The 272,200-nt window shown below is 40.5% G+C and overlaps 2 protein-coding genes across 6 annotated transcripts; one reads left to right on the forward strand and one right to left on the reverse strand.

Annotated features, from left to right (window-relative positions):
• Window positions 1-11,472: 11,472 nt before the first annotated feature.
• Window positions 11,473-236,027, reverse strand: LOC131670827 (importin-9). Of its 5 annotated transcripts, none has more exons than XM_058946892.1 (12): window positions 235,306-236,027; window positions 235,007-235,240; window positions 198,593-198,965; window positions 196,928-197,178; window positions 196,599-196,860; window positions 196,211-196,527; window positions 195,913-196,132; window positions 195,568-195,839; window positions 160,398-160,806; window positions 28,819-28,967; window positions 11,987-12,056; window positions 11,473-11,918 (listed from the first exon to the last, which is right to left on the reverse strand). In XM_058946892.1, exons 1-12 carry the CDS (start codon window positions 235,639-235,641, stop codon window positions 11,722-11,724), a joined length of 3,090 nt encoding a protein of 1,029 aa, XP_058802875.1. In that variant the 5' UTR covers window positions 235,642-236,027; the 3' UTR covers window positions 11,473-11,721. The 5 variants fall into 5 exon arrangements, 3 of the variants coding, with proteins under 3 accessions (XP_058802875.1, XP_058802798.1, XP_058802956.1); XM_058946815.1 differs by having other exon boundaries at window positions 28,816-28,967; XM_058946973.1 differs by having other exon boundaries at window positions 11,754-11,888; window positions 28,816-28,967.
• Window positions 236,028-270,220: 34,193 nt separating this feature from the next.
• Window positions 270,221-270,838, forward strand: LOC131663687 (uncharacterized). The gene has a single exon (XM_058934262.1). The coding sequence runs from the start codon at window positions 270,221-270,223 to the stop codon at window positions 270,836-270,838; it is 618 nt and encodes a 205-aa protein (XP_058790245.1).
• Window positions 270,839-272,200: the final 1,362 nt, after the last annotated feature.

Genomic DNA, 272,200 nt, shown 5'->3' on the forward strand with positions numbered 1-272,200 from the left:
TTGTCATTATGTATAGAATTAACGCTTTCGATTCATATACTCTCATTTGTTTAAAAAAATTATTAATTGTTTATTTAAGAAAACAATAATAATTAAGTTGTTGTCAATGAAACGAATTCTTATCATGTTTCTAAGATAGTTATCTTGAGTTCAGAGTATCCGCTTTATTACAATAATTAACATTTACAAATTTATAATCAAATTTAGTTTGCACATTAAAATTCAATACTATTCAATAATTAATAGTACTTGAAAATATAATAATCTTAATCTATGCCCTAAAATCTATTTAAAAAATACTTTGTTTCATTGAAATTACTCTTATAACGCATTTTAATTGATTAATAAAAATTATCATATCTATATCTATCAGCAAAATGACATCACACTCCTTATATGTTCATGAAATTTGACTCTAGCTCTAAGACAATCATATAATATGTGAGGTGGCGCTGTTTAATATACTAATTAATAGATGTAGATTCATGAGTTTAGCGGGTTGCAGTAAAATTGTGAAAATAAGGCTAAGAGCTCATATATAGGACCGTTACAATTGGTTCATTTAAAATTACTGACTCAAAAGTAAGAGTCATCATTTATTATGTGGTCTGTACGTCCACTGTTTAATATCCAATCTATTTTATTTTCCTCACATTTATAAATTTCCGCAACACTATCACTTTTCTGTTTTACCTGTGTTATCAATGTATTCATAGTAACTTCATCGCTGACTTTTTCATTGTACTTCGCGTCATGTTGCCCGATTGCTTTCTAGTGTTGTTGACCTCCTCTGTTTCTGCCTCTATAGTAGTGCTCTCGCTGTCCATCTATGCCTCCGTCATCTCGCAAACGCTGCAATTGATGTTGATGATGTGGATTTCGTCTACCTTTTTGTCAGTGTATTCCATCTTTTCTACCGTTTTCTCGAGTCCAAGATGTCCAAGGATTTTCACAATCCTTCTTTAAATGTCTGGGTTTTCTGCAGCCATAAAAAATTTTTCTTTCATTTTGTTCTGCGAGGAATGCGCTACTCTTTTTCTTCCCATTTTTATTTGTGTTGTGACTTTCCCACATACTTATTTTCGCTTTCAAAAATTCGCAATTTCGATCCGCTTCACTTACTGCATCAACAAAGTCTCCAATATAACTTAATGAGTCTGGTAGTATTCTCAGCATGTAATTTAGCTTTTCTCGCTTGTCAATTTTTCCACCAGCATTTTTAATTCGTTTATAGTTTTTTCGAATTCTGTGAAAAACGACTTTGAATCTTCAAAATCTTTCAATTTAATTTTATCTAACTTGTTTCTTATACATATTTGTAACGCCAATGATTCTTTCAAATATATCTGGTCGAGTTTCTTTATTATATCTTGAGCCGTTTCTTGATCGCTCACAAATTCCATTTGATCATCTGTAATACAACAATAGATATAATTCATTGCATTTAAATTCTTGTCGTCTCATGCTGTTTGACTTTCAGTGACCTGTTTTCCTTTAGTTGCAGGCTCATCACATTGTTTGCATTTTAGATATAATAAGATTCTCTTCTTCCATTTGCTGTGATTCTTACCATCAAAAATCTGAAGTTTTATATTATCGTTGCTTGTCATTAGGTCTTTTTTTTATTTTCTTACTTTGCTTCTTCTTCTTTAATTTCTTTATTTTTTATTGTTTCTAAATTCAAATCTTGTAGTGATTCTCTATAGTCCTCCCTGTCTGTATTAGGGGTTTATTTAACAGATAATGTTTTTTCCGCTTTTTCTCAATCTTCTATTTCTTCTTTCTTTTTATTATCTAATGCCTATTTTCTTTTTCTTTCTATTACTTGATTGATAGCCTTCCTTAAATCATTTAGTTTCAAGTCATTATAAACTTCAACTTCATTATATCCTTTCAAAATTTCAATTAAGCTCATTTTCGGTGCTGTCTTAGCTTCTTTATTTCTCTGGTGTTTTGCACACTCTTCTTAGATCAATATAAACAAAGTTTAACGCTGTTTCTATTCTGAATTTGCATACGTAGTGAATCAATACTTCTTTTGGAACTGTATAAGCCTATCCAGAACTTTGCCCTTGTACATAGCAGTATTTGTCTTCAATACTTATCAAGTAGCTTTCTTCAGTACTTGCTTGAACTTGTTACTTGTCGTTGTCACTTTTAAATCATAGAAACATTTTTTGAAACTACGCTCTGCTACCATGTTGAAATAAAGTATGAGTGAAAGGGATTATCAATTTTTATAGGTATTTAATATATTTGACGAGTGGCTGAGTTGTAATTACACAACTTAGCTCTCACCAAAATTTCAAACAGTGCATCGTACTGTTAAGTTATTCATTCTATGCAGTGCTATATACTGCTGAGCTTAACATAAAATTTCATATTTTAACAGTTTATTTGTTTTGTTTTTCTTTCATACTGACTTATATTTACAACTACAACTATGGCGAGCCGTATTTGTGTGTTTTTTCAAACTCATTACTGGGTCCTGTGTTCGAGTGAGGGAAGTTACCATGGATGACCCATGGATGTCTCCGGATTTCGCGGCTTAGCAGGGATCTGTGGCAGGGTTACAGCGAGTGCGCGGTACTTTCCTTGCGTGAACGCAATGACTTACTATAACTGTTAGCAGAGTATACAGAGTTGTAGGACCTGGAGAAGGAGAGTTATGACCGGTGAGGTAGCGCTACGAGGAAGAAAGCGAGAAAAGCGAGAGAGAGAGAGAGAGCAACAAGAGAAAATTTTGGCCGAGGAGAAGTAGGAGAAAGCGACACGTGCGGCGTTAAACAGAGTCCGCAGCGGAAGAAGGGAAGAATAGACAGTTAGACGAGAGTCAGAAGAGAAAAAGAGCCATTTAATTTTCTTGCACAATGATTAAGAGAAAGTGCTTAGTGATACCGAGTTAGTGACACTTGGAGTGAGGCAGAACCACAACCGCGAAATCCAGACGATTAGTTCCGAAACGGGTCTTGTTTTTTCCGAGGTATGTACAAAAGCCGAGAACGACCAACGATAGTAGCCACCATTCCGCGGCCGCAAGGATCCGGCCGAGTATCAGCCGTCCCCACACCGACGGTACCACTGTTATCGACACCTTTACTAGCTGGGTTACGATTTAGCCGTCGCCGTCTCTCGTTCTGTAAGTTGCGGTGATCCGATGTGTCAACTCTTGAGAGTGTTTTAATTTTCTCTCTCTCGCTCCTTCTCGACCGATCGTCCTTTCGATTTCTGCAGTTCGACGCTGAGTGAATTCGTTCGCACCTCGCGTTGTATTTTCGCGACTTGGGTTAAGCGAGCCCATTCATCCACGCCTTGTATTTTAGTATTGTAAGTCCATTGTTTAAAATTGGCGTATAAAAGTGAGACCGCCCTTTGTAAGTATAATTTACCCCTTTCAACCATCGTGGGTCACTTTTCCTATGTGATTATATATATATATATATATATTGCAATTGTACCTCGAGGGGAGAAAGGCAGTAAAAATACTATTCTGGAACGTGGCGGGGGTGAGGAGCATGGAGGAAGATGACTGGGAATATGTTAAGGAATTCGACATCATAAGGCTAACGGAAACCTGGGTGAAGAGGCAAGGGGCAAGAACTGGTGTGGCGAAACAACTGAAAGGGTACAGCATAGAGTGGAGGGACTCAAGAAGAGAAGGAAGAAGGGGGAGAGAAATAGGGGGAGGAATAATGGCGGTAAGAGAGAGGAAAGGGATGAATAAGGTTGAATGGAAGAAAGAAAGGACAAGTAAGGTAATAGTAGGAGAAATAAAGATCGGAGGGAGGGAATACATGATAGCATCGGTGTATATGCAACATGAGAAGAAGGAAAACTATGAATACCTAAGTGAAGAGATAGAGGAGAACAGAGGAAAAACAATAATTATAGGAGGAGACTTCAACGCAAGAACAGGAAACGAAGGAAGGGAATGGGAGACAGAAGAAAACCTAGAAGAAATTAAGGCCAAGGATAAAGTGTTAAACACAGTGGGAGAAGAAATGATAAAATGGCTAGGAGAAATGGGCTTAGTGATAACGAATGGGAGAAAAGAAGGAGATGAAGAGGGAGAAATAACATATATAGGAGCGAGAGGAATGTCAACGATAGACTATGTAGTAGGTAACGAGGAAGGTGATTAGGCGATAAAAAAGGTTCAAATAAAGGAGAGGGTAAAGTCGGACCATTTACCAATAGAGGTCGAACTGGGAGACAAAATAGCGGAAGAAAGAAAAGAAGAGGAAGAAAGAATGATAGACGACTGGAATGAAGAAGGTATAAGGGAGTATCAGAGATGGATAGACGCAATAGAGGGAACAGATAAATGGAAAGATATAAAAAATAGAGTGAAGAACGCAGTTGTAAAAAAGAAGATAAGGAAAAAAAATGATCAAAAACAAGCTGGTGGAGAAAAGAATGTAAGGCAAAAAGGGATAGGGTGATGGCAGAGTTAAATAAGGTAAGAAAAGGGGAAGGAGACAGAGGCAAATACCTAGAAGCAAAGAGAGAATACAGAGAGGAAATAAGAAAATCAAAAGAAGATGAAGGGAAAAGAGTGGCAGAAGAAATAAGAACAGATAAGACGAGAAGAAAATTCTGGGATAAAGTGAATGGCAATAGGAAGAAAAGAATTGGATTAGACGAAAATATAGGAAAAGAAGAATGGATAAAGCACTTCAAGGAACAATTGGGAGAGAAAGAACAGGAAGAAAGTAAAGGGGAAGAAACCGAAGACTGCGAAGGAGAGGAAGGTGAAGAAATTAAAGAAAGAGAAGTAAAAGAGGTAATAAGAAAAATGAAAAAGAAAAAGGCGACAGGAGAAGATGGTATAGCAAATGAAGCGTGGGTGGAAGGCACGGAAGAATTGATAAAAGATATGACAAAATGCTTAAATGGAATATGGAACGGAGAAGGATATCCGGAAGAATGGAGGAAGGGAATAATAGTACCAATATATAAGAAAGGGAGGAAAGAAGAAGTAGGAAACTATAGAGGAATAACGCCGATGGATACGGAATATAAAATATATGCGAAAATACTGAGAAAAAAGCTGGAAAGAGAACTAGAAGCTAAAGAAACGCTGAGTGATACGCAGATGGGATTTAGGAAGAAAAGAGAAAGAATGGACGCGATATTTATATTACAAACAATAATAGGGAAGGAAATAAGGGAAAAAGGAGGAAAACTGTTCGTATTCTTTGCAGACATGAAGGCCGCTTTTGATAAAATAAAGAGGAAGAAAATATGGGAAACTATGAAAGAGAAAGGGATAAATAGATAAATTAGGAAAAGAATAGAAGAAATATACAAGAGAACAGGGAGCAAGGTAAAAGTTGGAGGAGAAATAATTGGGGAGTTTGAGACTTACAAAGGCGTAAGGCAAGGGTGCCCTTTGAGCACCACGCTATTTAATCTTGCCTTCGCCGACCTGGAAGTGAAGATTAAGCAGGTGCAGGAAGGAGGGTAGTGATAGGAAGGAAGAAAATATGGACATTAGGATACGCAGATGATATAGTGATGATGGCAAAGAGTGAAAGTGGAATGAAAGCAATGCTGAAAAAATTAAAAAGATACCTGGAAGAAAGGGGATTAGAGTTAAATATAGGAAAATCAAAGATGATGAAATGCAGGAGAGGAGGAGGAAGGGGGAAGGAAGAAGAATTCGAATGGGAAGATGAGAAGATAGAGATGGTGAAAGAGTACAACTACTTAGGATATGTGATAAGCAGAAATAACGGAAATAAAAAGCAGATAAAGAAGGTAGAAGGGAAAATAAATATGAGACTCGGAAAGTTATAGGGGCTAGGAGAAAAGCTATTTAGAGAAAACTGGGAGCTAAGGATGAACCTGTTCGATGCTCTGGCGAAAAGCGTGATTATGTATGGAGCAGAAATCTGGGGATGGAAGAGATATGAGGAAATAGAGAGACTACAACTAAAATATATAAAGTGGGTATTAGGATTAGATAGAAACACGCTAAGTTACCTAATACGATGGGAAACAGGAAGACAAGAAATGAAAGAAACAGCATTAGAAAGAGCAATGAAGTATGAAAACAAAATAAGAGAAGAAAGAGATGGCTCAATAAGAAAAGAAGCATGGAGAGAATTAAAGAAAAGGGAAAGAAATGAAAAAGATAAAAAGGGTAAGAAGGAAGAAAGAGAGGAAAGGCTGGAAAAAAGTAAAATATACAGAGAGAGAGAGAGAGAGAGAGAGAAGAGGGAGATGAAATGAGGGAAGAGTTTTGGGAAGAAATAAGAGATGAGCTGAAGAAAAAAGATGAAAATAACTAGAAGAAAAGCTAGAAAAATCAAGATACATAAACGAGTGGAAAGAGCTGAAAGAAGAAATGAAAAGGTATAGGTTAAAGGAAATTCAAGGAGAAGGAAGAATAAAAGGCCTGCAAATAAGGGAAAGGTTTAGGATAGGTAATGAAACGAGAGGAAGCAGGTATTGGGAAAAAGAAGAAAATAAGAGAGGCAGAATGTGTATGAAAGAGGAAGAAAATTGGAAGCACATGGTAGAAAAATGTGAAAAAGCAGAAAGGAAGGGGAAGAGTAGGAAAAAATAATAATAGGAAGCAAAGAAAAGATAGCGTGGATGATGGAGATAAAATGGAAAACAAGAAGAAATGAAGAGAAGAAAGAAAAAGAAAAGCAAGAAGTCGAAGCTACAAGACCCTAAGGAGAGACGGAAACAGAAGACAGAGAAGCAAGACTCGCAGACATATCTACACACACATACATACACACACATACACACAAAACACAAACATACGCGCAAACATAAACATACACATGCACACACACACACACAAGACGCAAGTAAAAGCAACTACACAAGCGAGAGGAAGCAGGTATTGGAGAATGGAGTAAAATGGAAAAGAAGAAGAATCGAAGAAAAGAAAGAAAAAGGTAATCTAGAAGGCAAATCATAAGATACTAAGGAAAAGGATACTGAAGTTGAGGAAAGGAAAGGCAGAGGGAGCAATAGGAAACAAGAAAAAGGTGTCACAGCCTTAATAAGGAGAAAGATAGATGAAATGATTAGCAAGAAAGAGAGCAAAAGCAAAGGAAAGGCAAAGGTGAAAAGGCAAATGAAAGTAATAAAGGAAAAGCTGAAAAGAAAACAGAAGAGCGGAAAAGGCAGATCTTGGAGAGACAAAGAGGAAGAGAAGATTAATCAGAAGAAAAATGAGAAGAAAAGAGGAACAGGCAGGCGCAGAAGACAGGGACACAAGAGTTGCAGACACACCTACAAAGGCACATATTTACACAACACATACACACACACGCACCCGCGCACTCACACACACAAAACACATACATAATCAACTACACAAACTGGATACGAGACATAAATAGTAATATAAGAAATGTAAACCAAATGTAACATATAAGTTGTAAATATATAAACTAACTATATACGAGGTGTGATCAAAAAGTAAGGTGAATTTTGAAATTTAACGGGCTACGTCCGTTCGATCTTCGACTTTTTTATTTGGTTATGTCGGTACATCGTCTAGAACAATTTCAGCTTTGTAGTATGTTTGGTTTGTTTGTGAGAGGCATCAAGGTTGAAGTGTTTTGCGTGCTCCACGATTTGCTGCTGTCTAAAAACATGGATCAAAGAGTTTGCATTAAATTTTGTGTGAAAAATGGAATCAAATGTTCCAAAACACTTGAAATGCTGAAAGTGGCATACGGTGAATCTACTTTAAGCCAAAAAAATGTTTACAAGTGGTATAAACTCTTCCAAGAAGGCCGAGAAGACATCGACGACGAACCTCGTTCTGGACGCCCCAGCACATGAGAATGTTGAAGAAGTGAAGAAAATAGTGTTGGGAAATCGTCGAATTACCATTAGAGAAATTGCTGATGATATTGGCATCTCATTTGGTTCGTGCCAATCAATTTTGACGAGTGTTTTAGACATGAGACGTGTGTCAGCGAAGATTGTTCCGAAATTGCTCAATTTCGACCAAAAGAAACGTCGCATGAGCATCGCCCAAGAGCTACTGAATGACGTCAACGATGATCCAGATTTACTCAACAGAGTTATAACAGGTGACGAAACATGGGTATACAGTTGTGACGTCGAGACTAAGACTCAATCGTCCCAGTGGAGGCATTCTCGATCACCAAGACCAAAAAAAGCACGCCAAGTTCGATCAAATGTAAAGGTTTTGCTTATAGTTTTCTTTGACTGCAGGGGCGTGGTGCATCATGAGTTCTTGCCACAGGGTAGAACAGTAAATAAGGAATATTACCCGCAAGTTATGCGCAATTTGCGCGAAGCAATCCGCCAGAAACGTCCGAATTTGTGGAAAAATAAAAATTGGCTTTTGCACCATGATAACGTCCCTGCTCACATATCGTTGCTTGTGCGCGAATTTTTGGCTAAAACCAACACAGTAACGATGCCACAGGCACCGTATTCCTCAGATCTGGCCCCCTGTGACTTCTTCTTGTTCCCAAAACTGAAGAGGCCCATGAAAGGACGGCGTTTTACCACGATTGAGGAGATAAAGACGGCATCGAAGGATGAACTAAACAAGATCACAAAAAATGATTTGTTGAAATGCTTTGAGGATTGGAAAAAGCGTTGGCACAAGTGCATTATATCCGAGGGGGATTACTTTGGAGGAGATAAAATAAAAATTGATGAATAAATAAATACTCTTGAGAAAAATAAAAATTCACCTTACTTTTTGATCACACTTCGTATATATAAATACATATATATATATATATATATATATATATATATATATATATATATATATATATATACACACACACACACACACGCATACGCACACGCACACGCACACGCACACACATACACTTGGTCCAATAGAACCTCTAAAGAAGTCGTAATTTAGTTATATCAGATGTATGTATTACAGTGTTCAATAATTCTTTTGTTAATTTATCTTTTGTTGAATATAAATTACTTTTTATTACTCTGAATTTATTGCAGTAAACAATATAATACTTGAACCTTGCGTCCGTACGTGGTCAACTTTAGCACGTAACTGGTTGAAAAATGGTTGTAAGCTGGAAAGAGTGCGATTAGGATAAGATCAATCTTATACTCTCAGTGATCTCAAAAAAAAGGCAATGAAAATTTTCGAGTCACTTAGCAATAGCCAAAATGCTTTTCTGCTGTTTAAATTGTGAAGTGCTTGATAAAATAATTCGCACATTGGATCATTAAATTTTACATTTGAAAGAAAGGTTGTCATTTAATAGCTTACATAATCTTTTTATCGCTTCTGTTTAAACTTGGGGTAGCATTAAGAAATTGTCAAGAGTTTTATTGTTTATAACTTTGTTTCTTATAATTCCTGCCTTTGTTTTATTTACATTCATACCATACGTAATCTAACTTAAGTGTCAGGTGTCATACTTAACTAAGAATGAGTTTACATTTTTATTTCTTTTTAACGGGATGTTCACTTTTCTTTTATTACTCCTATTTTTATTTTATTTTCTCCTTTTAACTATTGCGGTGATACTTTCTTTCGCTCTTACTTTAACTTTATTTTGTTAATTTTCGAGTCACGCTCTTACCACATGTTTATGCTCTCACGCTCAAACAAGAAGTTTGCTTATTCAGTGATTAGCCTTATAATTTTACTCTTCTTATAGATTGCTTAATAGTTCAACTCATAAGATATTTACTTTTACGAGGAAAAGTAGCCTAAGTAAATCTTTACTGTAGACGTAAAAGTTATAAACCCAGTGCATTTTTCTCAGGACTCTATTCTTATTCTTCCTAGATGTAATAGTTCTCAGCAAAATTTTGCACAGCGCTTGGAAAGACTAAATTCTCAATTATTTTCGATCCAGTAAAATAAATATCCAATATTCGGTGATAATAAAGGTATTAAAGTACTACAGTCGATCTATCACGCTTATCTCTAAAAAAATTAAATTCTAATAACTGAATAGAGAAGTTTTAGTACGACTGCATTGTATGACAAAATTTTCCGAACATACTATTATAGATTATTATTAGTCAATAAATTTTATTTTAAAAATATCCATTAAGGCTAGATCAAATATTTGTTCTAGATTATTTTACCACTACTACAGTAAGCTAAAAACAAATATATAAAATTTATTGTCAGGATAACAGTTAAGAGTATTTAATTAACAAAGATATAAAAAGTGGTTGTAACAGGCTGCCGTTTAACCTTCGATCCCGCTTAAATATATCTATTCGTATGGTCAAACGACGCCTTGTTATCTATGTGCGATAAGCACCTTAACTCACCTTGTCCGGGAGTGCGCCTGCGCAGAGTTCTCTTATCGATCGAAGTTGGGTTCTCGATCTCTCCGCTAGGGGCGCTGGCGCGCTTGCTTAGCAGCGCTCCGTCGGCCGCTGCTGGTAACTCGGTTGGCGAGCCGCTTCCTACGTTGCCTACGCGATCCGTGCTATATTACCGGCGCGTTCGAATTGAACGTAAACAATAACACGGTTCTCGGACAAAGGGAAGACAAAACAATACGATCGTTACGTATAAACCACTGATCACTTTATTTACTCAAAGTTAATATAAGGGGGGGTTAGCCGAGAGACTTTTGCACGCACTTCCGAATGACAATACGAACGGGGAGAAAGAGAGTGAAAATCGCGATCGCCGCGGACTAATCGCTCGCACGCTTTTTATAATTCGCCGCACACGCTGTGCGGGATCGCACGCTAATAACAATTAATATGGCTGGGCACCTACCGCGGAATTGATGGGGATACGGTGGCCAACCGTATCCGACGCACGCGTTTCGGATCTGCTGCCTCTGAGGTTGCTGATCTGCTGTTGTAGCTCTAGCGTGGAAGTAGGGAATGATGAGGTTGCTCCTGCAACTCCTGTATCCGGGCACGTTCAACAGTGCACACATAGGTCACTCCCCTCGCTCTACTCTCACTAATTATGCTGCACACCCTGGTTCTCACTCAAAAAGACGGTAAACGTTGAAACTCCAGATCGCTATGATGCAGCCGGACTGAGTGTCACAGTCATACTGGCTAGCAAACTCTCCCCTCCCGGTCATTGCCCCTAACGCGCCCTCTCTCTCTCAAACCGATCACGGCTGTTACGCTCAGCCGCTCAGTAACCTACGCGAGTCAAAACGATTCTCGGCGATCGTTGCATGGTATAATAGATATAATAAAAAAAACAGTAGATATTGCTAATATTAGGAATTTTAATTTACTACCTTATGAGCTTAAGATATTAGAAAAGGAATAAAATATTTTTAAGAATGAACTGAAAAAGTAAATAGCAAAAAATATTTGGCAATATTGTAGAAAGTGATAAGACACATGTACATTGGATATTAATTGTATGCGTTATGTTGTGTTATTATGTTATTGTTATTATATGTTAATATTCAAGTATTTTTTTTTCTTAAATTGTTAGAGTTTATTATTATCACTAAATAAATAAATAAATAAAATGCTTAAACAATGGAACTTTATGTCGTAATACACTTAAAAATCATTTTTTGCTCACAACCAATGGATACTCGATTAACTTGGCTTATTCCTTTATGAAAACGGATATAGTCCGTAATAGATCATCGAGAAATTGAAATCGAAACATATTTAGTAAATAATGAATAATCAACGATTAAAAAATAAGAGTTCATTAATAAAATTCTGTTATTTTATCATGATTCTATCTCTAGAATCATTAATTTGACAGCTAGATGATCAAAATATATTTATATAATTCAAAACTTTCCTTTCTAATATAGTAAGATGTTGAGCAAATAAAGGAAATCCATGATGCGAAGAGAAGTTCAGCAAAAAATCGCGTAAGTACTGACCAAGATTTAAAAGATATATTGAATCTTGCATAATATCTGGATCTTTTTCTTCTTCGATGTCATCATTGAATGTTTCCATCACTAAAAATAGATATACTGAACAATCTACTTAATAATTTATCATTTTTCAACACTTTTTATATACTTACAGAATGCATTTAAATCAGTTCCCGGATCAATCACTAAATTATCATCGTAATCTTCTTCATTATCAGATTCCTACAACAGTTATATTAATTAGAAATAAATTGAAAATTTCGTTACAGATATATTTGATCATACATTGTGACGGTAAACGTCCTACTAGCGCTATCACCCCAACCATGCGGCTGCCTGCGAGGGCAGCACCTACTGGTTGGGGAAAATGGAATAAGGGAATTCATTACGAGACGGGACGGAACGCGTGCGAATATAAATGAACCAGTCGAGGATTAGTTATCCGAACGTTCAGCCGCTTAACAATAAGCCAGAGTTTTTCCGCCAAGAGTTTCCAAGGGAAGTAAGCAGTGAACCAGCCGATTTTCCGAACAATAGAAGTGATATCTCCGCGCTCGCGAGAACTGAGTGGGTGCGAGTGAGCGTAAGTGAGGAGTTTTGCCATCGAGGGCGAAAACCGCGAGCGAACTGCTTCCGACAAGGGACCGCCAACGAACCTCCTCCTCTATCGCTAATCATACGACCATTAATAATATAAGCTGGCCAGCTTAGTATCGCGACTTTTTGTATGACTGTGCGGAGTGAATTATTAATCTCTCGTACTCTATGAAAATCGGTAGCGTGCATGTATAGACTCTGCGAACAAAGAGCTACAGCCGCTCCGACATTGTATGTTATTGACGCGCGCGCTCTTCGTAAACATAAACACGCGGGCCAAGTTTATTGTAGTGAATAGGCAAATAAACTAACTCGCATGCGATTCAAATCATAATTTTACTGTTGTTATTTCTAACTAGTAACAAGTTGGTTGTCTGACTCTCGTCCCCTCCTGCTCTCCGACTATTAAATTTGAACATTTCGATATCACCGCGCGCATCTCGACACGCTTTCGCGCCGAACGAATAATCGGATTGAAACGGAGCAATCACCCCTTTACAACATATATATATATATATATATATATATATATATATATATATATATATATATATATATATATATATATGTATATATATAGGTAAGAACGATTTGGATGACTTTAAGGAAACAAGCCTATTTCAACGAGCTTTGTTGATTCCCAGGAGGTGGCTGGAATGCTCCAGCACAGAAAAACACCTTTTTATTTTAGATGACTTCGGATAAATGAACGGTCCCTACAACTTGTAACAGTAATACGGCCGTTTCCGCTAAGGGTACATCGCGGCCACTCGCACAAATTATTTTTAAAAGGGATTTAGGAGGCGCGAAAACTCCCATGATCAAATAGCGCATCGAGTTATAACGCGTCACTCGCGCGAATTGGTTTCAGGATAAAAAATGATATAGGCGAGAAACGATTGTGACAGTGACTTAATAAAGGTCTTTACTCAATAAACATAACAAATAAAATCAACTGATGAAAGATTACAAATCAAATTGGTGATCTAGATGCCGGCTCTCCTATCCGCAATAAAACAAATTCGCGCTCGCGAGAGCGAATTAGTGATAAGGGCTGTCACCCAATTCGCCTATTCTGCCCTTACAGCTAACTTGACATAAATAACCACACCCGTACAAACGAATCTGCAATCGCGCCCTATGGTGTAGCGAGCAGATTTGCAACGCTACCCATGATAAGTTGATGCCCGAAGCATGCGAAAGAGAGCGAGGCAGAGAGAGACAGAGAGAGAGACAGAGAGAGTGACAGAGAGAGAGAGAGAGAGAGAGAGAGAGAGAGAGAAACGCGGCACCGATTCCATCCGCTGGTTTTCCTTTCCGTCGTTACCTTTACGTCGCTGATGGTCCGGTTATTGCTGTCGTTGTGGGTGCGATTGTTGCTCGTTATCGCTTGTTGACAAACCCTAACCGCCAAACGCTGTCGCTCTCCACAGCTTGCAGCAGTGGCCGCTCACGCGCGCACCCCCGATACTTTGCCGGATTCCCACATGCACCGGTGCCGGCCGAAACTTCAAGAAGAGGCGAGGTCTGATCCAGCCAACAATACCAAAATTACTTAATGCACCGGGTTTGTCTCCGTAATTCTCATCGGCGATGTCGCAATGAAAGTTTTCGATAAAACGATAAAAAAAAAGCGTACATGACGGCCTACTGCTATTGCTTAGCGAATACTATCTGAACAATAGATACAAGGGTACGCGCGCAACTCTCAATTACTTCTACTATTTTTGTCTCTTTTTTCAGTCTTCCATCTCTCTCTTTCTTTTCACTCTTCTCCTTCGCCGCATACACCCTCCTCTGTCACTCGTCCTCGCGCCACACCTCGACAAAATAAAAATAAGTATGAGTGTGCTCTATACGAAGACTCTCGTAGTTTGGCGCGGCGCGCGGACATTGGCGAGCGCCCGTCGGGAGAATGCCGAATATGCCGCGATTCTCCGCCACAAACTTTACTGTTTCAGAAATAAGCCAGTTCAGACCACTTCATAAAATGAAGTATATCAAAATATCGTAATGAAACGTTCATTTCATTATTGCTATAGCTTATTGCAGTATGAACAAAATAAAAAAATATCATTAAAAACACTGTATAATATTTACAATATTGTAATAAGATCCCGTAAATAATAAACACAAATTATATAAAAGAACTTTAACTGAACAAATCAATATATAAAATAATTTTAATGGTTAAATCAGTTTACTCAATCAATTTGCAAGACTGACTAAAAAGAATAACGATATGTTACTAGGCGTTGTCCTTGGTAACAAACTAAACAATGTTGAGAAGAACGATGAAATCTATATTCTACAATATATTACTTTATTTAATCATAAAAACAAATAGGAAAGTGAATTTACATAAAATGTTTATCACTGAAAACGTCAGAGTGTATCAGTGACGTTATTATACGGAATCTTTTTCTGGCGGTGGTCGCTGACGGACATGATGGTATTACTCCAGTGAACAGATAAGAAAACTTATTTCCAGGATTGGTGTGACAAAGAGCTTATACATTGAACTAATAAAACGAACGAAAATCTACACAATTCGAATATTACTAAAGTCGGTTGAAAGGGTCAGTGTCACTAATATACTGAATCTTTGTCCGATGTTGGATGCTAATGTACATAACGGTATTGTTTCAGCTTAATAGTTACAATTAGACCAAATAAGTGTAAATCGTATTTTAAATAACAATTTGTCAAAGAGTTTATACTTCAGTGTAAAAAATAGAAACGGGAATTCACATAATTCACATATCACTATAGATGTCAGAGTGTTGTCAGTATCACTTTTTTCTAGCAGTGGTTGCTAGCGTGGATCATTGTATTCCTTCAGTCAACGAGTAACAGTCCTTGTAAAGAGATGGAAATTATATACGGAATCTCTTTTTGGCATTAGTAGCTGACGTACATCATGGTAATGTACCAGTCAACGAATCGAAAATTTTATTTTCAGGAGTGATGTGACAAAGAGTTTATACGTTAACGTAATAAATAAAAATGAGAATTTACATAATTCGATTATTACTGATGGAGTTAGAGTGTGTCATTACCACTAATGTATGGAATCTTTATTCCGACTACCGCATAAACTACGAAATATAGCCATTAAAAATATTAAATTTGAATATATAAAATAAAAGAAGAAATCGCTTTTAATGCTCTAACATCGGTATTAAGAAAGAATAAAAAATGATTATTGACTTATATTTGATATCCAGCATAATTATAATATGTGGTACGACAGATAAACGAAAATATTATCACGTGGCCGAACTTAAACCGGAATTTTGAGAGCTGAAAATGCACTTGTATTTGGAGAAACTGTAGAAGAAATTAATAAGAGATTTTATGAAGTACGTAAAAATTTAAAGAAAGCGGTCGAAAGGTTTAAAACTTGAACCCTAAAAATGTGATTTTTCATGAAGCCTATCAAATCAGATAAAGAGAAAGTAGAACTCTCGAGGCTTTTTCTGCATCAAAAGTCGTAAAAAAATGAGAGAATTTCTGCACCAAAGGTCGTAAAAAAAGTTAGAGAATCTATAAAAAGTCGTCCAAAGCGAGTTCTTGCGCGCCCACGTACGCACAAACGCCTCCACTTACCCATATCCGTCCACCCATCCATACACACACACACACACACACACACACACATCTCAACACATCAACATGTGCAATTGGCAATAACGTGTATTGAGTTCGTTCAAACTCATAGTTGTGACGTTGTTTATTCTACATTGAAATGCATGAAAGTTTATATGAAATGAACGTAATCATTCGTATGCGAGGCATGAGTTACGCTCTTACACCTTGAATGAAAATAAGTTTGACATAAATAGTGAATATTAATAGTTAATTTTGATAGTAAGGATGGTTAATTAGTAATTTGTTGTTAATCAGAATACGTGTGGAATATATACTGTGTGATATATCGCTTCACTTACGTACCTGTGAATCAGTATACTTTTAATAAAAGTCTCACTCTGACGCAAAGAAGGACATGAAACAAGGTCACGAGATCTATTGAATGTATACCGTTCACATTCATCTCTCATTACATATCTGCGGAGCTCTGTGAGAATTTTTTGTATTGCACATAAACAGACTTCTACAAGGCTCCAAGTAGTAGAAGTATTCCTTTCAAGGATTTTTTTATGGAGTCAGAGAGATCGTTCTTTCTGAGCTACTTAGGGTGGTAGAAAAGTTTTGACGTTGCAGATTGATTAGAAAATTGGCACCTGCGTCTATAGCTATGACTGTGCACTAAAACGTTACGCTAATGAGGCGGAACGTCAAATTGTTACCCATAATAGAACGAGTAATTTGGAATGCGTAGTCTGTGGTCTTATTCAGAAAGCGGAAGCTCTGTTAATATTTGTTTTATTAATAGTTGATAGAGTGAGATTATTCCTGGTTGGTTTTATTGATTGCTTGTAGTCAAATTAAAGTTGATCACTACTTTTCATCACAGTGAAAGTAGCTAGTATTGTTCAGTAATTAAAAGTTATTCGTATCATCGCTATTTGAGATTTTTAATAATTTATGTTATACTTTTTACATGTGCGATAGCGCAGTTCTACGTGCACTGTCGCATATAATACATTAGTGCTTTGGAATAAGGTGTAGAACAGTGTAAATAATGGTTTAAGGCAGTGCCGGTCAATTGCTTATACAAAAATGAAATTTATAAAAATTTCTAAATCTTATATCTATGTAAGAGAAAAAAGAATGTACCTAAACCAGCCTCAATACGTTTGAAAGGTATCTTCAAGATCTTTAAAATGATATTTATATCTAATATAATTGATGTTCCTTAAATTTTTTATAACAATAATTCAACTCTGAAAATTCAAATACCTTTTACCCAATTATGACTCCTATCTGTATTACAAAAAAAATTGCACAAAAATTTGAAGTACACTATTTTGCAACTTTTTGCAAGCTTTATCAGAAACACTTATAAGAAATTTTTATTTCTGAATTACATTGTGTGGAATACAATTTTTAACAAAATGTGATCATTTTCATCAATTTGGAATCCTTTAGTAAATAAAACGAGAGATAGAAAAATATTTATCTGAAAAAAAGTGTTTTCTAGTTTCTAGAAATTCTAGAATACAACAGAATTTTTTCAGATATTCTTTTTAAACAAATTTCTACTAACCTTTTTCTATTTTTTATTTGGTACATACGAAATTTACTCATAAATGTCTACCAACACACTATAAAAGGTTTATTGATAAACAATTATTTAATTTTTATATTGTAATTGAATAAGATGTTCGGTGGGCTACGTGGTGTATAGGTTTGCGGGCGAGCTTCTTCGCATGCGCAAGAATAAGCGGGAGATGCGCGAGCGTTGCCGTGACGTCACGCAATGGCGTTAATTTAGCAGCGCTCTGTGCGCTTATCAAGGATTGCCCCTACGGGTAACCACAAATGTTTACTCTGCGTCGAATCTCACACCGAGACCTTACCTTGGTCGTGAGCCTTTGCTTCCGGGCGAAGTCCCCGTTGAATACTACTGTTGTTTTTATTAGATAGCTTCAGCCTCGTTCGGAAGTATGAGGGTATTCAAAAGGTAAGATGACTTTTCAATTTTTGCGGGCTACCTACATTCAAATTTTAAATTGTTGTTGTTTTTGTATTGGTACACTCACCACAATAATATATTCATAGTTTTTCTGGAAGAGGCGTCAGAGGTTAGAAGTATTAGGTGTGCTCGGCCATTTTTTCTATCGAAAGGAATGGAGCAAAGAGTTTGCATTGAATTTTGTATGAAAAATGGAATGCAGTACTCTAGAGCTCTTGAAATGTTGACAATTGCACACGGTGAGTCTACTCTGAGTAAGAAAAATGTGTATAAGTGGTATAAGCTGTTCCAAGAAGGCCGAGAGAATGTCGTCGACGAATGTCACCCTGGACGTCCCAGCATATCAACAACAGATAAAAACGTTGAAGCAGTGAAGAAATTGTGTTAAAAATCGTTGAATGACCATCAGAGAATTTGCAGAAGCTGTTAGCATATCGGTTGGCTCATTCCATGATATTCTTTCGAATGTTTTGAGCATGAGACGTATGTCAGCGAAATTCGTTTTAAAATTGCTTAATTTTGAAAAAAAGAACCGTCGTATAGTCATAGTTCATACGAGAGGTAATACACAAAAAACATCCGGAACTTTAGAAAAACAATTCGTGGATTTTGCTTCACGAAAATGCACCTGCTCAGTCATCGTTGCTCATGAGAAATTTTTGGCAAAACCAACACCACAGTCATGCTTCAGCCTCCATATTCACCGGATTTGGCTCCTAGCGATTTTGTTCTTTTCCTAAAATTTAAAAACCCATGAAAGAAGATCTATTTTTATCGATTGAGGAGATAAAAACTGCATCGCTGAAAGGTCTCAAGTCTATACCTCAAAAAGATTATCAAAAGTGCTTCGATGATTGGAAAAAACGCTGGAACAAGTGTATTATATCTAACAGGGATTACTTTGAAGGAGACAACATAAATATTGACCAATAAATTAATATTTTTCGAGAAAACATAAAGTCTCCTTACTTTCGCTAGTTAAAAATGGGCGTGCAAGCACGAAGGTGTATGACGGTAGCGAATATGCAAATGTACGAATGGGCGCTTCTGAAGGCTTAATCAATAATTACATTAGGTTATTTTTAATGACCACGATGGTATCTTTTATTAATCCACGGTTCAATTATAAAACGAGGCCTGTGCAAAGGTAATTATTTTTAATACGTGGCAGATGTAGGCGCCACCATCTTGTCCGCTACCATGCACTTGTAATGATCGTTTGCTTAAAAATGTTCCACGGTACGCGCAGAATCATCACGTCGCGGTTTTACAGCTCAAGTGAGATCGGCCGGCGATTTATCTCAGATTATGCGAGTATATTACGCGGAGTTGGTTGAATTACCTCGTGAGATCTGCTAACCTTTACGACGCTATTCTTCGATCACGGGAGAAGTCAGCTGTTCGAGGTTGATGGTCCGTTGAATTTCTCTCTTCCAAGATGCCTTTTCCAGACTCGTATCGAAGAAATAGCTCACACAATTTCAGAGTTCGTCTCGCGTTCAGGTTTAAATAAGGTGGGGTCCGGGCAAAACATGTGCATATCGTAGAGTAGTCTCTCGTCAACTGACTTTTTCTATCTTTCTCTCTCTCTTCATACGTGGCACGCGTCCTCCCTTTATGGCCGGCAGGTACTGCCCCCGCGGGCAGTCCCCCTGACGTGACGAGTGCGCGAATAGAACATTCATCGTTACAATATAATATTATTATTTAAACATTAATAATGTGTTATCACATTCCATACACAGACAACATTGTATTTTTTACATATTTTCTACAGTTTTTATATTGTAATAATTATCACAATAATTATTTTCAAATGAAAACACAATAATTATTTCGTACAAAATTATTTTTTAATAAAAATTATAAAATCAAAAAATGGATAAAAGAAAATCCATAAAATACATAAAATGCAACAGCAACAATAAAATAAAATGTAAAGATATTATGCAACAAATAAATAATTCCTATGAGAATTCGTTTCCTACACTGGAAGTCCGTAAGGATGCGAATAACCACACAAAATTATTATTAGACATAAGAACATACATATGTGCGAATAAAAACTGTAATTTGTACTACAAAAGATCCCATACAAGACTGACACAATTCAATTATACAAAAATGTTAAATAAATCTACAGAGGATAAAAATAAAATAATCAAGTTAGTAAACGATTTTCTTAAACATTTCAATATAAAACCATGTAACAAAGATATCAAAAGTATACAATTAGTGAAAACTTCGCTTCCAGATCTGAAGCCGAAACTAAACAACAAAACCCGTATTGAAAAAAATTTTAATGAAATATATAAAATAGCAGAAAAAAAAATTGCAAGGCACGTATGAAGAAACTAATACCGGTCCCGGAAAAACCTTTACAGAATCCAAACTGTTTTAGAATTTAGTTTACAGGAATATCAACTACTTGAGAAATAATAAAGCTCTACTGTACTACGATAGAGGTACATAGAGAATATAAACTTTCATAAACTAAACATTGTTATTAGGATCCCAACCAAATTATTATCATATAGTTGTGGTTGACGACATTTTTTTTAGATTATCTTGTAAATGTACAACAATTATACAATACAAAAAACTGTTCACATATTACAGAAAAACTTGTCCAATAGAACATTCAGCAAGATTAAACAATATCGAAAAATTTATATACAGAAGAAACAAAAAAGCGATCAGAGGATTCTACAGAACGGTAAGACAAATGTTAAACAGAGTCTGGTAACATATAAACAATAAAAGCAATAAATAATGAACTGTTTACTGACGTAGCACAATGCTAAGGCAGCATAAGCAGTCATGACAATATTGTACAACTTAAGTTATATATTTAGTCTTTTAGTCTTGAGTTTAGTTTTAAGCTCGCACCGAACCAGCGAATAGGAATTGCATTCTCTGCTGCATTACATTTATTATGTAATGTAAGTATTATAATGAGCGCTATTACCACTCGTTATGTCTCTCTCTCCCTATGATAAGTCATGTACATCTATTATTATATACTACATTTAACAAATGAGCGCAGCTGATAATAGCATGAGAAGAGAGGTAGCCGATCAGAGTAAGTCGCGTGAGAGGGAGGAAGAGAAAAATAGCTAATAAATCGCGACGCACGTAAGGGCGTGCGCCGCTGGCTTGTTAGTCTCACCGTAGGTAACAAGAGAACAGATTTGACCACGCGATCAAGGAAGAAAAAGTAATCTGTCGCCTCATCGTAGCCATTCGTTACCTCCTGGATCACCTCGTGACTGGAACGGAGACTACACACGTGCGCGTGTGCTGGTGCTAGTGCACAATGAGTGTGCCATTTTCTTTTGTAACGCATAAGCGAGGGCTAAGAAGCTAAGTCGGCAACTGTAAGTACCTGCAATCTCTCTCTTTCTCTACCGGCTTGCTGTTTTCTCTATCTCTCTCTCTTCCGCACTACAACGCTACAGTTTGCGCTACTGCGAAGCGCCGCTTTATTTTCGTTATATACACTTGTGTACTGTTGTGGATTTTTCAACTATTACATTATTATATGATCTGTTTTATGATAATCGCGTGCTTCTTTTGAATCCTATTCTTTTCCGTTTCTCCGTCGCCTGTTGCCACTGTGCATTGCGTTCTTTTGCGTTTTCAACGCAGCTGAGCTGCACGACGCTCTTCGCGGACCTAGGGGCTGAACCGCTTCCATGACGGTATAGCTGTGCTGCCTGGACAACGCTTCTTAATTCATCAACCTAAAATTTTCCTCATTATTTTCTAATAACGGTGGCTGGAGAGCACGTCACATGCGCAGTTTCGTTATAGAAATTTGGCGCCCAACCATGTTCAAGAGGACAAAACTTGCGTTGTTAATTTGGAAAATATATTCGTACTCCAAAAGAAATTGTGAAAAACAAAGCGAGAATACGAAGTCTGTTCAAAAAGTATCGCGCGAATTTTGAATTTCTGCGGGCTACGTAAATTTGATTTTTGAATTTTGAACAAGCTATGTGGGCTTAGAAAGTGTCCTGCTTCAGCGACGAAGACAAAGCACTTTTCTATGCAAGTTGCGTTCCCACTCCTTCAGAGAGGAAATTGTTTGTGACCGAAAGAGAATGTTTAGCTGTGATTTGGGTCTATCGAGAAGTTTCGTCCCTCCATTGAGGGATACCATTTCACAGTGGTCACTGGCCATCACAGCCTCGTTTGGCTGCGTAATCTGCAGTATCCGAATAGGAAGCTAGGGGGCTGGTCCCTTAGGCTACAGTCTGACGATATAGTTCATCAAAGGGGAAAGGATAATATTGTGGATGATGCTCTCTCTCGCATCTACAAAACTAAGGAGGACCAAGAAAGCGCCGTCATCTCCTTAGCGGTCAACAGTACTACCCGGGACCAATGGTACCTGAAGAAAGCCCGGCAAGTATCCAAGTCGTACTTCTATTAGAAGCTCGTACGTGGATGACTATGTAGCTATTGGCCAAACCCAGTGAAATACGATCTCCTAGGCTATGACGATGATGCTTAGGAGCTCGTTATTCCACTCGAACAGCGTGCACAGGTACTAGCTGAGTGCCACGAGGAACCGACTGCCGATCACCTTGGCTGGCTTAAGACGCATGAGCAAGCGACGCTTCGCTATTTTTGGCCAGACATCTATAAAGACGTAGCCCACGACATGTGCAATTGTTCCATTTGCCAACAAGTGAAGTGGAGCAGCAAGCCCCAGCCGGACTTATGGGCAGACATAACTTTTCCTATCCCTGGGAGGTAATGGCCAGAGATACCATAGGTCCGTTTCCCAGGTCGTCACAAGAATACGAGCATCTGCTGATCTTTGAATTTAACTTTCGCCTTCCACCGCGAATGTTCTCTCAGAGTGCATTTCCAATTGGGATCCACTATGATCTGTATTATATGTATTATGAATTCCAATTTCTTGAATAGCTTTCTTCGCATTAGTAACAAATATAAGAGTTTATTTCTCTAATTCTGTACTACTTTTGAAAGTTTTTCGGGTAACCAATTTGTTAATTTTTCTAGATACAAATCTATAAGCAATTTTAATTTTTAATAACCAGTGTTTTGAAGTTTTGAATATAAAATCTTCAAACTCTAGAATCTTTTTTGCGTGTAACACAAATTTTTTCATGCACAATAAGGCCAGTGTCAACAGCAGAATAAAGTAATTCGTAATCACACATTCGAGCAATTTTGTTCTCTGCATATACTACATGGATGGGTCAGTATGTCCTTAGAAAATCTAAAAGATGGCGCTCAAAGCATCCTAACTTATGTTGCACCAGCAAGTGTCACGATTAAATAGAGTGCTGCCGAAGTTTCAGCCAGATTCATCGAGTAGTTCGTTTTTTGTCGATCAAAGTGAACAACTTTTGTTTCTTGTTAACAATAGAAAAAAGTGAAATCCGAGCGGTGATAAAACATTTCTATTTAAAAGGACTTACATCGAAATAAATCAAAGCTGAGTTAGATACAGTTCATGGTGTATTTGCCCGTGTGTTTGCAACTGTTTAAATTGGCAAATGAATTTAATCGTGGCCGTAGATTGACTGCAAATGAACATTGTTCAGGCCGTCCTATAGACGTGAGTATTCCGGAAATGATCAATAAAATCCACGACATAGTATTGAGTGACAGCAGAATAGAATTGCGCGAAATAGTTGAAGCTACAGGGGTTGGCTTTCAAAAGATACAGTCATTTCGATTTTGCATGAGAAATTGAACATGAAAAAAATTTTGGCAAGATGGGTGCCGCGATTGCTCTCAGTCGAGAACAGACGCAGTCGAGTGGTGGCTGCTGAAGACCTCTTGGCGCACATCCACCGTCATCCCGACGACTTTCTGCATCGATTTATAACTGTAGACGAAACATGGATACACCACTACATTCCTGAGACGAAAAAACAGTCAAAGCAGAGTATCGTGAAAGGTCAACCAGCTGTAAACAAGGCAAAGATAGTGAAATCGGCCGGTAAGGTTATGGCCACTGTTTTTTGGAATGCACGTGGAATTATCTTCGTCAGTTATTTAGAAAAAGGACAAACAATCACCGGAGAGTATTATGCGTTGTTGTTGGGCTGATTAAGCGAGAAAATAAAGGAAAAACCTCCTCATTTGAACAACAAAAATTCTGTTTCATCAAAACAATGCACGAGTGCACACCTGTTTAGTTTCAATGGTTAAAATTAAGGAATGGAAGTTCGAATTAGTAGACCATCTATCGTTTTCACCAGATTGGGCCCCTAGTTTTTTTTATTTCCAAACTTAAAAAAGTGCCTTCCCGAATAAAGATTCATCTCGAACGAGAAGATCATAACACAAACAAATGGCTATTTTGAGGAATTCCCAAAATTATTTTTTTCTGATGGCTTAAAAAAATTTGAAGAACGCCTGAAAAAGTGTATCGAGCTAAAAGGCGATTATTTTACAAAATAAAAAAAATTGTTTTTCTATCTTTTTCCAAGGACTTATTGACCCATCCTCGTACCTTGGTTGACTGTGTGAGCCTAATGCCAAAATTGATTGATAAAAGATACCTTTTTATATATACTTTTCACACTCCTAAGACTCCAATTTTTTCTTTTCACATTCCGCCAATAATTCAGTGCTCTTTGTTTCTAATCAATGTCTTCAATTCATGTCAAATTTTCACCTATCAAAAATAGAAGTTACAACCCCCAAAAGTCAAACACATTAGAATTTGTTAGAATTTTTATAAGGATTATTACCCACTTGGTCTTATTAAAAAATATTGATTAGGAGAAAAGTTATTTTAAAAAAACTATTTTTGGGGGTGAACATTGAGTATGGATTTCACCCCTTAAATATGTTCTTCCGCCGATAACAAAAATATAAATATATTGTAGTTTTAATGTACAAGAACATATACAAGAATTACTAAAATTGGTAAGTTCGGGTTGGGGTACCTTCCTTCTTAGTAAACCGAGATAGTGTTATGTTGAATCTGGAGACGATGCGCCTCATTATGGAATATCCTTCCCTTAGGAACATAAAGAAGTTGACATGTTTCTTGAGTATGATGTCTTAGTGTCGGTGCTTCATCAATAACTTACCCTAGGTTATCGTGCCCTAGTCCGGTTGACGAGGAAAGACGTAACTTACCAGTAGGGTCAAGAGCAGGAACAGACGTTTTTGAAGACAAAGTACTTCATGATTCTACAGCCGCCGGATTCTTATGATGATTTCGTCCCTTAGACCGATGCAAGCGATATGAATCTGGGTGTTATTTTGATGCAGGTTGTTAACAGGTTAGAATGAGTGGTGGAGTTTGCGAGTCGCACTTTGACTAAGGCACACTCTGAGCGAAACTATTCGGTCACGGAGAGGGAGTACTTCGACATGGTTTGGGCCATTGAAAAGTACAAACAGTACTTGTCACGTTATGACTTTGAAGTGATAACCAACCACCGTTGCTAGAGATGGTTCCAGAGTATGAGGAATCCCACCAATCGCTTATCTCGATAGGTGCTCAGATTGTAAAGGTACGCATTTGATGATGTAGAGCATCTCAAGACATCTCTACACGACCTGATGTCTTGTCGCACGCATTTGAATAAGATGATTCCGAGATTAGCAACGCTGCTTGGGCTGAGGAAACAGTGAAATAATGATTCTCCAGCAAAAAACGGAAAAAAAATTGTGTAGTGCCAAATGAGATTAAGGGGTGATTTGATTATTCCCAAGTCTGTTCCTAAATTCAACCAGGTGAACTCTACAACCACAACTTGTGAATATACATTCGCTAGAATGCTCGCGTGAATTAAGGAGCAACAGCGATGGAGAATAGCGAACGTGAACAAGAAGGATTAGTCGAAAATTTGAAAACACGAGAAAACAAGGCACGTGAGCAGAGAAGAAGGAAAGTAGTATAGTCTGGGATAGTGTGAGAGTAAATCGTGATAGCTCGTTTTGTAAAAAAAAAAAAGAAAGAAAAGGTTCTTTCTCAGGGTAAATCATGTCCAATAAGAGCTCGACGCTCTGCCTTAGCGTGAATCAGCCGAAGGTCGCCCTGCAGCTTCTCGGCAGATTCCTATAATAATCGAAGCTACTTACTTAGCAACCCTGAATATCGGCATCATTGACTGCAACAGCAATATCCAGAAAAAATAGGCAAGTACCTGTGAACATACAGGGTGTCCAAAAAGTTCCGGGACACCCTAGTAAGTCCTGAGATATAACTATTCCCGAGGAGATTAAGGTCATTCCTGTAGTAACTTTGAACGAGGAATCCAGTGGTGACCTTGGTTTTGACCTTGAGCTTGACTTTCAAGGTCATTTCAAGGTCAACTTTTTATTCAAATGGGAACCCCTATTTATGACAACGGCAATCGAAAGAGCGGAAAATTTTACGTCCAAAACGGTATTTTTAAATTTTTTTTCATGTCCTTGAGAAGGTCGATTTAAGGTCAAATGCTTGAAAGACTGCCTAAAAGCGTTTTTTTAATTTTTAAGATATCGAAAAATGACCTCTACAAAATTTGTTCAGAACAGAGTGGGCCACTCAATGCATCAAAAACCTTTGACCTTTAACCTCATTTTGAAGGTCATTTCAAGGTCGAAGTGTTTTTTGTAATGGAAACCCCTATTTTTGACCCCGGATTCGCACATAGCGCGAAATCAGAAAGAAACATCCAAAACGCAGTGAGTGGAACAAACTTATCCGGCAAAAACACTATATTTATGTCTCTGCTTGATCCTCATTTAAAACAACTTGACTTTCAGCTTGGATAACCCGTTACTTTACTATTCAAACAATCAAAGGTGACCTTGAAATAACCTTAAAATGATCTTGAAGGTCAAAGATAAGTTACTGTAACATGCTCCCAGTAGAATTTAATCAATTTAGCCCGAAACATTTTGTAAATGTTTCGCGAATAATATTGGATCTAAATTTCACATGACCTTAGCGATGGATGTCGTGGATCAATCGAAACTCAACATAATACCTTATCCAAACGTCGGATTTCGCGCTATGTGCGAATCCGGGGTCAAAAAGAGGGGTTTCCATTACAAAAAACACTTCGAACTTGAAATGACCTTCAAAATAAGGTTAAAGGTCAAAGGTTTTGGGTGCATTGAGTGGCCCACTCTGTTCTGAACAAATTTAGTAGAGGTCATTTTTCGATATCTTAAAAATTAAAAAAACCCTTTTAGGCAGTTTTTCAAGCATATGACCTTAAATCGACCTTCTCGAGGCTAAGAAAAAAAATTTTTAAATACCGTTTTGGACGTAAAATTTCCCGCTCTTTCGATTGCCGTTGTCAAAAATAGGGATTCCCATTTGAAAAAAAAAAGTTGACCTTGAAATGACCTTGAAGGTCAAGCTCAAGGTCAAAACCAAGGTCACCACTGGATTTCTCGTTCAAAGTTACTACAGGAATGACCTTAATCTCCTCGGAAATAGTTATATCTCAGGACTTACTGGGTGTCCCGGAACTTTTTGGACACCCTGTATATAGCACCTACGCAACGATAAATATTTCGATGTGCGAACGACCGCTATTAGTCCATGTATAGTCACGTGTTTATGTATCTTTTCTCTCTCTCGTAATTCGTTGCGATAAACAAATACGCATTTGATAATGTTTTGCGCGCTTTTAAATCTCTCTGTCAACATTGCGTTTATTTCTTTTTTTGTCAATAGTCGACTGAATAAAACGACCAATCTAACATTTGGATTCTGATTACGCTTAAATCTAACCCCATCAACAACCTAATTCTCACACGCAACATACTCGTATCATCTTACTTTTGATTTCGTCAGTTTCTTGACGGTATTCGCGCCTCAATTACGTATACACATTTGCGCCGTTTTCAATTACGTATACACATTTGCGTGTAGACTAAGTTTGTCGCAGGAACGAATCAAGGTGTCAGTTAGCCTCGCACCATGAAACAAAATTTATAATTCTAGACGGCACTGAAAAAAGCAATACAAGCAATTGTTTATTAACTCGTTAGATTATATTTTTATAAATAAAATATTCCTTTTATAAAGCAAAATTTTCTCTTTTGACTTAGTGTTAATTTTTACTTCGTTCATCTGTATTTTATAGATTCATAATTATTTTATGCTTTTCTTTCTTTCAGCGTTTATGGGTATTTTGTTAACCAACATTTCATGGAATGCATACGTGTATATACCTCTGGCTTGCTTCTCAGAGAAAATACGAGGAGATTTATCTTGATCCAAATTAACCATATTAGCATTCTCCTTGTCTTATAGCATGATTAAGAATAATGTACATTTAAAAAGTGTTATAAAATATGCAATGTTAACGCAAACCTTATGTAGTTCATGTTCGTAACAAAAAGAAGTGCTGAATTAAAATCAAGTTCCGAATCGCATTCATCATCAAGTGCGGTATATTTCTTTTCGAAACATCAAGATGATTTAAACCCTGTGTATTCATAAAATTACAAAAAAAGATGTTTAATTTTTAAGTGTTTCATATTTTAAAAATTTTAGAATAAATTTGTTTAGTTTGAAACAAGAATTTTTCTATTATTTGAAAATGATATCCAAACATAACGTCTAACCGTCTTAATCTGTATGAATATAATTTTGTTTCTACTTTGTCTCGTTGTTAAGTATTGAATTAAATCCAACTTCTAAATTATTTTTCATAATATGCAAATTCTTTGCCGAATATAGATTTAAAATAAGAAAATGTCTAAGTCTTTTAAAATTTTTGACACTCATACAAATTTATCAAACACAATATTCATAAACGATAATAATAAAATATTTGTTACCACATTTTCTTGATCTGCAGAATGCAATTCCAAATAATAATTCAGCTCATATACAATAAGTTTGAATATTTTCACTAATACTGGAATTTTCGTCCATTGCATGGGAGATGATTGCGTTTTTTTTCTAGTTTTAACGCCACTTGGTTGGTTTTCTGTTTAAAAAAATATATACATATATACATATACATATATATTATAGAATATACAGGAATAACTCCTAAGATCAGAAATTTAATAAAATAAAATCATCAAATATCAGGAGTGAAAACATAAGAATTTTTTATATATTATAGAATATTCAATTATAAAATTACCACCCATACACTCGCTTGTATTTATACTAACATTTTTGATAATAAATGATAAAACCCCAATAAAGAGGATTAAATAGAATGAAGCGAACGTAATTGTTGAGTGCATATACAGTAAAATTTGACGTCAATAATACGATAGCTTTGACGAAATGACTAGTAGCAATGTAAGAGATAAAGAGAAACATCTATTATTGATATTCAGTTATCGATCTCATTTATGATACTATTACGTGGCACTTTAGGCTATTCTAAGTAAGATTGTTAAACAATTGATTTTTTCATGAGATCAAGTGCTGCTTATAATATTTTCACCGCGCAGATGATATCGTTAAATTAGGACTATTTGAACTAAGTCCAAGTTATTTTTAGGTGGGTTGGGTTTGTAACATTATCCTATACGACCTGTACAATACATGTGAAATAAAATAAAAATATACAAATAAATAGATTTTTAATTGTCTAATTTGATAATTTTATCAGCTTTCTGATCTATCTACGAGGTCTGTCCCAAATGCATCCGATCTACGTTCATATCTTCGCGTGGAAAGACTCAAATGACCTCTGGAAAGTACGAACGTCTCCAACAACTCCTAATTTTCTCGTCAGTAGCCCGAGATACAGATCTAGCCTTAGTTCCCGTGCAACGTGTATTTGCATAAAACTACTTTTTTGCGTTCGTCCCAATTTATTTATTGCTAAAAATGAACGAACCGAACAGCGAATTTGCAAAAAGTTTTGCTCTAACCTCAGTAAAAGTTGTATGGAAACTATTGAAATGTTGAAAAAGGCCTTCAAAGATAAGTGTATGGGTAAAACACAAATGAAAAAGTTGTATAGGCGGTTAGTGTATATGTTATAGTGGTATAGGTGGTTCGAAAATGGCTGCACATCTGTTGACAGTGATCTTCGTTCTGGTATGTTTTTTTTAATTATAAGAGCATTATGCACCACAAACTTTGTTCATAATGCTCTTATAATTAAATATACAGGGTGTCAATTAAGTCCCGGGACGCCTGAATATTTTCTGAAGTACTTCAGTTCTGAAAAAGGTCAAGGTCATTCCTTTAGTAACTTTCAACGCGGAATCCGATGGTGACCTTGGATTTGACCTTGAGATTGACCTTCAAGGTTATTTCAAGGTCAACTTTGTTATTTTAAATGGGAACCCCTATTTTTGACAACGGCAATCGAAAGAGCGGAAAATTTTACGTCCAAAACGGTATTTTTAAATTTTTTTTCATGGCCTTGAGAAGTTCGATTTAAGGTCAAATGCTTGAAAAACTGCCTATAAGCGTTTTTTTAATTTTTAAGATATCGAAAAATGACCTCTACAAAATTTGTTCAGAACAGAGTGGGCCACCGAATGCACCAAAAACCTTTGACCTTTAACCTCATTTTGAAGGTCATTTCAAGGTCGAAGTGTTTTTTGTAGTGGAAACCCCTATTTTTGACCCCGGATTCGCATATAGCGCGAAATCAGAAAGAAACATTCAAAACGCAGTGAGTGGAAAAAACTTATCCGGCAAAAAAACTGTACCTATGTCTCTGCTTGCTCCTCATTTAAAACAACTTGACTTTCGGTTTGGATAACTCGTTACTTTATTATTCAAACAATCAAAGGTCAAAGATAAGGTCACTGTAACATGCTCTCAGTAGAATTTAATAAATTTAGCCCGAAACATTTTGTAATTGTTTCGCGAATAATATTGGATCTAAATTTCACATGACCTTAGCGATGAACGTCGTGGATCAATCGAAACTCAACATAATACCTTATTCAAACGTCGGATTTCGCGCTATGTGCTAATCCGGGGTCAAAAAGAGGGGTTTCCATTACAAAAAACACTTCGACCTTGAAATGACCTTCAAAATGAGGTTAAAGGTCAAAGGTTTTTGGTGCATTGGGTGGCCCACTCTGTTCTGAACAAATTTTGTAGAGGTCATTTTTCGATATCTTAAAAATTAAAAAAACGCTTTTAGGCAGTTTTTGAAGCATTTGACCTTAAATCGACCTTCTCAAGGCCATGAAAAAAAATTTAAAAATACCGTTTTGGACGTAAAATTTTCCGCTCTTTCGATTGCCGTTGTCAAAAATAGGGGTTCCCATTTAAAAAAACAAAGTTGACCTTGAAATAACCTTGAAGGTCAATCTCAAGGTCAAATCCAAGGTACCATCGGATTCCGCGTTGAAAGTTACTAAAGGAATGACCTTGACCTTTTTCAGAACTGAAGTACTTCAGAAAATATTCAGGCGTCCCGGGACTTAATTGACACCCTGTATAGGTCAGGCAATTAACAAAGCGCCTATAGGTCAGACAATTAACAAAGAGTACTACGTTCAAGTTTTGAAAAGATTGTGCAATACATTCAGGAGAAAATGACAGCAATTTCGGGCAACCGGTGATTGGCTTCTCCATCACGATAATAATGCTGTAGCGCATTCATCAAATCTTATGCAGCAGTATTTATTGTTGCGCAGCTCCGCCAGCTTTCACGCAGTCCCGATATAGCTCCCTGCGACTTTTTGCTATTTTCTTGATAGAAAATGCCGCTTAAGGGACATCAATTCGACGATAAAGAGACTGTTGAAACTAATGCGACGAATTCACTAAAGGCGATATCGAAGTCTGATTTTCAAGAGTGTGTAATAAGTGGAAACAACGATATGAGCATCTTATTCTGTGACAAAATTCTCGCGCTGTTACCAATTCTTTTTGCGGGGTAAGTGAGGCACTTTCGCTCACGGCAATTGAGGGAGAAAAGAGAAGGAAGGTCATAAAATAAATTACTCGGTCTCAAATTCAGATTAAATTTACGGCTATTAATGACCAACAAATATTCACACTAAACATAAGCGCGCATGATACAATATAAAATTATTAATCAAGTAACTAAGAAATCGAACGAAAGAGCAACTTAGAATAATCACAAATAAATATTTCAGGTCTATTCTAACTAATAACGAATCGCACACTTATCCCATTACAAATTTACTTAAATTTTACGTAGAAACCTGTACCGGATGAATTACCCGGCACGTGAGCGCCTTGACAATTCGCCGGTCGCAACTAACACTAATACAAAATAAAACTAAGCGCGAACCTCTAGATAGCCGGCACGTGAATGCCTGGCTACCTTACTCAATGCGCACCGGTCGTCGCATCACCGGAGAGAGAGTGTAGAGAAAAAGAGAGATTCAGAAAAGAACAAAGAACCTTGACCTTGTTGAGTTGCTGCCTACTCGGTCGAGAGCTGCAATCAGTGAGGTTGCAATCCCGGAAGAGCTGCTGTAGTTGGCGGGGACGCTATCCAAGGAGAGCGGCTACCGCGGCGAGATCATTGTCCCGGCGAGCAGTAGAAGCTGTGGAGGCTGCTGTCCCGGAAGACTGTGATGGCTGACAAGGCTGCTGCCCTCGAGTTGTCTATCGCAAACGACGATGAGCTGGTTACTGCTGCTCTGCCAATCAAGGGTGTTGAATCCTAGTTCACTTTTTTTGGCTCTCTTCCCTTCTCACTGCTTGAAACTGGACTGGACACGGGCACGCATTTTTTTCTCTCGCGCTGACTGTCTGGCGGCCGCTCAGCGGCGCTCGCTCCCATCCCTTCCTGACCTATTTGTTAGGCGGCACATGACGCGCCGCTTATCAGTCACGCGTCGCGGGCCTGCCTAATCCTGCATAGGCCTAATGCTCACTCTCTCTCTCTCCCTCTCTCTTTCTCACTCTCTCCGCGCTCTTCAATTTTCTACGCTCAATTACGCTGGCCCGTCCTCGGCGCTGAAACAAAAAGGCCAAGTGTTCGGCGCATACTTTAATGCACTCAACGTTGGCCACCGCGCCTTGCCGAGTGGAAAAGGATACAATCCCCTGGACGACGAAAATTATGTGACGGTGTAGGCCTGTCATGGCCTGCACCGTGTGTTTTGCCTCCCTCTCCTTCTTAGGCAAAGGCGCACGGCCGGCATCAAGCGCACGTTATTATCACGTGCCTGATGCCTGCCCTTTTATTTTTCAGCAACGCACGAGAGTGGAAGGAGAAGCCGTGGATGCGACGACGCGATCAAGTATTGAGAGTGCGAGAGAGAGAGAGAGAGAGAGAGAAAAGCAATAGTTTGAGTGTTGGGCTTAGCGCACGGCACTTGTCACGACCGGCATTGCCGCGTGCCGCCGATTAGGAGGCGAGTGGTGGGAGAAGGCGTGAGAAGCCGGCTCTCATGCACTCGCGACAGTGAGTTACGCGACGCGCGTGACAGCAATCAGTCGTACGAGTTAGTTGGTGACCATCGCTGCCTGCCCTTTGTTCGGGAAGAAGTCAGCATTCCTCAGCAGATTGGCCGGACGGGACTTCCTCTGCCAGCGACGCAGTAGTCAAGAGGTTTCCTGCATGAAGCCGTCATCGAGCCCTTTCTGCCAGGTCGCCGGCCACGCAGCAGCCAGGGGTTTTCCAGCCTAGCCGTCGGTGGGACACCTTCAAGGCTGCCAGCAACAGCGACGTCCACCAAAATTTGGTCAGATCACCGATTCCTCTCTCTCTCTATATCTCTTTCTTTCCTCGGCGATTCTCACGGTTCGCGTTGCTACGCCAGGCTTTTCCGAGCCGGCGTAGTTTTCGGCAGTATGTAATTTAAGTAATTGTTTGAGCCGGTTAACAAGGTGACATGGCGCTAACGTGCCGGTCATCTCGTTTAGATTAAGTTTGCGCGTTATTGTTAATAAGTGTTTGTACTTTCGCCGGCACTCTAGGTAGTGCGTTGTAATAAACGGTTTGTCAACGAGTTGTGTGTGTGAAATCATTTGCCCGCTGTTCTCCTTCCTGCTTTGCTTGGAGCGATACACCGCCTCCCTTGCCTTCCCCCTTTATAAATAATTGGTAATAGTAGTGAATATATCGGCATTGCACGCCGACGCTATTACAATTAAATCAAGTGTCGGGAAGTTGAGGTAGGTCGGATACTTTTGGGACAGACCTCGTATTGTTTCTTCCTAATAACTTAATTACAATAGTTTATCATCTGTGACTTCAAACTTCGCTACCTTTTTTATTGTACAAAATTTTTAACTACTCGAAGTTATCCAAAATAGCTCTTGAGCCGATTTGATGTGCCTAGTTGACTACAATCACAATAGTCAATAGTTTATTAAAAAATATTTTTTTTAAATACGGAGACTGTCATCCGTACGATTCACATATCTCGCATGCGTATCTGTAAGCAAGAGGTATCGCAATTAGCATCGTTAGGATTCTTCAATTAAGAATGTTCGAACAATCGTATATTTAAAAACGTTGCCATTTTAAAATATATATAACGGTGAACAATTAATCTATGCCTTATCTGATTTCGAATAAATAGTATGTATTATTTATCTTAAATAAGTTTCCACGTTTTTTTTATTGATATTTTCGCAGGTTTAAGGTTCTTTGTCCTTAATTTGCTGCTTGGTTGTCTGGAGATAGCTTGTAAAGGCGGAAAAAACGAATAAATATGAATATTATGATAGGATTTTCCCTCTTTATTTATCCCAAACCTAATAAATGAGATGGCATTTGTTTAATTTATAATTACCCAATAACCTAAGAATAAAAATAGCCGTCGACTAATAGGTGCGAGTTTCGCGTAATAAAATCGCGTGATTAGGGATAGCGTGGTCTAGTACACGATTGTAGAAGCGACATTGCTGGATTGGAAAACGTTTTTCTCAAATGTGGCCGCATCGTGGGGATACGAAATACAAGCTATCATGAAGACGTGGATCGCGAATAGACGCACAAAGTAACAGACGTTGTGCAGGTACATACGAGGTATGTTCAAAAAGTCAGGTGAATTTTTAAATTGGGCGGGCTACGTAGATTCGATCATTGATATTTTTTTTATTATGTTGGTATATATATATATCCCTCACATATACTCACAGTTTTAGCCAGTTTGTATGTTTACTTTTTTTTTGCGAGACAGAAACGTTAGACGTGTTTTTTGTGCTCAGCGATTTTCTGCTGTCGGAAACAATGGATCAAAAGGTTTGCATAAAATTTTGTGTAAGAAATGGAATTAAGTTCTCTAAAACACTTAAAATGTTGACAGTGATATACGGTGAGTCTACTTTAAGTAAAAAAAATGTTTACTAGTGGTATAAGCTCTTTCAAGATGGCCGAGAAGACACCGACGACGAACCTCGTTCTGGACGCCCCAGCATTTCAATAACTGATGAAAGTGTTGAAGAAATGAAAAAATGAAGTAAAAATTCGTCGAATCACTATAAAAAAGAGACTGAAGACGTCACCATCTCAGTTAGCTCGTGTCATGCAATTTTCGGAAGTTTTGGGCATGAAACGTGTAGCAGCAAAATTTGTTCCGAAACTGATTAATTTTGAACAAAAGGACCGTCGAAGGAACATCGCTCAAGAGCTGTTAAACGACGTCTATGATGATCCTGATATACTCAAAAGAGTCATAACTGGTGACGAATCATGGGTTTATGGTTATGACGTCGAAACTAAAGCTCAATCGTCCCACCGGAAGACTGCAGAAGAACCAAGACCGAAAAAAGCACGTTAAATTTGATTAAATGTCAAGGTTTTGCTCACTGTTTTCTCTGATTATCGTGGCGTAGTACATCAACAGTTCTTACCACAAGGTCGTACGGTCCATAAAGAGTATTACTTTGAAGTTATGCGCCGTTTGTAGGAATCAATACGAAAAAAACTTCCGGAAATGTGGGAAAACAATTCATGGATTTTGCATCACGATAATGAACCTGCTCACTCATCGTTGCTTGTGTCGAACTTTTTGGTCAAAAACAAAACCACAATCATGCCTCATGCACCATATTCACCGGATATGCCCCCTGCGACTTTTTCCTGTTCTAAAACTCAAGAAACCCATGAAAGAACGGAGGTTTGAAACGATTGAGGAGATAAAGAAAAAATTGATGGAAGAACTCAAGGTTATACCAGAAAGTGCTTACCAGAAGTGCTTTGAGGATTGGAAAAAAACTTTGACACAAGTGTATTATATCTGAGGACGATTACTTTGAAGGGGACAACATAAATATTGATGAATAAATAAATATTTTTTCATAAAAATAAAAATTCACCTTACTTTTTGAACACACCTCGTACATGACGACAACAGCGAAAAGTGAAAAAAACGATGGCAGATGTAATGTGAGGAATATGGAACCCGTGACGCGTACAAGGCCGTAGTTCATCGTCTTCGATGGGTAATAATAGGCAGGGAAATGTGAGATACGCGAACAAACATTACATCATTCTTGTAGTACCTTTATAAGTCTAGGGGTCAAAGGGTTCCGTGTGACCTCTTTACTTTAGATGGATTATAACAAGTATTTTTTGTTTTTTGACACGCTGAACTTCAATTTCAGGGATGGGAGGCAGACGCCCAAGTGGTCAAAAAAAGTTATAAACCAAAAATTGATTAAACAATGTAAATAGTGCTTTTTGTAAAATAAAAAAATACTATCCTATTCTCTGAATGATTTAAAAAAAAACATTTCTTTATTAATTTTTTCATACGATACTTCTTGTACGAGAAAAACACTTCTAAACTTGAAAAAAAAACAATTTTTTCCATTTTTGAAAGCTAATAACTCTTGATAAGTGAAACTTTTTTTTCAAATCTGCTTGCGGATGTCAAACATTCGAGTCAAGATTTACAAGAATTCACTATACAAAAAAATGATAGCACATGTTTTTTCGACCTCAAAAAACAGGGTTTGGTGGCTCACGCGCTGCATACATTGTGCGTGGCGGACAGCTACAAGCCTATGTACAAAAGCTTTATGCTGCCCCATGCATTGTATTTTGCTGAATATACATTAGTAAGTATATATGTAGTTGTAAAAGCTTTTGCTTATGCAAAGTGACATATAGATTATTTTGAAATTACAGTTTTTAAATACCAACTTATCATACGATATATGCGTAAGTACGTTCTTTCTTAAATAATATGAATAACCTAATGTTGAGAAATTAATTTATTAATTGTAATAGGAGAGATAAGCCGTGCAAACGGAGAAAATCAGAAAACAAAATCCTTCGATGCAGAGCTAACCGCTGCCGCGTTAAGTTCATATATGTATACGTGTATTCGCCTTCATGATTATCACTCCGCTCCAACTTCTCCTATCTCTTTAAGTGGAACTAACCTTGAGTCACCTGACTGGTGATTCTTGTCTTCCGTATTGTATGAAGAGGTTAATAATTACCTCCGATAATCTCCCAGACAAAATCGGTTTAAATATTTCTGGAAAATAGGTTTATTGTTGAAAAGAGAGCGAAAGAACGTAAAGCGGCGAATTAATCTAAATCTTTGTCATTGGATTAAGCGATACAGTCTTTTTGCGAGCCAAAAGACTTTCTCTCACGTATAGATTTACAATATTATTCAGGGAGAGAGAGAAAGAGAGAGAGTAACTTATTGCACGGTCTAACGTTCGGCGCGACTATATAAAGGATTATAGGATGCATGTACTTATTTATCGCGCGATATTTTTTACGAATGACGTGGCTAATGATAGGTATACCTACCCTTTATTGCGGTTACGGTGATCAGCCGTAACCAAGCGTGCAAATTTTAAGTCGCCGGGCACTCCTGGTTCAAGTTGCCGCTGCTGCTACAGTTGTGCCGATCGGGTCATCCACTGCGATTGTTTTCGCTAAATGTCGCGTTACTCTCTGGATACCTCCGCTGTCTCGACATTGGTCACATCTACGTATGCTAGTACTCTTTTTCAGCTCACTCTCACTCCCAGCAAAAACTTTTTCGAAAACATGGCCTCACCAGTTGATGGTTCAGATCATACTAAACGCGCGCATCTCCTATTCAAAACCCTCGCGTGTGCCCTCTCTCTCTTCTAATTGTTCGCTTTTGCACCTCGAGTATTGCCAAATAGCGAACGAATCTATAATAATCGATAACTGTTGCATAATATAAAAAAATAGTTATTAACTTAACATGTATGCGCTCTTTTTTTAGCAAACTGTGTTTTGTTCTCCGATCGCGTCGTGTCTTGTTAGCGAAAGAGTAAGAGCTAACTTTGTTCTAGCATTTATAGACTTACGATTTTAATCTATATATTAAAGTATCAAGTGCGTTTCATTAAATGGTATTATAAATTTGGATCTGGGTTATCATTTGTTATAAAAATAATAAAAATATGAAATTATCCAGTATGAAAGAAGGCTGAGAGAAAATAACTGAAGCGACAGCAAACGACAAAGTAACGTACGTGTTAGATTGCAAGCTTAGGATGATGAAATTAAGAATTTTTTGTTTGTATTTTATAGAGTTTGACTATTTCATATTATCTGTTAGATAAATGTAGCTCGAAGTTACTAATCTAACCAAAGACATTTAATTACTTTCAAGATTAATTTGATGAATTCCTTTAGCATTATAAACGCAATTTCGCTGAGTAATCTTAATTGATTGTGTTAGAAAATTCATTCATTAATATTTATTTATTTTTTTCTTAGATAATTTTTCATACGACGGGAGGTCAATAAGTCTTTACAAAATTCAAGAGATGGCGCTCGTCACTCTTAAATTATGATGATTTTGGCAAGCAATGTTACTAACTAGATATCGTACAAAGTTTCAGCTCCATTCATTAAGTCGTTTTTTTGTGAGTGTTGGTTGAACAAAAAGTTATTGGTTTATTTGAAAAATGGAAAAAAACAGACTTTCGAACGGTGATAAAACATTTTTCTCTATCCCTCGGGCGAAAGCACGCGTTTTCACGGCTTGTCTACGGTGGAAGAAGTTGCACTTTTACCCACTCCGCGAGTGGCACCACTTGATTCACCGCGAGTGAAAACATTTTCGCCTGAAGTTTGAGGCGCAGCACGAAACTGTAATCCTATATGTTGTGAAGCGATAAGAAGCTGGTGACAGCATCAAAAATACATGAACAAACATTTTTTAATAATAACTGTTTATTAATTTTCTTAAAATTATTTTTCACATTTCTTACAAGAATAAAAATTATTTGTAATGTTACCATTGAATGTACAATTTTCATATCTTTGAAAATAATTCAGCTCGACCGCCTGTAAAATATTGAGAGTTGATCCAACACACTCTGGAAAAGAAAACGAACAAAGGCAAGAAATTGTTATTGCAATCGAACAAATTGATACAGATACTACTAATTGGCTAAAAAAATTTATGTAAGATATGAAAATTGTACATTCAATGGTAACATTACAAATAATTTTTATTCTTGTAAGAAATGTGAAAAATAATTTTAAGAAAATTAATAAACAGTTATTATTAAAAAATGTTTGTTCATGTATTTTTGATGCCCGCCCCAACCAGCAGCACTCGCTACGCTCGTGCTGCAAATGTTGGGCGGGCATCAGCGAAAAATTTCAAATATAACCTATTAGTTCAAAGCACGATGTCAGATGACCGCGAGGGCGCTACGACTACCAAAGCATCGGGCGAAAGTAAAAACATGGCTGCGCAGTCTTGACAGCAGTTAGAATGTAGACAATATGTGATTTTCCAGTTTAGCGATTAAATAATCAGCGCGCTTTCGCCCGGGGATAGAGAAAAACACTATTTCTTACACGGGGGTAAAATGGAACTCATGCACGAAGGTTCCATTTTACCCCCTTGTAAGAAAATCTACTATTCATTTGAAAGGCCTTAGACCAAAAGAAATCACAGTTGAGTTGAACGCTGTTCATGGCAAGTCTGCTCCTGTGTTTAAGACTGCTTATAATTGGCTAAATGAATTTAAATACGGCCGTACAGCAACAAAAGATGAACCTCGTTCAGGACGCCCCGTAGAAGTGAGTACGCTCGAATTGGTCAACAAAATCCACGATATGGTGTTGAGTGATAGAAGATTAAAATTGCGAGAATTAGTTGAGGCCACAGGGGTATTATTACATGAAAAATTGGGGATGAAAAAAATATCAGGAAGATGGGTGCCGCGTCTGCTCACTGTTGAAAACAAACAAACCCGCGTGGTCATCTGTGAGGCTCTTTTGGCATGCATCCGTCGTAATCCGGAAGACTTTTGGCGTCAACTCGTAATTGTAGACGAAACATGGGTACAACACAACACTTCTGAAACGAAAGAACAGTCCAAACAATGGATTACCTCAGGAGAACCAGCCCCAAAGAAGGTAAAGACAGTAAAGTCAGCTGGCACGATTATAGCCACGGTTCTCTGGGATGCGTATGGAATCATCTACATGGACTACTTGTAAAAGGGTCAGACGATCAGTGGACAATATAATGCGTCATTATTAGGTCAGCGGAAAGAAAAAATCAGAGAAAAACGTCCTCACTTGAACAAAAAAAAATGCCTCTTTCTTCAAGACAATGCTCGAGTTCACACGTGTGCAGTTTCAATGGAAAAAATTAATGATTTAAAGTTCGAATTAATTGACCATCCACCATATTCATCTGATTTTGCTCCCAGTGACTTTTTCTTATATCCTAACCTCAAAAAATGGCTTGCCGAACAATGATTCACGTCGAATGAAGAAGTCATCGCCGAAACAATTGCCTATTTTGAGGGTTTTCAGAAATCATATTTTTCTGATGGCTTAGAAAAACATGAAGGCCGTTTAATAAAATGTATCGACCTTCAAGGAGATTATGTTGAAAAATAAAAAAAAATGACATACGCAAAACTTTTTATTCTTCTTTTTGTAAAGACTTATTGACCCCCCTCCCTCGTACCATCCAGATTGTAAGAAAATTTATGCGCATAACAAAATATTGAGTAATGTTAAAAATCGAGATGAACCAATAGTACAATTTAAAAAAATTCAAAAGAAAATGATATTCATGGAAGAATCTTACGTACAGTTGAAAAACAAGATGAACTATCAGAACTAATTTTAGAAAGCTTGAAAAAAAATTAACAATGAAGCAATTTCTATACAACATAGATCGAAATGGATAAGATTAGAGAAGCCCAATAATCGTTTTATTTGTGGTTGCTCCAAAAAAGGTAATAAAGTTGAATTACACAAATGATGCTATCTGGATATTATTAAATATATTTTCGAAACAAGTCGGAATTTTCAAGATACAGCATTTGAGAATACTGCAGATTTTACTCCGTTCGAAACTTTTTCATCTGATACGATATTGTATCATAAAGACTGTTTGGTTTTTTATCAATATAAATATGCTACTTATTTGTCAAATTAAAAAAAGCACTTTAATGTTCAAGTTAAAGAAGGTAACGATGGTAGTTGGATCGATGGAAGTGGTAGTAATACAGTGGATGATCCAAATTGAGCTATCATTGGTTGTATCAAGTCAATCGAAGCTAAATTTCTATTAGGAAAAATCTTTTCACTCGAGAATATATCTAAGATATTAAAAATAAATTATGAAATTAATGCCAAAACAGCGAAAATTAAATCTACTCTGGTCAATTTTTGTGGCAAGATTGATTTTGTTGTTCTTACACATCAGTAAAGATCTATGTTATTTTACATTAGTAATATTGATAAAGTTAATGAAGACGCTTACTGCAATGACTGTACGATAGTATGTACTGGTAAATTGAGGAAATCTTTGATTGAAGTCGATTTTAAATTAGATGACAGTTTTTGTGAAGAAACAGATGTGAGAGCGTTTTGGTGAAATTTCAATATACCGGAATCATTTCAAGATTGTTTTTCTAAATTATTTAACATTAACGTGAAGAAACTATTAGAAAATAAAACGAAACCAATCTCGAGTGATTTATTAGATATATTAGATGATGATGAAGTTTCGCGTAATAAAGATTTTTTCAAATTATCAAAAACTGGAAGATTATATCAGGTAATGCATAATTAAAATAATAGTCATAAAAAAACCCTCACCATATTCTTCTAGTCGTATTTGTGTATAATACGACAGAAAATATTAATATTGTAGACTTTTTAAACCGCTTAGGACTTTGCATTTCTTATGACAAAATTCATGTCAAAGATCTTCTCAAAGCATTCATTGATAAGATATTTGTCTCCTACTTTGAAGTCAATGAGATTGCATATTTTACGAGCATTTTATATTATTCATATCCAAATTAGTTGTTTATCGTCATATATGAATAATTTAGATCTAACTTTATATGGATTTATAGTGGACACTAATCTTTTACTTTCCAAGAGAATTCACATATTAATTCCACCTCCAGTCGAATTAATAGCTACATGTAATAGTAATATTTGCAGCAGAAATTCATGCATTTGCCGTCGGATGAAATAACCTTGTTGTGAATTCTGTCCATGCATGAAAAATCCGACATGTAAAAATATACAGCAAAATATAATAGGGCTGCCTAAAGCCCTTGTAAGCTTGGGCCTGCCCTTCATGCATAATGCATGTAACGCATGAGCGACCACACTGTTTTGAAAGGCTGAAATAAACTCACGTGTCATCATTTTTTTGTATAGCGAATTCTCGTGGCTTGTAAATCTCTACTCAAACTTTTGATATCTGTAAACAGATTTGAAAAACGTTTTTCTTATCAAGAGCTATTTAAAACTCAAAAATGAAAAAAATCGCTTTTATTCAAGTTTAGAATTATTTTTCTTGAAAACAAAGCATCGTACGAATAAATTGGTAAGAGATTTTTCTTTTTAGAATCATTCAGATAATACAATAGTATTTTTTTATTTTGCAAAAAGTGCTATTTTCATTTATAACTTGTTTTAATCACTCAAGTATCTGCCCCCCCTTCCCCCACGCTAGACACGAATGCGATAACGATTGCTTGCGAATTTAAGTGAGGAATTATACCGTCACGCGAAATAAAGGTGGAGCACCTACCCTGCGGTGCAATTACGGTGATCAGTCGTAATTGATGTTGGCAAACAACTTCTCCCGGCGACGATTCTGTCTTAGCTACCAGATCAGATGCTGTTCGTCCAACTCCTCGCTGCTCTTGGCTTAGTTGCTTTTTCTTCACTTCTCAATATCACCCACGCACGTAACCAAACAAAACCAAAAACTTTATCTCGGCGAACGGCAAAGAAACACAAGGTGAAAATTTGGCAGTTTTCTGAACAACAGCTGAAGCTATACTGAAAATTAAACTCGCACGCGCCCTGTCTCTCTCCTAAAAGTTCGCTCTCGCACTTCGAGTATATCGAATCGCGAATGTATCGATTATTTGAATCGACTACCGTTTCAGCCTTCTCCAAGTCCTGACCGCTTGGACAGGACGAATACCCGCGATTCGCCGTCTGCAATATCCTAAAAACATGGGAGGTAAAAGGAAGTAAATAATTAAAACCTTCCTTTTTCAATACTGGCTTTATCAAGACCCACCAGGATCTACATTTCTTCTTGGCTACAACTGGCGTTTTATGTTTCGAGTAGTGTCAGCCTGAGCACCGCTGGAAGTTGGTTACCCCAGGCTCCCCACAGCTGTAGCAGCCCCTCAGCTGCGATCGGGATGGACTAGTCTCCCGACCTTAATCGGTCTGCTCAGCAGGGTGCTGACTCCCTTGGAGGCGGCGATCGTCACGCCTCCTACCATGGCGGTCGCAGGTCCTTCCTGCAACCTGACCACAATCGTGGTGTCGGGAGCAACGCACCCGTCCATATGGACCGTGAGCATCGGCCCGGCACCAGTAGCTCCCGCGGCTCTCTTCACTTGAACCATCCCCGAGAGCGCTGCGGGGGACTCCTGTTCAATTTCCACCCGCAGCAGGGCTTATTTATAGGCTATCTGGTACTGAACCATCTCTGCTCACGTTTCGAGCACCTCTTCTGCCCTCTGGCGGTTCAAAAAGCGCTTCAGGTGCTCATGCACCTGAGACTGGAGTTCGCCGGTGAACCGCCAGGCGCTCTTCAGCTCGTTGAGGCCCAAGCATACGTGCCTCCAATCGAGTAGGAGAGTTGGCTGCTCAGGAATGCGGAAGTGGTTACAGACCCAGTGCTATGCCTCACAAGTCTCCCTGGGACCTGGGCACTGTGTAGCACTTTCCGACGTCTGAGGTACGCCGGACTTAAGGGTCTGCACCTCCTGGTCCACTGTGGACTTGGGATGCTTGGCCACATCCTTGTCCCCCATCTGAGTCGAAGCGTCCCGGGAAGCCTTCTTCGGGGCGACCCACGTCGCGTCCCGAAAAATGTCCGACACCGTCCCTAGGTGGCGCTCCTTTCGGGTGGCCTCTTCCAGCTAGACCCTGGCGAAGCTGCGCAGATCTAGAAGCATCTGGGTAACCACCTCGAACGTCTCCTCGTTAACGACGATTCTCCGGTCTATCTGCAACAGCAAAAAGAAAAGATTGGATGAAACTCCCTACGAAGAAAAAAACCTACGCTAAGCCGTATTTTACCGTGTTACGCGTTTCCTAGCTTATCCTTGCATGGGCGTCCTGGTCCTCGTCAGTTACCGCTCCCTTCTCATCGCTTGTTCGGGATAACCGGTCCAACCGTCCATTGTACCACGGGCACGGTCTTTCAAGGTCTACCTCTCTCTCTAGATTCCTTGCATTGCTGTCATACCGGGCAACTCTTCACGTACTTCCTGACCTCATCATACATCTTAGGCCAGTAGTACAAGCGCCTAGCCCTGGAAAACGTACGCTTTTGTTCTTGTGCTCTACTGTCGGAGCATCATGGACCTCCTCAAGCACTTGGTGCTTTTGTCTCTAGGCATCGCAAGCTTCCACGCTTCCTCGTTTTCGATGGACTCATCACCGCCCTCATCAAGTTAATACTGATACAGCCTTCCCTCAACTATTTTATATGTGGGATGCGAGTGTAGATCCTGGTATTGTTGTAGATACCAGACATCAGTAGTTTTCGGTCGACTATTTATGGCACTCATTTCACACTCCTCCTCCTAGACAAGGCCTCTGGCACCACATTGAGATCTCCTCTTCGATATTCAATATCGAAGACATTGCCTTGCAATGCTAGCGCCTAACGCGCTAGCCTTTCCGTGGGAATTCACATATGTGGAGCTATTTCAGACAACTACAATTAGTGATGACCTTGAAGTGATGCTCTTCAATGTATAGCCGGAACTTCCCAATGGCCCATACCACTGCCAAGTACTCTCTACCGGAGACTGTATAGTTCCTTTCAGCACTGTTGAGTGATCGGCTGGCGTATTCGATCACCCTCTCCATCGACATTCTACGTGAGGACTACCCCGATCCCACTGTCGCTGGCATCAGTTTGTAATACAAACTGACCACAAGGATCGGGTGGTTGCAATATTGGGATGAAAGTCATCGCCTCCTGCAACCTTGCGAAAGCTTGCTCTTGCTCTTTCTCCCAAGAGAAACATACATTCTTTTTCATCAGGCGGTTGATAGGTTCAGCGATCGTGGCGAAGTCAGGTATAAAACGTCTACACCACGATGTCATACCCATAAATCGATTTACCTGTCTCACTGTCCGTGGTGTTGCATACTCCAGTATCGGTTTTATCTTCTCAGGGTTTGGTCTTGCTCCGTCCTGGTTCACGAGGACTCCCAAGTACCTTAATTCCGTCTTACAGAAGTGGTTTTTGGCTTTGTTGATGGTGAAACTAGCACCCAAAATTCGCTTTAATACCTTTTCCAGGTGCTACTTATGTTCCTCAAATGACGACGAAACCACAATTACGCCGTCGAGGTAGGCAAAAGCGAATGGATCCATCTCCGGCCCTATTACTTTATCCATCAACTTCTGGAAGGTCGCTGCCGCGTATGACAGTCCGAAGGGCATCCTTTTAAATTGAAAATGTCTCAACTCTGGTATTGTAAACGCCGATATCGGGCGCGATTCTTCTTTTAGGGGAATTTGATGATAGGCGCTACTTAAGTCCAGCGTGGATATGAACATGGCGTCCCTTATCCGTGTTAGGATGTCGCTCATATATGCCAAAAGATAGGTATCTGGTTTGGTTATTGCGTTTACCTTTTGCATCAACCTTCTTTACCATCACCATTAGACTTGACCACCCGCTCGATGCTGGTTCGATAACATCTTTTTCCAGCATATCCTTGTCCAGCGCGTGCATTTCCTCTCGCAACCTATCGGACACTGGGTAGTACTTCTACTTGATAGGACGAGCACTTCCAACATCTAGTTCGTGATTAACCCCTACGGCACAGCCTAAATCCTCTTCTCCGTCAGGAATCAATCTACTGACGAGGTCTTTAATCTCTTTAAGCTGAGTTTCCGTGGTCTCTCACAGTCCTACCGGTGCGAGAAACGTCGTACCATCAATTCCCGCCAGTTCCATAGGTACTTTTACCTAGGCGTCCTACAGCCACAATTAGTCCTCATTGGGATCCAAAACCGCGCGGAACTCCCTTATAAAGTTCACGCCTACATAACAGTTATCCATGAGCATTGGCGTTATGGCGATTCTTATATTTCTGGTGATTCCCCCTACCTTAAAGGGGAACATCACGTGACTAATGATGGGGCATGGGCGTCCGTCGGTGAGCCTCGCATCGCCAGCCATGGTCACATTCAATCCGAGTTCCATCTCCGTGGTCAATCTAAGCCATATCTGACCCATCACCGTAGATGAGGGTCCGGTATCATAGAGTGCTTTAATTTTAATGTCACGTATGTCTACCCGCAACTACCATCTAGTCTCATCTTCTGAAGACGTATCTACGAATCGCGTTTTCTTCTCCATTCGTCGTGCTTCTCAGCGGCTTTTTCCCTTCAGTTGCTACTACGACGATGGGCTTGCTCCTACTCGTGGACTCCTTAGGCAGGGAAACGTTTTGTGTGGAGGGGTCCGAACCTTTCAGGTCCTATAATCGGAACACTAGAGAGGTTTCGTGAAGTCGATCTTCCGCCTCTGTCCTTCTCGCTGCTCGACAGAAGACATGAGAGGAGAATTACTCCTTCTCCCACGCCATCGGCTTTTGCGCTGTTCTGGAGGGCTGTCCTGCCTTTCCTTGGACATTTTGAGCAGGAGCCTCTCTATTCCCTCCAGACGCTCCTCCATTTTCTTATCAGAATTGGAGGTTTACGCAGCCGATACCGTTGCGTATTCGGTAGGCCTCCTGGCAGGGTTCTCCACTCCCTGTCTGCGCTGCGGATCTTCCTCCTTCTATACATGCTCCTTCTCATCGCTCGCTACTGCAGCGGTTTGGGCTTTATTACCAGCCATTCTTATGCTCGGCTGGTATGAGTGTTGGGGGAAGGTCGTCGAGTTTAGGTCCATGAATATGCGTGGGTGTCGACCGTAAGACAAAGTGTTCTGTACTTCGGTCGCTCTCTTATTAAATTCGCGAATAGACGTTAACTTACTTCGACACAGCTGGATTTGGATATTTGGCAGGAGGTTCGCATGCAGCAGGTCTAATAACCTTTCCAAGGGCATTGGTGGTTCCAACCGATTGACTTGTGACAAGAGCAGGTCGTGTGGCGGTTTCTCATCTGCGTTTCTCCCTCCTCCACTCGGCAAGGCGTGGTGGCCAACGTTGGGCGCATTAAAGTATGTGTCTAACACTTGGCCTTTTTGTTTTAGCGCCGAGGACGGGCCAGCGCAATTGAGCGCAGAAAATTGAAAAGCGCGGAGAGAGTGAGAAAGAGAGAGAGAGGGATAGAGTGAGAGCGAGCATTAGTTCTATGCAGGGATAGGCAGGCGCGCGACGCGTGACCGATAAGCGACGCGTCGCGTGCCGCCTAACTAATAGGTCAGGAAGGGATAACTAAGCCACTGGTGCTTGTTATTATCGTACCAGGTCTTCAGTTACCTTCAAGGACCTCTGATGCGAAACAAAGAACCTCGTCGTTGGTTAGTCCTGCTCCCACGCGCAGGTCATCTAACCGTGACAGAAACGTGTCCACTCTCTATGCCCTACTGCCCGTAAACCTCAATTTCCATCCGCGGACAATTTTTCCTACATCTTGGGTTGTGGAGAGCCCTGATGATAAATGAGGACCGGTGCCAGACGATCCGCTTCGACTTTAACTTTGTCGAACTGGTGCGGATCTCCCGTAATCCTCTGGATCCTCTTCACCTCCTCTTCTTTGGAGGACTTCCGGTGGAGTAACATCTCTTCTCCTGGGGACGGGTCTTGGAGAGGCCGGTGTGCTTCCCGGGATCTCAGAGTCGTAGTGGCAGGTGAATGCGTCCTGGAAGTTCACATTGCGTCTGGGGCGCGGTTGAATCGAGTCACACTGGGATGAACGAACTGAATCGGCCATTTCATGCACTCCGTCCTCCAGCTCTCGTATTCTTTAGCGCATGTCCTGCACCTCGCGCTCCGCACACACCCGTATGCCCTGGAGAGTCTGAAGGGTCTCTAGGATCTGACCGACCAGTTTGCGGTAACGGTCGACTCCCTTCTTCAGGTACTCTATTACCCGGAAGGCTTCGCTCAAGGATAATTCTCCTTGAGGCTGCTTCCGGGTTCAGAACTCCTGTGACTCTAGATCCGGGTTGCTCCGTCTCTTCTCTCCTTCCTCCTGTTCCTGGGTGTGGAGGACCTTTTGGATGATCTCGTCCTCTTCTTGGCGGCTGGCTTCAACTTCCGAGTCCTCATCCAGGTAGACGAATGTCTTTGACATATTTGTCAACGTTATTCCCTCCCTGTTGATGAGTCTCAGAGGATGGTCTCTGTGCTCCTCTGCGCTGAGGTTTTCCAACTCGTCACAGATTGTATCGACCCACGCTTGTCGAGTGTACCTCCTGCATCCCGCCATCTCTTTAATGCGCGTGGTCTCTTCAAAATCTGTGACGGTGTATTCTCTCAGCGACCATGTCCCTAGCCTAGCCGCCTTCTGAATGACACTTCCATCCTTGCGCAGCTCTAGATCCGCCAAGAAGCGTTCGCGTTATGCGGAGGTCAGCTCTAATGCCCAATTGTCGATGGGCTGAAAACAAAGCCAGCTTGCCTCCGCACAGGTGGAGGATGCGGTCGAGGTTTAAAATTATCGGCTTATTCGACCGCTATCGCTTCCTATCACCTAAGGCATGAGCGGGGTATACACTAATTAGTGTAACTACCCTAAATGCCTTCTTTTTAAGGTGTAAAATCGCGAGATTATGAGCGCGTGCAGTCCCGCAAACTATTTAATAATAAGATAAAATATCCTACCTACGGTCGGAGCCTGCTGTTTGCTTGCTCCGCCTGACTAATATTTCTAGGGTGCACGCTTGGGTCGCGCTCTCTCTTATCGTTGCTCAGGTGCTTCCGGTCCTCCTTTATCCACCAAACTGTCGCTCAAACAGGTTAGCACCTAATAACTTACAACGATTTGGAATTACTTCGACCTACTAATTATTACCACTTTCGGCCCTTTTTTACAATAAACGTAACAATTTGTAAAAAAAAAGTTCGAAGTGATTCCCTTTTTCCCATGCAGAGAGCGCACCGCTCACGATCTCACGCTAACACCCGCTTAAACCTTCCTAAGCGCTCGCGCAATCGTCTTTCTTTCCCGTGTGTCGATTACCTTCGACGAACAATCCTATTCGCACTAAACGGGTCTTAATACCAGTTGGGCGCCATGTAAAGGGGGAGATTAGCCAGTAAAATAGGAATTTATTAAACGATAAACTCCCATGATGCAGAGCTATCCGCCATTCCGTTAAACATGTATGAGTATACGTGTATTCGCCTTTACGTTTGATACTTTCGTTTCAGTGTTTTTTTTCCAACAGAGTTGAACTCACCTCAAGTCATCTGACTTGTGACATTCGATCTATCTTAGGTGTGAGTGACCTGATGCTTATTCCTCTAGATGAAATCGGTTCAAAATTTAATCCGTGATAGACCCGTTAAACTAATAGGAAACGAAATGCGGCGAATAAAATTAATAATGTTTACGAGGGTTGTTTGAAAAGTCCGTGCAAAAATAAAATCTGCTTGATTTCTTTTAGTAATTCTTTTTTATTTTTCAACAAAGTCTCCTTTTAGGCTTATACACTTCATCCAACGCTGCTCTAGTTTGTTAATCCCTTCCAAATAATAGGATTTGTCCAAGTCTGTAAAATAGGCATTCGTTTCTGCAATCACCTACTTGTTTGAATAAAATCTTTTCCCCGCCAGCCATTTTTTCATATTAGGGAAGAAATAGTAGTCTGACGGAGCTAAGTCTGAAGAATAGGGGGGATGTGAAACGAGTTGGAACCCTATCTCCATCAGTTTTGCGGCCACAACTGCTGACGGCATGAGCTTGCGCATTGTCGTGGTGGAAGAGAACTTTTTTGTGGGCCAATCGTGGACGTTTCTCTAGCAACTCGGATTTCAAACGATCCAATAACGATGAATAATATTCGCCTGTAATGGTTTTACCCTTTTCCAGATAGTCAATGAAGATTATTCCTTGCGAATCCCAAAAGACAGTCGCCATAACTTTCCCGGCCGAAGGACTTGTCTTCGCCTTTTTCGGAGCGGATTCCCCTTTGACAACCCGTTGTTTAGAGTTTGGTCTCAGGAGTGTAGTGATGTATCCACGTTTCATCTACAGTGATAAAACGACGCTTAAAGTCTTGCGAATTCTGCTGGAACAGCTGCAAACCATTCTTGCAAAACTTCACACGATCTCGATTTTGGTCAATCGTGAGCAATCGCGGCACCCATCTAGTGGATAGCTTTTTCATGTCCAAATGTTGGTGCAAAATATTATGTACCCGTTTGCTCGAGATGCCTCCAGTACTAGCAATCTCACGCATCTTCACTCTTCTGTCAGCCATCACCATATCATGGATTTTATCAATGATTTCTGAAGTGGTAACCTCAACAGGGCGTGCAGAACGTTCAGCGTCTTTTGTGCTCATATGGCCACTCCGAAAATATTTAAACCACTTATAAGCCATTCTAATCGAAAGTGCATACTAACCATAATGTTTATCAAGCTTCTGTTGCAAAAAAAAATAATTTTCCCTTTCATGAGATTACTCTCGCAAAGACTAAAAAGAGGGAGTAAGTTCAAAAATTAAAGAGAGTAATTGTGGGAGCTGAGAGTCGGAGAAAAACAAGAGACGGAAAAAAACGAGAGACGAAGAAAGAGTAAAGCAATTCATCTCTCTCTCGTCTTCGAGATTCTGTACGCATAAATTGCACATTAAGCGCTATTATGTATGTTTATCAAGACTGCAAAAGACATCCTTGACTCGCATAAATACGTATGCCTTTCCACGGCTGCGGAAAGAAACAAATCAGCGTAGTTAGACATTCTTGTGTGAGGAAACATTTGTTAACAGTTTTAGTTAGAATTACGTTGAGTGAGTTAATGCAGCTTTCTACATTATTAGCTATTTTAAAAGGAAAATGGCACATTATGCTTTCCTCTATGTAAAGAGCATATTTTTCCAGTCGATTTTTATGTTTTTGTCTACTTTATTAAATACTTGATGATATAGAGTAATTACTACCGGTGAATGATCTGATAATAAATCTAAACATGATGATACTTCGAAATAATTTTTGTTTATCTCTTTTACTATAGCAAAGTCGATTAAATGCGGAAGCTTGTTTATACCTCTAGGCCAGCATGTTTGTTCTCCAGTGGAAATCGGAATGTAGTTATTTTTTTGTAGTATTTCATAGAGTACTCTGCTCTGTATGTCAGAGATGATGATCTTGATCCCCACCACGGATGTTTCGAATTATAACTGCCTCTTACTATAAAACGATTTCCAAGTGTATTAAAAAAGTCAGTCCAGTTTTCTTTTGTAATTATTTTATTTGAAGGACCGATCAGTTCGGCGCCTTTTGGCAGATTCCTCTTACGGAGAGAGCCATTCCGATTACCGCATTCACTGTACCGGGAATGGGTTTATTTGAATTCATTTGGATGCCTTTTGGACTCGCAAGAGCACCCGCTACATTTAAGATGCTGATTGACAAGATAGTCACACCTGAAATGGAGCCTCTTGCCTTCGCGTATCTGGACGACTTGATCGTTGCCACTGGAAACTTCGGCGACCATGTCAAGTGGTTCAAGTTCGTCCTTAGGCGCATTAGCGAAGCACACCTGACAGTGAATCACCTCAAATCTCGGATCTGTATGCCAGAGGTGCGCTACTTGGGAGTGTTGGTTAATCAGGATGGAATCCGTCCGGATCCAGATAAAGTGAGGCCAATTCTTGAATACCCGGCGCCAGCAAACCTCAAGCAGTTGTGTAGATTTCTAGGCATGGCCTCATGATACCAAAAGTTCGTTGGAGACTTTGCTTCTATAGTGGCTCCACTTACTACTCTTACTCGTATAGATACGAAGTATGAGTGGGGCAAAGAGCAAAAGGCTGCTTTTGAGCAAATAAAGGCTCTACTGACCACTGCTCCAGTTTTGGTTAGGCCGAACTTTAATGCCCCGTTTACTGTCGAGTGCGATGCAAGTGATACTGGCCTTGATAGCATATCTTGCTCTAATGCGTGGAAGGCGAAGACCGAGTGCTGTGTTACGCGAGCCGCATTTTGACTTCTGCTGAATGTCGGGTTTCGGTGGCCGAGCGAGAGTGTTTAGCCGTTATATGGTCTGTGGAAAAATTTACAGTAGTCACTGACCATCATAGCCTTGTTTGGCTGAAAAATCTGCAACATTTCAACGGGAAGCTAGGTGGTATGTCCCTGCGACTGCAATCCTATGACTTTGACATCATACACAGGAAAGGCAAGGACAACGTCGTACCCGACGTGTTTCCACGCATGTTTGAAACTGAAGAAGATCAGCCTGTAGCCATAGCCGCATTGAGAGTAGACAAGGACGTTAAAAATCCTTAGTACCTCCGCAAGGTTCGACAAGTTCTAGACGACCCACGAGCTCACCTCTACTGGAAAGTAGTGGGAGGTTGCCTATCCATTTGTAGACCTAATCTCGTAGTCGATGATTTGCTGGGATTGGCCGACGATGCATGGAAACGCACTGTGCCACGCGAGCAGCGTGCGCAGATTTTATCTGAAAGCCATGAAGAGCTGACAGCAGGCCATCTAGGCCGCTATAAGATGCATGAGCGTGCTGTTCTGCGCTACTACTGGCCCAAGATTTATAAAGATGTCGCCCACTATGTACGCCATTGTCAAGTCTGCCAACAGATCAAAGTTGAGCAGAAAGCCCCTGCCGGATTAATGGGCAAGCGAACTGTATCGCGCCCATGGGAAATTGTGTCCGGATACGAAGTCGATCCAGGGATATGAGCACCTTCTCATATTCTTGGACTTGTTCACTCGATGGATCGAGTGTATACCTGTTTGTAAGGCAAACGCCAAAACCATTAAGCGCACGCTAAATGAGCGGATATTTCTACGCTTCGGGATACCGGACGTGTTTTTGTCCGACAATGGCACGCCTTTTAAAAACCGGTTAGTGGACGACTTCCTCGAAGCACCGGGAGTTTTGCACGCGACTTGCGCCTCTTATTCGCCCAAAAGTAATCCTACGTAGAGAGTAAATCGGACAATCAAAACAATGATCGCCGCATTTATCGAGGAACGGCATACTACTTGAGATGTGCATGTAGCCGAATTGACTTTCGCCTATAATACAGCCATACACGAAGCTACGAAAGGTAGCCCAGCCTTCTTTAACTATGGACGCAATCCCAAGCCACCTCATTCAACGCGTCGAGTCGAAGAACGAGTTGTTACTGATCAACTCGAATCTGATGCGCTTGACATGTGGCGTCGTCGTATGCAAAAGCTCGAGGAATTTAGAATTCAAGCTCACCAAAACTCCCAAGCCGCACAAGCAAAGCAAGAGAACTATTATAACACGAAGCACCGTGATGTTCGTTATAACGTCGGAGATAAGGTCTGGGTTCGGAATCGCGTGCTATGCTCTGCAGCACAAGTTGTCGCGGCTAAGTTAAGCCCGAAGTATGCTGGACCCTTTCTCGTGACTTCGCGCCTGGGTGCCAGCACATACCAACTCCAGAGTGAAGATGGAGTTGATGTCTGTAAAGCCGCCGTATGTGATCTAAAACCTTGCTACGCCGAGGAACAGTTTTCCGATGAAGCAGGAGACGATGATCCTCCTACTAAGGATGAGATTCATGACGCAACGGCTCTTGAGTACGACACTGAACTTGCGATTTCCCACGACCGTGCTTCGAGCCCTGCCGACGCTAGTAAAACACATGCGACAACAGCACCGAAAAGACGAGGTCGACCGCGCGGCTCCAAGAAAGTCGTGCCAGCGATAGTTGTCACGTCGCCGCGACGTTTGCGCTCCAAAAAGTAACCCTGCAAGCGCGAATAACCTCTACAACTGCCTGTCTTTTCCTTTATTTTGTTTTGCTTCACTTATTTTGCTTTGCCACTTTCGCATGCTTGCTTGACGCCGTATATACATATTTATCCTTGTTTGGATCCTCTAACGTCTTTTATTTCTTCAGCAGCATTATGGCCATGACCCCCAAGAAATCAGTTCTTCTGTGGGAGGGAGACCTTGAGAAGGTCCAGTTTTTCGTGGCCGGGTTGTTAAGTGCTCTCGGGCCCCAATCACCATTGGATACCGGGGTGACGCTCGAGACGACCGGTCGGCTTATTGCCACGGTGGGGACCGCGATACCTGTTGACCAACGGGCCATCGCCGCCGCTGAGGAACCAACACCGAGTTCGAGCACCCAGAAGCCGGACGTTATTGACAAGCTGATCTGCATCCGCGAGATGCTGCAGACCTAGCTGGAAGATCCAGAAGAGGAGCCCATGGCTAAGCCAACTCCTGAAGAGTTCTATTTGGCCGCTCTTCAAGAAGAATGGGCTCCGCTCAAGGCGAAAGCCCGAGCCGCCCGGAGTGCCCGTATAGCGGCTGCCGCCGAAGAGGTCGAGGCTTATGCCAGCGTCCTTGATTTCGCTGCGCGCCATGGAGGACACAAATGCATCCTAGCCAGTGAATTCATAGACCGGATCCAGGGCGCAGTCAACCTCAAGGAGGTACTCAAGGCGACCATAACCTAATGGCGGAAGGAAAGGGAACAGCACCGCGAGGCGGAAAAGAAGAAGCAGGATCTAGTGAAGGAAAGAGCTGTAAAAAAGAAGGAGCTTGAAGTTATCCAAGCTCAGCTGGCTGAGCTCCGCAAGAAGCAGGAGCTTCTCCAGCGTGAGACCGGAGCCAGAGGAATTCGAGCATCAAGCCGAAACCGGCTCGCCCTGCAGAATCGCCTCGTTTCGCAGCCTCGACATCCCAACGCCCCTATAACCGATGGGCCGATCCACGTAAGGACCTAATTAACCCATTAACGACCAAAATGCTCAATTTTTTTGTCGATTTTTAACGCGTTTTTTTCGGTAGTCATAGGCCTAAGAAATTTTTGCAAACACGTATTTCGATGGGAAAATTAACGCTTTTTCAAAATCTTTTTTCAAAATTGCGATTGACAGCGTTATAAAAAAGTTATAGCCAATTAAACAATAAAAACCTGAAAAATTTTGCGAAAAATCAAGTTTGCGATTTTTTAGCAATGTTACCGCTAAAAAATCATCAAACAAATATGATCAGAGGTGATCATGACTATCAAAGTATCTCCAAGAATTTTGGTGGAATTTTTGAACCACTTCTTCCAACAAAATGGTGACAAAATAAAAAAACTCCATAAAAAACATTTCTTATTTTTTATCTCGGAAACCATTAAGTTTAGATGAAAAGTTCATTTAACAAAAAAGTCTTAGAATTAAACGAGAAATACGCCTGAATTTTTTTTAGAATTTTCCGAGGCGATTTTTGAATTTTCGGAGAATACGGAAAATCCATTTTTCCAAAATCATCTCCAAAAATTCTGAAAAAATTCATGCGTATTCCCTGATAAATTCTAAGACTTTTTGTTCCATAAAGTTTTTCTCCAAACTCAATAGTTTTCGAGATAAAAAGTGAGTTAGGTTATAATCCTAGCAGCGTTAATATTTTGGATACAGAATAAATAATAGCCATTCAACAATTATATAATAATGTTTTGCCTTTTTATGTGTATACAAGTGCAGTTGGTATAGCGTATACTAATATACACATATCAAACAAGCAATTCAGAAAATTGTATGTGAGCTTATTTTTATTACTTATTAGTCTCTTGTTATTTTGAGACCATACAGTAAATCGAATCAAAAAGATTATTTTCGCTTTCTAAAGTCTAGGTTTGACAAGAAGCATTGAAAACTGTAGTAATTATATTCATTAGGTATTTTTATTTTATATTATTTTATATAACATGTCGCAAAAACGTAAAAGTCGTTCCACTCGCTCCCATGAAATGTACGAAATTGATACTTCAAAGAACACTTACGATGATATAGTTACCCTTCCAAATCCTGACAATTCTGGTTCTGATGGATCAGATTTCGATACTGATTCGGATGATGAAATTTCTAATATAACGTACAGAGAAGCTTGTAAAACATATACTGAAACTCAAACTAAATTAGAAAGAACGCATGAAGTCCAGTGGATGGAAGGAGAAAAAAAGTATAATGATAATTTGAAAGACAAAATTTTATTGAAAGACTCGGTAAAAAATAAAATACAAGAAATAGAGCCAGTAGAACTGTTTGAAACATTTTTCTCAACTGAAATGAAGCAATATATTATAGTTGCTTGCAAAGAAAATAATTTTGATTTAAAGTTAAAAGACTTAAATACATGCGTGGGAATAATCATTTTGACTTCATTCAACAAAAGGAAATCTCAGAGGGATTACTGGTCACGTGATTCCTTTTTATCTTGTAACATTGTTTCTTCTGCTTTGTCACGTAATAAGTTTGAAGAGATCAAATCAAAATTAAAATATTCACAAACGAAATATAAAAATCTAACTGACTATGCTTGGCGTGTCCGTTCAATATTAAACCTATTTGAAATTAATATTATGAAGTTCGGTGTGTGGAGAACTGCTCTTTCCATCGATGAAATGATGGCTAAGTCTTATGCGAAGACAGTTCTAAAACAATTGATTCGAGAAAAACCCAGACGATTTGGTCTCAAATTCTGGGGTCTTTGTACTTCCGATGGTTTTGTATTAGGTCTTGACTTATACTGCAGAAAAAATTCTACAACGGGAAGTAAATTTAGTAAGTGTGCATTAGGTTCTCGCGTTGTCATGAATTTACTAGAAAAGTTTTATCGTGTTATACCTCCGGGCAAAATATCTATGTTCCATCTTTATTTTGATAATTATTTCACAAGCTTAGATCTCGCTGTGCATTTGAAGAAGCTTGGGCTAAAATGTTCAGGGACTATTAGAGAAGATAGAGTCAAAGATAAAAATGTTCTAAGTAAAAAAGCTCAAAGAGGTGAGTGAAACCGTGAAGCACGATAAGAACAGTGGTATAAATTACATCACTCTGATGGATTCAAAACCAGTTTCGATTAGTTCTACTGCTTCAGGGGTAACTCCATTATCCTTTTCAAAGAGATACAGTAAGCAAGACGGAAAAAAAGTTGAAATACCTTTTCCGAGGGCTATTAGCGTCTATAACAGTTTTATGGGTGGTAATGATGTCTACGACGGATATTGTAACAATTTACTGTGGACGTGGGTAGTTTTTTTAAGACTAATTCAAGCTTCGATTCTAAATGCTACTGTACTATTAAGTGCTGTCAATAATGAGAAAAAAAGGGTTGGAACAAAAGATTTTGCACTTTCAATAGCTAAGAATTACATGACGCAGAGACAATGCAAAAATGAGAAACACAATATGTCCAAACAAACAAAACTCAAACTTTGTTCTTATTGTCCCGTAAGAACGAGAATTATCTGTGAAAAATGTGATTTATCGATTGTTGAATGTTTCAAAAAAAAAAAAACACTGAAAAATTCGTATTGCAGTGAGAGGCAAGGGGACTCACTCAAATCAAGCACACCAAAGGAGACAATTCTACTACGTCCTCGACGTTATCTTTGGGTCATGCTAAGAGTAGAACGTTCTTTATCTCTTAAACTATTGAGTTTGGAGAAAAAGCTTATGGAACAAAAAGTCTTAGAATTTATCAAGGAATACGCATGAATTTTTTCAGAATTTTTGGAGATGATTTTGGAAAAATGGATTTTCCGTATTCTCCGAAAATTCAAAAATCGCCTCGGAAAATTCTAAAAAAATTCAGGCATATTTCTCGTTTAATTCTAAGACTTTTTTGTTAAATGAACTTTTCATCTAAACTTAATGGTTTCCGAGATAAAAAATGAGAAATGTTTTTTATGGAGTTTTTTTATTTTGCCACCATTTTGTTGGAAGAAGTGGTTCAAAAATTCCACCAAAATTCTTGGAGATACTTTGATAGTCGTGATCACCTCTGATCATATTTGTTTGATGATTTTTTAGCGGTAACATTGCTAAAAAAATCGCAAACTTGATTTTTCGCAAAATTTTTCAGGTTTTTATTGTTTAATTGGCTATAACTTTTTTATAACTCTGTCAATCGCAATTTTGAAAAAAGATTTTGAAAGAGCGTTAAATTTCCCATCGAAATACGTGTTTGCAAAAATTTCTTAGGCCTATGACTACCGAAAAAAACGCGTTAAAAATCGACAAAAAAATTGAACATTTTGGTCGTTAATGGATTAACAAATGTTACTGCAACGTTTGTTATTTGACGGATGTCGCAAAAGCCTCCAGCTGCCCAAAAGCTGCCATCTATTGGATGTGGGTCGACGGCTCATAAAAATACCGGGATCTAACCCGATACTTTTATGATTAAGTGTTCCGGTTTTATCGCTCTCCGTTCAAAGATAAGATGTTTCGTCGCCCGCATAAGCGCGAAATGTCCTACACTTAAGCGGAGACATTTGCTATGTCTCAACGTCCATCGGCATAGGCGCTATAATCCTTATGTAAGAGAGAGAGAGAGAGAGAGAGAGAGAGAGAGAGAGAGAGAGAGAGTAGGCACGAAGCTGATGATTTCTTTTTCTATTTTTCCATTTTTCTATTTCTCTATTTTCTCTAGTACATTCTATTAATTATTCTTATTCCATTTTATATTTTTCACTCTTTGATATTAATAAATTTATTTGTCTACAAACGTGATACTTTATTAATCAACCCTATGGAGAGAGACCAAGATTTCGCATCGGTACGCCCCAGCTACCTGTGACTGGGGAAGGGGCATATAACGAGTGTGAATGATACTCGTTGTGTCTCTCTCTCCCATATTCTAATTTATTATTATAAGCCTAATGTATATAACATGTCATTTTAATTTCAGTAGGCTGAAGCAAGGTAGGTAACAGAGAAAGAGAGAGAGAGAGAGAGAGAGAGAGAGAGAGAGAGAGGTGCTCGATTTTCTTGGCACGGCAGATTCGGCGATCGAACTTCAACACGAGCGCACGTATTTGGCTGACGATTCAATACTCGTGTCTTGAGTCTGTAGATCCTGGACAGCATGATCGAGAATGTGGAGTGTGAGAGTTTTTGAGCTGATTAATTGTGCGAGTGTGGAGTATATGAGTGACGGCCTCCTGCCACCGGCACCAGCCTATTCGGGCTTATTATTTAATTGCAGTTTATAATTCGAGCGCCTATTGCGAGCCGATCTTCAAGGGGCAGCAACTTGTAAGTACTGCTGTGTACCTCACTCACTCTCCCAATTGAGCTTCTTGCTTTCTCTCTCTCCTTTTTGCTTCGCCGCTCTTATATTATTTTTGTTAACATTTATCCGTTATTCTAATAAATAACACGTTTGTTTTCTTACCGCACGTCCGCTTATTTCGTTCTTCTGCCTATCTCCTCGACCTTTTAATTTCGCGTTTAGGCGTGCGAGTCTTACACCGCGACCTGGCATTGGAGCCACGACGCCCCGATAACACCTGACGAGCCGAGTTGTTCCTGCCTAACCGAGCCCGGATACTTTACTTGTATTATCGGCGTATCCTCATATATTAACTTTTATAGTAACGAGACTGTTCCCCATTACAAAATTATAACATATTTTGTTCTGTAAAATCATTTCATTTGTCAATATAGCCTCCGTTCAAGTCGATACACTTATTTGAGCAAAATTCTAAATTTTTTAACCCTTCTAAATAACAGTTAATGTCTTTCTTTTTGTAATAAGCGTTTACGTGTTTAATAGTCTCCTTATCTGATGGAAAAAGAAATAAGTTATTAGGAACCAATTATGGTGAATATAGTGAGTGGTAAACCGATTCGAAGTCAATTTGTGAATTTTAGCCATAGTAATCTCCAGCGTGTGTAACCAATCTTAATTCAACGGTCATTCAGTACCATTTGGTGAATTTTTTCTATGTTATCGCCGGCTGACACAATTTTTGATCGTCCCGAATGCTCATTATCATAATACGGCTACGTTTGAATTCAGCTGCCTAAAATTTCATGTCCATAAATGATGCTTTAAAATCTTCATACAGTATCTAACTCTTCTTTTGTTTGTACAGGTATTTGATAAGAGATCGATAGTAAAGTTTTTCCATAAAATCATGAAGATTTTATGGAATTCACGATTCAGTAATAATTGTCAACTGAAAACTAAGTCGTCAAAATAATGAAATATCGATGTGGATCTCTCACGGCATGTACAAACATACAAGGGTGGTCCGATAAGTACTTAGCCTACAAAAGAAAAACGAAAATTTTGGAAAAGTGGCGTTTTATTTCTCCTTTTATATATTAGTCTCTGAGACTATGTCTAGGAGACATAGTTTCCTTTTAGTTCGATACACTTGGCCCAGCGATACTCCAACTTCTTTAACCCGTCTGTAAAATACGTTTCCTCGAGGTCTGAAAAGTAGGCTTCCGTGGCAGCGATTACCTCCTCATTCGACTTAAATTTCTGCCCGGCGAGTGACTTTTTCAAGTTTGGAAACAAAAAGAAGTCGCACGGGGCTAAATCTGGAGAATATGGTGGATGGGGCAGCAGTTCGTAGCCTAATTCGACCAATTTGGCCATGACGACGGCGGAGGTGTGAGCCGGTGCGTTGTCATGGTGGAAGAGCACTTTTTTCTTCGCCAAATGGGGCCGTTTTTTCTGCAATTCGACGTCGAGTCGGCCCAATAATTCGGCATAGTACAGCCCTGTGACCGTTTTGCCCCTTTCCAGGTAGTCGATGTAGATCACACCTTGTGAATCCCAGAAAACGGTGGCCATCACCTTTCCGGCCGATGGGGCAGTCTTCGACTTCTTCGGAGCACTTTCGCCGGGTAAAGTCCACTGTTTCGACTATTCCTTGGTCTCTGGTGTATACCAGTGGATCCATGTTTCGTCGACTGTTACGAAACGACGCAAAAACTCCTTCGGGTTGCGCTTAAACAGCGTCAGACATTGCTCTGAAGTTGTCTCACGGTTGCGCTTGTTGTCAGGAGTGAGCAAACGCGGCACCCATCGCGCCGACAACTTTCTCATGCCCAAAATTTCATGCAGGACATGACCTACGCGGTCTTTTGAGATGCCTACGATCTTAGTTATCTCGCGCACCTTCAATCGTCGATCTACCAATACGAGATCGTGAATTTTTGTCACGTTATCCTCCGTGGTAGCCGTTTTCGGAGCACTTGGACGTGGCTCTTCAAAAATCGACGTGCGACCACGTTGAAATTCGTTAAACCAATTTTTGACGGTTGCCATCGAAGGAGAAGAGTCACCGTACACAGCATCCAAGCGCTTTTTGATTATGCTGCGCGATTTCCCTTCCAAAAACAAGAATCGAATCACCGTGCGATACTGCTCTTTTTCCATTTTTCAATAATTAACGGACACACTTGCTTTCACACGCTCTCAAATATAAACTACAACTCCGATCCGGCTGAAATCTTGACAGTAATCAACGAGAAGGTTGTACTACGTGATAGAATATTTCTTTTACGAGAGTGGCGCCATCGGGCGGTGAGGCTAAGTACTTATCGGACCACCCTCGTATATACCAATTCATGTAGCGTAATAAATCAACTTTTATACGCTTGAAATATGCATAATTAATTCATTAGGTCGAATTTTCATTAAAAATATTCATTCACGTAATTGTAAATAGGAATTTGAATTAATTATTATAAAAATTTACGTTTGATTACTGATAAATATTGAAATCATAAAAATAAAACTAAGCATAATAAGTAATATAACTTTTGTAATAGACGCAAATTACCAAGAGAATTTTTTTTTGTTATTATTTAAATTAGATGAATATGCGTTATAGTAGGATGTACGATAACGAAACAACAATAACACCAGAAGGAAAATGGCCCGGATAGTATCGTATTGAGTATTTCGCTTCAATCGTCACAATTTGTACCTTGAAAATAATAACTAGAAAGATCTCTAGTTTTTAACAAACTATAGCAATTCCCAAGTATGGTATATCGTATGTCTACGAATGTTTACTCTTACCGTGAGGAATACTGGTCTCAACAGCATTGAGGAATTAATTCGCAGTTACTTTCTATCTTTAATTTATTTAAATTGATCGAACGAAATAATTAGTTTTTCGCAAAACTAAACCTTCGTTCGTCGTTCTTTGCGAGAATTTCTACAAGACTAAATCGTGTTGTTCAAGCAGAGAACCTTTGCAGCGTTACGAGAAATCTTAGAGAGTTCCTGAAGGATTTCAATAAGTTAATCAATTAAGTGATACTCGTAGATTCATTCCCCGAACTCGTACGATCTATATTGCTTCGAAGATATCCAGCGATTATTGAAGGATAGAAATAACTCGTTAGTCAAGATAGTAAACAAAATTCAAAGAACAATTGAAGATAATTACAACCATTTGTTAAAACTAATTCACTGCCCGCGTCGTGCGCAAAGTTGGATAAAGAGTACTGTTTCTTATAGCGACAGCTGGCTTATTTATATATGAAACGGGTGTGCAAATTTCTCCCCACCATCGGAATTGCAAAAATCCACAATCACGAATTGGACATCGCTAAAATTCGTATTTTTCATTGAACTTGTCTGTTAATGATGGTTCTAAAATGTTGAAATTTAATTGAAATATAGTTAAAATGTACATAAGCAACATAGTAAATATTTGTCTAATAACACAGGTACAGAAATAATAGGTCATTTTTCGAATTTTGAGAAATTTATAAATATAAACATTTCGAAATGCGATATCACGTCGAAAAAAATATATATTTAGGCAAACTCAACGGCAGTTAAAAGGAGATGATTAGTATTTTAAGATGCTTTAAATAGTATTTTGTGAAAAAATTTATTTACGATGCTACATAACCTCAAATTTCTCAAAAAACAGTGTTTTTTACACTTTTTGGGTGACGATATCTCAAAAATCTGACGTAATGTAACAATTCTAAGGCCACATTTAGATTCAGCGCACCAAAATTCTTCGAGAATACTATAGTTCGCTTGTGTTTTAAAATCTTGTATACCTATGTAATTTATACTATATAGACACAATTTTCATATGATATTAAGTTAAATTTTTTAATTTCTTCAGAATTTTAAAACGATAATCGTATTAATAATTCATCTGTATATCTAACAGACAACTTTCATAGTTATAAATTATTAAATTCAAATATTTATAGAGTTTTCAGAAAACAATATGATTTTCCCTTAAGCTTACGGCTTATTTACTTTAAAATCAATAGTAAATTGTATAAATGAAGTTATTATACTAAATTGTTGATAACTTTTAGGAAAAAAAATCAGTTATTAATAATTCAAATCCACATAAACTATAGTGTAGGAGGAGGGGTCTTAAATAAGTCTTTACAAAATCCAAGAGATGGCGCTCGTCACGCTTAAATTATTATGTTTTTGGCAAGCAATACTATTAACTAGATATCGTACAAAGTTTCAGCTCGATTCATTGAGTCGTTTTTTTGTGAGTTTTGGTTGAACAAAAAGTTATTGGTTTATTTGAAAAATAGAAAAAACAGAGTTTCGAGTGGTGATAAAACATTTTCATTTGAAAGGTCTTACACCAAAAGAAATCACAGTTGAGTTAAACGCCGTTCATGGAAAGTCTGCCTCTGTATTTAAGACTGTTTATAATTGGGTAAATGAATTTGAATGCGGTCGTACAACATCAAAAGATGAATCTCGTTCAGGACGCCCCGTAAAAGTGAGTACGCCCGAAATGGTCAACAAAATCCACGATAGGGTGTTGAGTGATAGAAGATTAAAATTGCGAGAATTAGTTGAGGCCACAGGGGTATTAAAGGGTACTATCATTTCGATTTTGCATGAAAAATTAGGGATGAAGACAATATCAGCAAGATGGGTGCCGCGTTTGCTCAATGTTGAAAACACACGAGCCCGCGTGGTCACCTCTTTTGGAATGGATACGTCGTAATCCGGAAGACTTTTGACGTCGACTCGTAACTGTAGACGAAACATGGGTACACCATTACACTCCTGAAACCAAAGAACAGTCCAGACAATGGATTACCGCAGGAGAACCGGCCCCAAAGAAGGCAAAGACAGTAAAGTCAGCGGGCAAGATTTTCTCGTTTTCTGGGATGTGTATGGAATCATTTACATCGACTAGTTGGAAAAGAGCCAGACGATCACTGGACAATATAATGCGTCATTATTAGGTCAGATGAAAGGAAAAATCAGAGAAAAACGTCCTCGCTTGAACAAAAAAAAATGCCTCTTTCTTCAAGACTATGCTCGAGTTCACACGTGTGCAGTTTCGATGGCAAAAATGAACGATTTAAAGTTCGAATTTATTGACCAACCACCATATTCGCCTCATTTGGCTCCCAGTGACTTTTTCCTATTTCCTAACCTCAAAAAATGGCTTGCCGTCCACGATTCACGTCGAATGAAGAAGTCATCGCCGAAATAAATGCCTATTTTGAGGGTTTTCAGAAATCATATTTTTCTGATGGCCTACAAAAACTGGAAGGCCGTTTAATAAAATATATAGACCTTCAAGGAGACTATGTTGAAAAATAAAAAAAAATTACACACGCAACACTTTTGTTTCCTTCTTTTCGTAAAGACTTATTGACCCCCCCCCCCCCCCCTCGTATTTCGTCAGTTAATTTTTTATTTTATTCGGAATTTAGTATTAATAATTCATTATTTAGTTAATAATTCATTATTAGTATTGATAATTCATTATTTAAATTATTAACAATATTCACATTGAACGCACTTTAAATTTCGCATTTGAATTGTATATAAATTTTAAAGGTAAGTTTTAAAAGACCTTGAATGTTTGGGATAGATTTGTTTCGCTCGTATTTATACCTAGCCGCTTATGCTTTGTTTTGTTCGTGCGCAAAAATGGCAAAATTCGAGCCGAACAGGAGACATTTGCGAGAAGTGTTGCTTTTGGCATTTCATTCGGGAAAAAATGCAGCTGAGGCGCGTCGAATGATTGTAGAAACTTATGGTAACAACTGTATTAGTGAAAGAACGTGTCGGGAATGGTTCCAAAAGTTTAGAAATGGCGAGTATGACGTAGATGACAAGGATCGTCCCGGACCCGTAAAAAAGTTCGAGGATGCGAAATTGGAGGCTTTGCTGGATGAAGATTCTTGCAGAACGCAACAGGAACTTGCGGATTTATTGGGCGTAACTCAGCAAGCCGTTTTCCATCGCTTGAAATACTTAGGAATGATCCAGAAAGTGGGATGTTGGGTGCCGTACGAGCTGAAGCCGAGGGACATCGAACGGCGTCTTGTCACGTGCGAACAACTCCTCCAACGGCAAAAAAGGAAGGGTTTTTTGCATCGCATTGTGACCGGCGATGAAAAGTGGATACACTATGACAACCCAAAGCGGAGAAAATCGTGGGGTCTTCCCGGCCATGCATCAACTTCGACAGCGAAACCAAACATTCATGGCTCGAAGCTGATGCTGTGTATTTGGTGGGACCAGCTTGGCGTAATTTACGATGAACTCCTGCAACCACGCAAAACCATCACAGGAGCCCTCTATCGGACGCAATTGATTCGTTTGAGTCGAGCGTTAAAGGAAAAACACCCAAAGTACGCGGAAAGGCACGACAAGGTCATATTTCTGCATGACAACGCTCGGCCACATGTTTCCAAGGTCGTGAAAACATACCTGGAAACTTTTAAATGGGACATCCTATCGCACCCGCCGTACTCTCCTGACATCGCCCCTTCTGATTTCTACTTGTTCCGATTGATGACGCATGACCTGGCCGAACAGCACTTTCGTTCTTACGAAGAAACCAAAAATTGGATCGATTCGTGGATTGCGTCAAAAGACGAACAGTTTTTTCGAAGAGGAATTCAGAAGCTGCCAGAAAGATGGGAAAAAGTTGTGACTAAGGATGGAAATTATTTTGAAGAATGAGATTGTAACGAGTTTTTTACAATAAAACCTTAAATTATTAGAAAAAACGGCGATTTTCTATTTGTACTCCCAATATATTTGCGAATGCTTGACCGATATCTTGGTCCAATTTGAATCAAAGCCGCGAAATTTAATACAGAATGATTACAATAGCTATATACGAGGTGTGTCCTGACAGTATCGGGCATACGTTTATATCTTCGCGCCATAGTGTTCGAGCGACCTCTACCGGACAGAAACGTCAACAGTAAAGCTTGACAAATCTATTGGTTACTGACTGACACCTGCCGGACGTATAGTTCATGCGCAGTGTCTCTTTGTTTACAGTGCCTTTTTCGCGTTCGTCGGATTTTGATATTGTCAAAAATGACTGAAAAACAAGATCAACGAATTTGCATCAAATTTTGCTTTCAACTCGGAAAAACGAGATCGGAAACTATTGAAATGATGCAAAAGGCCTTCGGAAACGAGTGTATGAGCAAAACACGAATAAAAGAGTGATATAAACGGTTCAAGGATGGTCGCACTTCTGTCGATAATGATTCTCGTTCCGGCCGACCTTCGACGACAAAAACCGCAGAAAATATTGAGAGGGTGCGTCTTGCAATTGAACAAGATCGGCGTATGACTGTGCGAGAACTAGAATAAGACCTTGGGATACCAAAAACTATGATTTCAGAAATTTTAACCGAAAATTTAGGAATGAAACGCGTGTGTGCGAAATTCATCCCAAAATTGCTCACAACAGAGCAGAAGAACATTCGCTTAGAAATCGCTCTGGACAATCTGAAAATGGTCAATAATTATGATAATGTGCTTAGAAAAGTTATTAAAGGTGATGAATCATCGGTTTATGGTTATGATCCTGAAACAAAACAACAATCTTCACAGTGGAAGCATTCTGAATCACCAAGACCAAAAAAAGCACGTCAAATTCGGAGCAATGTTAAGTCAATGTTGATTGTTTTTTTCGATTGTGAAGGTGTTGTACATCACGAATATGCACCAAGAGGTCAGACAATCAATAAAGAATACTACGTTCAAATTTTGAAACGTTTGCGTGATGCAGTAAGAAGAAAACAGCCGCACTTTTGGGAAAGTGGTGACTGGCTTCTCCATCGCGAAAATGCGTCAACGCATTCATCTAATCTTGTGCAGTAGTTTTTGAGCAAACACAATATCGCATTGCTTCGACAACCTCCATACAGTCCCGACATTGCCCCTTGTGATTTTTGGCTGTTTCCAAAATTAAAAAAACGACTCAAAGGACACTGATTCGATGACAAAACAACGGTTGAAAACAATGCGACGGGTGTACTTAAGGCTATCCCTAAAAGTGAGTTCCAAGACTGTTTTCAAAAGTGGAAACATCGATGGAACCTTGTTATTCAATCAAGTGGGGATTACTTTGAAGGATGCCACCCATCAGATGTTAAAGAATAACGCTAGCACGAAAATATAAAGGTAGGACCGATACTTTCCGGACAGACCTCGTACTACGTCTTTATCTTTAGGTTAGGTTGGAAACTTTCCAGACAGTCCGTTTGTGTTTGACAGGACATTTGCTTGTGAGATAGTAGAGCTACTGCAGATTATTGACCAAAATAAGATTGATTATTATATAAGGCACTTTTACTAGGGTTACGTAATTTTCTTAATTAACCACTTTATGATCCAGAAAACTTACTGTTACCTCCATTGCACATACTACTCGCATTAAGATTGATAGGGCAATTTGATAAAATGCTTGATTAAAGGAGATCGGGAAAAACTTCAAGTATCTTTTGAATACCTCCTGAGATTATCTGATGCAAAAATAAAGTAATAAATCTTTACGAGGACAGACTTAAAAAATTCGATAAAATTAGTAGAATTGAAATGAAGCAAAATAATAGAGAAAACTGCATGGATCGGTTTTAAAGTGATGGAAATGGGTTTTTGAGCAATACACAAGTTAAAAACTATAAAATGATTGTTCGAAATATGCTTGCCAGTTACGAAAAGTTAGGGTGCAACATGAACTTAAAAATACACGTTCTGAATTCTTGTCTAGATTCTTTTCTTAAACACTTTGGGGATATGAACAAAGAGCAAGGAGAAAGATTCTGTCAAGACATTTGAGAGCTGGAACGAAGGTATCAATGTCGATGCAATGCTAATGTATTGACTGATTATTGCTAGAATCTTAAATATCACAATGATGGCATAGAAAATAAGAGAATAGAACTATCAAGAAGTCTGGATGTGAAGAGAAAAAAAATTCCATAAATCGTCAGATGAAACTGATTAAGATATCGAGTGGTAGAGCTCTGGAGTTGTAGTATGTTAAGATGGAGGTTAGAGGGTTAGAGAAATTAAGGTCCGGGATTGGGTTCAGAAATAGAAAGGTCGTAGGCTGTGGAGCTGAAAAAATTGGGGTATAATAGTACAATTTGTAACGGGGATTTAGTCCGCTACAATATTTATTAACCGAGAGATACGTAATAGATGACGAAGCGGGCTCGCGCAACGGCTTTGCACGACCGACCCAGTAGCACAGACTGCCGATGGATTCGCCGGGTGGCAACGGCCCGCGAAGAGCGTCGTAGGTCGCGTAGCTGAAATCGCGAAGGTGTAGGAAACGAAAGGAATGATAGAAGGCGCAGAGTGGAAGAGGCGATAATTGTAATAGAAATATATATATTCTACGTGTTTTTGTACAGGGCACTGCCGAGAGAAAAGCAAAGCGGGTAATGCGAGAGAGACGCAAAGAACGAATGGTACTTACATCGGCTGCCGCTGTCGGTGAGATTAGCCACGAGGCTCGACAATAAAAGTACGGTCTATCAAATGCCGATACACGCCGCAACCGGTAGCACTCAACCTAGCCCTCGATCTGTCACTCAAACTAGCCACGAGGCGACGCAAAATCACAAAACGAATGTCGTCGTCAATGGCACAGCCAAGCTATAAATCTCTAACGCAGTCGCACGCGTATCACCAATTCGAGAGGCGTCAGCTAATTGCTTGTCCTTCGTCAAGCAGCACCTCTCTTTCGCGGCACCCCGGCTTGCCAGTCCTACCAACCTACGCGGTCTCTCTCTCTGCTAGCATTCTCTCTCTTACCTTAGTTCAGCTGCTGTCGTCCACTGCGGCTGCTAGTAGTATAATATAAAAGTAGATACATGAATATGTACATATATTATTGTTATATAATTAATGTGGAGAGAGAGAGACATAACGAGTTGTTGACAAACTCGTTATAAATTTTAGGCAAAAAAGTAGAAATTGGAACGTAAAGATTCGGGATCTTACGATCTGACTGTATTATAAAAAGCTGTAAAGGAATTGTTAAAGTAATGAACTTCAATTCATAATATCTCGATGGAAAAAATTATATTTTAATTTCAAAAAAATGTTTTCGAGTGGTTAAATTTGTAACAAAACTTAATCCTTTGTTACCAATTCTTTTGCGGGGTAAGTGAGGCACTTTCGCTCATGACAATTGAGAGAGAAGAATGAGGGGAGGTTGATAAATAAATTATACACAGACAAGAATCAAATCTCACTTACAACCTATTATTATTAATAATCATACACACTGAACAAACGCGCGCATAACATAATCTAAATTACCGACTAACAAACTGCAAATAGAACGATAAACTACTTAAGATAATCACAAATAGACATTTCGCATTTCACTAATACTAAATCGCATACTTAACCTATTACAAACTTACTTAAAACTACACGAACTAATACCGGGTAAATTGCCCGGCACGTGGGCGCCTGGACAATTCACCGGTCGCAACTTACGTCACTACAAATTAATCTTAGCGCGAACCTTCAGATAGCCGGCACGTGAGTGCCAGGCTATCTCTTTCACCGCGCACTGGTCGTCGCATCAACAGAGAGAGAAAGTGTAGAGAGAAAGAAGAAAAGGAAAGCTTGACCTTTATTCTCCTGTTCCTCGCAACGTCGAAAATCCTGGGCGATATGCTGCCGCAGGAAGTACCGGGCGTCGTCGCTGGTCAGATCGTCGCTAACCGCTGTCGCTGACCAGGTCTCCGTCGGCGACGTTGACTCTCTTGGCAGGTGGGCTGGCTGCTGTTGCTGGCAAAGCCGTTGCCGGTAGGGTTGATCGTGCTTCCTTCCGGCTATCCCAAACTGCTCTCTCTGCTGGGCTCGGACTTCCGCACTGTAGTAGGACTAGGCTTCTACTCCCTCACTCTAGTAAGGCTCGGCTGCGACTCTCTCACGCACTAATTCTTGCGCGCATCTTGCAGTCGCTCTGCGGCGCTCGCTCCTCTCCCTACCTTGACCTATTAGTTAGGCGGCACGCGACGCGTCGCTTATCGGTCACGCGTTGCGCGCCTGCCAATCCCTGCATAGGCCTCTCTTTCTCTCTCTCTCTCTTTCTCACTCTCTCTCCGCGCTCTTCAACTTTTCTTGCGCTCAACTGCGCTGGCTCGTCCTTGGCGCTGAAACAAAAAGGCCAATTATTCGCGATGTTATGAAACCTTTAAAATAACGAAAAACCACGTTTTTTTAGACTTTTATGTTAGAATATTTGAAAAACTGATCATAGCGTCATTTTATGGTAGGTATCCAATTTAAACGACGCATAAAAAAGTTTCGGGATACATTTCTGGCATTATTAACAACATATTATAAACAACAACTTTATTTTTTAAACCTGTATTTTTACTTTACGTACGATGAGTATAGCTTCTATTATTTGAACCATGAATTTTCCGTCCGTGTAAAAGTACCCATGAGATAAAAGACATCTTTACTACAACAGAAACGTATATGCTTTCAACAACATTAAAGAACATTTTATCTAGATTAAAAATATTAAATTGATAATAAATTACTTTACGGAAGGTAACATCGTCAAGTATATTTATACTGGCTCGTACAGTTTCCTTGATAATTGCTTTTACATCACAATCTTTTTGATTAACTCTTTTAGCCAAGCTTCTACACCTCTACCGCTCTTAATACCTACAACTGACAATTACGTTTTGATCTCTTTCTGAACGAGCTTGTTCGTCGTAATATCGTAATACAACATCTTGAAAGAGACGGTAATTGTCACTGTTTAGCGTATCCTTCTAACGTGTAGTGTCGTGTTCGTTCTGTATTGGAATGAAATGGACTTACCTTGTTAATCTCTTATATCGATTGCATATATTTTGACATGAGTTATGTAACAAAGGGATCTAATGTATCGGAGGAAATTTTTATTTCTCGGGGAAAAGCAATCTACTGCGATTAATAAATGTGAAAAATTGTCATTCTATTCTTTCATGTTACTTAATTGCGTGAGATTGCACTTTCACACATCGTTGATATTTTTTATATCATACATGAGTTTCTAAAACTTATGTTCGACGGATGTATGCTACGTATACACGTCTCGACTATTCACCTAATCTTAGATACATTTTTTCTTGCTTTAACTCGATAATACTTTTCTGTTCGCGTTAACACGCAGCATATATTGGGTGTTGGCATAGCCAATCTCATGTGATAGATCATAGTAAATTTTTTGTATTGTTTCTATCTTGGATAATTAATTTTTCAGCTACTACTCTTATTGCTTCTGCTGCTTTTTTCATTTGGACTTTTTCATTTGCAATTAATATTTTTTTTTTTGGTTAAATATCAGTAAAATCCTCACGAACCTTAACGATCAAGTATCAGAGCGATTTAGTAAGGCTACTCACCATCATTTAGGCTAAGCAGTTCTAGATAACTTGTCACCGAGCTATGAAAGATCTCCTACTCATTAGATGCCAGCTAACTATCTAAACCTGCTTAACCTTGATCAACTAGCAATCAGATTGGACAAGTAAAAAACCATCTTCAATTATCCTCTTCTGCGGAAAACAGCATTAGCATTACTTTCCGCCGGCAAACCGTGATGTGGTATCTCTTTTTTGTCTGGTCATATATTTTATTCTATTCTTGTCAATCTACTTGCATTCATTCACTCTTCCGCACATATTCTTGTGCATTCCTGTACTATTGTCATTTAGTCGATTTCTACGTACCGATTTGCCTTTTTCCCGTGCAGGATAGCTTTGACGTTCGTCACGGTTATTGTCCAGCTATTTTAGTTTAGCAGCATCTTTGCCACTACATTTTTTGGTGTAATGCTGCTTATTGCAGACTCTAGTTGTCATTCCACGTTTCGGTGACTGTACTCGAAAAAAGGTGTGCTCTACATTATTCGGTTTGTGACCGCAGTATTTACACTGCAAGCAGTCTACTTTTTCCCTGTTAAATAGGTATTTCCTGAAGTATCGGCCTCCGGTCGCTGATAAGATAAGAACATGTATTATTAGTATTTGTTACCTATTGCTCGTTGTATTCCGTCATCATTCTGTTTCTTTTTTCATCCGCCGCCTTTTTTCTCGGCACGTTTTATTGGTGTATATGCATCCGTTTCTTTGAGAGCAGATCTATCGGAATTACGCTCATCATTGCAACAACAGCCTCTGTTAACACGACTTTAAGCACGTAAGCAAGCATACGTAAACAAATGTTCGTTGTTTCTGTGTGTCCTCCAGTTGTTTGCTGTGTTACTTGATGTCCAGCAGGTTGGTTAACATATGGTGAGCTGTAGAGATTAATAAGTGTTTCTTCCATTATATTGATCTAAATATATTGACATCAGACGACTGAGATTGGAAATTCTCTCCGTCACCTTCTTAGATTACTTCCAAATACTTGATCTAGCTTTCCGTTAGTAATGGAATATACTCCATCTTACAAGGAAACTTCATCAACCGTATTTCACCGATTTTAATTTTCTTATGATATGTTTTAGATCATAGAAAAATAATTAACACGTTTTTTTTTCAAGGCGGAAAAATGCTTAGAAGGGGGGAGGTAAAACCCACCTCTAAGTCCACCATCAAAAATGAATTTTGCAATTTATCTCAAGGTCTAATTGATATTTTACAATGAAATAAATTTCATTTCCCCTTTCATGTACATGTGGAATTAGTTCATACTCTTCCGACCATAAGCGATGCAACCTAAACCTTATTTTTTTTATCAGAAATTCTACCATTTTGGTAACTATTTATGAAAAAATTTTAAACGAGCTAAAAGAAACTGGAAAAAATATTATCGTGGGTTACCTCCAAAAAAGATATATACTGCCTATTACTCCTAATATAATAGTAAAACTAAACATGATAACATACTACGAAAAGTTAAATTATTAAGAAAATACAAATTAATTTAGGCAAGCTAATTTTGATGATAATAAAAACTCTAACTAAAAAAATTATAGGATTCACAACTATTATTTATATATAAGGGTGATCAATTTTATAGGAACCACCCCGAAATTTTCTACGGTTGGCATTCTACTAAAAAATTATTCAGACAAAAGTTGTTTGGGACAATGAGGGACACCTTTCCCAGAAATCGGATTTGACCTTGAGATTTATTTTTAAGGTCATTTGATGGTAAAAGTCATTTTTTGAATAAAAACAGTATAGAATAGAAATAGTATACTCAAAGGATTTTGATGCGCTAAATCCAGATCTGAGCTCAGAATTCACCCTTAGAAAAACCACCTCAGAAACGGCAAGTCTTCTATTTCAAAAATCACTATCCATTTTTTAGAATCGGATTATTGCAAAGTTCGATATTTCACTTTGGACAAAATTCGAATTTTTTATGACACCAAAATACATCGAGAAAAACTTCTTAGAAGTGCGATAAGAAACTTTTGCTTTTTTTCGGTATGCGAATATCAATTTATAATGTAAATTACTCACAAAACTATAAACGAGTATGATCGAAAATTCAAAATGTTGGACGCGAATGAAATGAAACATCGGAATACCGAACATAGTAAATTAAGCCAAGCACTTACACGATCTTAATCATCATCCCATCGATTTATTACATAGCTTCGAGGCTATCTAACCAACAATCCACCCGAAGGATTCAAAATAGGGGTTCAAGGGAGTAAGTTTTGATTGTTTTTTTTCTTGAATTTTAAGCTTTATACGGCCAGTAGGTAAACTAGAGGGGCCTCAACTCAGAGGGGTATCAGCTCACTGAGTTGAAGTGTGCGCATGTTCACCTCACCTCACCCCCCCCCCCCCCTGCTGATCGTCCCGTGCGCTGTCGACTCACCTCCCCCTCCTCCTACTGTGTTATACCGGTGCGCTCTACGCACTCCCCCTCCCCTACTAAGTTGATCTGATATGGCTTGATCTGATGTGGCGTGCGTTCTCTGCACTTCCGCCTCTCCCACTGATTTGATTCCTACGTACTGCGCGCGTTCTGTGTTACGCATTTTGATTTTCTTATTGTGTGTGTGTGTGTGCGCGCGTGTGTTAAAAATTTTTAGATTTATCTGAAAAAAAACGGACGGATCAGGGGATCGAACGCGCTTCCTCCGAATCCGCAGGCCAATGCTCTACCGCTAGAGCTACAGCCACTGTTACCACGGGCAATACCGTATTGTATATACTAGCTACACGATTGATATGTGGGGGGCGTCGGCGGCGGCAGCGGTGGCTGCTGCTGGGGAGGGCCCAAGCGCTAATACATACAAATGATAATAAATTTTAATAAATGGTCTATAACGAATAATTTTTTTTGCTATTCAATGTGCGCGTGCGCGCGTGTGTGCATGCATGCGTGTCTCATCTACCGAAGATGGTTTAATAGAAAAAAACGTGCAAGTACCTGCTTACTTTCTTTTATTTGTAGACTTCGTGGTTGTAAGCTACTATAAATAGCACAGTGTAAGAATGATCGAATCTTTCCTCAACCAGCATTCCAATAAAATGGATCGCTACTCTAAAGTAAAGTACTCTCGTCTTCCACAGGAAGACCCAGACGAAAAGAAGAACAAAGAATCATCGACATGGAAACAATGTATTTCCAAATTTTCGGTCAATACTAAAAATTTTCCTGAACAAAAAGGCTATCAGCAGTTCAATAACGAAAAGAAGAAATAATAATCATATTCATACATGTTGTAACGGGGTTGCTTACCGTTTAATTATTTTTATTAAGACGATCGCGTAAATACGCTCGCGATCACTTATGTCAAATAAGAAAGTCGGAGAGCAAGAGGGAAACGGGTGTCAGTCAACCAATAAGTCTACGAATCTACAATGAGTGGAGTTATTATGAAATAAACACGCTGGGAGCACTTGTTAATATCACGAACGAAACCTTTTATTGTCTATCAAATGCTACATTAGATCGGCCCGCGTATTTATGTTTACATCGGCGCTCGCTCGACAACAACATGAGGTGTCGGGACGCTCGCTGTTCTTTGTTCATAGAGCTATTACATGCACGCTTCGGACGCGGAAAATTAGTTGATACGCATGCAATCGCGATCGCGAGATCAAGCTGGCCAGCTTACCTTTATTCTGCAGACGTACGAAGACGGCGGTAACAATTCGTGCTGCGAGAAAACTGTCTATTTTTCGTGTCGCGGATCGTGAATTCGCACGCACGTGGTTTCGCCCTCGATGGCGAAACCTCACACACACACTTTCAATCTCGCAGAGGACGACGCTTTTCCGTTGGCTCAGGTCTACTCCCTTGGTAGCTGCACGGCACCTCGGTAACAGCGATTACTTCAAGTTAGCACTGGTACGGACGTTCTGTTTGTAAATTTCGGTCTTTGCGGCTCGCGTATCGGTAGTTGACAGCGAAAATACAGGCGAGCGTGACGATGGATGAACTCTCACTGGTTCAATTTCAATCGCGTGCGTTCCGTCTGCTCGCGTGCCGAATTCCTTCATTACGTTTTTCGTCTCCCCGGTAGGTGCTGCTCCCGCAGGCATCAATTAGGTTAGATTATTAGCGCTAATTTGACGTTTACCGTCACAATGTCATTGTACACCACCTCAACTAATAAATAAATAAATTTTACATTTTTTTTCATCTAAATTCTAAGTTGTATAAATTATTTTGTTGATAAAAAAAAATACAAAATTTATTATAAAAAGATGAACTGCTGCTGCTGCTGTCATCGTCAGAGTCAGCGAAGACTTTCGCTTTTTTGGATGGTTTAATAAAAAAATAAAAGAATATTTTTTTTTTATCAATTTGAAACAAAAATTGTTTTATTGATAAAAAATATATCTTATTCTACATGTTCTTAAAAAATACATATTATTCTACAAAGTATTTACTTAAAAAATAAAATCAGTACAGAAATCCTTCAACGACTTCATTGCTCTCTTCCCAATCCATACAACAGCCATCGATATAAAACTTTTTCATTAATTCAACGTTTTGATGTGCATATGTCGTTACGTATTTGCCGTTATGATTAGGGCACACGGTTGCTGATTTTAATTTTTCGAAAGGCGAATAGCCCCAATCATTCAACTCGAAAACTTTGAAGACATATCGTTCTAATGACTCTTTTTTCAAATCTCCTGAAACAAAAATTTTTGTGGCATCTTTGAGTGTATCTGTGATGATGAATTTATGCTCTTCGTATTTATAATCGCCAGAGTTCCATGTTAATCCATGATAGTAGAGTTCTAACTAGAGAATTTCTCGCTTATATTTTTCCGTTAGTCTTCACCATGGATAGGGAGGTTTGAACAAGCGTACGAGCGGTTCTTCGTTGTAGTTAAGTGTGTAACGGGGGCAGCGCCTTATTCGGCACTGACGTCACTAATTTATTAAGGGGAGAGTAAGAGAGGCACTTTCGCTCTTTAACAATCGGGGAACGAGAGGATAGGTCGTGCGAATAAATAATTTTCTTTGCTTGGAACGTACAACTTAAATCTATTCAGACAAACAAATACAAAATCAGTTATAATAACGTTTACATCACGCGCACATATACAGAACAACTTAAACTAACGCGGGAGGACGAATGGCCCGGCGACTAAATCGCCTTGGCCATTTACCTCCTTACAAAGGAAAGAATACGTTGAAACCTCTCTACCGCATTACGATAAGCGTAGCCGGCAAGTGATCGCCTGGCTACGTATCGTTCCTACGCGGCCGCGCATCACCATGAGAGAGAGAAATACCGGGAGAGAGAGATAACCTGACCTTTGTCCTTGGCGATGAGCCGGCAACGGGGAGTTGACCTGGCCGCAGGCTGGACGTCTTCCTTGGCGTAGCACGTGGTGAACCCCCTGGAAGTCACGCCGTGCATAGCGGCGAGGGCGACACTGAATGCCCTGCTGCAGGTGTTGCCGCCACACGTTGCCTCGGCTCGCCCTGGTCTGGTCACTGCTGCACGTGTGCTTCTTCTTCTCTCATTGCGCTGCTACTTCCAACTTCTCTCCTCAACTTTCTTCCGGGGACTACCTCACTCTAGTAAGGCTCGGCGGCGACTCTCTCACGCACTAATTCTTGCGCGCATCTTGCAGTCGCTCAGCGGCGCTCGCTCCTCTCCCTACCTTGACCTATTAGTTAGGCGGCATGCGACGCGTCGCTTATCGGTCACGCGTTGCGCGCCTGCCAATCCCTGCATGGGCCTAATACTCTCTCTCTCTCTCTCTTTCTCACTCTCTCTCTCTCTGTCTCTCTCTCTCTCTCTGTCTCTCTCTCTCTGTCTCTCTCTACCTCATAGTCGCTGCTCTCTTGTTTCTTCGGGCGCTCTCAATCTTGCTCGGCAATCTTCGGCGGCTGGAAAAACATAAAGGCCAGTGGTTAGGCGCAATATATATATGCGCCGAACGCTGACCACGTCGCCATGCCGAGCGATAAGAGGGAGAGAGAGAAGAAGGGCAGACGAAGAGCAAGCGTACTGCTTGCTCTCGTCACAAGTGGAAGTATCGCTAACTCTTTCACAGCATAAGTTTTGACAGGCATCATGAAGCCTTGCATATCCACTACGTACTCCATTGCGATAGATTTCTACTACTGAGCTGTTTAAGGAAAGAGTCAATTCTTTAATACCCTTCCCCCCCTCTCCTCAATTAGTTTCTTCACATTTCCATTTATCGGATTATACTGAACGATGCGATCGTGTAGAATAAGACAATACGCTGTAGTTCCTTCGGGAATATTTTCTCTGGTTTCGCTCTCCAAGCGCAGATCTACTGGAGCAGTCTTTAATGATTCGTTTTGTTTCGAACAGTCAATCACTACGAGTGGTATGTAATTTTTATATTCGAGTTTTTTGAGCATCGGTTCGGCATCCTTACCGTAGTATACGTTTTGAAAATTGACATACATATCGTACAACATTGCGTTCTGGTTTTTACTGAAATTAATGTTGAGATTATCGTATGGATAGCACTGAAAGTTGAGGTACAGTTTTACATTTCTGATGTTACAATGATCAAATATACTAGCGTTAGAGTATGGTTCATTTTTTCGATTGGTTTGGAAGGCTAAGATGACGTAGCGTGGTTTCTCCAACTGATTTGTCGTTTTAACTGTCCAAACGTGATTTGTGTTTGCAGGCAGCGCTGGATATTCGTACAGTTCCCAACTACGAAAACTCATTAAAATACTTCGTTCGCTTTTTAGAAAGTCGAGTAAACGTATTTTCTTTGCATTCGATGCAGTCACATAGGGCATAAGCCATTCGAGACGTGTTACATTAATCTTGAATTCTTCGTAAGCTTCAACGTCGGCCACGGTCTTCTTCGTTTGATAAACTGCATTTAAATCAGTACTCGATCTTACGAGAATTAATTCATGTTTCATATTCATTAGCACTTTGCGATAGTCCTCAGCGAATCCAAGTATGAATCTCAGAGGAATCAAAATGTCAAAGTCGCCATTCGCATTAGTTATTTTACGGTCCTCTTGTTCTAAGGTATTTATCCATCCGGCATTTTCGGCAATCAAGGTTTGACTTGGAGTGAGAGATAACCAGTTCTTCATAACGGTTGTGAGACCAACGTTCTTACATTTATCTATTTCTATAGCATTCAGCTCATACCTAATTTCTTCAAACATGTGACAAATGGCATTATTCACAAAATCAGTATTCGTTAACAAAGTGTTATTGTTGCTGCGTAATCGTCCACAAATGTGTAACGAGCTGCGAGATGGTAAAAGACACAAGTCTTGATGTTGAATTGATATACGAATCTCGTCACTATTTTTGAACGATGAATTGGTATAACATTGATGAGCGTGGATCTCGTAATGAGCCAAAGATTCATCGAAGACGACAGGTGACTGTATTTTTAGAATGTTCTCCATTGTTTCGTTGAAAGCAGCAGCAAAAAGAAAAAATTAGGCAATTTATTTTCCACCTGGAACTACTCTTAACCCAAGACTTTTTAGGAACTTTATGCTTTGACGTGTTAAAGCTTTCTCTTTCCGATGACGATTGATGACTGGAGTTCGTCGTGTTGACGTTTCCAATTTCAGTCGACGACTGATGATGGGTTTGCATTTTTCAATGCTTATATAGTCCCTACCACTCTTTGAATCGTAAACAATTCCCATTATACGCTTTTGAGGTGTAATCTGATGGTTATGACTTCACCGCGAAAATTAATTAAATTTCCGTCTTGATCGACGATGCGTAATTGTAAATAATCTATAGACTTTTTCGTAACTGGAAGATAATCAGAGTTGTGAGAAACGTTTGCCTCTAATGTACGTTGTGAAAAACCCAACAATCGTCCGATAGAATTCTGCGGACGAAAATCGATAGGTTCGGAACACTTGATTGTACAATGCAAGGTGTTGTTGTTTGGTTTCAAACTAAATATTATATTATTATTATTATCAGTACGGAGAGGCTGCACAGCTTTGCGAAGAAATTTATCAATGTCGTCGATCTCGTAGGTCCCGACAGGTATGTCGATAATTTGATTTGCGACGTAAAATTTATTATTATGTACGTCGATATTAGGTATCAAATTGAACGTTAGAAACTCGACTAAGCCCAACGTGTAATGTTTATGCTGTGATAGTTCGATTGGTGGAAAATAGTGCGCTTCCAACAGTGAAGAATTACCCGAGAGCGTCAGAGTTGACGAATCCTTCATGACTGTGTGAACATGACTACCGATATTTTCACGTTGCCTTTACTTTTATAGCTTCGCACAAAAACTGTAAGCAAAGATGACCGCATACATGAGAATTGAAATATTGATATCTTTCATATTATATTTGATCTCGATATCGCCAAGATACATCATTAAATCAATAGGTGGTCTAAGATCTCCAAAGCTATCGAAATATGTGACGTTTTTTCCGATTTTGCGATAAGCCACCCAGTGCGTTCCTGTTCCTTCGACGCCATCAAGATTGACTATAGCTGATTCGTGATAATATGGTCCAGAACTCGGTAAGTCCTTTCTCATGAAGACTCCGCGAAAATTTGGTATACTCAAAACTTTTGCATACTTCATCAAGTCGGCATTTGTGAGGGCTCTATCCGGTAAATTTATTTCGAACTTTTTTTTTTCAAACCTGATCCCAGAATAAGGTTTGAGATACAGGCCTTTTCCCAGAGTAATGGTCTCCATCGTTTTGTTGTGTCTCTTGTTCTCTTCCAATTGCTGTTTTGCAGACTTTGCATCGTTCACTTTGCGATTCCCGCGGCGTTACCGGCTAACGCGCCAGTTGCACTCAAGCCTGCAAAAAGTGGTATGAGGAAGGGCAAAGCTCCACCCATCTTAGTTGATATTGGCAGAATTCGTGGAACATTGATGTTTGCTTTTTCACCAGCTTTTTTAACGGTTGTACGAGCTTTTTTCAAAGCAGAACCGATGACTTTGCGCGCACATTTACCCTTGGACCATTTGAATGTGGCCGCTTTGATCACGCTTTTCAAATTAACTAACTTATTCGTTTTCTTGCGTCCTTTCGTCTTGATTTTCTTCGCGAGACCTATAGCAAACTTTGATTTTAATTTCATGGTGTTAGATATAGCGTAAGCAGCTGCTTTCTCATCAAAACTAGAATCCTTAGCGAAGACTCTTTTGATTGCTTTTTCAGCTAAAATTTTGTCTGCGATATTTCTAGCCTGGATATTTTCTCGATTTTTCGAGTACGCTATATCGTGTTGCTTGCAAGCTGCGTCGAGAGGATTGATTCCTGGATCACTGTGAGCTAAACGTGTCTGTAACTTAGTTCCTGGTCCGCAATATTGACAGCCTGGAATATGGAGTTCAAATGGAAGTTTATTAATGATATCATTGACGAACCCTCGTCCTTTCTTTGCTCTTTGAAGTTTGCATATGATCATCCCTCGACCAAGTCCAACACACGACTAACGTTTTAAACTATAAAAACAGGTATATATATAGACATGTGGTCAGTTATCGTTCGAACTCTGTCTCGTGAGTATTAATTTCAAGAAACAAACTGAAACTTCCCGTAGAAAATTTTGACGTTATCGTGCGGGAGGATAAGCAACCAAAGCGTCACGGAGATTTACTGCCGAATAGCATCAGAGCTATTTTTTGTGGTCCGTCCAACTATGACAAGACCAACAGTCTTTTGGCGCTTATCACTCACCCCAATGGCGTTAGATTCGAAAATGTTTACGCGTATTCGAAATCGCTCGATCAGCCAAAGTATAAATTATTGGAAGAGATGTTAAAGCCGATAGACGGAGTGAAGTATTTTCCGTTCAAGGAGCACGAATCCGTCATCGATCTCGAGCATGCATTGCCTAATTCAATTATGATATTCGACGACATCGCCTGTGAGAAACAGGACAATGTACGCGCTTTCTTTTGTATGGGCAGACATAGGAGCGTCGACTGTTTCTATCTCTCGCAAACGTACGCGCGTATTCCTAAGCATCTCGTGAGAGATAACGTCAATTTATTGGCAATTTTTCGACAAGAAGCAAATATGAAACATATATACGACGATCATGTGAATTCAGATATGACTTACAATTAATTTAAAGAACTTTGTGCAAAATGCTGGTTGGATGATAAATATGGGTTTTTAGTGATCGACAAAGACAAAGCTATAAACTGTGGAAGATATCGAAAGAGCTTTGATTGTTTTATTATAAATATGTCACGATAGTAATGCGGTACACAGTCTCTCGATGATCGTCGAAGCGTTAACATGGCTGATCATCAAAGGGAAAAACATGTGCTTTCTCAACTCGTAAAAGCGCAAGACGCGATAAGACGAAAATATAGTTTATTGAAGCATAACCGAGAGTATACCGACGAAGTCTTGAATAAGACATTCAAACCAATAGTCGATCCTCTTAAAGTCATAATAGGTAAGAAGGAACAAAAAAAAAATCTTCCCCCCGAAACTCCCGTTACAGTTATTAAAAAGCCGAAATTTCTAAACAGAAAAAAATTAAAATACGAAATCAATTCGGCTGATAATGTCGACAAGTACGAAACCGCTCAGTCTAGTGGCGGAGATAGCGATGCTACCGTCACGCACAATACTACACAGTTTTATAACAGTTTATCCGATGAACCAAGCGAGGATGAGCATTCAGCTGGCGACAAGTACACGAATGCATTGGATAAAAGTGATTCGAATTTTGTGGACTTGATTTATGGAGTTTGTAAAGAACGAAATGGATCATACACGCTTGGTAAATCTACGGTGATTTTTGACAAAGATAACGTAGACGTCGATGATTTCAAGTATCCAGAAACATGGGATTTGATGGAGTTACTGGTTGCAAAGCAACCTGATCGAAGTTTAATCACTTCCAATGATCTCAAGAGCTACAAAGAAATCTTGGAGATTTCTAATATTCATAGGAAGAAAAATAATCCAAACGAGACTATACGAGCGCACAATAGTAATAAATTCAATAACATAATTGGTCCGTTATTTGGTTTGACTAAAAAAAATACAAAAGGAGGCGAGGGGCTGCTACAGACGACTGGTACGCCTTTGCCTACCTACAAGATTGCACGAAACAATACTTCTATGGATTACGTATACTGGGATGATCCAAATGAGCTCGTCGATCGTCTTTGATTGTTATTGGCTGAGCATCAGCTGGTAACAATAATCACATTAACGAAATTCATTCGATAATCGAAGAATTAAGCGAGGGTGGATATATATATACTAAGAGCACACCTATCGTTCGAGCATTATCAAAATGAACGTCGACGTATTCGGACGTAAATATAAAGAGCAAGGAGTTCGCGGTCTTCGCGGTCCGCCCGGTATTGGGTTCAAGCTCACGAGCGAGTACCATTACGATCTAGAGAATAAAAGATTGGAAAATCTTGCTCCTCCGCGGAAGGCTAAAGATGCTATAAATTGGGAAATTGCGGAAAACATTGTTCAGATGGCAATCAAATCTACGAGAGACGTGATCGCACGATTAAGGAGTGATCTTGAGGATTTGGATGCAATTATCAAAGAGGAATTACCACGAATAAAGTCAAGTGTTGAAAATTTAGAAAACAGTCGATTAGATGGAAGCGGTGGTGGAGGAATTGCACAAATCAACGAGACGTAATTATCCGAGACGAAAGTACGACGTTCGAGGTATCGATGAGACGTGGCAAGCCGATCTCGTCGATATGCAGGCCTATTCTAGACAAAATTGCGGCTATAATTGGCTTCTCACGATAATTCATAATTTTTCCAAGCACGCGTGGACTGTGCCAGTGAAAAGAAAAACCTGCTTAAACTTCCGATGTATCTTCGCGAGGTACAAGCCATGCCCTATTGCTTGTTTTAGAGCTCTGTAGTGGATTACGTAACGCTCCTTATTATGGAGAGTCGTCATGAGTTTTTTCTGTTTGGATCCCGGAGCGGCTTTGTGCTCCGGACAAAATGGCATATCTCTGTGCGCATCGTGAATTTCTTCTGGATACTTCTAATCCACCTCGAGTATGTAACCGAAGGCTGAGTCATCGGGAATATCGAAGGAAAAGTTGGCGGCGGCGGCGGTGTCAATGTCGCACCATTCGAAATCACCGAGTGGAAGTGGCTCGGTCATACTCCAACCGTAAAGGTTATTGACGTCAAAATACATCAAATATTTGTCATCTTTCTGTGGATCGTAGTTGTCGTCGTCGTCGTCGTCGTCGTCCATGTATGGATTGTTCGCGGCAGCGTACCGATTGCAACACTGGCTAACTCCACCGCGAATGCTGCGCTCGACAAACATGAGCATGTCGATATCCGTCAAGAGCTCCAACCTTACACCCGTATACTTCAACATGGCGTTCCAACTCAATCCGGGCGTCGTATAGTAGTGGGCCGGATCCAAACGATACGCCGTTCGACACTTGGCTCTGAAATGTTCAAAAACTTCGACCAACAAGAGAACGTCCGTCTTGAAATACAAATCCGAATAGTTGCCGAGATCGGCGATGTCGAACGTTCTCCAAACGTTCTCCGCGTGACTGTACTCCTCGTCGCTCATATCCGAATCGTACAGACTGCTGTAAAAATCTTGCTTTCGTGGAAGCGTCGTCGTCTCCTCGAGTTTTGTAAACGACGACACATAGTCATACAGAAATACACCTTTTCTCTTGAGTAGGGCAATCTGCGGCAGTGTGTATCCGTCATCTTGCTGAAAATGTCGCTCTAGAATATCGTGTTTTTCCAAGTACGACGATAGTTTGTCGAGCGAAGACGCCATAAATCGAAACGAATCGTCGAAACGCAGCTTTATATCGGTACCTTCCACGTACTTCGTAAAAGATATGTATTTTTCCTTGGTTTGAGGAATGAGGCTCACTCGACCGGGAGATTCGTTCGCGATTTCCCGGATAAATAGATGCGCATCGTATCCGCTGAGATTGTGAAAAAAAACGGGTATAGTTCGCGATTCAGATAAGCAATGTTACACGTGCTGTGAGCAGCTCCACGATACATTCCTGTAAAGTGACAATGATCGCGAACTTTTCTGTCTTTTTTTTTTTTTTCTCGACAAAAGGCCTATTACATATATGACATAGCGTAGCACGAAGAAAGCTAAATGCCTCTTGGAACGTTAAATTTTCCATAGGCTGCGAGCTTCTATACAACTCTTTCAGATACTTGGCCAAATCGAGAAGATTGCGAACGAACCACTTGGCCGGACCAACGTAATCGACGGTTTTCTGTCTGTAGCTTCGATAACGCGAAAGAGAGTCATCGTAGCTACACTTGACGAAAAAGCCAATGCTGTACGGTTTGTGACGTTGATAGATCCGCTCGTCGTTGGACACTGCTTCCAAGAGACTCTCAAAATCGGCGTACACGACGAACGGTACCGCGCACTCATTTTTAAAGTTTTCAAATTGTAAATATTTATCCTTGACACTGGGAAGCACAATTTTACACATATTCACATTTTTACAGTCGATCTCGTGCGTTTTCAATCTCTCTTCCCTTAGAAAATAGTGCAAGCGACGATCGCATATGTACGACTTACATTTGCGAAATGACAACTGTCGATACATCAATCGAGATAAGTCTTTTATCCAAACGTAGTGCACCTTGTATGGTATACCGGGACGTTCTATTTGCTGCTGCTGATGCTTTTCGTTCACATCGATATAATAATTTTCCACTAGAAGAAGATTCACGTGCCTGTCTTTTTTCTCATCGGTCAAATGTTGCGGCAACACAACGTAGGATCCATTATTCAAATTTAAAAAGTACACGTTCACTGAAACGTTGTTTTGCTTTTCAAATTTCACGACTTCTTTCGGGTGTACCGGAAATGATAGATTTTTGAAATTATATTTATCTTGATGAGCAGTATAGGCAGTGACATGGCATGCATTCCTTGCAACTGGATGTAACGCTGAAAGGATGGCCCATTTGAAGCATTCGTTGTCATTGTTCTGCACGTTCACACATGCTCTCTTACTTTTAATAGGCTTAGGCAATTCAACGTAAGAACCAGCTCTCATAGGATTGTACTTGCTGATATTTACGGTTAAGTTTAATATAACGCGAAGAGACCAGCCTGAGTCTTGCCCTTGAAATTCTTCCGTGCTCTTACTGATTGGTTGTAAAACGTTTTCGATGAACCACTCGTCTATGTCTGTGGTTAGGTATATCGGCGCCATCTTCGTATTGAAATGCTTCACATCGAGCTTTTCATCGCAATTATTCTTTTCGACTGCATACTCGGCATCCAGTACGGCATTAACTTTTAAAGAACTATGTTTCTTCAAGGTCTCCTTAATTTGAGCATGGAATAATGGTTTGGCATGCCTCAAAAACGCATTCAAATCGAGATGTTTCAGATTGGTTATCACACCAGTCTTTATTCTGCCTGTGAACGCACTATTGATGTCGTTTCAGCGAACTGTTGAGTCTTGAGCTGGATTGACAACAGCCGGTGTAGTGGTAGTAGTAGTAGCAGTGGTAGTAGTATCGGTGCTTCTGTTTAAACCACCTCACCCATGGGAGTGGTTATTAAAGAAAAATCAGTGTGAAAACCGGTGGTTAGCGAGAAATTTTCATGGTATTCCGTGGGAATCTGGCGATTTACCGTACGACGATCTTGGAAAAATAATGAAAAAAACACTTTTTGGAGCAACTATTTTTGTCAAAGGTCTTGAAAAAACAAAATGGCTCAGAAATTTGTTGACCAATGCACAGTAAGTGACTTTTCGTCGCGTATCATCTTAAAGAGAAAAAAATGATATCTAATGACTTTTTTTTACAGAACGACGGTTAACGTTGAAGATTTGGGTTATCCATCACTCAAGAATATTTCAAACGATAGCATTTCTGTATGCAGTAACCACAACGCGTATCAATCAAATCCACCGTGTGCCTTTAAAAACGCGCTGGCTATCAGTAGATGGATGCTCGCTCGCAAAAGTCGTGATATGTAATTTGATTTTTTTTATATCTAAGTTTGAAAATAAATTTAAAAAATTAACGTATCGATCAATCCTTGTTTTTTACTCACTTATAATATATAAATTTTAGAAACAAAAAAAAATATAACATTAAAATACAAAAAAATATTAGATTAAAAGAGAAAAAAAGTACACAAACATTTTTTTAAAATAATAGGAACTTTATTAAAACCAAACAAGAACAAATTTACGCAAAATAAGCATGAACACGTTTGGTAATAGTTTGACGACATATTGGACAATCGTCAATTCTTGATGCACATTCCATGCATACAGTAATATGTCCACAAGGTAAAAAAAATACAGCAACCCTATCATCCAAACATATCTTACATCTGGTAATTTCAAGTTGACGCAAAATATTGCCTATATCTCGCTGCGACTTTTCAACCCTTTCGCGAATTTTATTCATTTTTTCATTTTGTTTATCGATACTCTTCTTATAACCGCGTACAAATTCTTCGCAAACAGATACCATACCAACAGTTGCATTTGCTATGGTTTTCGAAGCACATTTCTCCGTCAAATGTAAATCGGAAAAAAGCTTTGTAACAAGACTCTCAATCGATAACGATAACGCATGCTCGTCTGTACTCGAAGGTGGGCTAGTTGTTGCGCACGCTGTTGCTGCCCGATACTCGAGCTTATACGGTCCATAAACATCTTTACTTTTTCTTCGAGGAGGAGGTACCGGTACGGGGCTCGATCCGATCGGCACATTGCCGCAACTTCTGTTACGAATGAAAAGGTAGCCGCCATCCCAGCGCTTATTTCCGTCATAGGGTCGTCACCTTCTTCCCAACGACAAACTTCCATACCACATTCAAAACAGCGCACATGATCGATCTGCCCCGTATAATAAAAGCCGGCCGCAGCAAGATCTGCTGGTCGTACGTGTGCGCATGTACATTGAGACGTGAAGCTATCCAGCCTCGCTTGCTCAAATCTGCACAAATAAAAAAATATTAAAAAAAAATATATATAAAGTATGTTCTATAAACAAGAAAACAAATAATTACCTATAGTCAATCTTGTTGGAGCTCATTGTTGAATGTTCGTATAACCTTTTTTTTCTTTCACACTTTACACTAGTTCACTCTGGATGCGAATGCGACTGCTGATGAGATGCAGCACATTTTTATAACGGACGATTGAGATTTCCCCCCCCCCATCCTCCATTGAAAAAATTCCATACATGCCATACGTGCCATACATTCCATTCATTCCATACATGCCATACATTGCATAAAAAAATTCATTTAATTTTTATGAGTTATACATACACGTGCGTTTTAGTACTTACCTTTGCGGCTACGATATATTTGCACATACGTTTGAATAGCACTGAAAAGTGCTGATTTATAGAAAAATAATATAAGTTTTTTATTGAAAATTTAGCACTGAAAAGTGCTGTTTTAAATTTATCTGATTTGATCATGATATCGATTAACTGTCGGGATTGTACAGCTTCGTCAACTTGAAAAAAAAGTGGCCCAGAAAAGGGCCAATCGTTTGTTCGCTGCAACTTGTCACTACCAACGGCTTGCCACCACCTACTCTTCGTCCGTTGCGTGAGAAAAAAGAGCGTACGCGCTATCGCGATCCTATATTAATACACATTAGCGTCTCTTCTCCGCACTAATCACATTTTCATTAGCTACTCCCACCACTAATTATGATCGTCTTATACGTGCGACAAAATCAGTGCTGTCGCGTAGTCTCGCGTCCCTACTCTCAAATCTTCGACCAATGACCGAAACGCGGCTAGTGTTTCAAAAAACGAATAAAATTCGAACGCCTTGCAACAATACGTCATTGTAATTTTTTTTGTCGTGAAATTAAGTCAAAAGTTCAGTGAAGAAGAAATGCAGCGTGAAAACGATAGTGAAGTGAATGATGAACTGTTGGAACAATTGTTTTCGTCGGACGATGTGTCATGGCAAGACGCATTAAATGAAGCCATCGAAGCATTTGGCGAGGACGTCGATCTTTCCGAAGATGATGAAGTCTTCGGATTGATAAATTTACCAGCACAAGAAGCAGCGGTGGACGAAGTCGTCGAGCAGCCGCGAAGACCTTCGCCGAGGAGAAACGACGACGACGACATCCACGAAGCGGCAACAATTCGGATGCCGCTGACACCTCCACCTACAATAATATTGTAAGTACCTATTTTTTTCATTATCTTTTACTCTCTCTCTCTCTCTCTCTCTCTCTCTCATTCTGTTTTTTATAATATAAAGAACAAAATCATTGAAATGTAAATAGATATGTTCTTATTATTATAAAATTTTAAATATAATTAATACCATTATACTAATAACACAATTATATTTAAATTTTATTAATTTATCAATATAATGGTATTAGTTATACATAAATTTTTTTATAATAATAAGAGCATATATGTTCTTTACATTAAAAAGAGCTTCTGTTCTTTTTTTCATTATACTAATAACACAATTATATATCTAATAATATTGTATTAATAAATCGATAAAATTTTATATAGATAATTTATCAATTTATTAATGTAAAAGTATTATTCGTTATATAATATGTATGTACATGTGTATATGAGAGAGAGAGTATATACTCCAATTTTAAATTTAACATTCTTTTCTCTCACGTACTTAAAATTTCTTGTTTTGTTTTTTTTGTATCGCATTCTTTTTTTTACGATGTCCGGTTTTCGTCGTCGTAGTCGTTATCGGCATAGTATACTGTTACTATCACAGTTTTATTATGCAGGGAATTTTAGTATAAATACAAGTGTTTCCTATTACAGCAGGCATCGGTCGCCACTTGAATTACCGCCACCGTCTCCATGCTCCCGATCGTCTTCAACGGTAAATGTGTAAGTTGAATATTTATTAAATTTTTAATATTTTTATTATACAGATAGATATATGAAATGATTTTGTTTTCAAATAAAGAATCTTTTTTTTTTTGCAGGTCTGATGACGATGACGACGACGTGGAGATGGTCTGCGAGGTGATTGTCTCGTGTCGACCACCACCACCACCATCACAACACGTGACATACGTCGACCTGGTGACGCCTCGAGCAGCACCCGTGATCATCGACATCACAACGCCACAACAGCCGCTCTTGGTGATTAGTTTCGCCAGAGATTCAAGAGACGCCCTGCCGCCGACGAGAACAGGTATGATTTTTTTCTCTTTTTTTTTTTTCTAATCGGCGGTAGTATGTTCTAAGTTTTTTTTCATTTTTTTGTTGCAGGTCGACGACATTAAAATCAACAACAACAACAACAACAACAACACCATGCCAGTATGCGAAGGCTGGGAGTGCGTATACTGCGCCGCTGGTCGCTGCAGTCGGCAGCCGCAGTGGGTGGAATTACCACCGCAGCGCGGCACCAGGCGGCACGTCGATCGAAATGGGCCGGTCAGACACGTGGTGCGCAAATTATTTTCATCGAGGTCGTGCAGTCCCGAAGGTTCTCCCGCTGTGCGCCAGCCTTCTCAATCGCCGTCGCCAGCTCTGTTGAGTAGGCAGCCTTCTCGATCGCCGTCGCCAGCTCCCTTGAGTAGGCCCGCGAGATCACCTGTAACGGCGCCCATGCAGGATCTCCGCATCACGGGGAAAAAGCGCCTGTGCGTCATGGACGAAACGGTCGACGGCGCCCCGCGCTATGAAGTTGCGAAATTATTCCCCGCTGATCACGACGACGACGACGACGACGACGATGACGACGACGATGACGACGACGAGGACGACAACGACGACGACGAGGACGACGACGACGATAACGACGCCGACGCCGATGATGATGATGATGACGATAATTAAGCGTCAATTTATTATAAATTTTTATACTTTTTTTGTATTTTTATGTAGATTTTTTATATTTTATTTTATTTTTTATATAATAAATAATTACACAGGTCTGCAAGATTTTGTTATAGAAAAGCCATAGGTCATTTTCGAAGTAATTTTTGGCGTAGAAAACGAATCCGGAGTCCAAATTGCTCCATCACGTCAGGATTTTGAGATATCCTAACCTAAAAATGCGAAAATAGTGGTTTTTTGCTATTTTTGAGGCTATATAGCACCGCGGCATTCTCATTAATCAGAAAAAAACCAACGACACCTTAAAGTATAAGTCTGACACTTTCAAATACCGTTGAGTTTGCTCAAATAGCTCATTTCTGCATCAAAATATTCCATCTTGAATTTTTCAAGTTTCATGAATTTAGTTGTTTACTTCGTTGGTAAACTCACATAGTTCTGGAGAAAAAGTGTTTGACTAATCGCCTTTCTTTTAAAAAATAAACAACTTAACCTCAGATAGGCTAACATGACTTAACCCTCAAGTATTTTATCCAAATACATCTTATGAACCCTCATAAACCACCCTAGCACATCAAACAGACTAGCCCACCTAACCCTGGGTACACCAACTACTTTTCTTTAAGCAAACCGAATTCTCCATCACTGATGGACTACCCTATTTTAAGCTTTATAGACTTCATTATCACATACCCTTAAAACCCTTGTAACTGCTATACTTATACTTCTATACTCTAATAGGTGAACCCACCTATCCTAGGTAAAACAAGTTGGTAAATTTTTTTTTTTTCGAAAAAAAACCTAATTTTGTTATTTAGCAAATCCGATATTTTTGCAGTTTATCTAGTTGTAGATTTATACTTAAGATGTGATTCTAGTTTTAAATCTTGAATCGACTTTTTTTTTTATTCAAAAGTTTTTAAAAGCCAAAATGACTCAAAGTTCAACATCCTAAAATACCTTTGAGTATCCTAAATTAGTGAAATTAGTGATATATTGTTATTCAGTTTATGTGTCTGTGTATTTCTTTAAACTTTTGTATTTTCATTACTAAATCTTCGTTTCCAAATTCTTTAGTAACCGTATTTTCATGGGATTATTAAACAAAATTAGTATTCATTTTTCTCCAGAACTATGTGAGTTTACCAACGAAGTAAACAACTAAATTCATGAAACTTGAAAAATTCAAGATGGAATATTTTGATGCAGAAATGAGCTATTTGAGCAAACTCAACGGTAATTGAAAGTGTCAGACTTATACTTTAAGGTGTCGTTGGTTTTTTTCTGATTAATGAGAATGCCGCGGTGCTACATAGCCTCAAAAATAGCAAAAAACCACTATTTTCGCATTTTTAGGTTAGGATATCTCAAAATCCTGACGTGATGGAGCAATTTGGACTCCGGATTCGTTTTCTACGCCAAAAATTACTTCGGAAATGACCTATGGCTTTTCTATAACAATCAAAATTCTGATTTTGCAGACCTGTGTTATTAATAATAATAAGTCTTTTCTTATTTCAGCGATCAGACAGACACACACACACACGCCCCCGCGCACACATTGAACATCAAAAAAATTATTATTATTCGTTATGTACCAATTATAATAAATATCTATGTATAATATTTATTATAATTAGTATATTTATTAAAATTTATTGTATTAGCGTTTGGGCCTTCCCCAGCATCAGCCGCCGCTGCCGCCGCCGCCGCTCCCCACATATCAATCGTGTAGCTAGTATACACAATACGGTATTGCCCGTGGTAACAGTGGCTGTAGCTCTAGCGGTAGAGCATCGGCCTGCGGATCCGGAGGACGCGCGTTCGATCCCCCGATCCGTCCGTTTTTTTTTCAAATAAATCTAAAAATTTTTAACACACGCCCGCACACACACACACACACACCCACACACACACACACACACACACACACACACACACACACACACACAACTCCGCCACCGCCGGTCCCAAGCCCGGGACCCTGCTACTTAAGATGCAGGGAAGGAGGAGGGGGAGGAGTATCAACCTCGTTAAAAAACCAAGGCTCATCTGGCCCGGATGATAGCACCTTGTTAAAGGGTCCCCGTTCAGGGTAACGGACCCCCAAGCTGAAAGTGTGAAGCGACCCGTGCCGATGTAGCCTTGTTGGCTCTCGGGGGTAACAGAGAGTCTCAAACGGAGCCTTGGGAGCACCTGGCGAAACTCCCTCGTAATTAGCCTTACTCCGGCAACCGGGGCTCTGCCGGAGCGGACCGATAGTTCCCTAGGTACTCGTGGGAACAAAATGAGCAATATAACTAAACCAAATGAGAGAGAAGATATGGAGAAGCAAGCACTTGAAGCTGATAAATGCTTCAAGAGCTTAGAAAAGAAGGTCAAAGAGCTGGTGCAGTTCATACTGGAGAAAAAGAACCTCCACGCTGAATTAAAGACCATGGCCAGAAGGGCAAACAGTACTATTGATGAGTACGCAAAGCTACGGTCTGCAGGTGGTACGAAGGAAAATGCCGACAAAACGGCAAAAGATGAAGAGACGCAAACGTCCCCCAAACCAGAGAAAAAGCGAAAAAAGCGGGACCCAAATTCGCCAATAGAGTCGCCAGTGGTCAAAAAGCCGAGGAAAGGGAAGAAGACACCGGCCGACGAAGCAGAAACAACCGAGCAAGAAATAAGGGCGTCGAAACCCGGAACAGAAGAGTGGACAGAAGCCAAAAGAAGAGCCACAAAAAAGAAGAAGACTACGGAACAGCATAATGACGATAGAAGAAGAGGAAAAATCACGGAGTCAGAACACCGAAAGACCAGTCGAAGAAAACCTCGCCCAGAAGCCATTAAGATCAAGGCACTGGACGGGACGTCGTATGCCGACATTCTGAGAAAGGTCAAGGCAGCACCAAACATGAAGGAGATAGGAGAACGAGTTACGCGAATACGGCGCACCAGAGCAGGAGAGTTACTCCTTGAACTGGGGAAACCAGGGACGGCGTCTCCAAATATCGAAGAGACAGTTCTAGCTATCCTACAGAAGTCTGCAGAAGTCCACCTGATGACCGATAAGGAAACCCTCAGGATCAAAGACATGGATGAGACAACCACACCTGAGGAAGTGATAGAAGCTGTAGCTGCAGTTATCGGACCAGAGGCAGCTGCGAGTAGCAGCATAAAAATCAGAGGACTGTACAACGGCACACAAGCGGCACATATCCAGCTCCCGGTAGCAGCGGCCAGAAAGCTACTTGAAAACGGGAAGCTGAGAATAGGATGGGTGAATTGTAGAGTTCAGCCTTTTACACCGACACAAAGATGCTACCGGTGCCTGGAGAATGGTCACATCGCAAAGGACTGCAAAAGCGATGAAGACCGCTCCAAGCAGTGTTTCAGGTGCAGAAAGGAGGGGCATAAGGCAGCGGACTGCACGGAAGCAAAGACGGAGGGACGTCACGCTAAAAATGACTAAAGTACTCCAAATCAACCTCAACCACTGTGCAGCGGCTCAAGACCTGCTGCACCAGTTGGTAAGGGAGGAAAGGGCCGACATCGTCATAGTTAGCGAAAAGTACCGTGATCTCGATGAGCCGAACTGGGTGAAAGATGCGACTGGTAGGGCGGCTGTCTGGGTATGCGGACACCTACACGTATCGGCAAGAATGATCGATCCAACCTCAAACATTACGTGGATAGAAGTGGCTGGCATGCGTATATATAGTTGCTATCTCCCACCTAGCGAAGAGATAAGCGAGTTTAAGAAATCCTTGGATGACATTGTTACCAGCGCAATGATATCACGCCTACCGGTAGTCATCGCAGGCGATTTTAATGCATGGGCCGTAAACTGGGGAAACGCGAAAACAAATGCTCGCGGGCATGCACTTCTAGAGGCGTTTGGAGTATTGGAGCTCGAGGTAGCCAATAGAGGAACGATCCCGACCTATTCCAAGGCGGGCAAATCGTCCATAGTGGATGTTACCTTCATAGATGCCAAACTATTGACGGAGGAGCTCAACTGGAGAGTCAGCGATCGGTACACGGGCAGTGACCATCAAGCCATAACGTACCAGCTCCAGTTGACCAAACCAGCGGTATCCATCAGGACAACGGAAAACAAGAGGAGATGGGCACCAAATACCTTCGACCGAGAGTCATTTCTCTACTCCCTCGAAGGAACATCAGTGTCCGGAACCACGGAGGAAAAGGCGCAGGGTCTCACACGTGCTCTGAAAACTGCATGTGATGCATCCATGGCAGCAAAAAATAACGCAAGAGGTCGACTACCGGTATATTGGTGGAACGAGGACATCGCAAGCCTGAGACATAAATGTCTCACAGCCAGAAGGCGCCATCAAAGAGCACGGAACAAGCCCAACTTCCATGCTCTGACCGACAAATATGAGGAGCTGCGATCACTGCTCAAGGTCACCATCAAAGCAGCTACGAGACAGTGCTGGCGAGATTTCTGCGAGGAAGTAGATAAGGACCCCTGGGGCCGGCCGTATAAAACGGTCATGCGCAAGATCAAGCCCAGGAGTGGCGCACCACCATCTTGCCCATTATTCCTCGACAGAGTAGTGCGACATCTGTTCCCAAGACATCGGGAGAGACCAGAACAAACAGGCCTAATGGAAAGAGACGATGAAACCGAGTTTACAGAAGTAACCCAAGCAGAACTGATAGTAGCCGCGAAGAAAATTCGAACCCGGAAAGCGCCAGGGCCGGATGGGATACCGGGAATTGCGATCAAGACGGCAGCACTGAATGCCCCGGAAATAATTCGCGATAGATTTAGTGCGTGCCTGCGAGAAGGACATTTCCCAAACTCGTGGAAGCTGCAAAGACTGGTCCTGCTATCCAAGGGAAATAAGCCTCCCGAGCAGCCTTTGTCCTACAGACCACTGTGCATGTTGGACATTATAGGAAAACTGCTGGAAAGAGTAATCCATGCCAGATTGGAGGCAGTTATAGCCGAAGCGGGGGACCTGTCTGGAAACCAGTTCGGCTTCAGAAAAGGCCGTTCAACCTTAGGCGCTATTGGTCGAGTTGTGGACCTGGCCAAAGATGCCATTAGCGGAGGACGGAGCGCAAGACGCATGTGCGCTGTGATCGCATTAGACATCCGAAATGCGTTCAACTCGGCAAGATGGGACATCATTATGACAGCCATGGAAGGACTGAGGGTGCCGCTGTATTTGCGTAGAGCCCTATCGAGCTACTTAAGCAACCGAATCCTGCACTATAACACCGACGATGGCACACACTCATACAACATCACGGGAGTAGTGCCGCAGGGATCGGTGCTTGGCCCCTTGCTATGGAACGTCCTATATGACGGTCTAATAAGACAGCAGTTCCCAAGGGGAACAGAGATAATAGCTTTTGCCGATGAAGTAGCACTAGTGGCCACGGCAAAGAGCGTTGAGGAAATAGAATATATAGGAAACGCCTCCATCGAGGTGGTGGCCCGATGGCTAAAAGAGCATGGGCTCAGTCTCGCTGCGGAAAAGACGGAAGCGGTGCTCATCTCCCGCACGAAAGCTCGGAAGTATGCCACATTCACGGTGGAAAATAAGCGAGTACAGTCGACTGACACGGTGAGGTACCTGGGAGTTATACTAGATGCGCGGCTACCGTTTAAGGAACACCTCTCGAAAACAGGTGTCAAAGCCACTAACGTTGCTAGGGCGTTGGCAGGTATCATGCCAAACGTCGGGGGGCCAAAGCAACCATGCAGAACCCTCCTATCGTCGGTCGTAAGCTCGGTAATTCTCTACGGAGCTCCTATATGGGCAGATGCGCTAAGAAATAATGCAAGCTACGGAGGGACGTGTCGAAGAGCCTGCAGAGCAGCAGCGCTACGAGTTGCCCGTGCATACCGAACTGTATCGGACATTGCAGTCTCGGTAATCGCTGGAATAGCGCCTATCGACCTACTAGCATGCGACAGAGCAGAAATATACCGTGAAGGAGGTCGTAACGAAGAGAACAATGTTGATAGACATGTCCACAGCAAACGGTGGCCGCAAAATTTAATGCGAGAATGGCAGAGAAAATGGGACAACGCAGTGAAAGGTCGCTGGACTCATCGCATCATCCCGAACATTGACAAGTGGACAGGCAAGCGCCACGGACACCTCACCTTCCAACTGACACAGGTGCTCACCGGTCATGGCTGCTTCCGCAGTTATCTCCAACGCATCGGTGTCTATGCAAGTGCCGAATGCCCAGCCTGTCCAGACACTGACGAGGACGTAGAACATGTCCTATTTGTGTGTCCCCGCTTCGCTGAAGAACGGATGCATTTCCGCACGGAGTGGAATGATCCAATGAGTCCCGAAGGGCTCGGAGCTTGCCTGCTCGGCTCGCCAGAGGGATGGGAAACGGTAGTGACCTTTGCCACGTCAGTGGTAAACCGGCTGACCGAAGTAAGAAAGGAGGAAGAGAGAAGACGCGACAGGTCTATCATGCATAGATAGAGCGAGGTGCCAGACTATGGGACTAAAAAGCGCTCCTAAACTACCACAGAGTAGTTGGTAGAGCGCGGTCACCCTATCCGATGCAGAGGAACGTAGGATCTGGGGTCACCTATGTCCGTAGGATAACAAGGTGCCAGCCTATCCTAAGGGCTCCCCTGCCTTTGCGGGAGAGTAAAGGACATTGGGTTGAGCCCAGACTCCCTCACCCGATGCAGAGGAACGTAGGTGTCGAGGTGGAGTCTGTCCAGAGGATGACCGGACGATGCCGTTGGAAGAAGACGTGTAAATCGATGCCGTAAGAAGAAGACGAGGCTAACATAGCCGAAGACGATGAAGATCGAAGAAAACGACACAGCCGAAAGGTAATGAAGAAGACAAGGCTAATATAGCAGAAGCCCCCCCGCGAAGTAATGCCTAGCGGTGGTTCCCGCGGGGGATACAGGCAGGACATAGAGAGATGGGAGTTTAGTGGGTATACCATGCTTAGGGATTCCCACACAGGACGAGCCGGAAGGCCGTTACGTGCATAAAGCATTCTCCAACTCTCTTTAATAAAACACACACACACACACACACACACACACACACACACACACACACACACACAATAAAAAAATCAAAACGCGTAACACAGAACGCGCGCAATGCATAGGAATCAAATCAGTGGGAGAGGGGGAAGTGCAGAGAACGTGTGCCACATCAGATCAACTCAGTAGGGATGGGGGGAGTGCGTAGAACGCATCGGTATACGCCACATCAGATCAACTTAGTAGGGGAGGGGGGAGTGCGTAGAACGCACCGGTATAACTTAGTAGGAGGGGGGGAGGTGAGTTGACAGCGCACGGGACGATCAGGGGGGGGGCTGAGGTGAACATGCACACACTTCAACTTACACGCTTCAACTCAGTGAGCTGATACCCCTCTGAGTTGAGGCCCCTCTAGTTTACCTACTACGGCCAGTTATTAATTTTTTTCGTTATATCGACATTGGTTGATTTTATTTACAATAAATATATATTCATATGCAAAAGAATGATTAGGAAATACTATTTTATGAACACAAAAATAATTTCCTTGCTTCAAACTCTACTCCTCTATCGCTGATTTTGTGGCCAAATATAATAATGGTAATAGAAGGAGTGCACTCAAAAACTCTTATAAACATTAGTTTGTTATAACTACATGCAAAATTATGTATAATATCGGCGGATACCATATTTAATGAAAAATGTTGAGAAATTTTCCTCTCTTGAGGGTTTCAAAGATGTCGTTTTGAGAGCGCGATATTGAAATTATGCCATTTAATGCCAGATTTGAATTCAGCAACCTCAAAAATAGTTGTATAACAAATTTAGTCCACATCCAATACAAATTATGAAAGTTATTCAATTATGTACATAGATGATGCATTACCAGTTTAGGCACAACATTATTGGTACATATATGATCAATTGCCAGTTAAGGGGTTAAACCTATTCTAAGAAATACACGAATAACAATCCCATAAGATTTAGGATCTAACTCCATAAGACCTGTGGTCTAACCCCAATAACTCTAGGTGCTATAAATCTAAAGATCACGAAAGGTTAACCTTGAAACTCTAACTTCAAGATCCTGGGTGTTCAAAACTTTAACCCAACAGAAAGTTAACCTCTAAACTCTAGCTCCAAAAACTCTGGTCGGGGCAAACCTAACACCAGCGACAAGTTAACCTAGAAACTCAAGCCAGCGACAGGTTAAGCTAGATAATGAAATCTAAAGAACTATTGATGATGCAAATCTCAAATCCATGACAGGTCAACCTCAGAACTCAAACTCCAAGGACCCTGAACGCTGCGAAACTTCAGCTCATGTCAGGCTTACCCCAATGCTAATCCATAGGAACCCCGAATCGGCAAGCTACTCGTACAACATTAAATATTGTAGTATATTCGATACGTTCCAATTTGTTGGTTACTAAGTGATTGTTTGGTTGCTAAGTAATCTGTATTATTATTAGTTAGTTAGTTGTGTTCATGAGCTGATATTATATACACACGCTATTTTCAACGATTCTAATACAAGTTTTAGTTTCTTTTACATATCGTTGTATTTTATTTCATTAATTAGTAGTGGTTATAACAATATCATAACATGAGCTTTCATGGCCTATTTTCCATACCCATTGGTCCAGACTTACATTGCTATAATTTTAGAATGAGCGTAAGTTAATACGTTATTTCGTTCGTAAAACCATCACTAACAATGTCAGTTTTTTTATGACGGTTTTTCTTAAACATTGGCATTTCAAATCAAAGGATCGTTGTAGTCTTCCGTTAACTAGCACAATCATTGTCTTTTTTTTCAAAGAACAACAGTAATCTGCTACGTATTATATTCTCATCCCATCGACCTTGGTAATGTTGCTCTTTTTTATAGAAGTCTAGATAAAAACGTTCCTCTATTTCTTCATTGTAGGCTCCAAAATTTTTTAAGAAATAGTTTACGTGAGATTTAAGAAAATGTATTTTCAGAATCATCAAACATTTCATATTTTCTTAGTTCTTAAATATGGTAGACACAATAGATTTACATTTTTGATCGATTGTTACACAGAAATTTTCTTACCACCTCTTTGAAAGTTAACCAAGCACTCTTTTTAATAGATGTTATAGTTTTGATAAAGTTATCGTCTCTTATAAGTTATCTTATGTCAGGCCCAAAGAAAATACCCTTCTTTAGTTTTGCATTACTTATTTAAGGAAATGCTTTTTTAGTGTATTCGAAGCATTTTCTTTGAGTATTCAGAGCTTTAACAAATTGTTTAATTAAATCGAGCTTAATGTGGAGTGGTGGTAATAAAAAGTTTTCGTTTCAACAAGGCTTTCATAAGCTATATTATGTTCTTTAATTTTCCACTCTCTTCTCTCCAGCCATTTCTAACACAGCTGTTCTAAAGACACAGGAAGCAAGGTTAACTCATGTTTTATGATTGTAAACGTAGCACTAGGTTTATCATCTTAAAGTCACCAAAAGTAAGCCATTTATGTGTCTTATATTGCAGCTTTTCAAGATGAAATCGGAAATTATCATAAGATCTTTCACTATCGTTCAATGACCTACAGGAAGAGCTGCATATTTGTTTCCATTATGTAACAAGACTGCTTTAAGGCTATCCGTAAAAGAGTCTATGAAAAGAAACCAGTTTTCTGGCTTGTATACCTACTTTATATAAATCAAGAAAACTTTTAATGCCGTTACAATAGACAATCCTCTTTCCCATGGTAAGAAAACTTAACTAACTCTTGACCTTTTTTTCTGTATACAGTTACTTTTGTTCCAGGTGATAAGAGATTCCTTTTCGTGAGTTTTGAAACGCGCAGTTTAGCTTTATCTTTAGAAAGATCAAGATCACAAATGAAATCGTCTTATCTAGCTTAATAAATTAACTTATTATTTTATTCTGAACTATCTTTAGAAAAAATTTATTCGGTTTCATCAACATAGTAACATTTAGCGATTGTTCATTAAAATAAACATTTTCTTTTTTAGAAAAACTATTAGCGCCAATTTTGGCTGAGATAACACTTTTTACATCAGGATATTTGATTTTGTACAAATATTTTTTGTTCAAACCATGAGTATTACATTGACAAAAGTAGCAATCTGTATTGTGATTCTGTGATTCACGCCAGATAGTTCTAGTATAACATATTGAAGAGATTTCTTCTGTTCTTATTTGGATAAGTTTTTTTTCTACAAGTATTGCAAATTGTCGTAGGTATTCATGGTTTGTTCAAATTTTTCATTGACGATTTGTAATACTTCAAATATGCAGTTTTGATCAGATTATTAATTAAACAACGGCAAGATTCTATTTCGTACTTTTTGCAAATAAAATAGAATCTAATGACTTTCGCAAAACAAGGAGATCTTAATCTGATTTTTCTTCTTAGAATGAAAAATAAAATAAAATTTATGTAAATATCTATAATTTAGACTAAACATAGAAAGAATCAGTAATACGCTTGGACTTAATCTAATATGAACAATGAATAACATAAAAAGTTAAAAGCACTTGATGCTCAATAATACAATACAGTAAATGCTAATCTTGAACTTAATATATGATACTGATAAATTTTTGTCTTTATGAATATTTAATCACTATCATCACCCCATACAACGAACCGTAACCGCACCACTCAAACATGATTACTAACAAGGAAAGATTTGTATCACTCAATAAATTTCATCATTTGAAATTCAAACCATTAACCTGCTACTCAAACGTGATCTCGAATACGGAAAGATTTGTACAAGCCATACATACAAATATTAGCTTGAGAGAAATGTGTGATTTATAGTACCTTAATTTATAGAAACAACACTAATATACAAAATAACTCAAAGAATTGAAAATTGACTATTTTCTTTTTGAAAAAAACACAGAATTCAATGACATCGAAATCTATACATTTTTCAAGCGCCCAAGATTCTTAGAGCTTGAGTTTCAAGGTTGATCTGACGTGGTTTTAAGGTTTGCAAACGCCCAGAATTCTAGGAGCTTGAGTTTCAAAGTTAACCTTTTGTTGGGTTGAGATTTCAGCGCCCAGAGTTCTTACGGTTTGAGTTTTTAGGTTAACTTATTGTGGGTTTAAGTTAACTTATTTAAGTTAACTTGTCGGTAGTTTGAGGGTTATTTCTCGGCGTAATGTTCTTCTGGTTGCTGTTTCTGCACATAAGCAATATTATAGCCCCAAAGAAATTTGGGACCATTGCGAAATATAATGCTCCGCATTTTTCGATTTAGATTTATTTCTGGTCTCTATCCGCAACGCTTTTTTGTACGCTTCATTCATGGTTTCCGATTGCTTAAAATATTTACTAGGTTACCGATTTCCTTCAGTAATCTATCAATGAAAATTTTTACCATAGAATTTTGCATCGGCATCACCATAACTCCAGTGAATCCTTCCCTCTTTTAGAGCATTCCCCACGTAGTTTAGCAAGATATTAATTCTATCGTAAAAATCTCCAACGGAATCGCCTTGCTTCATGCGCAGACTATATACTTTCGAGTCATAATACGCGTAATCTTTACAAGGTGCGAAGTTCGTTCTTTAAGAATTGGTATTAGTTCAACTGTTCCAATAGAGTTTCCGTAGATGCAATCGTGAACAGATTCCCGTAATTTCACAATTCTAAGCCTAATGAAATATTGTTTTTGTCCACTTGTGATGAAGGTCTTTCCATTGCGTACAAACTACATAGAAAGTCCCTTAAACCACGCTCCGCTATCAGTTGTTATGCTCCAAGAGGTGTAACGCTAACTTAACCATCGTTTCGAGGTCTTTTTAGCAGCCGGGCGGCCTTTTGCTCGAAGTGGAATAAAAGGCTAACATGGTTCCCAGGCCACGCGCGCCAGCAAATCGTTTATTTAAAACAGACACTCTCGTCCTGCCATATTATCCTATTTTCAGCTTATCGCGCTTCCAATACGCTCTTTATAAATTTAATACTGTAAGACATAATAATAGTAATTTTAGGGGGACAAAAGAATACGATTTTTACAGGTTATTAATTTATTAAAGCATTGTACAGTTAATTTGAACTGTCTTTAAATGAAACTAGAGCACAGTAACAGAAATATAATTTACTAATTTTAACAATAATTATATAAATGACACATAAAAAGAGAAAAAAGACGGGTCTTTTATACGTATTGTTTTAATATGCAATTCGGATAAATTACACAAAAGCTATTCCGTCTACGCGAGCTAAAAATCTATTATACCCGGAAAGAGATATACACAAAAATGTAGCTATTTTCATTGTGAAATCAATGAAAATGATATATATTTATAACATTTCTTGCCATTTATCTAAATGTAATAAAAATTATCCTCATGTATCGTGATCGAACCTTAGTTGACGGAGAAAGTACCACGAAGAAAGTATCCACCAAAGCTGGAGTTTGAGTGGGTGTAGCACTTCGCTGTTTTAAGTACCGTGGAAGAAAAGCTACCACCGGCATAGACAAGAACTCCTGTTCTGCTGCTGTCATCGTGTGAATCATCGAGCGAGTTGGCCAAGGATGACGAAGTCGGAGTACAATCGGCTCCCAGGAATTTAGTAAGTTGAGTTAGGAAAATTCTACCAGCCAGGACAAAGGCATGCGTCACTGACAGCATCATTATCACCGATGCAGTAATACGAGAGTGGTCCGATAAGTACTTAGCCACACCGCCCGATGGCGCCACTCTCGCAAAAGAAATATTCTATCACGTAGTATAACCTCCTCGTTGGTTACTGTCAAGATTTCAGCCGGATCGGAGTTGTAGTTTATTTTGGAGAGCGTGTGAAAGCAAGTTTGTCCGTTAATTATTGAAAAATGGAAAAAGAGCAGTATCGGTCGGTGATTCGATTCTTGTTTATGGAAGGGAAATCGCGCAGCGAAATCAAAAAGCGCTTGGATGCTGTGTACGGTGACTCTTCTCCTTCGATGGCAACCGTCAAAGATTGGTTTAACGAATTTCAACGTGGTCGCACGTCGATTTTTGAAGAGCCACGTCCAGGTGCTCCGAAAACGGCTACCACGGAGGATAACGTGACAAAAATTCACGATCTCGTATTGGTAGATCGACGATTGAAGGTGTGCGAGATAGCTAAGATCGTAGGCATCTCAAAAGATCGCGTGGGTCATGTCCTGCATGAAATTTTGGGCATGAGAAAGCTGTCAGGGCAATGGGTGCCGCGTTTGCTCACTCCGGATAACAAGCGCAACCGTGAAACAACTTCAGAGCAATGTCAGACGCTGTTTAAGCGCAATCCAAAGGAGTTTCTGCGTCGTTTCGTGACAGTCGACGAAACATGGATCCACTGGTATACACCAGAGACCAAGGAACAGTCGAAACAGTGGACTTTACCGGGCGAATGTGCTCCGAAGAAGGCGAAGACTGCCCCATAGGGCGGAAAGGTGATGGCCACCGTTTTCTGGGATTCACAAGGTGTGATCTACATCGACTACCTGGAGAGGGGCAAAACGGTCACAGGACTATGCTATGCCTAATTATTGGGCCGATTCGACGTCGAATTGCAGAAAAAACGGCCCCATTTGGCGAAGAAAAAAGTGCTCTTCCACCATGACAACGCACCGGCTCACACCTCCGCCGTCGCCATGGCCAAATTGGTCGAATTAGGCTACGAACTGCTGCCCCATCCATCGTATTCTCCAGAGTTAGCCCCGTGCGACTTCTTTTTGTTTCCAAACTTGAAAAAGTCACTCGCCGGGCAGATATTTGTGTCGAATGAGGAGGTAATCGCTGCCATGAAAGCCTACTTTTCAGACCTCGAGGAAACGTATTTTTCAGACGGGTTAAAGAAGTTGGAGCATCGCTGGGCCAAGTGTATCGAACTAAAAGGATACTATGTTGAAACTTTTGCCACTTTGCCACTTTTCCAAAATTTTCTTTTTTCTTTTGTAGGCTAAGTACTTACCGGACCACCCTCGTACGTGGGCGAGCCATTAAATGTCAACGCGAGAAGACACGCGCGAACTCTTGAACGACAAGAACGCTGCTGTTGTGACAGCATTCAAGATCTGGAACATTAAGGTTAACGAAGCCTAAGAATCAATACTGGATCGTTTCTTGGAGAAATTGAAGCGCTGTGTATGGATATACAATCTCCTATAGGTGGTTTTCCTTCAGTCACGTAGAGGTTTGTGTGGTCAATAGCATCGACGCATGACATTTCTTCCGTGAGATTGCCTGAGATTTTCGCCGGCGTATTATCAGACATTGAATCGGCAGAAATTGTACTATGAGCTGGACCGTTGAATATCGGATGAGTACGAGTCGATAACCAATTACGTCACTGTATTTCATAGTAGCATAAGACGCATGCGACCCCTGTGTCCAATAGGAGATATATGTGACTGAAGATGGCGGGGATAACCTCGGAATATGGATGTTATTTCGGGATAAACCGGTTCTTAATCTTTGTGATCTCCGCTTTTACGGAGATTAGTTGGAAAAGCACCATTATCGCGAGACGAGATGGCACCCTCTTCTATGAAGAACAATTTGCAGGTGGAATATGCAGCTTACAATGGACAGAGCAAGAAGAGCTGCGTAACTGCTGTCGTAACATAGATAGGTAAATAAAAAGCCTGTCAACCAAAATAGACTAAGAAGAAGATGAGTGCAAAGTTCTCGGGAATACCGATGTCAGTGCTCTATTTGAAAGGTAATTCCAGGTTAGAGCCGTGCATGGCGAGCACGATGATGCAGCCAGCATCAGACCGATACCCCGCTGCTTGCAGGCAGATCTATTTTACTAATGGCAGTGAAAGTCTACAGATGATAATACCGGTACAGGTGCTGGTGCAAATTTGCCATAGCGGAAAATCCAAAGAGGTGCAACTCGTGGCGGTCGGGATAGTTCACTATTTCCCGGCAGAATATTTGGCTGCAATCGAAAAGGTCATCGGAGGTTAGAGTATTCTCATCCTGTGGAAAATTTCATGACAGTCAAATTCATCCTAATATCAAAATATTTTCATAAAGTTTCAGAAATATTGCATGGAAATGTTAGTTTACTTTATAGCATAATTAAAATTAATCATATAATTAATTCTATTTCGCAAGTTTTTGCTCAGATTGTACATTTTTTTTGAAGCTTAAATTTTAAAAGTTGCCCACTAATTCTAAGTATTATGTTAGCGTCTTTGGTTAAGTATCAGTAAGCTATCCCTTGCATCCAGACGATTCCCGTTGCAAGCAAAATTTTTCTGCGATTATAAATATTCAATCAAATAAAATTCGTGTAGTTGTACAGATAATTAAATATAATAACGTAACACTAACATAATTAATAACTATAAATGTTTATTTCTATAAAAACTATGATTTCACAAAAAATTTATAATATATCTTCTAAAACATTATCAGAAATATCTATTTTTTGTTTTTGAAACATATCGATAAATATTTATATATGCCAGTGTATCAACAACTATAAAAACACGAAGAGGAAAGTTGCTGTAACATTTCTTGAAATGTTTTAGAAAGATATTTTTATGTACGTTCCAAAGGACAGAAAATTTTTCTAAAATATTGCTTCAAATATTTCTGAAATATATATCTGAAATATTTCTTGAAATCTTTCAGAAAGAATTTTGTTACAGTTATTCCCACATTTCTGAAATATTTTAGAAATATTTCATGCTCTGTGGGCATTTGACTGCGAAGGTAGAAAGACTTTCAGCACTGTACGAGCCGCAATAAATTGAAAAGTTAATGTGACAAATGACGCCGAAGGAATCACCTGAGGAGACGGACCTTATTAAACAAGTGATAGATGTGCAAGGTGCGATCAAGACGCCTATGCGCAAGTACTGTCCACATATTACGCAATTTATTCACCAGAAAATCCAGGCTGGTATAAGAAAGGATTGATGCGGCCGCCTCATAGCATATGATGTAGTGCAGCAGTGGTCGTTAAGAAGCACGGTGTAAGCTATCCACTGTTCATCAACCTACGGCTTATGAACAGTACCACCCGCATTGACGCTTTCGCTTATACTGAGGGTAATTAAAGTATTCTACAGATTGTGTAAAACCCAATACATTTTGGAAATCGACCTTAAAAACACCTATTAATAAGTGCTCTTGCAGGAAGATACCAAGAAGTACAAGGTGTACGTATGTAGTACCGGGCTGCAAACTCTGGGAGTGTAAGCCGGATTATCTTTAATCTGGTCTAAACGATCCCGTAATCTTCATGAGCTTAATAATCGTGTTATTTGAGCCACACGTATTCAAATACCTCAACGATTGGATTATCGTTAGTGAGATATTCGACGACCACTTTGTATGTCTCGAAATAGGGCTGAGATGCATGGTTAAAGTAGAGCTAGAGATCAACGTCGAGAAGAGCGAATATGGATGATACAGTGTATTTTTGGAGTACCTTCTCGACGAAGGCGGGCTGCGACATGATCTTAGTCACGTGCAACCTGTCCTAGATTTTTCAGCACCATGAAATATGAACTAGATGCGTCGATTTCTGCGTATGTGTGGATGGTACTTCAGATTAATAGAACAGAAATCGTATCTGAAATTACTTCTAAAGAAACTCCTACACAAGATCAAAGAAGCAACAAACATTTCAAGCAGCAAAGAGCATTTGAATCGGTTAAGCAAGCTTTGACGTTACTTCCCATGCTAGTGCGCCCTGATTTCACTCGTCCATTCTATGTGAATTACGACCCGGCGTTCTATACACTTGGTGTTATCTTTATGCAAAAGGACAAAGAGGTACATCATCTGATATATCACGCGAGTCGCATGCTAAATGAGTATGAAAGAAATTACACTATTTAGAACTGCTGTTTGACATTTAGAAGTTCAGGCAGTATATCACAGGCTAGCATTTTATTGTCAACACTGATAATACAACTCTGATCTGACTAAAATATAAGAAAGATCTGATAGGGTGCCTAGCCTGTTGGATTCTTGAGGAACAGTAATGAAACTTTGAGTTGTTGTATCGCTTCATCATTGTAACGGTTCTATCTATTACGAGTACGTAGCTCCTATAATAACTCTTAGAAGTTTTTGGATTTTTCTAAATGTTTATAATAGTTAATTATTGAATTATAGTAATTTATAGTTATCAAATAATCACTATGTATCGTTAAAATTAACTAAGTCTAGTACGATTTTGTATAAATAATTATAAACCATAGCATCACTCTTGCTCTCAAAAGTGGCAATCCAAGAGCCATCTCTGGAGAAAAAGGCCCAAGTTAAGAAAGGACTACCCTATCTCTCTCTGAAAATTCACGCCCACAGACCAATAAAGAAATCCTAGATATGATTAGAAAATTTTCCACCAATATAAAACTTGTCCGTTAACGCTTCATGGGCCTGAGGAAAGAGATTTCCACACAACCACCCACTGCTTATAAAAAGCTCTGTACAAGACTGTAAGACCAGCGCTGAAGGAAACACAGAAAGATAGACAATTTTTTGAGAAGAATTGGTAGTACAGTGTATTGCCAAAACTCATCCGAGAAGTCAGCCAAGAAGTCAGCCAACAACTCAACCAAGAAGTCAGCCAAGTGCATCTAGAAATGAGAGAGAGAGAGAGAGAGTTAGAGGTCAAAGAGCAGAGAATGCGCAGCCTAAGTATCAAGCAATCAAATAAAATAAATAAATAAATAAAACCTTATATCTGGCTATCCTTTTCTTTCCTTAAGTAGTCTTTTCTTTGGCAATTCATTAAGCGAGAATCTGGTGAATTTTCATTAAAGTCTCTTAAGAACACATTAAGGGAGAGTCTGGTGTGTTCGTAACAACTTTTGGTTATTACATACCGCGCTAGCATACAGTTTTCTTCACGCAACAATATTGCTCGTCCCGGCTTATGTGTTACACGATAGCTAAATCAGAGCAACCCTGAGTTTACGCTAATTCCAAGTATACCTGAGAGTGACCCCGACGTCATAGTTAATAACTTTTAACTACGATTTTAGCGATAACTGCAAATTATGCGTAAATTATCTATATTACATTCTGTATTTTTAACATATTTAAGTTTTCACTATCGTTGTCCTTTTTATTGTAAATAAGAAAAAACGATTTTGTACATTTATGAAAATAGCGTAAAAAGGGCTATCCTGCGTAAATGGGGTTCTAAAATCTGTGTATAAATATTCTGGATTTTGCACAGGCTGGGGAATCTCTTCTAGGCTTGCAAAGTGAGCACTTGAGATCGAATAAACTTGACTTATTCCTGAGTTCTTTCTCTCTTATGATTAGCTAAACAAGCTTTCTTCCTCCTATTGTAATTTACTTGATTCAATTTCCAACGAATTCAATCAATAACGCAAGACACCACGAGAGTACGAACTAAATACAATATAATAAGTGATGAGCGACATCTTATCATGTACCTGATACATTATTTCGTGGTCTCAGCAGTGAAATAGAAACAATAGCGTTCAGGATCTTCAAGGATTAGTGTTATCTCCAGCAAATGAAAAATATAAAAGCTCAACCACTCAAGTTCCGAAGCTAAATATTGAAGACGGAATACTGTACAGGCATTCAAGAAGTCCTAGACCCGATGACTCATAAAGAATAGTGCTGATGACTTGTTGTTAATAATGTTTCATGCTTGATAACCTTTGCGAACAATTATCAAGACACTTGGATTGCAAGAAAACGTACGATCACCTTTATATTTCTGACCAAACATATGGTATGACGTGCAGATTTTTTTCCAGTCATGCCTCGAATGCCAGAAATATAATGTCGAGCATCGCGGGCCTAAAGGCTTGATGAGAAATCAGGAATCTCTCGTGGGAAGTAATTACCACGAGTGTAGTAAACCTGCAGGCGGCCGGGCTGGTGACGATGAGCATCGTAAATTTTAATCTATTTTATATGTTATAAATCGTTAAATACAGTTCGGTTTTAGCAGTCGTGCGAGTTACACGTGTATACAAATCGCTCCGGCTAGTTCTACATTTGTGTATTCTTCTACGTCGCGGCTTGCCCGCGACGTATGTGCTTAGTGCCTTCACAAATTCTTGTCGTTTATATACACTTGAATTAGTTATCCTTTCAAACGTTCACCAACACAATGCAAACCGAATCTTCCCCCCTCACACAACCGCTGAAAAGTGCAAGTGTTAATCCGCAAGAAAAAGTGCCAACTCCAACTCCTAGTAAAATGAATCCATCACCAACTCCATCGTTCTCGAAAATCGTCAGCAACAACATGTTCCCAAAAAAGAATTTAGCCATAATTATTGACACAGCAGACGGTATTGAAATTAAGGACTATCTCAGAGGTATAGCAACTAAAACGTCTCCAGCTAACATCATCGCTGCTTCCAAAATTTCTCAAAATCGATTTTGCTGTTATCTCAACGACGAAAAGCTAGTAGATCAATTGACTAGCGAAGGAAACAACACCTTTGTAATCAACAATCAAATATTCAAAATGAGACCATATGTTGCAAAATCACGTAGAGTCATTCTTTCCAATGTCCATCCGAGTATTCCTCACGACGAAATTATTACTCAATTAAAGACAAGAGGTATAGAGCCTAAATCTAACATGAGCTGGATAAGATTGGGCTTTGCTGAAACTGGCTTCTCACACATACTTAGTTTTCGCCGACAACTATACATCGATCCGGAAGATGTCAACAAACTCCCCAAGGAGCTGACTCTCAACTACGATGAATCCATTCACCACATTTATATTTCCACAGATAAGATCACATGTTTTCTTTGTAACCAAGAAGGACACACTGCCAGGTACTGTTCTAAAAACAAAGACGAGCATACATACGAGAGTAATACACAGTCGTGTTCAAACACGACGGAACAGGTAAATAATACATCGAATGATACACTACAAGCTTTCGACAATACGAACGGAAACTCTCTCCATAACACTTCTCTTACCCAACCTACAAACCAACAATCATTCGAGCCCGAATTCAACGGACAAAAATTATTTAACAAGATTAAGACACCTGACAATACTGTTTTCGCCAAACGCGCTCTATCCATCAGTACTCAAGCCTCAAATAATCAAGAAGATACCACTCGAAAAACTCTCGGCACTACTGCCCACGTAGAGAAAAGAAAAAAGTTGACGACCCCGAAAGAGCCACCCAGTGATTTGGAATCTAAGATAACCGCGGTAGCAGAAAAGACTGCCGTGCTCTCACTCGAAACCTATCCTATAACATTCGCACAACTATATAATTTCTTGAAAGATTCTTACAATTATGAGTATAAGATCATACCAGCCTTAGTGGACACATTTACTAATAATTACAACGGCTTGATAGTTATGCTTAACGACGTACACACCAACATTAATGGGAGAACAATAAAACGCAGAATTACAAGCATTATCAAGCAACTCAAAGCCACTCAGTTGAGCATGGAAGTAGAAACAACAGAAGACGACGTATACTCCAACAACGAAAGCCAATGATAAATAACTTGTATAGGTTGTATTTATCGTGTTTCTTATTTATATCACCCTTTCAATTACTATCTAATATTCAATATGCAAAAGAGTAACCAGACAGTTTACGCTCCGCGTAATAAAATTTATGTACACTCTGAATTAAAAATTTTGTACTGGAACCCTAGAAGTATTTGCAATAAAATCGATGAATTACCTGAACTTATCCAAGACATCGATATATTCGTTTGTGTAGAATCATGGTTAAAGAAAAAAGATAAATTTCTCTTCTCGGGCTTCAACACTTTGCGTAAAGATAGGGATCATACAACTGGAGGAGGCATTGTATACCTAATCCGCAATAAATTCAATGATGTCTTGAAAAAAAATATTCAAAATATTAACTTGCTTGTGGAAGTATGTGCCGTCGAAATCACCAATCTTAAATACCCTATTACAATTATTGCTTGTTACAAACCTCCGCATGTTTCTCTAAATGAACAACAATGGAACACATTATTGTGTTACACTCAAACCAGTAACGATAACTGTATTTTACTTGGTGATTTCAACTCACATAACACTGCGTGGAATTCAGACTGCACTGACACTGATGGCGAACTTCTACACGAACAAGCCGAAAAACATAACTTGTTTCTGCACAATAATAATACCTACACTCACATCAACACACATAACAACATTAAATCGAACATTGACTTACTTTTCTCAACTATCAATTTAGCTCACCTACTTAAGGTTAAAGTACTAGACAACTCCTATGGTTCTGATCACTTCCCCATCCATGCGACACTTCATACCGAGAAATCTTACTATCAAAAACGCACTTTCAAAACCCAATCCATGCGCACTGATTGGAATAAATTCTACGAAATAATAAACGACAATTACCATAAATTCTTAGATCCTGATTACGATAATCTTCCTACGCTGGTAAAATACGAGATGTTTACCCAAGTAATTAAAGAATCTATCGGAAAATAAACGAAGGAAACATAATCACAGCAGCCATAGAAATCCGGTACCGTGGTGGGACAGTGAATGCGATAAAATTAAACGCCTAAGGCAAGCCGCATTTAAACGTTGGCAATTTACAAATAATATTGCAGATCTCATTAATTACAAGAGACTAATAGCATTGGCTAAAAAAACTTTCAAAAACAAAAAGAGAGAATGTTTTCGTAATTTCGCTGCAACTATCAACTTCAACTACAATCTGAAATATACATGGGACAAAGCAAAACTATTTAAAAAAAAGTGGATAAAAATAAACCCTCTAAGTAAAGAAGAAGTTCTCGACAAAACTATACAAATCGAAACTGCACTCAACACTTTATGCCCGATATGGGTTCCAACGGACCCCTCTCTCTTTTCCCATACTGAAACTAATCACTTCCTAGATGAAGCCTTCAGCTTCACCGAATTCAATACCGCGTTAAATTCCCGAGGTGACAAATCAGCTCCTGGTATGGATGGTATTAATTACGAAATTCTCCACAAACTACCAATAAAAATCCATTTAATACTACTCGACATACTAAATGAAATTTATTCCACCGACACATATCCCGATAGTTGGCTCCACACCTACATACACTTTACTGAAAAACCAAACGGAAAAGGCCTCCGCCCTTTAGCATTAACTTCTTGCATATGTAAGATTTTTGAACTGATGATCTCATACAGAATCCGCTGGTGGGCCGAAACTCAAAACATCCTTCCCCCAACTCAAACCGGTTTTCGAAAAGGTTTGTCTTGTTGCGACAACCTCACTTCCTTCAAATTAGACGTAGAAAACGCGTTAAACAACCAACAACACGTATTGGCAGTTTTCCTCGACGTCAGTAACGCGTTTAATGATGTTCATAGTGATATTTTATTATCTATACTTGCAAATATCGGGTGTTCAGCAAAAATAATAAAATTAGTCAAATTCTTAACTTACCATAGATTCATATATACAGAAATCAACATTGACAACCCAAAAAATTCCTACAAAGGTCTTCCACAGGGCGGAGTTCTGAGCCCTCTTCTCTATATACTCTACGTACATGGTATACTTACGGACGTAGATATTAACATTCTTAGCTCACAGTTCGCAGACGACCTAGCTCTGTACATTAAAACTGAGAATCCAGACACAGCAATACCTTTATTAGAAAAAGAGCTTACCAAGATCATTAATAATTTGAGACTAAACGGTCTTGACATCTCTTTAGCAAAAACAAGTTATGTACACTTTAACAAACAAGGTTACCTCCCTCGTGAAACCGAGATCACTATTAACGATACAAGTTTGCCATCACAGAGTCACGTCAAATTCCTCGGATTGTTTTTTGACTATGAGCTAAATTTTGAAAGACATCTGAGACATGTACACGAAAAAACCAACCGAGCGTTAAACATTGTTAAATTTCTTAGAGGTGTGTGGTGGGGAGCTCATCCCAATACACTGATCACCTTCTATAAAAGTTATGTCAGGCCCATAATCGATTATGGTTCCTTTATCTATTACCCTACTCAAAAAACCAAAAAAGAAACACTAGAAAAGATTCAGTACTCGGCCATAAGAATGGCTCTGGGTTTGAGGATGAGCACTCCCACCAATATCCTCCTAGGCGAATCTAAGCTGACACTGCTAGAACACAGAACAAAGATTTTATGTACTAATTTTTTGCTCAAAAAGTTTAGCGTCACGCAATCTAATACTCGTTCTACCATAAACAAGTACAGCATGAGCATTATAAATAGCAGAAAGAAAAAAATCAACGTCCTAAATGAATGTATTAAACATGTAATCTGTATAGAACATCTAATCCATACATACAACCTCCCTAGTTTGTATAATTATGACTACGAAATCATGAAAATTCCACTGAACACTAACATTGACCTCGGGTACACATTAAGAAACAGCAACAATCCTAATGATGCTTTTAACAAAGAATTCTCAAACGTCCAATCCATTAAAATCTACACTGATGGAAGCAAAAATTCAGCAAGTAAGTCTGTTGGTTCTGCATGTGTATGCCCTGAACTTAATGTTATCAAAACTAAAAGCATTATTAACAAGGCATCTATCTTCACAGCTGAATGCATAGCTCTGTCGGATGCCTTGGACATTGCTCTTGAATACAGCGATCGCAACGTAGATATTTTCACCGACTCATTAAGCCTCGTACTGGCTCTGAATAGCCCGAAAAACAAAACTGACATCAATTTTCACGTCCTAGAAATCCGACATAAGTATCTAACGTTTCTAAAAAAATCATCGGGTGAATCGTCAATTACAATTTACTGGGTTCCCTCTCATGTAGGCATACTCGGCAATGAACTAGCAGACGAACACGCTAAACTCGCTACCAATTATGCTCCTACCGTAAAACATATACCATATAGCGATCACAAACAACACTTTAAAAAGTTCATAAGTAATCAAACACTAAATAGAATTCAAAACGAAGCTAAAATCAAAGGTAAAAAATTTTTTCGAACTACTACCAAAACAGCCCTAAGCCTTGGTTCATTGATCCTTCTCTTGGTAGAGACCTTATAGTCTTTATATGCCGTTGCCGCAGTAATCACCACAGCCTCAAAGAATCTCTACATAGAATAAATGTTGTTAGTGATGCTATATGTGACTGCGAATGGGGGGTACAAGATTTGAACCATCTCATATGGCAATGTCCACTGTTTGACAACGAGCGAAAACACTTAATGAGAGACCTACGACGCGCTAAACAATACCCTCCGCTTGATATTAGTTCCTTTCTAGTCAAACCGAATATTCATGTTATGCAATTAATGCTTAAATTTCTCACAAAATGTAACGTTAAAATCTAAGGTAAAATCACATGGTTTACACATTAAATAATTCATACATATGTATTCACATACTTTATATATATATTTATCTCTAGTTACTTAAGTAACGAGCTAAATAACTTTGTAAATGGAAGTTAATAAAGCTACAAATTAAAAAAAAAAAAATCGTTAAATATAAATGTATACTATAACCACATGTCAAAGAAAGCTATTTTCTTTATAATTTATAATATATATTTGTAATGAACCAAGTGGCCCATGCTATATTACGTAGCACTTTAGATTGAAATCATTCAATTACTTCTATATTAAAGCTTGCAGCAGCACCTCATAGTCAAATATCATAAGTCCAAATTGGTTTGAGCACAGCTTTATACAGGGTGGGGAAAAAGTATGGAAACCCCGGAAAATTCGGAAAACCGCATGAGCTTAGTCATGAAACAAAGGTCATACCCTATGTAACTTTCAACGAGGAACCCAACGGTGACCTCTGATTTGACCTTTAACCTCATTTTCAAGGTTATTTCAAGGTTAACCTTATTTTTTCATATGGGAATACCTATTTTTTATACTGGAATAAAAAGAGCGATAAATTTTACGGGTGGGAACGATTCAAAGATAGCGTGACTCCTAATCCTCCTTGAAACCATGTATTTTCAAAATCATCACATCTTAACGCCTGGATAACTGAAAAAATCTGATTTCACAAAAGTTACAGCGTTCAAATTTCCTGTAATAAAAAAGGGACCTATTATTGTATCGCTTACCATTTATGCCCATACGTTTAATTTTTGAGGATATTGAGTGTGATTTTCTCTCATCCAATGAGGATTTTCTCGTACCAATATCTAAGGTTATGGCGATTGACTTCGCCATTTAATTGATATGTAGCTTCGTCTGAGAAAACAATATTTTTTTTAAAATACAAAAACAGGGTTGATTTTTGCTAGAAAATGAATAAAAAGCTATTAGAAGATTTGTCTTTCTCGTATTTTTTTAAAATTCAGAAAAAAAAGACAGCTCTTTTTTCACACTGCACAGTTCATTTGGATCTCATTTTTTCGCAGTTTTCATCTTTCATTTTATAAAATAGAAAGCCACTACTTTGAGCATAAAATATCATTAAAATTGTCAAAAACTGGAAAGTCACGTTTTTTTTCGTCAAAAGTTACATTTTCTCCTCTTTCATGGGCTGTAAAGCTAATTGTTCATTAGAAATACAAAATTATTTTGATGGCATTTTAAAACAATGAAAATTTCAAAAAAATAGAAGTGCTTTTACAAATAATAATTAAAAAATTGTTATCATTTAGATTGTAAAATCTTATTTATTTTTGACTTCTACTAATTGGAAGTCGAACCATATTTTGTTGTTTTCATAGCAAATAGGCTCTAGAAAAAAAAATACTTGACCAATAAAAAAAAAACTAATTCGACAAATTCGTCAAATATTTCATATTTTTTTTTAGTTACAATAACAATGTTAAATTTTTGTTTTTTTCAAACTTTTAAAATATTTCGTTTGTCCGAAAGAGAACGAATATCTCTTCTAATGATGAGGGGTTAAGGTGATCAGCAAAAGTCGTATACTAATGTTGTTAATCTTTTTAATAGAACGTTTCGAAACGGCGATGGCGAAACTCCTTTGTCTAAATCTACAGTTTTAAAAACCTTAAGACGTTTTCAAGAAACGGGGTCTATTAAAAATCGTTCTGTTACTGGAAGACTACGAACAGCAACTAATGAAGAAAAATCTTTAGATGTTTTACTGTCTTTTGTGGAAAATCCACGTGAATAATCTCGATCAATAGCTTCACAACAGGATATCGATCAAAAATCTGTTCTTGAAATTTTAAAGGTGAACAAGTTTCATCCTTATAAATAGAACTTGAGCAGGAATTTAATGAAGATGATTCTGATCGTCGAGTAGAATTTTGTGAGACAATGATGTAAATGATTACTGAAAATCCAATATTTTTACAAAATATTATTTTTTCAGACGAAGCGATATTTCAATTAAATGGCGAAGTCAATCGTCATAACTTTAGATATTGGTCCAATAAAAATCTTCATTGGATGAGAGAAAGTCACACTCAATATCCTAAAAAATTAAACGTGTGGGCAGGAATAGTAGGCGATACAATAATAGATCCCTTTTTTATGGAAGGAAATTTGAACGCTGTAAGTTATGAACAAATTATGCGAAATCAAATTGTTCCAGCTATCTAGGCCTTAAGAGGTGATGATTATGAAAATACATGGTTTCAGCAAGATGGTGCTCCAGTTCAGTACGGTGTAAATTTGAGACAATACCTCAATGAAACATTTTTTGATAGATGGATAGGTAGAAAAGGTACAGTAGAGTGGGCTCCAAGATCTTCAGATTTAAGCCCTTTGGACTATTTTTTGTGGGGGTATTTAAAAGATCGAATATACAGAAGTAATCCACAAAATCTTGAAGACTTAAGACATAGAATAGTTCAAGAAATTAATGCCATTCCACGGCAAATGATCCAAAATGCAACTCAATCATTCTATAATAGGATTGGTTACTGTCAAGAAGCGAATGGACAGCAATTTGAACATCTGTTGTAAATTCATTTACGAGAAAGGCAAGGGGAACTCACTATTAAAAAGCACCCCGAAGTAAGAAGCCAGGGGAACTCACTATAAAAAAGCACCTCGAAGGGAACAGATTCCTTCTACGTCCACGTCGTTATTCCAGGATAACGCTAAAAGGAAGATTAGGAGTTATGATATCTTCGGACTTGAATCGTTCCCACCCGTAGAATTTATCACTCTTTTTGATTCCAGTATAAAAAATAGGGGTTCCTATATAAAAAAATGAGGTTGACGTTGAAATAACCTTGAAAATGAGGTTCAAGGTCAAATCAGAGGTCACCGTTGGGTTCCTCGTTGAAAGTTACATAGAATATGACCTTTGTTTCATGACTAACCTCATGCGGTTTTCCGAATTTTTCGGGGTTTCCATACTTTTTCCTCACCCTGTATAACAGTAACTTTTTTTTCGATTGGCAGCTCCGATTTTCCTTCCATGAGCCAATACATTCTCCTCCATTTCAGACCCACTTGCTTGCATTTAGTGAAGTTGTGTTCTTTCCAAATAAGTCTCCGATCTAGCTGAATACCTAAGTATTTTACTTGGTTACATTTTGGGATGTATTTGTCATTTAGTCTAATAGATGGACAGGTATCTTTTCTTATTTTTAATATTATTAATTATTTGTAATACTTCATTAATTTTATTTGATTTAATACTTGTACTGCCTTGGACCTCTAGAGTTTTCAGTAGGGTTTTTTCTTCTTGTTCGGTAATTAATCTTTGATGAGGTATCAATACTGTATAAAGACCGTCTGAGAACGTTTCAGCTTTTCCCACGTCAGATTGCCCATTTTCCTGAAGGCCTTCTGATAGGTGGCATAAATGTAACTGGTCTTTTGATTTGTTTGGTAGCTTTCCTAGTGAATAATCTGTTACTTCTGTTCGACTCAGAGTTTTGAGTATGTATGTTTTTTGTATGTTTGTTTTTCATATAATATTTTCTTCAGTTCTTTGGATGCTTTGTTTACTTTTGTCTTATCTTGAATCGATCTGGTTTTCTGGTACCTTTTTCTTAGTAATCTCTTTTCTTGGATTTTTTAGACTATTACATTCGAACTGATTTGCTGTATTTTATTGTTATTTATATTAATAGAACATTTGTGACTAGCTTCTGTTAGAATTAAGTTGAGTGAAACGATACTGCTTTCTATGTTATTGGCTGATTTTAGAAGAACGTTACACGAGATGCGTTCCTCGATAAAGCGAGTATATTTTTTCCAGTCGACTTTAGTATGCTTGTTTAAAATTACAGGATTAATTACTTGAGAGGTTAGAGTAATTAATATCGGTCAATGATTTGAAATTAAGTCTAAACATGATGACACTTCAAAATAATTTTTATTTATTCCTTTTACTATTGCAAAGTCAATCAAATCAGGAAGCTTGTTTAAGTCTGTTGACCAGTATAATGATTCTTCAGTGGATATTGAAATGTAGTTGTTTGTTTGTAACATTTCGTATAGTACTTTGGCCGTGTATGTTGAAGTTGGTGACCTTGAACCCCACCAAGGATACTTGGCATTATAATCGCCTCCTACTATAAAGCGATTTCCTAATGTGTTGAAAAGGTCTGTCCAATTTTCTTTTGTAATTGTTTTGTTTGGAGGACAGTAAACAGCTGATATTATTATCGGTCCGTCTTTATCCTTGTCGATTACACTGGTTACTTATAAGTAGATTTCACTAGTGTAATTGTGGATATAATAGTTTATTTTTGTTTTGATTATAATCATAGTACTTCCATGTGATTTATTAAGCGGGTGATTGGATTTATGTACAGTGTAGTTTACTATATTAAGATAGTTTTTACTTGTAAAGTATATTTCTGATATTAATATGATGTCTATATTATGGTAGATTAAAAATGCTTTTAATTCGAGGTGCCTCTGCATCAGACCGTTTGCGTTCCAGACAGCGAGTTTTAGACTGTTCATTGTGCATTTTGTTTACTAGTATAATTAAAGGATTTAACATAGCATCCGTTTTCTGTATTAACTGCTCCATCATATGTTCGAGTTTATTATTCGTATTTACTTCGTTAGTATGTCTACTTAGCTCTGCTTAAACAACTGTTTGTTTTGATATTTCTATCTCACTCTGATCGTTTTGTTTTGATATTACCTGTGCATACGAGGTCTGTCCGGAATGTATCAGGCCTACGTTTATATCTTCGCGCCATTGTATTCGAGCGACCTCTACCGGACAGAAACGTCAACAGTAAAGCCTCACGAATCTATTGGTTACTGACTGACATCTGCCGGATGTATAGTTCATGCGCAGCGTCTCTTTGTTTACAGTGCCATTTTCGCGTTCGTCGGATTTTGATATTGTCAAAAATGACTGAAAAACAAGATCAACAAATTTGCATCAAATTTTGCTTTCAACTCGGAAAAACGAGTTCGGAAACTATTGAAATGATGCAAAAAGCCTTCGGAAGATGATAAAGAATAACGCTAGCACGAAAATATAAAGGTAGGCCAGATACTTTCCGGACAGACCTCGTATGTCATATTTGATCTAGCTCTATTGGCGTTAGCATTTAAATTATAATTTGATCAATGATAGGTTTGAATATTGTTTTGATTTAACATTTTCTCTTGTAGTCTAGAAAATAGTTTTTGCTGTAATTGCTTACGAATGGGCATCCTTTATAATTTGAAGTGTGATTTCCTTTATAATTTGCACATGTTACTTCTTTTATTTTTTGTTCGATTGGACATTCTTTAGTTTGGTGTTGTTCAGAATATTTTACGTACACAGGACTTTGGAACAATAGTTTTTTGTATACCCGTATTCTTGGCAGTTTTGACATCGAGGAATCATTACTATCGTTCGGTGACTCGAATTTAATTACTGTGTTTAATAGTCGGATTACATTATAAATTTCTTGGCTTTTATAATAATGTTCAATTTCAGCTGTAAATAACGGCAATGGTAGTTTTGTGATGCTATTCCTTATATTATAAATATTTAATACTTTATATTTATGTTCTTTTATGGTGGTTTTTAATTCATCTGTATCAACTGACGGGTGAATGCTGCTTAATATAACTTTTATACCTTTTTCTTCTTTGCGCTGGTAAATATGAAATTGCATGTTTTTTTCTTTTAATGCAGTAATAATTGGCAAATATTTTTTCGAAGTTTTCGACTGAATTTTGATTTTGTTTTGTCCCATTACCTTTAATGTGTAGTTGTCTTTTACTATTTCATTAAGTAGATTTTCTAGTGGATGAATGTTTTCTATATTGGAGACGAAAATCGGCGGAGATTTTGTTTTTATCATATTTAAATTATTTTTTTAATGTGTTTTCGTCCTCACTTTGATTATTTTTATTATTTTGTAGTGGCTTATTCATTTCTTGTATTACTTAGTCAGTAATTCGAGATTTGGGCTTGTCCCTTTTTGTTTTGAATTTGGTTATCTGGGCTGTCTCTTTCTCTTTTGCCACTTATGATTATCCAATTTTCGTTGTTTTTTATGAGGAGCAGATATGTCATCTGTTGCAAAGTGTTGACACGTTCACACACCTCGGTAATCGAACGCTGACTGTTAAAAGATAATGAATAGCCTTTGAACCACCCGTTTCATAAGATTAAATTAGTAATAAACGATTCAATGAAAAATTTCAAAAATTTTGGACCGTAGTAAAAACTTATGTATTGATGAAAGCCTTCTCTTATGGAAGAGAAGATTGAGGTGTGACGGCGGGCCATATGATTTCAAAAAAAGCGAATAATTTTTATTTTTAGTATTAAGACTGACGACGGAGTAAAAACAGTTTCCCATGAACTGTGGGAACCAAGTCAAGTATCGCAGGGAAATTTTCCTTGACAGTCTCCAAACAGCAATAAAAATCTATAGTTCAAATTCATGTAAGCGTGCATTCCATTTTCTATTACGCTCTTCCGTCCCTCGCATCCTCGCACTTACATATAAAGTGCATCCAGCCTCCGAACGTGTGGGCGCCGAGATGCCGATAAGAGAAGAGGGCCATAAAACCGTATCTGTATCCTGTTCTCATCGTGACTAAGGAATTTTTCCCTTTTAATCAAGAAATTAAGCATTAGAAATTATGATATAATATTTTTTTAAATTTGAATATTTTAGCTTCAGCAATATGTCGGAAATTATTTTTGTCCTCTCAAATCCTCTTATCGCGTTTTCGCTCCGAAGCTTAGTTTAAGCAAAAAATAGAAAAAATAAAAACATATACGTTAATTTTTATGAATTCACTGTTACTTAGCGAACTTTTATTATAAGATATTGATCTACGAAATTATACAACGTAGCGTGCGAGATAACAAGCATCGCTCTATTTTTATTATATTTTACTACTACATAGTAATTAATAACTATATTTTAGGGCGGATTTAATTGTAATATTGTTGTTAATATTAAGTAGTGTATAAGTTATGTACGGTCGATTAGATATATTCCGACTTCGATTATTTAATAATTACAAAAAGTTTGAACATATCTTGGCTGCGAATGATACCCGAGGAGCCATCTCACGAGCTAACCCTTGCGTCCACGTATCCTAGTCCCAAAACCGAGAGGGACTCACCACCCAACCACCCACCTAGTATAAAAAGGGCTGTACAAGATCCAAGGAGCAGAAATTGAGTACCAGTGAGTGAGTGTTGAAGGAAGCACAGTTTAATAAAGAAGTCAATCAAGAAGTCAACCAAGAAGTTAAGCAGCAAAGCAGCGAAGAAGCCAAGCAGACCAAGAAAAGCGAATCAAGCCCAGCAGCGAAGTATCCAAGAAAAGCGAATCAAGCCAAGCAGCCAGTGCGGAACGAAGCGCGCTTGTCTTGAAAACTCGAAACATTTAATAAAAAGTAAGTGAACAATCAAAAATTTGTCTGATTTATCTATCTCTCCTCTATCTTAGAAACAGCTCGTGACTCAAAAATTCTTCCCTTTTTCCGTATCTGGAGACTACTTTCGATAGGCTCCAAGTATAATTTTGATAGGAAAACAGTGGTTTGATAAGAAGTCAGTGGTACTGTCCCCCTCGGTTAAAATAATTTTCGATTGGTGATCCCGCTAGTCTATGCGAGAAATCGCACTACTAGCAACAACAGAACCCTGAGACTATACCAAGCCTTAGGTGCACCTGAGATGTGTCGTTGCCACGACGTCAAATACAAATTTTGGAGATCCCGGAGGGATCACTATCGAAAATTTAAAAATACGAGATTCTTTTCTTAAGTGTTAAGAAAAAATATAGTTAGGTTTTTCCTTTCTTAAATTATATCAGTGGTCAGTTAGAGTAGAAGAAAGTTAAAAATAGATATACTTAAAGTGTTGTGATGAATTTGAAATCTATGAAGAATAAAATAAAAGTAAAGAAATAAAATTTTTTTTCAAATAAGAATACAAAAATATTAGTAAGAAAACTACTGATTTAATTGAGAAAATAAAAAATAAGTTTTTTGAACAAGAAGATAGCTTAAATTGAAAGTGAAAATTAAGATTAGAACATTATTTAGATTTAAGTCACGTAAAAGTCGGTTAAAGCTGTACGTCAATTTTTAGGATTATGTGGTTATTGTCGTAGATTCATTATCCCTTTAACGTGCACATGGCCAAAACTTTAACGTCAGCTTCAAGCTCGTGCCTTTCAATTATAACCCGTGTGGAAAAAATATTGGAATACATATTTTTGTGTCTCATCTCTCGAATAGCATCGTCAGATTTATCAGTAAATGAGCACAAATTGTTTATTTTCAACAATAATTAAAAAAATTGAAATTTTCGATTTTTTTTAATGAATTTTTTTAACTATGTTCTTGGCACACAAGAACATCCTAACCCCCATTAGGATGTGAGACCCAAAAGTTGCACTTCAAAAATATACTTTGATAAACTTTGATTTTTATTGTTAGACAATCCAAAATGGCGCCCGAATACCTGACATTATTGCAAAATCACAGTAATATGCACTTTTGAAGTATAATCAAAATTTTAGCGGCAAAAATGACTTTTCTTGTCTTGTGACAATAGATTAGATGCATATTAGCAAAATTAGCTCAGAAAATTGATTTTCATTATGGCGCCCGTGATGAGTGAGTTCAAATAACGTACCTACACAGTTTTATAGACACTGTATAGTCTTCAATCCTTTTTATTCAATAGTTTTATGAACTCTGAGCACAATTAGATCCATAACCATTATTATCTTATCAAAATTTAAAACGGCGGATCCAAGATGGTGGACTACAAACTGAAATTAGCAACTCATGAAAAATAAAAAATACAATCGTATTCTACGTGAAATTTGGAATCAAAATTCTTCTATTCACTTTCTCGGCATTAATGAACTCTCCATGTTCGTCATACTCATTAGACCCTTGTGAAACTGAGTTTCATCGACTGGGTCTTTCTGAATTTTCACATCTATAATTAAATTTCCTTTTAAAGATTGTGTGTTTAAACGAATGCAGATACAATATTTGTAGGGAATCAAGTTATGCAAATCTAAGCAATTATCTAATCCAATACATAGTTATCAAAAGTTGCAATCAAAAGTTATCCGAATGATTTCATGACCAAATATTGGCCATCACAAACGTGGATAAGATTCCGAATCGGAAAAAATCTGAATTGCAACCATATTTTCTGGGTTTGTGGAACTTTCTCTCCACTCTAGGATAAGGTGACCTGTCAGGGATTATACGATAAATACACACTTGAATACAGTTTTTGTAGGAATAAACTCATTAAAATAGAATTGTCATTATAGCTACTGACATAATTTCGTGACCAGATGTTCTTCGAAGTTCGACATTCATAAGCGCAAGATGTTCGTAAATTTGAAAGAAAATTTATATGAAAACTATGATCTTCAGGAGCATTTATCTCCTTGCAGTGAGAATCGAAAAACTCCGATCAAGAATGCAAGGTTACAAAGTTTGGAGGCGAATTTTCGATTTCCGGTATTTTGATAACTTTCTACTCGAGAATGGCGGCTCTGACCGAGAAAGTGAATAAAAGAATTTTAATTCCAAATTTCACGTAGAATACGATTGTATTTTTTATTTTTCCTGAATTGCTATTTTTGTGTTTGCAGTCCGCTATCTTGGATCCGCCATTTTAAATTTTGATAAGATAATAATGAATTTGCATCTACTAGAAGCCATCTTTATTGCGCGCTCACGTGCACGTAGACACGAATAGTAGTGGTGGATGAAATTAATTATAATTTAAAGAAAACATAAACTGGTTGTTCAAATTTATTATAAAAAGCAAGATTATTGACAGAATATTAGAGGCAGGAAATGGAAAATGAATGAAAAGGATGAATATATTGATATTCAGTTAAAGTATTAAATGATATATTTAAAACCTAATTTGATAAATAATTAGATGTGTAATGTGTTTGAACCTTTTAAAATGTCATTTAATGGAATTCTTTGTGCATTTGTTTTCTCAATATCATCTAGTGATGATATTTTTATTTGAATGGGTCCAGATTTTTCATTTTCCACAGTTCCCATTACTTCCACACATTCTCCTATTTTTACGTTTTTAGAAGTAACATCAAAATCACAGTTTATTTCCACTTTTTCCTCGCAGTTAGTAATTGCACCAATATAATAATTGATATCTTGATTGGAATATAATTCTATTGCAGTATGAATTGATCCTTCAATTTTTAAAAATAAATATGCAATTTTAGTTTTTAAATGATTTGATGTTTTTAACTATCAAAATTAATATAACTTACTAATTTTCTTATCAATGTAATCATTAAAATTTTCTTTGATTTGTTCAATAGTAACATATTCTATATCGTTACTCACTGCCTCTTCAAACTTATCATAAATTTCTATTTTTGAATTATCTTTTGCGATCAATTCAATATCAACAGTTCCCAAATTGAAATTTTTATTTTTTATGTTTGAAGATGTGACTGTCTTCACAAAAACAATCTGTAATACAAATATGTAATAATTTTAAAAGTAAGCCATAGTAAAATAGAATCAGTATTATGAAAAGTATCTCACATATAATATTAACTTACGTATTGATATAGTCTCTTTGATGTACTTAATATTTTTTGAAGTTGTTCCACGCCACAACTTGAATTTTTAGTACCTTGAGCATTACGAGGGTCGTTTGAAAAGTCCGTGCAAAGTCAGAGAGATGGCGCTACTAGTGCGTATCAAGGTTATTTTCCGTTAGTGGCATATCTTGGAAGAACACACACCAAGTTTCAGCCAGATCGACCAATTACTTTGCGTTTTACATTCGTTTCAATCAAAGAAATCGAGTGGTTGTAAAAAAATGGATGAAAAAGAATTTCGTATGTTGATTAAACTTTACTTTTTCAAAGGCAAAACGCCTCAGGAGATTCAACAGAAGCTTGATAAACATTATGGTGATTGTACACCTTCGATTAGAATGGTTTATAAGTGGTTTCAAAATTTTCGGAGTGGCCATATGAGCAAAGAAGACGCTGAACTTTCTGGACGCCTTGTTGAGGTTACCACTTCAGAAATCATTGATAAATTCCATGATATGTTGATGGCTGACAGAAGAGTGAAGGTGCGTGAGATTGCTAGTACTGTAGGCATCTCGAGCGAACGGGTACATAATATTTTGCACCAACATTTGGACATGAAAAAGCTATCCGCTAGATGGGTGCCGCGATTGCTCACGATTAACCAAAAACGAGATCCTATGAAGTGTGGCAAGAATGGTTTTCAGCTGTTCCAGCAAAATCCACAAGACTTTAAGCGTCGTTTCATCACTGTAGATGAAATATGAATACATCACTACACTCCTGAGGCCAAAGAACAGTCTAAACAATGGGTTACCAAGGGGGAATCTGCTCCGAAAAAGACGAAGACAATTTCTTCGGCCGGGAAGGTTATGGCGACTGTCTTTTGGGATTCGCAAAGAATAATCTTCATCGACTATCTAGAAAAGGGTAAAACCATTACAGGCGAATATTATTCATCGTTATTGGATCGTTTGAAAACCGAGTTGCTAGAGAAACGTCCACGATTGGCCCACAAAAAAGTCCTCTTCCACCACGACAATGCGCCAGCTCACGCCTCAGCAGTTGTGGCCGCAAAACTGATGAAGATAGGGTTCCAACTCGTTTCACATCCCTCCTATTTTCCAGACTTGGCTTCGTTGGACTACTATTTGTTCCCTAATATGAAAAAATGGCTAGCGGGGAATAGATTTTATTCAAATGAGGAGGTGATTGCAGAAACGAATGCCTATTTTATAAACTTGGACAAATCATATTATTTGACAATGCCATTTGAAAGATGAGACTTTTATACCCAATATTTTTTCCACACGGGTTATAATTGAAAGGCACGAGCTTGAAGTTGACGTTAAAATTTTGGCCATTTGCACGTTAAAGGGTTAAAGATTTTATGAAAATTGCTAAACCTTTGACCAGACTTCTGCAAAAAGATACGATGTTTGAATGGACAGATAAAAGCGAAAGTTCATTTTATAAACATAAAGACTCGCTGTGTAATGCTCCATTACTAGAATTTCTAAATCTTGACAAAAATTACATAATTTGTACTGATGCCTCTGGAATCGCGATAGCAGGAATACTCTCACAAGGCACTATTGGATCGTTTCAACATATTGCATACACCTCTCGAGTACTACGCGGTCCGGAATTGAATTACGAAGTTTATGAAAAAGAAACGCTTGCTATTATTCACAGTATCAAGGCATTCAAATCGTATGTCTTCGGAAGTAAAATCACCATTATTACTGATCACCAGCCTTTAGTTTGGTTTAAGACAGCCGACGTCAATACCAGGGTTTTGAAATGGCATTTTCAAATTTCTGAATATGATTATGAGATAATTTATCGCCTAGACAAAGCCAATGTGACGGCTGATGCATTATCACGAAATCCGATAGAACCAGTTAATGCAAAACACATACATCAGAATGATAGAGGAATTAAGAATCTAGTTTACTCTTATATTAAAAATAGACAGATCAAGAATTTCAATTCTTAATTGATTCTACTTCTACCACCAATATCATTAAATCATGCTGTGTACCGAATGATATACCTATTCAAATGACCAATATCTTACCCATGCAAAGTATTTTCGCTGAAGATGATTATCAAGAGTGTGGATTTGTCAAACTATCAATAGTCGGAAATGAAATTGTATTTTATGTTGTTACAAATTGTCAAATGCCATATCACGGAATCATAGGTAATAACTTCTTGTACGACACCAGCACAAGAATAAACTATAATAACAATAGCATAAACGAAAGTAATGCAGTGAAATCAGTTATTAGAGAGAGTAATGTGCAGAAACATAGGAAAATTTATAATTTCTATACACCCCTCTTTGACGAAGAACCTCCTTTATTGAACATACTACTGTGGGCAAAAAGTAAGGTGAATTTGTTTGTAAAATGAAAAATCTTTATTTATTCTTCTACATCAATGTCATCCCCTTCGAAGTAATCCCCTCCCGATAAAATACACTTATGCCAACGTTTTTTCCAATCCTCGAAACATGCCAAATAGTCCTTTTCCGGTATAGCCATCAGCGCCTTCTTCGATTCAGCTCTTATCTCCTCAATCGACTCGAAACGCGTTCCCCGGAGTGGTCTCTTGAGTTTTGGGAATAGCCAGAAGTCACACGGAGCCAAATCAGGCGAATACGGTGGTTGCGGAACGATATGCGTCGAATTTTTGGCGAAATGGTCACGAAGAACGAGTGCAGTGTGAGATGGTGCATTATTGTGATGCAAAAACCAAGAGTTGTTGGCCCATAATTCTGGTCTTTTTAGACGAATTGCTTCACGCAAACGATGCATAACGCTCAAATAATATTCCTTATTAACAGTTTGGCCGGGTGAAAGGAATTCATAGTGCACCACACCACGAAAATCGAAGAAAACTGTCATCATGACCTTGATTTTTGAACGACTTTGACGTGCTCTTTTCGGTCTGGCCTCGCCTTTAGCACGATATTCGCTTGATTGGTCGGTTGTTTCAGGGTCGTAAGCATAAATCCCAGTCTCATCTCCCGTAATCATGCATTTGAGTTTGTCCTGATAGTCCGAAAGCATTGTTTCACACACATCAACGCGGCGACTTTTTTGCAAGAAATTGAGCGTTTTCGGTACCAAACGAGATTTGACTTTTCGTAGGCCCAAATGGTCTTTCAAAATTGTTTTCACAGATCCTTCTGATATTCCGATCATATCAGTAAGGTCTCTAACAGTCAACCGACGATTTTCGAGCACTAATTCCTTCACTTTATTGACGTGTTGGTCATCTGTTGACGTCGATGGTCGTCCGGAGCGCTCCAAGTCATCAACACGTTCTCGACCCTCTTTGAAGTCTTTGTACCACTTATAAACATTTTTCTGCGACATGGTAGAATCACCAAAGGTCTTCCGCAACATCCTCAACGTTTCCGCAGCCGAAATTTCATTCCGCAAACAAAATTTGATGGCACTTCTTTGCTCAATTAAATCAGACATTATAAAAATCGAAACATGCACTCTTGGTCGTTTGGTAAACACAAGCGTAAATATATTACTGATGATGACATTGACAAGAAATTTGTCCCAGATGTCATTCGCAGTCCTACCAACTCAAGAAAAAAAGAACTAGCCCGAAATGTTAAGCCCGCGAAGTTTAAATTGAAAATTCACCTTACTTTTTGCCCACAGTAGTATGTATATAATGCAAAATACGGATGGACATAGTATATGATTAATAGATTATCTGAACAGAGTCTGATAAAGGAAAAATATGTTTTAGGAATTCGTGATGAGACCGATCAAATTGACCTGATAGATATTAATGTTTTAACTCATAGAACCTTAGAGTCAATAAAACTGAAATTATTTGAGATACGAATGAAAATCTATATTGTACAAAATGACTTTCCTCTGAATTGCGAAGGCATAATAAGATCTGATTTCCTTTTTTATAGTAAAGCAAGTGTTAATTTTGATACAAAGTCAATAAAAATAGGAGACATGTACATTCCCTTTAGGAGACGGAAAATACCAACATAAGAGAATAATAGTTAATATCAGTAATCATCGAAGCATACAAAACTCATCGAATTCCAGAAGTAAATGTAGTTACTAGAAGGCAAAAACAACAAATGGAACAGTCATCTGATCCTGTGATAGTTCATAAAGAAACTAATAAGATCAAACCAATAAAACGTCCACGTGGAAGACCGCGAAAAAACCCTGTCGACAATAATAGTGACAATGTCACTCCCCCGCCCCAAAATATCTCTTATCGAACCTGTCACTCCTTTCAGCTAATGAAGTTGCTTCAAAGAGTTATCTGCAAAGAACACGAAAAGATGTACCAGACTACGAGAAAAGTGATCTCGATGATAGTGAATTTAAAGGTGAGGCACGAGCTATACCAGTAATGCCTGTACATCCTGATTCTTCACATGATATATAAGAAAATGATTCTGAGGAAGACACGATAAATAGTAGTTCGGACAAATTCGAAGACGAAAATAACAACCCCACTAATGTAGTTAAAATCAAAGAAGCTATATATATTGGAAACGACAATGTTGCTTACCTTATAAGCAGCAATGGAAAGCTTGCTGACAAAGGTGCACGAAAACTGATGGAAAACAGAAAAATTAATAGTAAACAATTATTGCGAGTAGGTGAAGGTTCAAAAGAGAAGAAAAAAAAGAACTATTACAAATTTGGACTTTTTATACGAGGAGACTACTCAGAATCCCTTACTTATGTTAAAAATTATGTACATAGTACTTTAAAAATATTAAGAGACTTGCTAATTAATACTAATCAAACTGAAATTTGTTTTGCTCAAAGTAAGCACATAGAAAATTTAAGCTGGCCAGAGATACTGATTTTATTAGAAAGCGTGTTTAGAAATATAGGAATAAAAATAATAATTTATATGGATGAGTTAGCGTACGTACTCTTAGAACAACGAGACGCGATCTTTTATGAATTCCATAAATCCCCAATTAGAGGACATCCTGGCGTTTCAAAAACCTTTAACCGAATCAGACAAGAGTATTACTGGGAAAATCTAAAAGATGATATCCAAAGGCGTATTCAACAATGTTTAGAATGCCAATTGAAACAGCTCACTCGTTTACAAACCAAACAACCGATGATAATAACTAACATATGCGCTACGGTATTCGATAAAATTGCAATGGATATTGTGGGTACTCTAAAAAGAACCATAAAAGGAAATGAATACATTTTAACCTTGCAGGATCAATTAAGTAAATTTTGCCTGGCTGTCCCATTACCAGACACCTTATCATCTACAATAGCTGACGCTTTCATCAAGAAATTCATCTGTGTTTTTGGATGCCCAAAAGCTGTACTTACTGATCAAGGCAATTTTAAGTTCGCTAATGATGCGTGTTTCTAAGCGGTTTAGAATAAAAAATTGAAAACTACAGCATTCACGCCTCAATCCAACGGCTCCCTTGAGAGATCCCATCACGCACTTATTGAATACTTAAAACAATACACCGACATTGACAACGATTGGAGTGATTGGTTCGATTTAGTTATCCTGAATTACAATACATGTGTACAAGAAAGTATCAAGCATACGCCGTATGAAGTCATATTTGGTAGATTAGCTCGAATGCCTTCAAGTAATCCTCTTCGTGAGAGCGATACGTTGCCTACATGTGAGGGATATATAATAGATTTGGTTGCGCGTTTATGTAGTATACGGAAATTAGCTTACGAAAATTTAGTTAGTTCTAAAGAACAATAAAAAAAATATTATGATAAGCATATAAATCAGAAAGATTTTAGTTTAGATGATTTCGTTTCAGAACCTAAACCAGGGAAATTCGGGGATCATTACTCAGGACCTTGTAAAATTCTATCAAAACATAATGTTAAGATAGAAACTAAAAAGGGCACAAAAGTAGTTCGTTCAAATAGACTCCGAATTTCACATACTCGTATTAATAAACACACCAAAGAAACCAAATATAAATAACAATTATAACGGGGTTCCTGCTCAGCTTCGCTCGAGTCGAAAACTTGGCCCGCGGAGAGTGTCGTAAGCTTTCGTATGACAAGGCGCGACAGCCAAGGAGAAGCTAAAGCGCATAATCGCATATACGACTAGGAATCGAGGGAAAATGACACATAGCAAAGGAGTGAATTGAATTCATTTATTCATAACACAAGCATAGAATAGCGTAGTTCGCGCGCAGTACAAATAGCAGCGTGGATAGCCTCGCGTCAGATTTCAGTGCAGCCGACGAGCCGCACACACGCTACGCAGCGAGGAACTTGCCCGCGCACGCCCTGTAAGAGCGGTTAGGCACAATGGCGACGGCTAGCCGGCGCGCACCGTTCGAACGAGAAACCTACATCGCTTACTCGTGTCGGCTCTTTAGCCGGTCGAAATGTCTCGGTCACTCGACTTAGACGAAAACGGCAACCGCACTTGCTCGTTGTAAATCGGACGAAGCGACAATACGCGTATAACGGAAGCCTGTTCGTAGGCCGAACGAAAACAGAAAAGAAATAAGCAACTATGCGGTAAGGTATCGACAAGGATACGCAATTTAAGCAACGCAGGAGGAGAGAGCCATAGAGAGAGAAGCCAAGTTAACAGACTGGTACTTACAATGCTGGAACTGACGAGTCGCTCTACAGTAGATTCGCAAGTAGTTCTCGGCGCGCTCGCTTGCAAAGGATTTGTTAATCGCGTTATCGCTTCTTGCGTTTACGCTTTTTCTCTCTGCTTCTATCACCGAGTGTTCGCTGGGCTTTTCGGGAACAGCGTCGATGGTTGTCACGTGTGTGGCTATCAAACCTGATTGCTCTCTGATTGCTGAGTAATTAGCGAGCTCGCGTTGCCGGTTACTTGCTCGTTGCCGGTCGGAAGCAGACTTACTTTTTTTTTTTTTTTTCTTTTTGTCCCTACTCTCTCTCTCTCCTCGAAGGGCTCGCCTCTCCGCGAGTAGATATCGATAATCGAACTATAATCGCGTCACTTACCGGTTCGCAGACGTCCACGCTGCAATTATTTAAACATGTTTACATGATAATTAATTATTATAGATAATTATTATTTGATGGCTTCCTGGGGAGAGAGAGACATAACGAACTTACATGCCGTTCGTTATATCCCCCTTCCCCAGACGCTGGTTGTCAGTGGGGTACCAGCTCGAAACCTGGTCTCTCTCTCTACTCATGTAAACTTATATTCATTTGAGGGAAATTAATTAACGTGCGGGTCATCGCATCAAAGCGGAATAAGCGCGGTCACGAGGATGGGAAGGGCGAGGTAGTTGCAGTGACTCTCTCCTTTACAAACTAGGCGTTTATTCGCTATAATTTTCCTTAAGTTAGAATTATAAAAATAAATAATACATTGGGTTTATTGATTAGGGGCGCAGCCCTCGCATAGCGTTACGCGCATCGCGTAACAATCAGGTACGGTAACGAGAGAAACAAAAAGAAGAAAACAAGAACGCGAACCGCTATAAGCGTATACGCCGAGCGTAATCGCTTATCGGCTGTTCCGGTGGTCGCGCAGTTCGCTAGCAGTGTAAGCGTAATGCGCCCGCTGCTCGGACAGCCACAACGGGTAGAGCGAGAAGTTTGGGCAGTCCGTGGAGCGCGCAACGCCGGTTAAGCCGCACATGCGGCAGAACCTCACGCCTATGAGGTCGTCTCGCGGCCCTTCCCACTTTCCGCAGGGCTCAGTGCGGAAAGCATTTTGGAGCGCCATGTGACCAGGTGGCCGTCTGACGCCGCTCCTTGCGAAGCTCTGGGTCGCGTCTTCGGACCATGCCGGAGCTTGGGCAACCACCATCTCCGAGGCCGGTCCTGTTCGGTCCGCCCGACGGGTCTGGCGATAATCCGCTTGGGACTCCGAGTCCCAAGACCCTACAGCTTGGCGGATCCGGAGCGCTTGACGACGTGGGTCTGCTACCGAGCGATCCAACTGCCTCATCTGTGCGTGGAGGTCGTCCACTTCCCGCAATCTTGCCTCGACGGCCTCGGCGAGCGCACGCTTCTCCTCTTCTACCAGACGGAGGACCATCCATTCCGACCGGGTTTCAGCGAGGTGCGCTTTCCAGTCAAGCTCTCGCTCAATCTTAGCGGCGCTCTCTCCTGCCACGCGTCTCGCTTCTGGGCCCACTACTCGGAGGAAGTCCGCCGCCTCCGTGAGAGTGGCTGTCTCCTCCAGATTGGCGGCAATTCGGGCAGCGCGGACGCTCCTTACACGCTGGAAGAGGTCCCTCCAGGTCTCTTCCAGGTTTTTCGGACCGAAGGCAGAGCCCTGAGCGTCGTTACTGGAGTCGACGTCGTCCTGGGCTGGCATCGACAGGGCGTCCGTGGCGGCCTCCGAGCCTCCCTCGATGTCTGTCTTTTCCCCGGGCGTTTCGGCTTCTTCGCTGGAAGCTACGGCGGCAGGGACCAGGTGGAGAAGCTCGAGCGGCGGCGCAAGCTCTGCTCCCGCGCTGGGCGTCTCCTCGTCGGTTGCTTCAAGCGTTTCTACGGAAGGGGCAGCCTCAGCATTTAGCGGTTGTTCGCTTCCGTCTATGCTGGGCTCTGCGCTTACAGCGACTTCAGCGACGTCGCTCTCGGTTGGAGTGTCGACTCGCTGGGTCTCTCCCTCCGCATTCTGTTGAGTAGATTCCATCTGAAAAATTCCAAGATTGATGTAGCATCTTTTCTAAGCGACCAGAGCGGTCCAGCAAGCGAAGGAAGATCAAGCGACAGGAAGCGGTGAAGCGGGGCAGCAAAGCATAGAGCAAACAAGCAGTAAATTAAGCAGAAGCATAAGCAAGCAAAGCAAAGATAATAAAAATAAAACGCAATGAGGTCGCTTAATTACGGCGGGAACGGAGTCGTCTCGGCGACGGCGGGTTTGCGTGCAACGCAGGTCTCTTCTTGCCTTTCGGTCGGCCGCGTTTTTTCCGCGGTTCGGCGTTCGCCTCGCTACTTCCCGGTCTATCCAACTTGGATATATCTTCCGCATGCGCGGGGGAGAACAAATTATTGAGTCCCAACTCTTCTTTGGACTCGGGTTCTTCCTTCTCCTCTTCGTCCGCGTCCGGACATTGGTCCTCGCTGTGACAAGGCCGCAAGTCGCATACAGCAACCTTGCCTATATCTTGGCCCTCTTCATTGCTCAGTTGGTATGAGTTCATACCCAGGCGAGCAGTTACAATGAAAGGTCCCGCAAACTTTGGACTCAGCTTAGCAGCTATTTTCATTGCAGCTGAAGAAAGTAAGCGGTTTTTGGCCCAGACTTTATCTCCCACGCAATACTCTACACTTCTTCGCTTTACGTTGTAATACTTCTCTTGGCGATCTTGCGCGATTCGAGTGTTCTCTCTAGCGACAGCGCGAAAATCATCTAGCTTCTCCATCCTTGTGTGCCAGTGTTCCACGGCGGCGGCTTCAAGATTACGGACTCGGTCCCTATCCTCCTTCCTTTTCTTGGTATCGGGGAGTTCGGGGTGCCGCCCGTAATTAAGGAAAGCGGGACTAGCGCGCGTCGCTTCATGTATCGCCGTGTTGTAAGCGAAAGCGAATTCCGCTATGTGTGCGTCCCAGGTGGTGTGATTCTCTTGAATAAAGGCACTAATCATGGTTTTGATAGTGCGATTCACTCTTTCCGTCGGGTTGCTCTTAGGTGAATACGGCGCGCACGTGCTATGCGTTACGCCAAAAGAGTCCAAGAACTCATCCACCAACTTATTTTTAAACGGCGTACCGTTATCCGATAAAAATTTATCGGGCACTCCGAATCGCAAAAAGATTCGTTCCTTCAACTCGCGGCGGATCGCTTTCCCATTAGCCCTGCGTAATGGAATACACTCTATCCAGCGAGTGAAGAGGTCGATGAAGATTAATAGGTGCTCATAGCCTTGCGCTGACTTAGGAAAAGGGCCCATGGTGTCACCTGCCACAATCTCCCATGGCCGAGTGACTATGTGCCGTCCCATCAGTCCTGCTGGAGCAACTTGCTCCACTTTAGTCTGTTGGCAAACGAGGCAGTTGCGAACGTAGTGGGCTACGTCCCTGTGTATGCCAGGCCAATAGTACTTAAGCGCGGCTCGCTTTTGCGTCTTATAGCGTCCTTGGTGTCCCGCAGTAAGACTATCATGACACTCTGATAAGACTTGAGCTCTCTGTTCTCGAGGAAGCACAAGCTTCCAAGCATCTTCATCGGTACCTATTATATCGTCCACGATAATATCTGGTTTATAAATATATAACTTGTCTCCTATATACTTCCAATATGGGTGATCGGTAGGGTTTTCTTAAACTTTTTCCACCCATTTCAAGTACCATGGGTCCTTGACTTGCGGAAACGCTTTAAGCGAAGCCAGACTAGCGATAGCCGTTTCTTCATCCTCTTCGTACATTCGCGATAAAGCGTCCGGGACTACGTTGTGTTTTCCTCTTCTATGCACGATGTCGAAGCTGTAGGACTATAGAATCAGCGACCATCGTCCTAGCTTGCCATTTGGATGTTTAAGGTTTCGCAACCATTTTAAGCTATAATGGTCGGTTATCACCGTAAAGTGATAGCCTTCTATATAGGGTCTGAACTTTTCAACTGCCCATATTACAGCGAGACACTCTCTTTCTGTGACCGAGAGCCTTCGCTTGGTAACACTGAGTGTTCGACTCGCGAAGCAGAGTACTCTGTCTTCGTCTCCGACGTGCTGCAAGAGTACACTGCCTAGTCCTGTATCGCTGGCATCACATTCTACAATAAATGGAGACGTAAAGTCTGGCCTAGCCAAGACGGGGGCAGTAGCGATCAGGCCTCTTATGCGCTCGAAGGCGTCTTGTTGCGCTTCGGTCCATTCGTACTTAGTGTCTTTTCGGGTTAGCAAGGTAAGCGGATCCGCTATGCTCGCAAAATCGGGCAAAAACTTCCGATACCAGGACGCCATGCCGAGGAATCTGCGCAACTGCTTCAGATTCTTTGGCGGCGGATAGTCCAAAATAGGACGAACCCTTTCAGGATCAGGACGAGTCCCATCCTTGTTGACTAAAACACCTAAGTAGCGAACTTCTGTCATACAAATGCGCGACTTCTTGTAGTTGATGGTTAGGCCCGCCTTTTTGATCCGATTAAGGATACACGAAAGCCATTTCAGATGTTCATCATAGGTCTCGGTGGCTATGATCAAATCATCTATATATGCGAAGGCGTAGGGCTCCATCTCAGGCGGTATCAGCATATCTGCCAGCATTTGGAAGGTTGCTGGTCCTCCAGCCACTCCATAGGGCATTCGCACAAACTCGAATAGCCCGAGGCCAGGAACAGTAAATGCTGTAATCGGCGTGGATCGCTCCGTAAGAGGGATCTGGTAAAAGGCCCCTGAGCAGTCAAGAGCGCTAATGTACTTAGCGTGCTGCAGTTTTCGCAGAATCACGTCCATAAAGGGAAGCGGATATGCGCTAACCTTGGACACTGCGTTGACCTTTCTAAAATCTACGCAAAAGCGATACGAACCGTCTGGTTTTTTAACCATAACGACAGGGCTCGACCATTCGCTTTTCGAACGCCGAATTATCTTCGCCTCAAGCATCTTATATACCTGCGCATGCATCTCCATTTCGATAACATGCGAAACAGGATAGTATTTCTGCTTGATCGGCCGGGCATCTCCAACGTCAATGTCATGGGAAATCCATGAAGTACATCCAATGTGGCCATTCTTTGATTCCGGCAGTATCTCCTCAATTACTCGGTCGATCCCTTTTCGTTGCTCTGGAGTAATCTCTGCAATACCAAGTGCGGACAGAGCGAGCGGACTATCAACGCTCAAAGACGAGAGGGTAAGTGACACGTGTTGATCACACCCTTTTACCCGTAAGGTATTCGTCTCGGGATCAAGACAAGCGGAAAACGCACGAATGAAGTCTCCTCCTAGAGTACATTCAGACTCGGCTTCGCTTAAAATAAGGGCATCTATCATATAAGACGCTCCTGCGACCGAAAACGGTAATTGAACACTGCCAATGATGGGCACGTAATGTCCATCGATAGCGCGCGCTCCTGGGCCGTCGTACAATGTGACCGGGCGATCCAGGGCCGCAGCTATTTGAAGGCCAATAGGACTTAGTACAGTTCGAGAAGCACCGGTATCATAAAGTGCTCTAAAAGTGAAGTGGCCTACTTGTACTGGTAGCCACCACCGAGGGTATGTTTCAAACAAAGCGCACGTCGCAGTACTTTGGTCTGGCAGAAGCGTAATCGCTTGATCGTTCTGTGCCGGCGAACAGACGACTTTTGCTGATTGCTGTGCCTGACGGTCTCCTGAGTCGGCGTTAGTTGATGAGGCCCTCAGAATCAGGGGAGCGATAGAGACCCCGTCTACTCGCTCCTGTCTGCGTTTTTTGCAGGCTCATTTTTCGAGCATTCAGGACAAGTAGCCTTAGTATAACCGGGCCAACTACACTCCCAGCAGAGTAACTTATCTGCGTCTGGTCCAGGAGTTTTATCTTTATTCTTGTCTGAGCGTGGTGTGATAACTCTTGTTCGACCTCCAGGCAGTCGATCACCTCCTCGACCACCTCTAGGGTCCATCGCCCTCCATTCCTGCCCCCTCTGCCACGAGAATCGGAGCCTCTTCGTGGAGAAGTAGGTGACTGTCGTGCTGCAGCTTTCGTTGAAGTTGGAGTGGTGTCCACACTGGCAATGGGCAAGTTCTTGGGCGAGGTCACGGTAAACTCCTGGTATTTCTTCGTTAGATAATTATGAAGAGATTTTTCTAAATCAGCGCCTGACAAACTAGCAGTTTCCGCCATTGAAGCGACATTCGCCTTTGGCTTCATTGTCGTCTTAGTCTTTGGCTTATATGCGGCCTCTGGCAGCAAGCTTTGCTCTGGAGACGGCGGCGGCTTCCAAAGTTCGTCAGACTCCGCGATTTCCACTTCTTGCGCTCGGGCAAGGAGCTGTACTAACGATGTGATGGCATGTTGTTGTTTCTTCAGCTCCTTCTTGAGTCTTGGAACCATGTTATCGATTGCCAAGCTGACTTGGTCAGGGATACTCCATGGTCGCTCAAAGCGGCTGAAAATCGTATGTAAGGCTGATAAGTAATCTCTCACGGGTTCATCAGGTCCTTGCGTCCTTAAATGCGCTTCAACTGACAAGTTTCGGTTGTACCGACGTGACTTGCTGTAAGCGGTTAGCGCTGCATCTCGAAACTCTTGGTAAGTGTGCCATGTTGGTCTCAAGAGGCGGCACCAGTGGAGCGCTTGACCTCTGAAAAGAGTAGATAATGAGTCTAGGATTTCATCCTCAGTGATGCGATCCAAACAGCAGTTCTCTTCTACACGCTCTAAGAATTCCTCAATGCTGGTATTTGAGTCATTGGAGAACTGGATTTTCCAGTCTCTGACCGTTTTTCCCAGGTTTCTTGTTTGAATTCGTGTATTATCTGAGCTGTTGGCGCTTGTTCTCCAATTTGGAAGTCCATAACTAGTCGCTTGCCGTGTCGCATTTGTTGGTTGCGATCCCGTCGCATGCGAGAGCGAAAACGCTTCGTCTCTTAGGACTCCCCTTCCCCAGTTCGAAGCTGCGGGGGTAGAAGTCATTCCGCAAGGCCGAAAGTCTTGCGTACTTTTCGCATTAGCTGTGTCGATTGGCATCCCATTCCTTAGTATGCTTGTTCTATCGGTAGCTATTTGCGATCTTCTTGTTGATGAGAACACTGCTGCATCTGGGTTTAGTTTTGGCTTTTCAATTACTGTTAAGTCAAACTCTGGATCTATAAGACTATAGGTTTCTCGAAAGTTTACGTTTATGTCCTGTCTTGTTGCTTTACAGTTACCCATGGTTTCAGACAACGACTTTATCTGTTGTTGCTGTGACTCGATTTTGTTTACGAGTCTAGCGTTCTCGCTTTGCACTCTTGATAAATCGTTCTGTAAATTATCTACCTCTTCTTGAAGCGTAGTCGCATTAATCATAAATCTTTTTAGCTCTCTAGCCGTAGATTCTGGTATGTATTGTGTTTTTCCTGTTGGTAATAAACACCATACCATTCTTTCTGGCGTTTGTGACATTTCGCTTATCGATCGGTTTTCCGATGTTGATGCTCTTGGCCGTGTGTTGACAAAGCTTGTTGTTGTCATTGTCTGCGCCGTGTGTGTGCTCTCTGCGTTCATATTATTTGTTGAAGTCTCTCTTGTTAAAATTTGTGTTGTATTAGATGTCGGCGTTAGCGACATGTCCTCGTGTACGCTATTATCTTCAGTGTTGGTGTTATTTGTATTCTCAAAATCCTCTTCATTATCCAATTCTGCAATAAGCTTGAGGTCATCGCGTAATGACTTCGGTATGACTTCCGATTGCATCAGTGTCACACATAATCTATCGCGTCTTTCTTTCGCTTTTAGCGTTAAATTGTCGATCGTTTCCACGAAGTCATCCGTCGAATAGTCTCCTTGTAGTCGTCTGTAAAGTTTATTCGCGCGCTCGTATATTGAACCGTTATTATCTATTTCAAGGTCATTTAAAATGTTATTTAACGTGTCACTGGGTAAAGATTTTATCCAATCTTTAATTTTGTTGTCAATTTCATCTTTAAATATCGTTAAATCGCTAATATTTTCCATTTTTATTTAATTGGTTGATTATTTATAATTATTTGTTATTTATTATTGTTTTCTTGTTATAATCCTTGATTTGGTTCTTGTTATTCTTCTTTGTTAAATTCTTATTTTAATTTTGAATTATTTATTAAGAATTTTAGCGAAATACATGCGCGTTATAAATATATGATTATATATATACATATAAATTGTTGGGTATTTATGGGTAATGTTATTATCGTTAATTGTTGACGATATATAAATTGGGATTGTCATATGTACACAGTACTTTCAAAATATTCGCTTATACATGTGGTGACTATATACGTAATATATAGCACAAACACTTAAATTCAAAATATTCGGACTGTCGTATTAACATATATATACCTTTGCGTGGCGATTCTCGCTTCGAACGCCTTTATTACAGAGTATATCTGTACGATATAAACACTCTGAACTCCTCGATGTTGTTTATACTGTGAGAAGCCTTTGTGACTGTCCTCTACAGTTTGTCGTGTTTACGTTTTTACACGTACGCTTCACTTAAATTTTCCGCGAAGGGTATCGCAGCAAAGTCATACGTAAATCGATGGACACGTTGGGCGCCAAAATATAACGGGGTTCCTGCTCAGCTTCGCTCGAGCGGGACACGCTATATAAAAGTAACCGCGGAAAAGTAGATGAATGGCTCTCCAGAGCAGATCGGCACTCCTGCACCGAACGTCCTGGGTCCAGCAGCTCAGTTGCCTCCTTCTCGAGTCGAAAACTTGGCCCACGGAGAGTGTCGTAAGCTTTCGTATGACAAGGCGCGACAGCCAAGGAGAAGCTAAAGCGCATAATCGCATATACGACTAGGAATCGAGGGAAAATGACACATAGCAAAGGAGTGAATTGAATTCATTTATTCATAACACAAGCATAGAATAGCGTAGTTCGCGCGCAGTACAAATAGCAGCGTGGATAGCCTCGCGTCAGATTTCAGTGCAGCCGACGAGCCGCACACACGCTACGCAGCGAGGAACTTGCCCGCGCACGCCCTGTAAGAGCGGTTAGGCACAATGGCGACGGCTAGCCGGCGCGCACCGTTCGAACGAGAAACCTACATCGCTTACTCGTATCGGCTCTTTAGCCGGTCGAAATGTCTCGGTCACTCGACTTAGACGAAAACGGCAACCGCACTTGCTCGTTGTAAATCGGACGAAGCGACAATACGCGTATAACGGAAGCCTGTTCGTAGGATGAACGAAAACAGAAAAGAAATAAGCAACTATGCGGTAAGGTATCGACAAGGATACGCAATTTAAGCAACGCAGGAGGAGAGAGAGAGAAGCCAAGTTAACAGACTGGTACTTACAATGCTGGAACTGACGAGTCGCTCTACAGTAGATTCGCAAGTAGTTCTCGGCGTGCTCGCTTGCAAAGGATTTGTTAATCGCGTTATCGCTTCTTGCGTTTACGCTTTTTCTCTCTGCTTCTATCACCGAGTGTTCGCTGGGCTTTTCGGGAACAGCGTCGATGGTTGTCACGTGTGTGGCTATCAAACCTGATTGCTCTCTCGAGTAATTAGCGAGCTCGCGTTGCCGGTTACTTGCTCGTTGCCGGTCGGAAGCAGACTTACTTTTTTTTTTTTTTTTTCTTTTTGTCCCTACTCTCTCTCTCTCTCCTCGAAGGGCTCGCCTCTCCGCGAGGTTCGCGCCGCGAGTAGATATCGATAATCGAACTATAATCGCGTCACTTACCGGTTCGCTGACGTCCACGCTGCAATTATTTAAACATGTTTACATGATAATTAATTATTATAGATAATTATTATTTGATGGCTTCCTGGGGAGAGAGAGACATAACGAACTTACATGCCGTTCGTTATACAATATGATCACAATAATGATGGTAATTATAACCTTTTTGACAATCAAACAAAAAGAACATATAATGAAATATTTTCTGATTACAGAACTATAACATGATGTATACTTTTGTATTATCACTGCTATTCCTAATAGTAGATAAACCAGTTACAGTCATCATAGGATACGAAAATATATGCTTATGAAAATATAGTTACCGTCTACGTTGTCGAAAATAATGCGTTTTTCCTGAGTAAGAAAATATCGTTGAATAACCTAGATATATTTGCGTAAGTTAATTCAAAAATTGTATATGTAGAACGTCATATAAAAGATGTTGTCGTACATCGCTGTAAGCAAGAAAGAGAAATTTTGAAAAATACACTTGCAATTGCTAATCAATCTCCCGATCAGTTTGCCTATAATCTCATAAAAGGAGCCGGATACATGTCTGTAACAGCAGGAGAGATAATGCACATCGTTAAGTGTACTCGTATACCCGTTGATGTGAAAGTATCGCAAGGAGACAAATGTTATCCCGAATTGAAAGTAATCCATAACAATCATACCAAGTTTTTACCTCCTAAAACTCACATTTTAAAAACTTATGGGACAATAGTTGATTGTAATGCTCTACCACCTACATTCTTTTATTTGAATGACGATTGGTTTCTGCCTAGAGCAGTAGAAGCAAAAACTGCCACTATTCTTAAGCCTTTTTCTGGGTTAAGCTGGAAATACCAGAATATTCCTTCACTAGCAACCAGTGGAATATATACAGAAAAGGATGTACAAGATTTAATGAAACGAATCCTGTTCCCCTTGGAAGAACCTGCAGTAATGAACGACGTAACCCGAGAAATTTGTGGACACATCATAAAAGATAATAACGGAATAATTGGAAAGTTGATGAGCGAGAATGTAATGAAGCAATTAGTAGTCAATACATAGAACAAAATGTGGATGAAATTTATGACCTTTGGTACGTTCAGTGCCGGTGTACTTGCAATTATACTAATTATCCAAACTAATAAAAAATAGAAGTCCTGATCAATGGAATAACTTTACACAGCATTTATTGATGGTCTTTTCATCTGATTGGCGCCATATGGAATAGTTTAATCACCTTTCTGATACATTTAGCATCAAAACACACAGAGATGAAAAGGGATGTAGAATTACCAGCAAATATTGCCACCGCTTCATAACAGGATTACAAAAAGGAATTATATCCGACTCTTCATACAAAAAAAAATGAAATAGCACAACACAACCAGAATAATTCTATTCCAGCATCACAATCTCAAGCTGTTAAACCATCATTTGAGTTTCTTCCATGTTAATGCAAGATCTTCGAAGTTATAAAATATAAATATAATGATAACATTTTGATTACAGTGTGATACGACAAAATCCTTATAATGAGGATTAAAAGTTCGATTGCTCTTCCTCGTTGCACTCCTCCAGCAATCGTTTAAGTGTGGAGGTGTAACGGCGGGCCGTACGATGTCAAAAGAAGGGAATAATTTTTTTTCTTAGTATTCAGACCGACGACGGAGTAAAAACCGTTTCCCATGAACTGTGGGAACCGAGTCAAGTATCGCAGGGAAATTTTCTTTGACAGTCTCCAAATGGCAATAAAAATCTAGAGTCCAAATTCATGTAAGCGTGCATTCCTTTCTTTATTACGCTCTTCAGCCCCTCGCACCTCGTACTTACATACAAAGTGCATTCAGCCTCCGAACACGTGGCGCCGATATGCCGATTGAGAAGAGGGCAATAAAACCGTATCTGCATCCTGTTCTCATCATGACTAACTAATTTTTCCCTTTTAATCAAGAAATTAAGTATGAGAAATTATGATATAATATTTTTTTAAATTTGAATATTTTAGCTTCAGCAATATGTCGGAAATAATTTTGGCCTCTCAAAACCTCTTATCGCGTTTTCGCTTCGGAGCTTAGTTTAAGCAGAAAATAGAAAAAATAAAAAAATATACGTTAATTTTTATGAATTCACTGTTACTTAGCGAACTTTTATTATAAGATATTAATCTACGAATTTATACAACGTAGTATGCGAGATAACAAGCATCACTTTATTTTTATTATATTTTATTACTACATAATTATTAATAGCTATATTTTGCGGCGGATTTAATTGTAATATTGTTGTTAATATTAAGTAGTGTATAAGTTATGTACGGTCGATTAGATTTATTCCGACTTCGATTATTTAATAATTATAAAAATTTTGAACAAATCTTGGCTGCGAATGATACTCGAGGAGCCACCTCACAAGCTAAGGCCTGTACCCTTGCGTCCGCGCCCCCAAGAAGCAAAGAAGTCAAGCAGACCAAGAAAAGCGAATCAAGCCAAGCAGCCAAGTATCCAAGAAAAGTGAATCAAGCCAAGCAGACAGTTTGGAACGAAGCGCGCTTGTCCTGAAAACTCGAAACATTTAATAAAAAGTAAGCAAACAAACAAAATTGTCTGATTTATCTATCACTCTTCTATCTTAAAAACAGCTCGTGACTCAAAAATTCTTCCCTTTTTCCGTATCTGGAGACTACTTTCGATAGGCTCCGAATACAATTTTGATAGGAAAACAGTGGTTTGATAAGAAGTCAGTGGTACTGTCCCCCTCGGTTAAAATAATTTTCGATTGGTGATCCCGCTAGTCTATGCGAGAAATCGCACTACTAGCAACAACAAAACCCTGAGACTGCGCCAAGCCTCAGGTGTATCTGAGATGTGTCGTTGCCACGACGTCACAGAGGTTCAAACAGTTTCTAACCTTTGAAAAGAGATCGGTTTGGGATAAAATTATTCCAGGTTTTAGATAGTGCTATAAGCTACTTTTTAGAATTTATGATCTATACTGAAGCGAATATAGATTACAAAAATTGGATCTGGGAATTACAGGAGATGTTGTCGCTCATTTCTTGGTACCTTATTTTTTTAAAAGAACACGTAGTGTACCTAGATAACTTGTAACGGGCTGACTATTTCGCGATTTTCATAAATTTCCGCGAAAAACAGTCCATAAGACCAACAGAAAATCTCCGTATTCCGCATTGCATTAGCATCTTAAATTAAAATAAAAATTACTCCATTAATATTTTTTTTTTCATACGCTGTAACGCGATGAGTATCAGAATTTCTATTATTTAATTTACACTAATTATATCGACTTTTCCTTCAAATTTCATAACCCTACAGCCAACAGCTTTATTTCACCATACAAAAGTTAACCAAGCCTGCAAGTATCCAACAATATATCCAGCAAAAGGCGAAAAAAAGAAGAAATTACTGAATCTGACATGTGAAATAAGTCTATCGAATAAACGGTGCATATTTAAAATATACAAATGTACAAGCCTCGAATAAAATTTATATACATTTATATGCATATAATATGTACATAATCTTGTATAGGTATCGCTGTAAAATTGTATTTTATATGAGATATAGTATATCTTGTACGAGTCATGGGAGTCATATGAGTACACTATTGAATAGGCCACGCCCACTCGTCACGCTATCCATCCGAGCATTTGATAGATATAGCTTAATAAATAGAAAAGGATAGCGCAAGCGCCTAACTTGCCTTGATATTAGAATAGGATGAGATGAAACAATAGTATCGCTGGAATGATAAGGGTAGATAAAACCAACTATCCGCAAAAAATTAATCTTTGCACCTACTGCTAGATGGGAAATCAAGAGCGAGGAAAAGCCAAGAGTCTGCCTTTACCTTTTGATTAGATCAGTTGTTTTAATTTCGACTAATTACTGTACTGCTTCTCAAATAAATTGTTTGTAATTATTAAGCAATTTTATACCGTGTAAATGCACCATAGCTGACTAGTACTCGCCGTGATTTTGTTTAAATAATTTTATAATCGGTCATTATTGCCTTACGAGCTATATTTATTTGCCTTAATTGTGAAGTGTAATCTGCTACTTGTAAATTAATGTGAGTCTGCAAGGCTAATTATTTCATCGTCATTTTCATTTAAACAATCATTTGGTTGTAGTTCGCGAATGCATAGCAAGCCGATAGTCTAAATGATTTTTTGCTAACAAGTGCAATGTGGAATAAAAATTAGTTTTAGAAGAATTTTCACTTTATCGATTATCAAATTTTCCTTAACTTAAATTATTAATAGCGAACGATTAAAAATCATTGGTTTATTTAAATTAGATTATGTTTCTCAATTTAAATAAATGCTTTCGTTATTTAGAAAGTTAAGACCGAGCCCATACGCACTCATACAACATTTATACCTCATACGATTTTATTTGTAATTTTTACCCAAACAATTTCACATTTTCCTGAAAATTAATAAATGACACAAATATTATTATGTTCACGGATTCCATAAGAGCTTAATTGCCTTATCCTTTCTGACTACTTCAACCTCTCTAAGTATTTATCGTGATTTTGTTTCTGATACAGTTTAGTCCGAGTGAAGGAGAATCAAGATCCCATTAGTAGTGCCTTGTACCCAAACTAATTACTTGTTGATTTTAAGGCCAAGCAACACAGTAAATTTTAGTCGGTATCTACCATGTTACAAACTGGTACTCTCCTCCTAAACTGGTAAATTCTTACATGAAAAAGTCATTTTGTGGTATCATAAAAAAAATAGATCTGGTCTTCCAAAATTAATAACAAAATTAGGAAAGGGGGTTTTAGAATTGGCATATAACATGATTTTATTTGCATTACAGTGGCAGAAAAAGAAAAAGATATGGATGGTCGCAGGTGTGCATGAGGTGGGTTACGCTATTATCGGTAAAAAACATAATCTGATGAAGAAAAATTTAAGCCTAACTGTATCGTTGATTACAATAAGAATATGGGTGCAACTTATACTGGCACAGTCAATAAGTAAAGCACTGAAATGGTACAGAAAGCTTTTTTTTCATTTAGTTGATCTATTATTGGTCAACGCAAACGCTCTATACAAAATACATGAAAATAACATTTTTTATACGGATTTTCGGATATGTATAATGAATGACTTAGTGATTGCTGATACTATGCCTTAATCTCTCATTCAACATGGCCGTTTCGTCTCACCTCGTCTTATTGGCAAACATTTTGTCACCCGTAATGAAAACGATTCTCAAAGAAGATGTAGCTTATGTTCATTACGAAAGTGAACAGCTTAGATCAGATATTGTTGCACTCTATGTAAGGTGCCATTCTACTTAGAAAATTGCTTTGAGGAATATCACACAAAAAAGAGATTAAAATAAAAGTAACAATCAAAAGAAATTGCAAAAAAATTAAATAAGAACGAAAATAAAAAAAACTTGCCAGGAAAAACAAAAAAATCTTTTTTAATTGAAAAAAAAAGTTTAAAAAAAGAAAAAAAGGGCTACACGATTCCTACGTCTACGTCATTAGCCATGGGTGTATGTAATATAATGGTATTAGTTATATATAAATTTTATAATAATAAGAGCATATACGAGGTGTGTTCAAAAAGTAAGGTGACTTTGTATTTTTAAGAAAAAATATTTATTTATTTATCAATATTCATGTTGTCCCCTTCAAAGTAATCCCCCTCAGATACAATACACTTATGCCAATGGTTTTTCCAATCGTCAAAGCATTTCTCATAAGCACGATGCAGTCTTTATCTCTTCAATCGTTGCAAATCTCCGTCCTTTCATAGGTCTCTTTAGTTTTGGGAACAAGAAAAAGTCACATGGGGCCAAATCCGGTGAATATGGTGGCTGAGGCATGATTGTGGTGTTGTTTTTGGCCAAAAAATCTCTCACAAGCAAAGATGAGTGATCAGGGGCATTATCGTGATGCAAAAGCCATGAATTGTTTTTCCACAATTCTGGGCGTTTTCTTCGTATTGCTTCTCGTAAACGGCGCATAACTTCAAGATAATACTGTTTATTGACCGTACGTCCATATGGTAAGAACTTCTGAGGCACCACACCATGGTAATCGAAGAAAACAGTGAGCAAAACTTTGACATTTGATCGTACTTGGCGTGCTTTTTTCGGTCTTGGCTCATCTGGGCTCTTCCATTGGGACGATTGGACTTTGGTTTCGATATCATAACCATATACCCATGATTCGTCACCAGTTATAACCCTTTTGAGTAAATCTGGATCGTCGTTAACGTCATTCAACAGTTCTTGATCGCTGCTAATGCGACGGTTCTTTTGGTCAAAATTTAGCAATTTCGGAACAAACTTCGCTGACACACGTCTCATGCCCAAAACGTTAGAAAAAATTTCATGGCACGAGCCAAGCGATATACCAACATCCTCAGCAACTTCTCTGATAGTGATTCGATGATTTTCCAGAACAATTTTCTTCACTGCCTGAACGTTTTCATCAGTTGTTGACGTGCTTGGGCGTCCAGAGCGAGGCTCGTCATTGGCATCTTCCCGGCCATCTTGGAAGAGTTTGTACCACTTGTAAACATTTTTTTTACTCAGAACAGTTTCACCGTATGCCACCGTCAACATTTCAAGTGTTTCGGAGCACTTTATTTTATTTTTTACAGAAAATTTGATGCAAATCCTTTGATCCATATTTTTCGATAGCAAGAAATCCCCGAGCACGCAAAACACTTATAACCTTTACACCTCTCACAATCAAACAAAAAATGCTATACACTTGAAACTTGGTACAGATGTTTGGGAAGAGTGTACCTACATAACAAAACAAAAAATCGATAATCGAAAGTACGTTGCCCGTGAAATTTGAAAAGTCACCTTACTTTTGGAACATACCTCGTATGTTCTTTATATTAAAAACGATTCTGTTCTTTGTATATAATTTATAATAAATTAATTCTTTATAATAAAGAATCAGAGGACATGATAAAGCATGTGAGTAAACTAACGAAACCGAGATGTCAAATAGACAGTCAAAGGTAAAAACAATGCGAAATAGAACAAGATAAGTAAGTACAAGAGAGTAAAATTAAATTTGAAAGAGAATAAGAGAATTGTCTTAATATAATGATTAGATATGCTCTTATAATTAAAAATTTTGCAACGGTAGTCGATTCAATTAATCGATCCGTTCGAGATTCTGTTACTCGCGCGTTAGTTCCAACGATTAAGAGGGAGAGAGAGAGGGCGCGCGAGCGTTTGAAATAGGTAGTTACGCCTCAGCTGTTTTCAGGACAACACCGCTAAATTATTTTTGCACTATGTTTCGCCGTTTTAGAAAGTTTTTCTGGGACGATTTTACGTGCGGGAGTGCAGCAGCAAAAGCAGCAAGCAGTAGCAGTTTAGCAGCAGCAAATTGCAGCCGATTGAAGAGTGAGGTAGCGTAGCTGATTAATTGGAGGAGTATCGGCAGTTGATTTTCTTTCGTCAACAATAACGGCTGATCACCGTAATTGCACCACAGGGTAGGTGCACCTCCCTTTATTATTGCGTGACAACATACTTTCGGGAGTATTTTGTCAACCGCGATATCGAATCATTTTTGTATTCGCGCCGAGCGTTAGTTTCGCGGTAAATTTCGAATTTTCTCTCTCTCTCTCTCACTCTCTCTCTCTCTCACTCTCTCTCTCTCACTCTCTCCCTCTCACCGAATAATAATAACTCATTGTAAGTCCTATTCGCGTGCGTTAGTCTTTCGGCCTATAAAAGACTGTAGTTTTATTTAATTAAAGTTAGTTAATTTTATTCGCCGATTACGTCATTTCATTTCCTATTAGCTTAAGCGATTTATAAAGGCTTAGGTTTTGATCCGATTTCATCTAGGGGATTAGGCGAATTAGGCATAAAGTCACTCACACCTAAGATACATCAAGTGTCACAAGTCAAGTGACTTATGGTGAGTTCAACTCAATTAGAAAGAAGACACCAAAACGAAATCATCTGACGTAGGGGCGGATACACGTACAACTATACGTGTTTAACGGAGAGGCGGTTAGCTCAGCATCGTGGGAGTTTGTGCTTAAATAAATTTTCCATTTTGTTAGATAACCTCCCCCGTTATAAATTATATATCTAATAAAATTGTATTAATAAATTGATAAATTGATAAAATTTTATATACATAATTTATCAATTTATTAATGTAATAGTATTATTATTTATATTGTTTATTTATTTACAACTTACATGTTACATTTGGTTTTCATTTCTTACATTACAATTGTCTCGTCTCCAGTTTGTGTATTTGATAATGTATGTGTTTTGTGTATATGTGTACGTATGTAGGTGTGTCTGAAACTCTTGAGTCCCTGTCTTCTGCTTCTGTCTGTTCAGCTTTTCTTCCCATTTTTCTGTTGATTAATCTTCTCTTCCTTTCTCTTTCCGTGATCTGCCTTTTCCGCTCTTGTTTTTCTCTTTTTTATTTTCTTTTCGACTTCTTCCTTTGTTACTTTCTTTTGCCATTTCACCTTTGCCTTTACTTTACTTTTGCTCTCTTTTTGCTAATCATTTCATCTGTCTTTCTCCTTATTAGGGCTTTGACACCTTTTTCTCATTTCCTATTGCTCCTTCTGCCTTTCCTTTTCTAAACCTCACTTATTTTCTTTAGTATCTTATAATTTGTCTTTTTGTTTTCCTTTTTCTTTCTCTTCTTTGATTCTCCTTCTTTTCCATTTTTGCTCCTGCATCCAATACCTGCTTCCTCTCGATTGTGTAGGTGCTAGTACTTGTGTTTTGTGTGTGTGTGTGTGTATTTGTATGTGTATGTTTGCCTGTGTGTGTGTATGTGTGTGTGTGTTTTGTGTGTATGTTTGCGTATGTGGATATGTCTGCGAGTCTTGCGTCTCTGTCTTCTGTTTCCTTCTATCCTTAGGGTCTTGAAATTTCGTCTTCTTGATTTTCTTTTTCTTTCTCCTCTTCGTTTCTTCTTCTTTTCTATTTGAGCTCCGTCATCCACACTATCTTTTCTTTGCTTCCTATTATTATTTTTTCCCATTCTTCCACATCCATTTTGCTTTCTTCACATTTTTCTACTATGTGCTTCCAATTTTCTTCCTCTGTCATACGAGGGTGGTCCGATAAGTACTTAGCCTCACCGCCCGATGGCGCCACTATCGCAAAAGAAAAATATTCTACCACGTAGATCACCTTCTCGATGGTTACTATCAAGATTTCAGCTGGATCGGAGTTGTAGTTTATTTTTGGGAGCATATGAAAGCAAGTGTGTCCGTTGATTTTTGAAAAATGGAAAAAGAGCAGTATTGGTCGGTGATTCGATTCTTGTTTTATGAAGGGAAATCGCGCAGCGAAATAAAATAGCGTTTGGATGCTGTGTACAGTGACTCTTTTCCTTCGATGGCGACCGTCAAAAATTGGTTTAACGAGTTTCAACGTGGTCGCACGTTGATTTTTGAAGAGCCACGTCCAGGTGCTCCGAAAACGGCTACCACGGAGGATAACGTGACAAAAATTCACGATCTCATATTGGCATATCGACAATTGAAAGTCCGCGAGATAGTTAAGATCGTAGGCATCTCAAAAGACCGCGTGGGTCATATCCTGCATTAAATTTTGGGCATGAGAAAGCTGTCGGCGCGATGGGTGCCGCGTTTGTTCACTCCGGACAACAAGCGCAACCGTGAGACAACTTCAGAGCAATGTCTGACGTTGTTTAAGCGCAATCCGAAGGAGTTTCTGCGTCGTTTCGTGACAGTCGACGAAACATGGATCCACTGGTATACACCAGAGACTAAGGAACAGTCGAAACATTGGTCTTTACCTGGCGAAAGTGCTCCGAAGAAGGCGAAGACTGCCCCATCGGCCGGAAAGGAGATGGCGACCGTTTTCTGGGATTCACAAGGTGTGATCTACATCGACTACCTGGAGAGGAGCAAAACGGTCACAGGGCTGTACTATGCCGAATTATTGGGCCGATTCGACGTCGAATTGTAGGAAAAACGGCCCCATTTGGCGAAGAAAAAAGTGCTCTTCCACCGTGACAACGCACCGGCTCACACCTCCGCCGTCGCCATGGCCAAATTGGTCGAATTAGGCTACGAACTGCTGCCGCATCCACCGTATTCTTCAGAGTTAGCTTCGTGCGACTTCTTTTTGTTTCCAAACTTGAAACAGTCACTCGCCGGGCAGAAATTTGAGTCGAATGAGGAGGTAATCGCTGCCACGGAAGCCTACTTTTCAGACCTCGAGGAAACGTATTTTTCAGACGGGTTAAAGAAGTTGGAGCATCGCTGGGCCAAGTGTATCGAACTAAAAGGATACTATGTTGAAAAATAAAACGACACTTTTTCAAAATTTTGGTTTTAGTTTTGTAGGCTAAGTACTTATCGGACCACCCTCGTACACATTCTGTATCTCTCATTTTTTTCTTTTTCCCAATACCTGCTTCCTCTCGTTTCATTACCTAACTTAATTTTTTCAGCATTGCTTACATTCCACTTTCACTCTTTGCCATCATCACTATATCATCTGCATATCCTAATGTCCATATTTTCTTCCTTCCTATCACTACCCCTCCTTCTTGCACCTGTTTGATCTTGACTTCCAGGTCGGCAAAGGCAAGATTAAATAGCGTGGTGCACAAAGTGCACCACTGCCTTACGCCTTTGTAAGTCTCGAACTCCCCAATTATTTCTCCTCCAAATGTTACCTTACTCCCCATTTTCTTATATATTTCTTCTATTCTTTTCCTAATTTTTCTATTTATCCCTTTCCCTTTCATTGTTTCCCATATTTTCTTCCTCTTTATCTTGTCAAAAGCGCCCTTCATGTTAGCAAAGAATACAAGCAGTTTTCCTCCTTTTTCCCTTATTTCCTTCCCTATTATTGTTTTTAATACATATATTGCGTCCATTGTTCCGCTTTTCTTCCTGAATCCCATCTGCATATCGCTTAGCGTTTCTTTAGCTTGTAGTTCTCTTTCCAGCTTTTTTATCAGTATTTCCGCATATATTTTATATCCCGTGTCGTTATTTCTCTATAGTTTTATGCTTCTTTTTTCCTCCCTTTCTTATATATTGGTACTATTATTTCCATCCTCCGTTCTTCCGGATATCCTCCGTTCCATATTCCGTTTCAGCAATTTGTAATATCTTTTAACAAGCCTTCCGTGCCTTCTATACATGCTTCATTCGCTATACCATCTTCTCCTATCACTTTTTTCTTTTTCATTTTTCTTGTTACATCTTTTACCTCTCTTACTTTGATATCTTCACCTTCCTTTCCTTCGCTATCTTGGATTTCTTCCCCTTTGCTTTTTTCCTTTTCTTTCTCTCCCAGTTGTCCCTGGAAGTGCTTTAACCATTCACTAACTCCCCTTTCATTTGTAGTTCTTCTCTTAACCAGTCCTCTGCTTCACCCTTCTTTTCCCATCTTAACCCTCCCTATAAGGCTATCACTATTATATTGTTTATCCTACTTTCTCTATTCATTTTTTCTCTCATATATTCTATTTCTTCCTTATGGCCTACTTCTGTTCCGCTTTGCTTCTCGTTTCCTTCTTCTATACTTTCTTTTAATTTCACGCACGCTTCTTCCAACTAGTTCATCCTGTCTCTCCATTTTTCCTGCAGTTTCTTTTCTCTAAGTTCTGCTTTTTCCCTTTCTTCTTTCGTCTCTCTCCTTCTTTCTTCTCTCTCTCTCTCTCTCTCTCTTGTTCTCTCCTAACTTTTCCTATTTCTTTCTCCCATCTTTTCTCTCTTCTTTTCCCCTCTGTCTCCATTCTTTGCATTTTTTCCATCATTTCTTTAAGCATTTCTGTCCATTCTCTCCTTTTTTCCACCCACACCTCTCTTAAATCCCTTATATCTACCCGTATCTTTACCATTATTTCCTCTGCAACACTACTTTTTCCCCCTTCACTTATCGTGTTGTCCAATTCTTCTACCCTCTCCCCTTCCATCTCGCTCCCCTTACTTTCACTCTTGCATCTTTTTGCCTCTCTCATTTATCCTCTAATATTCTCCCTCAGCCCCTCGCCGCTCTCTCTTCCCCTCACTACCTTTTTTTTTCTTTTTTTCCTCCTCTGGGCCTTTGTTATCCATCCTTCCACCTTTATCTCTTAATTTTTCTGATATCACAAATCTTTCCATCACTATCCCGTTCGCCTTAATTCGTCTCTCTAATTCTACTTGTGATCTCACCTTTATTCCCTGTCTTACCTTTTCTGTCTCCGCCTTTACTTATTACTGCCCCTCCTCGCTGCTTGCCTTTCCCGCTTCTTAATTTTCTCTCTTAACCTCAACTTTTCTTTTCTCTTTATTCCTCGCTCTCTGCTTTTTCCTGCTCTTCTCCAAGCCCCCCTCTCTCTCTACTCCACTTCTCTTCCACCTCCACGCTCTTTTCACCTCTATCTCTCTCCTCAAACGCTTTTCCTCTCAAACTTTCTCATCAAAACTCGCACTCACATTAAGACACGTCTACTCCCTTCCACGAGGCGAAACCCACTCTTATTATTTATATATATATATACTCAAATTCAAATTTTATTTCTCTCTCCCTCTCATATACTTACAATTTCTTATTTTTGAAGTTGTCTGCCATGTTGGATCCGCCATTCTAAATTTTACAAATCTGACACCTGATTCGTAATTAGCGACCCTAAAAATCCTTACGTTCGAAGTTTGGTTCAAAACAAGCTTATATTTTTTATTATAAAGAAAAAAGAAAAAAATCGATACTCCAAAATACCTCGTAGCTGGGGTGATGCTTATCGGCACCACCCTGAGAATGACTTATATTTCTAGTCCATTTGGAAATTTTTCTGAGAAACTTTTCAAAAAGTACAACTTGGACACATTCTAAAATTCCGGTCACCTGCAGGTTAAACTCCACACAGCAACAATAGGTATAAGTATCTGGTGATTTTTCAGGAGTCGTTTAAGAAATGCGTGAAGTTCAAATCTTTGTTACTCGCTACCGGCAAGACTCTAAGATATGTCCTTGAGAAACTGATTATTTTCCATTGATACGACCCCGAGTACTTGATCGGGGAATGTGATAAGAACTACTTCGGGGTGGAAATGAAGAACATATGCGAGGAGTATGGAATTGAGCAAGTGCCCTACCCGTTTTAGTATGGGCAGGTTGATTTTTGCAACAGCGCAATCATGTCCTTGAAGACCATGAATCATCTTGACTAGGACAAAGTGCTTCTGGGTGCTTGTACTGGTGCTAAAACTGGATATGATGAATACCGCGGTGTAGAGTATCGAGTACGAGCTATCACCGGCGTTTCTGAATTTTAATCGTAAGCTACGACAAGAGAAAAGCTAGCGTAGAGAGATAGAAAAGCGAGGTTTATTTATGAGTCTGTCTTCTGAGGAATAAGCAGACTGAATGAAGCGCTTTAATGTTTTGCGTAGCCTGGTGGTGAGGCATATCGAACAAGTGCAAAAAAATTAGAAGTGCCATTATGATTAGGGTCACCGGTTTATCCATTTCTATGAGAGGGATTTGATATAACGACGCATATATACCCTCTCTAAAACAACACAGAGCAGAAACGCGAAAATATATAGCCGTACATACATCTAGCCGTACAAGGTACTGAAGGTGTTGTCTCCGCAATTGTAAATCTGTCAGCGAAAGGCAAGAAGCAGGTTGACCACCTGCACGTTAAAATGTTAAAGCGGTATTTTTCATGACGTGCAAAGCACATGAAATAATAACGAAAATGCACTACCGATAATTTTAGGAGACCATAGGTAAAGGGCCTTCTGGGATTACAGGAAGTGTCTCACTGTGTGGTCTCTGTGTTATTCTTTGTGGTATATTGCCAAGGGAGTCACTACGTGGTCCGAATTAATACCTAGTGATGGAAATAGACCTCTAACTGAGGGCGCTAATGTATCTGGTCCAGCAGAAGAACAGCGATCTAGTAATCTGATACCTTTTCCTAAGTAATCTCTTTTCTTTAATTTTGTGTGCTATTATGGTGGAATAGATCTGTTGAGATTTTCTATACATTATAGTAGTAGAAGATTGGTTAAAGGCTTCAGTCAGGAATGAGTTGAATGATTGAATACTGCTTTCCATATTAATAGATTAAGGGTTACATTAAGGGGTACATTGATCTAATACGTTCCTCTATGAAGCGTGTATATTTTTTCCAATCGCTTATTGTGAAGTTGTTTGGCGGTTGCAATCACGACGCTCTCAGGAAGCTCGATTATGGTCCGCTTAGCAAAAACATAGATGATGAGCGAGGCTTGCCAGGTCACTTTGTGCAAAAATCTTTTGTCAAAGCGGCGGACAGTAATTGTCTTCCTTAACAGAGAACGGAGACTTCTCAAACAAACAATTCGTTGTTTTGGGAGAGGACGTCGTAAACTTCTCTTTCCTGTACGGGTATATGAAAATGCAAATACTGAAGTACAAAATGCATCACCGATTGCCCTCGACAAGCAACTAATGCTAGTCGACCCGAAGTGAATGCAATGTGTATTTGAACGAAGACTTGCAATCACAAGTGCGGATGTGTGTACCTTCACGTGGTGGAGCTGAAAACGCTGTCTCTGTAAAGAAACAGTAGGCAAAATACACAACGCTTGTCCCTATTTGAGCATCGAACTTCGGAATTAAACTCCGAAGTTCGATGTTTTGAACGCGAATTAGAATACCCGATTTAGCCTAATGTCGCAAATTGATTCGAATGAGTGGAATGACTAACACGAATATGGAAAACTGCCTGGGGAGTCGCCTTGTCGGCTAGGTGAGACCCCGCCCCTGACCCAAGTCAGAAAATATTAATCGAAAGAGTAGAGATCAATATCAGCGAGTCATAAAAGCCTTCCATAGAAAGCGAAATCCAAGACTCAGGCGAAAATCAGAATACAACTTTCCTTTCGAATAACGGATACCTACCAACGTGAGCGCGGATGACCGAAACGCAATGGGGAGACGCGCCATGGCATGTCGAAATGATGGACCTGTGAGTCGTGGGAGCATTCTCTTAATACAGGTACGCAGGGTGGGATGTTTTGAACGAGAGCCCAGGAGGAGAGGCTTAGCTGGTTGATCGTCTTAGGAATTTCCTCTGGCTGTCCTAGCTAAGTCTCTCTTCTGACATCCTAATTTGGGTTGGCCTTTGCGGGATAGTGGTACCAGGTCAAGCAAATCTCGTAAGATTTGTATGCCGCGTGCTTCCGACGCGGTAGACGTTGGGGCAACTAGAGTCCCGTCGCGCCCAAACCGAGGGTCAAGCCTTTAGTTCCGCTCTCCTTGAGCGTCGAACCGTGAAAAGATCGGTACTCCTTTCGAGGAGGTCGCCGCCTTAGATCAAAAAGGTTCCGACTCACTGAGTGCGCCAGGGATGTCGTAGCAAACTTGACTTCCGGATCCCCAATGTATTTGAAAGCGAAGGGGTGAAAGACAGTGGGCTGTGCCAACTTATTGGCGCCCATAGAGAGGGGTGGCAATGTCTTGAATACGCTATACCACCCTCAAATCGGAAAAGTATGCAACAACACACATACACTAACTGTGAAATTGTTTATAGCTTTGTGTACTTTTCAGTGAAAATCGATTAATATCGTGGAATGATCAGATGTCAGGTCTAAGCATGAAGATGCTTCGAGTACGTTTATCTTTCTTTTTTTACTATTGCAAATTCAATCAAATCCGGCTTCTTGTTTGTATCTGTTGGCTAGTATGTTGGTTCGCCAGTAGATATTGATATGTAATTATTTTTAAGGAGAGTTTCATAAAGAACTTTGCCTGTGTATTTTGGCGTGAATAATCGTGAACCCTACCATGAATGCTTCGCATTGAAGTCTCGTCTTATTAGAAAATGACATCCCACTGTTTAGAAAAATCCAGTCTAGTTTTCTTTTGTTACTGTTTTGTTTGAGAAACAATAAACAGCGGGTACTACTTTTGGACCGTCATTGTCGCATATGATGACACTAGTCCCTTGCAGGTAAATTTCACTTGTGTGTTAGTTAATGTAATGATTGATTTTAGTTTTAATCATAATCGCCATGCTTCCGTGTACTTTGTTGAACGGGTGATTTTTTAACGATTCTTTATGACGGTTTTAAGTTTATGAGTGAAACCGGTAGAGCTGGTAATGCTGCGGAGCCTTTGGCTTAACGAAATGGTGTCCGAATATGCGCGGACGTTGACGAGAGCTCAAGGGAGAACATCGGCCAAGCCGTGATTCCCCGTTATAATATAGCAGATATGGTATGTAGGTATATGGTATATACGGTATATATACCATACCTAAATAGAAATTTTTACAAAATTGTATGTATACATAATTTTATACAAAATATAGTACGTTATCTCCACTATGGAGTCGAGACCTGATACTAGAATGATATTAGTTGAATGAAACAATAAACCTAGAATTATATTATTAGACATAGCCAAAATGATTGCAATTCTAGTAAAGAGAATGATATTAAAATTTAGAAGAAAGGCAACAAGATAGATGGTAGGCTGTATGTAGTCAGGGCTTGTGTATTCCCAAATATACTCACAAATAAATAGGTAACAAGGGCTTTATATACACTGGAATAGATAGCAATTTTTGATGCCATGGATGTTGCTCTGAACAGTAAAAATTACAGTATAATTTTACAGATTCTTGGAGTGTTACCTTTGTTCTTAATAAATCTGACATCAACCTTTATTTTAGTCACTATATTCTTAAAATCAAGAAGAAAAATGCAGAATTCATAAAGGTAAACAATTTCATAGTTTAAAAAGTCATATGAACATGAGCACCAAAAGGTATCATCAGTAATAAATTTGCAGGAAAATTAAACAAAAATGCAAAAGAACAATATCGATCCATATTAAACCAATATTACCCAAGCAAAATTCAAACCAGATAATAACAAACTAACCATTAGATCACTGTCAAAACAAAAAAATATATATACCTACAGCGATTTAAATTTAAAAAAACGGCGATTTAAAAAAACTCATCGTGCCAATAACTAAAAAATACGTGGAAACCTCTATACCATTTTCTGTCAAATGCTATTTTGTTGGTGTATTATTATTATAAACAATGATATTCTGACGGGAGATACTATGATTTGGTTTATCCCAAGCCGAATCTACGCTACATAGCACCAAACTAACTACTAAATCACTCTCAACACGAAAAAAAATAACCCGTATTTTTCATTTTTCGATTCCAATTGTTTGTGCGAAATTATTTAAATAAATTATGAAAAACTTCGCATTTTCAAATAACTGGTCATATCGACTAATCCTACACGGAAAAAAAAGTATCAAATTTTTTTAGAACTCCTTGTACACGTGTTATCTGTTATTTAATCCCAACTTTAAACGATCGATTAGAAAAAAATCATGCTTAAATGTCTCGTGCAATTGGTTAGAATAGAATCTTGATTTCCGAAGAAAGTTTAATATATTTTATATTTATTATTTATTTTATATGCTAACGATAATACACTAACAAAATAAAATTTGAGAGAAAAATAATGTAAACATTTCCGATATATTTTTTCTTGTAGAATCAATTGGCATGATAAGTTTTATGAATTTTGAATTTTGAAACAGGTAATTTTTTCCATTTCGACAGTGATCCAATGGTTAAATAGTGATATCTAACCTAGATTTTACTGGGGTAATAATGAGTTAATAATCTTAAGCTCATATTTTGAGCTGTACCTTAAAAAATTGCAGGAAACTGAATTAATAAATTAATAAAAAATCAAGGTGTCATAACAATCATATTAGCCTTAATATATTACTTCATAAAATCAAAGTACTTCATAACGCGAAATGTGAATGTGGATATAAGACACAATTTCACATTGTATGGCATTGTTCCAGATTTGATACTTAAAGACAGTCGTTCATACATTCGCTTATAAAAATGAAATACATTGAAAGCTACATGTATACACTTAATGTATCATTATACATTTTATATTAAATTATTTCAAGAAGTGCGATATTACACCATAGTACAATTTATCTCTCCAAAGAATCGTTTATAGTGCAACTCCGTACAACCAAAATTTCTAAAATTGAATCTGTAAATTAATGTACCTTTGGTATGGCTGGATAATCTGTATATGAGTTAATACAACTTAATTAAGAAAAAGTACTTTCCAGAAAATTATTTAACTGTTATAATTTGAGAGATTCAATTGAATTTTGTGTATTTTTTTCCATTTAAGTAATTAAATACATATATTCCATATTAATTTTAAAATATTAACAAAAGAAATATTGGATTATAAATAGGAAAATTACTTACCTAAGAAAACCAAATCACCCTCAACAATTATTTCATTCAATCTACTATCATCGTGAGTAACTCCATATTCCAATATTTTACAAAGTGCTACAGTTGCCACTTTACGATCATAACTCCCATAAAAAAACTGTTGCTTGCTTACCCATTCAACTAATACAAAGGCCAAAGCACTCTCTCCAGTTGGGCCAGGTATAGTTGAAAGGAAATTCAAAACTGCATCAAATTCAGAATTTACTAGATGAGCATAGATCATCAACAGGCTTTGCATAACTGTTGGAGTTTCAGTACGTTGCATTTTACTTAAAACAGCCCTTAAAAGCAAGTCAAGATTTTCTCCTAATGAGTTTCCAGCTTTTCGTATTAAAGTTGTCACTAGTTTTCCAACAAATGTGGCAGTAAATTCACTAGACTACATAAATTTATAAAATCAGTTATAAATATAAACATATTAATACAGTCCACTCTACAAATGAAAATGGGATAAAATATAATATAATATAATATATTATAATATAATATAATATAATGTAATATCATATAATATCATATAATATCATATAATATAATATCATACAATATTATATAATATATTATAATGAGTTTGACATGAACTCGGTATCTCTCTCTCTCTCTCTCACTCTCTCTCTCTCTCTATGACCATAATATTAAGAATATCATATATATAAATGTTATATTATTTGAACTATATCTCTCCTTAGCAGCAGCAGGCGACCATTGTGGAGAAGGTAAGAGAGAGCGCCGGCAGAGAGAGACCGCGTGCGCCTGTAGACTTAGCGACATGTACGACGAACCGCGCGCCGCGCGCCGCGTGACGACGGGCCAGCAATTAGCCGATAGCTTGCGAGTCGTGCAGAGGTATTCGATCGTGCGTGCGTTTATATTAGCTTTTCTTTGTGAATCGCCTCGTGGCAAGAGAGTGACTTTGGACTGTGACAAGTGAGAAAGGTACAACTGTGCGTGCAATACCTCCTTCTCCTTCGCGATTAGCGACTGTACTGTTAGGCGAATTCCGCAACTGTGCCAAGGTGTAATTGAAGGGCTTCGATTAATGTAAGTACCGACCGTTCCTTAGATTTCTCTCTCTCGCTTTGACTATCTCGCCGCTCACTCCGAACCACCCTGTACACTGACACGTACATAAACTTTATATATTCGTACACTATTAAAATTGAATGGCTTTTCTTTCGTACTAACTTTCTTTCCTATCGTTTCCCTTAACTTTCGCGGTTTAAGCTGAGTGACCCACGACGCTCTCCGCGGGCTAGTTGGCGATCTGACCTACCGGGCCGGTCTTGCGTAGCAGAAAACGCAGTGCCGTAAAAAGCTGTATTTGTGCCAGCCACTACTCAATCTCGGTTAATTAATATATTGTAGCGGTCTAAATCACCGTAACAATATTTAATTAAATTTGGTCATATATATTCTGTATTACCATGGCTTGTAATGCTTAATAATTTATAACACGGTATTTCCGACTAATATTCCCGTGTTGCTTCGATTTTCGCTATTTGACTAATTTTAATAATTTTAAGAAGAAGGGCGCCAAGCACTACTAAATTTTGACGGTAGTATAAAAATGAATCGTCAGATCTCCAGAGGGGTGTCACTTTGGATACTTATTCAGTGCACATTTAATTTGAATTAACCTTTGTAAAGTTTAAGAATAGTACGAGGTCTGTTTAAAAAGTATCGCGAATTTTGTATGTTTTCAAAAATTATTTATTTATTCATGATTATCTATTTTATTTCCTTCAAAGTAATCCTCCTTGGATATAATGCACTTGTGCCAACATTTTTTCCAATCTTCCAAGCACTTAAAAAAATCATTTTTTGTGATCTTGTTCAGCTCCTCCTTCGATGCCATCTTTATCTCCTCAATCGTGGAATAGCGTCGTCCTTTCATGGGTCTCTTCAGTTTTGGGAATAGGAAAAAGTCACAGGGAGCCAGATCTGGGGAATACGGTGCCTGTGGCATCGTTACGGTTTTAGCCAAAAATTCGCGCACAAGCAACGATGTGTGAGCAGGGGTGTTAGGATGGTGCAAAAGCCAATTTTTATTTTTCCACAAATTCGGACGTTTCTGGCGGATTGCTTCGCGCAAATTGCGCATAACTTGCAGGTAATATTCCTTATTGACCTTATTACCCTCATGAGAACTCATGATACACCTCGCCCCTGTAATCGAAGAAAACTACCAGCAAAACCTTCACGTTCGACCGAACTTGGCACGCTTTTTTCGGTCTTGGTTCATGCGGTAGTTTCCATTAGGACGATTAAGCTTTGGTTTCCACATCATAACCATAAACTCATAATTCATCACCAGTTATGATCCTCTGGAGCACATTTTGGTCGTCACGGACCGAGTTCAACATCTCCTGAGCAATGTTAACGCGATGCTGTTTTTGGTCATGAAGCCAAAATTTGGTCTTGAATGGCATGAGCCAATCGATATGTCTAGATCCTCAGAAACTTCTCTAACGGTGATTCGACGATTGACCAAGTCTATTTTTCACTTTATCAATGTTTTCGTCCGTTGTTGACGTGCTCGTGCGTCCGGCACGTTGTTCGTCGATCACATCTTCTCGGCCCTCTGAGAACATTTTTTACCACCGATAAACGTTGCTTTGGTCCAAGGTAGCTTCATCATATGCCACAGTCAACAACTTTTCACACAAAATTTGATACAGATTCTTTGATCCATTTTTTAGAATAGACAAAAATCGAAGACGAGCCAAAACACATCCAAGCAAAACAGCTGTCAAAAATTAATTAAACATTCAAAATGGCCGATCTTGTCAGCATAAGTAAGGGACATGAGTGACAACATAACGCTACCAAAAAATCAAATTTACGTAGGCCGCAGAAATTCAAAATTCGCTATACTTTTTGAACAGACCTCGTATATTTTAACAGTAGAATAATATGTATGCATTTGGCTGTAGTAAATCGCGAAGGCCAAATCCAGCTTAGTTTGGAGACTTTATTGTAATTAAGTCGTGTTTTTAGCCTATAGCAAATACTCGGATTTATCTTGTTTGGTCCGATTTCTCTTATTTTTCCTGTCCTTCGCGAGGATTATAAATTGTATGATGAAATAACTACAGGTTAGGAAGGTGAAAAGAACAAGTATTATGCGTATTAAAAGACAATAAAATTTTAAATGAAATGTTGAGCCTTTTATTAATCAAAATCAAAATGTGTAAATGTAAGTGTGTGAAGTTACAAATAATAACATGTAAAGTGTATATGTTGTCTGAGTATATCGGCTCTCTTAAACTTAGTTACAGGAAACGATTTAATTTACGCTACAAATTAGATTAAGGATAGGTGCAGCGCAGTTGGCTTACACATAATTTGATAATTACTAGAATCGCGGTATTGCTATCTAGTACTGCGTATTGCTTTTATTACTCATAAATCAATTTACAATAGGCACGCCGTACATTCACGTACTATGGCGAAATGAACAACTTAATAAATAATGCTGACTGACTTACGAATCTTAGCGAATATAGATAGGTGTGGCTTGCGTAGCATACGATTACATATATGCGATCTTATCCTAGATCTATTCGGCTTGCAATTTTATGCTCGAAAATAATTTTAGTTTGCACTTACTCTTAATAACAATAATTTTCATTTCTTCGAATTTTCGGTATTACTTCTGGAAATCGACTATAACGTGTGATAAATTACTCGTTATGTCTCTCTTTCTCAGACGACCATATTTACTTATGTACATATATAGGGGGTGTCCGATAAGTACTTAACATCACCGCCCGATGGCGCCACTCTCGCAAAAGAAATATTCTATCACGTAGTACAACCTTCTCGATGGTTACTGTCAAGATTTCAGCCGGATCGAAGTTGTAGTTTATTTTTGAGAGCGTGTGAAAGCAAGTGTGTCCGTTAATTATTGAAAAATGGAAAAAGAGCAGTATCGCACGGTGATTCGATTCTTGTTTTTGGAAGGGAAATCGCGCAGCAAAATCAAAAAGCGCTTGGATGCTGTGTACGGTGACTCTTCTCCTTCGATGGCAACCGTCAAAAATTGGTTTAACGAGTTTCAACGTGGTCGCACGTCGATTTTTGAAGAGCCACGTCCAGGTGCTCCGAAAACGGCTACCACGGAGGATCACGTGACAAAAATTCACGATCTTGTATTGGCAGATCGACGATTGAAGGTGCGCGAAATAGCTAAGATCGTAGGCATCTCAAAAGACCGCGTGGGTCATGTCCTATATGAAATTTTAGGCATGAGAAAGCTGTCGGTGCGATGGGTGCCGCGTTTGCTCACTCCGGATAACAAGCGCAACCGTGAGACAACTTCAGAGCAATGTCTGACGTTGTTTAAGCACAATCCAAAGGAGTTTCTGCGTCGTTTCGTGACAGTCGACGAAACATGGATCCACTGGTATACACCAGAGACCAAGGAACAGTCGAAACAGTGGACTTTACCGGGCGAATGTGCTCCGAAGAAGGCAAAGACTGCCCCATCCACCGGAAAGGTGATGGCCGTCGTTTTCTGGGATTCACAAGGTGTGATCGATATCGACTACCTGGAGAGAGGCAAAACGGTCATAGGGCTGTACTATGCCGAATTATTGGGCCGTTTCGACGTCGAATTGCAGAAAAAACGGCCCCATTTGGCGAAGAAAAAAGTGCTCTTCAACCATGACAACGCACCGGCTCACACCTTCGCCGTCACCATGACCGAATTGGTCGAATGAGGCTACGAACTGCTGCCCCATCCACCGTATTCTCCAGAGTTAGCTTCGTGCGACTTCTTTTTGTTTCCAAACTTGAAACAGTCACTCGCCGGGCAGAAATTTGAGTCGAATGAGGAGGTAATCGCTGCCACGGAAGCCTACTTTTCAGACCTCGAGGAAACGTATTTTTCAGACGGGTTAAAGAAGTTCGAGCATCACTGGGCCAAGTGTATCGAACTAAAAGGAGACTATGTTGAAAAATAAAACGACACTTTTTCAAAATTTTGGTTTTAGTTTTGTAGGCTAAGTACTTATCGGACCACCCTCGTACATATATATCTATATTCATTATTTGGTATAATACTGACTTATGTATAATGCTTAGCAGTAGCAGCGGGTAATAGAATACAAGGTAAGAAAGAGAGAGAATATAAACAATACAACGCGAAGCAGCAAGAGAGAGAATAGACTCGCGTAGGCTTAAACTGAGTATATGCTCATGTGCGAGAGAAGGAATGAGGAGAGACTGTCGCGCTATACGAACTGATATATGTTCGGCAGAGAAGGAGAGAGAGTGGGGAGCTCTTCCGCGAGATTGTTGATCGTGTCCGAACGCGCATGTTTTCTCGCCGGCCGGCTTTCATATTGTAATTCAACAACTCTTTTCCAATCTCAACTTGGCCTTGAGGCATCTCGAAAAAGAGACAATTGATGGCAAATCGTGCATCGAGAGTGCTGTGTGAGAGAGTGCGTTGAATTGAGTGAGTGCAAGGCCGTCGCCAGGTTCGTTGCGTTCGAGAGCCAAGCAGGGTTCATCCAAGGCTCAGTCGTTCTTTGTAAGTACCATCTCGTATGTACTGTCTCTCTCTCTCGCTAGCTTGTTACTCTGTCTCTCTTTATCGCTGCGCTGCACTCCTTGTAAACTCTTACGTTATATAAACACCATTTTATCTTATATGTACCTTCCTCTTATTTACACCTGACTCTACTGCCTCTCACGTTCCCCCGTCGATATATTAATACGAAGATTAGCTGCTTGATCCACGACGCTCTCGCGGACCTTAAGGCATAACTGGACATCTGGGCATAGCCTCGTGCGGCTACTGCACGCCCGCAACGAGCTGCATATTATATCCTTCGTTCTCTCGCGAAATAACGCGGGCAAGTAACAACCCCGTTATACGACAAAGTCCATTTTTAAGTAGCTGTTGGCATAAAGGTGCTGATATTTCAAGGAATAGTTGGCAGTATTAAATATTAATAATTATTAGTAATGTTGGTGCTCATCGTGTTACAGCATATGAAAAACAATAAATTAATAACATTTTAGTTTATGTTAATTAAATTATAACTAATGGCGCTAGTGCAATGCGGAGTACCGAGAGTTGTCATTGGCTTTCTGAACTGCTCTAAAATTAATATTTAAATGTATTATTAATTTATCAGTCCATTACAAATTGTAAGATGCAGAGAACTCTCTTTCTCTTTCTCGCTCTCTCTGGTCCAATCAATCGCACCTTTGAATATTAAGCTGTAGTATGTCTGAGGGCCTCTGCAGAAAAGAGAAAGAGAGAGACGATGCAGAGACTGCATAATTCATGTGTTAGATATTTTTGACATCTCGCATAATAGGTCGGTCTCACCTTTTAGAAAATTATTGGGTTAGCTTCACTTGCACGTGCGTATGGATTATTTTACGTCCCTGATCATGTACTAATGGCTACAAATGCATGAGTCTGTCTTTCTGGCTGTTTTCTTCAATGAGCATATGTCAAGGTATTCAATCAGAGCAGAATAGGCGAAGCTAAGGATTGCCGAAGTGAGATCAGAGATGGTTTGTAGGTCATTCCATATAATAGGTACCGCCTGTATATGTCTCGAGTCTCTATCTCTCTTGTGACTATCGTGAGAAAACAAAAAATTTATGGTCTGCGTTGTTATTTTTACGTCCACATAAGGAACGTTCGTACTTTGTTCAGTCTAAATAGGTAGTATCTCAAGTATCCGTGTCCGGTCAGGAATTGGGTGAAGTAAAGATTCATGTCCCCAAACATTCTTCCACCCAAAGCTTCAGTTCACTTATTAGACGTCTGGTCCAGTTTCATCGAGTTCTTCGTATATCTTTCCTGCCATTCTATCATGATACTGTTCCTTTCCGTTGCTGACTGAAGGCGTGATTATTACTATTATTATTATTATTATTATTATTATTATTTTACAAGGAGTTGCGGAGTCCATTTTGCGGATTTCCCTTAGTCTTGCTGACTGAGGAGTTATATGGGACTCCCCGAAAAAAAGCAGGCCTACCCACTAAACCTGTTGTCTCTTGGGTAATAATAATAATAATAATAATAATAATAATAATAATAATTACTATTATTATTATTATTATTTTTTTTTTTACAAGGAGTTGCGGAATCCTTTTTGCGGATTCCCCTTAGTCTTGATCTAAGGAGGTATGTGGGACTCCCCAAAAAAAAAAAAAAGACAGGCCTACCCACTAAACCGCCATCTCCTTGTTGTCCTTCCCCCAGCCAGGGACTATGTTGATATTACTTCTGACTGGGGGTTTTGTCTGTGTTCGTTCGTTCGTATCGTTTCACCGTGCGTCGTTACATCGCGTCAATCCGTCTGCTCAGTCGTCCTTCAGACAGTCGTCTGCGTTCTTACGTCTTAGTATGGTTTCCGTATAGGTAGCGACTGAACGCCACCATTCGGGTTTATGCAGCATCACCTCTACAATGTTATCGGGGGTGATGTTGCCAACTGTTGTCTCTAGTTCTCGTCTGAGTCTTGTCCAGCGGTCGCACCCGAAAAACGTGTGTTCCGCGTCGTCTCGTTCGTGTCCACAATACTTGCAGTCGGGTGTTCGTACTCTGTTCATATTGTGGAGGTACCGTCGAAAGTACCCGTGGTCCGTCAAGAGCTGGGTGACGTGAAAATTCACATCACCAAAATTCCTTCCAAGCCACGGTCTCACGTCCCGTATCAGTCGTCTCGTCCATTTGCTACCTCGTTCTTCTGTCCATCGGTCTTGCCGCATGTCGATCGTCCTTTCGCGTTCAACGATTGCTGCGTTCTTTCGTCCTATGTCTGCGCTGCTCCCATAGATCCTTTTGCGTTCAGAGGCAAGAAGATCCACGGGTATTACGCTCGCCACCACCAGGACAGCCTGCGCAGAGACTGTTCGGTAGGAGCAAGCGATTCGCAGAGCGCCCTGTCTCTGTACAATCGTCATTGTCTTACAGTACTTCTTTGTCTTCAAGGAATCTGCCCATATTTCCCCGCCGTATAAGAGGATCGAGTGAGCTGTCGCCATTAGCAGTCGCCGCTTTCCTGGTCTCGGTCCCGTCGTGTTTGCCATCAGGCGGCTCAAGGATGCTATCCTCTCTGCCGCTTTTCGGGCTGTCTTCTGTATGTGAGGCCAGAAGGTCATCTTCGTATCGAGGGTTACCCCAAGGTACTTGACTTCCCCCTTGGTCTCCGTTTCGTATGTACCCACTCTCATGGGTAGTATCGTCTGTATGCGTCTTCTCGTGAGAAGCATAAGTTCCGTCTTTTCTGTTGCGAGTTGCAGTCCGTGTTCTGTCATCCATCGTCCAACTCGTCTCATGGTCTGGTTCAACGTCAGCTGCGCCAGCTCGGGAGATCTCTCCGTGATCACCGCCGCCACGTCATCAGCGTAGGCGACGAGGGTCACTCCGAGTGGCATCCCAAGCCGAAGCAGACTATCGTATAGACCATTCCAAAAATCGGGTCCCCGTATCGACCCCTGAGCCACCCCAGCGGTGACCTGTCTCGTTACCTGTCCTTCGATCGTCTCGTACGTTATTCGTCTATTTCTCAGATAATCCTCCACAACCCGAACCAGGAACGGTGGGATCCGAAAGTTGCTTTTCAGCGCCTCCAAGATATCCACCCACCTGGCCGAGTTAAAAGCATTTCTGATGTCGAGCGTCGCTAGCAGCACAATGGGTCGCGCCGCATGGCAGTGTCTGTCTAGTTCCAGGAAAGAATCAATCACCTTTTGGATCGCTCTAATCGTCGACCGACCTCTCCTGAAGCCGAATTGCAAATCTGAGAGACCCCATCCGGCCTGTATTGCGTCCGTCAGTCTCGGTCTGAGTAATTGTTCAAAGAGTTTACCAGTAGTGTCAAGTAAACTCAACGGTCGGTAGGCCGAAGGAGTGCCAGGGTCGCCCCTACCTTTTGGAATAAGAAATAGTCTCGCCTCCTTCCACCGATCGCTGAACATTTGTGCGTCCACGTCATCCATCACGTTTGTCCTAATCGGGTGCGTCGGAAACAATCTGTCAACAATCCGTCCTGCTGTTTCGGCATCTTTAAGTTCCGGTGAGACTCGGGCCCCTAGTTTCCCGGTCACAATCTTGTAGTCGGTTCCCCAGGGATCCTCGTTCACCTCCTCGCAGAGCTTCCTCCAGCATCGCGTCTTGCTGTCCCGTATTGCTTTCGTCAGCGTCTTCCGTGCTGTTTTGTACGAGGTGTGATCAAAAAGTAAGGTGAATTTTGAAATTTAGCGGGCTACGTCCGTTCGATTTTCGACTTTTTTATTTGGTTATGTCGGTACACTCGTCTAGAACATACGTTCCAAATTTCAGCTTTGTAGTATGTTTGGTTTGTTTGTGAGAGGCATCGAGGTTAGAAGTGTTTTGCGTGCTCCACTATTTGCTGCTGTCTAAAAACATGCTATATTGATATTACGAAGGAGGGTCAATAAGTATTTACAAAATCCAAGAGATGGCGCTCGTCACGCTTAAATTATGATGTTTTTGGCAAGCAATACTACTAGCTAGATATCGTACAAAGTTTCAGCTCGATTCATTAAGTCGTTTTTTTGTGAGCGTTGGTTGAACAAAAAGTTATTGGTTTATTTGAAAAATGGAAAAAAACAGAGTTTCGAGCAAGTCTGCCCCTGTGTTTAAGACTGTTTATAATTGGGTAAATGAATTTAAACGCGGCCGTATAACAAAAGATGAACCTCGTTCAGGACGCCCCGTAGAAGTGAGTACGCCCGAAATGGTCTACAAAATCCACGATATGGTGTTGAGTGATAGAAGATTAAATTGAGAGAATTAGTTTAGGCCGCAAGGGTATCAAAGGGTACAATCATTTCAATTTTGCATGAAAAATTGGGGAAGAAAAAAATATCAGCAAGATGGGCGCCGCGTTGACTCACTGTTGACACCCGCGTGGTATTCTCTGAGGCTCTTTTGGCACGCATACGTCGTAATCCAGAAGACTTTTAGCGTCGACTCGTAACTGTAGACGAAACATGGGTACACCACTACACTCCTGAAACCCAAAAACAGTCCAAACAGTGGATTACCGCAGGAGAACCAGTCCCAAAGAAGGCAAAGACAGTAAAGTCAGCTGGCAAGATTATGGCCACGGTTTTCTGGGATCCGTATGGAATCATCTACATCGACTACTTGGAAAAGGGCCAGAAGATCACTGGACAATATTATGCGTCATTATTAGGTTAGCTGAAAGAAAAAATCAAAGAAAAACGTCCTCATTTGAACAAAAAAAAGGGCCTCTTTCTTCAAGACAATACTCGAGTTCACACGTGTGCAGTTTCGATGGCAAAAATTAACGATTTAAAGTTCGAATTAATTGACTATCCACCATATTCGCCTCATTTGGCTCCCAGTGACTTTTTCTTATTTCCTAACCTCAAAAAATGGCTTGCCGGACAACAATTCACATCGAATGAAGAAGTCATCGCCGAAACAAATGCCTATTTTGAGGGTTTTCAGAAATCATATTTTTCTGATGGCTTAAAAAAACTGGAAGGCCGTTTAATAAAATGTATCGACCTTCAAGGAGATTATGTTAAAAAATAAAAAAAAAATTACATACGCAAAACTTTTTTTTCCTTCTTTTTGTAAAGACTTTTTGACCCCCCCCCCCCCCGTCGTACTACTAACTAGAGGTTCTGTCTATATTCGTCCGTCCGTGTCGTTCCTCCGTATCTCGATACGTTACGTCACTTCGTCTGCTCAGTCATCTGTCAGGCAGCCGTCCGCGTTTCGGTATAGGTAGCGACTAAGCGCCACCATTCGGGTTCACGCAGCATCACAGCCACAATGTTATTGGGGATGATACTGCCGACCGTTTCTTCCAGTTCCTGTCTGAGTCTTGTCCAGCAGTCACACGCGAAAAACGTGTGTTCCGCGTCGTCTCGTTAGTGTCCACAGTACTTACAGTCGGGTGTTCGTAGTCTGTTCATATTGTAAAGGTACCGTCGGAAGTACCCGTGGCCCGTCAAAAGCTGGGTGAAGTAGAAATTTACATCACCAAATTTCCTTCCGAGCCACAAGCTCAAGACGATTTTGCGTCGTTTTGATCCACCGATATCGGTAAAGCGTCAGTTAGCGATGATCATAGAAGGTCTACATCCAAGATACAAGCGATATATTAAAACCAAGACCTTCTCTGGTCTAAATAGTTTTAAAGAGGGGGGTTTGGTGCTCGAAGATCGTATGGCCGGTTGGAAAAGGTGACAAAAGTCGCCAAGGGCCGACGCGACGTTAATTCTCAAATCGACGTATGCAGACACGAAGAAGTCTACCCATAAACAGATGTCGGCCGAAACTATCGACAGTTGAAACGACGCGATTGATGAGATCCTAACGGTTGAACCCTGTAAAAAAAAGGCAGCAGAACAAGAAGCTAGGAAAGAAGGACAAAAAGCAAAACGGTGAAATTGCCGTGGCTACAGCTGATAAGCAACAGCCACATGCGACGAACCAACTTGCGAACGGAGCCGTGCTTGCTCGTCAGAGCGCGCAGGCTTCGTGGCCCCCGGCTGCAGGTGTAGCCCCTAGTTTGGTTCCGCAGAAGCGCAATCAAGGAGGTAGCAATTCAAATAGGCCTTTTACGGGGGCCTGTTTCAATTGCAACGCGTTAGGTCATAGAGGGCTCATTGCCCAGTAGCTCAGGTTAATCCGCCGGTAGTTTGCTACAAATGCTGACAACCAAGGCAATATGCCAACAACTGCCCGACGCGAATTTCGGAGCCGACGCTTTACTGTAAGGTTTGAGGGATAATCGGCTACATGTATAGAGATTGCCCTACTTGCAATCAGGTGAAGCAGGGAAACCTCAGCACGGGAGCCGCCGACCGCTCGACGACTCCTGCCTAAAATGGATCGAACCGGCCATTGAGGTAGAGAAGATGCTTCACGCAAGAAGCAAAGGCACCGTGGTAGGAAGGAAAAGAGTTGAGGCAAAAAGGGAAGGCGAGAACAAGGCAGAAATTGCCAGTTCTGCGCCTCCTCTCTTGGATTTGGTAAAAGAGGAAGGCGAGAACAAGACAAGAACTGACAGTTCTGCGACTCCTCTCCTAGACGAGGTAAGAAGGGAATTCTTGAAAGTCAAGGCTAAAGTTAAGCGTGCAGTATTTGTAGAATATGAGGATCCGGAAAATGATAGCAAGGAAATTGTAGAATTTAGAAACGTATTTAAAGGGGAGTTTAGTAGTTCGACGTTGAAAGAGTTTCGGGCGCAGAATGACGAGGGCGTGAAATTCTCTAGTAGGACCAGTAGTGAATGCGAAGAGGTAAATAAACGCGACTCGTTACAGCAAGGCGCAAAAATTTTTCAAAAAGTTCGATGCTAATACGCGAAAAATTTTGCCCGATAAGGATGCGTATGATACGAACGGGTTTAACAAATTTTGCGCGATATATAGATCGCCCGAGAAGTGCCCAGCTAGGCAAAGTGAATTGCCATCGCTGCACACGAATACGAGTGAGGCAGGTTCGAGTATTTCGCTAACGGTTGGGCAGGCTTCGAAAAAGACCATTGCTCTTGGAAATCAGAGCGAACCTGGGGTAGAATTTGTTCGTGAGAAACCGAACTCAGGCGCTGTGCTCCCGTGGGAGCGGGCTGCGACAAGGGTCGCGGTCACGCGCAATAAAGGTGAGCTTGTTGATAATAGGGTTTTGTTGTGTGGATGTTCGGTCGTCGGTGCTGACGCACCTTCCGTTTTGATGAAGGGAGAGATGAGTGTAACTCAGAAATCCCGAAGAAAACGGCGGATGATTCGGACGCAGCGTTAGTTGCAGTAGTAGAGAATAGGTTGTTTATTAAAGTCTACATAGGCGGACAAGTCAATATAGCGCTGTTAGATTCAAGTGCTCAGATATCGGTAGTGGGACCGAATCTCGGCTTACGGTTTAGGGACCGGTTAAAGCCGCTTCCGATATTCGTACAGGGCATCTCGGGTGAGAAGCCGCAAACGTGGAGCGACTTAAAGCTGAGTTTTGAAATTGGTGGTAGGACGGATTGGCTAATTGCGACGGTAGTATTTACGCTTAAGCACGACTTGATTTTAGGAGCCGACTTTTGGATAGCATGTGATATAAATATTAGCTACAGTAATCGCGCTTGACGAGCAGGTGACCAAGGCGATTGGTATCTGCTAGCAGAACAGGGTAGTATAACGAGGTAGTCGGTTTTGCGGAATGCGCAGGTTTAAGGAAGTACGAGGAGGCTCAGAGAGAGACAATCCTGGCGTTAATTCGCCGGATTGTCCCGGAACCTGGTGAATCTTCGGCGGTTACCAGAGTTATCGAGCAGGTCATCAATGTAGGTGATGCGCGCTCCATAAAGACTCCGATGCGCCGAATGTCGCCTTCTATATTAGCGTTCACGCAAGAAGAAACTATGCGACTATGGAAGGCGAAAATAATGGAGTAGAGCGCTGGTAATCGTACGTAAACAGGACGGTGGCTATAGATTTTGTCTCAATTTTAGACCGGTAAACAAGGTTACGAAAGTAGACGCGTATCCGACGCCTAGCATTGATGCTATCTTGGACAGGTTGCGCTGAACAGTGTACCTATCGAAGATGCGTGAACCTGCGAGCGGCGTTTTGGCAAATACCGCTATCGGAAAATGGCAAACAATATACGGCGTTTGCGGTCTCTGGTCTTGGTTTATGGAATTTCGAGCGAATGCCATTTGGTTTGATAATGGGCCGGCTACTTTCACGCGTTTGATGGATGCACTTTTCGGCCCAGAATACGAGCCGTATGTTATTTGGTATATCGATGGTTTGCTGGTATTTAGCGCGGACTTCGATTGCCACATGATTTGGTTAGAGAAAGTTTTGAAACGTTTAGTAAGTGTAGGTCTAGAAATCAAATTAGAAAAGTCTGATTTCTTTTGTACCAAAGTAACTTATTTAGGGTATAGGTTAGATAGCGAGGGTTTGAGTCCGGATGATGACAAAGTAAAGCCAATAGTGGATTATCCTGCGCCGAGCAACGTAGCTTAATTGAGCCGTTTCCTAGGTATGGTAGGATGGTACGCGCGTTTTATCGAACACGAGAATGAAATAAAGGTCCTGTTGACCAAGCTTATTCGGAAAGACCAGCGATAGGAATGGAAAGAGGAACAGCAAGTTGCATTTGAGAGGTTGAAGCGCTCATTAACAGAGGCGCCGATACTCGCAGCGCCCTAATTTTACGCACCCCTTTTACTTGCACTGTGATGGCTCTTCTTTCGCGGTTGGCGCGTGTTTGGTCCAGGTATTCGACGATGGCAAACATCCCATTTGCTACGACAGTCGGATGCTAAACGCACACGAACGAAATTACACGATTAGCAAAATTGAGTTTTTGGCGGTACTTTTTGCGGTAAAAAAGTTTAAGCCTTATATAGAAGGCTCACACTTTGTCATCGTTACGGATCATACTGCGGTCACTAGGATCCTTAATAAACGCGAGCTAACGGGTCGATGGGAAAGATGGGTACTAAAATTTCAGCAGTTAGATTACGAAATAGTACATAGAAAGAGAGCGCTGCACCACTTGCCGTAGGCACTTTCGCGAGAATTTGAGGACGAGCTCGAGGTTTGCGCATTTGATAAGATACAGGATGCTTGATATCTACAACACGTGAAAGACGTTATTCAAAGACCGAAAAAATTCGAGGATTGAAGGATAGAGAATAACATTCTGCATCAGTTTATGCGCGATCACTTGCTCGACCCAGTAACTAATGGCGAGGAATGCTGGCGCATGATAGTGCCGCTGGAGTACCGGGAAAGGGTGTTGAGAGACGCTCATTGCAAACCGTTCTCCGGACAGTTCGACCGTGAAAAGACTTACGATCGAATTGCTCGTGAGTATTACTGGCCAGGAATATGGTATGATGTGAGGACGTTCATAGTTGAGTGCTCTCAATGTCAAAAGTACAAGGTAGTCCAGTAGACGCCTTAAGGACTAGTGGGTGAACGTGTAGTAGAAAGGGCCGTGTTAGCGACTGACGTGGTAGAGCTGCTCCGTAACAAGAATAGGTTTAAATATCTGGTAGTTTTAAAAGACTTATTTAATAAGTGGGTCGAGTAAAATCGCTACGGTCGGCGGACGATCATGCTCTTGCTGCTGCGCTCTAGGAGTTAATCCTGTTTAGGTCGGAAACTCCGAAATATATCGTTAGTGATAATGCGAAGACGTATAGAAGCAAAGTGTTTCAGGACAGAAAGCGAGAATATGGTATTTTGCCCTGCGTATCATCAACAAAGTGACCCAGTTGAGCATGTAAATTGAACGCTAAAAACGATGATAGCGGTGTTTGTAGATGCCGATCACAGAAGCTGGGATAGATACCTGCATGAATTTCGTCAAGCTATCAATACGGTGATGCAGGCTTCTACAAAGATATCGCCGACGTTTCTAAACTTGGGTAGGGCTCCACGTCCGGTAAAGAGTTTAAGACGCGAGATTGAGGTAAAAGCCCCTATTGTTAAGATAGATTCGAAGACAGGCTATTACCTTTAAATGCGTTACGCGACTTGGTAGCTAGACATATTGATGAAGCTCAGGAAAGGCAAAAGAAACACTACGATAAGGGTAGGTGTCAGGCGCATTCCCAGGTACGCGATTTGGTTTAGCGCAAAGTACGAGGTGTGTTCAAAAAGTAAGGTGACTTCTCAAATTTCACGGGCAACGTACTCTCGATTATCGATTTTTTTTGTTTTGTTATGTTGGTACACTCTTCCCGCACATCTGTACCAAGTTTCAAGTGTATAGTATTTTTTGTTTGGTTGTGAGAGGCATAAAGGTTATAAGTGTTTTGCGTGCTCGGCGATTTCTTGCTATCGAAAAATATGGATCAAAGGATTTGCATCAACTTTTATGTAAAAAATAAAATAAAGTGCTCCGAAACACTTGAAATGTTGACGGTAGCATACGGTGAAACTGTTCTGAGAAAAAAAATGTTTATAAGTGGTACAAACTCTTCCAAGATGGCTGGGAAGATGCCAATGACGAGCCTCGCTCTGGACGCCCAAGCACGTCAACAACTGATGAAAACGTTCAAGCTGTGAAGAAAATTCTTCTGGAAAATCGTCGAATCACTATCAGAGAAGTTGCTAAGGATGTTGGTATATCGCTTGGCTCGTGCCATGAAATTTTTTCTAACGTTTTGGGCATGAGACGTGTGTCAGCGAAGTTTGTTCCGAAATTGCTAAATTTTGACCAAAAGAACCGTCGCATGAGCATCGCTCAAGAACTGTTGAATGACGTCAACGACGACCCAGATTTACTCAAAAGGGTCATAACTAGTGACGAATCATGGGTATATGGTTATGGTATCGAAGCCAAAGTCCAATCGTCCCAATGGAAGAGCCCAGATGAGCCAAGACCGAAAAAAGCACGCCAAGTTCGATCAAATGTCAAAGTTTTGCTCACTATTTTCTTCGATTACCATGGCGTGGTGCATCAGGAGTTCTTACTATATGGACGTACTGTCAAGAAATAGTATATAAGGTTATTTTATCTATGTAGAGGATTTCTTAGAGAAAAATAAACTAGAATTTGTTTCTCTGTAAACAAAGTTTATATATTTTTATTTAGTATTACATATTACTCTTATAATTATTTATTTACAACTGTCTTACCTGTAAACAAAGAAACGACAATTAAAGTTTATTATTTATCACTTCTCTATTTACTCTATTACAATTAATATTATAATTTCTCTAACTAACGTCTTTCCTATCTCTTTTATCTACTTTTCTCAACACGTGCTTATCTCTCTTAACCTCTCTATATCTTCTGTCTCCTTCTCTCTTCCATTAGTCTTCGTGGTTCCCTCTATATACTTTTATCATCGTCTTATCTATAACCGCGCAATGCGCGGCAATATTTGAATTTAAAGAAGTACTATTTCTTTACAAGTATTATCTTGAAGTTATGCGCCGTTTGCGAGAAGCAATATGCAGAAAACGCCCAGAATTGTGGAAAAACAATTCATGGCTTTTGCATCACGATAATGCCCCTGCTCACTCATCTTTGCTTTTTGAGATTTTTTGACCAAAAACAACACCACAATCATGCCTCAGCCGCCATATTCACCGGATTTGGCCCCATGTAACTTTTTCTTGTTCCCAAAACTAAAGAGACCTATGAAAGGACGGAGATTTGCAATGATTGAAGAGATAAAGACTGCATCGCTGGAAGAGCTCAAGGCTATACCGAAAAGTGCTTATGAGAAGTGCTTTGAGGATTGGAAAAACCGTTGGCATAAGTATATTGTATCTGAGGGGGATTACCTTGAAGGGGACAACATAAATATTGATAAATAAATAAATATTTTTTCTTAAAAATATAAAGTCACCTTACTTTTTGAACACACGTCGTACATACGCTTTCGAGCAGAGCGGATGGTAAAAACGCGAAACTCAATCCGAAATACGACGGACCGCTTGAAATTACTTCAGTAATTTCGCCCGAGATCTACGAGTTAACAACAAACAGTAAACATCGTACTACTCGAGTGCATGTCTCTGAAAACAAGCGTTATGTACCTCTGCGAAAGGTAAATAAATAGGTTCATGGGACGATTTAGGTACGATAATTTTTTTTTTGTTTTTGTTTCTTTTTTTTTTTTTTTTAAAGTTTCAACGAGTGCAACGACGCAAAGTGGTGATGGCTGAGTCCAGAGATTCGGGCCGCATCCCTCACATCGCCGAAACCCAAATACCTTCAGGCGTCATATTAGCACTGGTAGATCCGCTGGAAGCTGCTGAGGTTATGGAGGTTAACCAGGCGTCGAGGTCTGCCGACCCGCTTTCGGACTTAGGGCAGGCGGCTTCTTACGACGCCGAGGTTGCCTCCTGCACCTCGTAGTTGGCCAGGACGTCGGTTGGTGGAGGCGATGACGAAAAGGCGAAGGAAATTCCTTTGCCGCCGACTTTGCCCTCGTCTCCGACACCATTCGTGGGCGATCAACCAGGAGTAAGATTGCTTACGGATTGCAGGCTCGATAATCCGGCCGGTGGCGCCAACGCTTACCTGGGATGAAGCGGTACGTCGAAGCGCAGCGTTTAGGCTTAACGCTTGGCATCCGTGAAGCATCGGAAAAGTCGAGAGTTATCGCGAAAAAAGGGGGAATTGTTTTTCCACAGGCGGAATCGAGCAGCTAAAGCGAGAGATCGCCGGGCTTTCGAGCTGCCGTGGTTGGCTACCTCGCCGGTAGGGCGGCGAACAGGAGCCGTAGTACGAGGGCTTCAATCAGAAGAGGGAGCAGGAGTCCTTCGTTGCGAGGTGCCACCAACGGTATTTTGGATGTGGTGTTGAGCTCGAGCGACTCCGAGGAGGAGATAATGACTGATCGGGAGCTGCCTCGTGTAGCTCCGCACCCACACGTCGACGCTCCTCTCCGATACAAACCGCTCGCGCATCATAGGTCGGACCCCGCGTACCAAATTGTTCGCAGGGGTGAGCCCGCGCAATTCCCTCCAGCCCGTTATTTGTAGGAAGAGCGGAAGAAGGAGGCTGAAGCCCGGCAGAATGCAGGAAGGAGGAAGCGCTTCATGCGTTTCAACCTTTCCGCATGTAATTTCGAGAGGCCGTCCTCCGGTCAGACGTCGACGGTATCCCGCACGGCGGAGGGATCTGTTGTTGAGGTAACAAGCACTCTCCAGCCACCGGTTGCTTTGGCGGCTGATGGAGGAAAGGCATCGGGAATTGGTACGGGCACCGCTGCCGGAAAGACGAAAGTGTAGCCGGTGGCACAGGTACGACCATCCCTTACGCCGATACGATCCGTTACGTCTTCCCAGGCGGCAAGCTCAACCTTGCTCTCCGCGCCTCCTTGTTCGGTAGACGAGACAGGATTTCGCCTGGTTTGAGGTAGCTTCCTGCAGGGTCTGGCCCCGGTTCCCTGGGATCCGGAATTGGACGTGCCCTCGTTCCACTGCTTCAATTGCAGAACAGTGTCACATCCAAGATCGGCCTGCAGGGATCCGCCTTTTTCGCGTCCGGTATGCCGGAATTGCAGGCGACTCGGCGTCCACGTCTACGATTGTCCGCGCTGCCGTGATGCCTTTAGGGTGGACCAGGCACACAGGATGCTCGTGGAAAAGTGAAGGACTCAGGAGCACTCCAGTGATCTAGGTGGACTCCAAGCTTCGCAGTCGGAAACCGTGGAGCCGGAGCCAAGGGATCCTGAGGCGAGGCCAGAAGTAACCAGTCCTGAGTCTTCCGTCGGGAAGCCAAAGGTAAAGAAACCCCAACATAGATGTGGTAAGAGGCTCAGAGAGATATTTACGCGTAAAACGCTTTCCGCGGGGAGAAGCCGAGCTGGAGCCTGTACGACAAGCACCATGCGAGTAGAGGTTGCGCCGCGGACGGAACAGGAGCCGGTATCCGCGAGTCTGTCGGTGAATCATTGTGCCGGGGTAACTGAGCCCGAGGCGGCTGAGGTTGCCGATTATAGGCTCTCCGAATCGAGCTCGCCTCCACTTACGGTAAAAGAACTTCGAACGCTCGGCTCCGGTATTTGGAGTCGCCTGAGCGACAACAATAATCGTAAATTTATTTTGTCCAGTTTAAGTTTTGGTTAGTCATTATCTTTGGGGCATCGTGGGTTGGTCGATTCTTCGCGATGACGGGCTTGGTATTTCGATTTAACGTTCCGGGTTAAACGATAAACTTTTGCCCTTAGTCTAATTTGGTTGTTACCAACCTAGACTTAAGTTTAATTAAGCTATATTTAAGATGTTTATTTGAGTACGAGCGTTTAGCGTTGGTAGTCAGTTGCCGGTCGAGAGAGAGAGATTGTAAAGGAGGAAATTAAGCCGTCGTAGGTGTGAACTTTGGCCTGGAAGGGGGTGTGACAAGAGCAAGCGATGCGCTAGTTCTCTTCGGTATTTTTCTCCAATTCACCCCCTCTTGGGAAGGCATGATGACCAGCGTTGGGCGTATTTAAGAATGCGCCTAATGCATGATCTTTGTTTCAGCCGACGGAGATTGCCGAGCGAGGCCGAGCCGGCCCGAAGTCGTTAAGTGGACGACATGATAGGTGTTAGAAAAAGAGAGAGAGTGAGGGGCATGCGTGCCCCACGCAGGATTAGGCAGGCGTGCGACGCGTAACCACTTTGCGCATTGATAGTGCGCTGTCTAATAATTAGATCAAGTGTGGGGAGAGAAAGAGCGAGCGAAGAAGCTGTCGATTGCGGAAGCAAACGAGCAGTGAGACGGTTCTAAGTCGATCAGCGGTGAAGACGGTTTTATTCGGTCAGCGGTGCAGAGTGCAATTGAGAGTGCAGAGGTAAGTTGAACACATACGCCGCCAAGAAGCCGAGAGGAATAAAGGACAAGTGTCTTTTCCAGCATCTTGCTAGGGACGCTACTCGAAGGAGCCGGCAAAGAGTTGCCCAGAGACGGCCAGTAAAACCATCCGCAGGGCGCAGTCAGGCCTCTCATTCCTGCATCGATAAGGTCAAGGCTCGTAATCCTATTTCTTTCTTTCTCTCTCTCTCTCTCTTAGCGGTATGGCACAGCAAGTAGTTGTCAGGATCAGGTAGGTAGCAAGGCGTGTACGCGTCAGCTACCTGCTTTAATTACGGTCGGCATTAAATTTGTTAAGATAGCGTACCATCCAGGCGATCCCTCGCCGGGCGGCTTTCTGTTTTAGTTTAAGTAGGCTAAGTCGGTTCGTCGTCAAGGCGGTCACCTGCCGGGCGACACGTTCCATATGTCAGTTAGATTTGTAAGCGCGGTAAATTAGTTAATTTGTTCTTTGTTCTTTCATTGTCGTAAGTGTTAAGAACACCGTTATGTTCAATAGAGTTAAGACGTGTTTGTAACATCGTTGTGTTCGTTGGAGCTTGAGGGTTTGGAAAGCTTGTGATAATTATATTTATACGGTATATTCATTTAAGTATAATTTGACATTGATTTTTGGGTTAATTTCATTTCTTTACCTTTTCCTCTTCCCCTTCCCCTCCTCGATTGCTATGAGCGAGTGCGCCTCACTTGCCCACATTTAAAAATTAATAAATTAAACTGTAACGAACGAACTTTCGTTACAGTTTATCAAGGTTAGGTTTTGAATTTTTCTGAAACTTGGTCTAGATGTTACCTATATGGTAGTTTACTTAAGTATGGATTATTAGATCATTATAATAATCATATGTAAATGTATAAACAATTCATATCTCCGCAAAATGTATATCTTTACAACCGTTTAAGTTATCGAGACGATTTTTTTCTAATAAAATTACACGTAAAAGGGTGTACTTTGAAAATATTAAGCGAACAATACTCTCATATTAATTTTTACAAAAGTTATTAACCTTTTTTTCTAAACTATTTGCCATATCTTTAAAAGTGTTTTTTTTATTTTAAAAATTATTTTTTTATTGAATTCATTAACATTTTTTCTTTAAGAATCCGTTTTAAAAGTAATCGAGTGATCATTGGATGCGATACAGAGAGCGATAATAGTGGAAGCTCACAGGCCCCACAACGCTCACTCGGTCGCGCATCGGTGCTGGGTTGGCGAACTTACCGACTTACCGGTGTCCCCTCGGTGTAACTCAGATTTGTCTTTGGTTAAACTAATCATTGTAATTAAATCGTTGAGACATTTTTTATCACTTATTTTTAAGAGTTCGCTCTCTATCGATAGGAACATACTCTTCATTATTGTGTAAAGGAAGAATTCTCCTAATTTCTAGCGTTATAACTTAAATGAGTTTCTTGTACATTAATTTGATTTGACAAATGATCAAATATATCTCTTGATTCTCTTTAAACTTTTCATAAATACATTGATTAAAAACTTTATTATGATCTATTGTAGTTAATCAAAATATTCAAACGCTTTTATATATTTTTTCTTTCTATCTTGTAGGAGTTGAAAAATTTGCTTAGTGCTAAATAACATACTACCTTTTCATGAGCATGACATGCTCAAGTTTAGGTGTGAATAGCCTAACTATAATTTTCACTTGCATTTGAGATACTTTATCTCTAGCAAGTATTAGTACTCTTTATTGGTATTTACAAAAACCTGCTGCACGAAATATGTTGGCACGATGACAACTACACTGAAAATGAAATGTGTAGAATGATTCGTTTAGTTCAACTATTCGCAGTAACGAAACCAGTGAAGGCGCGCTGTCTTGCCGGGGAGCGTGAAGATATGAGGATAATGCCGTATTTCGTCTGACGACGAGCTGACATTGTCTTCGTCAAAGTCAGGAAGCTCTCATACTTAGGTCTGGAGAGGTATGGAAGTTATCACCCCATAGGACGGCGGACTCACCTGCGATCGGAACAGGATTCCTAGCGTGTGAAGTTTACATTTAATTTATGGCACATTTCAACCTTCAATCTTCAATAAACTCTGCTGGCGCGTCCGGCAATTGATTTAGTCATAAGTGTATAAGAAATTCGAATAACTTCTGTTATGTATCTTGTCTATACGTCGAGATGAAAAGCAGAAGAAAAATTACAGAGTCAATAAGCTATTCATATGACATGTGCCTTGACAGTGACATTTTACAAGACAAAAAGTGGATCCTTCATATTGTATGTGGCTCATGTTACACAATGACGAATCAAGCCAGTTCAAATCAGGACAGGGACAAATTAAAGTTTATGACACCTACAAAGTGGAAAGAACCAGAAGATAAAAACGAAGAAGATAAAAATTGTTATTTTTGTTTAACAACAATAAAAGGCATAAGTAAAATTAAGAAAGAAAGTATAGTTTATCCTAGCGTTTAGAGCGCTAAGTTTCCACAAAAAGTAGTATTTGTAGAAGCATCCGAGAATGAAGACTCTCAGGATAATTTTACAATAAGTTTGGGCACTCTAAATGTAGATAACGATTTGACAAATCAAATTAACGAACAAGAAACTGACAACAATGATAACGCAACAGATGAGGAAGATTTTTACGAATCTGATGAAAGTAAAGAAAATCTTTCTCTAAACAATAATGAAGAGTATATTTCTATCGGTAGAGAGTGAGCTGTTAAAAAATATGATCAGAAAAGTGTCAACGATTTAATTAGAAAGGTTGGTTAAATCAAAGAAGAATCGGAGTTACTAGCTTCAGACTTAAAAAAGAGAAATATTGTGACAAAAAATACTAAAGTAAGTGCATACCGTAACTGAGAGACAAAGTTTCGTAAGAATTTTAATGAAGATGTAGATCTAGTTTACTGAACTGACATAGGAGAACTCATCGATGAATTAAAGCCAGACGTGTACAAACCTGAGGATTGGCAACTGTTCATTGATTCATCACATCACAGCCTTGAAGCAGTACTTCTTCATAATACAAACAAGTATGCTCCTATAACGTTAGCACATTCAACTACGCTCTACTCGTAAGAAGAGTATTCAAATTTTGAATTGGTTTTGACAAAAATAAAGTACAAAGAACATAATTGGCAAATATGTGGAGACTTAAAAATTTTATCTATGATATTAGAACAACAATCTAGATTCAGAAAATATCCATGTTATTTGTGTATATCCGATAGTAGAGATAGTACAAATCACTACAAAAAACAGAATTGGCCACCAAGAGAGTCATTTGAACCTGGAAAACAGAATATTCTTAAAGAACCTCTCGTAACTTCATCTAACATTTTAATACCTCTTCTGCATATAGAGCTTGGGTCGATGAAACAATTAGTCAAGGCATTGGACAAAAATGGCCAATGTATGAAATACTTAGAAAAAGTGTTTCATAAGGAATCAGATGCTAAATTAAAAGAAGGCATCTTTGAGGATCCTGAAATTTGTACTTTATTTAGAGATGAAAACTTTGTCGCAACTACAAATGAATCCGAGGAAGTAACATGGTCAAGCTTTAAAGAGGTGTCAACAAAATTTTTGAGTAACAAAAAGGACGTAGATTACACAAATATTGCCAAAAAAATGATACATAATTACCAGAAATTAGGCTACCTGATGAACTTAAAACTTCATTTTCTTGATTCTCATGTTGATCAATTTACTGAAAATAACGGTAACTTTAATAAAGAGCAAGGTGAAAGGTTTCACCAAGACTTTAAAGAATTTGAACGTAGATTTCAAGGAAAATTGGGTATAAATATGTTTACAGATTACTACTGAATGATAAAAAGAGAGCCAATTTCGACAAGGGGACAAAAAAGAAACCTTTTACACTGATCACCCGATGAAGAACGTGTGCATAAGCGAAAATCAATTTAACACTACAATATTTTCTTAATAACTAAAATTACCGCACCCGGTCTCACTAGTGTGACTGATAATTAATTTCAAGCCTAATTTACATCTTATATTCCAAGTTAATCTTGTTTTCATATATCACATCTTGAAAAACTGTTAAATTGGATTTAAAACAAAGTTTTTCAAAAAAATCATTAAATTTATCCTATACGTTACTAGTTAACATATCCTGAGAGTGGTTTTTGAAAAAATTTGACATCAAATTTTTGATCAGCAACCTCAAAAGCCCCTAATATACTATTTATAATGCTTACTAATTGTTTTGAAATGACAGAATCAAATTTCAATCGATTTCGAATCAAATTTAGCACGAATTTTGATTTTTCGTTTTTTCAGTAGTTTCAACTCAGTATCAGGAGTTGAAAAATAGTTAAAATTATATTCCAGATGAAGTATTCAATGTATTTTTTACCGTAGAATTCAATTCTGTTGTCAAAATAATTTTATTTTCACTCTTTTTAATTTTTATTTTCGAAAAACCTTCAAAAAATCTCAAAAAATGAGGTCTTTCGTCATAAACCTCAAAATATGCAGGGAAAGGCTATTTTTTTAATGCAGATTTGGATTCAGCGTAATTAATAGTATATCGAAATCTTAAGTTAGCAGTAGAAAAAAGTAAGTCTAGAATTGATATTCGAATAATTAATTCTGCAACGATTACCGAAAATCATTCGACTCGCGCGAGGTTAATAAGCGGCTGAACGAGAAAAGCCGCGATCGGTTCGCGAGAGAGAGAGGGCGCATAGGGGCAATGACCGGGAGGGGAGAGTTCAATAGGCAGTATGACTGTGTTACTCGGTCCGGTGAGATCACCTCTACGCTTTGTGTGCCAAAGAACTGGACATTTTATATCTAAGTGAGATCCAGGGAGCAAGGGCTTGTTGAAGTGAGTGGAGTGTTCGTGCGCAGCCACAGCAGCAACAACCACAGCAGCAACAACCTCGACAGTAACAACCTCAGCAGCAACACCAACAGTAATAGCAATAACAGCGGCTGTGCAGCGAGCCGGGGAGCAGCGAATCTGCGACTCGCGTATCGGATACGGTTGGCCACCGTATCCCCAACCATCTCGCGGTAGGTGCACTATTTGCAATTTCATTGTTGGCGTGCGATTCCGCGCAGCGTGCGCGAAGAAGTAAATTATAGCGTGCGAGCGGTTAGTTCGCGGCGATCGCGGTTTTCTCTCTCTCTCCCATCTAGCGTGTATTGTCATTCGCGTTTGCGTGCGCAAGACTCTCGGCAAATCCCCCGTGTACTTGGTTAATTTGAATAAAGCGTTTAACTGAGATTCTTAATCGAGTCATCGTTTCGTCTATCCTTTGTCCGGAGTGTGTTCATTGTTTACATTCGGTTCGAATTAGCCGGTAGTCTGGCACGGACCGCGTGGAGATAATTAGAGGCGCACGGCGATCCAAGTTTCCAGCAGCGACCGCACGAGCGCTACTAAGCAAGAGCGACAGCGCCGTCAAGCGGCGAGTTGGGGGAAGCCAACTCGGATTGGCGAGGAGACTCTGCGCAGGCGCACTCCCTGACAAGGTAGGTTGATGTGCTTCAAGCACATAGATAACTAGGCGTCGTTTAGCCATTGAGTAGGTACATTCTAGGGAAAATTACAGGTTAAACGGCAGCCTGTTACAATTCTTTTTATATATTCCCATCTTTCTTTAGAAAAACTAAAATTATCAATTGAAAATATGTAGAAAAAATGTATAAGTTAATTCACAAATTAAACTGAACATTTCCCCAAGGTTATGTAACTCACTCATTGAGTGAAGCATTTCGAAACCAATTTTCTAAGAAAGTAATTAGTTTTCCAAAATAATACTCAGACCAATTAAGTATCACAATTTTCATATTAGTAACGATAATTCCTAATATCTATTATGTCTTATACACAATTTTTATAAATATATTCAAATAAAGAGAAGGTCTTTTGCGAATAGTAAAATGTTTTGAATCAGCAATTTTTTCCGTTGCAATATATAAATCTAGAAAAAGGGTCAATGACGATAGTAAACCTCGAGGTCAACCTGCTAAGAAACGAATACGTCCGCATCCTAATGTACGTAAGAAGAAAGCGAAAGTTAACAGAAGATGTTCTCGAGCGATCAGTATATGGGCGAGCCCATGAATTATTAAAATCGCCAGAAAATGGCATTCGTATTATACAATTAACAGCTACGTTAAGTCATAATAAAAATAACAATTCAGGTTGGATTGAAGAACCAGCTGAAGATAATTTAACTATGAATCACCATACCGGTGAAAGTACAGCAGTTTTTTCTCTTGAGAATAACAGAAATGTAAGATTTATCGTGCATATGAAATAGTAAGGGTCTTTACCAAAAATTTATAGCAAATCTGAAATAGAAAATTATAGTTTCGCTTCAAGATATGCTGAACAAATTTATAGAAAGGTTGTATGAAAGTGAAACTCTGGATTAGTATGAAGAAGATTTCAATTGTTTATTACTGACAACAACTCTACGTTTTGGTAGTTCGTCTGGGCACGGAAATCCTCATAAAAAATATGCGAATGGTAACAATGAAAACGTTATTCTTCAAGAGTCGTTATTTGTAACATCAATCATTATGGTATCGTTCACCAGCTCTAGATCTGAAGGTTTAAACGGAAGGATCAATCCAACTCCTCAATGTTTCAGATTTTGTCGACCACTGTGAGTTACATTTGAAAAAGAAGATGATACAACTTCTATTCGAGAATACAAACGTTTATCAAAAGAAATCAATTTTCTCAAACATCATAGGTTTAAGCTGTCAAATAAAAACCGGTAAAAATGACATTTCACGTTTATGAAACCTTATTTGATAGTAAATGTTTAAACACAATCGTTGGCAATAAAGCGAGTTTCAAATATCCTCTATGTAAGCTGACAGCACATAGTTTTAAAAATTTTAACTATGTATTTTTCAAACCAGACGATTTAGCTTTGCGATATAGATTAGGTTTACTGCATTGCAAAATCAACATATTTTAGCACTTTCTCAAATTGTCGTATCGAAATATTCAAACGGATTTGTGAGATATGGTTAAACGCAAGAGTAGTGAGTTGAAATCTCTAATTATTAAATCAATATAGATTAATTTAGTTAGTGGGTATTAATTTCTCAATTTTATTATTTTAGCGGAATATCATAATCAACAAACTCTTATAAAAAAAACAACTTTTTAAGAAATTTGGAGTAAGGGTTCGTGTTGATCAAGTCCTTCAAGGACAATCAACAAGGACAAAATACTGGTAATTACCAGTATTTGTAGTCCTAGCACGAAGATGTTTGGAATAGCTAAAAAATTTGCCTTCTCACTTGAAGTAAGTCACCAGCTAATAAAGAGAATTTGTCGAATTATATCAGCTTTTATAAGTAAGCTAATGTGCAATCTCCCGAGACTACAAGAGTGTTGCAGCAAGAAATACTGAATTTACTATGAAACGTATCCATGGGGGGCTCGTATGTGTCTTACGATGCATAAGATAAGATCATGGATGTGAAATAGCCAGAAAGTTACTATTAGTAGTCGCATATTTTGTTGGAGATGTAAATGAGTCGTGGCATGATATGTATAGGAATAACATCATTTCGCATGCACGTTAAGACAGCAGAGAAAACAGACTAGGGGATGTTATTACTCGAGCATTATATTTATCTAATCAAAAATTTTCACTTGTAAATATTTAGAATAGAATGAATAAGTTGAAGGGCCATGAAACTTCATTCACTATACAAAAGTTCATCAATCAATAAGTACTATTTTTAATTCATATATAGAGTCAACAAGGGATATTTGTTTAATGATTGGATAATAAGTCGGTGTGCTCTAAAATACCCATAAAAGTTTAAACTTTCAAAAAATCTCTCCGAATAATTCTTTACATATTCATTTCAGAACACCAAGAACTGTAAATGAGGATGATGTTATCTAAGGCAAATGTCTCGGTACCTATAAAATTTAATAATTATTATTATTGAAGTGATACCTACAATGCAGCTATTGTTTATGAAATGATTACAGTTAAAATTAGACGTAGTTGAATAAATCAGCGAATCAAATTATATAATTTAAGCAGTTGACTTTCTTGCTTCCCATAATAATATAAACAGTTTATTTACATTTGATAAATATTCACTTTATTATGTTGTCAAAAAGTGCGCCTGAGAATTGTTTCGTCAACCGACGTTACAGTATACACAAAAAAAAGTTTCTGTGCCAAATTTAAACCTTTTAGAAGGACAGAAACGTGTATTAATTTTTTTACAGTTAGAAAAATATCCGAATTTGAAAAATTTCTATCTCAGCTAATTTTCTATTTTGTTAACGTTTAAAACGCTATTCTTTTTGTTCTTCACTCTACTTTTAAGAAAAACTATAACAAATGGCAAAAAATATCGTATCTAAGTTTAATTTCACAGTTAATGTAAAAAATCAGAAAATTAAAAATTTGATCTTGATTTTGAAGGTCACAGATCATTCAAATAGTTTCAATCTGTATATTTTTCCTCTATTCATCTTCAATGAAGCTTTAAAATTCCGTTTGAATGGTTTTTCTATCTAATTTTGTTCTCGACATATTAGATTTTAACAAAAAAAAATGAAAATATTTCACTGTACGTCGCTAGCAACACTAGAGGTCTAGCACCGTGGCAGATCCTATTCTATCGTCTACGTTCTACTCCTACCGTTGATCGGCCTTTGCGGCAACCATACTAATTATCCTTAACCTCCCAGCAACCGTTATAGTGTCCCTGAGAAGTGGTGTCAACAACAGTTCAAAAATTTGACACACGATATCCAATAAGCTTAGAGGTCTGTAGGAAAACTCTCCGAAAACTAAGCAGGCCGTCTTCTAGCATTTATCAAAATGCCCCAACCTCAAGCTTGCATTATATATCTCCAAGAGAATCCGCAATCTAAGGTAAACCATTTGTCAAAAAATTTTACTTCGAATTTTGTCTGATCCTGGGGCCTTTTTGGGTTTCCACAAAGAAGTGGCTCTTGAGAGCTTCTGCCCGATGCACTGCGGAACGGCTTATTTACGGTAATCTTTGTTCTCCGTTATCAGGTGGTTTGGAAAAAAACCATCGACTATCCTTGCTATCGTCGTTTTGTCTTTCAGTTTTAGTGGACCAAACGATTCCAACCTCTGGGTTACTAATTTATAATCCAAAACCCAGGGGTTTTGATTCATCTGCGCGCATTAATTGTCTCTAACAGCATTTTTTGTTGTCTTTTATTTCATTTATCTTCCATATCAACTTACAAGCCGCTGAATGAGCCTCCTTGTTATTATTTCCTTTTTATTCTACCGGATGCATATTTCGTTGACATCTCATGCATTTTTTCCTCAGTTGATCGATCTATTCTGTAGACTAGTACACCGCTCACTCTTATGACGTTCACTTATCGGTATTTCAAGGCATTAAGATCTCGTACAGGCGCCCGATCAGTAACATGGTCTTGTCCACTTCTCGTTCTGTTTTCCGTCTGGTCAAGTCTGGTGAGACGGCTTTAGAGAGAGCCGAGGATTCCAGCAATAAACTTTCAGTGGAAGTTTACTTATTTTGGGAAGTTATTTTAGGCTTTCTTATACTACAATTTGAGAGACGGCTTGTTGAATGATTCTCCTTTATCACACCTCCTTGGCATCGTAAAAATAAAATTACAAGCGTGTTGGTACACATGGAGATCTAGATTAGACGCATATATAGAATACACAGTTAAATCTGTAATATTTGTATAGAAAATAAAAAATCACCGGCTGGTGATATCCCCACACAATAGTCATATCCCCAAAAATCATAGGGAAGGATACTTACATATTATTTCGAGCTTTTCTATGAAGCTATGAACCTTATTATAATAAATACCTACTAAAAGTGGCTGAAAGTAGTGAATTTCCAACAAAGATAATGATAGGAATGTTTTAGAAACTAATGTTACACACGACTTATCTAATCACGCGGTTCCAAAGGATTTTATGTAAATTATATTGTAATAACTGAATAAAGAACACCGTATAATAGTGCTACTATATTTTATCTTATGATTTTCATGTACAGGGTGGTGAAAAAGTATGGAAACACCTGAAAATCTCAGAGGGTTGGTCATAAAAATAAAATTCTGAAGGTCAGGTCCTATATAACTTTCAACGAGGAATCCAGTGATGACCTTGAATTTGACCTTGGACCTTACCTTCAAGGTCATTTCAAGGTCAACCTCATTTTTTCAAATGAGAACCCCTATTTTTGATGCCGGAATCAAAATGAGCGGGAAATTTTACGTCCGGATACGTGGTTAGGTATGAGGTTAAAGTAACCTCTGGAGGTCAAATAGAGGTCAATGTCGGAAAAAGTATGGAAACCCCTGAAAATCTGAGCGTTGGTCGTAAAAATAAAATTGTTAACGTCAGGTCTTATGTAACTTTCAACGATGAATCCAGTGATGACCTTGAATTTGACCTTGGACCTCACCTTCAAGGTCATTTCAAGGTCAAATTTCTTTTGTTAAATGGGAACCCACACTTTTGACATCGGCAATTGAAAGAGAGTCAAATTTTACGTTAAAATATGCCTTGAGGTCCAAGTTCGACGTGACCTCTGGAGGTCAAATAAAGATTAACAGTATATTTATATCGAAACTCCAAAAATGTGTCTATTTTGATTATTAAACAAGAAAACTGGTTTCTCAATCCAGAATCCTTCTTTTAGCGCTATCAAGGAACAACGACGTGGACGTAGAAGGATTCTGTTCCCTTTGGGGGGCTTTTTTAGAGTAAGTTCCGCTTGCCTTCCACTTGGGGTGCTTTGTTGAATAGGTTTTAGTATCACTGATCTCGATCACGCTACCCTGAACCTGAATCGGGATATACGGCTACACGGAAACACGGCGATTTCCAAAATTACTGAATAAGTTGGCTAAAATAAGAAAATAATTTAGAAAATCAGATATGTAGTTTGTAATAATTTGCAAAAACGATTCACTTGCAGAAATTTGCAAAAACTATTCATTTACGAAAATTTGCTAAAATGATTCATTTGCATAAATTTGGTAAAACGTTTCATTTGCAAAAAATTTCTAAATCGTAGCCTTTCAAACAAATAGCGAAAACGAAGTTGGATCCCGCAAAAATTCGTTTCTATTTTCATTAACATTCATTTACCATTCAAACCGTTACATTAAAAAAGTATTGCTAAGTTTAAATTAGACAAAAAAAAATTATTTTCGTTACGCCCGCTTCTACAAGAAAGAAAGAAAAGAAAGAAAGCCAACGTATCCAAATTTTCAAATGAAAATCCGACGTGTCCGCTTTTACAAATAAAAACTCAACTTGTCCGATTATTCCGCCAAACTGACGAAATGTATCTTTAACAAAATAGCTGTCTCATTAAAAGTCAAAAATTCAATATTATGTGTGGCTTTTTCATGTCCGCGTAGTTACATAAATGATATTGTTAAAAAAAGGTTTTCTTTAGATAGAAAATAAATTTATGAATGAATGAATTTTTATTTCAATTCGCTTGACGAATACATTTTTGGTATTACTGCATAAATAACACTCTGTAGTTGCAAGAGATAAAATTTGACAAAATCACCAAATATTTTTGTTGTAAATTAGTTTTGTACGAAGAAGTCATTTTAAAACCAAAATGTTTCGATTGTCCGAAAGAGAACGGATATCACTTTTGATGATGAGAGGTTGGGGTGATATGCATAGGTCATATACACAGGTAACTAATCTATTTAATGCAACATTTCGAAACGATGGTACTCCTATATCAAGAGGAACTATTTCAAAAACAATAAGACGTTTTGATGACACGGGATCTGTTCGAAATCGTCCTGTTGCTGGTAGACCATCGACAGCAACAAACGAAGAAAAATCTTTACATGGTTTACAGTCTTTTGTAGAAAATCCTCATGAGACTCTTCGATCTGCAGCTTTACAACACGACATCCATCACACATCTGTTCTTCAAATTTTGATCAGAAACAAATTGCATCCCTTCAAAATTAAACTCGTGCAAGAATTAAATGAAGATGATCCTGATCGTCGCACTGAATTTTGTGAGACGATGATGGAAATGATAACTGACAATCCACAATTTTTAGGAAATATTGTCTTTTCAGATGAAGCAACGTTTCAGTTAAACGGTAATGTCAATCGACATAACTTTCGATATTGGTCTGATACAAATCCTCACTGGATGGACGCAACTCACACTCAATATCCTCAAAAACTAAATGTGTGGGCAGGAATTGTAGACGACACAATAATAGGTCCCTTTTTTATCGAAGGAAATTTAAATGCACAAAATTATGAACAGCTATTGCGAAACCAAATTGTTCCAGTAATACAAGCTGTAAAAGGAGACGATTTCGAAAACACATGGTTCCAGCAAGACGGTGCAGCACCATATTTTGCAGTTAATGTTAGAGGATTCTTGAATGAAACATTCTTCGAAAGATGGATAGGTAGACGAGATAGCATAGAGTGGCCTCCAAAATCTCCAGACTTAACACCATTGGATTTTTTCTTATGGGGTTATTTAAAAGATCGCGTTTACAGAACAAATCCAGAAAATCTTGATGAATTAAGACGTAGAATTATTGAGGAAACTGCTCTCATTACAAGAGATATGATTCGACATGCAGTTCAGTCATTTTACATCAGGATTGGTTACTATCAAGAAACAAATGGAGAACAATTTGAGCATCTGTTATAAATTTACTCATCTACTATAATAATTCCTAAAAACGCCCTAAGTGAGAGGCAAGGGGAACTCACGATAATCCAGCACCCCGACGTGAGAGGCAAGGGGAACTCACGATAATCCAGCACCACAAAGGGAACAGAATCCTTCTACGTCCACGTCGTTGTTCCTGGATAGCGCTAAAAGAAGGATTCTGGATTGAGAAACTAGTTTTCTTGTTTAATAATCAAAATAGACACATTTTTGGAGTTTCGATATAAATATACTGTTAATCTTTATTTGACCTCCAGAGGTCACGTCGACCTTGGATCTCAAGGCATATTTTAACGTAAAATTTGACTCTCTTTCAATTGCCGATGTTTAAAGTCTGGGTTCCCATTTAACAAAAGAAATTTGACCTTGAAATGACCTTGAAGGTGAAGTCCAAGGTCAAATTCAAGGTCATCACTGGATTCATCGTTGAAAGTTACATAAGATCTGACGTTAACAATTTTATTTTTACGACCAACGCTCAGATTTTCAGGGGTTTCCATACTTTTTCCGACATTGACCTCTATTTGACCTCCAGAGGTTACTTTAACTTCATACCTAACCACGTATCCGGACGTAAAATTTCCCGCTCATTTTGATTCCGGCATCAAAAATAGGGGTTCTCATTGGAAAAAATGAGGTTGACCTTGAAATGACCTTGAAGGTAAGGTCCAAGGTCAAATTGAAGGTCATCACTGGATTCCTCGTTGAAAGTTATATAGGACCTGACCTTAAGAATTTTATTTTTATGACCAACCTTCTGAGATTTTCAGGTGTTTCCATACTTTTTCACCACCCTGTACACATAATTACACTTACACGGTCTCAAGACAACTTATGTATAAGACTCACATTCATAACATTATCATTATTCTAAATTATAGCCTTCATAATTTAATTATGGCACAAATATATCATGTACATGGCTTTAGATTATAATCCTTAATGAACAAGACAACCGAATTGGCATAGGAGTACTTATACCTTAGATTAATTATTATCATTCAACCTCATCTCTGACATGTTGACGATATTCGTGTTCATAATATCTCTTTATGTTGTTTATAAATTTGCAAGACTAATACTACTAATTAGTTTGATTTCCGATAGAACGTGACAAGCTATTATTATATAGAATGTTATTCTACGAACAGTTGTTTAATGTTTTAATTATTCAATATTCCTATATCCTTCTCGGGCTTTTATTAAACCTCATTTAACACCGTATTATTGGACACCAACCTTTACATTTTCAATAATTGTTTGGCTCTGTATATCCTCCTTTGAACAATCAGACTATCGCGTTCCATAACAATAGTATTAGTTTCTAGCGTAAACCCTCCTATTTATAACCATAGAAGTTCAATCCCATCTCTAGTTAGACCTACTGTTAACGTGAGTTCTAAATCACCAGAGTTACCGTATTAATTTTGGTTTACATACTTTTTTGAAAAAACAAATCCATTGATATTCTCAGGTAATGGAACTCGTCTCCTGCATAAGATTTCGTGCTTTTTCCAATAAACTACTGAGGCTCTGAGCAGTTATTCAATAATGACCTGTCATGAACGATATATTTTTCTATGAGGCGGGCATAATGCTCTTGCAAGATTTTTTTTACTTTGATTATTTATGTTTGATCTATGGATAGCTAGATATTTATTAAAAATGAAAAGTAAAAAGTGTCCTCTTTATACTTGTGAAAAACTTGTTTAGCATTGATATTCGTGATATTATTTAATTTTTCTTATTAAAAGATCTGCAAAGATTGACTAACCGTCCAATGAAACGTAGCCCAGAAAAAATTTACATGTTAGAATTTTTAATTATTGTAATAGGGAGCATCTCTCAAATTCGGATATAACCACCATTTAGAATACTCAAATGTTCCTGATAGATATTTTTGTAAGATTGTGTGCAATATTTATTCGGAGCTAATATTTTTTCCAATTACTTGTATTTTTATGTACTCCCGCCTATATATGTTATATCATCCATGATTAATTCATTCACTTGTTTATTTAATTAATTAAATATATAATAAAATAATTAAATTAGTACTTTATTTCGAGAGTGAACTGTAGAAATAATTAAGTGCAAAAAATTACATTAAAATATTTGTTTTACCTGAGGATTCAATAACTGTGCTATAATTTGTAGTATGTACTGTAATCCAGTCCTTCCTTCATTATCTCGGTGATTTATAATTTGTTGGGCACTAGCATTTAAATATGCGCGAATAACTTCACCACCATTTTGTAATGTGTCGTTATCAGTCGAATCTAGGATGCACTGACAAGCAACTGGAAAAGCAGATTCGACCAAAGCATCACTTAATGGATGTGGAGAATGCTGCACTAATACTTCTAGTACGTCTAATGCTACACCGCGAATTCCTTCTAAAAAAGAATAATATTTATAAAATAACTTTTCAACCAAATATTGTATAATTATAAGTACTTTTATCCCTACCGTCTTTCGCCTTTTCTGAAGGAGTTATATTCATCATACTTATCAAAGTAGGAATTAAACGAGTTTGCATTGGACCTACGCAACCAGGATTTTCACTCAATTCTTTAAAAATATCTTGACATAAATTTAGAATTTCTGGATCACTATGAAATTTGAGAAAAGCTGCGATTGTGAGAGAGCAGAGCTTATTTTCTACAGAAGCCGTAAATAATTTATCCAGCTGTAAGGTCAATAAGTGAATGAAATGTTTCAATTTTCATTGAATTAATTAGATAATACAAAGCATTTATCTTATTACTGGAATCAAGACTGAAAATGTATCCAAAATCAGAGTTAAAATTTCTTTAGAGGTCTGATTAGATATTGTGAATAATCCTTGAAAAATAGTTGATAACTGAGTACGCAATAAATCTAAAAGGGTAGTATTTTTCGAAGAAGCAGCTTTGCAAAACCAATATATTGTTTTTATCGAACTAATACGTATACAATTTGGTTGATTTTCCAACAACCCATTGACAGTAGCTTCCAAAAATTTTAAATTCATCTCATAAGGAAGCTCTTGAGCATAACGTCCACCAATATATAAACACCTACCCAATAGTAAAGGATGAGCTCCTATAATAGATAAAATGCTATATTAACAAATAGTATAATGGCAGTTATTATGACACTTGGATTAAATATACCAGGATTATTCAATGTGCTTAAAACAACGCTATCTAGAAACCTAATTATATCAAATTGAAGTTTTTCTGCACGCTGTTGTTCAGCAACTGCATCTTTTGCTGAACTCAAAGTCACAATACAAGCTTCATACATTTTCCATCTATTTCCATCATTTCTCATAATGTAATTTGAAGATTGTATATTATTTGCTACTTCAATATGTTTTGTAATTGCATCACAAAGAGCATTCACTGAATCTTGTTCGGAGTATGATAAAAGTGTCTGAAAATAAGAAAATCTAAAGTAAAATATTGGCAATTCAATAAAAAAAAACTAATTTTAGACATACAGTAAGAAGTTCTTGTGCTGATATTCTAACGTTGTATGTCGTTATATACTGATCATCTTCTTCTATGAAATAATGTGGATTATTAGTCCATAATTCTATTTGTTCATCTGTTACTTGCATGAATAAAATAAGATAGTACATTATATCACTCAAAAAGTTTTTTATTAAACTTGCATATTTTTCATGATCGACCAATATACTAATAAATTCGAAAGTAACGATAATGAGATTGTTGAAATTGATAACTTCTCCTAGAGCAATAAAAATTTTCACAAAAAATAATCTAAATACAGTGAAACAACTCATATACAGGGTGTCCAAAAAGCTCCGGGACACCCCAGTAAGTCCTGAGATATAACTATTTCCGAGGAGATTAAGGTCATTCCTGTAGTAACTTTGAACGAGGAATCTAGTGGTGACCTTGGTTTTGACCTTGAGATTGACCTTCAAGGTTATTTCAAGGTCAACTTTGTTTTTTTAAATGGTAACCCCTATTTTTGACAACGGCAATCGAAAGAGCGGAAAATTTTACGTCCAAAACGGTATTTTTAAATTTTTTTTCATGGCCTTGAGAAGGTCGATTTAAGGTCAAATGCTTGAAAAACTGCCTAAAAGCGTTTTTTTAATTTTTAAGATATCGAAAAATGACCTCTACAAAATTTGTTCAGAACAGAGTAGGCCACCCAATGCACCAAAAACCTTTGACCTGTAACCTCATTTTGAAGGTCATTTCAAGGTCGAAGTGTTTTTTGTAATGGAAACCCCTCTTTTTGACCCCGGATTCGCACATAGCGCGAAATCCAACATTTGGATAAGGTATTATGTTGGGTTTCGATTGAGCCACGACGTTCATCGCTAAGGTCATGTGAAATTTAGATCCAATATTATTCGCAAAACATTTACAAATGTTTCGGGCTAAATTTATTGAATTCTACTGGGAGCATGTTACAGTAACCTTATCTTCAACCTTCAAGATCATTTCAAGGTTATTTCAAGGTCACCTTTGATTGTTTGAATAATAAAGTAACGGGTAATCCAAACCGAAAGTCAAGTTGTTTTAAATGAGGAGCAACGAGAGACATAGGTACAGTTTTTTTGCCGGATAAGTTGTTTCCACTCACTGCGTTTTGAATGTTTTTTTCTGATTTCGCGCTATGTGCGAATCCGGGGTCAAAAATAGGGGTTTCCATTACAAAAAACACTTCGACCTTGAAATGACCTTCAAAATGAGGTTACAGGTCAAAGGTTTTTGGTGCTTGGGTGGCCCACTCTGTTCTGAACAAATTTTGTAGAGGTCATTTTTCGATATCTTAAAAATTAAAAAATCGCTTTTAGGCAGTTTTTCAAGCATTTGACCTTAAATCGACCTTCTCAAGACCATGAAAAAAAATTTAAAAATACTGTTTTGGACGTAAAATTTTCCGCTCTTTCGATTTTCGTTGTCAAAAATAGGAGTTCCCATTTGAAAAAAAAGTTGACCGTGAAATGACCTTGAAGGTCAAGCTCAAGGTCAAAACCAAGGTCACCACTGGATTCCTCGTTCAAAGTTACTACAGGAATGACCTTAATCTCCTTGGAAATAGTTATATCTCAGGACTTACTGGGGTGTCCCGGAACTTTTTGGACACCCTGTATAATATGTATAGAAGATAAAGAAAACAGTACCATCTGAATCCACTTCATGAATATTTACTGCATCTTCCATATTAACTATTTCTTCCTGATATATTTTAGCACTTTGCGTTAATGTTATCCATATGGATGGCAAGATTTGTGGTAAAAATGATGTCATATACTTGGAAAGTTTTAAGGACAAACAATTAATTGATTTAATTATTTCCGTCTTGAGACCATTGTCACAAATGTTCGGGCTACTTGGTAGATTCAAGTACTGAACAAAGTTTTCACAGAACATGGGTATTATTGGTAATAAATGTTGTTCGATAGCTCCTCTATTGAAAACCCCAGTTTCAGCAACTAAGCTCGCAATAGTTGTGAATATCTCAACAGCTCTTCCTCGAGTTCGAATAGAATATTTCTATGAAAATAAGAATAACATATTTTAAATATTATGTGAATAACCAATAAACATTACTTGAATCCTATTTAATTTATCTAAGATATGATTTATGATCAGCGCAATATAAAAGAGTATCAATAAAAAATTAGACTGCAAAGATATCAAATGTGGCATAATTGAAAAAAATATTCTACTGAAAATGATAATACGTATATTTAATAATTTTTAGTACAGAGTTCTTATTCACTCTTGATTTTTCCCAGGTTGATTAATTCTTAATATTTAAAAAATTTTAATTACTATGTAAAAATATAAATATAATGGACGGGGAATTCTATTTTCATTATATTCTATGGTAAATAGTATATAACTTTACAAAAGACTAATGCTGATCATTCTGCCCGGCGGACAAATTAGTCCCCGAGGCGAAGTGGAGGGGTCCAATCCATCGGGAAAGATTAGCACAGACCGATAAAAAAAAATTCCAGAAAGCAGACCTAATAATCCAAAGGTTTTTAATACGCTGATTTCGAATATGGCCTCAGAATCAACCTATCAACCTAGGTTCCTGAGATATTCTAATTTAAATGTGCGAAAAACAGGCTATATAGCACTTTTCAAGGTTATGTAACATAGTGAATAAATTTTTTTTTTCTTAAATGGAATATATCACCTGAAATCATAATCCTTATCTTTCAAAATCCTTCTTTACGGTCACAAAAATATTCATTTCTCATCAATTTATCGTTAATTGAAAATTACCATCTTAACTAATTTCTTACACCATGATATCATTAAACAAATTATTAGGCAATAAATCATATCAGAATTCTGTTGTTGAGGATAGTGAAAGCATATAGATCACTAATATTTGGCGAAGACCGTCTATTGATTATATTTTCTACTCTCAAAGTACACAAATTTTATCCATACTAAAGTTCTCAGTTATTCTATCTTATAAGCTGAAGTATCTAACAAGCGATTAAAGTACGGATTATTCGTACGTATAATGACAAAGTAACCAGGCATGACACACTCTAAGAAGACTAAGAGCTACTAACCTCAAATCGCCCGTCTGCGTCCCGATAGTTTTTGCCGAGAGAGAGAAACGAAGAGCACACCAAAAATACAAAGGGTATCTGACTTGAGAGAGGGGCTTCGCTGAAGACTGGCGATCTGCTCATCCGCTCATTGACGCCTTGGTAACTGTCGTTGCCTGCTCTTTCGATTACTCTCCGTAATTTCCAGCAGCGAAGGGACCGCTATTCGTTGCAAACTTCCTTACCGCTTCCGCGTTGCCGCAAAGGTAGGCAGATATCCGTTCGCCACCCTCTTTGTTGTCTCAACACCACTCGTGATCAGGTTTTTCTCACTTGGCTATTATCACAACGCTTGTCAGGCTAGAACTACTCACGCTTTCTTGCTTTTCGCGGCATATTCTCACCGAGAAGACTCTTTGAGTCATCGGCTGAGTGCCGCCACCTACGCACGCACTATTGTCTTTAGCCACTCCGACCACCGACGCTGATTAGGAATTAGACCTGAAACAAAGCCACATCGAGCGGCAATACTTGGTTCGAACGACCAAGACATCGATGTGACAGTGGCGAAAGGGAAGGTGCACGCGGAAGAGAGAGAGGCATCTAGGGCGAGCGATTTCAGCGATCGCCTCACCCGTCATACCCCCTCCCAAGTCTAACAATACCCTCAAGACCATCGATGGACGACCACCTCGATCTTTTCCCCGAAGACCACCTTCGGATGTCCTGAGATTCATAAAGATAAAAGAGAAAAAGGAAGGATAATGTCCACGCACACAGAAATATACATCCACTCATTACCGGAACTTTCCAAACCTACACACTACTTTGACTCACCAGTCTACTGATCTATGTCTGGAGCATCAAGAATACATCTTTACAATGCGAAGCACCGCAGCCGTAACATCCTGATGTATTTGGCCGGGGTAGGGTGGCTAGGATCGCTGGTACCTCGCGTAAACTGGCGCACACCTTGCATATCAATCCACGATCACGACGTACTGTCTGGGCTGGGCAACCAGAACGGCAATAGACCCCTGTCCTGCAATTAAAGCAGGAAAACGGCCGAACATTCAGCACCGACTCCAGGCCGCTCAGGAAGGTTTCTGTGAATCGAGTATCTTCGGCGTCCATCCTTGCAACCGGTGTGATTGGAACCCTTACGGGAGAGATATGCTGTACCGTCAGCTACAAGTTGTCTTCCACTAAGCTTGGCACCATCGTCCTCTCTTGTCGAGGTCCGGTCCGAAACAAAATTGACTGACACGGAATGGCCCGTGGAGACGGCTTCTACACGCTCCTCTCTTACGTCAGCTGCCGGTGGTTGGAAAAAACCCCCAACACCAGCTAGGCTCCGACAATCTTCCAGACACACAATCCGTCCTAAAGCATCCACCGCAGCATGTCAGTCACCCCCGGCTACGCGAAAGAAAGATCAGCCTCCGAGTCGGACAAAGCCAAGACCTCCTGGCAACAACCGCCTTGGATGTCCGCCGTCCTCTTCCTCCTAGGACGTGAAGGCAAGGCTCCTATCTCTCAGGAGCGGGAACACGCCAGTCCGCAAGCTCGCCCGATTTCTGGCGACACGAGCGCCTTCTTAAGGCAATTACCTCCGCTGATGCTTCACCAAGAGAACGGTGTCAAATTACGCTTTTCTTTCCCAGCTCACTCGCTTCTCGGGGAAGATTGCTGGCTTCTGCTCGACGATCGCTCATGCTTAGTCCCGTCCACATCGCTCAGGGGCGAGACCCAATTACTTACTGCAAGGACAGGGCCCGTGTTCTTCCTTTTCCTCTTCTTGCTAATACCCTGTTGACTTTCGGCAGTACTCTGACGCTCGTCCTCGAGATAACCGGCAAGCGTGATATTACACGGCGGCGCACTCCGACGGAAACTATGAGTATTCCGAGGGTCCAGCTTTCGGAACTCCAGGGGCATCCACTCGAAAGTTTCGTGGGTGCGGTCCGTCGGCCGCACCATCGACAGTGCCTTTGCCAAGCATATCTCAATCCTCGGAGGTACCTCTTCAGCCACCTTCAAGCGTCCATTCATGAAATCCCTGTTCGGGAATTCTTCCTCAATCACGGCTAGCGGGAGTTCGGATAGCCGAGTAGAGCTTTCGGAGGCTGACGCGAGTGCGGATTCACGCACGTCGCTTGACCTTCCAGCTTCTGCGGTTACTCCGGTGGGCTCCGTAACGAGAGTTCCTCCAACTCTATCTCTGCCGCGCCATTGTCCACCCTTAGACCGACGGTCTCCCTTTCCTCAGTGTTGATCTTCTCTTTGGGGAGTCCCAGGCCCACACTAAAGACGCGATAAGCTGAAAGCCATCGCCTGTCTAAGTATCCGAGTGCCGAGCGCCTCCTGGGCCCGGGATGGAATCGCTACTCCAGGCGTGCGCTCCACGCCGCACCGCTCCGGGAGCGCTTCCTCACCGCCACTCTCCGTGGTACTGACAAGCGATTGCTCGGGTTGAGCCACAGATATAGAGGGCGCTTGCCTCTGTGTCCATAAGTGTCAGGACCATTGATCTGTCCGGGTTCAGCGGGGGCTCGCTACTGACGCCTTTCTCGACAGTCAGAGCTACCAACTTCGCAACCACCTTCTCCATCTGCTAATTCCAACTGCAGTTAGTGTTACTGTCCTAAGTACTCTGTCACTAAAATAAAAGACATCTTAGAAAAAGAAAAAAAAAACGACGCTTCACTCACAAGTTCATTAATTAAAAACTGTAAAGCTCATTTAGCTCTACTTCAAACTGGCCGTGAGTCGTCGATCGTTATTCCGATGGAATATAACCGCACAATGGAATATAACACTTAAAATCCTTCACGTGGACCATTGGCACCTGATGATTATTATCGGACTCCAATTCATATATCACATTAGAGACTTTCCTTATTACCTTGTACGGGTCCGCATACTCTGGATCGAGTTTCACATTCCTACCCGCCACCGAACTCGACGACGAATATTTCCTTCGCCAGACTACGAGAGTCGTTTGAAAAGTCCGTGCAAAGTCAGAGAGATGGCGCTACTAGTGCCTATCAAGGTTATTTTCAGTTAGTGGCATATCTTGGAAGAGAACGCACCAAGTTTCAGCCAGATCGGCCAATTACTTTGCGTTTTACATTCGTTTCAATCAATGAAATCGAGTGGTTGTAAAAAAATGGACGAAAAAGAATTTCGTGTATTGATTAAACATTACTTTTTCAAAGGCAAAACGCCTCAGGAGATTAAACAGAAGATTGATAAACATTATGGTGATTGTGCACCTTTGATTAGAATGGTTTATAAGTGGTTTCAAAATTTTCGGAGTGGCCATATGAGCACAAAAGACGCTGAACGTTCTGAATTCCCTGTTGAGGTTACCACTTCAGAAATCATTGATAAAATCCATGATATGGTGATGGCTGACAGAAGAATGAAGGTGCGTGAGATTGCTAGTACTGTAGGCATCTCGAGCGAACGGGTACATAATATTTTGCACCAACATTTGGACATGACAAAGCTATCCGCTAGATGGGTGCCGCGATTGCTCACGATTAACCAAAAACGAGATCCTATGAAGTGTGGCAAGAATGGTTTTCAGCTGTTCCAGCAAAATCCACAAGACTTTAAGCGTCGTTTCATCACTGTAGATGAAATATGAATACATCACTACACTCCTGAGGCCAAAGAACAGTCTAAACAATGGGTTACCAAGGGGGAATCTGCTCCGAAAAAGACGAAGACAATTTCTTCGGCCGGAAAGGTTATGGCGACTGTCTTTTGGGATTCGCAAAGAATAATCTTCATCGACTATCTAGAAAAGGGTAAAACCATTACAGGCGAATATTATTCATCGTTATTGGATCGTTTGAAAACCGAGTTGCTAGAGAAACGTCCACGAATGGCCCACAAAAAAGTCCTCTTCCACCACGACAATGCGCTAGCTCACGCCTCAGCAGTTGTGGCCGCAAAACCGATGGAGATGGAGCTCCAACTCGTTTCACATCCCCCCTATTTTCCAGACTTGGCTTCGTCGGACTACTATTTGCTCCCTAATATGAAAAAATGGCTGGCGGGGAAAAGATTTTATTCAAATGAGGAGGTGATTGCAGAAACGAATGCCTATTTTACAGACTTGGACAAATCATATTATTTGGAAGGGATTAACAAACTAGAGCAGCGTTGGATGAAGTGTATAAGCCTAAAAGGAGACTATGTTGAAAAATAAAAAAGATTTATTAAAAAAAATCAAGCAGTTTTTATTTTTCACGGACTTTTCAAACGACCCTCATAAATCGCCTACATTAAAAACTATATGCCTTCGTTTCTGATAGTACTCTCTTTTCTACTTTTGCTGCGCTTGCTCGATCTGACCGTCTACTAACTCCTGCAACGAATTCAACCTTTGCAGTCGGTCCTGACAAATCTCCGGCTTGATTTTTATTATGGGGGAGCGGCGAGGTGTCGCGATTCGTGCGTGTGTGCGGCCATTTTTGTGTGGTGAGAGACAAAGGGGGAGAACAATAACAGCAAATATATACAATCACTCTAACAAAATAAATCTAACAAAAAACAACAATAAACATCACAAAACACACACACACACACACACACACACACACACTCAATAACGAACACTGGGAACAATAGCTACACTCAAAATTAATCAACAAGATTAACAGCCATAGTAACAACAACGAATAATAGGAATAACAGGCTACGTGACCGAACGATTAAACATGTCGCAAATAAGTATTATTTTTCTATTTCTTTCCTCAAGGTTGTTATCGAACGAGTACACAGTGGATCGGTGAGCAGATCTGCAGCGATCCGCTGCGCGTTGCGCGTAATTTTGTAATACAGCGTTGTTATTGTTCAATTTAGTTTGTTGATGTATAATTATAATAATTGTTAATAGAAAATTTATTACCTAAATCGCTTCTGATCCTGCATTAATTTTCTCGTGTGCGTTTAATGCATTTGCTCGACACATTATTCGGTCATGGGAACGTCTTTTGCTTCCCGGATCACCTTCTTTTCAAATAAATAATTTTGTACGGACAGTCGCGAGCTATCCGGACAGGAACGGCTGTTTATCTCCGATACACCCTAAAAAAATTTATAACGTAGACAGAAACAGATTACCTATAAACGAGGTACCACAAGCTGAGAAAGCAGAGAACGCGCCTCATTTATTGGTTCAGAGTTACGTCAAAGAAAATGCCTCAACACAATAGATAATGTGATACAAAATCTAGACAGTTCAGTTCAAGTATATGTTGAAACTACGAGAGAACTATTAAATAAAAACAACGAAACAGAAATCAATCAAATCCATGTGCTGGCTATATTTAAGCTCGACTTAGAAGGTAACACATACAAAATCTTTGACGAAACCTCAAGCTACCCTGTTATGGAGATTTTCATCAGCTCCCAGACTTACAAACCTCAAAATAATTCGGGTTGGGTTCAAATCGCAGTCGAGTCGATCAGATTATGGTGAGTTACCCGACGATAAAACATAAAGATTTCGAAATTTAGTCGATAAAACGGACAAAGCTTTCCATTTACCTACTGAAAATTTAATGTCCACCAGCGCGGCAAGACAAAGAATAATAACGACAGATGACGTCCCTGTACATATTCGCCAATATCCGATTCCACAGAAGATGCAAGAAACAGTTGAAAATGAAGTTGTTAAACTCTTAGTGGCAGGAATTACAGAACCGTCGTATAATGATTATAACGCCCCTCTTATTGCCGCACCCGAACAAGAAAACGAATGACAGTTGTTGTCGACTTTATATAGTTAAAAAAAAACTAAATCCTTACCCGATCCCGAACTTAATCAACAATCTAACACAGTTGAATGGTTCTAACATATTCTCCATTCTTGACATGCAAAGTGGATTTCATCAAATCGAATTAGACCCCCGTGACCGCCATAAAACTGCATTTTCCACTCTCTTTAACCGATCCCAATTCGTCCGAATGCCTTTAGGATTGAAAAATGCGCCCAGTATATTCAAACGCATGATAGACAATGTACTAAGAGATATTCAAGGAAAAATTGTATTTGCATACGACGTGTGATCAACAAGTAAGGTGACTTTGTATTTTTAAGAAAAAATATTTATTTATTTATCAATATTTATGTTGTCCCCTTCAAAGTAATCCCCCTCAGATACAATACACTTATGCCAACGGTTTTTCCAATCCTCAAAGCACTTTTCATAAACACTTTTCGGTATAGCCCCGAGCTCTTCCATCGATGCAGTCTTTATCTCTTTAATCGTTGCAAATCTCCGTCCTTTCATAGGTCTCTTTAGTTTTGGGAACAAGAAAAAGTCACATAGGGCCAAATCCGGTGAATATGGTGGCTGAGGCATGATTGTGGTGTTGTTTTTGGCCAAAAAATCTCTCACAAGCAAAGATGAGTGAGCAGGGGCATTATCGTGATGCAAAAGCCATGAATTGTTTTTCCATAATTCTAGGTGTTTTCTTCGTATTGCTTCTCGCAAACGGCGCATAACTTCAAGATAATACTGTTTATTGACCGTACGTCCATATGGTAAGAACTCCTGATGCACCACGTCATGGTAATCGAAGAAAACAGTGAGCAAAACTTTGACATTTGATCGAACTTGGCGTGCTTTTTTCGGTCTTGGCTCATCTGGGCTCTTCCATTGGGACGATTGGACTTTGGTTTCGATACCATAACCATATACCCATGATTCGTCACCAGTTATGACCCTTTTGAGTAAATCTGGGTCGTCGTTGACGTCATTCAACAGTTCTTGAGCGATGCTCATGCGACGGTTCTTTTGGTCAAAATTTAGCAATTTCGGAACAAACTTCGCTGACACACGTCTCATGCCCAAAACGTTAGAAAAAATTTCATGGCACGAGCCAAGCGATATACCAACATCCTTAGCAACTTCTCTGATAGTGATTCGACGATTTTCCAGAAGAATTTTCTGCACTGCTTGAACGTTTTCATCAGTTGTTGACGTGCTTGGGCGTCCAGAGCGAGGCTCGTCATTGGCATCTTCCCGGCCATCTTGGAAGAGTTTGTACCACTTGTAAATTTTTTTTACTCAGAACAGTTTCACCGTATGCCATCGTCAACATTTCAAGTGTTTCGGAGCACTTTATTTTATTTTTTACACAAAATTTGATGCAAATCCTTTGATCCATATTTTTCGATAGTAAGAAATCGCCGAGCACGCAAAACACTTATAACCTTTACGCCTCTCACAACCAAACAAAAAATACTATACACTTGAAACTTGGTACAAATGTTTGGGAAGAGTGTACCAACATAACAAAACAAAAAAATCGATAATCGAAAGTACGTTGCCCGTGAAATTTGAAAAGTCACCTTACTTTTTGAACACACCTCGTATTGTAAAAATTATTATAATAATAACACAACATAAATATTATGCCGAACTTGAATTAAAGGGCCAACACAAACATGATATTTAACTGTCGGTAGAGCATAAGTAAACAGGCAAACGACTAAGAGCTCAGGAACAAGATCATGGTAATAACACATAAAATTGGTTCTTACAATTAATTTTCCATTTATTTAACTATGTTATGAATTACGTGATCACGCTTACACCACTCGCAATACTTTGATACAATAGAGATTCTAAATTAAACGATTATCAGAATTAGTACAACGTCATTAACCGACATGTCATTTTCACTAAACTCTTTCTATTCTCCAATAAAATTATTAGAAAAAGTGCGTCTTACATTATTATTGCTTATTATCGTGCAATAATCCACCATTAGCAGACCAATCCTTCAAATTTAAAGTGAAGTGGATGAGCTTCTCATAATTTTTTCTCAAACGCTGTGGTTGACTTGCAGGTTCAGGTCGCTGTCAGTAGTTGATAATTGCGATATATCTGCGTACGCATGTGTATGCTTGTAGCCCTCGGTAGATCTCTCTTATAATCTGGTAGGCGGATAATTCTTGGCCAAAGTTAACTCACACACCACGTTGTTGTCATAGACAGCGAGTCTCAATTACTTCTGCCCAAGCACTAGACTGTCATCTCTTTTAAAACCTCGGAGAGGGATTAAGGGGCGCTCATAAGCAATTCTGGGAAGAAATTTGGTGCGCAAGACGGCCATCAATAGGAGAGAGATCGCTCAATACCAATCAAATACGACTCAAAATCTCATTGTTACAGTATATCGACAATCTTAACATCTTTGTCAGAAACATTGATGAGCATGATCAGAAATTTCTTTTAACAGCTGAAATAATCATAAAGGCAAACTTAAAATTCAACCCCAAAAAGTGCAGGCCCTATCATGAGAAAGCAAACTATCTTGGGCATGTGCTGACTTCCGAAGGAATAAAATCGGATCCAAAGAAAACAGAAACAATAAAGAAGTTTCCATTACCAGAAAATCAAACTGCTGTGAAATCATTTCACTAATTAGCCGGATACTACCGCCGATTTATTTTTCCAAAATTTTTCCAAAATTGCAAAGCCTTTAACAGTTCTACTCAAGAAGGACGTCCTATTTATCTGGGGAGAACACCAACAAAATTCTTTCAATTATCTAAAACATTGTTTGACGTCTGCACCACTCTTAACCCATCAAGGCCCAGGCCAAAACTGGAAGAGATAGCGTCAAACTAACTATCGAAAAGAAAAATACCCGTGTTTTTTCTTTTGCCATTTGCAATTGTTTATAAGCAGTAATTTAAACACATTATCAAAAAAGTTATTGTTTCACGAATCTGATTGCGGAAATCGATTCTACGGAAAAAACATGAAAAAAAGGTATGTAACATTTCTTTGTCGGACTTCAATTTGTCATGAAAAACAGCTATCAAGCATTGAATTGATACCAACAGTCACAAGTGAATCAACCTGATGGTTGAGTTCAGTTCAGTTGAAAAAAAATTTTTTTGATTGTAAAAATTTGTAAACCGTGTTAGAGATCACGTTTGAGTGGCAGGCTAACGGTTTTACAGAAAATTTAGAAGTTTTGTTTCTTGATACGAAAATTTGATTTGTCTGACTTACAGCGAAAATCTATAATTTCTTGTAAATTGCTGTCTATTTTTGAACCAAGCAAAAATGACAAGGCGGATGGTTAAAGATTTAACCGATATTGTCGAGGATGATGATATTGATGATTCCCGAGCTCATGTCGATATATCGTTCATTCCCGGAGATCACGAAAGCTCAGATGGGGATTCTGATTGCAATGTTGACGAAAATATATCATTTGAAATGATTCCTGTTGGTTCGTATGAACATATAAAAAGCGCATACAGCAGCACTCAAAAACTATTAGAACCCAATCATGTTTACGATTGGCAAGTATTAGATTTGAATGATACCTCAACTGTTAATAACGATGATCCCTTCAACGTTCAATCCATTTCCTCTTTGTATTCTAAAAACTCTTTGGAATTATTTTAAGTATATTTCCTAAATTCAATGAAAAAAATGAAAAATTATATCATAGAAGCTACAACTGAAAACAATTTTGAATTAAGTATGAATGATCTAGAAAAATTTATTGTTATCATAATGATTACTATTTTCAATTCGAGAAAGAATCTCCGTAACTATTGATTAATTAAAACATCTTATAATGTCCAGTTATTTCTGAACTTACGACAAGAAATAAATTTATTGAAATCAAGAAGAAAATAAGATTTTATAAACTTCAAGATGAAAATAAAAATGATAAAGTTTGGAAAATTAGAAGTTTATATGATTATTTTCGTGAAAATAGTATGCAGTTCGGTTTTTTTATTACAACTTCTCAATAGATGAGATAATGGTAAAATATTTTGGGAAGTTTGGCATAAAACAGTTATTAGAAAAAAGCCAATCAGATTTGGAATAAAATTATGGGCCCTTTATTCCTCAGATGGATATTTATATGAACTAGGTATTTATATAGGTAAAGCAGGACTCGATGAACGGAACCCTCTAGTTGCTGTTTGTTTGGGATCGAAAGTCGTTATCAAGTTGCTATCGCCTTTACTACAAGTAACTAATAAAGAAGATCTTACTAAGTATCATGTGTATTTTGATAATGTTTTCACCAATCCAGATCTTATGGTACATTTGGAAAAAATTGGATTATCAGCAAGTGGGACGGTCAGACAAAACCGCGTCAAAGAAAAAGTTGAAATGCCAAAAAAAGCTGAGAGGGGAACAACTATCGCTCTTCACGATCAAAATTCCAAACTAAATTATATAACTGTGATGGATTCCAAACCTGTATTAGTGTTATCAACAAAATTTGGGGATGTTAGTGTTATCAACAAAATTTGGGGATGAACCGAAAATTGAAGTGCAGCGATGGCATGAAAAAGCTAAGAGGTCCATTCTTTTCCCTCAAGCTTTTTACTCCTATAACCAAAACATGGGTGGGGTTGATTTGCATGATCAACATTGCAATGCTTTGATGCCTTCAATTAGGAGTAAAAAATAGAACATGGTGTCTGTTCTTACCACTTATTCAGGCTTCATTGACTAATGCTACTATGATTTATAATAAGCTGCACCCAGACTTGCCTAAAGGTTCAAAAGATATTGTGCAAGAAGTTTGTGAATTTTATCTTGAGAAATTTGCGAATCAACGTCCTAACAAGTGAAAGGGATCAAGTGACACATCATTGCATAAACACGTAATCAAACAAGGTATGTACAAAACATATGGGATATTATCGTGTGAGATGAAAACTGAATTTTATTGCCAAAAATGTGCTATACCCTTGTGCAAAAGACACCGAGAAGATCACGAAAATAAAACTGAATAAAAATTCAATCGAATTACATGATCAATGTTTGATAGCTGTTTTTCATGACAAATTGAAGTCCGATAAAAAAATGTTACATATATTTTTTTCATGTATTTTCCCGTATAATCGATTCCCGCAATCAGATTTCAAAAAAAAATTACTTTTTTGGTAATTTGTTTAAATAACTTTTTATAAACAATTGCAATTGGCAAAAGAAAAAACACGAGTATTTTTTTTTTATTTCCCTATGAATGGCATAGTTAGTTTTTCGCTATCTACCGTAGATTTTGCTTGGGATTTGGCGAAGAAACTTTGACTGTCAGAGCCGCAATTATTTATTGACGTTTTACATTAACAAATTGAAGTCCGGTAAAAAAATGTTACATACCTTTTTTTCATGTTTTTTCCGTAAAATCGATTTCCGCAATCAGATTCGTAAAACAATAATTTTTTTGGTAATTTGTTTAAATAACTGTTTATAAACAATTGCAAATGGCAAAAGAAAAAACACGGGTATTTTTTTTTCGATTTGCCTATGAATCGCATAGTTAGTTTGACGCTATCTCTTCCAGTTTTGGCCTGGGCCTTAATAGGTTAATACACCCAAATTTTGAAGAACGATATTTTGTAAGCACTGATGCCTCGAAATACGCTATAGGAGGATATCTGAGCCAGAATCGGGAACATTTACAGTTATCAGTTTGTTTTGCCTCTAGAATACTTACTTAAACTACAGTAAATTACAGTACCATAGAAAAGGAGTTACTCGCGATAGTATATTGCATAGAGTAATTCAGATATTACATTTTCGCTCGAGAATTCAACGTAATCATGGACCATCAGCCACTAGTTGGGCTACGCAAACTCAAAAATTCAAACTCTCGTTTAAAAAGGTAAAAGTATAAGCTATCAAAATACAACTTTACTATTATCTATAGCCCTGGTAAGGACAATCCCGTCGCCGATTCATTATCCAGATATTCACCGTTACCTCAAGATGTACTTGCGATCAGGAAACGAGATGAAATGGAATCAACCGCAACAAGCGCAGAGTTACCAGCAAGCATCCGAAAAATTATAAACAAAAACGTGAATTAATATATGAAAAAGGCGAATTCATTACCGTAAGGACGACTGATGATTCGTTCTACCTATGCAAGGCCATGTAGGACATATATAAATAATCACACCGAATCAAAATCCGATGGCTAACCCAACCCACGATAAAAATAACAAGACGGTCTTCAATACAGACTATGACGATTAAATCGATCTTCGATGCATTTTCACAGACGTGTATCTCCAAAAGGTTCCAGAAACGTCATACCGATGTCCAAATTAAGAACGAAAGAAAATAGAACAAATCCTGAAGGATTCCATTAACATCGAACTATACAAGAAATCTAACTATATGAATTCACTATAAAATCTGACAAACCCACAGAAAACAGAATAGCATCAGACATAATAGACCCTGTTATAAACCCTTCCACCGACTTAGAACTAAATCGAAACGACATACATCTGACCGACTTTATGAATTCCCCCGTAAACAGAAAAACACTCATTAGCCCTTATAATTTAACAAATGCAGAAGTCGACCCCATTATGGGAAATGATCTTCAGAATCAAACTAAACCTTCAACGAGTAATCCAAGCTTCAAAACAGAAAGCAGTCAAAGGCAAAATAAAATTCTAAAATTCTGAAGATAGGTCTGATGATGACAATCTATCCGAAGTAGAATATAAATTTGGTCGTAGTGAAGTAAACAGATTGAAGCCAGCGCCTACGAAGGGGGGGGGGGTGGTCAATAAGTCTTTACAAAAAGAAGGAAAAAAAAGTTTTGCGTATGTAATTTTTTTTTATTTTTCAACATAATCTCCTTGAAGGTCGAAACATTTTATTTAACGACCTTCCAGTTTTTTTAAGCCATCAGAAAAATATGATTTCTGAAAACCCTCAAAATAGGCATTTGTTTCGGCGATGACTTTTTCATTCGACGTGAATCGTTGTCCGGCAAGCCATTTTTTGAGGTTAGGATGTAAGTCACCGAGAGCCACATATGGCGAATATGGTAGACGGTCAATTAATGCCAACTTTAAATCGTTAATTTTGGCCATCAAAACTGCATACGTGTGAACTCAAGCATTGTCTTGAAGAAAAAGGCATTTTTTTTTTGTTCAAGTGAGAACGTTTTTCTCTGATTTTTACTTTCAGCTGACCTAATAATGACGCATAATATTGTCCAGTGATCTTCTGGCCCTTTTCCAAGTAGTCAATGTAGATGATTCCATACGCATCTCAGAAATCCGTGGTCATAATCTTGCCAGCTGACTTTGTCTTTGCCTTCTTTGAAGCTGGTTCTCCTGCGGTAATCCATTGTTTCGACTGTTCTTTGGTTTCAGGAGTGTAGTGGTGTACCCATGTTTCGTCTACAGTTACGAGTCGATGCCTAAAGTCTTCCGGATTACGACGTATGCGTGCCAAAAGAGTCTCAGAGATGACCACGCGGGTTCGTTTGTTTTCAACAGTGAGTAAAGGCGGCACCCATCTTGCTAATATTTTTTTCATCCCCAATTTTTTATGCAAAATTGAAATGATTGTACACTTTGATACCCCTGTGAACTCAACTAATTCTCGCAATTTTAATCTTTTATCTTTCAACACCATATCGTGGATTTTGATTACCATTTCGGGCGTACTCACTACTACCAGGCGTTCTGAACGAGGTTCATCTTTTGTTGTTGTACGGTCGCGTTTAAATTCATTTACCCAATTATAAACAGTCATAAACACAGGGGAGACTTACCATGAACGGCGTTCAACTCAACTGTGATTTCTTTTGGTATAAGGCCTTTCAAATGGAAATGTTTTATCACAACTTGAAACTCTGTTTTTCCCATTTTTCAAATAAACCAATAACTTTTTGTTCAACCAACACTCACAAAAAAACGACTTAATGAATCGAGCTGAAACTTTATACGATATCTAGTTAGTAGTATTGCATGCCAAAAAACATCATAATTTAAGCGTGACGAGCGCCATCTATTCGATTTTGTAAAGACTTATTGACCCCCCTTCGTAACATTATAGAAATCAGAGATCATTTCTTACTCCTGAAGAATAACCCTACGAACTTTGTAACACTCAAAAATCAACCTATAGATTCTGGAGCCATTGCTCTTCAAAATGCAGATAAACTTCCATTTAACCAAGAATTAACACTTGGTAAGGCATAAGTCCATCAAAATAAAAACAAATATCTAATAGCACTGCCGATGAAAGAAAACATGAGAATCACAATAGATCCAGAAATTTTGACAAGCACAATAGAAGCTCTCCTAGAAGTATGCCTGTCACTTAGTTTAACTTTCGTTAGAATATCGAAAACGAGCATGATTGAGAATACAGAGTGGAACGACATCGTCGATCTTCACAAAATTTATTTCAAAAGAAGCCAAACTAAAATCTTGATTTGTAAAAATTTAATACAGCTACCAGACAGTACCATTAGAGGAAAAATAATTATTGACATTCATGAGTCCCCGATAAATGGACACAAGGGTGTCACAAAAACTTACAAACGTATTCAGTCAGATTATTACTCGCCAAATATGAAAAAACAAATAGAAGAGCTTATTGGTCTTTGCAAAATATGCGAAATCAATAAGCTCCGCAAACAAAAAATAAAGCAATCAATGATTTTGACATTTACGCCCGATACTTGCTTCGAAAAAGTAGTATTGAATGTGTTGGACCGTTAGAAAAAACCAGAAAAAAAAATTGATATATCTTAACAATGTAATGTTTATTAACAAAACACATTACGTTGGCACCGCTTTCAAAAACGAACTCAAAAGCGGTAGCAAATGCGTTTTTAAGAAAATTTATTTTTATTCACGGTTGTCCGAAAATAATTCTAACAGACCAGAGAACAACGTTTACTAGCTCACTAATAAAGAACATGGCAAAGCTTTGTCGCATAAAAACGCATAATACAACAGTATGCTGACCACAATCCAATGGTAGTATCGAACGTATGCACCATTCAATAACCGAATGGTTAATGAACTATACTAACTGTATAAGAGAATAGATAAAGTAGTGCGAATGCGGTGCTTTTTCTTATAACACGAACGTTCATGAGAGCATGAAACTAACACTATACAAATGTGTATACGGTAAACTAGCTCGCGTACCTGATCTAAAAACTTCACTCGAAGAAGACACTCTTGATACGTACTGCGATTACGTACACTGCCCGTCAATCACTTTTACCATGCTTACCTCAAAATTAGGCAAACTTGAAAGTTTTGTATCTCGGTCGGAAATCATCGTATCACAAAAAACAGCAGGGCATTTTAAAGGTAATTGAAAAAGCTTCCATTTAAGACGTGCAGAGACTTAAAAATGAAAATATGTGTTTTTTACAGTACAAAACCTGATTAAAAAAATTTCAATTTTTTTAACCTCGACTTAAATCAATACCAATTTAGAACCAGGCGGTGGAGGGCAAATCGACCTGAGGGGTTCGGAAGGTAATGTCTTTTCCTTTAAAATGAGCTCCCGCGGGGTTCTATCCGATGTTTTTTAACCGAGTTACGGCGTTTTTTGTAAAAAGCAACCTTCTTTTTCCAATCCTCAATTACTTCGACTTACGTACGTTTTGGAAAAAAATGCCAAAGAGAAAAAAGTTTCATTTTGTGTCCAAGAATACGAAAATAAAGTCAAAATAAAGAAATAGAGAAAAAATTTTTTTCGGTTTTTTAGCGCATTAAAAAAATAAAGGAATTTAAATTTTATTTTACGCTTAGTTTTAGTTTTTTTGTGATTTAGTACGTCCCTAGACATTTTAAAACTAAGCGTAAAAAAAAAGTTAAATTCCTTAATTTTTTTAATGCGCTAAAAAACCGAAAAAAAATTTTTTTCTATTTCTTTATTTTGACTTTATTTTCGTATTCTTGGACACAAAATGAAACTTTTTTCTCTTTGGCATTTTTTTCCAAAACGTACGCAAGTCGAAGTAATTGAGGATTGGAAAAAGAAGGTTGCTTTTTACAAAAAACGCCGTAACTCGGTTAAAAAACATCGGATAGAACCCCGCGGGAGCTCATTTTAAAGGAAAAGGCATTACCTTCCGAACCCTTCAGGTCGATTTGCCCTCTACCGCCTTGTTCTAAATTGGTATTGATTTAAGTCGAGGTTAAAAAAATTGAAATTTTTTTAATCAGTTTTTTTACTGTAAAAAACACATATTTTCATTTTTAAGTCTCTGCACGTCTTAAATGGAAGCTTTTTCAATTACTTTTAAAATGCCCTGTGGTTTTTTGTGATACGATGATTTCCGACCGAGATACAAAACTTTCAAGTTTGCCTAATTTTGAGGTAAGCATGGCAAAAGTGATTGACGGGCAGTGTAGTTAAACTTAAGGAGCGGCTGGCTAATGTACAAGAATTAGCTCGGAAAAATTTAATAAATACTAAAATACGTTCAAATAAAATTTACGATACAAGATGTAACCCTTGTATTTCAAAGTAGAAGATTATGTCATGTTATTATTAAAACCAAGATCTGGTAAACATGTGCCCCAATATCGAGGCTTTTTAAAGTTCTAGAAGTAGAAAATGAAACTGGTCATATCAAAATCTTGTATAAAAATAGCACCCGTTTAATTCACCCAAATAAATTGCGCTTAACTCGCTTAAGATGTAGCAAGATCAGCACTACAGTACCAAATAGTTCTTGTACATTGCCCAGCCATGAGGAAAACTCAAACATACTTTCCACGGAAAATTATAATAGCAAAAATAGTTCTAATACAAATAACGGCACTATGATAATAAGCGGAGAAACAAAGAGCGATTTGTCAATGTGAACATTTTATTAGTAACGTCTAGAAATAATATTATAAAGTTAGCATTCCAAAATTATTATTACGATAATACAAAGCATAAGTAAGATGAATCGAGAAAAAAACCTAAAGTGAAAACTCAATACGTCACATAATATAAAAAGTATTTATTTTCCTAATATTTTTCTTCTTTCTTTGCCATTCCTTTCCCATCTAGAGATCAAACAGAATACGAAGACAAGATACGAAATGGAAATTTTTTCGGCATTTATCAATCTCGCAGTCATCAGCACTACTGTCACACTCATCGCCTACGGGTGTGGGGACGAAAAACCTAACATAACGACCGTCTCTCTTGTCGACGTCGGGTCTTGTGATTTAGAAGACATTAAGCTAACGCAAACATCTGTATAGATCAAATTATTACAATTAATTGAATACGAAAAGATCTTTGTAAGACAGTATAAGATTCAAGTTAAACCTACAGCACATTTCTGCGGCATGTTTTCACATAATTCTGACGTTGAACGCGGCGTTGAAAATTACATAAAAAGGGTCTCATCATTTGAATGCTTCGACATAGCACGATACAGTGAATTCAAACTTGGAGAAGCCATCATAAGAAACATCAAAGTAAATGCAACAACTCGTGAAACTGTCACCAGTCTGGCTCGTTATTCAGCGAAAGAAAATGTCAAGGCGTTCGTTTAGTAAGAACCGACATTGAGTACGAAAACACATACGAGTACTCAGACCTTACAATCACAGTTCAGAAATTTCACGTGAGTGCAAAGAGAGGAAAAACGAAATATATATTCCTCTTGGTACGCAATGTACTTATATTGATGGTCACTGTTTCACCAATAAAGAATACTATGCTTTTTGGCAAAGAAAGCCGGAACCTCAGTATAATTGTAATACATACGAGGATGAGTCAATAAATTTCACATACTTAACGGTACGAAAAATGAATGTCATTTTCTGAAAATTACCGGTTTTGAAAATGATGTCATTTACAAAAAACATTATTATTTTGAGAATGACATAATTGTACTATAAACGACGTCATTTCTTAAAAATAATGTTAATGTCGCCAAAAAATCAGCTCATCTATTAACAGAAAAATTAAATTGCAGGAATAAATAACGCCATTTTGTTCAGCATTACGTTATTGTTGAAAACCAAGATGTCATTTGTTGAAAATAACATAATTTTTATAACAAAATAATTTTATCACAGCCCAACCACAAGTTTAAAAACAATAACGTCATTTCTTTAAAACGGCGTTATTTTTCCATAAAATGACGCCATTTTATTACGTCATAACCGAAAACTTCATAAAATAACACTATTTAATAACATCGTTTGAAAACATCTTTTTATGGCGTAATTTTTTCCAGTAGGATCTTGAATTGCAATCATGTTTCATTCCCTTGTATTGCTAGCCCTATCGAGTGAACAGTAACGCAACTAACAAAATTGGGAAATCTAACAAATTTCACGGTTTTCCTCAAAAATCCCACGAGGTCTCAACAGATTAAGAGTAGTCTAGATGTATTGTAATGGGGGATTTCGTTCTGGGAGCGAACAGAATTCTTACCCGTTAAGGAATGGTTGTTCCCAGCGTCGCGAGGCTGACTGCCGCCTCGATCAACTCGTTCGAACGGCGTCGATCTTTAGACGTTCCGCCCCAGAGCCCGTGAAAACCTACACGTGCAGGACACGTGCGGAAATCCGGGTTGCCCAGTGACTCGTGGTCGGGCAGGTTCTGTCGCGGGCGTCAAGAGAGAACAACCAAGGGGATTTGAAAGAAAGAACTGCAGGTCGATTATCGAAAGAATCGGTGTTTTTATTTACGCCCGTCGCTTCAAGCTTACAATTGTAATACCGCGGCCGAGAGGTTTTGTCGAGTATCCCGCGCACGCGGCGAGAGAGAGAAAGACAGCGCACTATCTAATCGCACTTGGCGCCCGGACGTATTTACATTTAAAGTCGATGACTTACGCTACGAGGACGAGTCGCTGAAGATTGAGTGGCTCTGGCGGTATGTGCAGGTCGTGTCAGCTCCTACCGCTTCTCGGTGAGGGGCCTCTCAGTCGGGGCTCCCGCTGCCCGAAATTACAGTTGCCCGCGACCCTTGACTGCTGCCTCGGATCGCTCCGGGCAACTGATAATGGGCAGCGAACGACCTTTATCTGAGAGGCGATTACTAGGCGACCTCGAGGTTACTGGGTCTTCTTATGATATTTGCCAGGTTGCCCCTCGAGCTTCACTGACTCAAACACTTGTTATTTGCGTTCTCGCTATCCGCAGGTCCGGACTTGACTGTCAGTACCTCTTCCCTCTTCTGTTGTCGCGCGCACCGCCGCCCGGCGGCCTAATCGCTCTCCTTCCCCTTCCTATTATCCCTAATGCCTCGCGGTACGCGCGTCTAACTCGTGTTCTTTTCTGCGGATCGGCTTTTACGTAGCTCCATGCGATAGGGGCGCTTAGGTCACACCTTTAACGAGCGACACTCGTTACAGCCTCCCCCTAGTCGTCCGATGCGGGGTCGGCTTCGGCGACGATCCGTGTCCAAGCGCTCTGATGATATGATGAGTGATAGGTGGACGGACAGGGATTTTCGGTGGGATTGAAATGACCAGGGGAAATAGACTTTGAACTTAACTCTTTCTTGTTTCAACTTATTTATTACTTTTTTTGGTTTTATCCGCCGTCGTATGTTCTATTTTCTTGCTCTTCGGGTCCGGTTCTCCTTCTCTTCCTCCTGTCTCGTCGGGCGGCCCCGTGCTCTTCTATTCGTGGGCATCGGCTGGACTTGGCTACATCAGGATGCCCGCAGACGTAACAGCCCTGATCGTCCTTCCGAGACTTCCCGTCGCGCACCCCTAAGGGGTCGACGATATTGGGGTTGGGCTGCCTCAGATGTGCCCGGCCTTGCGTCTGGGGAGTTTGATCAGGGCGAGGACGCGATTTTTCCCTCGCCCGCTCCCCAGATCGTCCGCCCTCCAGGTTGATGGCGATGTTGACGGACCCAAGGCCCGACGGGGACGCATCTACACTTATTCCGTAGGGCGAAGGGTTCCGACTTCGCCCTGGCGCCTTGGTGGCTGAGGCCGGATGCTCGGGCGTCCTCCAAGGCGTCTGCCCTGCGAATTTCTGGGTTCGCCGGATGTTTACGATGGCGTCGCGATAGGCCTGCCACCTCAACACCGGGTCCATCCAGATCTCGACGGAGGGGAGGGTCCCCGGTAGGTTGTTGTACGCCTGGAGTTTCGCCATCACCCGCGAGTGTAAGTGGCTAATAAACTTCCAGGCGTTCTCCAGTTCCCGGAGGCCCCTCTCCATCACCTGCCACCGTTCCTCCGGCGACGTCGCCTCTCTCCAAGACAGAGGCGAAGTGGGCCAATCCTCTTCGTCGAAGGGGCGGTCGGGTGTCGGCGTTCTGTGGCTCCGCCGGGCTGCGTGGGCGGGTTCCCCGATCTCGGATAACGGTTCTGTGTCCCCGATGACGCTGGGGGTTTCGCCCTCCTTCTGGGTGGAAGCGGGTGTGCGATCCGGACCTTCTGGTGCCGCGCGCTCGCTCCTTCCGTTGTCCATGGGTGGCTCAGCGAGCCGCGGCGCTTCCCCTCCAGAGACGGATCGGCCTCGTTCGGAAGGGGTGGTTTCCAGCGGTGTCTCCTTCTTCCCGGGTGGCCTGGGAGAGGAGGTGACTCCTTCTTCCTCGTCGTCCACGAGGTCTATTAACTCCACGACGCGGGGCCTAGGCCTTGGTTTAGAGGTCCCCATCGGGATATATCGCGAGAACAATTCCTTATGGAGATCGTTCTTGGGCGGCGGGCATAGACCGGGCCGCCCCGCGGTATTTATGGGTAGTCCCTCCGCGGCCCCACGGGCCTCGTGGATAGTTGCCTCCGGCCCTATTTTCCGCAGGTACGCCGGAAGATCTGGTTCCTTTTGCGCGCGCTGCAACCCAAGGGCGAAGCGGGCCTTCGCCCCGTCCAACAAATGCTGGAGCGCCCGTCCTAATTTGGATGCCCACAGGGCGTCGGCCAGCAGGTTCGCGGCTTCCAACAGTTCCGAAGCTCGTTTCTTGTCGTCTTCGATGGACGAGGCGCGCCGCAGGGCATCACGAAAACGCCTACGGGCCGCGATGAAAACGGCCCTCTTCTCGGGTTCGAGCTGTAGACGCTCCACGTGCTCGACGAGCCATTCCACGGCCTCGTGTAGGGCGCTTTCCATCCTGTAAAGGAGTTATGTGGTTTTGATGAAGAGGTAGGATAGGGAGCCCATCAGGCTGAAGGAAAAAGATGAGATTCAGATGATTTAATGGGTCGATTCGCCCACTCGCCTTGCTCTAATTCGCACGCTCTTCCGGCGGACCACTTTTACGCTTTTCCGTGGTCGGCCTCGGGGACGCCTTTCTAACGGTAATTCGAGAGTTGGGGCGGGGATTTTCCGCAGACGGCCTCGCCCCCTCTTAACCGGTCTGACGAGGTTTTGATCTCCCAAGTCTTCGTCCGATGCGTTTTCGCCCTCATTTTCGGGCGGTGGTTCTTCACCTGGACTCGCGCTTACGTCTTGCGGTGACCGATTATCTTCCTGGCGCGTGTCGCGCATCGCCTCGCTTCCCTTCGGCGGTTGGGTATGTTCGTCCTCTTCATCTTCCCCCCCTTGGTGGAAGGGCTTCAAGTCTTCGGCATGGACCACTCCGACGAGGTCCTCCAGATGATTCGCCAGGTGATATGTATTGGGGCCGAGTTTTTCTCTCACCGTATACGGCCCCGCGAACGTCGGCGCCAATTTTGCCGTGACTCCGCTGTCGGTTGAAGATAGGACGCGGTTCACTCGCCAAACCCACTCTCCGACTTTAAAGGGAGCGGGGCGGCGCTTCCGATCGAAAAGGCTCGCCTGCCGCCCTTGCTCTATTTCCGATTTGTTTGCCGCTTCCTGATATAACGTGGTTAGACCTCCCATGCGGTCTGCCCAGTCCTGCCGCTCTCTCTCGTCGTCCTTTCCACTAACGAGAGCATCTTGAGCACGGCGCCACGTACTTGGTGGGATTGGCTGCCGCCCGTAGTTCAACATCGCTGGGCTCACTTTCGTAGTGCTGTGTCTCGCTGTATTTAATGCGAATACCAAATCATTGAGTTTCATGTCCCACTCGTTGTGTCGCCCTTCGAGATACGACTTGATCATTGTCTTGAGGGTACGATTATATCGCTCTGTGGGATTCGCCCTGGGACAGTAAACGGGTGTCAGCTCGTGGAGGATACCCTGCTCTGAGAGGTATTCGTCGAAGTGTCGATTTTTGAATTCTGTTCCATTGTCCGACAGAAACGTCTCCGGCGTGCCGAAACGCGTCAGTATCTTCTCGTGGAACTCCTTCGCTATCGTCTTAGCGTTGGCTTTTCGGATGGGCACGCACTCTACCCAACGCGTAAAGAGATCCACGAAGACAAGCATATACGAATATCCGCATGCTGTCCTGGGTAGCGGTCCGGATATATCGCCCGCCACAACTTGCCACGGGCGGCTTATCGAGCGACATCTCATATACCCGTATGGGGGACGCTGCTCTACCTTACATTGCTGGCAAACCTGACAGACTCGTACATAATTTCGGACGTCCTTGAGTAGTGAGGGCCAAAAGTAGAAGCGCCGGACGCGAGCGAGTGTTTTCTCTCTCCCTAAGTGGCCGGCTGTTGGGGCGTCGTGGCACTCCTTCAACACCTTTTTCCGGTATTCGTTGGGCACGACCAGCTTCCAATTTTCGTCCTCGCTTAAATCGTGAGACGAGTCCCGCTCGGGGGAGTAAAAGTATAAGTTCTCCCCGGTAATCTTCCACGTAGGCCACGACTCTGGGCTCTCAATGATTTGCTTCTTGCGATCCATAAACCATTTGTCCGTGGTTTGATTTGCCCAAACGAGGGCGCTCACTGCCGCTCCGGGCTCTTCTTCTTCAAACATCCTAGATAAGGCGTCGGGCACCGCGTGGAGCGCCCCCTTACGATGTTCTACTTCGAAGGAATACCCTTGCAGCTTTAGCGCCCATCTGGCTAACCGATTTGTCGGGTTTTTCATGCTTTGTAACCACCGCAAGCAACTATGGTCGGTGACCACCCTGAAATGGTAAACTTCCAAGTATGCCCTAAATTTTTCGGTGGCCCAAACTACCGCAAGACACTCTCGCTCCGACACTGAGAAATTCCTTTCCGCTTTGGAGAGTGCTCGGCTGGCGAATTCAATTACTCTCTCCTCCCCGTTCACGGTCTGCGTCAAGACCGCCCCCAATCCGGAGTCGCTCGCGTCAGTTTGCAGGACAAAATCGCCATCGGGATCGGGAGGCTGGAGAATAGGGGCCGAAATCATGCAGCTTTTAACTTTCGTGAAAGCTGCGTGTTGTTCGTCGCCCCATATGTAAGGCTCCTTTTTTCTCGTGAGCTTTATCGACGGCTCGACAATGGTCGCGAAGTCATTGATAAACCTCCTGTACCAGGATGCCATTCCCATAAAGCTGCGCAATTTACGGACTGATCGGGGTATCGGGTATTCGACGATGGGTTTTACTTTCTCGGGATCCGGCCTGATTCCTTCTCGGTTGACCAACACTCCCAAATACCTCACTTCTGACTTGCAGAAAACGCTTTTGTCTTGGTTTACTGTGAGGCCGGCGCCTTTCAACTTCAATAGTACTCGCCTCAGGTGTTCTTTATGATCCTCGAACGTAGCCGATACTATTATTATGTCGTCCAGATAAGCGAAAGCAAACGGATCCATTTCGGGCCCGATCACCGAGTCGATCGACCTCTGAAAAGTCGCCCCCGCGTATGACAGCCCGAAGGGCATGCGCCGGAACTGAAAGTGACCCATGCCCGGTACCGTAAATGCGGTGATCGGGCGAGACTCTTTCTTCAGGCTGATCTGATGGTAAGCTGAACTAAAGTCGAGCGTCGATATATATTTTGCACTTCTTAGGCGTCGCAAAATATCCTGCATGTACGGGATTGGGTAAGCGTCAGGTTCAGTTACTCTGTTCACTTCCCGGAAATCTATGCAAAAACGATACGATCCGTCAGCCTTGCGCACCATCACGATCGGGCTTGACCACCCGCTGTTCGATGGTTCTATCACGCCCGCAGCCAACATCTGCCTCACTTGGCGATGCATTTCTTGTTCTACTCGCGGTGAGACAGGATAGTATCTCTTCTTAACCGGGCGAGCGTCGCCCACGCTGATTTCATGCTCTACACCGATCGCGCGACCCAGAGTTTTGTCGGGCTCGGGCAACAACCGCCCTGCCAGTTCCGTTATCTCCTTGCGTTGCGATTCGGACACATCTGCTATTCCGATTGAAGCCATCTCTGGCACGCCGTGCAGACTTGCGAGTTCCATTGGCACGCTCACTCGCTCGTCTTTCAGGAGTAGCGTGTTGTCCGTTGGATCGGGGATTGCTTTGAATGCCTTCACGAAATTCATACCGGCGTAGCACTCACTTTCCAGATGAGGGATGATCGCTACTTTCACTATCCGCGTCACGCCGCCTACCGTAAAGGGCAACATAACGTGTCCCATGATTGTGATAGAACTGCCATCCGGGAGCCGGCACGAACCCGCCTTCCTTAGGTCGAGAGCGATATTCATTTCGGCCGCTATCTGTTGGCCTAGCGAGCCCGTCGTCGTACATGAAGCTCCCGAGTCGTACAACGCCCGAACTCGAAAACTACCAATTTGGACGGGTAACCACCACCTCGTCTCGTCTTCAGGTTCATAGTCGTCGCGTTCCCCACTGCTTGAGCGATTCCCTGCTGCGGCTCCCACTGCCAGTGACTTGCCGTCTGCGTCCTTTGATACGCGCTTATTCACGGCGTCTGTGCTCGTGAATTTCCCCGCGTTACTCTTCGGCTCAATACGACGTCCCGAGTCACTATGGCCTTGTGTCGGAGCCGTCTGGTCCTGCTCGTCTCTGGTTCGCGCTTCCTTCTCTGGGACTTCCTCAACTTTTGTGACGAATGGTTCCGCATTGCTCTCCTTCTGGCGTAAGCGAGGCACTGCCCCACTTTCTGGGTGGGTCCCCTCTGGTGACGCCTCTCCCGCGCGGTCAGCCTTCGTCGTGAGGTCATAGGGCTGATCTATGACTCCATCCCTCAGCACTGTTTCGCTACCGTCGGTCGAGACTATGGGCAGCGCGTGACATGACCCCTCATCTGACTGCCTTACCTGGGGGAGCCCTTCCACGTTGGGGGCGGCCCGGGCTCCTTCTAGCCGCTGCCCCTCTCGTTTCCCGTCCCGGCGGGCTTATTGCAGTCGGGACAATATCTCGCGCTGAAACCCAGCTTGCCGCATTTGCCACACTGGAGCGGCTTCGAGTAATCCACTGGCCTCTTGGGCCTGGGGTTAAACTTTGTTCCCTGGCTTGTAGGGCTGGTGCGGCCCTGGCTACCCTCATTGGGTGGGAGGGCCTTCGCCAATTCTTCCCTCAATAAACGTGTGAGCAACTCCTCCATTTGGCTCAGCGGGGCCGCAGTTCCACTGTTACCGGGCGTCGCTGAGAGGTGTGCTTGTTTCGCCTCCTCTTTTACCTCAGCCTTTTCCGCCGCCAGACTGGAAATCTTGGTCCTTTTTGGCTGGGATTGGGTGGAAGTGGCAGTTGAGGGGGCCTGGTACATCCATTCGGGAAAGAGTGCCGTCTTTGGGTCGATCATCTGCCGCTTCTGATGAGCATAATGAAGATCGTTCTGGACTTCGGTTGCTCGTTTGCCTAACTCTCGTATGTTTGAGCATTCTCTCCTCCGAATGTGTTGTTGGATTTCCGGCAGTAGGTTCGAATAGGCCAACTCCATTACTTCTTCCTGGAGCATTGGGGGTTGGACTTTATTCATCATCGCTTGGATTTTCGTCAGGTATATTCGCGCGGGCTCGTCGGGTCCTTGGTACCTCGCCTGCGCTTCTCTTTTCAAGCGTTGTTGTTGCTGTATACTCGTGCCGAACCACTCTTGAGCATCGCGAATAAAATCTCCGTACGAAGTCCAGTCCCTATTATTATTTAGGTACCACGTCTGCGCTGCTCCCGTGAATAAATCCGCTAGCCCATTTAGCGTTTCGTCTTCAGTCAGCCCCGCTGATATCCTTTGTGCCTCGAGTTTCTCCAGAAATACGTCGATGCTCTGCTGATCCTCTCCCGAGAATTTATTTCGCCAGCCCCGAACTATCCTGCCGACGTCTTTTGGGAACGCAAAACTGGCCGTCGCGTTGTGCGGGAAATAGTTTGTTTGTCCGGCGGCGCGATCAGCTGAGGAGTCGTTAGTCTTCTGCTGTCCACTCCCTCCTGAGGGCGGAACTGGGGGGGCGCTCGCTGGGCCATCGAGCGCCCGGCATCGGGTTCGCCCGGAGGGGAGTGCTGCCCGGCAGAGCGGGATCGTAGTGGAGCTTGAAGGTGTCCGCAAAGTTTACTGATTTCGCCGGAGGTTGTGGGTTTTGACTATTTTCCTTGCTTGTTTCCATCATATCATCGAGGTCATTTTCCAGTATACCTATTCGGTGTAGAGCTCTATTCAATTTCTCTGCTTCTATTGCTTGTGTAGCGCATATTGACAGGCACATTGCTGCTACTGACGATGTATTTTCCATCGCTCGGGTTAGCGCTTTTTCCAAATAGTCTGTACGTTCTTTATATTTGCCGAGTAGGCTCAGTACCTCGGGTAGCGTTTGCTGTAGGTTTTTGTCGATGTTAGTTGGCTGTGAAGTTTGCGCGTTTGGGCGAGTCGACTTTTCATCTTCCTCGCCCCGCGCATTCTTTGCTGTTGCGTTTTGCATTGCTGCTCCTGTTGTGAGGCTTAATTTTGTGTTGATTTCGTCGTCGGTCATAAGCCTGTAAAGAGGGTGGCTGCTTGCTTCTGCTGCTTGCGTTTTTTCTAGTGCTGTGCACTCTTGCTCTATGTATCTGGTTCGGAGGGCTATTCTTCTCATCGTGTCCGATGTCCTCTTTGTTGTTTTCGTTATATCGAAATCGGCTGCTGTGTAGTCCCCCATCAACCAGTTTTTTAACCTTTCTTCCTGGTCGGTACGTTCTCCCGCCTGTTTGAGCTCTAGCTGATTGAGCGTTCGCTCGAGCTCTGGTTGGGGTATGCCTTCGATGAAGGCTTCTATTTCCAACGCTGTGTCGTCGAGGTTGGACATTTTAGTTACGAAACTCTTTTTCAACAGGGAGACAAAAACGCGTGTTTGTTTCTCTGTTTTCGAGTTTCGTTTATTGTGCGCACGTGTATTTGCCTTTTTTTTTGGTAATATACGGCTGGTCGTTTTGTACTTGTCGGGATAACTTCGACAGTGCAAACTATTTTGTTGACTGGCCGATTTATTCGCGCGCGACTCGTAAGTGCGCCTTACTACGCTCTTTGTTTACAATCGTCCTACCTATTAATTTCGTCAGCTATTTGCTGGCGAAATTATTGTTAGTTTCTTGGGCGCGCTGTTTTGTACAAGCTCGTCGCTGGGCGGTTGAGTGAGAAAAAGGAAAACAGCAATAAAAGGAGGTAATATCCCAGTGAAATTCTTAGGATTGTGTCTTCGCGCGTTATGTTTTGTGAATTTGACCTCGGCCGGTATTTACATCGGCCTAAGCCTAGCTCTCTCAAATTCTTGAAATTTAATGCTTATGTTTCACTCGTGACTCTTTGTCCTGCCTGGTCGGTGTTGTTATTATGTACTCTCGGCCTTACAAGAGTTGCGCAATCTTTGTTTCCGATCAGACTGGAATTTTCTTCGGCGAACTTGTATTTTCGAGTCGCGCGTTCTCAAGCTGTACACGTGCGCTCTTACAATTTTTGTTCGATCTATCTTTATCTTTCTCTCTCGGGTCGTAAAAGGAACGTGAGTGTTTTAATGGAGGTTTCACTCCTTACTCTTACCACTAGTTGGGCGCCACTGTAACGGGGGATTTCGTTCTGGGAGCGAACAGAATTCTTACCCGTTAAGGAATGGTTGTTCCCAGCGTCGCGAGGCTGACCGCCGCCTCGATCAACTCGTTCGAACGGCATCGATCTTTAGACGTTCCGCCCCAGAGCCCGTGAAAACCTACACGTGCAGGACACGTGCGGAAATCCGGGTTGCCCAGTGACTCTTGGTCGGGCAGGTTCTGCTGCGGGCGTCAAGAGAGAACAACCAAGGAGATTTGAAAGAAAGAACTGCAGGGCGATTATCGAAAGAATCGGTGTTTTTATTTACGCCCGTCGCTTCAAGCTTACAATTGTAATACCGCGGCCGAAAGGTTTTGTCGAGTGTCCCACGCACGCGGCGAGAGAGAGAAAGACAGCACACTATCTAATCGCACTTGGCGCCCAGACGCATTTACATTTAAAGTCGATGACTTACGCTACGAGGACGAGTCGCTGAAGATTGAGTGGCTCTGGCGGTATGTGCAGGTCGTGTCAGCTCCTACCGCTTCTCGGTGAGGGGCCTCTCAGTCGGGGCTCCCGCTGCCCGAAATCTCAGTTGCCCGCGACCCTTGACTGCTGCCTCGGATCGCTCCGGGCAACTGATAATGGGCAGCGAACGACCTTTATCTGAGAGGCGATTACTAGGCGACCTCGAGGTTACTGGGTCTTCTTATGATATTTGCCAGGATGCCCCTCGAGCTTCACTGACTCAAACACTTGTTATTTGCGTTCTCGCTATCCGCAGGTCCGGACTTGACTGTCAGTACCTCTTCCCTCTTCCGTTGTCGCGCGCACCGCCGCCCGGCGGCCTGATCGCTCTCCTTCCCCTTCCTATTATCCCTAATGCCTCGCGGTACGCGCGTCTAACTCGTGTTCTTTTCTGCGGATCGGCTTTTACGTAGCTCCATGCGATAGGGGCGCTTAGGTCACACCTTTAACGAGCGACACTCGTTACAGTATATATACTCAATTTATTTAATTGTTTAAAATGGTATTTTTATGAATAGTCAGTTTATTTATTTATTTGAAACATTTATTTAATATATTATCAAATCTATTACAAATTTTATCCGGTAGCATTTTACATATAGCAAATTGCTGTACATTAAAAAAATGTCGACTTCGTTAGCAAAGTGTTTGAACAATTTTGAAAATTTCTATAAAAGTTCCACCATATTGTTTGATCAATTCTAAAAACTTTTTCTAAAATAAAATTTTTTCTGAAAGTCCATCACAAAAAATATTGACATTGAAAACTTATCAAAATTTGTCCATTTTGGACTTAATAGATTAAGTGTACTATTTCCATCAGTATCTACTGCACTGATCTAAGTAGAAATATTTCTTATCCCTTGATGACATTTAAATAATACCTTTTTTATTAATGACTCCATTATATGTGATTTTTCAGCAGTTGGTTTATTGAACCCAGTAGCATTATTTTCAAACCAATCATTTGTTTCAAAAGTATTTGCTTTAAAATGATCGTAACTAAAAATATTGCATTCAACTGGAATAGTATTTTATAATACCAAGTAAGCACTTTCAACCGGATTATTTCTATCACTTGATGAAATTTCAATACATTGTAGCTCATCAAATAAATTTTCATTTGTATGTATATTGTTGTTTGTATCTGATTTATCCTCACGTCTGTAAAAGATATTTCAGTGAAATTCACTATTTATTTAATGGTTTTCAAAATTAATTATCTGTTATACCTTAATTTTCCAAGATTCCTTTGTTAAATTCTATTAGCTATTTTTTTTATTAATTTTCTTTGACGACTGCACAAAAGTTTGTGATAAATTACAAAGCAATATTGATTTCCATTTAAGCTTCTTTCTTAAATTATGTTCATCTGTAAAACGTATTAAAATTGTTCTCTATGATTTACTTACTGTCGATAATAACAGATGTTTAAAAAAATATTTACTATAAAAAAAGTAATTTTTAGATATAAAATTCAAATATAAACCATACCAGTGTTAGTAGTGTATTTTAACTAATATTTTTAACCACAATCTTCTCATAATTTAATTCTGAGGGAAACAATGATACGATAAAGTTAGGTCTTTGTTATTATTACACTGAGAAAGAATACAGTATTTATTTTTATTGTGATTACAATGCTCCATTTTTGTTTATTGCTATTTATTGCACATCTGCTGTTGACAGTATTTTCACTATCAGCAAATTCACCTAGCGCTCACTTTGGTGCTATAGTTTGATCGCCAATCCTTGCTGAAAATGTGATATTGGAAATTATTCAAGTTTATTGAATTTCAATAAAAAGTAATCGTTTTCAACAATATCGATAATTTTAAAAAAAAGTAATTTTTAAAAAAATTAAAAATTAAATAATTATTAAATTAACTTGAAGACATAAAAAAAACGAAAATACGTGAGATATAAACTTGAATCATTTTCAATAAACTTCAATTACAATCACATTCTATGTGAAAATATATAATTGATTTCAGTAATTTTCAAACATTCTGAATATAATTTTGAAGAATAGCGATCCAAATACTTTAAATTCAATGTTATTCAATAAAGTTCAATATATTTTCATAAAGTACATTCAACCTGGTGAATAAGATTTTATTTTATATTGTTTACTATTTGTCAATATCTAAAAAAAGAAGGAAATTTGTAATTACATTCAATCCAATAATTTTCGTCTATATGCAAAATTCGGTAGTGCACTTAGGAGAAGCATGTGCGTGCGTGGTGCTAGGAGGAGAGCGGCATGCTATGAACAAAATTAGTATCGCTACGACGGACAAGATTGAGCCAGCGACACACTATTTTTCCTTCGAGTTCGCCGTTTTTCAGTTCTTGCTAAAGAAACGTCTGTTTTTGAGTGTGACTTGAATCGCGCGTGCTGGTATAATTCGTGAAATCTTAACGCCTGACGTCGTAATCATCAAGGAACTCGCCGTCCGGGCCATCGCTCTCCGATCACCACGAGTGGAATCCAGTTTTAAGAAATGAGTTATGAGGCTATGTTATCTGTAGCAACATTTCGTTATTGCATACGTAGCGGCACATTAGTAGCTCGCTGTTCACTTTGTTCTCTCTCTTTCTCTCTCTCTCTCTAATTTTGTTGAGTGAAATGCTCCTACACGGCACCTGTTATGCAACAGGTCCTTATGGATTCTCAACATCATCAATCGCTGGATGACCAGTTCGAGCTCAACCTCTAAATTTCAATCCACAATTTATCATACATCAAAATTTACTTCAACATGAAAATTAACTAGTCAGTCAACTCCGAACACCGCTACTTTCACCACAGTTTATTTAAATGTAAATCGCCTAGATTCCACTGCTCACTTCGCCTTACTCAAAGCACCCTGCCAAGAAGTATGATATTTTCGCTGTCATTGAAACTTTCTTAGTAAAGGATGAAGCAGATTCTCATCTCATGCTACCAGGTTATATAGAAGAGAATAAGGAAGGTGGTGGAGTGGACTTCTATGTTAGAGACTTTTATGATGTCAGTTTATTGGCTTTATGTGACCCCATATTTGATAACACATCCGAATTGATTATAACCGAGATCAAAAAAACTTGTTTAAGCTTCTAATTGCAGTAGTATCATCGTCCATCTGGAACATCGCCAACATTTTTATTTAACACATTAGCTACCTTTCTATTATTTTATAACGAAATAATTCTTACTCGAGACTTTAATGCTGACTTATCATTCACTTCTCATCATGAAGCTAAAAATCTTCGTGAGTTGATTGGCACAGATGCCTTAAGGGTTGTATCCACTGAGCAGACTCATCACATCAATGAAAAGGATTCTCCATCTCATAATACTCTGGACCTTTTTACCATCAAGCATGATTCTCCACTTTTTAACAAATTTGATGCTCCGTTTATAGCCTACCACGACCTTATTGAGCTAACACTGAATTGTCGAATGTCCCCCAAAAAAGACATTCCAGACTCATCAAATCAACAAAATATCTCCACCAGTATTTGAAACGTGCCTTAATGAGTTTCTTCAAACGTATCACAGTATTATTAAAACGATCAATAGAACTACATCTGTTTTATCTCAACACATCACGAAGCTTAACTCAGCTGAACGAGCTTTTACAACAGCTTTAACAGCAGTTTATGATTTCCTTGCACTTATCAGAACTATCCACATCTCTTCACGTAGTAAGCTATGAATTACGCCCCATTTTGAGGCCTTGATAAACCGGAAAAATGCTCTTTACTCTTCTGCAAAGTTTACTTATAAATCCCTTGAATTTCTCCAGTACAAGCACTTCAGACCTAAAGTGAGTAATGGCCTTGATACTGCCAAGAATACCTATATCTTGAAGAAACTTCGAATTGTCAACGACGCTAAATCGAAATGGTAAGAACTTCATGCCATGGGTTTCACCAGAAAGCCCTATCCATCGCCTCTGTTATTCTTTACAGCTAATGAGCTAAATAACCACTATGCGTTCATAGTTAATCGAGCACAACCCTTAACTCAACAAGACTTTGAAGTTATCTTGGTCTCACCTCGAACTATTAATCAAACACGAGCAGCTTTCAGCCTTGAGCCTGTCTCTGACGCTTAGGTTCAATCTGCGCTTCAAAAAAATGCTTTTACATCTCAAAGGCCAAAGGATCTGATGGTCTAATGGTCAGCATGCTAAAGCTGGCTCCCGGACCCACTTATCAGATTTCACCTCACTTTTCAATGCTTCTGTCCACTCATCTACCTGAACTACTCATCCAGCTAAAAGAGAACTTTACTTCGCCATCTATCTCCCCCTTAAATTCTTCTGATACAAGACCAATTGCTCAGCTCTGAGAGATCTCTAAAATTATGGAACGACTTTTAAGTCCACAGTTGACAAAATATTTGTTTCATACAATTTAGTGTAAAGAACACATCAAAGATGTTATTAGGAAGGTCTACGCATTACTGGGATCCTTGAGGTTTTACAGGCAATCATTGTCTACGACACTGACGAGAGAGTTCGTCCAATCCCTTGTCTTTTCTCACTTTGATTATGCTTCACTAGCTTATAGGGAATTGGATAAGGCAAAAGCAGCAGAACTTCAGATTGCTCAGATTTGTTGTTGGTAAAGCCCCCCATATCCTCACGAGAGATATCACTGCTTATGTACGTTTCACCGGATTAAGTTGAGATGGCTAGCGCTCAGACCTTCCAGGATTATGGCTCTTTCAGACTACTTCTAAGACTGTCTCAACTTCAACTCCAACCTATCTGGCTGACAATTTTAAACTGCTGAATCAAAGTGTAGTAACGCGAATATCGTCGAGTAATTGACCAGCTTCCTTCTCAATCACAAATGTCAGAACAGAAGCGTGGAAGAAAGCGTTTGCAATATGTAAGGCTGAGCTGTTGAATTCACTCAATATCGTTAACTTCGACTCAAATAGAATTGGCGAATTTAAGACTTGGTATCTCGATCTACTACATCTTCTTACGTTTAATGCCTTTTCGTAAAAGGTTAGATTCATGAGTCAGACAAATCTTCAGGGACTTAAGAGGCTTTAAGGATCTCGCCTTCATTCCACATTATCAAGCTTACCGCTACTTTATATACAAAACCTTGACCACTGATGACGATGAACACTTTTGTCATATCACTCGTTTCTGACGCTCTTTCATTTGCAAACTGAGGCCAAGATTTAGGATTGAAGATTTAAGATTTTCGACATTACTTTATATTGTGATTATTTTAAGTGTGCGTTCTGTTTTATTAATACTTTAGTCTTTCGACTTATGATTTTTACTAACGTTTAAACCTTAATCTGCGTTTATTCTATTTTTATTGTTATTTTTATTTTATTTTTCATTTTGTTTTTATTGTGCTTTATCTTGTCTTTTATTCATAACCTTTAATTGAGGTCTGATCTGTCCAAAACCCACGTCTTAATTCCAGTCTGATGCGTATTATTAACCTTTGCTTGTTAATAACCAAACTTTATCACATTTTGTATTGCTGTACCTACTTTTACGGGGTTCTACCCTATAAGTGTGATAAACTTCAATCAAATAAAATAAAATCCCCCCCCCTATCTCTCTCTCTCTCTCTCTCTCTCTCTCGGCGTCATGATCAACAAGTTCAACCACTTGTCATTTATATTATTGCGTGCATCTAAAACTCGGCCTAATTCTGCACATTTATCCATTCTCCCATAATCCACAATCGCAATTAAAAACCTCATCTAATCTTATCTGTCTCTTGCCTTGCTCTATGCATTTGCGCTCGTTTTTAGCCGCACGAAACGACTACGTAGTAGCTTAAATTATTTAACCCATCATAACAATAAGGTTTCAATAGAATGTTATTTGATAATATAGTGTTCATTTCAGTAGTCTTATTACATTATATGATTTTGATCCAAAGAGCCTATTCTGTAAGTTATAGATGGTCTAGTGATAAAAATTCAATATTAATATATAGAAGATTGAGGGTTTGAATCCTAATACATACACTAAAAATGTAGATTATGAGAAAATCTTTTTTCATTTTTATAATATTTATTAGGGTCAATTAAATATGCATTATATGTTCAATTATTTTTTTACATTAATTTTTAAAGAAGTTATTATTAATAACCATATCAATTTAAATAATTCTTAATCTAATCAATTTGAATAATTTTTTATAGTTTTGCTTGTCAATATGATCTCAATGGATTTTATTTGGATTATGTAGCATTAAGAATTATCATTGAAAATTATTCCAATTTTTTTTTAATACTTATTAATAATATATATTTTACAGAGATACATTATATATTTTCAGAGCGTCATTACTTATGATATTATTGCCTGGGGACAAGCTAAATGTAAAAAATTAAACAGTATGCAAATAATCCACAAGAAGCTATTATAGAAATTTGCTTCAAAAATTGAAAAAATGTACTACTCCTAATATCTATGAAGGAATATTTTTTTCTGGAAGCTGTAATGAATGAATATAACAAATGACATGCAGAATATAGTGATTCAAAAAAATCAACTAGACACTGTATCATAATCTCAAATGTAAATAAAATGTTACTTTGAAAAATCATCTGTATGTTGCCATTAAAAAATTTCTAAAATTCTAAATATTAATGAAATGGAAATATTTTCCATAATTTCTTGCCATTATAAAAAAATTTATTAAAAATCATATGAGAAAGGTAATACAGAAAATTGAAAATGGTACAATCCTAATTAATAGTTTTGTTTCCAATGACTCAACCAACATTAATTTTGAACTTATTCAGAGTTTGAATGCACGGACTAATATTTCTCATATAGAATAGTCATGCTTAATATTTCTTTAATTAAATATTTTTAATTAAAACATCAAATGACAGGTAAGTGATTAAAATTCTTTAAAAAATGAGATTAAAAATATAATATACATATAATCACATTAATTATGTAATCACAATACCGTGTTAATTTGTATAATTCTATACATTTCTTGTAAAATAATTGGTCCAACATTAGGTAAATTTGTATCAGTCAAATCTCTTGTGAATTCAGACAAGACTCGCATTGCTCCTTGAATTGCATGTTCATTTTCTCCACTTAAACAATTGACAAGAATATCAAACAGTCCAGGCCAATTTTCTGGCCATTCCCAATGAGCTATCCGTGATATTGTATATGCTACAGCAGTTCTAACCTATTAATAAGTTTCAAAATATGGGCATACAAATTTATCGATGAAATTATATAAAAATCACTTACTTTACTTATAGTTTCATGTAAACCAAGTGGTAGCAAAGTTTTAATTTTATCCTTGACATGAAGTTTTAATTCCGGAGGTCGAAATTTCTCAGCTGAAGAGCTCCAATGATATTCAACATATTGTTTTAACAAAACAGATGCCAATTGTCTTATAGCTACAGGCCCATTAGAATCAGTAATAAATTCAGTAAGATGAATTCCAAATTCCTCTGTGACTTCTAAAGCTACTAGACGTTGCTCTGCTATATGTCTTATATTTTGTTCACTAGACAAAATATCACCCAGGGTATCATATAAAGCCTCTTTTAATGACCCTTGAACCTCTTCACATGACATTTTCCCATAAAATACCAATTATTTTGTTTTGTTTTAATAAGCAAATAAAAACTTGAAATCTTCACTGGAAAAACTAATAGATAACTTCATATGCACACTGCACTATATCAACATAAATTATTGCTATAATGAAAACAATGTAATTATTCTCTATATTTTTACAATAAGTACAAATAATTAGCTCCCATTTAAATATCGAAAATATCTAAAAATCTCTAAATTGCGTACACACACTCCTTTCGTATACAAAATTATGAACTTTTGTGAAAGTTTTTCACCTGTTAGAAGTAATAATTTTAATCAAAATGATTTAAGAAAAATCTGATTTGCAAGAATTAAAAAATTGAAAAATTAAAAAATTATAAAAAAATTCATAATTCGAAGCATCAAAGCAGGCATACAAACAACTGTTAAAAGCTCAATCTTAAAAGATAGAACACTGAACAAAATTTTTAAGATAATTGATAAGTAATTATTCCATTCGACAGTTCGTAAAAAGAAACAACTTCTATTAAGATTATTTATTAGTTCTCAAAATATCCTTTTAAAAAAAATAGCTTTTCAGTGCTAGGTAATTCAGTTCCTCAGATCCAAATTTGAATGAAATTGTAAAAAATGTGTATAGAAAATTAAATCGTAACTACATCATTAGTTCGTTAAACACACTATTAACATCGATGATAAAATCGGGGATAAATCAAGTGATTAAAAAAATTTATGTGAATATCATGTTCATGAAGCTACAAAAATTTGTGGGGAAAGATCCGACTCGCTCTGGCTCCGCTCCGCGGCAGCACCGGCGACAGTATCGACACTTAGTCTGAGCAAGAATGACCGACAGGCTCACACGCATCGAATCTTGCTCCCAAGTCATTAGAGCAAACCTTTGTATAATTTAGAGTAAAAGTAATAAATATTATATTTAACATATCCTCTCGCATTCGCACAATCACTTCTCTCTCGAACTCATCTCCAAAGTGGTGACCCCGACGTGATCCGAGCGGATTTCTTTTTGACAACGTGATCGCGCGGAAAGCCGGCTCTCAGACCACCCTGCCGCCATCGTTAACCATTTCCCGCTCACGCCTGCCCCTACATATCGTAGCAATTGATGCAACAGGTACGCGCGTGCAGGCGAGGCCGATCAAACGAGCCTTCGCAAAATCGCTTGAATTTAACAAAAAGTCAGTGACTGTGAGTGCGGGAGCAAACCCCAAAAACACAAAATCCGAACAAAACGATAAGAAAGTGCCTGCAGGTGCCGAATCAAACGCGCTCACGCAACAAGAAAAACGCGTGCTCGAAAAAAAAATTCCGGCAAGCGCTTCAGTGGGCAACATGGTCAACTCACCTCCGCCAGCCCAGAACTTCGAGTCTGTCGATGCCGCTAACCTCGCGTTGCAGCTGCAACAAGTGCAGTTACTCCAGGCGCAGCTGCTCAACGCCAACGCGTCGAGGTGCAAACTTCCGCTGTTCTGGAAAGGAGCGCCGGAGGCTTGGTTCGCGCAAATAGAGTCCAACCTGCAAGCCCATGGTGTGGACGATGACCTGAAGCGCTACAATCTGGTCATTGCAGCACTCGGCAAGGACGCTGTCAACGAGCTCTTGGACGTGGTGCAGAAGCCGCCGACTTCTGACAGGTACGCTACGTTGAAGAGCCGCATGCTCGAGCGTTTCGCCCAAACTAACGAACAACGACTACGCAAACTGCTCAACGATATCAAGCCGGAAGGCAAGAAGCCTATAGAGCTTCTACGCGAGATGCGCATCCTCGCAGGCAATAGCGTCACTGACGATGCTCTCAAGGTCAAGTGGCTTGCTCTCCTGCCGCGTCCTCGCAGGGCGTGTTAACCGTGCTCGACGGCACACTCGACAAGTTGGCGGAAGCAGCCAACAAGTTGGCAAACATTACTTCAACACCCGCCGTTGCCGCTGTCAAGACCTACTCTCGCAGCAGCTCTCCTCATCGCCAGGACCATGCAATGGCCAAGTAGATGGCCAACATGACCGCCCTCATGTCACGGCTTCTGGCAACCTCTGAGCGAACCTCCGAGGCCGTCAAAGTGTTGAGTCAGCAGAGGCCCCAGGGCAGAGGACGCAGCCACAGCCGCAGGCGCTCTGGCACGTCAGCCACTCAAGCGCAGCAGGGCCACTGCTACTACCATCAGCGCTTCGGGGATGAAGCACTCAAATGCGAGAAGCCATGCAACCACCCCAAGGCATTAAAAAACTAGAACCGTTGCCCACAGTTCAGGCGGCTCACGGCAGCGGACTGCCAAAGGAAAACCGCCTCCACGTTTTCGACAGGAACTCTCGCCTCTCGTTTCTGGTCGACTCGGGATCTGTCGTATCCCTCCTGCCCCGTTCGGCACTGAAAAAGAGGTCATGGTCACGCAGGCCTCATGGTGGACCTCCAAAGTCAGCGTCTTGTCGACGCCACCACGGCGCTGGCCACCCAAGGTCAGTTGTCAGCCGTCTCGCACCATACCGTCACCATCCTGCACGATTCTGCCGTGGAGCTGACAACTAGGAGCCGTTTCGACGCGCTGCTCATCGAGTACGCGGACCTCACCAAGCCCAGCAACCGGAAGGCTCAATGGAGTTCCCGTCACCCACTTCATCCGCACCACGGAGCCTCCGGTGTACGAGCGTCCACGACCGCTGTTCGGCGACAGGCTCAAAGGCGCCAAAGCAGCCGTCAAAGAGTTCATGGACGCAGGTCTCATCCGCCCCTCCTCTAACCAATGGGCCAGTCCTCTGCACCTAGTGGAAAAGAACGACGGCAGCGGCACTTTCCGCGTCACGGGCGACTACCGCCGTCTCAACGCCATCACCGAGCCAGACCGCTACCCACTTCCAGTCATCGAGCACCTTCTCCATGGCTGTCACGGCGGTAAGGTTTTCACAGTGGTCGACCTCAAAAGAGCTTTCTACCAGGTGCCAATGGCCGAGGAAGACATCTGCAAGACAGCCGTCATAACTCCGTTTAGCTTCATTGATTTCCTCGTCCTGCCCCTTGGCCTGCGCAAAGCCACTCAAACATTTCAGCGTTTCCTGGACGGTCTACTCAAGGACCTTTGGTTTTGCCGCTGGTACATAGACGACATCATCGTCTTCTCCAAGAACTACGAGGAGCATTTGAACCACGTGCGCCAGCTATTCGACAAGCTTCGTTCAGCTGGCCTCTGCATCAACCTCGACAAGTGCCAGATCGCACTGCCCGAGGTTATCTTCTTGGGATTCACAGTGAGCCAGCAAGGTTTCAAGCCGCCGCCGCCCAAGGTCGAGGCAGTTGACCGCATCCCGACGCCGACGACATACCAGGAGCTTCGCAGCTTTCTCGGTGCTCTCGATTACTACAGACACTGCATCCGAGGAGCAGCTCAACTGGAAGTTCCTCTCGATAACCTCCTACAGGGTGCAAAAAAAGAAAAAGAAGGCGAAACTGAAGGGCTGAACCGCAGCTCAGGACAAAGCTCTCGAAGTTTGCAAGCAGGCGCTCAAACGAGCCACTTACAGCGCGTTCCTCGCTCCAGATGCCGAGCTCGTTGTCTTCTCCGACGCTGCAGACGAGGCAGTTGCCGGCTCCGTGGAACAACTCATCAATGGCAAGTACTACCCGATTGGTTTCTTCTCCAAGAAACTCATGCCGGCGCAGAGAAACTACAGCACCTTCGACAGAGAGCTGCTCGGAGCTTACGAGACTAGGAGGCACTTCGAGCACTATTTGGAGGGTCGCGAGTTTGTGCTCAGGACTGACCACAAGCCGTTAGTCCACGCATGTCGCAGGCCATCCAGCAAAAGCTCACCGAGGCAGAAGCGACACATGGACTACATCCTCCAATTCAACGTCAACGTCCAGCACATCAGCGGAGTGGACAACGTCGTGGCTGACATGCTCTCCCGCGCGTGTACCATTGGCATGCCATCGGGCTTCTTGGCCATCGAAGGGACATCGAAGCCGCACAGCAGCTCGACAAGGAGCTCATTCACCTGCTCGAAAGCGGCGCGCTGGATCTCCAAGTCCTGGAAATCGACGGCACCAAGGTGGCCTGCAGCATCAAGGACAATGTGGTAAAGCCATACCTGCCGGAGCCGCTGCGCCGCTTGGCCTTCAATGTGCTCCACGGGCCAGCGCACACCAGCCCACGCACGACGGCACGTGCTCTCTCAGCCAAATTCATCTGGCCCCACGTCAGGAATGATGGCTACTCTTGGGCTCGCGCTTGCGACCCCTGCCAGAGAGCCAAAGTCAGCAGGCACAACCGTGCAGCGCTGCAGTCATTCAATGTGCCCGAGAATAGCTTCGAGCACATCAATATCAACCTCATCACGCTACCGCAGGTCCAAAGCTGGTGGTACTGCCTCGCCATCATAGACAGGTTCACCAGGTGGCCTGTCGCCGTGCCGCTAACGGACATCACAGCGGACACTGTAGCCAACGCACTGATTCAACACTGTGTGTCGGTGTAGGCTGGTCATAGCCTACACCGTGTATGCCTGCGTCATCTCTCCCGGGCGAAGGCACACGGCTGGCATCAAACGCACGTTAAATTTCACGTGCCTGATGCCTCTTTCTTTATTCCAGCAATACCCGAGAGCAGAAGGCGAGGCCAGAGGCAACAACGCTCGAGTATTGAGAGTGTGAGAGAGAGAGAGAGAGAGAGAGAAAGAGAGAAGTAGTATGCAGTTCGGTGGTTGGGCTTGGCGCGCGGCACTAGTTGTGACCGGCGTTGCCGCGTGCCGCCGATTAGTAAATGAGTGGTGGGAGAAGGCGTGAGAAGCCGGCTCTCACGCACTCGCGACAGTGATGCGACGCACGCATTGGCAATCGGCCGCATTGACAAAAAGAGAGTTTAGTGAACGCAGTCGCACAGCCGTCTCTCCTCGTGCAGCTAAGCAGCCAGCAACCAGGCAAGAGTTGGGCCGGTTTCGTTGTCGGCATATAGCTGCAACTCCCTCCACGAACCACCAGCAACGCAGCCAACGAGGATTTCTGCGAAGCCATCTGTAGAACCGCCAGCAACAGCAATACTCATCAGCAACGGTCAGGTCATTGTTCTCTCTCTCTAGTTCTCTCTTTTCCTCGGCGATTGGTCTTGGTTCGTGCTGCTGCGCCAGGCTCCCCCTTGAGCCGGCGCACTCTTTAGTTCGATATAATTGTTGTTCGAGCCGGTTAACGAGGTGATATGGCGCTAACGTGCCGGTCATCTCGTTTAACATAAGTGCGCGTGTTAGTAGTGATAAGTGATTTGTACTTGTACTCTCGTCGGCACTTAAGGAAGTGTTTTGTAATAAACGGGTTTGTTAATGAGATCGAGTGTGTGTGTGAAGTTATTTGCCTGTTGTTCTCCTTCCTGCTTTGTCTGGAGCGAGACACCGCCTCCCTTACCTACCCCCTTATAAATAATTGGTAATAGTGGTGGGTTTATCGGCATTGCACGCCGACGCTATTACATGGCATCCCTTGTGGGGATGGGCAAAGCAGAAGTGAGAGGAGAGATTGTGTGTGTACGTGAGTGATTAGAAGTGAAATTTGTATTTATTAAATTCGGCAGCGAGTGAAGTTGTGAAAGTGATTCGTCGCGTTCTTTTGTTAGCAAGGGTAAAGCGCATCGAAACGTCGCGTCTTTGTCGAGAAAAAAAAAAAATAATAGAAAATAGAAAACGCATAAAATTGAAAGCATTAGTGTATCGGGTCGCGGCGCGGAAAGGTCGCTCGCACTAACACGTGTTCGCCATAGAGAATTCGAGCGCCCGAGTTTGTTTACACTCGAGCGCTGCATTCCTTTGTGGTTCTAGGCTAGGCGATAACTTGCCAGCCTAGTTCAGTGAAGGAACAAAATTCTCTTTCGATTTTGGTTTTCCTTTTTTTTTCTCTTTCGTGCTGTGGCGTGTTCTTGTTGTGGAATTCGGCTAGTTGAGGTGTTCATTTACACCCGCGTGACGCATTCCTTTGTGGTCTCGTGCGAGGCGATAACTTGCCAGCATATGACTCAAGGAAGGCGCGGCTAGTTCGGGTTGCTTAGTTTACTCTCATAATTTTTGTTTTGTTTTGGTGTGTTATTGAATTTCTAGCGTGTTAGTTACCGCGTTCCGCGCGTTTGCTTGACTGTTCGTTGCTATTGCCTCTGCGCCGTCGAAAGAAAAAGAATTTTTTTTTTTTTAGACAACATGCCGCTCGCGTGCAAGGATCGGCTTGCGATGCGTAGGTTGCTTCGCGATGTCCGCGTTAAGGAAGTCAAGCGCCGCATTGATTCGACGGAGCCAGTTTCCCTACTCGAATTAATGCGTTACCGCGGGTTAGCGTTGCACGGCGACATGGACGAATTTAGGGAAAGGTACTTGCGTTTCACGATTGCGTCGGAGAGGCCAGAACTTGGGTCGCCCTTACAGCCGAGTGATTTTGCGTCGGGTCGCATGCCTGATAGATCGCACGACGAGCCGATGCATACGGCAATTAATAGAGACGAGAGCGAGAATAGGACGGTCGAATCGGTTAGGATTGCACCGTCTAAGGCGGCAGAATGGCGATCACCAGAACAGGCGACGCGATCACCTGAACGTGTTGCCGTCCTGCCTGAGCCCATTCGGCCGCCGGGTGAAAGGGCTATCACTCCCATACCAGAGGAAGAAGTTTTACCCGCCACCGTCGCCGCTGGTGCGGTGGCACCGGAGGCGGGCGTACGCACATCGACCGCGCCTGAGTTGGAAAGACGTAGCAACGGTACCTTTCGTCAGGTTTGGGACGCGATAACAGCAGTCCCGCGATGGATTTACCGACGGGAAGTGCAGCAAGGTATCACCGATGGTACCAATGCATTGTACAGGGTAGAGAGAGAAGCAGTGCAGGGTGGAACGGATCAGGCTGCACAACAGGCTTAACGGCCGTTGCAGGCCGATCCGTCGGCCGGCCGCGCGGCGCTTAATGTGCCAGCGGCCGCCGGCCCCGTCTATCAGATTCACCCAGGCGTTCCTCCGTGTGGAGAAATGCCGGTGAATCAGATATTCTTTCCAAGCAGCTCTCGCGAAACTATTTATAAATCGCCCCCGCAACCTGACACTGAGACGTGGATTCGTGAATGAGAAAGGGCTGTACGCGCACCTTGTAGTGAACGCGCGCGCGCGTCAAAGTTAGAGAAAGTAGGCTCGGGCTCGGAGTCTAGAGCTTCGACGAGAGTGTCAAAGAGCAGGCCGGTCAAGGCAAAAACAAAAATTTTGCCGGACCATGGCAGCACGGTTGACCTCTCGAGCTCCTCCGAGTCAGAGGTTGAGGATCGTAAGAATAGCATGTCGCGTCATGGCGACAGGTCGGTTAAAGTTGAAGGAAGAGGAAAGAGCCCGAAACGCGTTAAGTATATCAATGGTGTGCCGGCCGATGGTGTTAGTGCGCTGACCGCATGGTCACTTCGTTTCTCTGGCGACGATGACATGAGCGCGATGAGCTATTTGTCAGGACTAGAGGATTGTCAGCGCTACTATGGTATTTCGGATAAAGAAATGCTGAATGCTATTGGCACTACTTTTCGTGGCAAGGCGCGTTCTTGGTACGAACTTAATCGTAAACAATGGGAAAATCTTACAGAATTTAGAAGAAGTTTTTCAGCTAACTTTTGTCGTCGGTTTAGTCGCGAACAGCTGTACAGAGAGCTGAGGCAGAGATCGCAAGGAGAGCGTGAGCGTATATCGGATTATGTAGCTGCTTTTCAATCAATTTTAAGACGCTTCGACCCTCCGGTAACCGATAGGAGACAAGTAGCTATCATTGTGGAAGGGCTACACCCGTAGTACAAGCGTTTTCTAGAGACTAAAAGCTTTAAAAATTTAAGTCAAGGAAGCAGGGTTAGCTATAGAAGACCGCATGGCGGGCTGGAAAAGGTGGCAGCGACCACCTAGTGCAGACGTTACGCTCGTGCCGGAATCTGCTTATACCGAGCCTAAGAAGCTAGCTGAAAAAAAGGCAGTCGCGGCGGTAGAACAGGTCGCGGGCGAATCAGATGAGGTTTTAGCAGTAGAACCGGCTAAAGATACGCGCGCTAACAGAAAAAAGGCAAAGGCCAAGGGCAAAGAGCCGAAGAGCGAAGTTGCCGCGGCTAATGCCCAAGGCACGAAGCCGCAGGCGACGAACCGCTCTTCGCAGCAGGCTATGCAACCGAATGTTGCAGCGCAACCGAATGTTGCAGCTCAGCAGAACGTTGCGGCGCAGCCGCCGGCCGCCCAGGTGCCGATGTTTTCTGCGCCGAGTTTGATTCCACAACAGCGTGGACAAGCTAATGGCGCTCAAACAGGTGCCGCGAGAGGACTACGTCCTTTTGCAGGCGCGTGTTTCGCGTGTGGTCTGGTTGGCCATCAGAGGTCTCAGTGCCCGGCTGCGCAGAATTCGCAGCCGATTGTTTGCTATAAGTGCCGACAACCGGGGCACTATGCGAACAATTGCCCACTGAGACCGACGGAGGCCAAGCCGGAGTGCCAGGTTTGTGGGACCGTTGGATTTGTCTTCCGAAATTGTCCGACTTGTAGTCAAGTAAGACAGGGAAACTCGGGTGCAGGAGCCGCCGACCGCTCAGCGACTCCTGCTTAAAGCAAATCGAACGGGCGGTTTGGATAGACGAGCTGCTGAAAAGGAAGAGCAACTCGGTTGTTGCGTCGGAAATAAGGAATTCCGATCGCATCATTAATGTCAGGTTAGAAGTAGTGTCGGATACAGGTGAAAGAAAACAAGTCGTCTGTAGGCCGGTTGTGTTAGATGTAGGTGAGAAGTTAGAATCGGATGCAAATGAAAGTAAGCATGTCGTTTGTAGGCCGATAGTATTAGGTGTAGATAAGAGGTTGGAATCGGGTGCAAACGAAAGAAAGCAAGTCGTTTGTAGGCCGGGTAGTGAAGTCGTTTAAGATGTAGCTAACGAGAAGCCGGAGAGGCCAGATCTCGTAGTTAGTGGAGAGTTTATTTCCTCGGCGTTGGACGGGCCCCTAAAGCCAGAGAACCAAAAATCGAGCATTTCGCACGGCGAAAAAGTCTCGGTTCAACGTGTTAGTGCTAGGGTCGGTCATGAACAGCGGGACGAGGCGACAAGCAGAACATTGCTTAAGTACGATGCGTGGGATGCGGTCGGAACGAACAAAGTTCAGCTGAACGTGGACTCTTCCACATCTAACGACGCGGCGGGCTCAACAAATTCGCGCATAGATAATGCACACGTATTTAACGAACCCGCTAACACTGTAGCTTTAGGCAAGCGTCCGGTTGTCTGTACAGACGCACCGTCCGTTTCGGTGAGGGGGGAGACTGAGGATAGCTCAGTACCTTTGCTTAGAACGGAAGAGTCGGATCAAGCGTTAGTAGCCGTGACAGAAAATAGGTTTTTCTTGAAGGTGAAGATAGGCAATGAAGTCTATAACGCGCTGCTGGACTCAGGTGCTCAAGTATCAGTTATAGGACCGAAGCTTGCACAAAGGTTTGAGGAACGTTTAAGGCCGCCTACGATATTTATTCAAGGTATTTCAGGTGAAAAGCCGCGAATATTAGGCGACCTTAGACTGTGTTTCGAAATCGGTGGTAGCTTCGCCTGACTAACCGTGACGGCCGTGTCAACTTTGAAACACGACCTGATATTAGGCGCGGATTTCTGTAAGAACTGGCAAATCAACATTGATTTCGGGAATCGTGCCTGGCGGTCAGGTGATCAGAGCGATTGGTGTCAATTTGCCGACGAAGGTAGTGAGACAGTTGACGTGTTTCTTGAATGCGCAGGTTTGAATACGTACGAGGAGACTCAGCGCGAGACGATCATGGCGCTTGTTCGCCGGATCGTCCCCGAGTCTAGTGATTCACCGGCAGTCACTAACGTCATCGAACATATTATCGATGTAGGTGACGCGCGCCCGATTAAAACGCCAATGCGTCGAATGTCGCCGAAAATCTTGGCCTTCCTGCAGGAAGAAACGATGCGCCTGTGGAAGGCAAAGATAATCAGGCCGTCGAACAGTCAATGGTGTAGCGCGCCGGTAGTCGTACGTAAGCAAGACGGCGGTTATAGATTTTGTCTAGATTTTAGGCCGGTTAACAAAGTGACAAAGATTGATGCTTATCCAATGCCAAGCATGGACTCAATCTTAGATAGGTTGCGCGGCGCGGTTCATCTCTCTAAAATCGATTTAAAATCAGCGTTCTGGCAAATTCCGCTCTCGGATACAAGTAAGCAATATACTGCTTTTGCAGTACCGGGACTAGGTTTGTGGGAGTTTGAAAGAATGCCTTTCGGTTTGGTAAACGCGCCAGTAACGTTCATGAGAGTCATGGACGCGCTTTTCGGGCCTGAATACGAACCGCATGTTTTCTGGTATCTTGACGATTTACTAGTGGTTAGCGCAGACTTTGAAAGTCACGTCTATTGGTTAGAAAAAGTGTTGAAAAGGCTAGTTAGCGTGGGTCTAGAAATCAATCTCGAGAAATCAGATTTCTTCTGCACAGAAGTGACGTACTTAGGCTATCGCTTAGACAGTGAGGGTTTGCGACCGGACGACAATAAGGTGCAGCCGATCGTAGATTATCCGGCTCCGAGCAACGTAGCTCAGTTGCGTCGCTTTCTCGGGATGGTAGGCTGGTACGCTAGGTTTATCGAACACGAAAGTGATATCAAAGTCCCTCTGACTAAATTGATTCGGAAAGATCAACCATGGGAATGGGGTGAGGTTCAGCAAGTTGCATTTGAAAGGTTGAAGCGCGCATTGACTGAGGCGCCTGTTCTTGCGCGCCCGGACTTCGCGCGCCCTTTCTACTTGCACTGCGACGGTTCTTCTTTTGCGGTAGGCGCGTGTTTAGCTCAAATATTCGACGATGGCGAGCATCCGATATGTTATGCCAGCCGAATGCTTAACGCTCATGAGCGTAACTACACGGTTAGTGAGATAGAGTTTTTAGCCGTTCTATTCGCGGTAAAGAAATTTAGACCGTACATAGAGGGGTCGCACTTTATTGTAGTTACTGATCATAGCGCGCTTACAAAAATTTTGAATAAAAGAGAACTTACAGGTCGGTTAGAAAGATGGGTACTCGAATTTCAGCAGCACGACTGTGAAATAATACACAGAAAAGGGGCATTACACCATGTGCCAGACGCGTTATCTAGAGAATTCGAGGACGAATGCGAAGTATGCGCGTTTGATGATACGAGCGATAAATGGTACCTGCAACGGATACAGGACGTTTTGTCTAGGCCAAAAAAGCATAGAACGTGGAGAGTAGAAGGTAGCACGCTCTATAAATTTATGCAGAACCATTTGCTCGATCCGATTACGAACAGGGAAGAGTGTTGGCGTATGGTAGTGCCGGTTGAACATAGGGAACGTGTGTTACGCGATGCTCATTGCGAGCCTTCTTCAGGACATTTAGGCCGGGAAAAGACTTACGATAGAGTAATACGTGAGTACTACTGGCCGGGCGTTTGGTACGACGTTAGTACCTTCATTGCCGAGTGTAAAAAGTGCCAGGAGTACAAAACTGTACAACAGGCGCCGCTCGGCTTAATGGGAAAACGTGCAGTAGAACGCCCATGAGCCGTAGTAGCCACGGACGTAGTCGAGCTACCACGCAGCAAGAATAGGTTCCGGTACATGGTTGTGTTTCAAGATCTATTCACCAAGTGGGTAGAACTGAAACCGCTTAGGTCGGCAGACGGGCCTGCTCTGGCCGCTGCCTTGGAGGAATTAATTTTATTTAGATGGGAAACGCCAGAGTACTTGATAAGTGATAATGCGAAAGCATACAAGAGCGTGGTCTTCCAAGGTATGTTGCGAGAGCATGGCATCGAGCATGTGTTGTGCCCTGCCTATCATCAGCAGAGCGATCCGGTTGAACGCGTCAATAAGACGCTGAAAACTATGATTGCTATGTTTGTTGATAAAGACCACAGAAGCTGGGATCGTTATTTGCACGAGTTTAGGCACGCATTAAATACCGCGACACAATCGACAACCAAGGTATCGCCGGCATTCCTAAATTTTGGTAGGAATCCTCGGCCGGTTAAGAGTCTTAGGAGAGAGTTAGAGAAGAAATTGCCGATTACAAAAATTGATACGCAAGCGTGGACGGATCGGTTAACGCGATTGAATGCGCTTCGAGACCTAGTGGCGAAACATATTGAAGAAGCTCAAGAAAAGCAAAAGCGTCAATATGATAAGGGTAGAAAGCAAGTACTTTTTCAAGTAGGCGATCTAGTCTGGCGAAAAGTCCATACGCTTTCTAACGCTGCCGCGGGTAAGAACGCGAAATTTGATCCGAAATTTGATGGTCCGTTTAAGATAATTAGCGTCGTCTCACCTGAAATTTACGAATTGCAAACAGATAGCAAACACCGCAGTACGAGAGTTCATGTATCGGAATTAAAACGATACATTCCACCTCGTAAAGCTAAAGGTTTGATTTAAAAGTGCATCTAATTTGATTTTAGTTGTCTAACGAACGCGCTATGTTTTACTTTGTTTATAGGTTTTTGTCATAAGTCTTTGATGGAGGGTACCCCGATGGAGTTGGGAGCAGCCGCACCCACAGAGCCTGATCGCCTTGCGCAATCCGTTGCCGCGATCGAGCCTAGAGCTACGCTTTGCGTCGAACAGCCGATGGTGTTGGAGCTCGTGGAATCGAGCCCGGCTGAGAGACTTGCCGCTCCTCCTTTGCGGGAAGAGCAGGCGACCTCTCAAGTCGAGGCTCAACCATTGTCTCCAAGTGCCTCGGCTGCACCGCATTTTGGTGCCGTTCCGGGTCGTGTCGTGCCGACTCCTCCCCCGTTGCCGATGGGACCGGTCCCAGCCGAGACGGTTAGTCTGGTGCGCCTTGTCGGAAAAAGCAAGGCTGCACTCACGACGATTCGTCTCGCTGCTCCGGTGAGAACTTGGTCGGAAGCAGTTAAGAAGTGCGCTTCGTTCCGCCTTGCGACTCTCGCGATACGCGAGGCCGCCGAGAGGTCTCGCGTCATTTCGGCCCGGAACGGTTTGTTTCAGCCGTCGGCTGAGGTGGACTCCCGAGGTGGTACGCCACCGGGTCAACGACGAGCTTCGATCGGTCACGGCCCAAGGCCGACTCTCGGGAGAGTTACCAGGACGCGCGCGAATTAGCGAGGACGAGTCGGCCGTATCTCGTTGCCACCCTCGCCAACGCGCTCCACGGGCACTAACGGGCTGCTCGAGATCTTGGACGATGACGGTAGTTCGGCCGAGAAGAGTGTGCGGGCCGCTGATGTGCCTAAGGTGGCGCCTCAGAGGCACGTGCACGAGCCTTTGCCGTGGAAGCCTCTCTGGCTTCAGAGGCTTGACCCGGCATGCCAGTTCATAAGGACTGGTCGCCCGGGAGGCTTTGCACCGGCGGGCTACTCGGCCGACGAGAGAAGGCGCGAACACGAAGAACAGATGAATGCTGGTCGGAGGCGAAATCGAGGTCGGCTCAACCTAACCTCGAGCAACATAGAGTCGCCGTTGCACCCTCGGAGCTCAGTGCCACCGCCCTCGGCTCGTTTGATCATGGACGTTGCGTCGATTGACCTCGACCAACGTGCCGGGGTTTCAGCGAGTCGAGCGGCGAGTCAAGCTTTGGCTCGGAGGCCTGGGCTCTGTGAGGGCGGCGTCGGCGCTATGGAGGTGGATGAGCCGTCGGTACCCTCGTCGTTGCCAGTCCTCCCCGTGCCGACTGTGGAGCGCGTCTCAACACCAGCCGAGGTGCGCCCACCAGTAAGGCGCGAGGAGGCGCGCGTAGACACGTCGGTACCCTCGCCGTTACCAGTCCTTCCCGTGCCGACTGTTGAGCGCGCCTCAATGTCAGCCGAGTTGTGCCCACCAGTAAGACGCGAGGAAGCGCGCGTACGTATGTCGGTGCCAGCGAGTATGCCGGCTAGAGCGAGTGCCTCGAATCCAGAGGTCAGGCTTGCGAGGGGAGTCTTCCTCTGCGGGTTGGCATCTGTTCCGTGGGACGATCAGCGAGATCTCCCACCGTACAGGTGTTTCAATTGTCGGACGGGCTCCCACCGTAGGTCTGACTGTACGAGGCCGCCGCTCAGACGCGACTTTTGTCGGAATTGTGGCCGGCTGGACACAATAGTAGACAACTGCCCGCGTTGTAGCCAGGCGTACTCGCTGGACCAAGCGCAGCTTCGAGCGAGTCGGGACGCTCTGGCTCCAATCTCAAGTGAGCCGCAGGCGAACGTGGTCTGTGTCCCACAGGACAGGCCCACGCCGCAGCAGGCTCCTCGAGAACCGGAGCCTCAAGTTTCGGTTTCACCGATAGCCGCGACAGCTACCCCGGAGGTAACTCGTAAGAAGCGCCATCGCTCGGGAAAGGCGTACCGCGAAAGGTTGGCGCGTAAAAGTGCTCGGCAGCAGGCGAACGGCGTTGAAACTCGGTCGCCCAACGGATCGGGTTCGCTCTCGGCGGAAGTTGCCCCGATGGAAACATCGGAGGCGACTCCGTCGGTAGCAGCTGACGCGGGCGGTCATCGGCTCAGTGGTGCTGGCGCCCCTACTCCCGTGGCAGAGGAATTGAGAGCTCTGCGCCTCAAATATTTGGAGAAAGAAAGATAGTCTCCAAATGAAAGGTATAGTATTCTTTAAGAGGTGAACACATGCATGCGGCGTCTTGATGCGCCGTTGATTCGATCGGGTTTCGCGTTAATTAAAGTTCTTTTACTGGATTCATTTTCTAGAGTAATTGTTTAGATCGCGCATTGCTCTTGTGTTTGATGTTGTAAGACTTAGTTTGTATAGTTCGGTCATTAATTCAAATCTTCGTTTAAATTATGAAACTTAGATTAAGCCAGTTTAAGTATTATAAGTTTATGTATAAGTGTATTCTAGTTAGTAGCGTTTGATCAAGCCGTGAGACACTTGCCGGAAAAGAGAGAAAGGCTTAAAGAGAGGTGAGGCCTCGTCTCCAAGGAAGAGCTTCGGCCTTCGGAGGGGCTGTGACGGTGTAGGCTGGTCATAGCCTACACCGTGTATGCCTGCGTCATCTCTCCCGGGCGAAGGCACACGGCTGGCATCAAACGCACGTTGAATTTCACGTGCCTGATGCCTCTTTCTTTATTCCAGCAATACCCGAGAGCAGAAGGCGAGGCCAGAGGCAACAACGCTCGAGTATTGAGAGTGTGAGAGAGAGAGAGAGAGAGAGAGAGAAAGAGAGAAGTAGTATGCAGTTCGGTGGTTGGGCTTGGCGCGCGGCACTAGTCGTGACCGGCGTTGCCGCGTGCCGCCGATTAGTAAATGAGTGGTGGGAGAAGGCGTGAGAAGCCGACTCTCACGCACTCGCGACAGTGATGCGACGCACGCATTAGCAATCAGCCGCATTGACAAAAAGAGAGTTTAGTGAACGCAGTCGCACAGCCGTCTCTCCTCGTGCAGCTAAGCAGCCAGCAGCCAGGCAAGAGTTGGGCCGGTTTCGTTGTCGGCATATAGCTGCAACTCCCTCGACGAACCACCAGCAACGCAGCCAACGAGGATTTCTGCGAAGCCATCTGTAGAACCGCCAGCAACAGCAATACTCATCAGCAACGGTCAGGTCATTGTTCTCTCTCTCTAGTTCTCTCTTTTCCTCGGCGATTGGTCTTGGTTCGTGCTGCTGCGCCAGGCTCCCCCTTGAGCCGGCGCACTCTTTAGTTCGATATAATTGTTGTTCGAGCCGGTTAACGAGGTGATATGGCGCTAACGTGCCGGTCATCTCGTTTAACATAAGTGCGCGTGTTAGTAGTGATAAGTGATTTGTACTTGTACTCTCGTCGGCACTCAAGGAAGTGTTTTGTAATAAACGGGTTTGTTAATGAGATCGAGTGTGTGTGTGAAGTTATTTGCCTGTTGTTCTCCTTCCTGCTTTGTCTGGAGCGACACACCGCCTCCCTTACCCTCTCCCTTATAAATAATTGGTAATAGTAGTGGGTTTATCGGCATTGCACGCCGACGCTATTACAACTGGATTGCTCATTACGGCTGCCTCATCACCATCACCTCGGATCAAGGCACGCAGTTCGAGTCTGCGCTCTTCGACGCCCTGGCTCGCCTCACCGGAGCACACCACATTCACACGACGCCCTTCCACCCGCAGTCCAACGGCATGATTGAGCGCCCTCATCGCACCATCAAGGCAGCGCTCATGTGCGCAGGTGAGACGCCGTGGCCGCAACGCCTGTCCATCGTGCTCCTTGGAATACGTGCCTGCTACAAGCAGGACCTCGAGGCATCGCCAACCGAGATAAACTTTGGCACCACTCTCCACCTGCCCGGGGTTCTTCGTCACGCTCAGCGCACCAGCAAACAAGCCCACGTTCGCCAAGCAGCTGTCCAGCCTCATACGGAGCACCCGCCCAGTTCCAGCATCGTCGCACTCGCAGCCCAGCATCTTCGAGTTCGCAGACCTCAAGACGTGCACACATGTGTACATGAGGATTGACGCAGCGCGCAAGCCACTGCAGCCGCCCTACATCGAGCCGCACGAAGTCCGCCGCCGAGTCAGCAGCAAGGTCTACGTCATCGTGGTCAACGGCAAGGAAAAGACCGTTTCCATGGACGCTCTCAAGCCAGCGTACCGAGACCAGCACCAGCAGCAGCCGCTCCTGCAGCTCGGTCGCTCATTGAGATGGACTCACAATAGCAGCTTGGCTCGCAATCTCGCTTTTTGCAGCAGCAGCAGCAGCTGCACGCCACCGTCGAGCCGCAAGCTCTCACATCGCAGCAGCCGCTCCTGCAGCTCGGCCGCTCATTGAGATGGACTCACAATAGCAGCTTGGCTCGCAATCTCGCTTTTTGCAGCAGCAGCAGCAGCTGCACGCCACCGTCGAGCCGCAAGCTCTCACATCGCAGCAGCCGCTCCTGCAGCTCGGCCGCTCATTGAGATGGACTCACAATAGCAGCTTGGCTCGCAATCTCGCTTTTTGCAGCAGCAGCAGCAGCTGCACGCCACCGTCGAGCCGCAAGCTCTCTCATCGCAGCAGCAGTAGCAGCAGCACTCGCAGGCTGACGTCGAGCCCCAAGCTCACTCGTCGCACTCAACGTTCCAGCAGCAGCAACTCGAGCCGCAAGCTCTCTCATCGCAGCAGTAGCAACCTGTGCCTACAGCTCTCTCAGCGCAGCAGAGCCAGAGCCCACATCTTCCAGCCTCGTCCGAGCCACAGGCTCCTCTCTTGTCCAACGCTGTGCCAACGATACTTCAAAAAAAAGTGTCGATCCCTTCATTCGACACGAAGCTCTCTAAGGGGGGAGTACCTGTGGGGAAAGATCCGACTCGATCTGGCTCCGCTCCGCGGCAGCACCAGCGGAAGCAAGTACTGACGCCGCGGAGTGGCCTCTCTACAGTATCGACACTTAGTCTGAGCAAGAATGGCCGTCAGGCTCACACGCATCGAATCTTGCTCCCAAGTCATTAGAACAAACCTTTGTATAATTTAGAGTAAAAGTAATAAATATTATATTTAACATATCCTCTCGCATTCGCACAATCACTTCTCTCTCGAACTCATCTCCAAAAATTGTTTTGTTAAAGCTGAAACTGCTGAAAGTCATGGCGTATCTAGATCATTTATATAACAATGATCGAGCAGTCCACTCCGCCCTTTTGATTCCTCGTTTTTTAATTTGATTACACTAGTTTTATTTATTTATCTTTTATTTATTTTAATTTATTTTATTATTTAGTTCAATGTTTGAGGCAAATCAAAACTCAGATAGTTAAATTAAATATTTGAAATATACGTATTCCAAAAAAATAATCTACTGATATCCATCTATTTTAATTAATTAACAATAAATATTTAAATCGACATTAATCTCAGATTGATTAATATTTTTTGACTTAATAGAAATTCAGCTTCTCAGGTGCTTATATCTACATTATATAAGCCGTGCACAAATTTTTCTACCCGTTTTTGCTGTTATATCTAAACGAGGATATGCTACTGCTAGATGTAATAATGTATAAAGTACTGTCACGTTGGTAAAAGCTGGATCTTAGTCAGGAGTTAAGCAGAGGTTGGTTAAAGGGATAGCGTCTTTATTATATGTAGCGTATTTAGGTAGATAACTTAGTTTCTTACCTTGTTAGGATTGGATTTCAGAAGAGGTTTTTACAAACAGTCTCAGGTGTTTGCGCTTGATTTAAGATTTATTGTTTAAAGACAATTTTATAATGCTTAGCAGAGTATAACTCCGGTTCTGAGTAGCCAGATAGCGAGACTTAAAAACAACTCAATTAGTACTGCGCGAAAGGTATACTGTGCGAACTGAACTGTTCTGAACTGCGTTTTGCAGATCCTGATCCAGCCTTTTTATACCATAGGCTGATGTGCCCCTTCCTGTGTTTTCGCTGAATTAATATGCGGTAAGTAATATATTCGCGGAAATATTATGGAGAACGTGCTTAGACTAATCTATCCCGCTAGATAGATTTACAAATGTTCCCGGAAGGGTTGATACGATAGGAAATTAAATTACCGATACCCGGTTCGTTACCATAACCCGTTATTTACTTACCGAGTAGCTATTTAGCACCACCCATCACGGGGAAGTCAGAACTCCCGTTACAATACATATTTGTATTGTTTCGTTAAATATTATTGTATATACGAGGGTGGTCCGATAAGTACTTAGCCTCACCGCCCGATGGCGCCACTCTCGCAAAAGAAAAATATTCTATCACGTAGATCACCTTCTCGATGGTTACTGTCAAGATTTCAGCTGGATCGGAATTGTAGTTTATTTTTGAGAGCGTGTGAAAGCAAGTTTGTCCGTTGATTTTTGAAAAATGGAAAAAGAGCAGTATCGGTCGGTGATTCGATTCTTGTTTTTTGAAGGGAAATCACGAAGCGAAATAAAGTAGCGCTTGGATGCTATGTACGGTGACTCTTTTCCTTCGATGGCGACCGTCAAAAATTAGTTTAACGAGTTTCAACGTAGTCGCACGTCGATTTTTGAAGAGCCACGTCCAGGTGCTCCGAAAACGGCTACCACGGAGGATAACGTGACAAAAATTCACGATCTTGTATTGGCAGATCGACGATTGAAGGTGCGCGAGATAGCTAAGATCTTAGGCATCTCAAAAGACCGCGTGGGTCATGTCCTATATGAAATTTTAGGCATGAGAAAGCTGTCGGTGCGATGGGTGCCGCGTTTGCTCACTCCGGATAACAAGCGCAACCGTGAGACAACTTCAGAGCAATGTCTGACGCTGTTTAAGCGCAATCCAAAGGAGTTTCTGCGTCGTTTCGTGACAGTCGATGAAACATGGATCCACTGGTATACACCAGAGACCAAGGAACAGTCGAAACAGTGGGCTTTACCCAGCGAAAGTGCTCCGAAGAAGGCGAAGACTGCCCCATAGGGCGGAAAGGTGATGGCCACCGTTTTCTGGGATTCACAAGGTGTGATCTACATCGACTACCTGGAGAGGGGCAAAACGGTCACAGGACTATGCTATGCCTAATTATTGGGCCGATTCGACATCGAATTGCAGAAAAAACGGCCCCATTTGGCGAAGAAAAAAGTGCTCTTCCACCATGACAACGCACCGGCTCACACCTCCGCCGTCGCCATGGCCAAATTGGTCGAATTAGGCTACGAACTGCTGCCCGATCCACCGTATTCTCCAGATTTAGCCCCGTGCGACCTCTTTTTGTTTCCAAACTTGAAAAAGTCACTCGCCGGGCAGAAATTTGAGTCGAATGAGGAGGTAATCGCTGCCACGGAAGCCTACTTTTCAGACCTCGAGGAAACGTATTTTTCAGACGGGTTAAAGAAGTTGGAGCATCGCTGGGCCAAGTGTATCGAACTAAAAGGAGACTATGTTGAACAATAAAACGACACTTTTCCAAAATTTTCGTTTTTGTTTTGTAGGCTAAGTACTTATCGGACCACCCTCGTATATATACTTTTTTTATATCTTATTATATATATTTTATCTTGTTTTTTGTTTTTTTTTGTGTTATTATTATTATTAATATTATTTAATAATTCTAAGAATAGGAAGGACTTGGGATAGGATTACAGCAACTTCAAACGATGAACTTGTAAGCTCCTCTGGAACCTACATAAAACCTCCTTGCCAATACATCCGGCGCAAGGAGCATTAGCGAGTATGAAGCGTTCGGGCCGGACACATTCGGCCTCCATGGCCATTTGTTGGTCGATTGAAGCGGCTACGACGTTTGCCCGGCAGAAGAAACACCCCTGCCAATTTGCGGTGTCTTGTCCGCACACACGGCATGGATTGAAAGGGGCTCGTCCGAACCCCTCTCCTCCATAGGTTTCCTCGAAGAGGAATCTTAGGTGCAGGTGTCCGTGATGGGCCTCCTGGAAAATATACTGCGTCAGCTGGTGGTAGTTCCAGCCTCCATCATCGTCCAATAGTGGCAACTCAGGATGTTGCATGCTCATCTGGGCTTCCCGGTTCTCCCATCTTATAATTAGTCGTTCCATAGTTGCTGCCGACGTCCGGTTGTTTAATACCTGTTCCGTTGTCCAGGATCTATTGGCCTTTTTGTGCGGCGGGCCGAGTGTGGTAGTTGCTGTGCGTTTCATTGTGCTGTTTATGGAGTGTCTGATATGATGGGGGGGGGGGGGGGTATGTTAGTGTTTTTATACCATTTTTATTTTAGAAAGTAGGGAGAGTTGGAGGATTGTCTGTTGTTTCGGATTCTTGCAGTGGGACTGTTTGCACGGCCATGGGTGGGGAGTGAGGAGTGTCGTAGTTGATTGGTAGTCTAAAATATTTTCCAGCAAGTAATTTCTGTGCAGATTTGCAGATCATTCTTTTTTGAGAAATTAAGGCCTAATTCAGTTCTTGCATTGGTATATTTTCGAACCTGCGGTCTTTGTCACTGCACACTCTATATGCGCAGAGTATGCAACTTACTGCGATTATGGATGCGATAACGATTACAATGGTTACTCCTAACGCTAAATACGCGTGTAATAATTTCGTTCGGTCCGAGTATCCGTTCTGATTATTATTTATCTTTGGGCTTTTTATTACTATTTTGTTTGTAGTTATCAGAGAGATTTTCGGAATTACAAAATTTTCCGCCTTTAGTTTTTTCTTAGCCCCTAAATAAATATGGTGGTTTGTTCTAAGTTCGCACAGCTGGGGAATCTGTATTAATCTAGTTTCATTCAAAGGAAAGGGTTGTACTACGCCGATACAATTCACATCAAAGGAAGTATTGAGAGTCACTGAGTATAGCAAAACATTATTTTGTAACGTCGGTATAAGATAGTACTCAGTTTCGGAGCTAGTTTCAAGTTGACAAAATGCAAGATTTGACTCTTCCGGTGATGTTAACAGACTAAACTCGCAGGAATGATTGTTTAGCTTGCGTATAGTCAGGCGCGGGCAGAGATAGAAGGAAAAAATACGTTTACATTCGTTATCAATTAAATTCTTGCTTACAAAAGCATGGGTAGTTTCTCCCTCTGTCACAGTCAGGTAATCACTTTGTGGTCTAATGAACTTAGCGATTTCGTTAGTTTTGTTAAGATACTGAAATACTGGTAGTGAATATAATTTGAAACTCTGTGTACTGCTGCTTGCGACAAGGGGAAAAATTACTTCGACAATGATATTCTTACGAAAGTAGACTACGTTAACTTCTGCAATTCGTTGTAGTGTTATGATATTCATTTTTGACAAATGTACTGACAACTTTGAATTAGTAAATGCCTTGATAGTTTTTATCGCGTTTAGCAAAAATTGTGGATTGAAAGAAAATTGTTTGTTTTGCAGGAGTTGACGTACTTCAGTTGATATGTAAATAAACTTATGTAAATGTAAAATAATTTCGGCTAAAATAAGGCTAATGTGTGTAGAATTAAATACTGGGCTCATTGCGCTAGTAATGAAATCTGCACGAGTTTTTCTAAAAAGCAAAAGACTTGTTTCTGATTGTAAATTATTTTCGGTAATATAAAATAAGTCATACTCACTCATTTGTTCGGTCAAATTACTCTCGCGCATATACAAAACATCTTCAAGGGCCTTATCGGCATGTTCGAGTAAGAGGCTGTCTGGCGATGCTAGAGCATCCCGCCCCCTGTCAGAAGCGTATGCGTTGAGAGAGGTGCTGACTGCTTCGTTGATGTGTTGGAGTTTTTTTGTTTCTTCGTAGGCTGTGTATATACAACTTTTGATGAAATCATTTATCTCGATTGTGTTGCAAGCTGCAGATATTTTTTCCAGTGTTTGGGTGAAATTGTAATGAGATTTAAGTACCAAGTTGATGTCAAGAGCGGTGATAATATTCCATTTTTCTTGAATAAATCGTATGGTAGGTCCTTTTTCAAAAGCGATTCCAGGCTGACTATCATATTACTTTGTAGTTGGCTGGTTTTGGCATATAACGGTAGTTAGTAGACTGATGAAAAGTACACTGGGTAGGGGCATTTTGCTGGTATTAGCTGGAAGAGTTGTTTTTTTTTATTTTAAAAATTTTTGTCTAGCTTTGACAGCGATTTTGTTAAAAAGCTCAATCCATTCCCAATTGTCTATTTGGTCAAAAATTTTTATTAGTGTGGTTGGGGAGGTGTTATAATTTTGACTAGCGGTGTAATGTATTTGTGTAGGGATGTTTTGGTTAGTACGTTTCTCAAAGATATCTCTTATCTCTGCTATATATTTCATGGCTATGTGTAAGCAGTTAGAGTAGTGTTCATGAAATTGTTTTAAAGAGCGGATGTTTTTTGTTCGGAAAGGTAAAAGGCTGTTACTGCCGGGTGTTTCAGGAATTGAGTCTATAGGTAACTCGAGGTTGGGATAGTGTAGAACGACATGATGTATGCAGTCTGTGCATTTAATGCATCGTATGGCGTATGGTGGTTTGTGAGGGCCAATGATTTTGACATAGACAAGGTTATATGACAATTGTTGTTGTATGGGTAGGGTGTAATGACAATTTGTGCAAGAAAGTGAAAAGTTACTATTTACATAATAAGTAACTTCTGCTTCCATCAAATTTGATTTGTTATGCAATGTATTTTTAGTATGAGGTACTTTGCTAGGGGGGGGGGGGGGGGGGATTATTCATTAGTATTATTTTTGTACATTTTTGTGGGATTATACGGAAGGAAATTGATATCAGGTGAGGACTTTCGGTGTTTAGCAGCTGGTGGCTACTGCAATGTCTTGTAGTTACTTGTCAGTATCCTAAAAAAAAAAAATAATGCAAAACAGTTGTTTTTTTGTGTAATGTTCAGTGTTGTAATTTTCTAAAAGACTCTGATATGGGGCGGATCGAATTTCTTTTGATGCAATTGATGTCTATTAGATTTTTTCTATTTGTACGGCATGTAAGCGTGCGTCTTGTAATTTGTCGTAAAAAGTAAAAGGACAAAAGTAACGTCTGAGTTCATGTTTGACGCCCTTAATAAAAATGTAAATAGCTAATTTTTCTCTCTGAGTTTCGTCTTCTGTAACTTCATATAAGAACATTTACGCGGCCTTTCCCATGACAATGTATTTTTGTAAATATGTATTTATTCTGTGTCCGAATTCCATTGCGGTTTCTTCCTGCATTTGTGTTGATACACTTAGTCTCTTTTTTTCTATTATTAAGTCTTCGAGTAATTTTCTTTTGGCTTTGTGATCCATGTTTTCAGACATATAGCTATTGTTGACTTTTATGTTTTGTTGATTAATGGTGGAATTTCTGGTTCTGATAATACTGGATAGATCTGTCTCTGTGTGTAGCTTGGTTTCTGGGTCAGTTGATTGTCACGTTCGATTTTAAAGATAGTAGTTCGCTCTTTGGGCTGTATTGCTGGCCGGGCTTCCTTGTTTAGCTTGTCTGGGTTTGTTTCTCTTTCAGGTTTCCTAACTAGGTAAAGTAGCAATTTTTGTTTAGTTGTATTTATTTCAAATTGAATTGTGGGTGACTGACTGTTAAAATGTAAAAGGATGATTTTTTGCGCGTGCGACGCTTGAGGCGCTGTATTTACAGGGGCTCCCGGGCAGCGCCGAGTGTCTGGGAACCCTTGTCTTTTTCCGCCTGTTGTATTTTTGATTTCTGAGTTTTCGTTTTTCGCAATCACTCTTCCAGTGTCCCGTTTCTTTACAGTAATTGCAAATCGAGGAATTAGTTTGTTGCAATTTTTCTTGCGAATTTAAATTGACTGGGGCGCCTGTTTTTACTTGATTTTGGGCAGCCTAATGTGGCTAATGGTTGGAGCGGGGACTAGTGCTATTGTTAGTATCTTCTATGTATTAGTATCTTCCGCTTTCATTAATCGAACCAGCTCTATTTTAGGTTTGATTAGCGCTTTTACTGTTTCGGTTATTTCCTCAGGATCGTGTACGATGAATTCTCGTTCAATTTCTATTGCTTTAGTTATAGCTAATTCTAAATTTTCGGATTCCCCCCATACGTTCTTCGATGACCCAATATAAACCGCGGATGAAGAATTTTACTTTGTCTTTTACAAGTTGGCTTTTAAATCTAGCATAGTTTCGATTTTCCTTTACTGCTGCTTCAAAAAGTTCGTCAGCTACTGTTTTCACTCTATTAGAAAATGTGACTACATTCTCACCACGTTTTTGTTCTAAGGTTGCTAATTCGCCTGTTAATTGATTACAAGTTTTTGCTGATCCGAACAGTAGGTCTAAAAATTTAATCATTTGTTCTACATTATCAAACGTTTTTCCTTGCACGCTTTTAAGTGCATCACTGCTTAGTTTGATTTTAACTAACTTTGTGAGATCATTTTCATTGATTGCACAGTCCTACAAAAATACCTTAATTTTTTGCACAAGCAAACCATATATTGTAATGGGGTTGCTACCGTTTAATTAATTTTATCCGCGTAATCGTATTGAAAAACGCACGTAATTACCTATGTTTAATACGGAAGTCGGAGAGCAAGAGGGAACAGGTGTCAGTCAACCAACAAATCTACTAATAAGGAATAAACACGTCAAAAGTACTGGTTAATATCACAGACAAAAACTCTTTATTACCTCTGAATGTTACATCACATTCGGCCCGCGTGTTTGTTTACATGCCGCGCGCGACAACAACATCCAGTGTCGGAACGCTCGCCGCTCTTTGTTAGCCAAGATATCGCATGCACGCTTTTCATCGAGTCGAGGGATTATTGTTTAGCAATTATATCACGATCGCGAAATTAAGCTGGCCAGCTTACCTTTTTATTTCAGCTCTCATACGGATTGCAAGGGAGAAGCGGGGATCTCATATAGCACGCTATGTCTTTGGGCACTCTCGTTTGCCGTTTACGATGCCTCTCGCACGCAGTTTCGCCCTCGATGGCGAAACTCACCGCTCACACACCCACTGGCACACACTCAAGTCCGTCAAACTATCTCCTTGGTTCCTCGTGGTTGATCCGCCTTTGCGCTCCCAGGAAAACTCGGAACAACGTCGGAAGGTTATGCGGCACGGCTCTGCGATCGGTAGCTAATTCTTTCGGCCGAGCGTGATGATGGCTACTCCCTCACTAGTTCATTTTCAATCGCGTGCGTTCCGCCTCGTCGCGTGCCGAATTCCCTCATTACGTTTCTTTTTATGAAATCGAAAAACTTTAAAATACAATATCTCAAAGAAAAAATAAGCTATTTGAGCAAACTCAACGGCATTTGAAAGGACTAGGCTGCTACTTTAAGATGTCGATTATAGTTTTTTGTGTATAGAGAATGTCGTAGTGTTACATAACCTCAAATATAGGCAAAAATCGCTATTTTCGCACTTTTAGGTAAGGATATCTCAAAATCCTGACGTGTTGGAGAAATTCTAAGGTCGGATTCGGTTTCAGCTCCAAAAATTCTTCGGGGAACCATGTATGGTTTGCTTGTGTAAAATTTTTTACAGGCTCGCCGGATTTTTGCCTCATAGCATTTCTGATTTCAGACAGTTGATCGTATTCAAGCTCTAACTTGCCAAAGTGTGTTTCTAAGCATTCTTTCAGTTGCACGGCAGTGGTTACCTGGTGTCTTTCTACTACCTGCTGGGCTCTTCCTTTTAATTTTGATGCACAAACTTTCCTAATTAGTGCAGAAATTGCTGGATCAGAGTCTAATTGCCTACTTGTTCTTATAATTTGATCTATAAATGCAGATACGTCAGTTGATCCGTCGTACTCCCTTATTTCAGTCAACAATTCACGAATAAATTGATGATCTTCCCGTCGAAGCATTCCTGTGTAAACATGTAGTCGCGTGGATGTATCTTACCCCGTGAAAATATTATTTGAAGGCAAAGGCGGCTCAGCTGCTGAATTTTCCTGCTGTCTTCGCGCTGCCGGTATTATTACTTCATCCTTCCGTATACTTTGCATAAGCTCGTTGAGTTGTTTCGATAGATTGTCAATTTGCACCTACTGTCGTTCATTTTTTTCACGTTGTAACAAAAGCTCCTTCCTCAGCTGTGATTCTTTATCTGATTCGGTAATATCTTCGCTTGAGCTTATTTTCTTCGTGAATTTACTAAGAGCATCCATTTTTGAAGGTCGTAAGTAAATGTTTGAATGTCGCTACATATTCTATAATATTTTAAGATGTTACATAATTCAAAGGCCGTTTCACTCATAGAGAAATATGAATTATTAGTTTCTGATACAACAATGTAATCATTCCGCTGTTCAATGTATGCAGCAATTGACTTGTTTGTGTCAGATTGTTGAAAAACTGGAAAAGTCATCATTTTGTACACGATAAACTGTTCGGCATCTATGAACGGTAGTATTATTTCTACAATTAGTATTTTTTTATACATCATAAAATGTAACTGTGCTATGTCAGCAATATTTGCTGTATTAATACTATTAGGTTTAACAATGGATTTTAAAAGTGATAGACGCAACGTCAACAGCAGGCGAGGAGGTAGAAACAGACGAGCGACAGACAACAGAGACGAATGAACTAATTAACCTACCACTTGATGTACAGTGCCGGTCAGCCACTTTTACCCCCCCCCCGGGCAAAATCAGTCTAACTTCAAAGTTTTATATCTCTGGTAGAAATTAACGAACAGAGACGCGCGTGGGTGCGTTTGAAAGGTCTTTCGGAGAGCTTTCAAATGATATGACTCACGGTTGCCATCGATTGTTTTTTTAAATTTTGCAACAATTATGCAAAATTGAAAATTCTGAAATTTTTTTATTAGTTTTGACAATTAGACAATTTTGGAAAAAAAATCGTACGAAAATTTGAAGTACACCATTTTTTAGCTATTACCAAGCCCTATCTGAATCACTCATCAAAAATTTATTTTCGTCAAATATGACGCGCGCACGGGCATTTTTTCCTGGAAGTGACAGTTTTTTTCAACATTTTTTATCTCCGTCAAATTGTAACAATCAAAAAAAATTTATAGGAGAAAAAATGTTTGTTTTTTCACGTAGAATACTGCAATAATTTTTTTTTCGGTTTTTCGAAAAATTTTTTTTTTTCGGTTTAAATTATTTTTCAAGACCGAAAAAAAAAAGATTCTCTTTTTTGATGTAATTTACGATACTTGTTATGTAGTATTATTGAATGGGTGGAAAAAAATTTTTTTTTGTGGTTTCTCATCTTTTTAGCGTACCGACTGTGAGAAAAAAAAATTGAAAAAAACCGAAAAAAAAAATTTTCCGAAAAACCGAAAAAAAAATTATTGCAGTATTCTACGTGAAAAAACAAACATTTTTGAAAGCTCTCCGAAAGACCTTTCAAACGCACCCACGCGCGTCTCTGTACGTTAATTTCTACCAGAGATATAAAACTTTGAAGTTAGACTGATTTTGCCCGTGGCGGGGTAAAAGTGGCTGACCGGCACTGTATATATCGTTCGTCGACAAGCTACGCTACCAAAACAACTTCATACAACTTCGCCAACATTGACATGGAATCAGATCAATGAAACAGAACCAAACAGTACCAATAGACAAACAACCAGAAATAGAGAGATAAAAATAGCACAAATCACATCAGATGATGACTATTCCCGTGCTCAAGCACCATATTCGCCGACATACAATGGACCTCGCAAAATGCTTACTAGACAGTCAAATTAGTCCGACAGCAACTCTGAATCACCATCAGAGATTGAAAGAAAAACACGCAGGCGTTCGAAACTACTACTAAAGGAGCAAGAAACCTGGGGTATAATCAGAGAAATACACGGTCCGTCAAATATCGACCAGCACGGATACAGACCAAACTTTGCCACAGTTAAGCCGTCCAAGACAAAGCTCGCAATCACAGATGAGCTTGTAAAAAGGACCAGACCAAACAATACAATAAAAACAAATTTAGACAAAAATTACACTTTTACTGCGAAACCATCAAAGGACACTGCAGAAATAAATAGAGCTCAACCAGTCCGACGTAAGAAACAATGTTCAGATGAAAAAAATTTTCCGACGATAATCAACAACGGAAAATAGTACGACCAGACAGAATAAATTAAGTACATAAATTAAAAAGAATCGAAAAGGTAAAAGAACCCCACAGAAGTTATTTTCGCCGACCGTCTAGTTCCTTCAGCTCATCAAGGGAAACTTATAGTGATAAAGATAACTACAGATGAAATAAACAATTAGAAAAAAGAAGATGTGTAAATAAGTATTCAGATTCGTACAGCGAAGACGATACATCCGGCGACAGTCGCTACATTAGAGCACCACAACGACTCGACCACTCAGACCGTATCCGATCACGACATATCCGTCGACATAGAAGAAACAAAAGATACTCACCGGAAAGTAAATATGACATTGAGCCACGCAACAGACGCTCGAAACATCGAATGGACTATCGCTCTCGATCAAGGTCACGGTCACAAACCAAACACAGAAATAATCATACAGGTTATCACTATTCTCGTGAACAATGGCGAGAACCGACCAGATATTATTCTGACATCGAAAGCTCGACCTCATATTCGAAATCAGAATATGAATCGAGACATCGTTCACACAGGTTAAGAGAACATGACTATGACACTGCCTGACGAGATTCGTAACATTAAGTTACTAGAAAGCCGTAAAATAAGATTTAATGGCACAGACGGACCTGAAGAATTTATTAGCCAAATCGAAGACCAGAAAAGACGTGTTAGAATGTCAAGTGATGACCTGCTGCAAGCAATAATAGCTGTGTTCTCCAAAGAAGTCAATTCGTGGTACCGGGTAATATCAAAAGAAATCTATTCGTGGCGAGACCTAAAAAGAGCCCTACGAGACCACTACGGCAGACGAATGACTGATGATGACATCGAAAAAGAACTCAGACGACGAACACAAAATGAAGGTGAATCAATAACAGACTACCTGAACGCCTTCCGATATATAGCCAGCCATTTTAAATGTCCTATTTCCTTGCGAGAACAAATTAAAATCGCTAGACGAGGACTCCTTCCGGCATACCGAAAATACATGTCTGACAAACGGATAGAGAGATTCAGTGATTTGACATATTATGGCCGAAAATGGGAAGATTTGGAGGAAATGGATGAACAATACCATCCACCTTCAACCAAGACACACTTTCCAGCAGCAGCACCAAAAACCAATAAAAAAACAGCAAAAGCCTCGGCCGTACAGAAAATTGAAACAAAACTTGACATGACACGTGAAAACCCTCAAAACAATAAAGGAAAAGACAATACAGGTAAAACAAAACAAAATAATATACAACAACAGACCAAGCAAGGAAACATATATACTGCACCCATGATGGCACAAATTACAGCATACCAAGGACCTCACCAATACTTGGGCTTTCCACCAGTCAAACAAGAACGAACATGGACAAATCAAGAAAAATTACAGACAGCAAATAACAATCAGACCAATGGCAGAATGAATAACCGGAACCAAAAGACACAAGGTTACAGTCAAGGTCAACAAGTACCGACATCGAATGGTGTGGAAACAAGATGGAATTTGCATTCACTGATACCATTTCAAAATAATCAAACAGATAATATAATGAATAATGATAATCAAACCGACAGACAAAACCGAGAGCCATGCAAATGCCGCCAGGGTGTTCATAACTACCGACAATGTCCAAAGTATCCTTGTTTCTTCTGTTACCAACCAGGTCATTATGCAGCATCCTGCCCAAAACGAGAATCTTTATTCCCAAAAATAGGACCGAAAATAAGACAGACGCACTGCCAAGTTTGTAAAAATATAGGTTCGCCCTTTGAATTTTGCAAATTTTGCCAACATATTCGCTCTGAATTGTTGGGAAACGCACTTGGTGGGGAGCAGACGAGTCCACTGCTTCTCCCCGATTTCCAATAATAGGCCAACATGACCACACAGGGGAAATAGCCATGAAAATAGCCTCCCATATAGAAATTGATACAGACTCGGAAGAAAATACTTGCCCAATATGGGAAATATCATCAGGTGACGATAAAGGGATAAATGACCAGACATCAGATGAAGATGAAAACTTTACCGACAAACATACCACTCCGATAAATGGACAGGAACTACCTGGATTGATGAAGAACAACTCAATAAGTTGCTAAAACGCCTTAAGGATTAAGAAACGTTACTATTCGACATGAATGGGGAGACGCAAAAAAGTGAACAGTTGGTAGAAAACCTAGCATTTCCACCAGCTAAACAAGTGACATTAACAAACGACATTGACAATCAGATCCCAGCAGTAACAGACCAAATAATAAGGATCCCAGACAAAATAGATACTGTCATATCTGAAATACAACCTAAAGGAACGCATACAGGAATGTCTAAAGGAATGTTAAAAACCGTTAAATTTCTAGACAATGAAGAGATGATACAAACAAAAGATGAAGAACTGACAATACCCGCACAATCAGACCTACAAACAGCTAAGGAACCTGATAAAAGACAACAGGAAGCTGTAGATGAGGATAAAGACAAAAACATGACAGTGATATTAACCGCACCCCCACAATCGATAGGAGGATTAAACTCAGACAGTAGGTGTTTCATACCGATTATTATTGGTAATATAGCATATGACGCCTTAGTTGACTCAGGAGCGGAACTCTCACTGGTAGGACCGGAAATAATAGACAGATTCAAAGAAAGACTAACTCCTAGTTCCACTACGATACAAGGAATTACGGGAAAAACCGAGAAAACTATAGGCGAACTTCCCCTATAAATTAATTTTGACGGACATACACAGAAATTCAGATTTAAAGCAATGAAAAACCTGCCTACACCGCCAATTATCTTAGGTCTAGACTTTTTGACACAATGGAATATGTTCATACTCTTTCGAGAAAGGAAATGGAGAGTACATAATGGTAAATGGCATCACCTACAACCTAGACATCTGACACAACGAGAAGCTTTCTATGCAGAATGCGCTGGCCTCGCAGAAATTACATCTGACCAAACTAAACAAATAAAAGAAATAGCAGATCGTTTAATAACACCCATGACTGACAAACTAGGAAGAACACCGGTAGTAAAACACATAATAGATGTAGGTGATAGCCAACCAATAAGACAAGGATTACGACGAATGTCACCCGCAATACAAAAAATAGTACGAACTGAAATACGGAAAATGTACGAAATGGGCATTATCCGACCGTCCAAAAGTGCATGGCGTAGCGCACCAGTGATGATAAGAAAACCTGACGGTTCCTGGAGATTTTGCAATGATTTTCGCGACTTAAATAAGGTCACAAGGAAAGATACATATCCAATACCTAACATGGATTCAATACTAGACAAATTACGACACGCCAAATATATTAGTAAAATTGACCTTAAACAGGCCTATTTCCAAGTAGCCCTAGATAAAAACAGCTGCGAATATACAGCTTTTGTAAGCCCAAGTGAAGGATTGTGGGAGTTCATAGTTATGCCATTCGGACTCGTCAATGCCCCAGCGACCTTTCAACCATTAGCTGACGCATTATTTGGTCCTGACTGGGAACCTCAAGTATTTCCCTACCTTGACGACATAATCATAGCAACTGAGACCTTCGATGAACATACAAAATATTTAAAGTTAGTACTATGCCGAATTAATGAAGCAGGACTGCAAATAAATGCGAAGAAATAGGAAATTCGGCTGCACTCGTCTAAACTATCTAGGTTTTATGCTAGACCAAGAAGGATTACGACCTGAGCCAGACCGGAGTAAAACAGTACTAGAATTTCCAGTACCTAAACCGGTAAAACAACTACGTAGTTTCCTGGGAATGGTTGAATGGTACTCGAGATTCATAAAGAATTGTTTGGAAATAAAGGTACCGTTACAAAAACTTCTAAAGAAACATCAAGTATTCAACTGGGAAACTGGCCAACAAGAAGAATTTGACAAGCTGAAACGAACATTAACAGAAGCTCCAGTATTAGCAAGACCAGACTTTGCCCGACCATTCACGGTTCAGACAGACACAAGCGATTTTGCAATTGGTGCCGTATTGACTCAAAACTTTGATGATGGCGAGCACCCAATAGCATACATTAGCAGAACACTGACCGCACCAGAAAGAAATTACTCGGTGACAGAAAAAGAATTACTGTCAATAGTATATACCATAAAGAAACTAAGACCATACCTTGAAGGATATGACTATATAATTATTACTGACCACTCAGCACTGATATACCTGTTTAACATTAAAGAACCAAAAGGTAGATTAGGAAGATGGATATGCCTGATGCAAGAACGCGTGACCTTTAAACACCGTAAAGGTACGATGCATAAAGTACCTGATGCCCTGTCACGAATAGACGAAGAGGCTAACAAAATCGCAGCCTTCAGCACAGTACAACACAACTGGTACCTGAAAAAACGTAGAGACGTAAAAGAAAAACCAGATAATTACCCAAAATTTTCTATTTGGAAATTTTCTATTTTTCTTTTTGGACTGGAAAATCGGAGACAATATGCTATATTATAACAGACCAGACCCGATTATGGACCCGTTAACAAATGGAGAAACGGAATGGAAACTAGTAGTACCTGACGAATAACAAATGGAAATCATGAAAAATGCACACTGCCTCCCTGTAGCGGGACATCTGGGTATAGAAAAAGGGTATAGAGAATTAGTATCGAATATTACTGGCGAGGAATGTATACTGACACTTACAACTTCGTCACAAGATCTCCGCTATGTCAAAGATATATGAGGTGTGATCAAAAAGTAAGGTGAATTTTTATTTTTCTCAAAAAATATTTATTTATTCATCAATTTTTATTTTATCTCCGTCAAAGTAATCCCCCTCGGATATAATGCACTTGTGCCAACGCTTTTTCCATTCCTCAAAGCATTTCAAAAAATCATTTTTTGTGATCTTGTTTAGTTCATCCTTCGATGCCGTCTTTATCTCCTCAATCGTGGCCAAACGCCGTCCTTTCATGGGCCTCTTCAGTTTTGGGAACAAGAAGAAGTCACAGGGGGACAGATCTGGGGAATACAGTGCCTGTGGCATCGTTACTGTGTTGGTTTTAGCCAAAAATTCGCGCACAAGCAACGATGTGTGAGCAGGGGCGTTATTATGGTGCAAAAGCCAATTTTTATTTTTCCACAAATTTGGACGTTTCTGGCGGATTGCTTCGCGCAAATTGCGCATAACTTGCAGGTAATATTTCTTATTTACTGTTCTACCCTGTGGCAAGAACTCATGATGCACCACGCCCCTGCAGTCAAAGAAAACTGTAAGCAAAACCTTTACATTTGATCGAACTTGGCGTGCTTTTTTTGGTCTTGGTGATCCAGAATGCCTCCACTGGGACGATTGAGTCTTAGTCTCGACGTCATAACCGTATACCCATGTTTCGTCACCTGTTATAACCCTGTTGAGTAAATCTGGATCATCGTTGACGTCATTCAGTAGCTCTTGGGCGATGCTCATGCGACGTTTCTTTTGGTCGAAATTGAGCAATTTCGGAACAAACTTCGCTGACACACGTCTCATGTCTAAAACACTCGTCAAAATTGATTGGCACGAACGAAATGAGATGCCAATATCATCAGCAATTTCTCTAATGGTAATTCGACGATTTCCCAACACTATTTTCTTCACTTCTTCAACATTTTCATCAGTTATTGATGTGCTGGGGCGTCCAGAACGAGGATCGTCGTCGGTGTCTTCTCGACCTTCTTGGAAGAGTTTATACCACTTGTAAACATTTTTTTGGCTTAAAGTAGACTCACCGTATGCCACTTTCAGCATTTCAAGTGTTTTGGAACATTTGATTCCATTTTTCACACAAAATTTAATGCAAACTCTTTGATCCATGTTTTTAGACAGCAGCAAATCGTGGAGCACGCAAAACACTTCTAACCTTTATGCCTCTCACAAACAAACCAAACATACTACAAAGCTGAAATTTGGAACGTATGTTCTAGACGAGTGTACCGACATAACCAAATAAAAAAGTCGAAGATCTACGTAGCCCGCTAAATTTCAAAATTCACCTTACTTTTTGATCACACCTCGTAAAACCAGCCAACTAGGTCAAGAGGGCCTTATGAAACGACGAAAAAAAGACCGACCATGGACAATAGTAGCAGTTGACACTATGGAATTTCCTCGAAGAAAAACACAGAATAAATACCTCTTATTTTTCCAAGATCTCTTCACACGTTGGATAGAAATGAAACCAGTACGCTCTGCAGACGGAAAGATCGTTGCGAGAGCATTAGAAGAACTCATCATATTCAGATGGGAAACACCTGACTACTTACTGACCGATAATGGGAAAGAATACGTTAATAAACACTTAGACAGCATGTTACAGGAATATGGCATCAAACACAACACGACGGTACCATATCATCCACAAGCCAACCCCGTCGAAAGAAGTAATAGATCGACACTGAAACCAGAAAATTGGACTGAAAGGCTGAAAAAATTAAAATACCTACATGAAATAGTTAAAAGGAACCTAGAGAAAACACATGAGAAAATGGCTGACCATATCAATATAGGGAGAAAGTTGACCGAATATAAAACCGGTGACCTAGTATTGATAAAAACGCATCACCTATCGAATGCAGCAAATAAATTCTCGACCAAATTAGGCGAAAAATATGAAGGACCTTTCAAATTGCTAGATAAACTCTTAAACACAGTATTTACCATCGAGACACTGACGAAGAAAAAAGTTGGCAAAGTTCATATTGAACAGTTAAAAAAATTTAAGAGCCCTGACAAAAATAACTATGACCTTAGATCAAACAAAGACCAAACTAAAGAAAAAGAAGATAGATAACCTGACCAATCTAACCATATTCTGTATTGTCCGACTCATGGGGTTTAACTTGCGTACTAACACGGCTGCAGCGTGGGGAATAATTACGCGAACATTGGTGACTGACCTCCATAAGTGCTGTCCTACGTCTGGACAGGCTAGCCTCTCCAGGCTAAGTAGGGGGCTGTAGTCGTTGACTAAGCTACACCTCTCGCCCTACCAGCAGATAAATGCATGCACTGTGCTGTCCTGACATCGACCAAAAGACCTTCGCATTAACCTGACTTATTTTCAGATCTACAATGGCCCCAAGGATCCTCGTCACGTCAAAGAAGGGCCTGAGCCTGACGGTGAAGATCCCGCTGTCCATAGTCCCCAGAACCATCACGGGGACCAGGAAGCGGGAGACCAGACCAGCTCAGGCCCCGGAACCCGACCGCTATGAGAAGAGCCTTCGCCTGCAGGCACTCGCCACCATGCCTGGGTACCAGGAAAGGGTAAGGGCTCAGCCCACCATCTAGCCCCGCCCAACACAGAAGACCCGTCAGCCTGGTATATCCAGGACATGGTCGAGGAAATCAAGCAGAAGGTACGCCTGGAGGCCATGGAAGTGGCGGAAGGGGAACTGGGCTGGGCCCTCACGTTCCAGACCCGTGTTCCCTAGGCGGACTGGAGGGGTGAGGAACGCCAGCGGATGGAGATAGTCCGTGCCATCCGGGAGGAGATGACGATGGCGGTTGACCAGGTGGACGGCGGAACAGCTATGATTTTGTCCGAACATGGGACCTCCAAATCCCATTGTTCGGACACCTCAAAGGGGACCGAGCTGTCCCTAGACGGGCAAGCGAAGAAAGAGCTGAAGGATTACCTGGGCACGGGTGCGGAATCAGTACCAGCTGGAAAGCGGGAGACCACTAACCCCCAACCAGCTGGACCATCAACTCCGACTCCCACACTCCGTCGTCCAGGGACAGCAAAACCATCCGCCTCCATCATCTCCGCCACCACAGCCCGTCAGACGCACCACCACCACCATCGCTCAGCTGCCGACCGCCGCCACCAACCGACCAACTACCGCCGCAACCACCGCTTAGCCACCGACCGCCACCACCAACCGACCACTAACCACCGCCGCAACCACCGCTGCCACCATCACACAACCAACCGCCACCACCGTCCAGCCATCGGCCACAGGGAGTCGAGGTCACCCAGGCTGCTTGCCTGTGATGTCGACTCCAATTGGTCGGACCACCACCACCCGGCCAATAACAACACCCAGGATGGATCCCGTCGACCATCCAGAGGTCCAGGGTCTGCACTACCGGACGGCCAGCGGCAAGCGTCGCAAATACAATCCGCGGCGCCACCTGCAGCTGGACGACC

The sequence above is a fragment of the Phymastichus coffea genome, unplaced genomic scaffold (genome assembly GCF_024137745.1).
Source record: "Phymastichus coffea isolate CEN01 unplaced genomic scaffold, Cenicafe_Pcof_1.1 PCOF00001, whole genome shotgun sequence".
NCBI lineage: Eukaryota > Metazoa > Arthropoda > Insecta > Hymenoptera > Eulophidae > Phymastichus > Phymastichus coffea.

Coding starts and splice junctions, on each gene's coding strand:
- LOC131670827 (XM_058946815.1), bottom strand. CDS start 235,641: ATGTCATGTGAAGAGGTTCAAGGGTCATTAAAAGAGGCTTTATATGAT. Junction 197,179..198,592: donor TCATGAAGTGGATTCAGATG/GTACTGTTTTCT, acceptor TTATTGCTCTAG/GAGAAGTTATCAATTTCAAC. Junction 28,968..160,397: donor GGGTGATTTGGTTTTCTTAG/GTAAGTAATTTT, acceptor TTTTTTAAACAG/AAAACCAACCAAGTGGCGTT.
- LOC131663687 (XM_058934262.1), top strand. CDS start 270,221: ATGAAACCAGTACGCTCTGCAGACGGAAAGATCGTTGCGAGAGCATTA.